Here is a 252,708-nt window from a genome sequence, read left to right as displayed (position 1 = left end):
TGACTACATTTAGTTTTAATACTTTGCTCTATTAATACTTTATCTGCCCAACATATTGCCACTATTATTACTCACATAATTTAGAGTATTTATAATATTTTTCCTTCTTTTCTCCCTTAATTTCTGTACTTTATTCATCTTCATCTTTCTTTAGAGGCAAATCTATCAACCTCATTCACACACGAACCTGCACAAAATGCCTTTCTCCTCTCCTCGCAAACAAAAGACACATTCATGATTTCCTGCACGACAACAACCCTCCTTATTTCCTCTCCTCTCTGGATCTTAGGGTTAGATGGTGATGTGATGTAAAACTGGTCTCTTTCTGTGGATCATCTGTCACATCCGTACAACCTGTTTCATCTTGCTTAAACCCGAAAATCCCCAACAAACACAAACAAAGCAACAGTACTTCTGTATTGATCTTCTTCAACTAAAGGTGAACAAATGTGAATCCATGTAATCGCACAAAACGGCCTGCAGAGGGTGCTATTGATCACAAACCTTGAGACTCCTTAAGCCTAAGAAATGTTCCATCACTTGTCCCACTTCACCTGCCTTAACAATAAAAGAAAGGTGGATAAATTGACAAAAGACACCCCCTTTGTTACTGCAAGGGGTGACATGGTTAGAATATGAGTTAATGTTAAACTTTTGGACAAACTCAAGCCTCTACAGAGCAGATCGTGTGCAGTCTAATAGAAAGGGAACAAACAGTTTATAGGTTTTTAACTTGTTTTGATATGATTCAGATATTACAATATCTCACAGGTTTGACTGTATTCTCCTGACAGAGACATGTCTTTATTAAATTGGCAGCAAAAAACTGATTGATGCTTCTCCATCTAATATTTAATTTTCACTCTATACCCGCTCTAACTTAGCGCTTATCTTGTAAATGTGTCTTTTGATTCTTACTTTACTTTTGAATGTTTAGTGCTCATATTCAGATCTGTATTTCCTTGTTTTGTTAAGTTACTTTATTTTCTTCCCTCATGTTTCTTGTCTAGTACTTCCTGTTTTATTTTGATACTCACCCCTGTCTCTGTTTCAGGTCCGTTGTCTCCCTGCCCTTCCGTGTCTCACGCCTCCTTGATTACCCGAATGTGCTCCACCTGTGTCTCATTGTCTGCACTCCCCTGGAGTATTTAGTCTCAGTGTTTCCTCCCTTCTGTGCCAGTTCGTCTTGTACTTCATGTCAGCGTTCCAGCAATTTCCTCGTGTAGTCTTAGTGTATTTTGACCTGTTTCTGTATTTTGACCTACCTTCTTGCCTATCGTTTTTGGATACTTTTGCCTGCTTGTTTGACCTCCTGTGTACCGAACCTTTTTTGATTAAACAGACTTTGAGTATTTTTGTGTGGAGTCTTGCACTTTGGGTCCTATTCCCTGGTTCAGTGTGACGGTCTCGTTCTCCAGGTTTTCACATGGAGCCCCTGAAGTCCCAAAAGTTGAAAAAAAAGAAGTTATTATCTTGTGGGAACAAGATAATAACTTGTGGGAACAATTAACAGTATTCAGAACACCTGGCTGCGGCGGAGTGATACACAGAGTGAAAAGTCCCAGTGATGCTGCTCTCTGTATCAGCACTCATGGACTGCTTCCTGTCCAATCAGATTACTGGGTCGGACTGTTCTTTTTTGTGTTGTAAAAGGTTTAAAACATCACTTCTATTTTTTCTTATTTCCTCAGAATGAATTCAACATTATTTCTTATTGGTGTGACATTTTGAAGTGGCAGCTCCTTCCTTTATATACGCTCACTGAATACACCCCGACATTTCCTTTATATCATCAGACACAAGTCATAATAAATTAGCTTATGGTGGCTTCAGGCATTATGACTGCACTCTCTGGAAATGTGCTTTTCATTTGTTCATTTGACTTCACTTGTGGAAAGAGAGAGACGTAAAGTGGGTGAACTTCTGCAGATAAGAAAGTGTCAAGGATGTGAAGTATAATGGAGCAGTTAATGATGACATGCACAGTGACAGTAAATCTTTTACTATGTGTGTATAATTGTCACAGGTCACAGTAATGAGTGGAGGTCATAGAAAAGAAGTCAATGATATAAACTGGTTGATTCGATGTTGCAGAAGTAACCATCTTTTCTGCTTTCTTTAAAGGTTGGGCAGTCTTTTCAAAATAAAAGTCATGACTTCATTAAAAAAGCCATAAAAAGAAAGAGAGCAAACCATCGGCTTATTTCATTTAAATCATTTTAAAGAAGTCCTTTCAAGATTCAAGCTTTAATCAGGATGCGTGAGAAGAACTTAAAGATACAGAGGTTTCTTTAACTGAACTTTAACCTTGTTACATGTTTGGTCTTTGCACTGGTAACTTTGTGCTTGGTAGCCCCGTTTTAAGCTACTGTTAGGAGTTTTTAACTGGTTACAATACACACTATTATTAATACTGATGCCTCTATTTGGATTACAAAAGCAAACAAGATCCTCAGTGAGAATATTGACATTTTGTATGTCGTGTTTTTTAATGATGTGATCTGCCTTCAGGTCGGTGTTACGCAGAGATTAACAGCACGCTGCTGAAACAGCCTTTGTTAAGATTCACAGTGAGTGACATGTTTGACTGTTAGAGGACAGCAGGGTGGGATTGTTTGTCAGAAAACACCACGTACACATGAACAGGACAAGATCGGAAAAAAGAGAAGACGTGCACCAAATGAAAGTTTGTCACAGGAGCTTTAAATGAATCTGATGGTCGCCTTTTTTCATGCAATTTGGCGCAAATTTCTGAAAAGGTGGTGATACAACAGACAACGTCAGTGTTCAATGTTGACTGGACACTTTTATACTGAAAAAGGTCGACCTCCTCTGATCTGGAAATGTCAGATCGGCAGCGACCTCTTGTGGTCAACATAAACAATTACATCACAAATGCTCCAATCACAGCCGAGATTTTGGGTCATGTGATCTCTCTGGCCTGAAAATTTCTCTGAACAATGGCGGCCATCCAAGCTCAGTGGACCGAGGAGAAGGAACTGTTAGTAAAACTTTACTCTGGTGAGTGAATGTGTGGAGAACCTGTCAGGTAAGGATAATTGAATAAAAAGTAAAAACGCCTTTGAGGTGATTTATTGCCGTGAAATTTGTCAGTGAGCTGATTTGTATTAGATCGTTTGAGCTAGCTTAGCTTGCGGTCGTACTTGGAGTTGCTATGGTAACGCCACAGTTGTGACTGGAACGGAGGAGTACAGAGAACCTCGTTGCCCTGTGTCTCATCATGCTTGTTGATGTTGATGTAAAAGCGGACATGTGTATCACCACCTTTAACCCGGTGATCAGGGTCAAGAGTCAACTTCTCAGGGGCGCCGGTTTAGCTAAGAGGTTAAGTTGCGCGTCCCATATACAGAGGCTACAGTCCGTGATGCAGCATCCCCGGGTAAGACTCGAGTCCCGGTTCAGACGTGGGGGCCTTCCAGGGACTCCGGCTTCCTCCCACAGTCCAAACACATGCTCATTAGGTTCATTGGTGACTCTAAAATTTCCTGTAGGTGTGAATGTGAGTGTGAAAGGTTGTCTGTCTTTATTACCCTTTTCCACTGAAATTAATGCGTTGATGCGGGTGTTTCAGACCCGGGAAGAACCGCTTATAGGTGCTTACAGATTATCTCTTTTCCCATTGTTAGAGGAGTATACTCCTGTCGTTCTCTTTTCTGCTGCGTCACCGTCTGACGCCACGAACGCGCCGGAGACGGGGTTAGTAAACAATGAAGATGTTACGGTGGTTAGGTCTTTATTGTATCTGTTACTTATACAGTCTGTGTATCAAACTCGGCGCCGACAAATTTGGAACGATGTTCGAGCGCTGCTCGGACGGAGACGGGCGGAATTTGTAGCTGAGATGACAAGGAGTCGCAAGTTACCGACGTAGCATAGCATCGCTCCGGAAAGGGGGCGGAGATTAACGTGTCGTCACAGGTTTTGTGTTCCCATCAGAGCCGAGGCGATAATTACCCGGGTCTGAATGCCAATTGTAGCCTTTCCCACTAAGCTAAAAAGCTGTGGGTTGATGATTGTTGCAGCAATTGTTATTTTGAAAACCTAACCGTTGCATATTTATTAGTTCTGACTTCACTATGGAGCTCTGCATGTATCAAACTGATGCTAGAGGTGCACCTAGGTAGTCTGTTGAAGTTGACTTAGCTGCTCTATTTGACAAGTTGGCTGAAAGCATTTAATTGTGGGATTATAAGACTGCATATTTTACTTAAAAACTGCGAGAACAAAAGGAGACATCCACAGGGAATCTTCAGTTGGACTAAAACAGGAATATGTCTTTTTACGACATGTGATGTGTGTGAACCCACTTGCTTGAATCTGTTGCCCCACCTTGACCACCCTGTTCCAAAAGCTCCGCAGATTTAGTTCATGAGGTTGTTTGAACTCGAAGTAGACAATTCTTCTGAATGTAAAATCCTTCAAACGGACGTTTAATGGACTCTTCAGTTCAGAAACATTGTTTGCTAATAATCAAAAGGATGTTCAGAGAGACATTCATTTCTTTCATGCAGCTTCTGTAATAACACATCGCATTGTTTCACAGAGGGACTAAGTGTTTCTGTTTTGTTGTATGTTCCTGCAAGTTGAAGGTCGGTCGCCTCCATAAAGCGGGACTCAACAATACTTCACAGAGAGATGGCAGTGAGAGGTGTGGGCTCTGTGGTGTCCAAGGTTCGCCCGCTCAATCAATATCCCACCGCCAGACCTCAATTTAGAGATGTCCCTCTCTTTAAAAAAGGGAAGAATGGCTGCTCTCTCTGCGGCTGCATCGCTCAGGGTTTCACGTCATTTTTTATTCATTCATTTACAGCTGTTTGGGTTTTAATGTCTTATGTCTCTCGGCCTTTTGTTACCGTCTTTCTCTTTTAGTTCTCTGTTGGTTGGTGTAATTATTTTTGCCATTTTGGCCAAAGTATCCTTGAAAACCACATTTCAATTTCCAGAGACTGTCCTTTTTTTTAAAGAGAGGTCAAACAAAACTCTACATGCACTCAATGCATTATTTAGCTGTGGCAATACAAACTGCACAGTTTGAAAAGATGAACTGGTGACCACATGAATACTGTGTTAAATTAAGGTTGCAGTTATTTGAGGTTTGAAGACCTTTTAATGCGCTTGTCCTTTGCTTCTCCGTCCTCTCTCCTGGACGCTCACAGAGATGAAAAAAAAACATACAAAGAGTAAAGTTTCTTAATGAACATCATGACAGGAAATACACATTTTATGTTGGGAAAAAACAGTAAAAGTGCAGAAATAATAAATAATAGTTGGTAAAAGCTAAATGAGCTATAAGACTAAAACCTGATATTTTGAAAACAACTTTAAGAACATGTTTTTGCTCATATTAAGCCCAGTTCAGATCAATGATTCGCCCCAAAATGGTTTTACAATGTTGCAGCGAAAGTTGCAGCGGTGTGAGCTGGTTAGTTGCAGAGCGTCTGAAGCCGTTGCGTGGAGTTGCAGAAGATTGGCTTGTCAAATCTCCAAATGCAGTTTTAGAACAGAATGATGACGCTATTTCACTTCAGCCAATCAGGAAACAGCATACATTGGAGTAGGCACCCTGTCTCTGGCGCTGCAGCAGCCAAAGACAGCTCCAGATCCTCTCTTTCCAAACTCTCTGTCTTCGACGTTTATTAATCAATGTTACAGCTAACATTGTGAGCATGTCACTGTCATCCACTTCTTTTTATAACAATAACAGAAATCCAGCTAGTTAATTTTAAGTATTAATTAACGTTGTATTGACGCAGAAGCAGTGGGGTATGTCAGTGGGTTGTTGCCATGGAAACAGTCAGCTGCGTCGGTGCGTGTTCCGTTGCTTTGATGTGAACGGCCCAGTTTTAGAACGTTTTCGATCAGATGTCGAAGGATTCTTTTGGTAGTTGCATCCAGTCTCGTTGTGAATCATGATCATGATCTGAACTGACTGTTAGAGCCACTAAATGTCCTCCAATATTACAAAAAGGCTTGAAAGAGACTAAAATACAAAATAAAACACGAAGTCAGTAGCTCTGTCTTTGTTACATTCAACATTTTGACAAAGCAAACAGGCAAAAAATGCTCTGCAAAAACACAAGCAAACACATAAGCGCTGCAGGTTACAAGCAGTAAAAAGATGGACCACGTCACAGATCCCTAAAAGTGAAGCCAAACCCTCTCTATCGCCCCCTGCTGATTGGCTGCAGTATAGCTCATAAAGACCGCCTCCTCCATGTTAACCGATGGGACATGAGTCAAACTATAAAACCATGTCAAATAAATTTTTCTGTCATTATAGTTAGTTCTTATCATGCTGATTTATGTCCAAGTGTTCATTTTTCTAACAAGTTTACTTTTAATTAGTTATTTGATGCTATAAAAAGGGGGTGTGGCCTCATGATTGACAGCTCTGTTGACAAATGGGGCTCCTGCAGCGTTCTGTTCCCGAGTAGCAGAGTAGAGGAGGAACGGCGAGAGGAGACGTAACTAACGCTAACACTACAGTCATTGAACTTTCCATAAGTGTGAATATCTGCTTCAGACCGACACAAGAAGCTGTTCTGCTGCAGACTGAGCCCACCTGAGGGCTCCAACACGCCAAGGACACAAGGTAAAGGTGTGTTTGTGTAGAGGAAGGGGCGGGACGTCCATACAGCGGCTCCACCAGCCGATCTCTACTGCACACTGTTTCAGCTTCTCTTTTATAGGAGCGGAGGTCGAGAGGCGTCATGAATCTATACAGTTACAAAACGGAGCTCTCTCTCTCACTGCATAGAAGTCCAATAAAAGATAACATCTCCATTGTTTCACCATATCTAATCTTTTACTACGTTATTGTCCATTTGTTCCAGAAGGGTTCTCACCTCCTGGCCCGAATAATCCATTTTTCTTGTGACCAACAACAGGATCAAAGCCGGCAGCAGAGGAAACCTGTCATGGTTACTCTGTGTTACAAATATATGCTCTTTCAGAATGCAGCTTTTTGTGTGTTTTCAATTACAGCCTCGTTGGACAGAAGGTCTCGACGGACGGATGCAGAAAGCCGGTACATTAAAGCCGACTATAGTGAACTGTGCAACACTTTTTTTTAAACATTGTTCCTTAAATTGAATGCATTTTTCCTTTGATTAAAGCATTTCTTAAGTGACTTGCCCTTGACTGGACCATTGTGCAGCCCTGTGGTGTTGAAGGATGTGTGATTTAACACGCGGCTTTAAAACTACACACGCTACAGGTATGTGATGCTCTGTGTACCCGTGGGTTTTACAACTGTTGCACAGGGACGTGCTTTCAAACCTCCACATCTTGTTCATGTCTTCACTCTTTTATCTGTTGGATAGAGAAAGAGAAATCGATAATAAGTCCTTAGCTGGTTAGTATCATTGTGTCATACTTACACTTGTTATTATTGGTTATGAGAGACACTGCTTAGGCCGGAGATGTACTTTCTTTTTGAGCTTGCGTTCGTGGCTCCGTTATGAATGCTAACACACAGTTAAAATCAGGTCTATCTCCGGGCTTAGTCCTCTTGACTGAAACTGAATTTATTTCCTCCAAGTGCTGGGGAAATCTGTCCACTCTTTGTAAAGCTTGTTGGTGTTCATCCTTGTTCATACCGTGCACTATTATAAACCAAAGAAAAGACGTTGACAACATGTTGATTTAAAAGAAGTCAAAGTTGCTGTTTGATTTAAAACAGGACACTTAACTCTGGCCTCCTGTGTGAACGCTTTGCTTGTTCACCCCAGACCGGCGACCCAAACCTACTTCTCACTCTGTAAACTACATCACCTGACTTACGCTCACAGACTGCCTCACAGGTAGAAGGTTCTTGGTTCGGAAGTTTTCCCTGTACATGCACGGGTTCGATGGATTCCTCCCACAGTCCAGAGACATGCTCGTTAATTGGCGACCCTTAAATCCCCGTACGAGTCCTCGACTACATGATTTGGTAATTTGCTCAGCAACCTCGTGGTCCCACTGAGACTATCAGGCTCTATAACACGTGGAGTGTCTAATGGAGATTGTAAGGTGCCCTTTCGTAAGTTATCACTTGGACGAAGCGCTTTTTCTGTTCAGGGGATCAATATGTGTAATGCCTCACCTGCAGAGCTCAGACTGGGAGCATTTTAAACTCTACCTGAAACAGGTTTTGAAGAGGGCTCAGTCATGTATGATTTTGTGCTCCCTGTTTTACATTAAGTTTTATTGGAGGATATTTTGAATCCTGTATCGTTATATCTGTTTTATGGTTGAGTCTGTTTTGTCTCTCTTGCATTTGTCGTTGATTTTATGTAATTTAAAGGCCCATCCAGGGACGGGCATATAAGCCAAGGCTATAAATGCTGCAGTGTGTGGCATCTGTTTACTTGCTTCATACTTGTCCTTATACAAATAAACATTAAATAAATCAATAAATGTCAGCCTTGTGATTGGCTGCCGATCAGTCCGGGGTGTACCCCGCTTTTTGCCCAGTGACAGCGGGGATCTACTCCAGCCCTCCTAGCGACCCTGAACAGGATAAGCGGTATAGATAATGGAAGGGATGTAGCTGCTGTGACATCCACGCTTGGTTTCGACTATCTTTATTAAGCTGTAAGTTTAACTTTGTGGCCTTCACCGTCCTGGTTTAGGATCTAGAAGTGGCATCGGATGACGGAGTGGATGTATCCTGACTGACATGTTGCTTTAAGAGCAAACACATAGCCACATCCCAAATCATACTCTGCTTTATCGGCTCTTTTACTCTCAGTGGGGCCATAATTTACTAAATATATATCATGCTGTATTGAATAAGACTTCAAACTAGCGATTAAGAGTTTAAACCTGTGAGGAAAGATGTTACCGTGGTTACTAAGGGACCTAGAACTGGTAGAGTCGCCCCCTGCTGGCCGCTTTACTTTTAAACCAGGAGCTACGTCTACTTTTTTTACATAAAGAAAAAAAATACAGTTTTATCGTTGGTTTGGACCGACTCTTTATACATAAAACCCCATTCAGCGTAACCTCTAAAACCAGTGCTACAGTAGTTTGATATTCAATAAAAGCTTGAAATGTAATTACCATACAGTACTCTTAAGTTCACCCTGCCTCCTCTTCACTTCATATCATCTTTTGTTGTTTAAGACGAACACAATGCATCTCCATATAGACGAGCACATACTGTATACAGTGCTCAAATATGCACACACAGAGTCCAATGTACTGAGTCCAGCTGTCTCCGTCTCTGCCATTACTGTAAGAGAATACCCCCGGCCAGCGCTCTAACCCGCTCCATCAATCTCTCTCTGTTTGACACAAACTATGCCCACCTGTTCTCCCACAGTCCACACGCACACACACTCAGAGGACGGAGCTCGACACGCGGCTCCGGGCTGCAGGTTTGGGCTGATGGAGGCCGCATGTGTTCATGTGGTTAGTAATTATCATAATGTCTTCAGTGATTGAGGCGTCACCTGCAGGGTTTCAGGTATTTGTAGGACTTTATATGACTTTGTTCCACTTCTTTGATTTATAGGAGCCTTCTACTATACATTTGTACGGAAGCCCTAAGCGGACATGCATCCATACATTTTATTTATTACGTTTCCCGTGACGACGAGTCATTTCTGGTTGTTTTCCTGAGATCTCAACTTATTTATCTCGTTATCTCGAGCGAGTCTCAAAGCTAGTTTCGCAATTATAACAGATGAATTTATCTCGTTATGTTGAGATGCAGGCTGGTCACCGTGATATTACAGACCAGGACATGACATGCTGCCATCGCCCACACTTAATGAGCTAAGTTCAGCCTGCTTCTATGTTTGTGTTGTGCTTTTGTAACTCTGGGGATACGAGTTATGATCAATGACTGTATATATAGATGGACGACGCGTCTCCATCTGCTCCCATTGTACAAAATTGATGTGAAAATAGCCCCTGTGATAGGCACTGCCATCTTGCGATGGTGACGTCATACGGAGCCAGAGACTGCGCAGTAGAGATCGGCGGGTGAAGCGGCGGTAGCCACTTCCGCTAACCAAAACACACACTTAACCTAACCGAAAAAACAGCAAGGATCCCGCACGCAGGATGTTCTGAGCTGTCAATCATCATTTTGACAGCATCAAATAACTAATTAAAAATAAACTTGTCAGAAAAATGAACACTTGGACATAAATCAGCATGATAAGAACTAACTATCATGACAGAAACCATGTTTGAGAAAAATTTATTGGGCGTGTATTTTGATTTTATAGTTTGACTCATGTCCCATCTGTTAACATGGAGGAGGCGGGCTTTATGACCTATACAGCAGCCAGCCAGCAGGGGGCGCCCGAAATGTTTTGGCTTCACTTTTAGGGAGCCGTCATGTCGGCCATCTTTTTATACAGTCTATGGTTATGATCATTTGACGTTATGTATTCGAGATAACAAGATAATTAAGTCGAGATCTCAAGAAAACAACCGGAAATCACTCGTTATCACAGACGAACTATAGATTGTATAAATAATGGACTTAGTCTCAGACGTCACCCATTGGTTTCTGAAGAAGCGTTGATGCTGGCGGTCACCATATTGGAAATGCCAGATCCGGCTAATCCAGAGACGGGCAGAGAGGCGGAGCGTGACCGAGCTGAAGCCTGTGGCTGAGCTCTATGGGCGGGCTGCATTAATCAGCCAGCTACGGCTAAGAAGCTAGGCTATATGCTTCTCAGCGTAGCTAGCGGTTACTAGCTATAGACTGTATAAATAATGAATGAGCTAGTTTGACTTTGTGTTTATCACAGAGGAGATTCTGTTTGTGACGGTGACGGGAAACGTAAAATAACCGGTCTTCTCATCACTACGGTCCGCTACGAAAGTCTGCTGTAATCTCTCCGGGGGGAAAGCCGTACTGGCTGATCGTGAAATAAATGTTTTATAAACACTGACCAGGTTAACAAGCCAGCTACAGCGAGCACAGTTTCAGTCATGCACCAATTAAAAGCCCTAAAATCTAACATCTCTCTAACGTGTCTCGTGTCTGATGTGGAGTTACAATGCTTTCACACCTTTATTTTGATTAATGTCTATAACTAAATTTAAGCTGTTGCACGTCATAATGTTGTGTTTCCACATCAATGACTTCTTTAAAGATACGTTTAAAAGTCTCCTTACTCAAACATTCCTCACAGTTTGTGGGATTTGCAGGATTTGAACCCATGATCCTGCGATCTCTAACCTTTAGGCTCCTGCTGCCCCCGTCTAAGTTAAAACATACTTCAGACAAAAGAGACCAAATCCTTTTAAACTCCTCCTTTGACTCTTCTCTTCTTCTTGTGTCCATAGATCACCTGTCCGACCAGACCTGCTCGTCTTCACACCTCACCAATCACTCTTCATCCCCTCCTCTCTCCCTCGCTTCCTTTTCTCTACCTGTTTGGTCCTCAGCTCTGTCAGGAGCACACACACACACACACATACACACACACACCCCGAGGCCCCATGTTGCTTGCTAATGCTTGTGGGGACTCAGGCAGGAAATAATGTGGTGTTTGTGGGGGAGGGGAGTTATGGAGTGAAGGGGTTCAAGGTGGGTCTCTTCTCAGGTTACCTGTCCAGGTAAGTCTGTGTTTGTTTAGCGTTACCTCCCAGTAGTCCGGAGGTCCGGGCTGAGACAGGGAGAGCTCTCTGTTCAGGTGTGTGCGGGGGTTTTCTTGTGTGAGGCGATGTTGACGTTTGAAAGAGGTGATACTTAATCTGACTATTGTGGATCCAGCAGCCTCGTTTCTGTTTCTCTCAGCTCAGAGAATAACATGCAGACAGGCCTTCTGTCGACCCCCAACAATTACAGTTAAAGCAACTGATAGGATCCACCTACTGTCCAAGTAAAACTCGTCAGTGTCATGTCGGCAGAGCTTTCACTCCCTCGAAGAGACAGCCGATCTGGTGGACGACTGGCTGCTTCTACATGTACATGTACATTGTACAGACTTTTGGGCAAACAGTTGAAGCATGGGTACGTGGTTGACAAGCGCAATCACGCTGCACACACATGCAAAAGTCCAAAACAAGAAGAAAGAGAAAAGAAAAAGACGTGCTGCAAAAAACAAAACAAATGCATCGACATCAAACGCGCTGCAAATACAGAAACGATGCAAAGTCAAACACAAACCCAGAAAACAAATCCAGTCACCACAACAGAAGTGCTCCAGGCCTGTAGGGGGCGCTCGGTGTAACAGTTAAGAGCAAGACCTAAGTGTTGCCTGCATTAGCTCCAGATCTAAGTTAGCTGTGCAAGGGTTTAATGTTAATGCATTGGTTTCGGCTTCGTGCAGCATGTGTATTTCATTCGCAGCGTGTTTCCGTCGGCAAATTTGTTTTGGACTTTTGCATGTGTTTTGATTTGCCATCGTTTCTGAATTTGCAGCCTTTTTTCTTGTAATTGAAACTGTTTGGGCCGTTGCAGCGCGAGTGCCCTCGTCGGCTAGTGTACGATGGTCTGTTTAGTTGCTACCTAATATACGGGGAGTAATTAAGGAAAGTCTTAATACTTGCTCATAGATACCCACTTGATGTAAGTTGTGTCCAGTGAAGTAAATCAGCTTGAACTTATGGTCTCATAATGGACACAAAAAGTCTTGTGTTTGTTTGATCCTTTTATTCAGGTCAAACACCTTGTTGTGAGGACTTCATTGCTTTTTATACTTTGCTACCTGACGTCCTCCTATGTTTTGCTCCAGCCAAAAATAGTACTGTACGGCATCTAAGCTTTTAGATCACATCCCCGGTAATATTGTGCATCTATTTGACAATATAGGCCAAAAAAAAAAATACAGAAAATCAATTTCTTCATATTCTTATATCAAAATCCGATCATTTTTTCTTCCGGTAAAACTAAATTTCACGCGTGCTTACGTAAGTTAGCACCAAACAATTTCAACCAATCAATCTGCAACATTTAGCCGCAGAGCACCAAGAACTCTCGGTCAGTTAGCTAGCTACTGCGCTGTGGAGAACGTCTGTCTACGCCCACTTCTCAACGATCAAATCAAATCGCTCTAATGATATGTCCCGCCTGCACGTCCTGTTTCACTCGGAAATACGTCACGATACGGAAGCTAGGTACTCTCGAAATGCCGTTTCAGCTCACACTTTAAAAAAAAGAGCTCAAAGTTCAGTTCACACAGATTAACATGAACTAGTTCATGTACATATATTTGTTTGTTTTTCAAAGCTACACCTAGCTCCTCTTTTCCAGTAGTTGTAATGATTTCTTGTCGTCGTCATTCACTCGCAGATATTCTCCGAGACTGGCCGGATGCTTCACCTGGATGCGTGGTTTCAGATTCGTTGCTGATTTGACGTTCGGACTTGTTTTTTCAGAGACAATTAGCACAAACATGAGAGATTGTTCGGGTTGCATTCTGTACTGATCTGTACATAAAACTACCAAAGATATTCATAAGAACTGGCTTCAGCAGTACCGCTAGCTGCATTGTCTGAATTGGGAGCAGCATAAGCCGTGCCAGACGCCTGCCGGGTGCCATAAATGCCGACCTCGGCTGCCGTAAAACACAGTGTTTGGCAAGTCTTGGAACATGAGCAGCCGTTCACTGTCTCCAGAGTGAACTACGCTCACGTTCTCATTCATGAGTTGCAAATTGATTCGTTCAGCTCACCGTTCGGGCACAACACTGAATATAAATATAAAGCCTACTCAACTGACAAGGAGGTAAAGTAGGGCCTTAATACCTCACGTCTTAGCTCCCAACAGATGCTAGTTACTGTCGTTTAATGGCTGATAAAGGCCAAATAAGTGATCGACACTACACAGATCCTAGAGGACCATACTATTTATTTGTTTGGCTGGAATTTCCTCTGTGTGCATGTGCTTTGTCTTGTCCTGAGACCTGACAAACACCTGACAGAAGAAGGTTCAGTATCTATAGTTACATTTTTGAGGTCTATGATGGTTTAAGTGAAATAAAACTTCTGTGTTGCTTCTGTGTTTTTCTCCACTTTTAAGAATGTGTCCACGCTTTAGTTACAGTTTCCACTTCTCCTCCAGTTGAAATCGATGGAAATCAAGCATGTGGGAGGTAAACAAACCTCAATAAAAGTCAGTCAGTGTGTGTCCAGCAGCAGGATTTGTGTTACCCCACAGCTGACAGCTCTGGCAGTGAGACCCTGGATAACAAGAAGCACAGCTGTGTTTCCACCCGGCCTCTGCTCGCCACTTAAACCGAGGGCACATTTGGTTTGTTCATTGTGGGTTCGTGACGAGCGGATCAACCATGTAAATGATTTTTTAATTCAGCACATCGCTGTGTTTGTTGATGCAAGTTCGATGCCCAGATTGTTACCTGACATTTTTAGAATTAAGAAAGACAAACAGAACATGTGACTGACATTTTGTTTTTCACCATGTCCGTATTCCAAGATTAAAACACATGGACGCTGGTGTTAGACCGATACTGTGGATGTTGAGTGTTGACATTTTCAGCCGCTAAAAGATACCGCAGTTTTTATACACAAAGTAAATATATCAAATCAAATACAATCAGATTTAAAAAACGTTCCTGTGATTATCTCTCGTCATTTGGTTGGAATTTAAGGGAGCTCCATGTGCAGTCTTACACTGTAGCTGCTACTGGGGATTACCCCCATATGTCACAGAGCGTGAGAATATAGAACACAGTTGTCTTTTTATGACACAGTTAACCTGTGCGTGTTTGTTCAGAGTTCAAGAGCTACCAGCCATGTGGCACTCAGTATTGTACACATGACACAAATCAGTCTTATGGAGATCATCGCACATCAACCAACAAGTGCTCAACAGAAGGTCGATACTCTGTGTAATAAAAGAGCCCGATGGTTGCCTCTGTTAGGACAGGGGAAGCTGGTTAGGAAGCTTCTCAGAATTAAAAACAAAATACATTACGGAATTACCAACCGTTTTATTATGAAAAACTTTGATAGGACAGGGGGAAGAAGATGTTCGATCCCACAGGATCCGTGTCTGGCACATTCCATCTGCGCTGCGGTTCTGGTCTGTCAGACGGTGCCCGCCCTCGCCCATAGGGAGTGTGTCCGGTCCGCAGCTCTATTAAAAAACTTGACTTGACCAACCTGTGAGCTGCTGGAACAGCGTGGTGGAGACCAAAACAGAGCTAAAACACTTAGACTTGGACACCAACATGACTCCAAATTGATTATCATCGTGTTTTACAAAAACTAGATGTGTAAACAGGAAGCTATTTGCTAACAAGTTTGCCTTAAAGGTTCTGTCTTTTTTTCCTGCTGCTTAGTTGATCCATAATTTTAGGTTTAACCAAAGAACCTTTCACTGTGGTCCGACAGGTGCTGACATTGCCTTTCCGTGAGCTACTGATAACTTAAATATTATAACCTATTTTTAATTTAGCTCACTTGCACCTTCATGCAATACAGAAAAAAGAGCCGTAGTACGAGTTTTACTGTAGTCTGGCTTCCCCTTTTAGCGTGTCATCATTTTCCTTTGTTGTTTGCACCAAGTTGTCCATCATTCTTTCCCTCGCGTCTTTCTTCTCGCCACAGGAACTGTAGCTAACTGAGGTGGGAAATGTGGGGAATGCTGCAGAACAGAGCAGGAGGATTCACTCCGCATTGTTAGGGGGCTGTTCCGCTCCGTCTCTCCTGCAAACAGTTGTCCAAAAGGAGGAGAAACCCGATCGCTTCACTTAGCTCTGATCTGCTCTAACGGCAGAGATCACACGCTGACGGTTGGAGGGACGGAGGGCGAGTGAGGAACAGGTATGGAGTTAGACTGAAGAGTAAAGGTGCTTTTCTTTTACCTTGAAGGGATGTTTTATGTTGTCATGTTAACATGAGGTGAATGTCAGGCACATACCAGACCTGCTGCATCTATTAGACAACATGAACTGTAAGTGGTCTTTAAGTATTTCTGCTGCACCAACAAACAGATTTTCAAAGACTTTCATCCTTCGTCTTTTGAAGTAACACAAATTTATTGGGAGAGAAAAAAGGTCAAGACTGATTTAAAACGTTTTAATGTTTCGCACACAAATTTAAACGTGTACAATATTATTATTTTCTGATTAAATTAATAATTTTAATAATCGCATAACTTTTTCCTCAACCTGCAAACAAACGTTGAATAAATTCTAATATACAGGCTGTTACTGTCACTGAATGTAATGTTGTGTAGAATGAAGATGTATTTGTTTTTGCATCTGCCTCCCCTCCCCCAACAGCTCTCCAGAACCACTGAACAAGCCTGAACTCGCCGCTGGTTTCAGGACAAGACGGAGAGACTTTGCTGCAAACAGCTGCCGTGCTGTTGCTGGAAACACGGTGGCTGACAGCGGTGAGACGGATTCGTGAAGTAAATGTGGCGTAAAACCAAAACAAAGGAATGAAAAAGTGAGAGTGTCTCTTCTTTGTGGGTCTGACCCTACAAGTAAACTCTTACATGCAGTCGTTTCATTGATAGTAAATACAAAGGTATTGATTAATGCAACTGTAGATACAGTGAGACATGTTTATTAGCATGCATTCTGCGAGCGCTACATTTTGTAGTTTAACAGCTGCTGCACATCAAAAAGCCAGATATCTCAGCTTGTCAAAGCAGATCAGACACGTTGGATTTTAAACTTTAACTCAGGATTAAATCATCCCCAACTCCTTTTACAATCTGACTGAATATAAAAATTAAAGAATGATCTAAAACCCAAATTATTGGTTGGATGTCTGGATGTTTTTTTGGTCTCGCCGTTTCAAAGTCCCATTTGGAAAAAGTTTCCATTAATGATTTAACTTGAACTTCGGCGTTGCTGTCCACGAGGGGACGTTAAAACCATAAAACGTTTTATACAGACACATAGACTCCATTCCAGAACCACCATTAAAACCAAAATTAAGGACCATAAATTAAGTTTAATCATGTCTTTACACTGCAGTCTTTTTATGTACTAAACCAAGACCATTGTCTCCCCCCAAACATAACCCTTAAAAGTAAAATGCAACAGTACTCCGTGTGAGAGTAAGATCAGATATTTAGAAGTAAATCTAATTAAATACATTTTACTACGGAAGCCCGAAGTGGACATGCATTCACATTCCTGTGAAAACGAGTGATGTCAAGTTGTTTTCTCGAGATCTCGACTCGATTTATTTCATATCTCGAGGTAACAACGCTGGTTTTCTCGTGATAACGGGATCATATTCTGTTGATCTAGAAAACAGAACAGGCTGGTCACTGTGATATAACAGAGCAGGACATGCTGCCATCGCCCACACTGATGAGCTAAGTTAAGTTCTATGTTTGTTTAGTGCTTTTGCAACTCAGACGGTGGTGCAGCGTTGTTATCTCGAGATAAATAAGTTGAGATCTCGAGGAAACAACTGGAAATTACTCGTGATCGCGGGTAAATAAATTGTATAGATGCATGTCCTCTTCGGGCTTCCGTATTTCACAGATACGTTTAATATCTACATTTTTACCACTTGCCAGATTTGTTAAATAACATTTCCTCACCGTGTTAATAGAAAACATTTATTTTTCTACGAAACACTTTACCTGGCAACAATATTGTATATAAATGTGATTTCCACAGCAGATGTTTTCAGCTCCTCCTCTCGTGAATACTCGAGATTTATGGTTTAAAATTTCACAGTGTTTTTTTTGTGGCTGCCAGTAGCGTATTAGAGAAATGTAAGAAAAGAAGAGATAACTGAATTCTGGAAGCGGAGCCTGCCGGGTCATCAAGCGCTGTTCGTGTTTTATAAAATAAAGGGGAGAAATCAGGAGCTCTCCGTAGATATCAAGGGTCTCTTACGGTAAAAAAGCTGGTGACCCCTGATTTAAAGTCAAGCTTGTAAAGGAAACGTCTTCTTGATTAAACAGAAAAACATACCTCCTGTATTGTTTCATTGATGCACGAAGGACACTTAACTCGGTATTTAGAGTATTTGTTGATCAAAAAGGAAATTAATCTTTTAGAGTAGGTGGAAGGAAAATATTTACGCATGAAAACGCTCCACAAACAAGCAGTTGGTTCAATCTATTTTTAATGTTGATTCCTAGAAGTAAAATGCACAAAGGCCGGCATCCCAACTATTCTGTACTATAGAGAATGAACAATTTCATAAAATAAAGAGATGAATCAAGCAATGCTCTCCTTTCTGTGCTTTGATTAAAGGGCAGCTCTTGTCCTTAACCTCAGCCCCGTCTTTCATACAAACAGCGCAGCTTCATACCTTCCTATTCTGCCGCAGAGACGAATTAACCCTCACCTGTTTGTATAAAGAAGCATTTGTTGTTTTTTTAATTGCTTCAGAGAGGGAAAAAAGGGAAAATAAAGATATGACGAGAAAGAACACAAAACCCAACCAGAGAGACGGCACCTCAGCATCCTTCTCTTGTCTGTCGTCGCTCAACTCAGAAGCTGATATTAATCTACAGCTGTCTCCGAGCTGAAACAAATTCACACACACGGCATGGAGCTTCTGAGAAACTGAACATATGGCTGTTATTGACAGGCTTTTGTTTGACTCTATTAATTTGCTCCTTCTCTCCTCTCTTTCTTTCCACGTATGATTATGAAGGACAGGTGACAACTACTGCAAGAGAGTCCACGGTGTGACTGCTGAAACCTGATATAAACTAAGTTTTAAATACATTTTTGCTCCAAGGAAGCATTAGGAAAAACCTGTTTCAATTTTCATGTGGACTGTTTAAAGACTTGAAAAATTGTGAAATGATCCTTTAATCAATAATACATATTGTAGTTTTTCTACAATAGGTGGAAAATATTGATGATATGAAGCCTCGCCTGTCCATAGTTTGTGTTTTAGAACTAATGTTAGTGGATTTTTATTCTTCCGTTGCCAATCAAAAAGGGAAACATACAAAAGGGATGAAAAAGATTGAGTTGGAATAACTTCTTAAATGCCGGGGACATAGTTCGTAATCACGGTTAACCCAATGACTGTATATACAGATATTTAACATGTCTCCATCTGCTCCCATTGTACGAAAGTGATGCCAAAATAGCCCCTGTGATAGGCGCTGCCATCTTGCGATGCTGATGTCATATGGAGCCAGAGTCTGCGCAGTAGAGATCGGCGGGTGGCGTCGCTGTAGCCACTTCCGCTAACCAAAACACACACTTAACGAAAAAACAGCAAGGATCCCGCACGCCGGCGTCTTTAACAGCAGAACAGTTTCTTTGTGTTGGTCTGAGGTTAACGTTCACAGGTATGGATCGCCCTCTACTCTGCTAATCCGGAACTGATCGGCTGCAGGAGCCGTATTTGTCAACAGAGCTGTCAATCATGATTTTTACAGCATCAAATAACTAATTAAAACAAACTTGTAAGAAAAATGAACACTTGGACGTAAATCAGCGTGATAAGAACTAACTATAATGACAGAAACCATGTTTAAGAAAATATTTTCTGACATGATTTTGTAGTTTGACTTATGTCCCATCTGTTAACATGGAGGAGGCGGGCTTTATGACCTATACTGCAGCCAGTCAGCAGGGGGCGCTCAAAATGTTTTGACTTCACTTTTAGGGTGATGACATTACCGTCATCTTTAAGTAGAACGTATTATTCACGGCTCATCATTGTGTGATGTTATTTCTTTTTTTTTTAAAGGGAAATTGCAGCTAAAACTGCAGTAAAGTTAATTTGATATTTATTTTAACTTGGAATGTGTGACGAGGCTGTTCATTTAGAGTTACGGGTGAAGCAACACAAAGTCCAAACAGTCCGCTATCGCTGTGATGTTTTACAACGTTAATTGAAGGGCCTGTTCAGGTTTTTTAATGCATTTGAAATTGCACTTGCTTTCTATTGTTGGTTATTTATTTACATGAATGTGAAAACGTTAGATAGTAATGTTCTCTTACAGGCATACAGTCTACTGTTTCCGGGCCGGGAGGTTCCTGTCCGACATGTTTTTAACATTAAAAAATATATAATTTGCGAGAACTCGATTACTCGTTAATAAGGTAATTAGATTACTTGAATATTGACATTACTGGAAATGCAGCAACACAGTAGTGTTATACAGCAGTAGTGGTGGCACGCAGGTGGCATTTGTCCAAACCTAACAAAACTTTTAAACTACTTGTTAGTAACCTTGTTAAATAAAAAGCGGTCAACGCTGACCTCTGGACGCACTCCATTTGTGAATGGCATCTCTTTATACTTCAACACCCACTTCCCAAAGGTTTCTGTGGTTCAGGCATGAAATGTCCTTCCTTCCGAAAGTCTGTGCGAGTGTGTTAAGTAGGTTGAGGAACAGTTCTAATCAAAATATTAAGGTCCACACAAAGTCATAAAAACGTGTATATGTCTGAATGTGTTCACGAAGCTGAGGAGCAGTTGAACTCAAAAAATCATGGTCCCCACAAAGTCATATAAACGTGTATGTGTGTATCACTGTGAGTGTGTTCAGTAGGTTGAGGAGCAGTTTAAATCAATAGATCATGGTCCACACAAAGCTTTAAAAACGTGTATGTGTGTGTGTCAGTGCGAGTGTGTTCACCGAGTTGAGGAGCAGTTGAACTTAAAAAAACCTCCACACAAAGTCATAAAGACGCGCGCGTGTGTGTGTGTGTGTGTGTGTGTGTGTGTGTAGCACTCTGGGTGTGTTCACCGAGTTGAGGAGCAGTTGTCGTTGACAGCTGCATGGGAGCAGGGAGAGAAGGAGTCAAGTGGCTTCAAATAGCCGTCGTTCTCCTCATTCATCAGAGGAACCCCTCCTCTCTCTCTCTCTCTCTCTCTCTCTCTCTCTTAGCAGCCACTGGTGTGAAGTTTACATTTCTTTTGTCGACACAGTCACAAAGACGTTTTTTAATCATCTTTGCTTTCACCATAAAACAGTGTTAAACAAATGTGGAGAATAAATAGCTCAGCACAGTTGAATCCACTCTGAACATGTAGTGGGGTTTTCTCCAGTTAGTATCATTCTGCTGCTGAAGTTGTTACAAAGAATAGAAGTTGATTACACTCAAAGTGGACGTATGATCGGTTTAGTTCGGTTATTCTTATTTCACAAGAAGCAGTTTGTGTAATAATGATGTGCATGTGTATTTTTTATGGATATTGAGATTAAAAGTAGATGTTATATTGATGCTTTTTTGTGACATCCAGGAGACAAATATCCGCTGTTTTAATATCATTTTAAAGAGGTTGCAAACTATTCATCGTTTTATCTATTTTTTTTATAAATTGTTGCGTTTATTTAAAAAAAAAAAAACATTCATTGTTTAGTTTAAAAAAAATCATAAATTCATGTCATTAATTTTCAAAGCCCGAATGTGACATATTTAAATTGTTCATCTTTATGACCAACAGTCAGAAACCCTAATTTATTTCCCTGCAAAAAACTACCAGTGACTAATTAATTTCCAATTTGGGGCCCCTGACAAGTTAAGATGTCCTTTAATTGTAACCTGGACATCTGAAATTATTTTACAACCAAATTGTAACATTTTAACCTTGTTGTCAAGATGTTTTTTGGCCTTGCAAATCAATTAAAGGGGTTGTAACTTTGTTTGCAATTACACTGAAAACTTTAAGAAATGTATATACTCATCAAAATGCCCCAATGGATGTCGAACAAACTTTACAGCTGCTTATCAAACTGACCAAAGAGAAAAACAAAGACTTCATACATCACTTTCTGCAGCTGTTCGTGGCTCCACTGTTTCCTTTGAGCGTTGCATTGTGGGACATCGTTTTAAATTAACTGCTCCCCCATAAATCAGTAGGTTTAAGTATAAATATTGACTCTTTTAGTACACTTATCTCGTCTCAGTGTTCTTTTAGATTCTACACAGTATCAAATTGAGATGCGTCTTTCCTTGAATCAGCTCAATTTTCTTTTGATATCCGTAGAAAAACATCCAGAAGCTGTTTAATTTAACTTTTAATGTGCCATAAAATAGTAACATTGATACAGACACTTGACATTGTACCAATCCTCACTGTAAACCAAAGTGTTTGGACTCCTCTTGCCTTTCACAGTCTCTTGCTGATTCTTAAACACCAACGCGGCCTGTCCTCCAGCCATAACACTCCCAGTGTCTGTAGCCCAGTTGTCCCAGCGAGGCAAGTCCTGCCAAGTCCTTAAAGCGCTTGTCTTTGGAGTTCGACAACACGTGTCTCTGTCTGTCTGTCCCAAGACTTTTTCCAGTTTAGGAATGTTGTCCCTGCCTGTTACAGAAGCACAACGAGTCGTGTCTTTGTCCAACATCCGTCAAGATCTCTGTCTCTTCTGTGAGTCCACTTTTGTTTCCACGCTCGCTTTGTATCCACACTGCCGGCTCTCAGCTCAGCAGGGCTGTGCTGCTGCTGCACAGTCCGCCGTAACACCGAGCTGCAAGTAGACCAGAAGCAGTTACAGCACAAAACTGCCGTCTGACTAAATTTCAGTTTCAGCAGCAGAGCAAGAGTAGAGCAGGAGTGGAGGAAAGAGGCTACAGCTGAAGAAGAGGTGAAGGGGGGGGGTCTCTAAAACCAATACAAATCCTTGCTCTTATCTTGTGCCTGCAGACCTGAGAGAGGAGGAACAGGAAGAAGAGAAAAGCAAGAAAAGGGAGATTAGAGGAAGAAGCGCAAATGTCTGGTTGATAAAAGCAGGAGGAATCGCCCGAGGCAGAGAAGGGATGAAAGCAAGACAGCAACAGAGGAGGAAGTTGACAGCTGGCGTTGAGGTGCTGATTGACAGTCAGGTTGTTGCTTTAAAACACTTGTGGTAAGTTGAGCTGAGGCAAAGATTCATTCGACTCGGGTTCAGTTGTAACTTTGCTATTTTGCCGCACAGTTAATTCTGTTTTCAGCGGCACACTGAGCTCCGATCATTCAACTGTATAACCAATGTTTAACCAATTTTAATCTAATAGAAGTTCCTGTAAACATCGGAAAACTGGTTTTCTTCTTCTTGATGTCAGATTTTCTCAGCAGATGTGAATCAAAAACAATTTATGGCATCAGTTGCCTCTATTGCAGCACACTGACTAAACATTAGTGTTCATTTTGGCAGCTATTTTAGATTCAGACAAAAATGCAGATTTTTAGTTTTAGTGACATTTTAGTCATTTTTACGTGTTTTAGTTTTAGACGACGAAGCTGAAACTGAATTTTAGTCAATAAAAAGTCATCACATTTTCTTTATTTAATCTAATGGAATTAGCCTGATACAGGTTTGATCTGCGGTAAAGCGTGGTTCTCCGTGGGTCAAATAGATCCTCATCTGAGGTTATATGTGTTTATGGAAACTTCTGTAACGTAACGTTACGCATGCAAAGCCACAGAACGAAGCCGTGCAGTTACAGTAGCACTTGCTGCACATTCCTCTCTTGCCTTGTTTGCAGCAGCAGAGTTGGTTTTTAATGTAAATACTTTTTGTATATTTATCATCGCTTCTCATTTAAACAGTCTGACTGAAGCTGACTGCCTTTTTCTGCACAAGAAGCGTCAAATGACGTGTGACACGCCCCTTTTTCTGTGAGCGCACACAGACAGGAAGCAGAAAGCCTGAGTTAACAGAAAGTTCATAACCACCTTCGTGATAGCCGTTATAGGCTTCAGGTTTTGTTGAGCCAGCTTACTTTAATGTAGCCTGAGTATGTTGAACTCGTCTTGTCTCGTTAACAAAAACAAAACATACGTGCCGGCAAGAGTTTTTATCTTCATCTATTTTAGGCTCGTGAATGTCTCGTCTTCCTCGTGGAAAAAAGATCGTTTCAGAGCATTTATCGTCAGAATTTTCTTTAACGATATGCTAAACGCTAAACATCTGAACCAGAAACATTGTTTACACTCCCGACAGTGATTCCTGTTGGTCTGTTATTCCAGACTTTTCAAGTTGCTTATCTGATAGTAAAAGTCAATCTATTATAATATGTTATCATTAATGTAAAACTGTGATCAAACAGTGACCAGGATCCTTGTAACAACCCCGTCTTTTGGAGATGTTTCTAACTCCAACAGTTTGATAGAAAAAAATCTATTGTATTATTTATGTTTGTAATTCTTTGAAAAGTGCTAAAAAAGAGAAGAGACTAAAGACAAACTCAGACTTTGGACGGTTTGCCAAACATAAAAATATATGGGAGCTTTGACTATGTGCAACTTTTTAACTCTTATATTAGCTCACATGAATCTGATGTTTTACCTGCAAGACCAACAGTTACCAGAGTTTTCGGCCAACAGTACAGGCTGGACATTAACTACTCTCTTGCTGTCTCAAGTCATGTTGTCGTCTCTTTAACCATGTAATTTAATCGAAGGAAAGATTTTAGTCGATATACATGCTGCAACTCGGCGTGCAGCCCTTGGGTCCTGAAACCTTGCTGAACAGTGTTGGACACTCACAGACGTTTAGCATGAAACTGCTTTGTTGAGTGTTTTTTACTTGCTCTAACTGCCGGGTCCGTTTGTTTTGAAGAAGACCTCGGCCCCTGGTAAAAACCTCTAAAACGATGAGCATGTTCCGAGAATTGTAAAGTTTTGAAAAGTTGCTGCTGCTGCATCCCCGTGTGACGCAGCTTGTGCTAAACCAAAACACGTTCAAAATCTGATTTGTAAAAACTGGCAATACCTGTGTCCATGCTGAGTCCAATCTCTGCTCCGGCTCCGGTGAAGGCGCCGCTCCAGGACGAACTCGACCCCGACTCCCCCTTCCCTCCCAAGTCGCAGGGCGAGGCACTGGGCCCCGGGACCGAGCTGCCGGACGCCAGGCGGTGATGAGGCCTCACCGACGGCACCAGCAGAGAGCTGTAGCGCGGGTCGAACGCCGTGCTGTACATCTCGTGAACCCCCGGGCGCGGGTACGCTGAGCCCTGGGTGCTTATAGTGCCTCCTAGTGAGTACGGGTGGTGGTGGTGATGGTGGTGGTGATGAGACGGGTGCCATGCGTCCGGGCTGGGCTGGTGGAGGTGGCTGTGCAGGGAGGCGGAGGAGTACGGATCCCCGGGGAAGGGGAGGTCTGTGTGGGGGGCTGACAGAGCGCTGCCCAGCGTGGAGGAGACGGACGGCTGGTAGGAGCTGTTCCAGAAGGACGGAGGGAAACTTCTCTGGCTCATCGGGAATGATCCATCTGGGAAGAGAGGACTCTTATGAAGGAAAAAGTGATCATCTGCAAGGTTTAAAATGAGAAGCTGAAGATTCATTTATGACAAGAACAAGAAATTCTCATCACAGGATCCACCCGCTGAGAGTTTGCAACTATTTGAGTCATAACATCTCATTTAAATTGATTAGTCTACTGCTTAAAAATGAACCGGCATCTTCTTTGAAAATATCAGCTTGAAGCACTTCTGAACTACAGTTTTTGCAGTTTTCTTTCTTACATGTAAACCGATTATCTTTTGGATGTTTGGAGGGGAAAATAAGGGATTTTAAGACCTGGAAATTTGCAATCTTGCTCATTTATACAATTTTCTTACATTTATATTTCAAAACAAGTAAAAATAATTTACATATTAATGTAAAATTAAATGAACTGTTTGTTGCAGCCCTGAAGTTATCAACAGTTGAATATTAAACATTCAGCGATGCAGTATAAAGTCAAGAGGGAGCCTACTTTATTTTCCCATGCTGGATAAAAATACTTCTTGTGCTCGAGGAGTCCATCTTGACTCTTGATCAAACAATTGTTCTCTAACCCAGAACGAAACAATCTGAGGTCATTTTATTTGTAAGAAGCAGATAAACTAGAAATAAACATTTTGGAGATGAGAAACGGTCGTGTGCAAAGATGAAAGGAAAAGCTGTGAACTAAAGGAACACAGGTTTGACTTTGATTGCTATTTTTTGATTTATAAATACTGTAAAAAATATATATGAGCCAGTAATATCTCTAAAGAAGCATTTAGCATTCCTTTATATTCATGTAAAGGGTGCAGTGTTCGACACGGGGGTACCATATCTTATTTCTGTAGCCTGAGATTTTGAGCAAAGTGCAAAAACTGAGGAATCCTTGGAAAACAGCTTCAACTGTTAAAAAACTGTTTCCATAATATTACAAACTCAAGCGTACCCTCCTGTACTTTAATGAAAGAAATCTACCGGACAGCGACTTACGAACAATCATATGTTTGGTTATTCTTTAAACCAACTCGCTCTTTGTTTCTATGAACTCACAAACCACCGACTGACACTGAAACAAAATCTTCTGGAGGTTTCTCTCAGCCGGCAGCCACAACAATAACTCGATGTTATTCTCCAGCTTCTGTGATGTACATGTATACATGTATTAGTGACGCAGTTTAATTGATCGCATGCCTGGTGGAGAAGTGATCATCATGGCTGTTGCTGTCTCGTGGAAACTATGTGAAACTCTGCGACGCTTCGGTAAAAAAATCCACACACAGTAAATTTAAAAAATATTTCTGGGGAGAATTTTTGTATCCAAATGATCACAATAAAAGTATTTTTTTTCTGACAACACCGCCTGAAGCACAAAAAAACAAATGCTGAACAGCAGAGCGAATATTTGGAATCACCTGAAAAACAAACTCCGTGAAGCTCTGCAGCAACAAGTGAAGAATTTGTTCGCTTCTGGACTTTCGTACGGAAGCCCAGAATGGCCATGCTTTTTATTTTATTTTTAATAATGTCATAATTATCTTCAGAAAACATGCGTTTTTATCTCAAAATATCCGGATAATCCACCAACATCACAAGAAAACCAAAGGTTCTACTCTTAGTCAGTATTGATCGACACGTCAGACTGTCCTTCAATCAGGAACAGTTAGAAAAACCTCCCCGACAAGCCTGACAGCGTCCATGAAGGCTGAAATCAGGTGTATTTAAATGGATCATTATTTTTTAATTCTTTATTTTTCTTTAGTTATCTTTGGGTAACAAAATGATGGAGTGAAATGATGAATTATCTCCAGAAAGATACCAAAACAAATGACACCTTTAACCCAAGAAAAGAAGCTTTTTATCTCAAGATGACAAAATAATTTACTCTAAATCTTTAGATAACGACTTGCATGCGCAGAGACTCTCAGCTTCTATTTTTTTGGACTAAAGCAAAGTAAAGAAAACACCTGGTGGTCGTTGCAACTGAAAAAAATCAGCAGAAATAAAACCTTATTTTAAACCTGCAGGACAAATTTAATCACAAGTTGCCTGGTGGAAATATTTGAGCGTTTGAACAAAGTTACTGAATCCTGAGATGATCATTTCTGTTAGTAAAATCTACATCAAGAATAAACAGACATAAAACGCACAACAGCAGGAACCAAAAGGACATCAGTTAAGAGCACACACAGTGAAGTTTCAGGAAAACATACAAGCAACTGGTGGCTTTCAGAGGAGAATTAAACTGCTGTTTTCACCGAGACAGAAAAGCACCGACACACACATACACACTTCTAAAGACACACGCACCTCGTATGGCCTTGTGGCTCGTGGAGGAGGGGTACGCGGTCGTGTGGCTGAGCGCTCGGCTGAAGTGCTCGTCCACCACGGCGCTGATGTCTCCCTGAAAGTATGTGAAGAGGACGCAGCGGGAGCTCAGGTACTCGGCTCCCGGCGGCAGCTCCTTGTCCTCCTCTTTGATGGCCGGGGGGCCCGCGGGGCCGAGCCGGCTGCCGCTGTCCTGGGGGTCTTGCATTTTGGAATACAAGGCAAGTTTCTAAAAAAGGACAGGCAGGTTTGAATGTTTGGATACAGAGTGTCGATCATTTTGAGGGGATTTAAGATTCTTGTAAGACTCTAACCGACATGTAAACCCAGTAAACAAGTGTTTAGTGTGATATAAATCCACCTCAAGTCTTCACAAGCTATTAATGTACAAACTTATATAAATGAGCATATAAATGCACGTGTTGGAGCACAAACGTATTGACCAAAGGATGAGGCTTTATGAACATTTTCTTTGATATAATTTAAAAGTAAAGTCCTCAAACATATATGATGATATTAGTGTTTGTTTGCCTTTTAATGACTGCAGACTGCACCTAATAGTTCACCTGTCTTTTAATTTTAAAGTACGAGAGCACACAGAGACGTTCAAGTTTAGCTTGTTTCTGATAAAATAAACTTTCAACTCATTAATGCAAAACACAGAAACCAAAAAACACAGTTACATTTTCTGTTTCACACATTATTAGTTTTTTAAAATCATCGTTATATGTGACAGTACATTTAATTCTAAAACAGTTGTACAGCATAGCATTGGTATGCTTTAAGTAATCCAGAGTCTGTGTGACAGACAAAGTGAGTTTTGGCACTATGTGAAATATTCCTGGATGTTGACTGAGAGGTTTTAAGAGAGTGAAAAAAGGCCTCACAAAAACCTGCAGTGCTCACAGACACAGTTCAAACAGTGAAATGAATATGTCCATGATGTCTGATTATTTGTCAGCTTGAGTTTAAAAATGTTTTTAACAAGCATAAAATTACTTGATCAAGATCAAGATCAACTTTATTGTCCCACAGGTGGGGATTTGTCTTGGGCTAATCACCCATATATGATATAATAATTCATCCTAAATTATTGGCTTAACTCTTCAACAGTGTGACATCAGGAAGCAAATGAGACTTTAGGCAGATTAAGCAGTTAGTTATTAATGATGTTCGACTTTTTATGCTCATAAACAAACAGAAAAGTTGTGAAAAATTAATTTATTTAAATAAATGCTCTACAAATGTCTTAGAACTTCTATTACACTAAGAGAACTACAGTATATGACACATAAAATCCGTCAGTTTGCACCTGAATAAAGTTCATCTGCGATTTCATTTTAAAAGAATAACAATAAATCTACAAATTATGACCTTTTTTTCCCACTTTTGACGGACTCAACTGAGCCCAAACAGATGAAACGAACTGCCTGCAAAGAAAAAGACTCTCATATAACCCGGATTAATGATATTAATGTCGATATAAACGCACTCAAAGTGACATAAAGAAAGTTTTTATTCGCTTCTCGCACCGGTTCATTTCTGCACGTAGCGCATTCATACAGTCCATGTTGCCTTTATGGTCTGTAAGTGCCGTTTCACGGTATTAATTCTTAGATATAGAGGGTATTAAGAAGTGTCAAGGACTGTAGGAGCTGAATGACTACGGTTTATATCCATAGATACTGGCTGTATGGGCAATAGAAGCTGCTTTACACTCTGTGCGCGCGTGTAATTAACTTTTAATTGGCGGTCAAATTGACTTTAAAAGCGCAATAATAAAGTTTTCTGCTCATTAAAAAAGATAATAAGTTTGCAGAAGTGTTTGAGCTCGTTTGACAACAGTTTATTAGGAAGATTTGATCCGTACCTGGTGGTGATAGGGGCTGTAGGAGCTGAAATAAGGCTGAGGACCAAACACTTGGTACATCACATCCAGGCAGCTCATGGCGAAGAAATCACGGAGAAGAAGCCAGCGTCATTTAGAGAGCACGATGAGTCTGCTCGGACGGAGAGGAAGCGGTAATCCCGGCGGTGAAGGACACGGTGGACGCTGGAGAGAGTCTCTGCTGCGCGGCTCTGCGCTCTTTACGCACTGGACTGCGGCCGGGCGCACTGAAGGGATCCCCCTCCACCCTCCCTCCACACACCCAGCCCTGGAGCCTCCCTCCCGCCAATCAGAGGCCAGAGCTCCACCTCTGCCTTAATGGGCTTTTAATTACACGAAATCATAACATCTACAAAGCTTCTGTGTAAACTCAAACATCTACAGAAGCCTGAAATATTTTTCATGTGATCCAAAACGTTTATATTTGTGGTGATTTCACATCAATATTATTCTGCTCTCTCACTAAGCTGTAATTTCGCTATTTTATTTTATATTTCAACTTATTTCAGCCACAAAAATCTTCCAGTAATATTATTAATATTGTAACGCTGGGCATAAGTTACTGTTTATTTGTGTTGTTGTTGTTTTGCAGCTGTTTATTGAGGGAGGTGTCCACCATAGTGGGTAATTGGCCGAAAAGTAGTTCCGGGGGAGGGAAGAAGGAGTTACTACTTAAGCTGCTTTTAAGCCAGAGTTTAGCCTTTAGTGGAGGTAAGTGAGAAAAGCAGTTAGCCAACCTGATTGTTGTTTTTCCGGGGACACCTCAACCTCGGGTCAGCTGTTGGTGCAACAATGAAACAAATCTGTGCTCTGTTGAGCGAGCAACGCTCATCTCCTTTTTGTCTTTCTTTCACCATCCATCTTGCTACCCTGCAATGCTACAATATTAATTTGAGATATTGATCCTGTTACTATTTGTTTCTGCATTCAGTCACTGAATCAGAAATAAAAGAAAAATGTAGCACGATTTTGGGTGTCTGAAGTTTTCTGGTTTCTCTTCGTAGTGCGTGTATTATAGTCCTTTCATAGCTTTTCCATCTGGCTTTGGCTGTACGCAGGAAAACCATCCGAGTGGAGAGCAAAAGAAGCAGAAAGCTTCAACTGTTATGCCATCCCGACTTTCATCGGCCGTCATCTGACAACAATTTAGCTTTTTATTCATCTCTATAAACGAACATCTGCATGCAAGTGTAGCTTACAATCCAGTTTTAGACGTCGCCTCTCAACTCCAACTCCATTCTCACTTCTAGTCGGATTGTAAAGAATTGGACTCTAACCGCCGGCTACATCGGAAACTCCAAAAAGATGTTCTCATGCGACAGTCAACGGGTGCTGAGATTTACAGAGAGTAAGAGCAGAACTCAGCCCCTCCAGGAAGATGCAAGTCTTCAGGCAAATTCAACCAACTTTCCTGCAAATTTGACCAATGATACTTTCCCCCTGCGTGCTGCAAGTCATTTATATCACTAATCCTGCTTCTTTGATATTCAAAATCTTGATCCACTGATGTCTGCAATGATGTATACAAATCTAAGGGCATCTCTTACTGTTTGTTTGGAACGCTGCATGCTAGAGACATACTTTTGTTTTTGCTGTGAGGCAGACAGCTGATCTGTTCAAGGCTCTCCTTCATAATTTATCTGATCCAGCCTCAAACTAAACTAACAGGAAATCCTGGAGGGACTGATTACTATGAATATATAAAGTGTTACCTGACAGGTGCAGTGAATATCATTACGTTTCCTGGACGCACAGTTGAAAGTATTTCTGGTGTTTGCGGCCGCCGTTAAGAATGTAACAACTGTCATTTACTGCTAATTGAATGAGTAAACATATCAAACCGACCAATGAGTGGAATGTGATGCTATGAAGTCCCACAATTCCTCAGTGGCCTCCCAAATTCTCCAGGTCAAAGGTCAAATAGTTTGCTCCAAGTTTGGTGCTGTTACCAGAGGTCAGGGGTCAAATTACGGTAACTGGCCCAGCAGAACACGAAGGAATACATGAAGGTTGAAATGGTTCTTGCATACAGTCTGCATGTCGTCTCCAAGGATGAGGCAAGTATAAAGAAAAAAGGATTACAATGTAGGATTTACACTTTTCATTTTTAGTTGCTATATTAGTTAAATTGATCGCCTTTCAACATTACACACATTTGCAGATAACTTCCTTTATTATATTGATAATAAAAGTAGATAATCTACCAATGTTTGTGTGTAATGTAAGTTAACAGCAGTGGAAAGTACTCACAAACACTTAAATGTTAAATTATAGAATATGTAGAAACTACAGCTGGACAGGTGCGCCTGTTTATTTAGACTGAGCTGTTTACATGCACCTTCGCTCTCTGGTTTATAAGCTCTCTGGTGCTAAGCATGTGCTAACTAACAAAACAATAAATATGAGTTATTCATTCAAAAATATGTCTGTTAATAAACTTGGCTGCTGATTCGGCTCCTACTGAAACAAAAGAGAAATAGAAACTTACCTTCTCTTCAAATGCTCGCACATTTGAAGTGCTCCCGTGATAAGCAAGGTCCGCTTTACAAATGTAGCAGGTGATGCTTTCCTTTGCAGCATTGAGGGTGAAATGCTCCCAGATGTTAGAAGTTTGAGGAAGTGATGGCGGTGCATGGGCCGTCGCCATTTTGCTATGTTTTGTTTCCCTGTCGCATCCCGGTCGCTGTTTTGCGTGGGCGACTCTCAGCAGAGTTACTAGGGATGCGAGATGGCTCACCCCCTCAGCAACTCGGCTCCTGAAAATGATATGTCCGAGCACAGCATGGAAAAACAAGCAACAATTAAATTAGTCGGCAACTAATTTTGTCGACTAATCGTTGCTGACAATACGAGAGAGCATTAAGCTGATATACTGCATCATAAAATCTTCCGAATATTCCCACAGTGAGTTTTTTGGTAAGAAGCAAATGAAAGATGATCAAATGTTTCGATGCCACAACGATCCTTTCATTACAGCATATATGAATATGTTTGTATACACGCACAGAATTCAGTAAAAGAGATTTTTAAAATGTGTAGACCAACGCGTTAATGTAGTTGTTTTTTCGCGCGACCCTCAACCAATTTCACCAAATTTATACACCACACTCTCTTTGGCGTGTGGATGATTTGGTGGACGTTCTCGAGACATGCGAATACTCCGCATAAAGACAGACGAACAGAGATTCCTTGTTTTATAGTTGAGCGAAAGGCCACTTTTATTTAGTAATAACTGTGTCAGAAACTGCTGTATAAAAATATGCACGCTCAGCCAATCTTTGCTCTACATAAGTATGATAAAATAAAGGTATGTATGCATAAACACAGCCATTATGTTGTCACCATGGATTTCCCCTCGTCCTTTTAATCTGCTGCACTGATTTTTGTCATTCTGGCACTCGACTGTCCTTTTGGCCGACCCCTCCAACAACCACAGCACCTGTTCCCCGCCACAAGTGGAGCAGAGAAGCTATTAAAACCCAACATATCTCCCATTGAAGTGCAGCTCAGCTCATCTCACCGGCACTATTCAACCATCGATCTGCATGTATTATGGAACCTGAACCTGAACCTGAAGGTTCAATGAGGAATTTCAATTTCAGTCAGGAGTCTTGGGCATGTTCTCGGCCGTCACTCAGAGGTTTGATGGATATGAGCGAAGGACGCTGCAAGAACCTGGTGTTCAATGTTTCTTCATGTGAAATTATTTTACAACAACAGGAACATTAGAGGAATATTCAGAGCTGTTTTCACGATTTTTAGACGACAGTCGAAGCTGTCTTTTAAAAGTCTTAATGTCCGAATACTGACCAATAAAACAGTCGTACTTCAGACATTTTCCCTGCAGATGTGTGTTGTTTTTTTTCACGTTACGGTCTTAATTATTTTGTATTGTTGCAGGATTTTACTTTCACTCAGTGAAGACATGAATGTGCTTCGCTTCGAGTCTTAAGATCTTAGGCGAGACAGTTCTTCAAAGACCGGGCATTTCAGCAAATTCAGAAACAAGTCCTCAGAATTAAACTCCACCACACATCCTTTTGTACTTTACAAAAACACAGCTTAATGATGTGAAAACACCGGTTAAAGTTTGGTCATGATTAGGGGGCTGAGCGAGTAGGGTGCGCTCACCAGTAGCTCCAGCAGATTTGAGTTTAAATGCCATTTGGACAAAACCACACGAAATATAGAATAAGAAGGCGACAGAGTGTCATAGATATAATGTCACAATTTCATTTAGCTGATTTAGATGCTTTTGTCCAAAGCGACGCACATCTGAGAGTTAATAGGACACAAGCAACGATCAATACAGGAGGGAACAACGTCAGTAGGTGCAAACAGCTTCAAGTGCAATCGGAAACATGTGCCAAAAGGCAATGCACAGGGTAAAGAAGCAGTCAGTTATGACACCCAGCTTCCGGGCAGACTTTGTGTTGAGTTCAGTTGGTCCAAGCTGGATATTAATCTGTGGTTGCATAGAGGGGACTGGCTGGGATGAGCTGAAGGTGGCGTTCTTTCATCCATTTAGAGATATAGCGGCAAGGCATGATAAATGCCAAATGCAGGAATGACCGGAAGAGCTGGGTATCATCCGCATAGCAAAGGTATGAGAAACCATGGGAGCAAATGATGGCAAGTGAGGTGGTATATATTGAGAGGAGAAGGGGACCGAGCACTGACCCTTGAGGCACCCCTATGGATAAGCTTACCTTTGGGGAAGCAAAGGAGAAAGAAGAAACACATGGAAAATGCAGAAAGAGGTCAATACAAAGTTGGGTGAAACAAATTTAAGCCTCAGGCCCGACTAGAGAAGGAAACGTTTGGTTTGGTTTGGGAAAAGATCATGTTGTAATCTTAGTTTAATTTGTTTTGGGACCTGGCGCCACAACAGCTTCTGGAGTCTAATTCACTCTCTTGCCAACGACTTAAATGCTAGTCAAAGATTTACTCTCTTCTGGCTTTCATTCTTTTTCTCTGCTTCTGCTGTCAATGGCCTCTTCAGTGTCTTCACCTCCGCCATGATGTCCATACTTCGAATACCAAGCTAAGGCCACTAACAGGAGTAGTTCGCTAACACCCGTTAGCCGGAAAGCAGTGCTCTGAAATGTTAAGCACTGTACGTGAGATCATGCCCGCTCAGTCCCAGTTACAAAGTTCAACAACAGGTGTTAGCAGCTCGGAGGGGGAATACATTTTGTATGCTGGATATAGCTCACAGAAAACATAGAAAACACCCAGTGAGACCTCAAATTAACCTCGCTGGCCGTGTGAAAACTACATACTCCTGCAAGCGTGTCCGGCCTTCCACGAACAAATTACACACACACGCTGAAACATCAGTGCTCTTTAGCACACAATTAACAGCTCGAGCATGAGTGGAAAGCTGACTCTGCTGAGCATGGGACTCGACAAATGTGCAAACACACACACACACACACAGAGGTCATACTGGAATGTGTCCAGGTCCACATGCTTGTGGCTGATCCTCGTGTTATGTCTACCCAGAGAAACAGAGTACTGTTTCATTTCACCCAAACACTGAAGAGGAAAAGCTTCTGTTGTTAAATTAAGTACCTCTGCATTCCCAATGTCCCACCATGAGTTTGACCTGGACCCCCATTTGTGTACAACAAAGAGTTCTTTTAACAACACTTAAAGACACTAATAGCTTTTCAAATGGGCTGTAAAACTATCTACAAAGCACATAAATGTTTGATGGATCAGAACGAGACATGGACATCGGCTTTTTTAGATCCCTACCACCAGATCAGGTCAGGTCGGGAACGAGTTTCTCTTTTTGTCTTCGACACTAAGCACAAACAACAAAGTAATACGACGGTGTATTAGGGCCATTGTTAAAAAATAAAATTAAAAAAAGAGCAATAGTCCTGTGGAAAAAAAACATACATATGTGGGAGATGAATGGCCCGATCGGACAGGACGCGTTTTAGCAGCTGGGGGCGGCTTTTTTGTCATTGTTTTCAATGAGAGGCTTTTTGCGTGCTGCTTTTGCTTTGCAGAGTGCCGCGCTTTTTTCCGCTCTGTGCACCTCACGTTTTTGAGGAAACGCTCCGAGCGCCTCGAGGTTGAAAAAACTCAAAGCAGGAAAGTGCCCGACATCATGGGCGTTTTTTCTCATTGTCCAATCGGATGAAAGAAGAGGCGAGCCTTCTTTCAGTTTACAATGTAACAGTTAGGTTAATGACAGCTAATGATTCGGTGGTTGCCTTAACAACAGTAGGAAAAAGAAGAGTGTTTACTTTCACAAATAGGCAGTGCGGTGTGCCTCGCGTTTTATGCCTGCAAAACGCGTCCTGTCTGATCGGGTCCTAAAGAGGTAAATTTGCCAGAAAAAAAGGGGCAAATTTGTGAGGAAAAAAACTAGCAAATTTATGAGATTATAAAGCCACAAGTTTGCCCACCGTTCCTCTCACCCTCCCAATCCTGTAACGCACTTAATGTAGTCAGCCACAACCTTGGGGTCGTTGTTTGTTGTATACGCCTCCATCCATACAACACGACTGAAACCATCGATTTAAAATAGTTTTGTATGTTTTTGTCCGTGATGCAGGTTTGTTCACTCTTAGGCCATGTCTACACGTACTTTTCAAATCGTAGCTTTTCTCTAACTCAGTTTCCGCAGAGACGGGGTAAACAGTGTTTTTGTCTCGTGATGTCAGGCTGTGCGCCGTTATCTCCTTTGTGAAGCGTCACAAATGAGGCGACGTTCCTTGCAAAATGACAACAAAAACAGGGATGCTTCTAACCACGCTAACAGGACTTTATACATGTTTACACACATGTAGAGTTACTCGTTCATTATATTGTTATATCGTCCCCCTTCCTTGAGGCGCTATTGTAGCCTGCCAGGTCGTACATTTTTCAGACTTTTGATTTGCTGCGATTTTCTTTTTCTTCTTTTCATGACCGGGTTATATCGCCGCCTGTTGGTGTGGGATTCTCATGACACCGTTGCTGTTGTGTTTTTGCGCTTTCGTTTGGACGGGGATTTATTTTACAACAGTGCTTGTGTGGACAGGTTTTTGGGGGGGAAACAAAAGAGGGAAAAACTCGTGTGCATGGCCTTAGTAGCCGTTATGAGTGTGTAGGGTAACTTTCTTGTGTGAAGGTAACCCCAGGGGCAAACGGGTGAGCACAGAAACGTGTGTTTTTGCAGCAGAGGGTCGCTCAGTCTTTCTCCTCTATGAAGTCTGCTTCTTGTGTGCAGAAAAAACAGGCTAAATATGCACCGAGCTCCGTGCCACGAGCACCCGTGTGAGCAGCAGAGCGCCCAAGAGAGACAGGTGAATCGAGAGGGAGGGGGTGTCGCGGCTCAAAAAGGTTCCTATAAACACTATTAGCTACTATAAGATATTTTTTCTGGCAAATTTACGACTTTAATGTCAGAGTTTTTTCTCCGAATATAACTCTACTCCTCCAGCTCCGTTTACGCCGTCGTAAAGTGATGTATTCCAATTATAAGTATATTTTGTGCCTCAACATAAAAGCCTTTACGTGACCTGGCAGTGGCACAAGTTACATGCCTTAATAAGCATACGTACAAACATACACCTGTGACAATTTAAAAACAAATGGAAATAAAATGCAGACTGCAACCACTTAAACACAGTAAAATAATAAAGATCAGAAAATAATTACATCCAACCACGTCTTGTCCAACAGGCCTTTTCCATTTGTAACAATAATAAAAACAGGTAATCTCACATCAAATAAACTATAATTGTTCTTGTTTGATACATGACTTCAATAATCAATTCACAAATAAATGTTTCTGCTCTTCACTCTGAACAAACAGCGATTGTACATGATGGAGGGGCTGGGCAGTCGTGCGTTTGAGCGTCCTGTTGAACAGCCTTCATCCTTCACCGCTCGCTCTTCCTCCTCAGTGAAGGAGAGAGCAGGTTTTGTTTGGCCGCTTGATGAGGAAGACCTGAACATGACCCTCTATTTACTGCTCGTCTACCAATGCCCCACCAAGGACAGCGCCTGTGTGTGTGTGTGTGTGTACCTGGTACAGTATGCCTCTCTGCACAGTTTGCAATTTAATGTTTTCATGTTTGCAGGTTAGATCGTGTATGTTAACGTGAATGTTCTTAAACATGTGAGCATTAAACTGTGTGATGAATTAATTTTATAGCGTGTAGTCTGTTCAGTGTTTAAGTTGATGTGTGCACACTGAGCAAATACTCTGGATCATTATATTTTCTGAGCAGAACAACAAAACTTTTAAGTACTTTATCAATACAACGATCAAAAATGGGACGGACAAAATATAACGCCTCGTCAAAGTCAGGGAGCAGCTTGTTCTTCCTCTCATCCTTCAAACACTCCTCATGCTGCACTTTGTGCTGCTTTTTAAGCTGCTTCATCAAGTTAGTCGTGTTGCTTTGCGGCGCAGACGCGGCTTTCATGATCTCTTTGCATATTTTTTTTTTTTGGCCCTAAACCTGAAACACCTCCAAAGAGCCGATGACGAGCCGTTTACGGAGACCAGCTCTTCATCTTCTGCTCAAGACATTTGACTTTAGTTTCTCCGACCGTCTCTGTTGCTTCCACTCTAAACTGCCGCACATGCCAGCGCCCCCAAAAGAGGAGCCCAAACCTCTCCAGGGGGAGTGGCTGTTCGTTTAGGGAGCGATTGATTTGATATGCAGCAGAGTTTTGTACGGGTGGAGCATTTTAAACGTCAATCATGTTTATTTAATCATGGGAAGACAAAATCATGATCGGGATTAATATTCAAGTAATTGAGCAGCCCTATGATCAGGTGACAATGTGTTGTTAAAAGTGAGTCATACAAAAACCAAAGGAACCGACGTTCAAAAGTCCCGTGAATCGACCGCCTGCTGCCACAAATCACAGCTGCAATATTAAAGATTAAAATAATAACATGATTAATGATGATTAAACACAAACCTGTAACTTCTGTGACATTATAAGATCAAATGTCTGATCTGCACAAAACTGAAACACTCCAAGGAGCTCTGACACACACACACACACACACACACACACACAAACACACCTGTCACTTACATCAAGAAACAATACAAACTTTTGTAATAGTGTATGATATGTGTGTGTTTGAAGTGTGTCGTTGAGAGTCAAAAGTGGAACAAGTCTTTAACCCTCGGTGGGCAACAGCTAACCTCTGTCAGCTGTTAGTGAGCGCCTGTGTGTGTGTGTGTGTGTGTGTGCTAGAGCCCACGCCTACGTGTTCTTCCTCACACTACTCCATTCCAGTCAGCTCTTTGGACACGCCTGACATCAAACTCATGGGACTCACAGTACGAGCTAAGTATGTGAATATATGTGACGTTTTACTTCCTATAACTACAAATGTGAATTGGACCTTAAAAACTAAAACAACTTATTTTAATATTTGACTTATAATGTTCAGTATGAAGTTGATACTTTTAAGTTTGAATGATGTAAAAGTTTATTTTATGTCCAATAATGTTTATAACTATTAAATTGTAATTCATTAAAAAGGGCTGTTTGAGCTTCGTCTTGGCAAAGGTATAACAATGACAGCGTACTGTACATGCTTGACATTACCTACCTACATGGGCAATATACATGTACATATGTGCCGAGCCAAAGCCTAGCTTACTAATGTCCGCACGTACGTATTAAAAATGTAGATTTTTCTCAGCAAAAAAAAGTACTAAGAATAAGAACATTAAAAGCCAAAGGAAGACCACGAGACAAGAACAAAACCAAAGCAAGAGTAAGAAAAGTTAAACAAGAGCGAGAACAGCAAAAAGATAGAACAAGCACAGAAATATAAAGAAGAGGAACAAGAGGAGGAGTACGAGCAAGGAACAAGAACGTGAGGAAGAACAAGAATAGAAACAGAGCAAGATGAACATGATTTAAAGAAGCACAACACAAAGATTATGAGCAATACAAGAAACAAAAAGTAAAGGAAAAAGACAGAAGAAGAACACCAACAAGAAGAACAAGCTAAAGAGGTGCAGGCTCAACATAAACAAGTGAATAAACAACATTAAAATGTGAATAAAATCATGTACAGTTCTTTAAATGTTTGAAAATGTAATTTCACTCATCTTCAAAGAACAAAAAGATTAAAACCAACGGTTAAAATCACCTTCCAAAAGATTCCTATTTAATTGATCAGAATAAAATTAGATCAGACAAAACATCTTACAGAGGTTATTTTTCATTTAGGACTTAACCAAAGACTGGTCAACATCAACGGGCAACATTTTATTCACCTTTTCACAATTTATGACCATTTCATTTTAAATCCATTTAAATTTATTATGACACGGGGTGCAGCAAGGGCAGTGTTTTGAAAATGGGTCTGAATATCCGTTTAATAAATTTATTTTAATGTTTTAATTCAAAGAGCGACGGTTGTGAAAGAATAACGTCCAACAGGAAACCTTGAAGGTTCAGGGTCTGTTGGTGTGATCAGACTTTAGTTTGAGTTTGTCGTGGCAAAAAGAATCCCACGGATGGATTTATACTGAAAGCAGTAAATGTTATTTTAACATTCAAATATTCTTCTGCCAACACATAACACTTTCTTCACCCCATCGGACAACACCCAGATTACAGTATTTCTGATCGATGTCAAAGTGGGAACTCTGCAACTAATTGTTTAAACAAGTAAATTGCCAAGGATGAAACAGGGGTTTAAATACCATCACCGGTGTCACCACATTTTGCAATTCCGTCGTTACTGGGATAAATACACACGATTTGGTTTTCGTACAGGTATATCAACGGCCGCCCAAGTTTATTTGGCACTAACTCTGTCATGTATCCTGCCTTCTTCCATCTCAAAAACATTGCCCGTCTTCTCCCCTCCCTCACCTTCTCAGCTGCTGAAACACTCATTCACGCCTTCATCACCTCACGACTGGACTATTGCAATAGCATTCTTTATGGCAGATCCTCCACAATCCTCAATAAACTCCAGTACATCCAAAACTCTGCCGCCTGTCTGCTCACCCACTGTCGCACCAGAGACCACATCACCCTTGTCCTACAACACCTCCACTGGCTTCCCACCAAATTTCGTATACAATTCAAAATCCTACTAATCACCTACAAGGCCCGTCACAATCCTGCCCCCTCCTACCTCACTGACCGCCTTCTCCAATACACCCCCACCCGCAACCTAAGATCGACTGATGCCAACCTCCTCACCCCTCTCACCCGAACCAAATACCGAACCTGGGGGGACAGAGCCTTTTCCACTGCTGCCCCCTCCCTCTGGAACTCTCTCCCCCAACACCTCAGAACCTCTCCCTCTCAACCACACTCAAAACCCACCTGTTTAAATCTGCTTTTAACCAATGACCTATTATTTGTGCATTGTATGTTCTTAATGTTTTTAATGTATTTGCTATTGTTGCTTCTGTTCTTTCTTTTATGTAAAGTGCCTTTGAGTACCTTTTAAAGAGCTATATAAATAAAATGTATTATTATTATTATTTATTGGCCAAAGATCTTCATCCACGACTGAATGATCACTGAAAATCCTCCCCTCGTGTCTGCACCTGCCGCTGTCGCAGGCAACGTCTCCTTACATGCTGGTCAGTGAAACAGAGAGAGAGAGGACTTCTTGTACGTCCGTGTTAAACATGGACCTTCTTCTGCCACTGTTTTAAAAGCTTCTAAGTGTAGTTGTGTAGTTAAGGTCATTCATAACCACGTTGATTTTGCTCGTCTAGACGCCGAGCCTCCTTCAAGCGTGGCTCACCTGCTGCTGTGAAAACGGAGTCGCAGGTGAAAAATTCACAACGCTTTTCTGGTGTTTTGGAGACTCTGACGTGAACGCACGTATCATTCTGAAGTTACTATCCTCAACGATCAGCAGGTGCTGCCATGAGCCCCTCCCCCATCTCAAAGCACTCACAGGCGGTCAGTCTCACAGTAGTAGTAGGAGACCCACACCACTCCACGTCCACACTGCAATGAATCGCGCGTGCTCAAAGCCGCCTCTGATCCCGCCCTGGCTTACAGAGCGGGATGCAAGAGGAAACTGTTTTTTATAAATTTGGTATTCTAACATTTAACAATACAGGACAAAATCGATATATGTAATGTGGGTCTAAACAAAGCATTAGTCATTAAGTTATTTTGAGAAGTGATGGCCTATTTCAGTGGCAAAATAAAAAAACAAACCAAGAATCTAAAGTAGAAAGTTCATTTATAGTTCTAAACTTATTTAGGGTGTTTTTTACTCACTTTTTGTCTCTCCCGCAACGTTATTCCTCTCTCCTTCAGCGTCCACTACAATTACATGCGAATGAACAATTTTGCAAATTGGGCGAACACGTCATTTAGCGACTTCTAGGGCAGCCAATAGCTAATTTCCTTAGTGAGAAGTTGGCAACACTGATGTTGAGAGAAACAGTAAGAGGTGGGACAAGCCGCTGTGTGAAGAAGCAGTTTAGTGAACAAACATTAACATGTGGTGGAGAGTGAAACACAATTCTAATGAGGGGGGACATTAAGAAGAAAGTCTTACATCACTTCCCCAAATGTTCTTCACTGCTCAGACCCAGGTTGCTCAGTTTCAAAGCTCCAAACAGGCCTCCCAAAACACCCGAAGGCCAGGCCTTTGCCTCATTTTCATTCCTATTTTGCACCAGTACACATTCTTTCTTTAAAAAACTCTGCCAAGATATGTTCCCCTACATTGAGCAAGAGGAGCTAGAATCATGTTTTGGTTAGAGTACCCCTTTCCATGTGGTAATAACACCATATAATACCATTACCACAAAGGGCATAAAAAAATGTAAGGTCATATCGGTCCAGCAAGTTCCAATTTATTCTGTAACCATGAAGACTTAATGCTTGTGTTGATAATTGCCCTAGGAGACAGGCATCAGTTTAATGGGACATTAGCTTATGAATCAATTAAAACCAATGTGTGCCTCTGTATGTCGGAGTTATAACCTCATTTGAAAAAGGAGGCATGCATCATAGCAATAAATTAGCCCCTGGATTGACCGGGGGGCAGGTTTCAGAGATTGGTTAGGGGTACCAAAGGAGAAGTTTATTTGCTTTTATGTCCTTTTATTGTTTTATTATTTTGTTGCTTTTACAGCTCTTATTTCTCTTTTTGTTCATTTCCTCTCATTTATCTGGTTTAGCTATTTTATTTCTATTTATTGTAGCTACTTCGTCTTGCTTTGTCCCCTCGGTCTCAGGCCTGGCCATGTTGTGTGGGTTCTGCTATTGTTGGGTTTTGTGCTTTGCCTGTTTTTATGATCTGCTGGTTTTATAATTTGCTTGTTTTCCTATTTTGCTTTGCTTCGTTGTCAACGCACTTTGTAAACTCTTGTTTTTAAAGGTGCTATATAAATAAAGTCTAAGAGTCTAAGAGCATTTTGGCTAACCAGAGTGTCAGAACTTTGAATCCCAGAAGTTCCCGTACAGAAACTGAAGATACTTGTTGAGTCCACTTACATCAAATAAGTTTGGTATTCACTAAGCAGCATACTTTATAGAATGGTAATTGAACAGGAAGTATGGTAGGAAAATAACACACCTACAAAGATCAAATTTGAAAGAGTGAGAAGGAATGACAGTCAGCATTATGTGGGTTAAATGGTTGTGGAAATTAGGGCTGACCCCCACAAAGGAAAATAAGTTAAGAAATATGAAAATATTTTGAAAATATGTTTGACGCAAATGGAAAACTTGCCACTATTCTTAAGACTAAATTCTTCAAAGTTATTTGAAACCTTGAGACCCACTTAGAATATGGCTGTCCTTGCTTCTGTAAGCGCTCCTAAATGTCCACTGTGTTGCTTTTTTCAACACCTTTTCAAACGAAAGCCATTAGCGTTCACACAGAAACAGACACACATACTTCAGCAGATCACGACTCGAGAGTGTATCTGTCTCTCTGTGATTCTTTCCTTCCTCTTTTCTGTCCTCCTTGTCCTTTTAGCATTCACACTCGCTCCTCACTCTGCTGTCTTTACAACTCAGAGCAGTTAACATTCAGCCAAAACTTTAACACTTAAAGCTTGACAAGGAGGAAAACAGTTTTTCTGTGCGACTGCCTTCATAGAAACCATTACCAGCGTTTGAAAAACAAGGCTGTGGGGATATTCACCTGAAAAGAAAGGAGTTTAAGATGATTGCACATGGCTGCATTGAATAAAAGGCAGATTCAGGTTTAACATGTGGCTTTAACGATCACACTAATGGGTAATATGGTGGTGTAGGTTGCTTCGAAAGGTTAAGTTCAAATGTTTAAGAAGCAATTAATCTCATTGGAATAAAAATGTAACGGGCGAAACAAGTAAATTATGTATTTATTTATTTATTTATTATTAAATCAAATTAGCTGCTGCCCTGGCAATTTCACCCGCCAATAATATTACAGCAAAGCTCTACATAAACAAAATTAAGCGAGCCAGCTGTAACCGTCATCGTAATTTTTACAAACTCACTACTGACTACTAACTTTGACGTTACTACTACTAATTACTAAATGCACATTTGTAAATGTTTTAATGAGGGAGAAGCAGGAGATGCCTCGGGAGGATTTTAAGGTAATTAAACGTATTTTGCAGAAAAAACATATCAGACATTATTTCAAGTAGAGCCTTTTATGTCTTAAAACATGACTGGAGCTGGTGTTTAATATCGTTTTCATTCAATCGTTTCATTCTAATGTAGCTGGCATCCATCCCATAGTGATGACGAAGCCGCCAGCGTCAGGCAATGACGTTGCATTGTTGTGGTTTCACGCTGGAGAAAGACTGGACTTGGGCTCACTTTACCAACTTTAACTCTGGCGCAGCTTTGTGCAATTTATGTAGGAAGGTAGTTGTGTCTTAAGTGGGCAACAGCGGCAAACTCACGAAACACCTACAAGTTCAACATTCTATCAATCTGAAGCAATGCAGCATGTTTGACTGCTTCAGCAAAGCGGCTAATGCTAACGTCATTGCTAGCACCACTGCTTGTGCGTCAACAGTGCAGCCTCTGAGTTCCGGTGGCTCCGATGGCAATGCTGCAGAGGAGATGAGCCAAACTAAAAATGCAGCTTTGATTATTAGCACTTCTGAGTTATGTTCCAATTGAATCAATAAACAGCAGCCCCAGCTTAATCTGCAGTGGGTAATGTTAGCAGAAGTCAGGCACCATCGCTAAACGAGGGAAAATGACACGGGAACAAACCGCAGAATGTCACAGAGCTGTCGCTAAGTGATAGCTCGCAAGGTGAGAATTTTGAGTTGCCCTGACAGCCAGAAAACCATTCTTGTATTGCTCATGATTGTTACTGTTACTGAATTTACTATTAATGTTAACTGTTGTTACCGTAGGAAAATGATGACAGCCCTTAATCCCAGTTACAAACCCATTCCAGAGGCGCATTATCAGACACCCTATGAAAGACGCGTCTTCGGTATCGGTATCAAACCCTGGTATCGATAAAATCCTAACGATACCCATCCCTAACAGTACGATACAGATTTTTCAAAAAAGCACCTTACATGATCTTTGTTAGGTTTAAAGATGATCGTACCTGGTGATTCAATCAAATAATTTTTCACACACTCATCGTTCATTTGAATCGAGATCATTTGTTTCCAGTCAATCAACATACCTTTTATTTACTCTGGTAGACATAGGTGCTAAAATAATCACCTGACATAATGAAATCTAATGTTTCGAGCTAACGTTTGAGGCCTTGGTTGCATCATCAGCAGGACACCAGCTCCATCGGCTCAAACAATAAAGGTCTCAAATACAGATGAACATTTGTTTAGGAGGACATTCACAGAAAACCTACCTCCAACAATACAACACAAGTTACTGATTGAATGAAACCTTTAACAATCTAAGAAGTTCTGAAAAAAGTTTTAAGGTACAATGGAGCTGCAGCTGTGTAAAGGCAAACTTTCTGAATGGTTTTGTAAATAGTAACTAATGGCCGTGTTTGTGTCCTTGAAAGACACATTCTCCCACTTTCCACCAGTGGTTTTCATTCAAACATTTCTCCACAAAACTGAATAATAACATCTGAAAACATTCAACATCTCTTTTAAAAAGCAATGTCCCTGTTACGCTTGATAATCCGCTCTATTTATTTATCAAATTGTGTTATGATTTTCTGTTTACCTCCATTTGAGCCGGGCGGCTGAAATGTTTTGGCCTGTGTCCTTTAATCTTGTCTTGGCATGTTAATTAAATGTTGAATATTAAATACGATAAAGTTGCAGTTCTGACATGTTCCTCTTCAATAATAAGATAATTGCATGTTTATTTATTTCCCACACAGATCAATACAGCTCATCTTGCATTAAAATGTTACCCACCACTTACCACCTGGGTACATGACTCCTCATTGTAGGGGTCCTCTGTCCTCTCATTCTGCTCCCTGGCCTCCTTGTCTGGCCCCAGGGTGCTGCCGCTCCTGTTCGGGGTGCTGACAGGCCCAGCTGTCTCCTCTTTTTTGCCCTTGGCTGTCGCTCATTAATTTCCACCAAAGGCCCCTAAGCGACAGCTCTGCTTCATAGTGACCATACTTGGAGAAGAGGTGCTCGGCGGACAAACAGACACACCACAAGTGTACACACACGCGCACAAACACATGTAATAAGGGGACTCAAGTCATACTGCAGGGATGTGTGGACACACAACGTGTGCATGACAAGGCTGGGTAAGTACAGAGAAAATTAAAATAACCCCTGAAACTATAATGCATATTTAATAAAAATACTGCTCATTTTTGTGCCTGAATTTCTCTTCAAGACAGACGCTGGTTATGTGGGTGGAAATAGTTAAAATGCATATATGATATCTAATTAGGCATCCTCTCGAATCTGAGCCAATAAACCTCTGTGTCTACGGAGTAAGAACCAGCAGAAGCCCTGCCATCTGTCAAGCGGAAACGATTGATATCCATATCATAGTTGGCAGTTAGCATACACATGCAACGCTAACTAAGAAGCCCCTGTTTGCTCTCAAAGCTATGAAAACAGTGCTAAATTGTGTCTGTGTTGCATTAGCTAGTGTTGCTTCACTATGGAACTAAACTGCTCAACAACCTCTGCTGAAGATAGATCATCGACGTCCCTCACTCATTTTCAGCAGCCCAAAAAAGATAACCGCGGCATCGTTTGCGATTAGCTGCCCCGTGACTGTTCCTATGATTGAATTAATCGCACAATTTTAGTAATAAATATCCAAGCTTAACGGCAACCAATCAGAAACCCAAAACCCAGGATCAGAAAGGCTTAAGCCTGGCCCACACTAAAATATTTTTAAACCCAACAGATACTGAAAATGTGAGAGCCCTCACATGATGACAAATAATGATAGATTGAACAGTCGATCTGACCCAAACAGCACACCACACACTAACGCATTCATTCACCAACAACCAGAGTCCGACTCTCACAACTGGAAATCTCACTAAATCTCTCAAACGAGACTTTAGAGTAAACAAACATGGCGGACGACGGGCAGGAAGAATTGGTGATGATAGTTTTGGGACTTTTTACAGAAAATTCACAAAGAAAAAAGAACAAACTGTGGATGAGGCTGTGCAGACGGCGTGAACACGGGCTGTACATGTTACTTAATTCTCCATGTTTGCTTTTGCTGCCACGGCTAGGGGTTGTTGAGCTTCCTGCTTCAGTCAGCTTGCTTCCTGATTGGCTGTCGCTTCACGTGAGTGCATGCTCGGCTGTCCTCGGGGCTCCCACCACACAACAGGACATCAGAGTGTAAATGGACGGCTTACTTTTGTCTGAAGGGGGGAATCAGGCCCAAAATCGGCTTGATTAGCTTGTGGTGTGTTTCCTGCCTTACAGAAACTAAAAGGAAAATATTTCAAAACACATTTTTAATACTTTTAGATGCTTATTGTTCGGTGCAGAAGATCCAAATTACATAGTTAGAAGTTTATTGTGCAATCAGGGTTTCAGTGGCTTTAAAGAAATAAACAAAGGTACTTTTCTGACACTGTAATAAGTTTAAATTAAGCTAAAAAACTACATCTGTAAACTTCAGCCACTGTAATATGCAAGGCAAAAATACATGCCATGGCACATCAGTTACAAACTGTAAACGTAGAGGTCAGAGTTTTCTGCTGTAAATTCCAAATATGTTGTTAAACTGAGTTGTGTTATGTGCTCCCAGTTACAACCTCCTGCTAACTCTTGAGGTCAGTAACAGAAAGTGAGAGTATTGAATCTTCAGTGTGTGTGTGTGTGTGTGTGTGTGTGTTGGTGTTAATCACAGACTCTCGGCCAGGCCACGCGCCCCACACCGCCTCTCTCAGCGATGTAAATTAGATCTGTTAATGAATGTTTTCTCTCATCACATACAAGTGCAAAAGTAACTATGCCGTCTATGCCCACCTTGCCTCTCCGTTTACCGCGCCAGTGTGCCAAGCATTCAGACTAAATGAAAATATACACAGGCGCAACCATGCCTGGCATCCCCTCTTAACAAGCTGCAGAAACACTGCGAAGCACGGCTGCTATGCTGCAGGGAATCTTGAGAATCTTCATGCAGAGACCGGCGAGCTCTTCTCCCCGCTTTCACTGTTATCACACTGATCACAGGGTTAGAGAGCCGTGTCTCTGTCCGACAGCAATTTAAGTAAAATGTCACAAAATCAGGAGAAGTATGCGGTACATTTCCTCGTCTATCAGCTTTGTGAACATCAAAAGCGACTTGTAAAAAAAGGCAAACTAAAGGGAAATTCCAAAATTGTATTCAGTTCGGGCAGAAATGTTCTCTAATGTCGGCTTCACATCTGATTTCAAAGGACCAAAAGGCACTGAGCATGCTCACAACAAGGCAACAGAAACGTTTATATATTATTTAGTTTTGTCCAAAAGATATTTGAGTTGTGAAAGCGTCACCATCATATCAGCCTTCACTCAGTAAACAACCTTTTTGCTTTTAATTGCTTCTCTTAACTTTGCCTGTATAAAGACAATTTTTTAGATGGCCCTTTTTTTCTTACAGATTCATGTATTTTAATTTCCAAATGGAATAAAAATCATGACATGAAGCCCAAATAAAGTCATAACACAATGAAAATGACCGGCACTATGTGTAGCTCTTATATGGTTGGATGTTCAGCAAAGATAAAAGCAGGGAGAATTAAAAATATAAACAAAAAATGTACAAAATAAAAAATCAACTGTTCCTATTAGATATACAGTCCATATGTGTGTGTGAATGTGAGTAGGACCCCTTGAAATATATTCATCTTATTTAATGCTGCCTATTTTACATGTATGTGTTCAAAGTGGGCTCATAAGTAAGAAGTTATGTGGATCTTTAACCGTCTTTAATCTCTCCTATCCAGTTAGCAATCAGCCAAAAAGCTGGTATGAAGTTTCGGTTCGGTGCTTTGCTTTACTAAATACTCTTTTCTTTACACTAACAGACCTTTGGATGTACAATTGTTTGCTTTCTTGTTTTGTTTCAATATAAAAATAATCATCTAACAGTTTGATGCCAATTTGGGCCACACGTTTAGACAAAAGGTGCTGCATCAGTGCGAAATGTTTCTCACTCGTCAGTTTGGGGGGTATCTCTCCCTGTCTCTCCCTCTTGTCCCTCCATATTACTGACATGATAACAGCTTAACGTTGACTTAACAGCAGCTGGTGTAAACTATATGTAACTGAATGTGGACGAGCATGGAGACCCGGCCCAGAAACCCAAGCAGCGGTGTTAAAACTGTGCCACATTCGTGGGATTGTGTCCTGCGTGACACGGATTCCTGAGACAAATCCTCTGTTGGCATCTCCATAAAAAGTGAACAGTGCAGTCTGTAAACGAGGAATTCTGGTCGTGCAGCGAGCAGGAGGAATTCGCGGCTTGTCACAGTTCATTTCTGCATGAGAATTTGAGACACTGAATCCTCGGCGCTCCCGTTGCAGCAGATCAGTTTGATTGTGTGAAGGAGAGGCAGCAATTCTGCAGAAATATTCCAACTCATAGATCAATTTGTGCCTAAAAGTTCCCACATACCGACACTTTACACGCATGAAATCTGACAGCCAAGACAGCCGTTCTTTGTCAAGGCTACATCTTATTTAATATCATCATTTTTCATTCATTTATAGCCATTGTATTTTCCAAATGTAATGATGCAAAAGCCTGAAAAGGTTTCAGCTTCTCCAGTAAATCACATTTCCAAATGAAAAAATAAGAGAACAGTCACTTTACAGCGTGAAATGTGTGTGCAGCTCTTGCATTGCAGAGAAAGACGACAGCGCACATGTTCACTCAAAGATTCAAGTATTAAAATCTCAAAAAGGTGCAAACACATGAAAATAAAATGCAGGTTAGCATGTAGGAAAATGTGCCACAGGTACAGTGTCGTACAAAACTAGCCAGCCAATTTTAAATATAGTATAAAGCATAAGATAGTATATATAATAATATAATATAGCACATTCAGACAACTCACGTTTGTAATAGTTTAAATGTTTATTGCAGCAGCAGAACATAGCTTGTGTTTGGCGTCTCGGCTCCGACCTCATCACTCCTCACAGATTTATTCTACATGCAGAAATTTGAGGAGTGATGAGATAATATCTCAACCCCCCCGCCCAGCTGGAGCCTGTAGGTGGATGCTGGGGTGGTGGTGGTGGTGGTGGGACTGAGAGTATGAGAGCAGCACTGGTGCAGGGCAGCGGTGGCAGAGCAGAGGGAGGGAGAGCGGAAATCTTGCAGCGGAAATCTTGCAGCTTAAATAGAGCGACAAATTGGCAGGAAGTGTTTGTCAGGTGATTGTGGAGAGTGCCGCATGTCAGGTGTGAAATCAGTGCAGCTCCGGTTGCTTTAGAAGTTGTTGCTTTGCAGTTGTTTTTCGAAAAAATATAAACTGATGTTCTGATGAAGACAAACAGTAAAAACTGTCAGCAAGGACGCGGTTTGGATTTCAAACTCCTGCAATTACTGTTTACGCCATATGTGCTGCCAAAGAAAGCAAAACAGAGTTTGGTTAAATTAACTTTAGTTAGGTAAGTAGCGAGTTATTATCAACCGGGTTAAGCTTATTAGGTTAAATTCAAGTAGCTTAGCATAATTTACAGTTAAAAAAACAGCCTCATACAGCCCCTGCCTGAAACCACTCAGTCAGCTCTGTCCCTGTAAGAAACCCCGCCCCTACAAGCACACTGTCTTCTGATTGGCCAGCTCTCCAAAGCCTGCTGAGGTCACAAAGTGCAGCGTGTATAAAAACCTGTGTGTAACCTGGCGTTCACAGCAGCCTGCAGACTGAGCTGAGTAGCCTGGGGATTACTCCAACATACTTTTACCTACAGATTTGAAATCGTGACGTATTTCAGAGTGAAACAGGACGTGCAGGCGGGACATATCATTAGAGGGATTTGATTTGATCGCTGAGAAGTGGGTGTAGACAGACGTTCTCCACAGCGCAGTAGCTAGCTAACTGACCGAGCGTTCTTGGTGCTCTGCGGCTAAATGTTGCAGATTGATTGGTTGAAATTGTTTGGTGCTAACTTACGTAAGCACGCGAGAAAAAAAAAAGATCAGATTTTGGTATAAGAATACGAAGAAATTGATTTTTTTTGGCCTATATTGTCAAATAGAGGCACAATATTACCGGGGGTGTGATCTAAAAGGATTAAAATTAAATTTTTTATCTAACCTCGACCTTAATACCCCCTCTTTAAACATTACATGTCATTCTTTCCCCTGTGGTTTCACTTGACCCTAACTGAGGGCTGCAGACTGCTCCTTCTATAATTACCAACAGCCTGGTTCGTTTGTGTAACCCCACCTCCAGCTCATCAGGACCAACAGCTTATAAATAATCTCCTCAAGCACATAATCCCTCTAACTAAACACTGAGACTCGATCCGTCTCAGGCTGTGGCCGCAAACTACTTCAAAAAATAAATTAAATCATTACTTTGACGTGTCAGTTCTTGTCTGGTTACTTTTGTTGCTAAAATGCAATGATAATGTTGTTTCTTAAGCCTTTGCTACTCATGCAAGGAGTTTGATTTTTCTCTTTATATATTAAAAATATAGATTTCATCAGAAAATCAGCAAAAAAAGTGTAAAGAACAACAAAGATTTTCATGCATGTGACATCCGTAACTTCATTGCTAATTTTCCCTTTTAGCGATCAGAGAGACTTTGTTTGACGTCTAGGTGAAAGCGAGATACAGCACCTATAGGTGTCGATGGGTGCCAGTGAGTAAATTGTCCTGGAATCAGAATTTTTTTTTAAAAACTTGCCAACACCCAGAGGAGTCATCTCGCAGCAGGACAAGTCATAACTTTTAATATGATACTGCAGCTTCGCCAAGTTGATCATGTTTCAAGTCACCGTGTAGAAAAGACCTTTTACGTCAGTGTGTTTGTGTGAAAGGTCCTGTGACCGGCAACAAGACTCTTCTGCCAGCCATCTTACAGTGTTTGGGGATGAGGTCAGACTCCCCTTTTGCTTTATATGAGAGTGTGTGTGTGTGTGTGTGTGTGTGTGTGTGTGTGTGTATGTGAGTGAGAGAGAGAGAGAGAGCGAGGGAGAGACACCTGCTTCCAGTGTGACAGCTCTATGAGCGTCCTCATGAATCACGAGTCATGTGTCTGCCCTCATCTCGTATGCCCAAGTTAGAAGTGGCCCTGAAATCTGGCCTTACGTTTTTGTGTGTGTGTGTGTGTGTGCGCGCGAGTGCGTGTGTGTGTGTGTGTGTTAAAGAGAAAGAGAGAGAGAAATTGGTACTAAGTTAGACGCAGGACTGAAACCTGAGTAGGGCAGCAGAGGAACATGGGAGGAACAAGGAAGTGGAGGATGGAGGAGAGTTGTTTGTGTGTATTTATATTGGTTTGATTGTGTGTGTGTGTGTGTGTGTGTGTGTGTGTGTGTGAGAGTGTGTGTTAGAGATACAGGCTGAGGTCATGTGAAGGTTTACAGAGAAATAGAGTGGACCTCATTGGGTGACTCATACGAAAACAGGGGTGACATTTGTTGTCTGCTTTTGCCTAGAACAAAATGACATGGTGAGGTTCAGACTTAGTGCACTTAGTGGGTTTGTCTACTTCAGTTTTTAATGGAAAATGAATACAAAGATGAATGCCGAATTCATCCTTTTTCATTTCATTGTTATTTAATTTCATGACTGCATCACGCACATGAGGATACTCCTTTCTCTAAACTTAAGCGTCACTAACTACCAGATATTTTTAACCAGACGTGATCTAAAGGGGAGGCTGACTTTAACAGAGCTTAGACTTACTTTGTGCTAACTGTAGTAATGCTTTGCAGTAAAAAAAGAGTTTGCATGTCCTCCCTGTGCATGTTCTCCGGCTTCCTCCCACAGTCCAAACACACGCTCGTTAGGTTCATCGGTGACTCTGAATTGCCCGTAGGTGTGAGCGTGAGTCTCTATGTGTCAGCCCCGTGATCGTTTGGGGATCAGTCCAGGTTGTACACCGCCTTTCGCCCAATGACAGCAGGGATGGACTCCAAACCCCCCGCGACCCTCAACAGGATAAGCAGTATAGATAATGAATGAATGAATGAATGAATGGATGGATGGAAACCTATTCCACATTATAGACGGGGCCCTCATGAGTCTGCGAGCCGTTCAGGAGACTGGATCTGTAAACCTCTTCAATTACAGGACATGTAAGAGGTGAATGGAATATTTACATCGCACTGTTCTGGTCTTCCGACCACTCAAAGCACTTTTACACTACTTGTCACATTCATCCATTCACACACTGATGGCAGAGGCCTATAGGTACCCATCTCCAATCAGGATTATACAGACACTCATACGTACACTGAAGGTTATGCATTCAGGAGCAACTTGGGGTTCAGCGTCTTGCCCAAGGACACTTTGATATGTGAGCAGTCAGGGATCAAACCCCCAACCTTTGATTGAGAGACGACCAACCCTACCACTGAGCCACAGCCGCTGATGTTGGGCCCGACTGGCCGGTTCAAGTCCCGGTAGCTGGAGAGGTGCCGGCTCCTAGCATGGGCTCCGTCGAGGTGTCCTTGAGCAAGGCGCCGAATCCCCCACCGCTCGGGGTGCATGTCCATGTGCAGCCCCCTCACTCTGACATCTCTCTATTAGTGCATGTCCATGGAGTCCTGTTTGTGCATGTGGGATTAATAAAGTATTGCTTTATTAAACCGACGCAAATGTTCGGTCCTTGCATTGTATTTTTAAGATCCTTCTCTTATATCTTCTGTTTTGAGACACTCATGGATGGAGAGTCCAACAACAGCCACTGCACATGGGCAATTCATGCGTACAGAGCTTTCTGTATGGGGGTATATATTTTAAATTATTTTAATTTAATAATCTACCACGTTGGACAGTAAGTGCATACTCTTAAGCCGAGTATCCGAGGAATGACTTCCACATTTTGCACAGTCTTTGCCTTGATGTAGCTCTGCTATAATTGCCATTTTCAGACATTGTTAAGTTTGGAAAATGTAAAAACTTTGGGACTGGATTCAAAAAATGTTTCAGCAAAATCAACTTACAATATGTCTCTGTGTCAAATATATATAATGTCTTATTCTGTTGTACATTTCCATTCATTACATGCCCCCAGAAATGATCCTCTGTGTATTCGTTAACCAAACAGGCTAATTAGGATGCTCATTTGTAGATTTCTGATTACAGCGCAGATCATTTTAATCATCCGTCCTGTTTTCGGTCGTCTCAGCCTGCCCCAGGCTCTCCTGCTTTCATTCCTCTCTGTCTAACCTGTCGCTGATTAGCTGAACGGGTCTGGGGGATAAAGGCAGAAGGGGCATCAGCTACATTCTTGTTCCCAGGTGTCAGACTCGAGGCCTCGGCGGGAGAAGAAACGGGCTTCACACTTGTTGGGGAAATATATTCCATCACCCGGGAGCTCGGCTGTGGAAGCCGGCGCTGAGAAGTCATCCAGACCATTCAAATTACAACAAAAGTGGTAATTATGCAAGGCTAACGCAAAGCATTTGATGAACATTTCTCACATTTCAGTCTTGGATGCTAAACTGAAACGTTTTTTGTTTTTCATGCCTCCTGATTTTCGCCTCTCAGCCTCACCTCGTCACCCTGCAGGATGCTCTTAATTAGAACCGCCTTGTTAGCCGTATCCCCCCCCTCGCTCCTTAATTAAGAAGAATCATCCTCACCCTCTTTGCATTGTCCGGCTTTGAAGAAAGGGAGCGTTGCTTTTCTTGTCATTTACTCCATCTTTCTTTTTGATAAGGACGTGTGTGTGTTTTTTTCTGTCGAAGGTTTTCTTTGAATCGGAGGATAAAGAGGGAGAGGAAAAGAGGGGAGAGGCTGGGGGATGAAAAGACCCGCGTTCACCAAGGACCCAGGAGCCACCTGATAAATTGGCTTGTTAAGAGGAGAAAGATCACTATGTGACATATTCCTCCCATTCATTCCCAGCAACACAGGTGCAACACAGACAACAGACAAATGGGAATCAATCAAATCGCGCTATAGCTGGTGCTTGTACTGGTATACAGACACTGACGGCCACTCAGCTGGGGGGGTGATCAATTCAATATTTACTTGTATAGACTCAATTTAAGCGATTGTTGCATGTCAGTAAACACACGGAGGCGCACACACAGAGGCTGAAAATCAAATGTTTCAGCGGGCGAAGAGGGTCTAACACGCGTCTGTCTCAAGGCCAATGTCTTGTGCCATGTGAATGAGAGAGCGGGGACAATAAGAAGCTGTGAATAAAGGGTTTGTGTGTGTGTGACTGTGTGCACACCCTATTACCCAGACAGCACTAACATTGTACGGGAGGATAACTCGCTGCTGTGAATACTCGAAGACAGTGAGAGCATGTTTGATATCTGAAGAGGGGAGAAACAAAGACACACAGACATGAGGCGGTAGAGGGTTTCAGAAGTAGAGGTAAGCATGAGGGGAAGGATGAAGGACTGATGGATGCATGCAGGAGGAGGAGGAGGGGAGAGAGGGAGGTATATAAAGGGTCGGACAGCGCTTCTTTTCTGTCAGTCTCCAAGCAACTCACAATAGAAGGTCAGAAAAGAAGGAGAGGAGGGAGACGACAATACGGAAATACAGAATACTCCTTTATTCGAGCGCAGACACAGAGGCAGGCAGGCAGACGCACACAGGCATGCCCCACAAACAGCGTGTGTAGACTGAGAGCAGACGTGGCATCAAACAGGAAGTTAAATGAAATATCTCCGGGGAGAAATACACATCTGGTTATTTAAATTTTGCCCTGGACAATGTAAACAAAGGCAGCGTGCAGTTAATCGCTACACCTACCCCCCGCCAGCGGTTTCAGGCATTGAAAATAACTACATAGAAATAATCACTCTTGTCGCTGATGGTCTGGTTTGCTCTTGTAGCTCATACAGAGTAATCAGAATTAATTTCACTCTCTTTCATAAGCAGCGAAAAACTCCTCACAGGAGTTATCGATTATTGGCGCAGATATTCAGCATTTTGACGCATTTCGGCATCAGCCTTTTTTTTCTTTTTTTTTTAATCCGACGGCCGATAAGATCATTTTAAAACTGGGTTATTTTGGCTCTGATGCAGCCGCGCCTCTCTGTCTGCAGTCACTACTCTGTCTCCAGCATTGTCCCACCCACAGCACTGATTGGTTACACGCAGAGCCAAGGGACGGGTAACAGCCAATCAGCAGTGAAAGCTGTGCATGCAGAGTGCTCACACACACGGCGGAGAGGAGAAAAAGTTTTATTTTAAGCAAATTTTATTTAACTTTGTTTTATTTACTTAATAAAACTTCAGGAAGTTATTTATTTATTTATTTAAATTTTCAGTTAACTTTATAAGAGATGCTGCTGACCCTGGAACTCCCTGCGCTGTTTGTTTGTTTGTTTAATAAACATATGCTTAAAGGCATTTAAACAAAGTGTTGGAGTTTGTATTATTCAGAATTTTGATGCCAATATTTTCACTTTTACTGCAAATGAATATCGGCTCCAAATATTGGTTATCGGTCTCCTTGACTACTAATAATTGGTATTGGTATCAGCCCTGAAAAAACCATATCGGTCTATCTCTAATACTTATGGATTTGCAAAGAAATATGGATGGACTGCACGTTCTGTATAAGACCAAGAACACGTAAATAAATTACAGTAAATGTACACTTAAAAATACACTTTATTGGCCTCCCGAGTCCACAGTCAGAACATCAGAAAGTCCTCAGGTGTGGGTCGGTTTCAGATGTTTCTCCAATCCAACTCAAAGACGAGACTCCATCCTTCTAAGTGGCTGCCAACAAGTGCCCTTTCCTCTCCTCACAGGCTGGAGGAAAACATGGCATTGTTTGCTCAAGGACAACTAATAAAAAACATCATACTTTTGCCCTTTGGTGAGTGAGTTGTGTGAAAGGGAATCCTTTCTTTGGGATAGAGGTTTTTGAAAAAGTTGCCTTTTTATAATTTTCCTATCACAAGTCTTTCTGTTCAGTGTCCATTAGCAGGGCAGAAATATATTTCTGATGCATTAAGTGGCATTGAGAAACAATTTGTTCAAGGTTCGAGAAACGACCGCAAAAAGGATTGTCTGCCATTCATGTGAAAGCCCGGCAAACAATGGGAGCCTCTCTGGCCTTGGACCGTCGATTCACTTAAGTGAATTCTCTTTCATTTCTCATTCTTGTATTCATATGATCATAACGCTGCGGAGTAAAAGTTTCAGTCCTTCAGTTATCTAAAGCTTTTGTGTTGGATCGTCTTTGAAGTAATTTCAGAGAGCCTGGCCTGATCAGCCCACCTGTTCATTTATCAATGAGGCACCAGGGGATTGTCTCTCTACAGCTTCATGTGTTAATCCTGACACTGCATTAATACACCGTCAAGTTATCATATAATCGTCACATTTGTATTTTCTCTTTTCAGTAGCTACCGGACTGCCAGATTCAGCCCTACACACGGGTCTGTGTGTGACTGCAATGGCGACTCTGTCTATACGGCTCTGGATACTTTGTTCCGGGAGTAGGCGGGGCTGCTCGTCCGCTGTCCTCACCTACGTCTGCAGCGCACCTGCTTTCAAACACGTTGTCATTGGCCTCATACGGACAGTCCTTGTAAAACATTGCCCACAAAAGCGCACATTGATGCGGTCAGCCACACACTCGGTTTTGACCTTGTTTACAGAATTGTCCACATTTCTAAAGCTTGCATGAAACAGCACGTTAAGAGTTCAAGGGGCAGTGGATGCGCTTTTAGGAGTCTATAATCAGAACATTGTACTTTCACCTCGTCACACCTAAATCAATAACATCCACCCTCGCTTTGAGTAACGTTGCCTACTATTAGTGACTCCTTGACCTGATGATTTTTTCCATCAAGGTCCACAAAAGGTGTTTGGAAAAAGACGTAAGATGTATTGCGATGTATTGTATTGTCCTTGCGATTTGGACTGCCGTCTTCTGTTTCAAACTTTTTCTTATGAGTGGAACATAACATGCCAGCTGAAAGGCGTCCGTTTCTAAAAGCTCATGAAAGAACAGATGTCTTCTGGACGGAGGAGAGAAAGGAGGCTCTACTTTTGAGGAGGTGGGAAACAGAAAGAATGTGTGAACTTGAAAGTTTCTGTGTGCGTCGACTACACACTGACACTTCATCAACGTTGTGATGTACCAAACTCTAATGGTTCATATTTGATTAAAAAAACTTAACTTAACTCTTAATGCCCTTCAAGGAAAAGCACAGAATTTGTTTCCCATCAGATCCTTGTGTACACGTGAAACATTAACGCTGCCTTCAAAACTGATGAAACCTTAAATCATAATGTCTACAAACACCTTTGGTTAAAGATGCAAGGACGCCATCAGATTGACATTTTGCTAGCTATTACTAGCGTTACACTCTTCGCTAGCAGCGCACTTTTCTTCTTCTCTGGTCTAAAAGAGTAGCTGCTAACGCGTCGACGCAGGTTTTTCAGACCCGGGAAGACCCGCCTATAGATACCGATTGTCTCTTTTCCCATTGCCAGTGAAGTACACTCCTGTCGGTCTCTTCTCTGCTGCGTCACCAAGGATTTCCGTTTGAAAAGACCTGTGCCAGTCCACGTGTCCTGGAAGCTTTCAATGTTCCGGACAAATGGGTGAAATTATGGTCAAATATTATCTGCATTTATTTATCTTAAAAAAAATGGATAGGCGTAGAATTGGGTATGGAAAAAAGTCTAATGTCCCTTCAATAATTGTGTCCAAAAATGAATATATGATACGCATAATGTTGCACTTTCAACCTGAGGCAGAGTGCATGAGACAGCGATCACTCATCTACAGTTCACAGGAGCCGAGTGCACCAGCTGGGTATGAAAAAATCTTCATCTTTTATGTCCGACTTAACTTTGACCGACTTCTCCGACTGACACCAGTCATAGCTGCACCCGGTCTTGTGACACTCGAAAAGTGGTGACTGTTACCAAGCAACAGACGTCTCCACTCGCTAACTTCTCTCATGATCGACAGAAGATATAGACGAGAAAACAAGTAAGGAAAAAATACATTTAACGGAGAGTGAAATGAAGAAACATAAATAATTAAGCATGCCGTTGTCAGATGTACATTTATCTCCCTCTGTCTGTTCTAAAAGGCCCTACTGGCACAAAATCTGACCTCAATAAACGGAGAAACCTGAAACATGCAGGAAGGTAGCTCTCCAGGAGCAGGGTTGGCCACCCGTGCACTTGACAAATACAGATCTTTTATCCAGACTAAATGTAAGCTCCCAACAGCTGCTGTAATCGATGTATTTTCACCATTTATCACATTTTTTAAGAGAGTTTGGTGAGGGTTAGTCAATAGTTATTTTTTGTGTGAGAAGTTTTCCAATATGGAAACTTTCCGACCAATAACTAGAATGTTTGAAGAAAGTGGTGAAACGTGCAGGAAAAACTAAGCAGTTTCATTCAGATGAAAAAAAGATGCAATTAAGTCGACAAAGAATAGCCGCAGCTTTTACCTTGGATGTTTTAAGGGCTGAATACACGAGGAGTAAATGGCACATTGTGTTTAAAGAATACTTCCCTTTCTCTCGTTCTGTAACTTTCATTTATCTCTGTCTCAGGCAGGCTTGTTTACCTCAAGGTGGCATTCACGTCCTTCTTTGTTCTGTGCTATTTGAGAGAATGAAGCAATAAGACGCCTATTCATGAGACACTACCTTAACTGAAGGTAAAAGTGATGCATTATTCTATACTTTTCTGTGCGGTGTGTCTGCATGGCGCGATGTCTGCGCTGTTTTACAAGATCACTTATGATTCCAAAGGAAAAACACTTCCCTTCTGTTGAGTGTTATTGAGCATTTAAACCGTTTTATCAACAGCAGCTCCGCTTTATGTCTTAAAGAAAAGATCAATGTGAGAAATACACACTTGAGAAGGCGAAAGACGCTCATGAAAAAGTTAAAAAACAATAATTACAAGGCCAATAAAGGCAAAACTACTTAGAAATCAGAGACGGAGAGCGGAGAGCTTCCACGATTCAAACTCTGAAATTTTATTCAACTTTAATGTGATGAAGCAGCTATTGAGGAGCAGCTGAGGACGTAATTAGGAGTCTTATTAATGTCTGCCGGTCCTGCCAAGGTGAGCCAAGTCAGGGAAGAGTCTCACAAGAGCAGGAACCTCTAAAGTCTTTTATGTCGTCCTTTATATGCTCTTTCTATTAGAGGCGGGCTTGACTGGGGTGAATGGTTTGTTTCTTTTATACTCTAAGAATGTATTTCTGTGCGTGGAGACAAAAAATTTGATTGCACGCACACGCACACACACACACACACACACACACACACACACACACACACACATATGTAAGTGCTAATTTTTTTTAACTCAAACTGTGAGAAATGATCATCACACTTTCAATAAAATTAAATGCTCTTTTTTTGTACGTTCTTTTGATATAAATATAAAATAAAGTACATTTTAATTTGGACAAAAAAAACAACATTTTATTTAAAGTACAGTTCTGGCGTGACTATATGTATCCCTAAATGTTTGTTATTCTTTCTTACCTTACCAGTTACTACTTTATTTTCAATGCACTTTAATTTTAAATGCATTGCGACATAAAATGTGAATAATACAAGTAAAAAGTTTGTCTCTTTCTTTTGACAGAAAGAGAAAGGATCAAATTTAGTTTAAATATGAATTTCTGCTTATGGCCCAACTTTCATGCCAGTTAAGCTTTTGTATTTGGATGAAATCAAATTGAATTGACAAAGAAACATATCAAAAAACACGTCAGATGTGGTGAAAAAAAATAAAACGTCAAGGAAACAACCATGCGAACACGCACACACATCCACAAGTGTTTGCATTATTGATCCAGACAGATTGTAGAGATTCAGCAATTGAAGAGCAAAATATTTTAAAAAGTCGACAGCATAATCTGCATTGTAAAAATGTTGTATTGATTGACCAATTTAAAAGTTGCACAACATTTTGTTCCTGAATCATCCCCTCTGCTGGCGTCAGGACGCTTCGGATTCTTTTGATCTTTTTTTAGATTTCTTTTAGAAGTTATGTTACAATGTTACAATTTCAGCGACGTACATCTGAGAGTTAATACAACACGAGCAATGATCAAGACAGGAGGGAACGAAGTCAGTAAGAGCCAACAAACAGCTTCAAGTGCCATTGGACACTGGTGCCGACAGGCAGTGCACAGGGCTTTTTTTGTTTGTTTGTTTGTTTGTTTGTTTGTTTGTTTGTTTGTTTTTATAATAATCATCATCAGCAACATCAACAAGGTCAATATAGTTATCATCATCACGAATATCCTAATCAACATAATCCACATCCTCAGTGTCAGTTAGTTCCGACCAAGTAATCTGATTGGACATGAAGCAGTCCATGAGTGGCGATATAGAAAACAACATCACTGGGACTTTTAACTCTGTGTATCACTCCGCCTCAGCCAGGTGTTCTGAATACTGTTACAATACAGCAGACTGTGTGTGTCTACACTGATCCAGCTGGCACCTCTGAATCACACAGCAGACTCTTATTTCACTGGTTGATGATAAATTAAAACAAACAGATAAATGTACATGATAAAAACAGCTGATCTGTGGTCACCTGTAGAAACAGAGTGCAGGAGAATGTTTGGGTTGCTTGGCAACAAAAGTCCAGTTTCAGTTAAGTTGTGGAACTAGTTGAGTTTGTGGAGCAAAAAGTAATTTGTTGTTACTGTTTACTGCTATTTGCCGCTTGTATAACTGTTGTATAAAAGTAATATCACACACAAGGTTGTGATGTTGGACTGAATATCATCACTGCTGTGATTCGGTCGTAGGCACGAGGCCGCAGCCGTGATGATATTCAGTACAACATCACAACATCAATCTAATCTCAAACCCTTTTTTTATTCTTGTGAACAACCTATTCTATTTGTTTTTGCCTTCTTGCTACTTGTCTTTGTGCTGTTGCAACAACCAAATTTCCCTTCTGGTGATTAATAAAGAACCATCTTATCTTATTCTGAAGATTTGAACCACACGGGTAACAATCAGTGCCTCCCGTCCAAACATCCAAACCTGAACGTGCGATGTTTTATGTGATTTATCTATTGATTTATTTTCTCTGCTTTATGTTTGGAAATAATCTCAATCTCTAATCCAAGATTCTCTCCTTATATCAGCTCATACATTACTGTAACTGTTTTACATTATTGTCCGTATTTCTGTTTATATTGTTAAACGTTTTTGTCCTTATGTCACTTTTATGTCTTGCTATCTCGCCTTAAAAAGCAAACAGAAGATTCATTTTCTTTATTGTTGGACAATTGGAGACTTCTAGAGCTTTATCTTTAAGAGTATTTTGTATATAAAAACTAAGATTGAATTTTAAAGTGATATAAAAAGCATAATAAACTTTGCACCTATTCTCTTATTAGCAATCATACATCTTTCATACACAGTTGATATTTGCATGTCTCAGTGTTTCTTCTTCTCTCTGTTGAGACTTCATCAGCGGTTCGCCTGGGTCGCGTTGTAATAAGTGAGTGCTTTTTCAGAGTAGACCAGCTAATGTAAGTACCATCTTCTGAGAGCCTCTCATTCACTGCTCATTCATTGCTGCTTCCTGGTTCTGACCTTTTATAAAACAATGACAAGAACAAGTGCTGCACTAGATCAAAGTGCGATTTGTCTGACAATCAGTGCTCAGCTCTGGGAGATTATTTTATTAAAAGTGTAACAGTGCAGAAAAAAACATTGATCTTTGGCTTTAAATTTCTAGTGAAGCATCTGCCTGAATTAATTTATAAAACCTCCTTAATATTGGTGGTTACTGTGAAAAGGGAAGCATCAACTGTATCAACAGCAACATCACACCCACCTGATGCTCAATTCCCAGGACCTCTGGTTTATCCTAACCTTTAATGGAGACAGGGGCTGCTGTTGTGAAGCTGGTGAGGGATCATCCTTGTTGATGCACCGCTGGTTGATCTTTCAGGTGAAGCTCACTGGTGGCAGGAGAAAAAAGGGAGTGGAGATTACATTTCAGTATTTTTAATTTATAGTACTTATAGTAATCTAATGGATTGTGTGAAAGCATCAACCTAGAACCAGACTTTTAGACAAAATGCTCACTCAAATTAATTTACTTACAGCGTGTTTCAATGTATCAGGGAAAAATTATATAATTATTTTCTTTTGAGACTTTTTCAGATTCAACTTGTCAGTAAAAGTGGTTGGTATTGGTTTCAGTGGAAGAGCTTAAACCTATTGTTATAAACATAACAAAAATTCGAAATGAAAAAGTTTTTGTATCCAATAATGAATAAATGATTCTTGTGACACCTCCACAAAGGAAGCTTGAAGAGTGAAAATCAAGCAAACCTGATGCACTAAAAATCAATACAGAGGAAAATATTTCTGACACACAGCTTCAATTCATTTTGTCAATGGAGACCTTGACTTTGCTTTGATATTTCCAGAGACTTTTCTTAAAGAAGAAAGCAATCAACTTCTGCCCCAATCTGTCTTTCCTGAGCACACAGACGCCCTCGGCACTGGTCCACATGAATGAGTTTATTATGTGAGTTTGCTGCCCTCTAGTGGGAAATTTAAAGAACTTCTCTCTATTGCCTCTCCCCCTGGAAAATACAAAATATACAGCACCAGATAAGATAAATCTGTCGTGATATATTTGCTTTTCTGAATTCATTTATTGTATTCGTTTCCTACTTTAAAGCTCAAAACTTTAAATTCATGCCAAAAAATATAATCTACTTTTTAAAAGAGACCTACAGAAGGAGTTTGCAACAAGACAACAATAAACACAAAATATACCATTAAATTGACCATGCACTCACAGATAACAAGACAACAAACAATAACAACTAATATAACTCACTAAAATGAGATGCAACTATCCTGGGTTAATGCACATTACTAAATGTACAATGCAGGCATAATAAAATCCGTACTTGTAAATGAAAAATCTAAGAAATACGTACAAAAGTATACAACAACAATGAACAATCAAAATCGAAAAATGAATTACCACCACCATTGGATTTACAAATTACTTCAGCTGTGCCTGCGAGCAAAACGCCTGTAGCACTGACTAGATTTGGAAAGTAGAATCATGTAATGTAACCATAGCAACAGCAACACTTAACTCCTACTAGCTAGCAGCTTTTTGCTAGCTGTAGCCAGCGTTAGCCCGAGGCAGACAGCGACAGAAATTGCTTACTTTAAGCTACCAACGCTCACTTACAGTGTAAGGTCGATCAGACAGTCCTCTTCTTTACCGTACTCTCCATCGTCCGCGTTATCCTCCATTAGTGGCAATAAAAATGCCTCCAACACCAAGTTAGCATCCTCCGTGCAGGAATTAGCAGTCGGGAATCAGCGCTAGCGACAGCATCCACTCTCGTAACAGCCGGTCCATAATCGGCTTATTAGCACGGACTTTTTGTATTTCACCGAATCGATTGATCAGTTGTAGTAACTCCTAAAATAAAAACTGTAGAAAAAACGTTTGTTTATGTTCTCCCACACAAACTTGAAGTGATACTAACGCACCAATCAAATCGCACACCAAGCCGCAAAGATTCACGGTCATCGGCACTTACGTCACTGAAACGTCATTACGTAAATAAAAAAAATATGCATTTATTTTGTTTGTTTTTTATACATATATACATATATAAGCCAGATCAATGTCTCCATGTGTATATTTAACATTTTATGATTTATTCCGATTTTATGTGGGGCTTTAAAAGTAATAGACTGGCATATTGAATGCACAGTATGTTGTTGTTATGATTATTATTATTATCTGCCAGTAAGCATTATTATTGAGTTTCATACCGATGACATATCACTACTATACATTAGACACAGCTTTGTAACCACAGTTAATATAACAGTTTTAGAAATATATTTAATTACAGTGTATAAAGAATAATATTATATATTATAAGTATAAAGTGTTTTATGTAACACTCTGTACTGTAATTCAGTGGAATAAAGCAGCATTAAATATAATAACTCAACAACCTTTAAAATCCAGTTAGAAAAAATTATAGTATGTTGCACAGCTTTTTCACAGCTTTTTCTGTAATTTGAGTATTTCAATGTGATATTTATGTTTCTTTACTTCCATATTTTTCTCTATTTAGTAAAGCACCATCAGACCAAAGTAAATTACTTGTCAAGTTTGGAGGGTTGTAGCTGCCATAAGATGCAAAATAATGTTATTTGTTATGGCAGATACAACAGGTGTGTGAGGTTAATCTGACCTGCAGCACAGAAGTGAGACTGACATCACAGAGAGACAGAGACAGTCACATATGGAGTCTGTCTGTCTCCACCGGCTCTAGTGCAAAGTTCTGGTTAAACATTGGCCCAAAGTTTGCCTTCCGCCTTCTGTTGTTTTTACACTGGAGCTCCGGCAATTGTTGCAGCCGTTATTGACTTAGTAATTAAAGTATTTTAAGGTGGGGATTCTGTAATCATTACATACGCCACCATCTGTCCCCGCGCCGCTGCATGAGCACCTGAGATGGATTTTTCCTCCTGAGTAGATAATGTATAAAAACCAACCAGGAGGAGGGGGGAGAGACCACGTCACTGCCATTCATCATCCACATCTGGTTTAAAGAGGGTTAAAAGCATCAGGAGAGACTAACCTGAAATAATATTAAGAGTTTCCTTACTCTTTTTTTATATTTAACGTATTTATGTTGGTGTAGTATTTTTTCTTCTTCTTACTTTTATGAATGAACAAACTCTGCACCACGTTCAGTCTTTATATCACCTGACTAATGAATATGTCTGTGCAGAGCGGCTGTAAATAGCAGCGCTGTTAGGCTGCCTGTCAGTGAAAAGAACACCATTGTGACTAATAAAGATTTATTGACAACTGTTTGTACACAGAAGAAATGGAAGTCCTACATTTAGTCCAACATCTAGGAACACATTACTTCAATTAACAGCATAAATATCTGCATCAAGGTGACGGTTTATCCACATTTCAGTAGGAATAAATATGTCTTTTGCATACAGTGGGAATAAAACAATTGGCGGGCATCTTGTAGGTCTTTCAGTAACAACATTAAATCATTAAATCTCTCTCCTCCAGCGTCCTGTATTTCATCCAAATCCTCTCATAGCTTTAGTGCATACATACATTCTGGATTTGTGCTTCGGTGTCATTGCACTCCTCCCGCTCCCATGAAGACGGTGTTGATGGGAGGCAGCGAAGACACCAGGTCCTGCACCTCTGAAGACGACGGCCCGCGCTGCTGAGAGAGCAATGCATCCTGGGAGGTGAAGGGAGAGGAGACTCCAAACATGCAGGGAGCAGATGCTGACGAGGGGAGGGAGTGATCTGACGAGGAAACGACAGAAATTAAAATATTTAATAGACATTTAAATAATATTTAATTATTGTTGTTATTCTTCTTTTGTAGTAACATTTCTGAACATAGATTATGATAAAAATAAAAGCTCAGTTTTTGTTGTTATAGAATTCTTACTTTTTGAAATGTTTGTCTTCATTTCTGTTCAGAATTTTACAGCTGCAATAGGTGTTTTTTGGCCACCAGGGGGCAGCAGAAACAAGCAACAACATGAACATATTATCACATTTTAAAGGGCCGATTTTCAACCTCAGTCCTATCATGCTATTCTGGGGAGCTAATGTCATTATGGTCAAGTGTAGTTTTGTCAAATGGTAAAACTACACTTTGTGAAACAGTGTGTTTGCCTCTCACCTGCTCCAGTTTGAGCCTCAGTGTAATAAGCTCCCGCTGTTTTCCTTCCCGGTTCGTCGAGGATGTTGAGCGGATCGTGGACGTCCGAGTACGCTGAGGGGAACGAACGCAGACTGCCGACGGTGCTGATGACGGACACGTGTTGGTCGACCAGTGATGTCATGCGCTGACTGTCCAGGTAACTGCTGTTGCCAAAGTAACCTGTGAAAGGAGAAAAGGTTTGTGCACATGGAACAGGATTTCCCAACATGGAGATTTGGGCCCCTTAAGGGGGTAAAAGATTGGAAACATCATTTGCAGTAATTTTGCCACATTTTTGTATGAATACATGTTTTTCTTTCTGTCAGCAACACAACAATAAACATTTTTCCCTGTCCTGAAGAAAGAAATAGTTGGTATCTTCAGAACATTTTGATCCCACCCAGAATTAAAGTTAAAATTCTGACCCACTGCTGTCCTCACCTCCGTGTCCTGCAGCAGAGTACGTCTGTCCCTGACACCCACCGACCGTCTGGTTCAGTCCCGCTCCCACAAATCCGAACCCGTCCGCAGAGTCCAGAATGTGAGCGGCTGTCTGAGCGTCCAGTCCCTGTTCAGTCTGCGCTGGCTCTGAGCCTGAGCTGTAGCCTGGTGTGGGTCGGACTGCAGAGTTATACGGTGTGAGGGAGCAGTGGGTGCTGTTAGATGGGTGATGATGGTTGTAGAAGATGTCTTTTGTCAGGTGCTGGTCGCTGAAGGAAGGATATCGAGAGAGGTGGAAGGCCAGAGACGAGGCGTGAGGCTGAACTGAAGACAGACACTGAGTCTGAGTCTGAGGCCTGAAACACAGCAAACAAAACCTCACACTCATCTGATATTAAAATAATGACAACAGGACACGTTTCATTGAACTGTCCAATAATGGCTCAGTCATCCTTTCTATGTTTGGCACAAAATAAAACCAGTTTGATTGTCTAATGTAAGAAAACAACAAAAATATATTTTGGTATACAAATTAAAAAAAAAACCTGATTTAAAATGAGTATTTACAAAAATGTTTCCCTTTTTCAAGAAAAAATAAAGTTCAGAGAGTTACGCAAACTACCTGAAAAGAAGGAAATAAAAAAAGGATAAAGGAAAGACGGAAAGGTAAAAAGAAAGAAATGAAAAAAGGAAAGATATAAGGATAAGGAAAGAAGGAAGGAAAGAAAGAAGTAAAAAGCAAAGAAGGAAGGAAAGAAAGGAAAGAAGGATAGGAGGAAAGAAGGAAAGAAAGAAGATAAGACAGAAGGAAAGAAGGAAGGAAGGAAAGGAGAGGAAAGAAGGATAGTTGGAAAGGAAGAAGGAAAAATCAAAGATGGAAAGAAGGAAAGAAAGAAGGAAAGACAGAAAGAAAGAAGGAAGGAAGCAAAGAAGAGAAAATAAGGATAGAAGAAAAGAAAGCTGGAAAGATGGAGAGAAGGAAGGAATTGAAGGAAAAAAGGATAGAAGGAAAGAAAGAAGGAAAGAAAAAAGGAAAGACAGATAGAAGGAAATAAGGAAAGAAAGAAAGAAAGAAAGAAGAATATATTTCACTGATGTCCATTATACTTCATCTCATAAAGAATTGACAAACCATGACTGAACCAAAGAAGATGAGTATACCTGAGAGCAGTCTGGTAGTTTGCGGCTGAGGAGCTGCTGGCTGGAGGGAAATAACTGGAGCTGGTCTGAGGTAAGCAGTGATACAGGGTCTCCGGATATGACGAGCAGGGGCTGGGCTGAGTGATGGCACTGAGAGAAGACAGGCATGAGGAGGAGGAGGAGGAGCAGGTGGTGGAAGAGGAAGAAGTTGTCAGGGGTCTCGCGGTCATGGGCCCCTGGTTGATGACGGAGCCTCGGTGCACTAACGCTGCCGGAGAGATAGGGGGCGTCATGAGGGGGCCGCTGACCTGGGAGAAGTCCATCTGACCACCTGTGTGTGTGAAGACAAACACAAGAAGATTAGTGTCTGTTTGCTCATTGTTTCTTCAACCACAACTTCACTGTTTTTATAAGCTATGTTTTTCCTTGTTTCCATCAGTACCAGGAAGCTGTTCTTAGTGAGAAAAAGCTCTTAAAAGCGACTCTCTGGGGAACATCCAGCTGCTAAAGGAATCACATATTTCAATCAGGGGTGGTGGAGACCAAAAACAGAGCTAAAAGTAATCAACTACATCTACTGATGTACAGCTATTAAGTACTATAATATGATGGCAACTGAAGCTGATTTAGATGTATACCCTCATTCAAGATGGCGTCTGTGAGGTCGCTTATCATGAGCTGTTTTCTTCTTCTTTGGTGTTAGTAAAAGTAGTAAAAAGTTAAAAGGTGTCACCTGTAACTGTGAACCCTGCAGACTCTGTCCCCTGATAGATGGCTGCGCTTGTTTCCAGACTCTGCTGCTGATTGGTTGACAGAGACATGTAGGCGTGTTCTCCCAGAGACTCGTTCTTCACCGATTGGTCGACGGCAACGCTCGCCTTGTTGCGATTGGCTAGGAAGCAGGAGCTGGGGGAGGCAGTGAACGCTGCTTTACTCGCATCTGAAAGTGACATCACTTCATTAGCAGAGACACCTGGGACTGTTTGAGGCATATTTGAACATTGATGATGAAATACTACGTTGTGTGTATAATATGATAATGATGAAACCAACAGGTGAAATCACAGCAATCGCATATTTAAAGGTGGATCATTTCCAATGAGTTAAATCACAATCAGCACCAACTTTTGGCACTTAAACATAACTTATTGTTGTTGTTTTTTTGTCTTGTATTCTCAACATAACTTCAGTTTCATTTGTTAAATTTAAGGCTTTTTAATTGCACCCCAAAAGTAAAGAAAAGTACACATTTTTAAGGCATTTTATTGTGGTTTCTTTGTTTTTTAATGCAATTTTAATGTACTTTTATGCCTTTTGTAACTCCCTTTGAATTGCCTATGTGGTGTCCAAACAAATGTGGTGTCATGGAATCATCTTTAAATATATTGAATAAGAAAAATAATGTTCAGATAATGCCACAGTTCTTACTTTAATGTGGACGAATGTAGAAGATGTCAAATTATAACAGTGCCAGAGAAATAGAATTAATGCCGTTATTGCTGATCTTAAAGCCTATGTGACATCTATTGCATTCGATGCTTGATACCTGCATTTTTCATGTATTTGTCCAGCAGGTTCTGCAGGTCCTGCTCCTTGTCGTTGTTGAATTGTGTCTCCAGAGCGAGCAGGATGTACTCGTCTAGCAGCATCCTGATCAGATGGAAGGAGCCTGGCAGCGTCCAAATGAAAGAAAAGAACAGGTTATTTTGAGACTTTGTTTTAGACCACCTGATTCCAGCTGAGCTCACCGTGTCTCTGTCTTTATCTACTGTTTGACCTTTAGGCGCGTGCTGCTCTTTGTTTGACCTGCAGCGTTCAAACCTTCTGTTTGTGCTTCATTCAGAGTTCAGACCAAATGGTTTGTGTTTATTCTCGTACACGCAGTCGGTGTTTGCACAGAGAGCACGCGACCCGCAAGATAAGACTCTGTTTAATCAAGGAGAGACTGGCTATTATAATTTATGGCGCTATTGTAGCAATCTGCTCTGAGCTGGCTTGTATTAGCCGTGTGTGTGTGTGTGTGTGTGTGTGTGTGTTCATAAAATCCTGTAGGCTTAATGATGGATAAGAAGGAGCACAAAATTAATAAGCTGTGTTTTCTTCTTTTCACTTAAGAAGGTCAACAGGCTTTTCCCTGGTCGGCCAAAATTCAGCCTTATGTGTTTTTAAAATAATTGAATAGTTTTTGGCCCCTAACAGGGACATTAACTGTTTGTAAGTGAATAAATAAATAAAGGTTAAATAAAACTGTTATATCTAGCAGGGTTTTTTAATATACCCGTTCCGTAAGGGATAATGTAGGCTGTTGTCACCCTGACAGGGTGAGCAGCATTCGTCTTACCCTGAAGGGGGTTCCTTCACTATAATAACCTGCTCACTATACATTATCCCGCTTATTACTCGGCTACCTGCTCACAAAATCAATTATGTGACAATAAATATTGATTAAATATTAATTAAAAAATGTTTATATTTCCATTTACTATTTAAAAAGAATCCGTTACACTGTGTCCCAATCCAGAGGCTGCAGCCTTTGAAGAAAGCGGTCTATGAAGGCTGAGTCATTTGTAGCCTGCGTAGACCGTAGACCTGTTGCCTAGCAGCAGGTAGCTAGAGAGCGAGCTAACTAGCTAGCATAACTAATGTCACGTAACTTTACCCATTAGTTTAAAGATCGTTTGTTTCAAGGCCCCTTTTGTTTTGTTCTTACATGTGTGATATGATTACAGTTGGTCCTACAGATTCTGTGATTAGAGCTGCATCCCTAGCAACGGTCTGTTCTTCATAGCAACGGTCTGTTATCGAGAAATAGCAGGCCTTGGAATGCTGTACTTAACCAACCAGAATTAAGTATTTAACACAGCCGTGTAATAACCTGTGTTAAGAATTTGTGTCTTTTAAAATGTTCTTACCAAAGCTGGAGGCGTTGTTGAGTGTGAGGTTGTGCATCACTCTAGCACCGAAGAAGCTCCACCTGAGGAGGAAGTCCTGAGCTCGCTTCTTCACCGACCGGCCGCTCTGCTTACCGGGCTGCTCAGAGAGAAGAAGGAAAACTGCTTCAACAACAGGACCATGTAGCATGTCAACATAAACACACAGAGCCAGGTGAACAGCTGTTACCTTGATGACTTTGTGCTCCACCACAGAGTCCAACCACTCGATGAAGGACTCCACCGTGGCGTTCTTCCTCAGCAGCTCCTTCAGCTCCTGGAAGACGGTGATGGAGTCGTCTGGAAGGAAAAGGAAGGGACGTTTTCCTCCGTTATTCATACAAGAGATGAATGTAAACATGTAACTATGACATCTCCAGTATCTTTCTTACACTCAGAGTAGATGTCCGGGTCCTGCTCTCCTGCAGTGTTCACACTGAGCAGAGGCTGAGAGCTGATGCTGCTGAGGTCCACGCTGTCGATATCGGACACCATGCTGGTCACCACGGCCTGGTCGAACAGCGCCGGGCGCGCTATCTGGAGGAAATGGTGGATAAAAAAAATCACATTTCAATTGAGACATCACAGTTTAATTTACTTTGATTAATTCTTAGGTGAATGTTGTACCTGTGCCAGGTGTAAGAACGAGGTCTGTCTCTTCAGGGAGGAAACAAAGTGCCGTGCTATGGGGAGTTTCTTGGCTGCAAGGCATTCTGGGAGGTTCTCCAGGGAGGAGGCCAGCCATTGCTCCCAGTGTTTGGCGAAGTTGCGGATATCTGCCAACAGACTGAAGAACAACATTTATATTATTAATTAAAACCCGAATTAATTAACCTTTCAATGTAGACTTGCTGCTTTTACCCCGTATCATGTGATTACAGTTTGTATTCAGTGATTCCTTCTCTAAGATAAGAATGAAAAACTGCGTGCTACGTTTTCTGTTGACCATGAAACTGACATGTTTGTCATTTTTTCAGAGTAGGGAAGTGTTTTAAGGAATTTCTTTTCACCACTTGCTATTTGGATACAACCGGTTTCAAAAACAGCAAAGGGTTTGTTGTGTATTATTAACATTTAAACTAATTTGACGAGAACAGATGGGATGAATGTGATGTAACGAACCTTTCAGGCATCTCCTGCATCGTAGCAGGAATCAGAACGTCTGTTAGAACCTGAAAAATAAGGAACATGTTAGCACAACAGAGTACAGCGTGGATGCTCATCTACAAGTGAGATAGAGAGGAAGAGGACGCCAGGCTTTCCCATCAGAGCAAAGGAACCATAGAGAATATTTTTTAAAGTCTATGTTCAGCTATTTTTATTTTTTTAGATATTTATATATATAAATAAAGAAAATTATAGATTAAGGATAACTTATAAAATATTATATATATATATATATGTATACACATGTATATGTATATACAATATATATATAATATTTTATTAGCACAATGACAGCTGGGATTGGCTCCAGCTCCCTGCGACCCCCAACATGATAAGCGTTATAGATAATGGATGGATGGATTTCTAAGTTTGAGACATTATTGGACCTTTGACGCATTACAGCTCTGTGTTATTCTCTAGAAATGAACAGCTAGAATTATAAATCCTAACCACCTTATAGAGAATGGAGTCACAGACGCAGAAGATGTCGACTATGACGGGGTTCTCCAGCAGAGGCAGCAGGTGGTCGGGCATCCCCTGCCAGAAATGAAGCAGAAAATTCTGGATCTGAAACAAAACAAAAGAGGAAGCATGTCAGTTTGAGTAGAAGGTAAACTGCCCTGGGCTTTTTCAGCAGTATTAGTACATTAAAATGCTCTCATGTGACACCAACTATCACCTCCTCAAAGTTGACATTGATGGCGTTGTCCAGGATGCACTGGCAGTGTGTTTTATACATCATGATCAGAGTGTCCACCTGGGAAAAAGGGACAATGAGGAGGAATTATAATAAACCAGTTAGAGGGACGAATTACAGATAAAGATTATCAATATCTCGCATATTTAAGTGTTTATTGTTGCCATCAGAAAATCTTTTTCTCAAAGCAGCAGGTAGACAGAAATCCTCCTGTTCTCAGATGTCTCAAAATGAACTTCTATTTATGACCTACCTTTTCCCTGGAGATGTTTCCCTCCAGCAGAAGATGCTGAGCGTTGGGGAAGTCTGGGAGCAGCGTCCCAGTTTTAGAGCTCAAAGAGTACTTCCTGGTGAAACCCCCCTTCAAAATAAAACAATTGATTTTTCAACCACTGTTTTTATGTCACAAAGTAACCAAACTCCTTGTGCATTTTTTGTTATGCTGACTTCCTAAAATATGTTTAATTTTTGGTTTGGATTTTGTCTGTTTTCAATTTTCAACCAAACAAAAAAGCTGCTTTTCAGCCGGCTGTTTCTCTGTTAGGTAAAATGTTGTCTTACCTCGTTCTTGAGCTTGCTCCCTGAAAATCTGTGAACAAAGAGAAACAGATGCAGAGATGAAAAATGATCACCAAAGATAAAATATGACTACAATGCGTTGTACCCATCGTGCTCTAAGGATGGACATGTTACCTGGTCAAACCTTTCCCAGAATAAACGGAGTGATAGTAAGCGCTGCTCTCCTTGATGCCAATTCCATAGTAATGATATCTGTATGACATCACACAGTAATGATTAAACACTGTAATGCTTAGAAATAACATGAGCTCCAGGTTACATGACAACTTTTAGCAAAAATTCTAAATATGAGAGAAGAAGAGTGAAAGTCAGCGTGTGTGTTTACTTGGAGTGTCCTCTGGTGCCCAGCCGTCTCGTTGTCAGGAGAGGAAACTTCTGTCGGATCGTCTGATGAGATCAAGAGGTAAAAAGTTAAGGTTAGTACAATATGTGCTCCTTTAAAACTTTTCTACAGTGGAAAAGAAAGCACTGCTGCTTTCCCCGCTGAAAGAACATGACGTTTTTTTTCAGTGGAAGAGCACCCTTGATGACACTGCACCTGTTTTCAGGTTACCCTCCTGTTTTACCCGCTAAATAGCCACTCAGGAACTCCACTGGAAAGGCAATGCTTATAATGCAATGCTTTATCCTTTCTCTTATGGAAGGCTCCCTATATAACAAATAATCATGTTTATTTCACTGACAGGACACCCTTGGTGGCACTGCATCACATTTGTATCCACTGCATTGGTACAGAGAGAGCACTGCACTGCATCTTTCAGGTTATCCTAGGTGGCACATCATCATGTCTTCCCCCTGAAAACGCACTTTAGAACACACAGGCCATGTTTTTTCACTGAAAGGGCACCCTTGATAGCACTGGATCACATTTTTTCCTCTGGAAGGACACAGAGAGGGTACTGCATTATATTTCCCCCGCTGAAAAGGCAATGTTTATAGCAATGGTTAAAGTTTTTCCCACTGGAAAGGCACTGAGAGGTAACTGCACCACATTTTCTACTACAAGGGCACCATAGGGTACTTTCTCAAGTTTTCTCCACTGAAAGGGCACAGAGAGGGCGCGTTATCACATCGTTTCTACGTGAAGGGCACTGGAGGGCACTTTATTATGTTTTGCTCCATGGACGGTTGTACTGGAGGGCAATTCATTTTGTTTACACCGCCGAAAATGCCCTCAAGAACACACTTTTCTCCACTGGAAAGGCAATGTTTACAACAATGGTTTATGTTTCCTCCTCTGGAAGGCTCCCTATATAACAAGTAAGCATGTTTATTTCACTAGAAGGGCACCCTTGATGGCACTGCATCACATTTCCTCCATTGAATATGCACCCTAGAGGGTATTTTAATACATTTTCTCCACTGGAAGGAAAGAAAATCCACTTCATCATCTGTTTCTGCCACCCAGGGGGCACTTTAGAAGCTACAGCTTAATGTGGGTTACCTCAAACTTATTGACCATAACGAACCGGCAGTTCAACTCATGATTCTGACATTTAGAATCTGTTTTGGATATTTTTTCTTTGCACAGAGGCACACACACACACACACACACACCTTTCCGAATGTAGCAGCACAGGCCGGCTCGAGCTTCTCCTTCCTGCAGAAGTCCAGATAGTGAGCGTAGAGGATACATCGAGGCAGACACACTCCTTCACACACGATATAATTCTCCTCCAGCCTGTCGAGATGCAGCGGAGAAAAAACCTGAATGCAGTAAATGTTCTCTGAAATCCAGCATTTAATTTTAGAGGGATTAAAGACACAAAAAACAAAGTAGGAACAAAAAGAGTTACATCCTGGCCTGCAGACTGAGAAGGAATGAACGGACAGCTTTGTGAAACTTGCCAACAAATGTCAAAGGTCAAAAAGACTGACTTTGTCCATGACTGATAGTGCTCTTACCACTGCAGAGTTAGCTGTGTCTGTTTCTTCTTGTCCTTAATGATCTGACTGATGGTCTTCCTGGAGGACGAGATGTTCTCTTTGATGCTCAGGTCGGGGTTAAAGTCCACCAGGTCCTGGTCTTCCTCGGAGGACGGCGTCTCGTTGCTGTCCTCTGCCTCTGAGAACACACACAGAGAAACTGCACATTTACAGTCGTTCACAAGAGGAGACAGATGGGATTCTCTTGCAGTGAATTTTATGTGCGTAATCTGCATCAAAAATCAACTTCATTATGTTTGTTTTGCACTAAAAATATAGGAAAAAGAGGCAGGACAGCTGCTGTATGTCTTTTAGGGAGGAAAGCATATTGAAATCTATCGTGGAGTCGTGTTTTTTTCCTCTCTTGAGGAGCCTCTCATCTGTTTTCATGTTTCATTTCTGAGCAGTGACCCTTTACTGCTTTTCAATGTTTCCATTTCTATTTTAAAATACTTTGTCTCTCGAGGTGCAAGTAAACAGTACAATATGGCAGATGTGTTAAAACAAGAAAGCTGGCTGACAATATCCAACACCGCATGGAACATTTGAGGTACTCAGTACATGTAAAAGGTCAAAGGTCAAAAAACTAATGAAGGATCTAGGTTGGACTTCTCCTACTAAGAGGACTTGTAATAAGGAGGAGGAGGTCCGAGGCCCGAGGAGGGCAGGTCGGCTGAATCAGTGATCTCTTTTAAGTCCCTTCTTAAGACAAACTTTTGTCGGCGAGCCTTTCCGGATTTTACTTGAATTTCAATTTAATTTTAATAATTCATTTGAAGGAATTTTATGTCATTAGAGTTCTCTTAAAAGAATTTTATATATTTGTTAAATTAATTGTTATTTTAATATCTGCCTTTGACTTTATGACCTGTCTGTTTTACTTCATGACCTGTTTGTTTTGCTTTGCTGCCTCTGTAAAGCACTTTGTAACTTCGATTTTGAAAAGTGCTCTATAAATAAAGGTTATAATAAACGTATGCAAGCAACCAAGGAGGAGTGCAGAAATGCTTTAAGACCTTTCAGTCATGGTAGTGTTCTTTAAGGTTCTTACTAAATAAGATGTATATATCAAATATCTGTAAATCTGCGTTCCTTTTGTGCACCATCATGCTTTTTCTCTTATCTTGGCCATAACGTGCTGAAAACACAACTTGTACCTGTAGCACCGCCATGTGGCCAACTTGTGTCACTGTTTTTGCCTGAGTGAATTTGAAAACTTAGCACAGAAGAACATTCAGATTTAAAGATATTGAGTGAAGATTATTTCAAAAGAATAAGGAGATGGTGAAGATATAAGAGGAATATTCAAATAAAACGGTAATTAAAAAACAATAATATTGATGATTAAGATTAAGAAGGTTGTTCCATTACCTGATTTAATCCCAGAATCCTCCTCCTGATGAAAGTGTGTCTGTTTGTTAAAGTCCCTGTGCGTATCCCCAGGTGAGCTGCACAAAGTCTTTGTTAGAGAGTGAATAAGAAACACTCCATCCCTGGCTGAGCTCTCACTGCAGCTGCGTTTCATCGGCATATTCACTGGAAATAAATGTGGATCAACAAATTAAAGAAAGACAAAAAAGGAAGAAAAAGAAACTTGAGTCAGGTGGAGGAAAAAAAACAATCCACTGTTGCTCATTTGGTCCTTAAGACTGTGAATCAGCTCTGCACACAATCTCTTTGTCAACCCAGCGTCACACAAGTCCAGGAAAAGATAAAAAGATCACCACGTCCACCATTTTTAGTCCAACAGCTGATCACAAGCTAAAGAAAAGTGGGAAAAACTTCAGTGCAGGTAAACCTCACAGAGCAACCTCTCAGACTGATAATAGTGAAGCTGATCTGTGTGGAGGCCGAGCTAATGAAGCCGTGGATGCATTCATCATATTTACAGAAGACCGGGGCTAATCTAGGTTATTAATGATTAACAGAAAAACCCTCATCCATCTGTCCATCCGTCCATCCTGCCTCCCACAGTCAGCTGGCACTTCACACAAAGATACATACACATAAAAAAAACAATATTTAAGTCAAAGTCATGCAGCTTTTGTAGAAACTCAAACACCTGTTTATGCACCTGTTCATTTTAAATGTGACGCAGTTTGTCTCAGTCTGTTTATGGGTTCATTTTGAGCTTTAGTGACCTTTAGCTGTTTAAATATCGCGAAAGAAAGGAAGACTAATCATTTTTTTAATTTAGAGTTACATTTTTGATCATCTGTTTTGTTTATAATGCCAGAAAACAGTTGAAAAAAAAAGAAATAAGATTTCACATATAAATCAATTTTTTTTGAGCAACAGTCCAAAACCAAAAAGCAGAACAATATCACCTGTTAAAAGCTGCTGACTGTGACAGTGAAACAGCTGGAACAAGATAAAATTTGATGCCTGATGGCTGATTTAATGGATTAATGGTTACCAGAATTAGTATTCTTCTAATTATTTAAGATTAGTGGAGTTGATTCAGCACTAAAGCTGCTTTCTTTCTTTTTTTTATTTTTAAATAGCCAACTTGGTTTGAATAATTTCAAAGAAAAAAGTACAAAAAAATTTCAGCTCATTAAACGAGAGGTTTCTCCCCATTTTCTGACATTTTATTGACCAACAAAACGTTTCAATTTATTAAGAAAATAATCAACAGATTAATTGCAGACCTATTCAGGACTGCACCACACTATTCAGAATAATGCATCTATAAACAATTGGGGAGTTTTTTTCTGTTAAAATATTAATTAAGTTAATTAAACAATGAAAATGCTTCATATGTGTAAATCCTGTTTAAACCATAACTTAAAAGGCATGACCATAAGACAAAAATGTAATAAACAGAAATAAAAGTTAATAAACATACATTTCTAGTAAATTGACAGGCAACTATCATATTTGCATTATTGTAAAATAGACTGACACTAATACTGTATATTTGACGATAAACATGTATAACCTCGGACTTTTATTTTGTGGCGAAGAAACCGGAAGTCGCGGAAGACACATGTCACGGCATCCCGCGCTCCGCGTAAAGATTAACTGACAGGTCAACTACAGGAGGCAGAACAAAAGGTAAGAAACAGGTAGTTGTTGTCAGAAAGAAGTCAACAAATAACCGATACCACCAAAACGATGGTAATTACATATAAACGGCCGTTTAACGTTCCTGAAGTTAGCTTTAGCCTCGAACATTAGCATTAAGTCACGTGTTTAGCGCTTTGCTAGTTTTATTGGCGCCGAATGTAAACGTTTCACCGCCATGAAAACGTCTGCTGAGTCACTGTTAGTTAACCTGGACATCATCTTGTACACTGTGAATTTGGGGAGATGAGTGTTTAAACAAATGTATACTTTATAGAGTTTTACTTTTGGCGCTGTAATTTTAGTAAAATTGAAGCTAGCTGTGTTAGACGGCTATGTTGCTACAATCGAATAATCCCTGCACTGATTCGAGCTAGCAGCATTTGTGTTATGTCATTTTCATGACATATAAAGCTAGTCTATCAAGATTATTTAAATATAATTTATTTTTCATTTTAGAAATCAATTGTTGATTAATATTTTTCTATTAACTTGTGGAGGCTTCATTGTATGAGACCTTGGTAAATTGATAAGGCAGAGTCCTCATTACTTCTCCTCATGCCAGTGCAGCCAACGACCATATGTGGACTCAGACTGTGTGAAAGTGAAATTAAATTAAAAACTGTAAGGTCCAGGCAAGGTTGCAGGCTGTTAAACGCGACCTTTTTAAAAAAAATGATTTTACTGTTGTCATAGCAACCACCGACTCATTAGCTGTCATTAACCTAACCGTTATTTTGTAAACTGACAGATCTGTTACCATTTATTCTGGCCTGCTAAAATACTTAACTTTGTGTTCAATAGATTAGTTATATCAGCATTAAAAAATGGACAGGCAGAGGACACTTGCTCTGGCTTTGATGGAGGGTGAGAGGCTGTTCCCAAATACATTAAACACAGAGATCCGTGTGGGTACATGAGACCCTCAGAAAGAGGAAAGATCATGGCGAGAATCAGAGGCCTGCCTCTCCATTCATCTGACTGGACAATAATAGAAATGTATAGATATTTGACAAAGCTATGTATTGAAAAATACTGTACAAAAAACGAAGCTAAACGTAATCCTTGACCAGATATGCTCCTCTGTGGCCGTCTACAAGCCTTCATGACATGAAATATGACATTATGTTACCTATTTTGTGACCCAATAAAAGAAGATATTTAGCACAAGATATGTGGTTTTCACAAGTCTTCTCCATGCACATCTTTAGGCTATCATTATAATTTACCCCAATTATTTTTTCCTGTCACCAAAGTTGTGCCACTGCATAAAGTCAGATCATGTTTAAATAAAAATTAATTAATTAATTGTAAGTTTGAATAAAGTTAAGCATTGCCTAGTTATGGTGATTCAGGCTTAGTTTATGCTCTGAAGGATAACATCAATGCCGGTTTTGATCTTGTGAAAAATAAAAACTAAAAGATGTTTTTTCCCTTCAGGTTCTGTTTAGGAAGTGACCGTGACTGATGTTGATGCCATGCAGTCGGTGGTGGGCTCAGAACATCAAAAGTAAGTAGAACAATGTTGCTAAAGTAAAGTGATGCTGATCTTTACAGCTAAACAATTCAATAGCGTTATGATTTCACAAGTATCAACTTTACAGATTATTTTAGAATTGAGTAGAATAGTTTTTAGTGGAACACCATGTATCGCCCTACAGCCCCTTATTTTAAATAATTATCTTTTGTCCTTTCCTTTTGTATCTTATATTTCACTTTTAAATTGTTTGAGGATACATTAAATATTTTCTACATGTGTATGTCCACATCTGTGATGATGTCAAATAAGCTCAACTTGCTGGTAATTATGAGAGTTTTATGTTGAATGCTAATGATATCAGTAATGAATGAAGGGCTTATTTCGGACGAAGCACAGGCTTCATTTTGCCCTAAGCTTGGCTCTGATATACTCCTGGGGCATAAATGAATTAGGTTTTAAGGTTATAACTTTAAACCACTTGAATTTGCAGGTCTCAGAATTCTGCTCAATCTGCGCCATGTGCTCTTTGGCCAGTGGAGCTGAAGTTAACTCACTTGGACTGGAACCCTGAAGCAACCCTGATACACTTCCAGGGACAGTACCTTACCATTTGTGAACTTGACTACAACATATTGCAAGGAGAAATACAGAACATACCAAAGACAAAAGCTGCTGTGGATATTGGAGAGTTCTGTCTTGTGGAAGATTTGACTTCAGCACGCTGGTACAGAGGAAGAGTTCAGAACCGAAAAGAGGAGTTCTTTGATGTGTTCCTCATCGATCACGGAAACGTCTTGAGTGTCAACATCTCCCACATATCTTCCTGCTCAAACGACCTGTTCATCCTGCCTCCCAAGATTGTGTGTGGCTTTCTTGCAAATGTACTTCTGCTTCAAGGTTGTTCTCGTTCTGTAGTGGAGGACTACCTCATAAATCTGATTGGACAAAATGTCACAGGTTACATCCAAGCCTTCCTTCCCCATAAAGTGCTCTTATTGGAAGCCTCTGACATCAACAGCGACCTTGTCAGACATGGATTTGGGAGGCATGTGGACACAGATACTTTTCTCCTCTTGGTTGAGATGCTCACAGAGGTGCCACTCAAACAAAACATTGCGTCAGTTCCTGACTTACTCATTGAAAAGCCAAGGGCACAAGAATTTAGCTTTAAACCTTCTGGTTTGCAGGGACATGAACACATTCTGTCTTTCTGTGGACCTAGCTTGACTTGTGGGACACGGGCCAAAGTGCGTGTGACTGCTGCTATCAACCCTGGACTGTTTTACTGTCAGATGGCCAGTAAGGAAACAGATCTTTGGGAGATGTCAAGGAAGCTGGCTGATTTTTTTGAGTACAGTACCAAAGCACAGAATCAGAAGACCCCAGAAAACCTGGGTTTACTGTGCTCAGTCAGGGGCAAAGATGGAAAATGGTACAGAGGCTTTGTGAAGTTTCTCCCAGTCAACTCTCAAGTTAGAGTTTTGTTCATTGACTACGGATTCTTTGAATCTGTCAAAGTTGAGAATGTCCACAAGTTGCCATCAGATATCTATTCAACTCCCATCATGGCATTCCGATGCTCACTCTTGTGCCTCAGTGGTCAGGATGAGGCAGTCAAAACTCAGCAGTTGAGTTTTCTCAAAGCAGGCTTGCTTGGTAAGCTGTTGGATGTGGAGATCCAGAGTTTTGATGATGAACAGCATCTCTACTCAATCACAGTAATTGGTGCTGAAGATAATCATGTGAAGGAACCTGAGCTCATTCAAGAGATTCCTAAAATGAAGGTTGAGCCAGTTGAGACGGAGGAAATGTCCCTTCAGAGTAGCCATTTGTACTATGAGACAGTCATTGGCAAAACGTTGGATAAAACACTGGAAGCTGAAGAGGTGCAAGAAGATTCTGTTTTTGTAGGCTATGTCGAGTATGTTCAGAATCCGAACCACTTTTGGATCAGAACACAAAAACGCAATGAGGAGTTTGAAGAAATGATGTCAAAAATGGCAGATCACTTCAATCAAGTGAAGTTGGAAGAGGATGTACTGTTGAATCCAGAGCTTGGAACAATGTGCTGTGCTCTTTATGAGGAAGACATGCATTTCTATAGGGGTGTGGTGACGGACACTCTTGAGCATGGAGCTGAAGTTTTTTTTATCGATTTTGGCAACATTGAGAAAGTGCCACACATGTTGATCAAGAACGTACCTGAGACATTTGCTAACACACCAGCGTTTGCCTTTTGTTGTACACTTGTTAATGTTGTTCCTTCGGATGAAGTCTGGACGAGTGCCGCCTCTGACTTTTTCAAACAAGCTGTGTCAGACAAAGCCCTGCTAGTTCATGTTGTCAAAATGAGAAAAAACAAATTTGTTGTTGATCTCTATGAGTTGGGGAGTGAAAACAATCAAAGTATCACTGAGTTTCTGATCTCTTCAGAACAGGCTGAATACTGGAACAACATTTCCATAAAGCCAGTGGTGCATAAATCCACAGATGTGTCAGAAATAACAAGTTGCCCAAGATCAGAAGACACAAATGGAAATAATGAGCAATGGGAGGAGTGTGACAAGAAAGAGGAAAGAAGCAAAAAGGAAACTGAGAAGGCCCAAGCCTCTGCTAGTTACAAAGCTGTCAGCATCAAGCCAGGACGTGATTTTGCTGTGCGTTGCACTTACATCAACTCTCCATCAGATTTCTGGTGCCAGCCTCTAGACCAGGCTCAAGATTTGGAGGTTCTTATGGATAAAGTTCAGCAATATTACTCAACTCATTCAGTCCCCCTCAAATCAGGGGATTCATGTTGTGTTGCCAAGTCACCTCAAGATGGAAAATGGCACAGGGCATTCTTCATAGAAAAACACAAAGGTCATGCTAGAGTGATGTTAATTGACTCTGGCTGTACCATCCAAATCAAGGAGCACAATCTTCAGGCAATTATGCCAGAATTTGTTCATTTGGAAGGACAAGCTTTCAGGTGCAGCCTTTACAACGCGATTGAACCTGCTGATCCCAGGAACTCGGGGCATTGGAGTCCGGAGGTGTTTAAGTCAATCAAAGATTTTGTCCTCAACAGCAGCAGTGCCCTAAAATGCAAAGTAATCTCACTGTTGAATGTAAAAAACGTAGGGCTGTGCAATGTTGTGGACCTCTACAATGCACAAACCCAACAGAGCGTAACAAATTTTCTCTTGGAACAGAGCCTGGCAAGAAAAGTGACAATCTCAGCAAAACATCTGTCAACAGTGTTTCCTGAGTCTTTTGTCTATTCTTCGCATAATCTGAGTCCTGGAAAGGAAGAACAGGTCTTCATCACTCACGTGAGCAGTCACTGTGAGGTCTACTGCCACCTCGAGAGAAACGCTGAAAATGTTGAAGAGCTTGAAATGAAAATCTCAGAGGAGAGTGCGAAAATGATGCAAGCCAGTTCAAGAGCTGTTGTGAGCAAGCTGTGCCTGGCAAGATACTATGATGGCAAATGGTACAGGGGCTTGGCACGTCCTGTTCAGTCACTTCTGCATCTCAATGTGTTTTTTGTAGATTATGGAAACACAAACATATCAGAGAAAACCCATGTCATGTTTATCCCCAGAGACTCTGTTGATTTGTTGCACACACCCATGCAGGCTGTGAAATGTAGCCTTGCTTCAGTGTCCAAGGGAGAGCTCTATGCAGATGTCAAGGAATGGCTTGATGGTGCGATTTTCAACAAACAAGTAAGAGCTGTCATAGTCGGAAAGAATGAAGATGGTTCATTTGATGTTGAACTGTTTGATGGAGATGTTAACATCAATGAAAAGGTAAATGAGCTCATTCTCAGTCTTTTGCCTAAACCAAATAAAGTTGTGAGTTTTGACATAATCGGCACAACAAGGAAACCTAAAACTCCCAAAACAAGCTACACAAAGACTTCAGTTCAGTGCATGAATCAACTTAAAAGGCAGTCCTCAAGTTCTCTCACATCGAAGGCCCACAGAGGCTTTCAAGTCCAGAGTGCAACCAACAAAAAGACACAAAACACAAAAAACTTGGTTCATGTGATGAAACAGCACAAGAACACAAAAGTCAAAGAAGAGAATCAGGGCAATACCAGTAATTATGTCCGTCAGGAATCCTCTCAAGTAAAGGAACAAACAGAGCACCTTGGTACAAACCCAAAGTCCAAACATTCACAATTAACAGAAAAAACAGATATTCCACAGCTTTCGTGTTTGCCTGACATGAAAGTGAGTGCTGGTTTCAGGGCAAAGTGTTTTGTCAGCCATGTTGACTCAGTCAACAGTTTTTTCCTTCAACTGTCAGCAGATGAACCTGCCATCTTGAAAATGGGTGAAGATCTCAACTCAAGTGCCCTCAGAGATTCGTTGAAGACTGTCACATCTTTGAGAATCAATGACCTTGCTCTGGCTGAGTACGAGGAAGATGGTGGTCTGTATCGTGCTGCTGTGATGGACTACGAAGGAAGTTCCCATCTCAGAGTTGAGTTTGTGGACTATGGAAACTCAGCAGTCATTGGGAAAGAGAAGATCTACTCCATACCAAAAGAATATCTGTGTCAGCCAAGATTCAGCATATCATGCTCCTTGTTGGACACAAATATATACCAAAACGATCGTTCTTTCACTGATGCTGTAATGGAGAAGCCTCTCTTGGTTGATTTTGTCTGTCAATATGGAACTCAGTGGAAAGTCAAGGTTGCAATTCTCATAGGAGCAGTTGGTCCTCCAGCTGTACTTGAAGCTGTTGCTGAAAGCAGTTCTGAAACCGAAAAGGAGGTGGAGGTGTTGGCGAGTTCTTCTGAAATAGAAGAGAGAGAGGGATCCTGGGAACAGAACCACTTGAGAAAATCTGTGAGCAAGAATGAAATCGAATCGGAAAGAATGACTGCAGATTGTGAAAACCTGACACGGAAACCACCACCTGTCACACTGACACCCAAAGTGAAGGTAACCTGCAGAGACAACGAAAGAACACCCATCAGAAACAAGAGTGATTCTAACAAGACTCAAAGGAAAAGCACCTCAGAATCCTCCGTCAAAGCCAAGAGTGATTGGGCTGATGCAGTCATACCCAAGACTATTCAAGCTCAAGACACTAAGAATGGTGCAATTTTGTCAGTTTTGGGTAACGGCAATTTTTACGTCAGACTAAATAGGGCCAGGAAACTGCTTGCTGCATTTGAGAGTTACATAGCTGACAACCTATACAAGTGTGAGATGGTGACTGAAAAGGATGTAAAACAAGGTCTCAAGTGCTTAGTTCAGGCCGATAAAGACAGCCATTGGCACAGGGCTGTTGTTCAACAAGTAGGCCCAAAGAAGTGCCAGGTCCTCCTCGTGGATCATGGAATAAGTGAAGAAATTTCAAGTGGCTCAATCCGACGACTGTGCAGTGACCTGGCAAATATCCAAAACCTTGCAGTTTTGTGCAAGATGAACCTTCCTGGTTCAAGTGAGGGAGGGGGTGTTAACAAATTGTGGTCTGACACTCTAAAACCAATGATAGGAAAAGAAGTCAAACTGGTCTTTGTCTGTTATTCAGAAGTTGATCAACTTTGGATCGTTGAGATAGTCACGAATGGACAGTTCCTCGTTTGTCAAATCCCAACCTCTCTGCAGCAGAATGAGGAGATGATTCCTTCAGCCAGTGGAATCCGAAGTGAGACAAAAGAGCTAAAATTGGACCTGGACACAGGCCCTCGTCAGCAGCTGGTCTTTGCTCCTATTGATACCGACAAAGCATACTCTGGCTTTGCTGCAGCAGTGACGACTCCCTTCGAGTTTTGTGTCGTTCTGGAAGACTTGCTTCTTGTTATGAACAAAGTGTCCTTAATGTTGGACGACCCTGGGCAGTTATCTCCTCTCCCTGAAGCCCACCTTGTTCCCGGCACCTGCTGCCTGATAAAATTGGAGTCTAAGAAAAAGTTGTGCAGGGCTGAAATAGTACACGCAGACACCACAGCACTTCTAAACCTTGTAGATTACGGCCATTATGAATGCATACCATACGACGACTTCGCTAAGCTAAAGAGGCTTCCGGAAGAGATATCAAACCTCCCCAAGGTGACATACCCCTGCATCCTGAGAGGGGTGAAGCCGGACAGAGTGAATGGGCAGTGGACTGATGAGGCAGCGGTCTTCTTCCAGCAGTGTTTGTACCAGAAGAACCTCAAGATCTTCTTCAGAGAGTTTGTGTCAAACACACACTGGAAGGTGGACATCCTGGCTGACAGCATCCACGTTGCCAAGGAGCTGGTTGATGCTGGACACGGCAGTTATATCGACGTCATGCTAGGACTGAGGTATGTTCTCAAGCTCTCTTTATATTCATAAAAAACTATCATTTTGAATTTCTTTAACAGGAAAGACTCAACAGAATCTCAAAAATAATTTAAATAAATGAGAAATTAAGTAGTTCTTTGGTGTCTTACCATTTTGCACCAAGTGTTACTCTCCATTTTTCACCAAAAGCAAATCTTACCTCATTTCTGATCCATTCAGGTTTCAGGAACAGAGCCTCTGTAGCCCTTATAGCCCCGACTGTGAGGAAGAGCGTGTCCCAGAAGATGAAGCCTCTGATGGGAAGGCTGATCTTTCTGTTGAGTCTACTGATGAAGCAGATGGGAAGATGCCTCCAAGTGTTGGGTCTGAATCAAGACAATGTATGAATAACTTTAATACATTTTCAAATCTGACACTTACACATGAACCCACATCTTAAGAAAAGACAGACAAAAACTACACATACAGTAAAGTTACATTTCTTTTCTTTTGTTAATGTCAATAAAACGTTTGATTCGCTAAATATGTATTTTGTTCTATATTGACATGAACTAAAACCTGCCTGAAAGTTTATCTGATTCAAAATCAGCAGCTTGATTTGGAAAATGTTTCGTACAGCACAGTCCTTTTCATTTTGTCTCGCTCTGTTGTGTTACAGGTGTTCTGATGTGAAGGTGGTCTGCTTGAATGTTGTCAATGAGCAGCGGGGCCCTGCAGGAGGTTTACCAGATGCAGCGATTCCCTCTCACCCAGCGTCTGATTAATTCAAGTGAAATGCTGCTTGTTGTATTATTTGGCTCTTCACTATGAGCGCGATAGCTGCCAAAAAGGATTTATTACATTTCAGATTTATCAGTATTCCCTTTAATCAACCTGTAAATATATAATGTATTTGTCATTTTTATAGTGAAACTGATTTTTCGTTCTTTTTTTACATACCTTTGTGTTGCCACCATGTTGTTTTCCTAACAAAACAAAAAAAATCTGGGTTAATGAACGGTTCAAATAAGTTGTAATAAGATTTGAATTAGGTGTTCTCTTATTGGGCACATATGTTGATGATTGTTCATTTCAATTTTGTGAATTTATTTGAAATAGTTCAGAGTGCTTTATGTTAAAGAATATTAAGTTCACAAGAACAGTTGCAGTTACGATAAGGTGAAGAAAATATAAAGTAGCCAAGCAGAATTTTTTTTTTTTTATTGAACATTTTATAGGAATTTGTGTCTCATTTGTTGGTTTTGAGTTTAAGTGCCATTAAAGCTTGGTTTGAACTTTTTATAAGTGCCTTGTGCAGAACAATTTTGAGTTGTGAGGCAACATTAAATCTCTATTCATATACCTACTGTGTTCTTTTGTTTAGTAGTGGGACAAGGATCCATCAAGGATATACGATAACTGAAATACAGAAAGTATTTGTTTGTATAAAAGCGACTTTAATCCCAGGTAAAGGTAGATCACAAATACAGTACTGAAAAGAGCCCTACAGAAATGCCAGTTCACTCTCTACCACTCGATGGCGCTGTTGAGCTAAGAATGACCACTAAACCTACCGAACCAGTATTTAGTTGCGAGAGAAATAGATACGGCCATCAAACCATGAAAAAAGCTGAGTCACCATAACTATTAAAGCTGTTTAATATCTTTTTTTAGTGTTTTTGTTACCATATGGCTCACAAAGCATACAGCTTTTCCCTAAAAATGCCTTTAAACAGCTTGCAGGTGTTTTAATACAAACTGTGCTCTGTTCTTCAGCAAAGTCAGTGATTCATTTAATATATGAAGAACAAAAACGTTACAATTACTGAGGTTTTGGATTAAAGATGAATAAATATCTCCTAATATATATTTGCTATGAAAAAGCAAAGAAAAATAGAGAAGCAAATAGATACGGTGCATGCTTTCATTCTCTTTACCTAATATTCACTCATACAAATACGCCTGAATACACCCAAATATATGTATAATGTTGAGGGGATTCATACAGGGAATATGTACCTAAGTTGTGAATGGTACAAGCCGTTGCAGGTTTTCATGAAGAAAAAGGTTTTTGTCAGAAGTGGGATTCGCACCCACGCCTCCAGGGGAGACTGCGACCTGACACATACTACAGTGCTTCCGCTAGGGTAATAATAAAGTCAACTGTATTTTCATGTATAACATCCGATTTTATTTTGATATTTTATCCAAAACGCCCACACTTCCGGCACTACACAGAGTTCGTTACGTGCTAGAACTCAAATGAGGATGCGTTCTAACGGCCCAATGTAAACTTCTCCCGCCATGTCATAAAATAAGATCGTTATGGTCCTTGCAACGCATTTAGTTATTTAAAAAGAGGACTTTTCACGAGCATTTTTGCCTTTCATTAAATAGTGACAGCTGAACAGAGACAACAAAGCCAGATAAGAGAGACAGGATGAGATGCAACAGAGCGCTCGTGCTGGAATCGAGCCTCTGCGGAAGGTCTCGAGAAGTAAGAAAACTTTGAGCAGCACCTCCGGTTACAGACTTTCAACTTAATGGTCTGCACGTGCTTTCGAGCATTAACGATTTTAAAAGGTGTGATGAAGGGAAATAAGACAAGAAAAAGTAACCGTCACTTAAGACACTGAAGTAGCTCAAAAGCGAATCAGTTGAATAGTTTAAATAGCTTACCAATGTAAACTTACGTCGTAATTAGCTAAATGTGGCAACACCCAAGTATAAAAACACTGCAATCAAGTAAAAGTCTAGTATTGAAACTTTTCTTTCATACAAAATGATGAGTATGTATAGAAAATATTCATTGAGGATATTACGGGGTCAGTATAGTTTATTGCATTTACACGTCAGTGGTATATTGATGAATTTGGGGCTAATTTAACTCCTTTATACACAACAGAATAGTTCAATTACAGTGTTTATATATTAATTTTAACCTGACAAGTTAAGGGTAAGTATTTCAACTCAAATGTAATGGAGAATTGTAGAATAGAGCTACTCAATTATGGTACAAATGACAAAGTGTGAAGAAATAACTGCAGTTATGTAGCTAATAAAACTACTCGGCCCATTTACAAACGCAATGGAAATTCTGAAAGCAAACTTATTGCAATGACCAATACAAACACCACACTTCCAGCCTGTACTGTTGAAAAATCAGTATTTATTAATGATTTACAAAAGGCTAAACATGAAATCATTTAAATGATTCAGTTCATTTTGAAACCTAAAAAGGATTTGTTGTTGTTGTTGTTGTTGTTGTGGGGGGAGAGGAGACACGTTTGTCGTGTGTTTACAGGTCAGTTATTATAACAGCGTCTTATCTCATCATGTAGAATCTGTTTCAGTGGAGGCTCCTGGAGAGAGAAACAAAATAAATCCACACACAGGATGGAGTCATTAAACAAACTGCAGAAGAGAGATACATTTGAAACTTCACTAATTATTTTCTTTGAGAACTTGAGGGGGGACACACCAGGGTCTGAAGTGCGTTCCTTTCCTACATCGGCAGAGCAGCAGTCATGGTGAAGATGTTTGTAAATTGCGTGTATATATATTTGTACAACCACAATTGTGTTATATTGACTCCATCTGCATCTCCCTTCACTACAGCTGGTGTAAAAAAAACACTTTTTTCTGCGTCTAACAGAAAAGCACAGATTATTATTACCACAGTACGAGAGGTCCCAAATGTAATCCACTTCTCAAAACAGTTTGCAGACACACATTTAATATTAAAACAAGTTTTTGTGCAAGTATGTTTTTTCCACAAGGTTTGAAATAAATATCTGTAAAGCAAACTAGGACTTAAAGAGTAGTTTTTGTTTTTTTTTATTGTGAAAACCAACATTGATCACATTGAGTGAGTGAAAGAAATCCTTTTTTCTGACTTAAATTTAGGGAACAATCAGTCAAATTAATCTCACACAACTCTGCAAAAATGACTATTAGATTTAAAAAAAGTAAAATCAAAGTTACCTCACGTGGGGGCGAAACATTTAAAAATTTTAACTCCACTGACAGCGGGGAGACAGTCCAGTTTTAGCAGAACTTCCTGTTGGATTATCTGTTAAATCACATTAGTTTTGCAGTTTTTTAGTAGCCTGGCAGGTTTCTACAGTAGTAAAAGAGTGAGACAGTTGTGGACCCGAATATTTACAGTAATGTTGTGCACTTAAAGATCCTTCTCTGGACTGTTCGATCCTCCTCCGGAGAATCTTTCAGAGTTCATCTAAAACATCACAAAAAAAAAAAAAAAAAATTCCCATGCTTTCTTGCTACGGAATGAAATAACAGTGTTTCCACTCAGAGAATTTAATTTTTAAAAAACAAAAAAATAAAATAAAGATTGGTCTGGAGCTCAACCGTGGGCGATTCTGCTGGCGTGAAGGAATTAAAACTGTGAAAACAACATGATGCAGAAAAGAAGAGCATAAAATAACGCCGTAAAATTGTTCATATTTCAGTGAGCTATTTAAAAAAAAAAAATTAAAATGAGAATAAAACTATCTCCATCCCCTCGCCCCAAGAACCATTTTATAAACAAAAATATATCCCCCTTTGTCGTGTGATTCTCAAATTCTCACTAGATACAATTAAAACTTTTTTACAGTGCTTTATCAGTATATATCTTTGACAGACCTTAACGAGGGGAAGAAAATTTAAGCCATAAATGTCTCTCCTATTGCAACGATATAGCTACGTCGAAAAAAAGTGAGTGGTCCAGTTATTCATTGATTAAAACAAAAAAAATAAAAGCGGGAAAAAAAAAACACAAACAGGAGGAGACGGTCAGTGGTTGGAAAAGCGAGCGCCGGCCCTCTCGACCCGGTTTGTCCCAGGAGCACCTTAATGTCACCGCCGTGATGTCGTCGCTGTTAAGGTGGCGCTGGGACAGAGAAAGGCTCGGGTCTACTACTTGGTGTTGAGCTCGTTCTCCAGCTCCATGAGTTTGCGAGAAGCTTTGACCTTGTTGGAAACCTCCTTCCCCTGAGAGAAGAGACGCTGGCGCTCCTTGAAGGTCAGATTTTCCGGAGGGCCGCTGGGGTTCGAGTTCTCCTGCTCCTGACTGCAACACACACGACAGACACAGAAGCAGGAAGTTATAAACCAAACCAATTAAAAGGTTTATTTATATCCTCCTTTTTTGATTTGTTTAAAAGGTGCTATATCAATAAAGTGTGATTTTACAACAGACAGACATGTAAGTTAGAGACCCTTTTATGCTCCATGAGATGGGAGACTATATTTGTGGCGTTGAATGACTGAGATTTGGCCCCTCCTCGCATGACCGATGCCGAGCATCCATTACAAACAGCAACCTCGCTGTCAGTTTGGAAACTTGAAAAAGCTGCCATACTGCAGACATCTTGCACCCTTCTGCGTGCTCGACGGAAGAGGCGTGATGCACGCAGTGAGCGCACACACTCGCACCGAGAATTTAAGCATAATTAAAGCGTTTTATCGGCAGAAAAATAACGATGCCGATAACGTGACGATTATGTCATGCATCCCCAATTGTGATGTCACAAACCTAAGGAGCCAATCCTGTTAATGGATGAGGTGACGCTATGCATATCATTATGTGCAACCTATGGCAACCACTTCCGGGATGCGCGAGCCAGCTGTAACCGTCATCGTAAATTTTGCAAACTCACTACTGACGTTAACGTTACTACTACTAATTACTTCATTTCAAGCTAGCCAGTTGCCACTAAACGACGGCAGAGACGTGTTTTGTTTCGTGACAGAGGGGGCGGTTGGAAATCTGCATAGTGGGCGGGGCCTATGCAGAATTTTTAATGAGGGAGAAGGAGGAGATGCCTTCGGAGGATTTTTACAAGGTAATTAAACTTAGAGAAAACATATCAGACACAATTTATTATTTCAAGAAGAGCATTTTATGTGTCTTAAACATGACTGCGGCTGCTCTTTAAAAATATGGAACTGGTAATAAATAAATAGATAAATATCTATCTAGCATCTTAAACACAGAAAAGTATTCAAGCTGCACAAAAGCTAAAAAAATGACCTGTAATAAATAAAGTAGAAGTCCTGCACTGATGCTATTTCAGTACATTTAGAATAATAACAGGAAAGGTGTTAAAAGCATCTACTATAGAAAATGTGCCCTGTGGTTTTTATACTATACAGTATTACACCATCATTAGTTTGAACTCATGTAGTAGCAGGATTTTATTTATGCTGCTGAATTAGAAGCAGAAGACTCCTCACCTCTTCGTCCATTTGTCTCGCGGGTCCTTGTAGACTTCTCCTGATCCTACAACTCCTGCTGAGTTTCCAGTGTACGAGTTATATCCTGCACCAGGTTCAGGGGTCACACAGCAGACAGACAAAGCAGTAACAGTTAGCATCGTTTATACAAACAGCTGTTATTATCTGCAAACATCTGAGACAGAAGCTGCTGGGTCATGGCTGTCAGGATCTCTGGTACCTGTCCCCGATTACTCCCGTAACTAATAAGTAGTTTTAATCTCACAGAAAAACAGAAGCATTATTTCCCCTTTAACAGCATCCTTGATAAACCAGAGACCCTGGCGGCCAGTACCCCAGCAGCTTCTCTGGTCGACATCACTTCATTTCCCACAGACCAGCCTGAGCAGGAGGAAGGAAGAGAGGGAACGAGCATTAGGCAGAAACAGTCAGATCTCATCGAGGTACGGCAGCGAGCCGAGAGAAGAGAAAGAGGGAGCGTTAAAAAGCTGTTAAAGGGCCATTCCAAAGCAGCGGAAATGGTCTGTGGACGTGTGGGTGGGATCTGAGGCCACGTCACCATCGAACTCATGCTGAGCAAACAAAAATATAACACGAGGTAAATGGGAATACATTTAAAGAACTTCAGTCGTTTTGGAATCTAGAGGTTTTAAAAATAGACCTAAAAAAGTCTCCTGGGTGATAAAAGGCCAAGTTAAAGCCTGTGGAACTAACATGAGGATGGTGACCCGACCTTTGACCCCACAGCAGACATTAATCAGTTGGTTCATGTGTCCTTGTGTCTTTCCAAAGTTGAGACATGTCCAGCCAAAAGCCGGACGTTGCCAGGGCTGAATCTACCTGAGCTGGTTAAACTACGTGACCCAGATGTCTGCAGGTTTTTATTCCCAACAAGCTGATTTCAGGTGATAAATCTTCATATTACACAGGATGCTATGTTCCTCTTACTGTCAGCAACCCCTATTAAAAAGACACCCTACACCTACATGAACAAGTACTATCTGTGTGTGAAAAGCCTACGATATGGACCATGATGCCACTGATATGTTAAAAAATGACGGCGTCCACAGAGCATGCTCAGTGAAGCTGGTTTTGAGCGTTTGCATTAGAGAAGCTGATATGACTGACTCATCTCATTTCATTGGCCTAAATCGATTAAATCCTGATAACACAAAAAGTAATTAGTCTTCCTAAGATAAATCTAAGGATCATCATCAACGAATCCGCCGGACTTTTTCAGGATTAATTTAGGAACACTTCCGGTGTCGTCCCCGGCGGCAGCCTGCTACAGTCACTTCTCAATATGTGGCTGTATTATATTTATTACCATGTGCAAAAATACTTTTCTATATGAGGCTAAATTGTGTTCATTATGTGCAATAATATTTTTCTGGTCATATTTATATTTGTATTCATGTTGATACTTATTTTTATTTTAAGTACCATGTGCAGCATCAGGAGCAATATAATATTTTCTTAATAACTCATAATCTTGTGCAACAGAAACTCTCACTTCTGCCTACTTTCATAGATGACTATAGTATTTTTTTTTCTTTAAGGCTCTTTTACATTCTACATTTTATATTCTCACTTATATTTGAGCTGTTTGCATTTTGTATTATTTGCATTGTAGTGTATTTTTGGAGCTATTTGGCACTGCACTTTCCTTCAGGATTAATAAAGTTTTATCTTATTTTATAAATTATTTAGTCTATAAAATGATTTTGAAATTACGCATTACAATTTCCCAAAGCTGAGGCCTTTAAATGATAAAGAAAAGCAGCAGAATCTGACTTTTAAAAAGCTGGAACAAGCGGATGTTCGACATTTTTGTTTGAAAAATAACTAAAGCTATTCATTGATTTAGAAAACGGGTCAATTTGTGTCACCTGACCTTACAATAAGAAAAAGAAGCTGAAAACTGGTTGTTAATCGGATTTGCTGACAGACAGAAAAATACCAGATTTTACATCAGCGGAAATTTGTTTCTAACAACCAGGAACTATTGTGTGTTTTGGATTAGGAGAATAAAACCCTACAGACTGTCTTTAGGGACAATAATTTACACCAAAGGCTTAGAGGGAACACGTAATCCCAACACTTAAGTAGAGTTCTCTTTAAAGTGGTTGAAATCAAACCAGATAACAGCAGGTATTGACCCAAGAAGAACCCAGGACTTAGACATCAAACTCTGGTTGTCATTCAAAGAACACAACTTGGGAGTCCAAATGCGTGTTGGTTTTGTTTCAGATGTAATGAAGGGGGGTTTGGTAAAGTTCAAAAACAGACACAGGGTGTGAACCCAGTCCGATTCATCCAGCTGGCAGCTCCCTGAGCGCGTTCTTTTGTGTTTTATAACACAAAAGCAGAGAGAGAGATCTGAAGCGAAGTTTGGGACGCGATCAAGCCAGGTCCTTCTTCAGCCTCAGACCACATGAACACAAAGTGGCAGAGAACAAAGTAACCGCAGAGAAACAAGCAACGTTCAAGGCCAAACGCATTCCTCTGAGGAGCCAGAAGAGATGGAAAATTATACTTCTGGCACTGCCGAGGAAAATTCTTTATGTTAGCGAAAATAAAATCATCCCCTGGCTTTTTAGGGAATCTTTAATGTTGTAAAAGTTTCTCTTTTTCTCTTGGAGGCAAATGGAGTCTAAAAACTCTTTCATTGTTTCTCTGTACCAGAGAGAAGAGGCAACATCGTTATAAAAGTCAGACTCGAGCGTTCGGAGCTGCCAGCTGTTTAAATCGTTCACAATAAAAACATTTCAAGATTCATTCATCAGGGAAGCCAGAGACTCAGGTGCCGTTTGGTCACCTGAACCTGCCGCAATGCCCTGTGGGAGTTGTAGTCAGGTTTAGTAAAGCTGCAGCGTTAGACAGCAGCACAGCTACAGCAAAGACACAGACTGACAGGCAGAGGTGACAGAACAGAAACAGGCAGAGGACAAAGCACATACAAGGAGTCAAAATTAAGCTCTTTGGGAAGGCAGATTAACAGACAGACGCACAGAGACAGGCAGAGTGAGGAAAAGGAAGCAAACGTAAGAATTAAGTAAAGACAGCAGCCTGGTGGAAGCTACGCACAGGCAGTAAAAAGCAATAGACATCAAGCCGGTTACTGGGGTGAGCTGCTGGCAGCCAGAGTGCAGTGTGGTGTGTTTAGGATGCATGTGTGAGGTGAAACATGCAGATTTATATCCGTGAGGGAGGTGGGGGTGGTTGGGTGGGTTGGGTCGGGTAGGTGAGGGTAGGTGGTGGGACGTTAGTGGGATCTGATTTGAGTGAAAGTGCAACACAAAGTTCTCCATGAGGTCCTGGATGTGTTTGAGTGTTCAATAGGCAGCAGCAGGGATGGAGGAGGTTTATTTTGAAGGTGTGGGCAGCCGTTTCCTGGACCTCAGGTGGTGATGTCATTCAGAATGTGCTGCATTCAAGGCTCGCTTTGTCTGTGGACGTTCAAACGGTCACTCCTGCTCTGTATTGCGTGACATTTTCTGCACAAGTTCCTGTTCTGTTTCTGCTACCTTACTCTAAAGCCAAAGGTTTCAATTCTTAAAGGGGGGTATTACGCTAATTTCAAGCTTCATATTTTCCTCTGTGATACCTGTGGTGTAGCTTAGCATAAAAAACTACAAGTTTCTCACACTGGTGCTCTGTGCAGGCCCTCATACAGCCTCTGCCTGAAACGACTCTGTCCCTTTAAGAAACCCCACCCCTACAAGCCCACTTTCTTCTGATTGGCCAGTTGAGGCTGCACTTCGTGACGTCACAAAGTGCAGCATGTTGAAAAAACAGTGCGAAACCTGGCGTTCACTGCAGACTGAGCTGAGAAGCCTGGGGATAACTCAAACATACTTTTACAAGGGATGCACAATTTTATTGGCACATTATCGGTATCTGCAGATAATGGCTTGAAAATGACATATCAGCATTGTCAGATATGTCATTTTTCTGCCGATATATTCCGCTGATAAAACGCTTTAATTATGCAGAAATACTTGATGATTCCCTAAAAAAGCTTGACGTAATGCTACGACATTAACTCGGCGCGAGGAAGGGTGCAAGATGTCTACGGTATGGCAGTTTTTGGCCTCTACAATAAGAGTAGGCATGATATCAAATCCACTACAGGGGAGACTTAATGTTCTCTGCAATTAGGTGGAAAAAAAGATGTGCCTAATATATCTGTATCGAAATCGGCAATCAGCAAAAAGGGTTGGAAAATATTGGCATATGGGCAAAAAATCTAAATATCGTGCATGCCTAGCTTTTACCTACAGATTTGAAACTTCACCCACGTTTAGTCTGGACATCCAACATTGTCTTAAAATGTGAAACAGCATAATACCCCCTCTTTAAATGTGTTGAAACAGAAGCAGCTGTACAAGAAATTAGCTTAAAAAAAGGCAATAGTTTGACTTCAGGATTTGAGATCATAGACGAGATCTGCTCGAATAATGTAAGAATCAGAGGCGACATCTGATGCCAGCTTTTGGTACTTTTGAGGTGTGATACCTGTCTGTAATTAACACAGGTTGCATGTTAATCAACTGGGGGAAGTTTAAGAGCATTTTTAAAATCTGATAAACATTTAAGGGCCTAAAAAAGTAAAGAAAATGTGTTTTTTCTGATTGTCAATCATCTTACAACTCCTTACTTTTACTCTGCGATGTTTACGTGGGTTTGCGTCTTCCTGGTTAAATGTCTTACTACTTATTACTGAAAGGAAACTTAAGTCTTCCACTTCTGTCTTCAACAGACAAGAAACAAAGTTATACCGCTCTACACAGAAAGGATGTCTGAGGTAAAATCACGGTGGGATATTTTGGGAGGGAAAAACATCCACACAGCTGCCAACTGACTGCAGCTTGACCTCTCTACTGTTAGATATCGCTTCCCAACAATGAGGCCTTTTGAAGAGAAGATGTGATACATATCTTGTCTAAATATTTGACAAGGATAAACCAAGAAAAACACAGCTGAAGTCTGTTTAATATTTGATCTACGCTTTTAACCTCATGATACGTTAGTTGTGGCCCGAGCACGACCTTTAAAATCTTGAATAAAAGCAGCTGGGATGTTTAACGGCCACAAGGGGGCGCTGCGAGTTACACAGAAGATGTCCACGAGGAGCCTTTTAAACGTCCACAGACAGAGCGGAGGCCTCTCGCTCATCACACTGCTGCTGTGTGAACTTTGTCATGTATGTTGATGGAATGAGCTTTCTGATGGAGTGGATTGATGGGCGTGTGAAGCCAATGGTGTGTCTCCTTCCCTTTAAAGCCAACACCGCTAAGCAGAGCCACGGGGCAGGAAGGGGGGGCAGGCGGGCAGGCAGACTGACGGCTGGCCTCGACACCCCCCCCCCTCCCCTCGTTTCCCAAGCAGCAACAGACCAGACACAAAGGAGGCGGCGAGCGACAACACCAACAGTACTATGATTGGCTCTGATGGGTCTCAATCTGCAGCAAAAAAGTGGGTGGCGTGATTATCGATTGCTTTTTTCTGTTTTCTTGTGCTGATCGAAGGGGAGGTTGTGATTTGGAGGAAGATGAGGAGGAGAAAAAAATTACTGAGGACAAGAGGTGTTCAAAACAAACCAACATAAAAAAATACAAATACAGTCTGATTGGCTCGAGGAGAGGGGGAATTTTCACATGTAAAATAACGAACATAAGGTGACGATGAAGGGACGGACTGAAAAATTTTGGACAAACATGTAAAGAAGGAAAAAGTAGACGGTGGAAATGAAAAGGCAGAACGCCTTTCTACTGAAAAACAAGGTAAAAAATCAACACTCTAAACTAAGAAGGTAGAAAACGAAGAGATGAGTGAATGAGAGGGAGGTGCGGGAGCTGTAGGGGCGCTGTGGCGAGCCTGCCTCCTCTCTCCTCTCTCTGAGTCTACCTTTAAAGCCTCCGGGGGGCATGGAGCTGGGTTTGGCAGGAAGAGGGGGACCTGTACTGTTGGAGTTGTTGAATGGCGGCTGGAACGAGCCAGATAGGAAGATGCCGTCAGAAAGAGGGCGGGGCTTGCGCGCAGTGGGCGGCGGCTGAGGCCTGCCGTGATTGGGCGAGGCGGAGGCCGGGAGGTCGCCGTACGACTTCCGGGTGGCCGACAGCTTGACCTGACCTGATTGGCTGCCGCCGCCGCCACTCCCTGCGTCCTCATCTTCTTCCTCGTCGCCCGCGTAGGAGACGAACTTGGCGGTGTAGAGCGTGTCGGGGGAGGTGACCTGGGTTTTGAGGTAGGAGGTGTTTCTCTGTGGGGGGGGCGGGGGGGTGTTAGTAGGGTTGTGGGGGGCGGGGGGTTGGTAGTCCCGGGGCAGCGGGGGCCGATACAGACCGGCCGGCTCGTCAGGCGTCAGCAGCTTTCTCTCGGCCTCCTCGTGCTGCCGGCGCCGCTCGGCCTCCAGGCGAGTGTAGTACTCCTCCTCCTGTCTCCTCTGGGGGAGGGACAACCTGTTAGTAAGCTCCGCTCTCATTGGCTCTCACCTCAGCAATGGACACCAACTGGCTAATCAGCTAGAGATACATCTGGGGATCTATTTAACTACTCTACCAACTCCACGACCCTGCTTCTACTAACCACGTCTGTAAGGACACCTGTCCAACAAGACTCTTCAGTGCTACTAACCACGTCTGTAAGGACACCTGTCCAGCAAGACTCTTCAGTGCTAACTGGATCTGCTCTAACTGGACTGGTGCATCCAACTGCTCCTCCTCCACTTGACCGGATTTTGTATAGACCCAAATAAATAATAGAACCTTGCCATTTTATTGCGTATCTAAGCTGTGTTCAGACCAAAAGCGAAGGGAAGTGAGGCTGCAGAGTTGCTTGTGCTGGTTTAACACAATTTATAAATATTAAGATTTGTTGGAAAACCAACCAGGAAATGTATCAAAACGTCACAGCTACTTGAAGTTGGCCAGCGCCCATTTCGATAACCTGCTAGCTACAATCAGAACCAGGATGTCTCAGATGGACCACAACGATTGGCACTCAATTCCAGCTTGAGAGTGCTGTCCATCTACCTCCGACGAGTGTCAGTTTCAGTATATCTATCAGGTCACATGTGGGCTGCAATCTGACAAACTACAGGGGTATGAATCCAAATTAAACAGATTCTGCTGCAATTTAATTGCAATAAAAACCAGTCGAAAGGAAGCCGAAATAATGTCATGATGCAGATTTGAATAAGGGAGAAATTTCAGCTTTGTCAGGTTCGTCCACGAGACGAGACAACCAAACAACTTTTAAAATGCTTGTTTTTTAAATGGGGTTCTGAGTGACCGCTTCTGATGCAATCTCAGGACGTCAGGAGATCCTCAAAACTCTTGCTCCTATTCCTGTCTCTGCATTTATTTGGTATGTAATCATGCCTTTACTTTTGGTCTGAACCCACCTTAAATCTAATACTTTTACAGGTACATTCAACTGTTTTCAATTAACCCAACCGAAGACCACTTTAAACTGGTCTAAGAGCTCCACCAATCTGACAAGATGACAAGAAGAAGAACCTTTTCTAACTGGTTCACACCACCTAAAACCTCATCTTGGCAGCTGCCTCTGGCCTAACAGTAAACCAGCCGTGCTTCCTGGACCACCCTGTCTCCACCATCTCCCCTTCCCTCAACACAGTGTGTATGAGAACTATGTGTCCATATGTGCCTCTGCTCTCTGTGTGTCCTCAGTTTACACTTTAACGGTCTGTGGGTAGTTTTTTTGATTCGAGCCCACCCTGACTCGGCTCTGGTATCTACACTCCAGGGAGCGATCTGTGATGTTACACATGAATCTACGCTGCAGGAATGTGTTTAGATTTCTGGGTTTGGAGCTCGACCAGCTGCTCCGGGTCACATGAGCTCAATCTCGCTGCGTCTGATGTCAGATTATGTTGGCGTGTTTTTTTGGTCCGTTTCATGTGTGGAAGGCTGGCTGTGTATGTCCTCAAAAAAGGTAGAGTGCTGTGGATGTATCCGAGCGGTTGAATCGGCCCAGTGGGAATCTGAAGAAACTGGGAGGGATTAGTTGGTGTGTGGGGTTTGAATGAGTGGGTGGCTGGGTTTCTGAGTATGTACAGTATGGATGGCTGAGGGCGGGAATGAGGCAGGTGGGTGGGTGCAGATTTCTGTGTGTGTCTGTGTGCGTGATCTGAGGATAAAAGCATGAGGTATTTTTGGGAAACGTGGGAGGGTGGGCGGCATTCCCTAAACTGAAGCGATGCTGGATGGAGATGGTAACAAAAAAAACAAAATACAATAAAATCAAATAAAAACCTGATGAAATCATAACTGCTTCCCCGACAAACTGAAATAACTGAACTTCCTGACACACCGACAACAACACGATGGGAGTCCCATGCTTGAGGTGGGTGGGAGCACGTAACATGACACATCAACACATCACATTGGGTGGGGGGTGCACAGGATGAGGACATGCAATTGGACATCTTTACATAAAAAAACAGCATCAAATTAACAGTCATAACATCTTTAAAACAATAAATCTTCCTCACAGACAGTCGTTTCAGGGAAAGTCCTCTCACCTCTAAATAACCTCAAAAGTTAAGTTTAACTCTCCCTCCTTATTTTGACTTTCCCAGCATGTAATAAAATCATTTATTATTAAAGCTACACACATAATTTAAAAGTTAACAATGTTTTCTTCCCGCTCTGGATTTTAAACCACCAATGGTGTGATCAGGTGTCTACAGCTCACAGGACAAATGCACCAGAGTAATGGCGTCATGGTGAAGTCGGTGGACACGACGCAATGATATAAACACAGACAGATGGATGGGGGGGGGCACCGGATCACACTACTGGTCATTTAAAACCTCCATAGCACAAAATATAATACCAAATATAATACTTAAATGTGGTGAGATGTATTAAAATTGAGATAAATCTACTTATAGGTAGCATGTTGCCTGTGCAAACTAGCTGAGTCTTGACAAAGACAGGAGAAATTACAAACAAGTCGCTGCAGAATATAGTTTCTGCAGAGGCTTGAGGAAGTATTAAGATGCCTTTAGACTTAACTGTGTTGTAGAATTACTTTTAGAAGCTCTTCAAAATTGTTTTGGCAAATTATTCTGCCTCCAATGACCAAGACAAAAAAGCAAAAACATCTTTTACCCTTTGCTCGTTTCAGCGTGTTGGCTCGTTTGCAGAACTAACCGTCAAAAACGTCAGTTTAATACATATTAAATTTAAAGCTTTAACACAGTTATGTGTGCACTAAGTGAGGGGGATTTATCCTCGAGTTAGACTGATGCTTTTGGCTGATATTTGCCATTTCTTTTTCTTATGTAATGGAGGGGAGAATGTAAAATATGACTGTGCATTGTGCTTTAAAAATGTAGCCTAATGTAGCACACTGCTTCTCCAGACTTTAACCAAGGACATAATAACCCACAAGCCTGATAATTTGTATATGCATCAGTCTATTTTACCTGATGAAATGGGAATGCTTTAAAAGGAATAGTTTTGCCTATTCCCTTTCTTGCCGAGAAGCCAGTTAGCTTAGCACAAAGACTGGAAACGGGGAAACTGCTAGCCTGGCTCTGTCTGAGCGCAATAAAATCAACTTATTAGTGTCTGAAAATGTCAATAATCTAATAGTTTTCTGTGGTTTTATGAGCCAAATTATTTATCGAAAGGGAACACACTTATTCACCAATCTACAGATATCTTGTCAGTTAATCTACTTGGTTTGTGGGACCTAATTTGATATTCTTTTAGCGCAGTTAGCCCGTACACTGTTCTGCTTTGAAGCCTAAAAAAAAGGGAGGCTATTGTGATCCCAGTGGTCAAACCTTCTGCCCTGTCTGTCCTATGATGTAAGCTGTCCAATCATAACCAAACACTGAAGTATCCTTAGATCATTAAAAATCACTAACTTTAGCCACACATCTCTGATAGTTTAAGAGACAGACAAACCGACCTTCTCCTCGGCCTCTCGCTTGGCTCTCTCCTCCTCCCTCCACCTCCTCTCCTCCTCCTGCTTCACTCGCTCCTCCGCCTCCCGCTTACGAATCTCCTCCAGCTGCTGCTTACGCCGTCGCTCCTCGTCCTGCAACTGATCACGCACACAGAACAACGTGCCGAGAGGCAGGCGGAGACAAGCACACACAACAACAAGGAAACAATTAGTACGACATGAATGTCACCTCATTCACACACAAACTCTGAGACCATTCCCACATCAAATATCTCTGTTTAACTGCTGTAACACTCATGTACACTAGCGTGTTGTGTGTCATGTGATGTATGTTGGATTCGTCTCACAGGACTGCTCCAGAGGGGAGGAGCAGTATGCACTGCAAACTCACAGCACAGGCAGAAACACGCACTGCTGAACATGCAGACAACAACGACGACATGCAACAACAGCAACCAAACAAAGACAGCCCCTCTTTAGCTACTTAAGGTCTATTCCAATGGAACATTAGAATTCCCACTGAGCAGGAGTGTACCTGAAGTGAATGTAAGCTGCTGCAGAAATGTTCAAACCATCCCAACACAAACCCAGTTACAAATGTGGACACACAAAACAGACAGACCTTTCTCTGGGCTGGATGGTGGTAAAGGGTCAGTTCAACCAATTTACAATCATATTTTTCCACTCACTCCTGGAGGTGTTTATCCTTCAGACACTGCATGAAGGTTCAATCATCTCTGTCTGAGAGACTTCCTGCATCGACCCCAATGAGAGAGTATAGAAGAGGCATTCATTTTAAGTAATATATAGTGAGGGAGACGTTTTATAAAGGTTTATTATATAATATAATATCATAGTTTTGTGCCTTTTATGTTTATATATATATTTATATATGTTATATAGTTTTAATACTTTTATGTCTAATTGATCAGCGGTTCTCACCTGGTCTAGGTCTAAACTACTACTGCACACATATCATAGGAAACCCATGCCCTTCAAAATAAAAGCGCAGCATGCATTTTTTTAAAGCACACATCAGCGACCAACTGAAAACAGCTCCGCGACCCACCAGTTGAGAACCACGGTACTGAATATAAACCATTATAAATTGTTAATATTGTTTTCTAATATTTTGATTTATTTATCTTTAGTTTCTAATTATTTTTTGTAAATTTACATTATAAAATTATTGTAATGTTTATATATTATATTTGTAGATCTGTTTTTATTTATTCTAAAATTATATTTAATCATATGGTTGTTATTTTTGTCTATTTTTATATATTTAAATTCCTCTTTTTATACATTTTTGTTTTATAGTTCTAATTTGTATTTGTAATAATTTTATTTTATTGTTGCTATCGTTTTCTTTCTTGTTGATGTACAAATAAAATAATAACTTTCTTTTTAGAGAAACGTTAATAAGACAATTTGGGACGGTCCTGGCTAATAGGACCTAAAGGATGTAAAGATATTAAATATAAAGGCAACATGTAGAGCCTGTTTCTGCCTTTGTTTTGCCTGTGACATTTAGCAGTTTATTTCTGCCATTCACATCTGTTGTACTGTGGTAGAGACAGAAACCTCAGAGATCAATACCGAACAAATTGACAAATAAAACCGACAAGAACTAAGTGAAACAATATGTGTTTGTTTTGGTTGAAAAGACACTTTAAAAACAGAACACAAAGAGGCTCAGCTGGTCACACACAAATGGATGGATGGATTCATGGACAACACAACATGATGATGATGAAGCCCTGCGCAGGAAGCACCGGGGGCTCACAGGACTCTCATGCATGGACCTCCACCTGGTCGCCCCCCTGTGATGCAATCAGCCATGCAGGCGCCACCTCGATATGCACTCAAAACATCACTGCTGAGTAGAACCACACCGGCCACACTCGCTCTGTTCGCAGGTAAAAGTTTGGTTTCTGTTGCTTTTATGAATTGGATTCAGGAATACATCATTTATGAGCAGCAGTTTCACTCCCTTGTTTTGAGTGTACAAAGAGATGGACAGCTTCCCCAGCCAAACAACATCAAGCATCCCAGGACGGCCTCTCAATGACCGGCAGCTCTTTAGCCCCGCCTCTAACCCCAAACCCCCGCCCCCGATGAAACGACGACAGTAGTCCAAGATGGGTGGGGAGAGACAGAGAGGAAACAACGGGCAGGTGGGCAGCCCAGACAGAAAACAGGAAGTGATGTAAGGGGCAGGGAGAGGAAACTCGTCATTAACAGGAAGAACATACCAAGTCTAGAACAGAGATAGCTGGGACAGCATTCTGCTGCTGAAGAAGAAGAAGAAGAGAATAGAGAGTGAGAGAGGGAGGGCAGACAGGGAGGGAGGGAGGAAAAGGAAAATACCCAAATGCTGAAAAGAAAGGTGTGGAGGTTTCATACAGATATCGAGAAAACTAAGTTAGAGGAGGGGAGGAGGAAACTGAGAGGGGGAGAGCTCTAAAAGAAGGGAAGGGAGGACAGACAGTAAAGTGAAAACATAAGAAGTTTCTTAAAAGTGCTGATTATTGGCTGTTTAAATCCGCCTTAACACAACACAACCAAATCTACATGACCTGAACAACACCTCTTAAAATAAACCTCACGCTTCTCCATTTTTAATCACGGTTTTATAAAGCTCGGAGTAAAGACAGATTTATTTAAAGAGGTTAAGATTTTACGGTTTGCTTAAAAAATATATTTTAATTATAACAAATACTGTTGTGAGTTACAACCGACTTTAGCAGCTCCTTTTTTCCTCGTGTTTACACGTGCTTTTCAAAATAAAATACCATGACGGAGGGTCCTGGCTGGATTAAACAGTTGAGGGGCCCCCAAGGTAACATTTAGGCCCCTTTAATCCCTCACTACAAATACATTTATTCAGGAAAAAAAACAACAATAAATAAAGTATTAAGTAAAATAATATAATATATAAACTAAGTTTTGATTTAGGTTTTAATCAAATGAAGGAAAGAAAGGATTTTGTCCTGTATGGATGCTAAAGCCCTCGGGACAGGGTTGTTATTATCTGCTTAATACATTAAATACAGCTTGTCGTGTTAACTCTAAGATAATAAATATACATATATAAGGTCTTCTTGCAGAGTTTTATAACAGCAGCCCATGAAATAGTATAACCAAACCAAACCAACCACATGGACCGATCACACTCTCAGCCACACCCTCACAGACTCAACACCTTCCAGGCGTGCTGCCACTCCAGACGACCGCATTCCAGCTGCAACCAGCAGCACCCACCCAGATCCAGTCCGTCTCTGACACATTCACCACAGCCTGTCACACTGGACTAATCACAGAAAATAATGCTGCAATTCAGAGTAAGTACCAATTTCAGGAAGCACCGGGAATTCGCCTGAAGGTTTTCGGGATATTTGACAGAAATTTTAGCACCAGAACTTTTCTTAGTTAAACGTAACCTCGTGTCTAGACTGCAAAATATCAGACGCATGCTTTTTTTTACAGTTTCAAACTCAGCTGTGTCTTACAGGAGTAACCCTGATTTATTTCCACTTGAAGTCTATTTCTGAAGTCTGAGTTAACGTGATGCTCCATAATATATTTATCTGTACATTTAGCAGCCTAAACTATTAGGAGCCTGTGTCCACTAACAACGTTTTCATGCTCGCAGCGCCCACGACCTCAATTTCAGAGCCCCTCTCACCGGCGCTAACTGTTGCTAGGATACGAAAGTGGTCTGGCAGCACTTCCGCTTCCCTTGGTTGTGACCGTTAGAGCAATTTAAAACGGACTTGTGTGCTTAATATCTGCTTTTATTCAAGCAGATACAAAAACAGCTCACACTTTATAATTGATTACTTGATTGTATTGCTTTTTTACAATTAACTTTATATATGTTATTGTTTTATCATTGTATCATTCTTTTTTATTACACTTTTAGGATATTATCTTTATATTCATTTCATATGGAATAAAGGTTACTTTGCCTTAGAATTATGGATGAACTAAGTGTCAATTTTATGCATCATAGTATTTTAGGTCAATGTGCGCTTTTGTGGGCAATGTGTTACAAGGACTGTCCTTATGAGACCGATGACAACGTGTTTGAAAGCAGGTGCGCACTGTGGACGTAGGTGAGGACAGCAGGACGAGTAACGGAGGAGCAGCCCCACCTACTCCCCGAACAAAGTATCCAGAGCCGTATAGTCAGTGGAGGACGAATATGCTCCATGATCCGACATTGCAATGTCGCAACTTTCTCTCTCTATGGCTCTGAAAGTACCGTCACTCAGTCAGCCAAAAATAGGTGAGGAATATTATTCATGCATTTTAAAGAAAAACTGCACAGAAAGTTGAGCTGTTCTTTTACCTCTCGATGCTGTAAAATCAGCAGACAAGATGGAAACAGTTTTGTAAAATTTGCTTCGGTTTGCGTGAGCGCTGTTGTCAAACAAACAAGACGCTGGTGCGACATTTGCGGTCTAGACACGGCTGATGATACCCCTAAAAACTACAGTATCATCCGCCTGAATAGATGCTTTATGGCTTCGTTACTTCCACAGTTGTTCATTTTTGTCGCTTTAAAAGCTACAGTATAAATCAAATTTCACCTTGACATGATCCAGAAATCAAATCAGATAATAGAGTTATCAATATTCACTCAGGATGCAGAGAGACCTGTTGAAATGAGACCAGTGACTCTTTGGTCATGGCTCATTCTTCCTTAATAAGACGGCAGATATGCTGCATTTGCATCATATGGAAAAGATGCCAGACACAAGTAAGAACGAGTTCTGACATCAACAACAAGGCCGACTTTAGAACCAGCTGTGACACAAGGAGTCGTATCTTATCACAGCAGGACACGTGTGCATGTTCACACACACCTGTAGCCTTTTTTGTTCAACCAAAACTCCATATTTTATCCATATGATGAGAATGCAGCATTAAGAACACCCCCACCTGCCCGTCCCCAAAGCCCTCCCCCTCCACCCACCCTTCCCTCCAGCCAATCAGATTTAAGCAGCTCAGCATGGCAAAGCGATGACAGAAGCATGTTGCAGATGCACATTGCAGGACATTCATAGTGGGAGCGCTGCCACAGAGGAACTCATTTCCCCCAAAGCAGATTCTGTAACACCTCCCATCAAAGCAATCAGCCTGATCTCCTGTGGCTCGTTCTTCCTCGTGTACTGAACAGATTTGTCTCTGAGCTGTGAGCTGATGGCCATTATTGGTGTTTTATTTCTTTTCTATCCTTTCCAATCCCGCCGCCGTCACCACACCCCAATCTCACCCTGGCTCTCTTCTCGGCCTCCAGCCTCTGCATGATCATCATGGTGTCCACGTCTTCGTCGTCCTCCTCCTCCTCGTCTTCGTCGCTCTGCTTGGACTCCTGCAGCCGTTTCTGGAACTGCCACTCCAGCATCAGCTTCCTGAGGCGGTCGCTCTCCTCCGCTGTTCTCTCCGGCTTTGACTGTAAAATTAAAAGTATGCTTAGAAGTGGATCGTCTTGGATCAGATATCATTAAATCTATCTGTTCATTAGAAAGAAGTTTCTATAGTAGAGTCCCTTGTAAACTAAACAAACACAAACAAAAGGATCCCGCTATATTGAGCTTAAACTGTACGTACCTGGAGCTCCTGGATCTCCTTGTCGAGCAGGTCGACGATGTGAAGCTGCTGCTGCTTCTCGGCCTTCTCCCGGGCGTCTCGTTTCCAGGGGTCTGGAGACAGACTGTCGCTGGACAGCTCCTCCTTACTGATCGTGATGTACTGCAGATCTCGTCTCTCTATGGTGCGTGGCTGCTGCTGCGGTAGGAGCTCCCTGATCACTGTGTCCATACCTAAGAGCACACCACATTTCATTTATACATTTCAAGTACCTAATTATGTTAAAACATTAAATATAAGTTTTGAGTTGTGTTACCCGGAGGGTGGGAGGCACTGGCAGGGGGAGGAACAGCTGAGCGCGGCAGGCTGGACAGCTTCTCCGGTCTGGATGGGGGAAGCTGGGGCTGAGGCTGTGGGGGGAGGTAGGGCTGGGGTGGGGTCACAGAGGGCAGAGGGGGCTGGTGGTGAGGAGGCGGCATGGCTCCTCCGTTGTTGTGAGGTTGGACGGGCATGACGGGGTTGGCCCGGATCTGACCCAGCTTCCTCTCCTGCTCTCTCCTCTTCCTCTCCCTGGGAAACCAGCATCATTGTTAGCAATATTAATTTTCTCCAGAAGGAGAAGGAGAAGAAGAAGAAGAAGGAGAAGGAGAAGGAGAAGGGGAAGAAAAAGAAGGAGAGGAAAGAGGAGAAGGGGAAGAAGAAGAAGGAGAAGAAGAGGAAGGAGAAGAAAGAGGAGAAGGAGAAGAAGAAGAGCTTCGTGGAGCTGCACCCAAGAGACACAGAACACCAGCAACAGCTTTTGTTTTTCTCTCTATAAACTAGGAAATATCAAGTTAAGGCTAAAAATCTGCAGAATGTTCCTTTAAAAATGTTAAAGTTTTACAAAGTATGTCCTAAAAAGTTTAAAGTCTATCCGTCCAAGCCTTCCCAGTTAAATTCAATGTTACTGCGTGCGTAACCTTAAACAAACCCACCTCTCCTCCTCCAGTCGAGCCTTCTCCTTCTCATACCAGCGCTGCTGCTCCTCACGTTTCTTGCGGTCAGCTGCCTGCTGGGCTGTTACAGATGAGACTGCAGCCGGAGGCGGGGGCAGCGGTAGGTCTGGCTGCGGGTCATAGGGGTCGTAGGCGTCTGGGTAAGGTGCTGGCGGTGGAGGCGGGGGAGGGGGCAGGTCTGAGCGGGATGGCTGCTGGGCCGGATGTGGCTGCACAGCGTGAGGGGCGTTGGGCGTCTTCCACCGGCCCGGCCCCGTCTTCTGGTTCTGGGTCTTGTTGGAGGAGGAAGAGGAGGCGGAGAAGTTGAGGTGCTCCTGGCTGGACGTGGAGGACTCCAACGAGGAGGAGACTTGCGGCTGTGGGGCCCAGTGGTCAGGACCTCCTACACCTGCAGACGCAGAAACACACAGGCAAACATTAATCCTTCACTGCAGGGTTTCTCTTTCTACAGATTAAGGGCAAATGTCACATTTTAGTAACATTTAAAGCTCAAAACCACGAAGCTGTTACATAAATAAAAACACTATCAGGTGCTGCACTCCTCTTTCCATCATCCTCTCTCTGCTCCTTGTATTAAAGCCATCTCTGTACCTCCTGGTGGACCTCTCTGGTAGTCCAAATCCCTGTGTTGGTAGTCCATGTCCCGGTGCTGGTATTCCTGCTGGTAGTGCTGCTGCATGCGCTCGTCTGGCCTCATACCTCCATGTGGGGGGTACAAGTCCTCCTGCGAGTGGTTAACCCGCTGCGAGGGGATGGAAACATTGATTTAAAGAAGGAAGACAAAGTGGAGGAAATGGGAAGGAAGAGCAGGAAGAGGAGGAAGCATTAAGGGGGAAAAGACATTTAATAAGCGTAGACAGAAGATGTAAAGGAATCAGGACAAGTCACATGTTTATCCCATTAAGAACATTTCTTTAACTTTAAGAGAAAAACAAAGCTAATCGTTTATTTACTCTACCTATAGAAGCAAAAAAGAAAGGAAAGTTAATATAAAAATGCACCTTTTGCTCCCTGATTATCCCACACAAGTTATAGAATATTAACTTCATGTTTTGCTGCTCTACCTGCATGCTGTTGTGGATGTTGTCGACCACAGGGAGGCGCTCTCTGTCCTCCATGCCCTGCCAGTGCTGTGGGGGCCCCTGCCCAGGGCCGACGACTCGATCCGTGCTCTTCGAGGCCGGAATGGTGAAGTACTCCCTGGGGTATGTCTGGGTGGGGATGGGGTAGGCCTCTGGACAGGGAGGGGAGGGCTCGTCCTGATAAATAAAACCAGAAATAACTGTGTGAAAAGAAAATATTCCCAACAGTCAACAGGCAGAGCTTTATGCTCTACATGAGAAATGATTCTCATCTGCGTGTCCTCGAGACATTCCTCATAAAGACGCCGTTTCGTCAGTCATGCGGTTACTTACGTCTGCGCACAGGTTCCCGGTGGAGACGGAGGTGATCTTAGTGCCAGGTCCTCCAGGGTACACGGCTTTTCCTGCAGGACTCTGGCCCTGATCTGAGGCGGGACAGGCAAATTGCAAATGCAACAACATTGAGAATTGAGCGAATCAGGGGAGCAGCTTTGGGAGTGCCAAAATGACCAAAGCGGTTATAGAAAATTAGTTTTGCAGACAGAGTCGTTGCATCAGAGCTGTTGCAGTATGTTTCCATATCAGGGCGGAGTAGTTAAAGAATAACACAACTGTATTTTTACTTTTTCCCCTTTTTTCCATGACTGCCCACGCCAAGCCCAAACCCAAAGACTTGTTTACCACGGATACTTTCCATTTTTGTGTCCATTAAAGCTTTATGGAGTCGTTGTCATAAAGATTTGCTCTATAGGTTTAATGTAATACATAATACACGTCAATCAAGTGTGTAAAAGCATGACCTCCTGGTGAGGTGGATGTCTTACTGGCTACGTTGGGGCTTGAGCGGTGGTTGGCTCGGTTCTTGAGGAGCCGATCTTCGCCGCTCATCTTCTTTGGTTCGGGGTAAGAGTCCCAGCCGGCCTGCGGACTCTCCGGCGAGCCGTTCTGCACCGAGCTGTTGTACAGCTCGAAGCCTTCACTCTTTGGTCGCAGCTTCCCGTTCTTGTCTCTGCCTCGGTCTGATGCTGGAGAGAGAACAGGCATGGGAGAAGTGAAGACAAGAGAGAGAGAGAAAGAGAATGGTGTTTTAGAAAAAAAAGTGAAATCAAGAGATTCTTGAAGATGAAAATGTTTTGCAGCTGGGGCTGTAGTTTAATTCTTGTTTCCTCATATGATTCATGCAAAGCATTCTGCTGGATTTTTATTATCCTGTTAAATGCATGAATGAATATCCAGAATATCATGAGCGGGTCTTTTTTGTGGTTGTATGACACCACAAAGTCAAATCAACTGTTTTTATATGAAATGAGAAGAATCCTCTCAACAACATTGTGGTTAATGTAATATGAGTTGTTTTACTGAACTGATTTGACAGCTGAGATTCAGTCTCCAACGCTGTTAGCAAATAAATAAATCTGCCTTTGTGAAGATTTATAGGCTTTCCCTTCTATGTGACTGATGACTAACCTATTAGGGACGCAGCAGATCACGAAAGTTTCACCAGTTTTAAATCACAAATAAATATTTGGATGAGCAAAAAACAAAAAGGAGACAAATATAAATTTGCTTCGTGCCTTCAGACAGCGTCGGCATTGCGTCAACAGTTTTTGTCCACAGATCTTCGAAGGAAGCCCAAATGTTTCAGTTCTTGCAACTTCAACTTTCTCCACGCGTCACTTTTTGCAATGGGAGCAGCCCTACTTGATTGACCCCCGGTCATGAGAACCCACGCCCTTTTTGCATAATCAACGAATAATTGCATGCGTCAGAGAAGGACACAACATGCATCCATTTCACTGCCACCTTGCTTTAAGATTTAGGGAGTTATTACTTAAAAAACTGCAGCAGGAGGGACACTAGGGGTGGGCGGGATACCGGTTTCACACTGTCACCGTTACTCGTCAATACTGTGATAAACACAAACGTTTTGGTTTTTGTACACGTTTTCTTAACTTATCTACAGGAAAAGTCCGTCTGATATCACCGAGTGCATCTCTTCCACAGAGTACACAGAGCACACAGAGTACACAGAGACACGTGCGCAGCGCTGCAGCCTAATGTCGGCGGATGACTGAGTCAGACACGCAGATGCGCAAGTCGGCTTTTCAGTGAATGTGCCCCAGTTATTAGCGGAACTTCGCCCCAGTGCCGTCTAACGCTGTGGCCACATGAACGGGCCGTGCACGGAGCAGAGGTGTTGCAGAGTGTTTACTTTTAGCGGCTTCACCTGCTGCACACACACGGCATGAGGTTGTGCGTTTGGCGACAGGAAGTACTCAACTCAACTTTATTTATAAAGCACTTTAAAACAACAGAGTTGGCCAAAGTGCTGTAAACACACATAAAAACACAAAAGCAGTTAAACCAATAGAAGACAATAAAAGCCAGCATCTCAAACGGAGTTAAAAGCCAAAGAGAAAAAATGTGTTTTAAGAGAGGATTTAAAAACAGGAAGTGAGTCGACCTGCCTAATGTGCAAGTGCAACTCATTCCAGAGTTTTGGGGCAGCAACTGAAAAGGCTCAGTCCCCTCTTGAGGAAGTAGGATGCGCAAGTTTGGTCCCGGGGCTGCTCACGCTGATTAAACATACATTTGAACACCGTTAGAAAAGGTAGAGGACGAGTAACCCAGCTGCGCCCTACAAGTCTATTTGTAGTCGCTGAACCAAGTGTGGTAAAAGTCAGAGAAGATTTTTGTTTTGTTAAAAAAGGAAATAGATTTTCAAGTCCCAAATAATATTAAGTATAATTGTTAATTGTTCATATGTACGTGAAAACACACTGATGTGTTCCCTTACATTAACTACAGAGCAAAAAGAGCTAGAATCATGAGTACCTAATCAAACCTATATAAAACCCACCCAGCACTAGGGCACTCTATATCACTCTGTGTCACAAGCGGTTACATTAATCTTCAGCTATTTAGAACTGTAATCTAAGTTGATTGACTATACAGACTTGTCCTAAATGTCAAACAGAGTCTTAAGTGTTCCAAGTTCTTTCTGTTTATGTAAGGCTCGCCTCCTCTGAGTCCTCCGCCTGTGAGAATCTACACTTCTCGTCCAGTTTCCCCAACATTAAGACCTCTAAAGAGCGACCAGCGTCCTTCACTTCCAGCGCAGACAGAAATCTAACCGCCAAACACTCTGCGGTCGACAGAATTTAGGAGAAACACCCCGTTAGCGTCATCCTGGACCACAGAGCGGCCCGGGCCAGAAGACTTCCTTAATGAATCTAAGGTCACATTCCTGCAGACAAAGAGCAGCACACAGCCAGACAGCCCAGTAAACCCTATGCCATGAATGTGTGTGCGTGTCTGGACACACACGTTTTTCAGGCCACAAACACTCATTATATCCTTCAGTCTGTTTCTAACTGCGCTACAGAGAAGACAACAAGGACACTGTGTCTGGACAAGTCTGCTTCTTCTCTTTCATTCAGTCACTAAATTACTGACTTTAACTGACAATAGTCCATTCATTAAAACTACTGAACAGCAGAACTCTGCAGCTTTTAAGGAGCGACGAACTAATGACTGTGTGTGATCTCATTAAATGGCTTTTAATTTAATACTTTAAGGACAATGACCTCTTGTATAATGCTGTTAATTGCAGTAAATGTGCTGTCCTGTAGTTGCTGTCTGTCTACCCGCCCAGGGGGAAACACATGTAAATTAGCCTCTAGCTAACTCTGGTGCTATTACTTTTAATTCTGCGTTTTCCCTGCAAAAATAAACAATAAGATGAAATAAATAATACAGAATTTTGTGGATATACAAATTTGACTTCCCCTGATAAGTATTGATTACTGATTACTGATTAATGTGCCAATTGCTTCATTGTGAAGGTGTGCTGAGGTATCTGGCACCAAGATGTGAGCAGCAGATCCTTTAAGTCCTATACGTTGCGAGGTGGGGCCTCCATGGATCGGACTTGTTTGTCCAGCACAATCCACAGATGCTCGATTGGATTGAGATCTGGGGAATCTGGAGGCCGAGTCGACACCTTGAACTAGTCGTGTTCGTCAAACCATTCCTGAACCATGTCTGCAGTGTGGCAGGGTGAATCATCCTGCTGAAAGAGGCCACTGCCATGAGGGAATACTGTTTGCATGAAGGGGTAAACTTGGTCTGCAGCAATGTTTAGGTAGGTGCTAAGTGTCAAAGTAACATCCACATAAATGGCAGGACCCAACGTTTCCCAGCAGAACTTTGCCCAAAGCATCACACTGCCTCCGCCGGCTCACCTTCTTGCCATAGTGCATCCAGGTGCACTTTCTTCCACGGGTAAGCGTGCACACGCACCCGGCCATCCACATGATGTAAAAGAAAACGTGATTCATCAGACCAGGCGGCTTTCTTCCATTGCTCTGAGGTCCACTTCTGATGCTCACGTGCCCATTGTAGGCGCTTTCTGCAGGTGGACAGGGGTCAGCATGGGCACCCTGACCGGTCTGCAGCTACGCAGCCCCATAAACAACAAACTGTGATGCTCTGTGTGTTGTGACACCTTTCTATCAGAACCAGCATTAACTCTTTCAGCAGTTTGAGCTACAGTAGCTCTTCTGTTGGATCGGACAACACGGGCAAGCCTTCGCTCCACTTTGTCGTCCGTGACCCTCTCGCCGGTTCACCGGTTTTCCTTCCTTGGACCACTTCTGGTAGCTCCTGACCGCTGCAGACCGGGAACACCCCACAAGAGCTGCAGTTTGGGAGATGCTCTGACCCAGTCGTCGAGCCATCACAATGTGGCCCTTGTCAAAGTCGCTCACATTCTTACGCTTCCAACACATCAACTTCGAGGACAAAATGTTCATTTGCCGAACATATCCCACCCACTGACAGGCCATTGCAACGAGATAATCAATGTTATTCACTTCACCTGTCAGTGGTCATAATGTTATGGCTGATCAGTGTATAAGGACAGTGCACATTAGTCATCATTTCTGTTAATGTGCCAGAGTTAGTTAGCTTGCTAAATTCAAGCTGCAGCTCTCTGTGCAGATGCTTTAGACCTAATAATTAATAACGAAGAAAATGTTTAAGTCCCTTAAATTATTGTCAAGCAGCATTCACATAGAAGACAAAGTTCCTCAAGATCAAGAAGAAAAATACACAATTGTTTTTCTTAAATGAAGTCCATCTAATGTGTTCTCAGTCTTGTTACAGACCCTGTCAAGCTGTAAAATCAAGTTAACATTGTAGGTGTGTGTGTGTGTGTGTGTGTTTATGTGCTTACCTCTGGGCATCATAGGGCTGGGCTGGTTGAGGAGCGTGGCCAGGCCGTGGTAAATGGCTCCCTGCTTGGCGACCTCCAGAGTCACGACTGAGCCCGTCCTCGTCATCAGCTCGGCCGCCCTGAAAACACAAGACAGAGAGGGAGAGAGACAGAGAGAGGGAGAGAGAGAGAGAGAGAGAGAGAGAGAGAGAATGAACATGAAGCTCTCAACAAAACTTCAAAGGATCTGACACACTTTCCTCTCTCTGGGGAAGGCATTAAATTAATATAATACACATTAATATTTAAGTCTCCCTCTTTCCTGCAATGAGCTATTTAAAGCTCCATCTTTCAAACGATCTGAATGTGGCACAAGTTCATCTAAAGTACTCTGAATCCTCTAATCATACTGTCAGATTCAAAGTAAACTGCCTGTGTCTGGTAGGCTGTGTTTCAGTGTGCTAGTTTTGGGAGGAGAGGGTATTTTTACTACTTGAAGATTGGAGATGATAAATCCTGAATGAGCTCATTGCTCAGGAGTTTTGCATGAATTGCTTATCAAATATTTGTTGATTTAGTTACAGTATCTATGATAGACTGTATAAAAAGATGGCTGACATGACAGCTCCCTAAAAGGGAAGCCAAGCCCTCTCTATCGCCCCCTGCTGACTGGCTTCAGCCTCCTCCATGTTAACAGATGGGACGAGTCAAACTATAAAATCAACACGTCAAATAAATGTTTCTCAAACATGGTTTCTGTCATTATAGTTAGTTCTTATCATGCTGATTTAAGTGTTCATTTTTCTGACAAGTTTACATTTAATCAGTTATTTGATGCTATAAAAAGGGGGTGTGGCATCATGATTGACAGCTCTGTTGACAAATGGGGCTCCTGCAGCGTTCTGTTCCCAAACAGTAGAGTAGAGGAGGAACGGCGAGAGGAGACGTGACTTATACCCCTTCCCCACCGAAATTGACGCAGGTATTTCAGACCCGGGAAGACCCGCTTATAGATGGTGATTGTCTCTTTTCCCATTGCCAGTGACTCCTGTCGGTCTCTTTTCTGCTGACGTCACAACACACCCGAAACAGGGTTAGTGAACAGTGAAGGCGTTACGGTGGTTAGGTCTTGATTGTATCTATTACTCATCCAGTCTGTTTATCAAACTCAAATAGACAAATCTGGAACGATGTTCGAGCGCTGCTCGGACGGAGATGGGTGGAATTTGTAGCTGAGGTGACAAAGAGTTGCAGAAGTTACCGACTGAGCATAGCATCGTGCTGGAAAAGGGGGCGGAGCTTAGCATGACACATGTATTGTGTTCCCATCAATGCTGAGGCGATAATTACCCGGGTCTACTGCAGAGTGATTTGACCCGGGTCTGAGTGCTGATTGTAACCTTTCCCTTTAAGCAAAAAAGCGTCATCCATCTTTATATTACTTAGAAGTTTATTACCTTTAGTCTTGATGGGAAAACACCAGCTAAATTTCTCGACTGGCGTCCAAACAGGCAGCAAAATAAACTAGAAGACTTTTATTCTGAAGCAGAGCAGGCAGGGATTACATCTGTCACTGCCAGAGACTCACTCCACTCTAATTTGGGTACAATCCTGCTGTGTCACACTCACACATGTTGTTTTCTGTAACAGCCACATGTGCACAGGGCTTTAACCAAATCCTATAAATAGCTGAAGGGCAGATGCACACGATAATGAGCCATGTGTGTTTGATTGGATGGAACTCGGGGAATGCAGCGCCGACTGCTCGACGCTGAGCAGAGAAAAGAATCTACATTTGAAAATATCAAGAACTGAGCTTTTAATTGAACATTAAGCAGAACCTTAAGGCTGCAAATCTGCTGCAGAGGGAGCAGACATGATGACCACCTGAAGATACCCAATTGTCTAACAAACCCTTAATTTGCATGTTGAACCTTTGCACGCTAAAGCAATTAAAGGAAAGGTTTGTAAATCCAGTTTGACTCTGACACACAGAAAGCAACAGCATCAAGCCTGCACACGCTGACAGAGAGGAATAACTGGATTAATCTGAGTGGGGCGTTAACTACTGAGCGCTTCTCTGCTGCTTCCAAAACACACACACACACACACCCTCGTTGCTCGTACTGTGTGTTCCAGGCATGTTGGAAATTATGTTTTTTTGAGAGGAAAAACTTGGAGCAACGGCCTCAGTGAGTTTTTAGAAGATGTGGTTCTCATCTAATATGATGTCAACATGATATTTCACTTTTTAAATGTTCCCTAAATAGACTTTGACTGAGTTTCATCCTCACATGGTCATAAACGTGTCAATGCTGTGCGGTGAAAGAAACACCACATGCACATTTACTCCCTGGTGTTTCCAAAGAGATGTCATGAAGGTTTGATTATAATTTGCGCTTTTCAGGCGGGAATTTCCCGGTTTATTTTTGCAAATGGAGATTATAATGAGGCAGTTTTTGCAGGGATCACCGAGCTACATTTAAGGTGTTTTAGGACGTTTCTAATCCCACACAGAAAGCAACAACATCAAGCCTGCACATGCTGACAGAGAGGAGTAACTGGATTAATCTGAGTGGGGCATTAGCTTATGTTATACTTCACATTCATGCAGTCAGATATGAAAGGATGATGGAAAGCAGCCAGAAATCACCAACAAAATTATTATTATTAAATCTAAGATGGCTTTAAAACATCTTGGCCCGCTCTTCTTCCTTATAAATGCTTCCACTTGGTAATATAATCCATGTCTCTTTTCCCAGCTATGCCGATGACACACAGTTATATTTACCTCTAAAACATAACAAACCAAACCGCCTGAACTCTCTCAGAAACTGTCTCAAAGCCATCTAATGCTGGATGTCACGAAACTTCCTTCAGTTGAATGAAAACAAAACTGAAATTGTAGGTGTAGGACCGAGGTGATTTATCATGTGACGTAGTGCCAGCAGCCAGACAGTCAGCTGACCTTTGATGAGGGGGTGAGGATGTTGTCCAGTGTTGCTTTTATCAGCTCAGAAACATTACAAAAATCACCGTAAAATTCAGAGTATAAGACGCACTTTTAATACTTTTTTGTGGGCTGCGTTCTATAAACCGCTGCGACCAATATACCTTTATAAAATGCAGAGAGGTATTTTAGTGTTTAACTGTAATTTTACCTGAACGATGGTGCGATAATCTCGAGCTAAAGCTTTGTCACAGCCGCCATCCACACAACAATAACTTTACTGCACCGGTAGGTCATTTTAAGTGATTTAGAGAAGGTGATTCATGCTTTTATTTCATCTCGTTTAAACCACAAATCCATCACACATCTCTAGCTCGTCCAAAATGCAGCACCAAGACTTTTAACTGGCGTTAAACGTAGAGATCATATCACTCCTGTGTAACCACACCTGCACTGGCTTGATTTGAGGATTTTCCTGATGATTTTTAAGGCACAGAAAGGTCGGGCCCCTGGCGATATTTCTTTTAACTTTTTATGAGCCAACTTGCTGCTTAAGATCCTCTGGCAGGCCCTTTAATTTGTCCCACACCAAAGGCCTTTTCTTTTTAAGGAAGCTGAATTCAATACTTTCACAGGGTTTTCAATACCCAAAGATACCCTGTAAGTGCACAGTTAATTAACTGACATCGCATTTCAAGAAGATTTGAGACTGAAGTGTTGAAAGTTTAATAGCTGACGAATTAAAAATTGCCAAAAAATGGAGAAAGTAAACTTCAATGAGTGGAAACCGTCCTTACCTCTCTTGTGACAGGCCGACCAGACTGCGTCCGTCCACGCTCAGCAGCTGGTCACCTGCAGCCAAACGGCCGTCCTGTAACAGACACAACACAGAATGAGTCACTGTGTATTTTTCCACATGATATTATGGCCACATTTCTGTGTGTACTGTATACTCACCACATCAGCTGCTCCTCCTTTGACGACAGACTTGATGTAGATGCCCAGCTTCTCCTGACCAGCACCCTACAGAGACAGAGGGACACAGAGCAACAGAGAGGTTAACCAAGGCACAGCAGTTGGAAAGTGTACTTAGCAGCTAGTGAACAGGTCTGTGGCAAGGGCAAGTCTCTGGATAAACTACTAAATTATGGACGGAGACAGTAAAAAAGTATGAGGATGCTTTTATGTTGGCGGTCAAGTCTGAATCCAGCAGCAGTTTGCCAATATATGTGGCAACATGAACACTTTCTAGAGCCTCAGGTGAAGGTTTCATAAGTCCAACTGAAACACTTCACTAGAGACGGAGTTGAATCTAAATGTTCTGGGTTTTTATGAAAGAAATGTATGTACTAATGTCAAAAAAAAAAAGGAGAAGAGTAATATATTCTGAGATTAAAGTGGTACATGGCATATTTGTGAGAAACACATTTGTGGGGTATAAAGTCATACATTCGTCAGAACAAAACTCGCATATTTATGCGCATGAATCCTCTCTGGACGCCCACCCAAGCACGTAACGCTCTTAAAATAGCCGTCAGCCACGACCTTGGGCTGGTTGTTTACTGTATAAGCCTCCATCCAAACCACAACATGACTGAAACCTTTGATTTAAAGTAGTGTCTTATATTTTGTCTGTAACGCAGCTTTGTTTCCTGTAAGTAGCTGTCATGAGGTCATACGGTAACTGTCATGTGTGATGGGCAAACGGGGAGCAGAGAAGCGTGTGTTTCTGATCTTTCTCCTCTAAGAAGTCTGCTTCTTGTGTGCAGAGAAAATGAGCTAAAACGCTGTACAATTCAGTGTATAAGAAGCACTTTAAATACATTTTTTCTTCATCTAAAAAGTGGGCTTTGTCCTACATACCGGTGCAAACAACATACCAGTATAAAATGCAGAGAGGTATTTAATTGCGTTACAGTATTTTACGTGGTGACGTCACATCTCCGCATTTAATTGTTTCCAGGTCAACGCCGCGACGTCTCTTATCTACAATATGCCACAGTGCTGTTTTTTTGTGTGAGGGGTAATTTATGGTGTATTTTACCCAGATGATGGCGCTATAATCTAGCTAAAGCTTCATCATGGACATGCGCAGTCATACTGGCCAGTGCAGCCGCCACCTTCACAACAATCAATGTTACCGTAGGCTGCCAGCTACCGCAAACTACTATTACTTTACTATTGCAAACCCGACGTGGTGAAAACCGATGGTAGGCTGTTTGTGTTTTGAATGTGTTTCAAATGAAAATAAATTGAAATAACTTGCATACACGTCATTATCAATAAATAGCTATAGGAAACTTTTATTCCTGATCTTATGGTATGCACAGAGCTCCGTGCCATGGGCGCCTGTGTAAGCAGCAGAGCCAACAGGGCAGAGAGCCGAAGAGAAACAGGTGAATCCTGTAACAAACAGATTCAGATCACAGATTAGTTGTTCTGAAAAGTCTGTTCCTGCAGGACGTGATTGACAATAAGGTTTGATTGGTCCAGGCTCAACGAGCGGCTCAGCCAAGCCGGACAGGAAATGAAAACACCTAAACCGAGCATTGTGACCTCTTACACCAGTAGCATCGAGCAGCACTGACGGATAGCCGGGACCAGAAGAGAGTCCAAAACACACATATTTACATAAAGCTATTCAAGAGTGTTGACACTGAGCAGAGCAGGATCTGATTAGAAACCTGAGCCTGTTTTATCTGAGGTAACAAGTTCACCAAACATGTCAAACACTCCAGTAATGTTCCCTCTCCCTGCTTCGATTCCAGGTTCCTTCACCGTGTTCTGGTCATATTTGCTGCAAAAACAACGAATCTCCCCACAGGAACGCGCAGGGATTTATTTTGTGTCAAAATATTTACTTAAACCAAATCCTCTATTTACAAAGAAGCAGCAGAACAACAAAGAAGAGAAAGGCAGATAAAATGGGATCAGAAACACGCACACACACGAGCCAGAGCTTCTTGTGTTAGCGTGGTGTTCCCGTGAAGTGGGGAGAAGATTTACAGAGCAGCAAAGCGCTGGCGTGTTATCAGGTGCATCACACGCTTACTTTGCCATCTTTGACATGTTTATCCTTCGAGTTTGTGCAACAGTAGAAGCAGGAAAATATCTCAGAGGTCTTTCTTTATGGAGACGATCTGCTGTGCTAAATATGAAACTCTTGATTTGCTTCCAGCACTTCAAGACTTTTCTGTTTCTCTTATGTTGTTGTTGGGAGGCAACAAGAAGCAAACAAAAACACATTTTCTGGCAGAAAACTGAAGACGTATCTTGATCATTTTGCTGCTTTTTCTTTTTAAAGCAGGTTGAGGAAACAACAATTTAAAACAGACACAGGAGGAGAGGTTCAGCTGGCACACGAGCTACCTGCACATTAAGAAGCGCAGCAGGTCTATAAACTCGCTCATAAAACTGTGGAGTGGATTAAAAGGACTCCTAATTGCTGCCATTCGTCAGACCTGGCAACGTGGCACCATATCTGTGTGTGTGTGGGTAAAGTTACATCTTGAAAAGCAGAGGTAGGGGTTACACTCAGGTTAACAGCTCTTCCTGTTTGTAGGGCACATGAATTAACTGTTTCATCAGCTGTGGCACAAGATAGAGACTCTATACTACATTCAAAGAGCACAAAGAGCAATTTATATCTTTTTCTCCACTGTAAAAAAGGTTAAAAACAGAAAACCAGTAGGGACAATAAAGCCTATAATTGTTTTTTAAGTGTAGGATTTTCATGGTAATTATATCACATTAGGCCTGTACCTTCCCAGCTGTATTTAAAGCCGCCCTCCAGTGAAAATCCAGTGTTTAACCTTGTAAACATCTCCATGTGGTACAAGACGTATCAGGGACAACATAAGCAACGTAAGGACAACTGTCTGCTTTTAAACTGCAGTGTACCAAGGACAGGCTGAACAACACGTTTTCAGATTGGCAGGTTTGAGACATCACAAACCTAAGGAGCCAATCCCGTTAATGGACGGGGTGACACTATGCATATCATTATGTGCAACCTATGCTGCTGTAAACTTCACCGTAATTTCTGCAAACTCACGTTAACGTTACTACGACTAATCACTACATTTCAAGCTTGCTAAGTTTTAACAAGTTGCCACTAAACGATGGCAGAGACGTGTTTTGTTTTCGCGACGGAGGGGGCGATAAAAAGTTTGCACTATGCAGATTCAGGAATTGTTGATGCCTTGGGATTTACTAACTCTCTGATGTTTTTTCTGCAAAATACGTTTAATTATATTGTAAAAAAAAATCCTCCAGAGGCATGGAGTTTTTCAAAGCATGTCTACAAGGTTAAACTTCAATTTCACTGGAGGGCATCTTTAAATGATTGATGCGCAAATCTTAAATTTGACAAGTTATATGATCAAAAGCTCAAAAATAAGCTACTAAATGGACCTGGTGAGATAATCTCTAGGTGTATCTATTTTTTTTTTTAAGTGAAAACGGATGATGAAAGTTCAGCTTCTTGTTCTTAATCAGCTCCAATTTTTTTGGCCCGTGTGTATCAGCTAATTTGTGTTTTCTTCAGTTTCTTATTTTCTCTACACTTCCTGTTCCTGTCTCTTTGCACGAGGACTTTGTTTACTGTAAAGTTGTCTTGATTTGTGTCTTTCTGCTGCAGGAAACCAGTTTTGAATATGCACGCTCATAAAAATCTGCATTAACAATGAGCTTTGTGTTGCCCCGTCACCTAAATGAGACAAATACATTCCTGAGCTTTTGAAATTGTGGCTCATTTTTCATCCAAATGTTTCCAGCATTAGCAGAAACATGTTTCCCAACAAGTGTCATATGTGGGCAATTATATGCAATTTTGTTGCTGTAACAATGTTATTTAACTGATCACATACAACAGAAAGTTGAAGGAAATATTAACAAAGAACCTCCATACAAGGATTTTTCCCTCCTCTCTCGTCTTCAGACATCCATTTCCTATTTATTAACTTTGTGCATTGAGTGAATAGAGCCACATTCATGCCATCCATCATCAGCAGCTCTGTGTCCCAGTTTCTCCAGCACAAAAACACACCACGCCTTCAAACTATTTCACCCACAATGCTTCAGCTCTCTGTCTGCACTGTATGTGTGCGTGTGCATGTCATAATGAGGCTGGATTCATGCAGGCACGATTTCCTGTGAGTGACATTAAGATGAGAGCAGACAGTGAATCACTGACTGTTTTATGTCTGTTGTACATTAGCAGAGAGACATTAAAGAGCCTCTGTGTAAGACGGAGCCACGGCTTCAGGCGCTCGTACAGATTGGGGATTGGGGCGCCAAATCAGGCTCCAGAGACTCTTGTGGGAATTCCCTGAATCCCCCAGAGGAGTGTTCAGAAGGGGTTTTACCAAGTAAGAGGGGTCCCAGAGGGGGTTCAGCAGGGCCAGGAGGTCTCGGATATGTTACAGGAAAACAAACACAAATATTTCTGAGATTTCTTTGTAATAAAACCTTACTTAAATATTCTGAAACATCCATTTAAACACTTTTGTCTGGACATAGTCTGTGTAAAAGAAGTGGGCGTAGCTTCCTGGCAAATACATTAAATCTGCAGTCTTTCCACTGGTCAGCAAAGGGGACTCAACTGGTTGCAAAAAGAAGCCAGATTGCATAGATGACCCTAGTTTAAGGTCTTCCTCATAACAACATGTTTATTTTGCAAGCCGACCAAAAACGTCTTGTTTAGCGTTCGGTTGAACCTAAAGACATCAACGCATAGACTGCTTGTTTTTTTCAGTGCTACATTTTGTTTGGAGCCTGGTTTCTGCTAGCTAAGTTAGCATCCCAATTTTTATCACAGGTACCGTACATTATGATTGCACTCTGCTAACCAGGCAAACACTACCTTTAGCTGATACTTTATAATTTGCTGAGCATTCACTCCTCTCTGGCTCCATCCTCTTGTCTAAATATAGTCATGATAGCAACGTCCAAAACGCTGATTCGAGGCTTAACTTGCGGTTGTATGCCTCCGCCAACTAGTCAAGTTGAAGTTACATTTCTGTCTGTGTAGACTCTACATGTTGGAGTTAGTAAACAAAAGGTATTAAGTGTATGTTTTGGCGAAATGGAAGCTAATACTATAGTGACATGTATGATTCCAGTGAATAGTTTCCAGTGAGAAATATGCCGCCCTCACTTAGAGACTATTTTTCCAGAGGAGGAGAGAGTAGTGACAAAGAGCTTTGACACATGACACCTTAAGTTTAATATTAGGAAGATCAAAGAGCTTGTTGTGGATCACCAGAGGAACAGGAGGCCGCCTGTCCTGGTGTCATCCAGTGAGAGGAAGTGAAAAGGGTGGATTCATACACGTACCTTGGGGTCTAAATCAGTAAGAATTGGATTGGAGGGACAATATGAAGCATGATGCTGTCACAGTGAAGTTGACCTTTCAACTTTTGGGTATAAAATGTCATCACTTAATTTTAAACCTATTAGAAATTTTTGTGAAATGTTGTCATAATTAGTGTATGAATTCTAGAGTTATGGCCACATGTTATGTAAGGTCACAGTGACCTTTGACCTTTGACCACCAAAATCTACTCAGTTCATCCTCGAGTCCAAGTAGATGTTTGTGCCAAATTTGAAAAAAATCCTTCCTGAGATATAGTGTTCACAAGAATGGGATGGAAGTGAGATCACAGTGACCTTGACCTTTGACCCACAAAATCTAATCAGATCATTCTTGAGTCCAAGATGACATTTGTGCCAACTTTTTTTTTGGCTTTTTATGCCTTTATTGCAGAGAAGAGGACAGTGGATAGTGGCGGAAATGTGAAAAGAGAGAGTGGGGGCGACAAGCGGCAAAGGGCAGAGGGTTGGAGTTGAACCCAGGGCCGCCGCATCGAGCACTATAGCCTCTGTATATGGTTGTGGATTTAAAGGCTGAGCTAAACCCGGCGCCAACTTTTATTATAATTAGTGAAGGAATTCTGGATTTATAACCAGAAACGTGTTTTGTGAGGTCAAAGTGACCTTGACCTTTGACCACCAAAATCTAATCAGTTCATCCTTGACTCCAAGTGGACAATTGTGCCAAATGTGAAGAAATTCCCTGAAGGCGTTTCTGAGATATCGTGTTCACAAGAATGGGACGGACGGACAACCCGAAAACATAACTCCTCTGGCCGCGGCTGTCGCCGGCGCGGAGGCATAAAAATGGTACACAAACTATGTCAAGGAGGCTCCATCCTCTTCTCATAAAGAGTCTTTGTGTCTGGACTACAAGACAAGTTTGTTTGTTCTTATAAAGACAAACCATCTGGTGTTGTGGTGCAGTTTGCAATTAGAGATTTGATTTACATGCTGTTGAGGAATCAATGTGGTACGTGGTGTCCTCGCTGCTTCAGCAATGTTTGGTGCAATGGAACTGCAACCTCCTCTGTTTCCCAAGGGTGCGAAGCCATGTTTGGTTGATCAAGTGGAAGATATATCAGGAATGCATTTTTTTTTCAGCCTTAAAGTTCAACAAGCTTGTTTAATTATCAATGCAACACGTGCTAGATATAATTCCCTACATGAAGTCTTTCTGCAATGCAAACACAGGAGAATGTGCTAACTGCATATATACGGACATGTTGAAATGTGCACATGTAGACACACAGCAGGTTTGTCGCGATAATGAAGCAATAAAACGAGTAGCTGATGTTTGGGTGTGGGTCAAAGTGCAAACAGATGTGCTGCTCGTCACAAACATCACCAGCTTAAAAACAAACCTTTCTCTCTAAACCACTTCGAGACATAACTCTTCAAAACGCCTGCAGACCTGCCTTACCTCGTTTTACATCGAGGGGTCATATCAATAGGAATAGCAGGAATACCAGAGGGAGCTTTACTGTCTGATTTACCGTGTTTTAATGGACAGCTCTGGTGCGTTTAAGTGCCCTGACAAAACAAATCAAGTGCACCTTAAAGCAGCCAGGCCTCTATTACAAGCAGAAACAGCCCGAAGGAGTCGACTTCTTTAAACATGCTCCCAACCGAAGCTCCGTCATGTTGGCGTACACGCACTGTGGCAGCTTTACGCTCTCTGCTCGAACCCTGTGGTTGTGTTTGAATTGTATTTGATACGAGTTTGGTTTAAGCTGCAACATGGACACAATTCTATCAATTTCCTGAAGTGAGCTTTGGTCGCTGCAGATTTAAAAGCCTCCCCTGAGCCTGTGAGAGAAGTGAAGATTACACAGGCTGCAGAAAATGTTTCTACTCTCTTTGATGAAGCTCGTCTTTCACCGCTACAGACGAACCAAAATATCAAGAAATGAAAGCTCTCTTTTGCCTAAAATAACATTTATTCTGGATGTGTTATATCTGCACACAAACTAATATTACCTTTCTAAGTGAGGACATGTAAGTGATCACAACTCAGGTCAGATCTGGTGCATCTGATACAGCAGAAAGGTTGAATTCAGAAAAACAAATAGGACAAAGTTTGAGTCATTTTGATGACAGTCACATGATTTTGCAAGATGCATTAAGAGGATTATATTGAGTAATTTGAAAGAAACATATGCCCAGTATGAACATCCTGCAGCTTTGTCATCAAATGAGGTCTGAAACCAATTAAATATGAAATAAAACTAAAAAAACAGTTAAAGAAATTACTGCTGTTTGCCTCCCAAGAGAAGTTTTACGCTCCATGCCAGCGAGCGTGCACAGAAATAGAGAAAGGAAGCTATAATCTAGGGAAATACTGTTCTCCCAAGGAGGTCAAAAATATACTTGAAAATGTCTCCTCCTTCTGTCAACACATTTCCATTTCCAACACAATAATCCAACAAGTCTCAGAATGAAACTGGGAGAGGATTACAGAAGTTTGAATTCAGGAGATTCAAGAGGAACGCGGCTTAAGTAGAGCTGAGTGATTAGCACTGGCACCAGCAGAGATGAAGTCAAAAAGTCCCCCACGACAAAACAAACGAGAAGATTTTGGGACGACATTGAAGTTTCTTTCTAACGGCAGGAAACGTTTCAGCTAGCGAGCACAGAAGAGGACGGCACAGTGCACCTCTTTCCTGCATGTCCCAGTTTTTCCATGAAATCTTGCCAAGTTGTGAATCTACAAACGATGCATTTGGTGGCTTTCAAAATGAGCGCCAAGATGTGCAAATGTTCCCTTTGCACACACCTTGTAAACACCTCCTGCCTGCAGCTTTACAGGAAAGTGTGTGCGTGTGTGTGTGTGCGGCACATCCTCCCATTGTCTCAGCTCTCACAGGGGTAACTCTCTCATACTATTGTTCCACTTTAAGCACCATTAGGTCAGCTAACAAACAAACACACACAACAAATACTTCAAACACTCTGTGGAAACAAACAGACCAAGACTTTAATGTGCTTAAAGGTTGAAACTTTCATTCAATTGTACTTCAGTTAGAGACTCTGCTTCCCAATTTTGGCAATGATTGCATAAACAATACAAAACTCCCTTTAAAAAATCAGCAGTTTAACGCTGCAGTGCTGGATTTTAAATGTTCAAAGATGGCAGGACAATGACAGCAGACCTTTAGAGATTATTACGGTCCCTGTGGTTAATTCCTCTTCCACTAGGCTCAATTTCATCTTAAGAAAAGGGAAACTTTTAATATTATTCGCTGTTTTTGATGCAAGACATCGTGAAAAAAGTAATTTTACAGAGGTACGTCTTGATATAAATAAATATAGTATATTGTAAGTGCTGCTTAAGCTCTCTTAAACGCTAGGATTTTTGAATGGGCTTTGGTTTGAAGTTCTCTCTCCTTTTCAGCAATGTCATATCTCTCCGAAACCTGGATTGCAACACACTGCAAATTTAGCTTCATTTGTTTTACATTTGCACAGAGGGAATGTTCTGTTCTTGGCATTCTTCTACGGTTATAGATAAAGGAGCAAACACACCAGCTCAGGAGGAGGAGGAGGGAGCAGTGTTTCCTCACCTCCCAGCTGTGAGGTGAGGAGAGCCAGGAGCTGTAAATGACGTGTAAAATACTATAAAACAAAAACACACGTGGCTTTGACTGATAGAAATTATGTAAGGACACAACAGACCGCAAACTCCTCCACTCACGTGTTTGTCATGTTTAATATGACGCTACGGATCAATCACTGCAATAGCTGCTTGACAAACTGGTTTGTTTAAGTTCTCGACAAACAACATTTAATTAATGTTGTAGTAGTCAGATGTTGCCTACAACGTTAACTGCTTTAAAACTAAGGAAAAGCCTCTCTACACGCTTTCCTCAGACCAAAAATTGTGCAAAAAGTTGCAGAAATAAAAAAAATCATGATGCAGATTTGTAAATAAAAACGGAACTTGCAAGAATATGCAAATTTACCTAATTTGAGTTAATAAATGTGCATCTATTTGCGCCTACAAAGTTTGCATACACCTTAATTTTAAGATGAGACTTGTGCATAATATCTGCAGGATTTAATTCAAGCATCTCGTAAGATTAAATCCACATAAAGAGTTAGAAAAAATCCAACCAGTGTTATATTAATCAATCTTCTGACAGGTGAAAACAGTGGGTCACCTTACCGAGCACATTGCCAAAACTGCATGTGTGTTTTGACCACCTGTGTCACATGTGTGTACCTTAGTTTAACCATTATCAGAACGGCCCTGAAAGCAAACAGGGGCGAGAGACAAACCAGAGGGCTATCACACTGGAGGGATGCCTTCAATAACAACCAGCTGCTGGAAACCTCACTGTGCACCCTCGACTAGCTGTCAGTTTGCAAGGAGCCACAGCAACATGAACAAACAGAGAAGAGGATCAAAAGTTGAGGAAGAACCGAGGGGAATGACTGATTAGAAGAAACACATGCACACAAAGTTATATTTAGCTCATTCAAACAGAACACCGCCGAGCAGACGATGAAGAAGCCTGTGACAAGAACATGTAGGATAACAAGACTGTCTTTGTCTGTCTCGAACACGCACAACATTATTGAAGCATTACCTGGTCTCTCCTGCCCACCACAGAAAACCACATGCTGCCGTCGCTCTCCACTTTACACTGGGACGTCCAGACTGGGACACACACACACTAATGCACACACCTCCTCTTATCCTAAAGAGCGCTTCACCTTGCGAACATGCACCGACAAGTCCAAAATTATACCGGCTAGGAGTAATCCATTCAGCCGAACGTCTGAGGTTAAAATCACTATTTACGGCTAGAAAAGTGGGACAAAAAGTTTCTTCTGTGTGCAGCAAAAAGTAGTGGAAGTTTAGAGCATGGCATTTTAAAAAGGTAGTAAAAAAAAGTATTAAAAAACTCTTGTGGCTGAAGTTTAGAAAGCTGTATAAATTCCAATGTGCGGTTAAAAAAAGAAGCAGTAAATTCCTTAAATGTGCCCGAGTGCAGAGAAATTCCTCCACGAGCTCCTAATTGCAGCGTGTTTGTTGAGAAACAGAGACTCCAGGCGGAGATCCAGAGGTGAAGTGTCGGCTGGGACGCCGGCTGGTCAGACTGAGGTGGAGACCCGCTGCAGCTCCACCAGGCAAATACCACACACACACACACACACTCAGACACAGTCGTGGTTATATAACAGGACAGAGGCTCAGCCCAGTTTACCGAGAATTCAAGCAGCTGTTTGACAAAATTCTCTCTACCTGCCTTTCCCATCCCACACACACACACACACTTCTCCTCCTCGTTCGTCCACACGGCTTTTAAAACAAACAGAGCGAGGAGGTTTCCTTCACGTCCTTCCTCCCCACACACACACACACACACACACACACACACACACGCAGACACACAGGAAGAGCTCTCGCCTTCAGCAGGAAACTCACTCTGCTCTGACAGACCGAAAGAGTCCTTATGTTCTGCAAAAAGAACAAATACTTTTAGTTTTGTCCTGCCTCATGCACTTTATCTACTTTATCATTAAACTAAGTAGGCACTCAGAGAGCACAGACCTCGGCCAAGGCCTAAAGCCAACATTTCTTCCACACCTGCTACATTTGTTCCTACAGTATCGTTTAAAGAGACAGTTCACCGATTTTCAACCTCAGTCCTATCCTGCAATTCTGGGGAGCTTGGTAGGAAAAAAATGCTATTTCGCTCTGTGTCTTTGGAGGACGATATCCGCTTCTCCAATGGGCCCTGGAAAACCTCCGCCAGGCTACGGCGGAGGCCAGGGAGCTCTCTAAACTACACTTCCTCAATCTAGGACGCCCGCCTCTGATGTCACGTCTCGTACAAAATTGTCAGGTTTGAAATGTAGACTGCGGACCTGAAGAGTTTTTAGACGATCCACCGGTATAATCTCATCATATTTCTGATTCTGTCTCGCTCTGAGCCGTTGCTTGCAGCGAAACGGTAGTATCTCACTCCAGCGTCTCTTGCTGGGCCGTTCCTTTCAGAGGGAGGGGCGCTGTGCATGCTGGGTGTTGTAGGATTGTAGAATGGGCGAAACCACGAGCTGTTTGTACAACTTTCTCCACAGCTATGGCGCCAATTTCAAATATTATCGCTTCTATCGATTACAGAGAACACCACTTTGACTGATAGGGGCTTTTTCCAGGGGTGAACTGCTCCTTTAAGGTTGCTGTAAAGCTTTGTTTTTGCCTTAGATTCCTGTGTTACAATGTGGTAAATATTATTGTTTGCTCATTAGATCAACTCCAAAATGTATTTGGCTCTTCCTTGTTTTAGGCTTCACCATTCCACAAAGTTTAATACAAATCTGGCCTGTAGTTTTTCTGTAATCCTGCTGAACATCACAGAAAATGTAACCTCCTTGGTGGCTGTAAAAAAAAGCAGCAAAGCACAAAAACAGGATGCAAGACAATAAATCAGCTCTTAGCCTCACATGTGCTGCCTGGAAACGACTCTTTGAACACTTATTTGCACCCAACATTTCATAAAGAGCATGCATGTTGCACATAAATGCAGCACAAAACATTTTACATGGTAATATTCATGCATGTATTATGAAACCCTTGGCAAAATGTGTTGACAGAGGGGTCTTGACACTGCATTGCGTAACTGTCTGGCTTGTAAGAGCAGGGTTTCCCCCCACAGGAAATTTGTTAGTCAAAGTGGACGTCCAACTGTGCCACATTTAAATTCTTTGCCATTTGAAATTATAATCAAAGCACTACATGACGTGGCGGCGGCGGCCCTGAAGTGCACACCATGTCTGAGCTCTGGTCCTTTTTGTAGGTCCAGACAGAAATTTAAAATTCCAAACACAAACAGAAACACAGCAGGAAGTCTGCAGGAGATGTCAGCGATGAAGACCCGGGGAAATGATGCTGTCACGCTGTTCAGTGCTCCGGATGAGTCAGCTGATGATCAGTCTTCAGTATAAAATTAGAGGGTGATGAAGGTTTGTTTGTTTAACTGCTGGTGATTAGGTTGTTTGATGACAGCTGGATTTATTCTCTTACATGATAGACACTGTTTATGTAAGATCCAGTTGTTGGTTTCAGTTATTGAAGGGCCTGTGTCCTCTAATGGCGTTTTTTTGCTCTGGCAGTGCCAACGACCTCAGAGCGCTTCTCACCGCAACTTACTGTTGCTAGGTTACGAAAGTTCTCTGCCTTGTTAGTGACCGTTAAGTCTGTTTTAAATCGCTCTGTGTGCTTAATATCCATTTTACAAATAAAACCAATAAAAGGAGTCGTGTCCTGACCTCAGCAGCAGCTCTAGACCTGGAAGTTGTACCCTGGAAAAGATGGAACGATACGCTTCTCCTCTGCCATTGCTGTCGACAAAGTTGTTAAGCCCCGGCCCTTCTTGATTTTGATTGGTCGGTGAGGGAGACGTGACATGGACGAGCGCGGTGTTCCATAAGTTGATCTATTTTTAACAGAGCGCTGAAAACACTGAACTGCATAGATTTTGTGTAGAAAATAGGCGTCGCCAGAGCGGAAAAAACACGTCACTGGACAACTGGACACAGGCCCTTAGATGTTAGAACTGTAAACTGCTCCAGATATGAGCTGCATGTTAGCTTTGACTCTGCAGTCTTACATTTAAAGCTAATTAAGATTAAGATTAAGATACACTTTAATGCCTCCGTAGGGAAATAATGTTTTGGACTCTGTCCTGAATTGCCACAGAGGATAAAAATCTGATACTCCATAGAAAAACAGCGACACACGAACATAATTCAATGTAACAATTTGCCTATTGACATAAATATATGCATATTTATATACACTGATTTGTTTTTTGAAGCCTGGAAAACTCTGCTATTGAAATTTAAAGATCTATAATTCTTAACATCCCATTAATTACATCTAGAGCCGCTTGGACATTCGCTTCAAGTCGTCCCCCTGCTTCTCCACACTATAAAAAACAACCTCAACAATCTACTCAATAAAATTGAGGTAACAATTTGCACTTTTTTTGAATGAGTAAATTTTACCATGTTTTGAGTGAAGAGTACCTACATGAAACAACTATGATACACAATAATAAATTAGGTAAATTCTACTCAACATTACACAACTAATTACTTGATAAAAATGAGTCATAATAAGTCTCGACACAGACAACTTTTCATGCTCACAGGCAGTTCAGAGTCACCAAAGAGCATGTCTTTGGACTGCGGGAGGAAGCTGAAGTACCTGGAGGGAACCCACGCACACACGGGGAGAACATGGAGACTCGAGCACACTTCATCTGTACCGGGATTCGAACCAGGAACCTTCTAGATGTGAGGCGACAGTGCTAACCACTGCACCACCGTGCAGCCTTTTGGGAGTCCAGGATGCTCAAATAAAAATAAATTCTGCTCAACAACATGAGCCTGCTCGTGTTAATTTACTTACTAATACTCAGGAAAGTCAGCCAGCGCAACCACCAAGAGAGGACTACGCCGACTACAAATCGTCTGGTATATCTGACTAATAAATAAATAAACACTTTTATTCATATGATACACAGCAAAACAGGAATCTTGACTTTAACCCCGATGGCACATTGACACTGGTGAACACTAATTAATTCAACCCTGGCTGCAGCCAAGAACAAGTTTAGAACGTTATTTTGGATTACCATAGTTACTGTTGAAAATTAGGTACTGCAGGTAAACTTACTCATTTCAATTCACTTGCTGACTTAAAAACTTTCAGTATAATTTACACAATTTGCATGGATTTTATTTACTACCCTCAAAGATCCTTTTTTACAGTGCATGTTAACTTTTTATTATTGACATGTTAGACTGCGGAAAAGAGAATTAATCATTATTTAACCTTTCTGTCTACAGTATGTCAATCTGTATCCAGCTATGTTAATGTTACCCAGCAGATGCCTCCACTGCGCACATTAATATTCCTTTTGGAGTAAGTTTGTAACTCTGAATCAACCTGCAACCTTCTTCCTTTTGGCCAGTATGTCGTATAAAGATACTTTTCTGACAGCAAAAAGAGCAACTTGTTTAACATTAAAATAATGCATTATTATTCATTCATCTTTCTGATTATCTCAGCTGACCTTTTGTTGAATCTTTGCACCTTATTTAACTCTGGAAAATAGCAGTGGGGTGTATAATGTGGGAGCACATCAAAGGTGTGTGAACAAATAAACATGGGCAGACTGATCCTGCAGTCCCACCCAAGTTAGCCCACCCTCAACACCCACCACCCACCAACAGCAAACCAGACAGACCACACTCATGTCCAGGAGTCACCCAGAGCTCTCTGTGCAGTGACACTGTTTAGTTTCTGCTCTGCTGTCAGACTCAACAAGGAAAGCAGTCTATTTAAAACACTGTGTCACACACACACACACCGAGACAAATCCAACGCACGCTTTCTTCGAGAGCCAAGATAAAAACATCCAACTTATTTTAGGATTTCCTGTCAATCCGTCACTGTTCTGCTTATGAAAGCCTTTGAAAATATGACGCCTGCCTTGAAAGAGAAGTTTTCTTATTTAAAAAACTTTCTGAAAAGATCAGCTACAGTTTGGATGTAACTTTTTACACACTCACAGAGACACACATGCTCACATTAAGCTGCTTCCAGGTGGTGTTTCCTACCTTGGCAGCCACGATGCTGAGGCCCATGCCGTTGTGCTTCTTCAGGGTTACTGTGACCACCTCCGGCTCTTTCCTCATTGGCTGAAAAGAGAGATGGACAGGAAGGACAAACTGTGAGTGAGGATGAAACCTCTTTATAGATGCACCTTTAACAGCCTCGGGGGGAAATTCAGCGAACGTCCTCTCGAGTGTTCCCTCGGTCTGCCTCTGAAAGCCAGACTGTGCAGCACGAGGAGGGAGGGATGAGAAAAAGGGAGGGAAGGAATGAAGGAGGCATAAAGGGGAAAGGGGAAGACCACAGAGGAACCTGTGGTCGCTGGAATCGAGTCAAGAATGAAAACCACATCATGGCTACCCACACACACACACATATATACACACATATACACAGCAGGGCTCATTTGAGCAGGGCTGGGTGACTGGGTGGGGAGACGTAAGGAAACAAAGAAAGAGAGCGAGCTGCAGAGGTTCCCACATCATGAAAAAACTCTCTGACAAAGTAAATAAGCTCGTGTCTGACTTGTGCTAAAGCATGTCTGCATCTTAGCTAATTGTGTGGATGGATGGCCCTCTGGTGCAAATGCAGAAGGATTGAGTTGATTAGTCTGCAGGAACACCCAGAACAACAACCGCACAACTACTACAACACAACTCTTGCTCCTACAACTACAATAGACAACCAGCTATTATAATAAAAACCAGAATACAACTCTGTCACGAGCAAAAAAAGTTACTAAAACTGTGCTCACTTAGCTAACACTCCTAGGCAGTAGTTGGGTAGGTTCACAGTAGCCGCTGTAAGACTGAAACAACTTTGAATTATTTAAAGAACAGTTTTGAGAACACCTTTAACTTGGGGATGATGTGAAAACGCCTTTTATATCACTTATTTCTGAGTAGGTACAGTCAATTAATCAATTAAATTTTATTTGTATAGCACCAAATCATAACCAAAGTTATCTCGAGACACTTTACAAAAACAGCAGGTGTAGGCCGTACTCTTTATGTTATTTAAAGAGAGACCCGACATGAATCACCATGAGTAGCACTTAGCAAGTCCCAGCACAGAAGGAACATCCAGTTATTTAAAGAGGGGGTATTATGCTGTTACACATTTTAAGACATATATATATAATGTAACAATGTTGGATGTCCAGACTAAACGTGGGTGAAGTTTCACATCTGTAGGTAAAAGTATGTTGCTGTAATCCCCAGGTTTCTCAGCTCAGTTTGCAGGCTGCTGTGAATGCCAGGTTTCACACAGGTCTTTCTACACACGGCACTTTGTGATGTCACTCAGTGTGTCATTATGAGCAAACGTTCACAGATCGCTTTTAAGGCGGGTATGGACAACAGGGACAACAACAGCAAACAATAACCCTTGTAGTGTGCATATGGGTATGTCAGTATTGTTTTCAGAGAGACGTGAAAATGTGAACAAACCCTTCTGTTGAAGCTTTCTGCATGCAAACTTATATAAGGCTTTTACCATAAAACAGAAGCAGCTTTATGCCTGCAGCCACCATTAACTTTGTGTTACGTAAAACTAAGTCTACATAAAGATTTTAGACACTTTTTCCTTTCAGTAAGAATCCTGCAGGGAGAGAAGTAAAGAGACAGGAAAAATGGACGCATAATCAAACCATGGGAATGAATTAACCTTTACAGTGCAGTGTGAAAATGTGGTATACAAGAGGTGTGTCATTATGAAAAGAAACAAAATACTACTTGTCATCTCGGTTTAACTCCCCAGTTTGAAACTCTGAAGACACGTATGTTTTGATTTGTGAACGAGACGAGGCTAAAATGTTGTGGTGGGCTGTCGGACATTCAAAATGCATATTTTACCTCGCTGTGCGTCTAATTTGTCAGTCAAAATACAAGCAATGCATTCCTGTAACTGGTTAAATTGGTTGAGTAGCGTGTGCAGATCCCCCTGAATCCGACCCAGCCATACAGGTGAGGATGTCCCAAAGCGGCAGCTTGACAACAACATGAAGCATCCACGCAAAACAGAGGGCTGCACCTCTAAGCAAGTTCAACACACCCAGGCTTTCTTTAAGTAAGCTGGCTCAGGAAAGCCTAAAGCACCAGTTAGAGATAACAGGTATCATGAAGGTTGTTATGAACTTTCTCTGTTAACTGAGGCTTTCTGCTTCAGGCTCTGTGCGCGCTCACAGAATGAGGGGCGTTTTACACGTCATTTGACACTTCTTCTGCACAAAAAGGAGCAATCATCGGCTGTCTGCTTCAGTCAGACCAGATGAAAAGTCATCGTTAGATGCTGTGTCCTAAAGTCTTAATTTTACTTGAAGCAAACAGGGAAAAACGAGAACAGGGAGACCGGAGGGGGGGTCATGTTTTCTCAAGAGAGAAAATATTCAGACTAAAATGTGACTTTTTATTGACTAAAACTGAACTAAAATGTTTTGAGTTCTCGTCAACTAAAACTGGACTAAAACTATAAAGGGTAAAAATGACTAAAAGGTGACTAAAACTTATAAACATTTTTGTCTAAAGACTGAGACTAAATCTAAAATAGCTGCCATAATTAACGCTGTTTATTGTAGTGTTAATGCTATTGTGCCTTAGCATGTCCCTGACAAAGATGTAATGGTACATTTTTGTTTGATTGAAGCAGAAAAAGCACTTCCTTAGATGGTTGGGAGGCAGGTTTTTGAAACATTTTAGCGTCTATATCTAGCCCTGTCTCACAGAGGTTTGGACAAGCGGGAGAAGGCAGAGAAAATGAACATAACCTGAAGTATTTCTACCAGAAGGAAAGCAGTTACCTTGTGTCTTATAAGGATTTAATAATTGAACAATAATTTAAAAAAAAAAGAAAAACAACCGTTGCTTGAAAAGACATAATTAAATAGAAGCTAACCGTCCTTTAGTGTTGGTTAAAGCTGATGTTAATACAACAAGTTATTATGCTAAAGAGGAAACAGAGCAGAACCATGAGCTACATGAGCCTCACCCCGCCCCCTCCCGTCTGCCCGAACACACCATTTATCAAAGTGTGTGTGTGTGTGTGTGTGTGTGTGTGTGTGTGTGTGTGTGTGTGTGTGTGTGAGACGCCTGCATTATGTCGAGACTACAGTCATGAAATAGTAGAGCAGGGATAAACACACCAATTACAGAGGAAGTGGCTGCTCTTGTGTGTGTGTGTGTGTGTGTGTGTGTGTGTGTGCATAGAGAGAGGTCTATCATTTACTGCTCCAGGCTCACTAACTAATTTCTGCAAAGTGATTGGTGTTGATTAAATTGTGTGTGTGTTTGCGTCCCCGTGTGTGTGTTGAAGGTTGTTACGAGAAGTAAATTGCCCCTTCTGAAGTCACTGTAATCACTGCCTTCCAAGTGGGAGACCACACACACACACACACACACCTCTGGATGTGAATCAAAGCAACTTCCAGGTTTAAACTTCTCTAAAAATAGTCAAACTATGTCGGCGGTGCCGTCATATTGTCTGCTGTGAGCTTCTCCTCAAGATATTTTTACCATTTTTAGTCCTAAATCCACCTGGAAAATTAAGCATGCTCTCATTTTGGAATCACTGCTGGAATTTATCTACCATCGAGCTTAAACCCAGTAAATCCAGTATAATTTACACCTGAATTACGCCGTGCAGTGGAACGAGGAGTTTAGCCAGAAAAGGTCGAGAAGAGCAACAGAAGGGAGTTTATGTAACGTTGATGCACAGTTTTAAATGGAGGGCAGAGGACGGCTCGAACCCTAGAAGACTAACACAGAGGGGTGATTCAAATTCATCCCTGACATTGGAGAAAACAGATGAGAAAGCAACCTCATGATGATGTGATGCAAAGCTCCAGAAGAGCAACTAAATGGACCAGGGGATGGAGATTTTCTCGACTGCTGTTTGCAAGGTTAAGAATGAACCCAAGTTAGTTAAGGCCGGAGATGTACTCGCTTTTTAACCTTGCGTTTGCGTTCACCATCGGCTGTGTCATGAACGTAATTGTTCACATACTTGTCTCTGCACTACGTGTGTTACTGGAGGATACCTCTAGAGGGCACACCAGAGAGCTCAGGCTGTATGCAACTACCGTATGTGTGGGATGTAAACAACAGACATGGCGACACTAGAGGAGGTTACTGTAATGTTCATTCTGAGATCACAGCAGACGAAGCGACAGCTTTTGTGCGTTCAGTGGACAGAACACACCGTCTTCACCGCCCCTGCACCGTCCCTGCTCCGTTTCTCCAACATTTTCCTCCGTGCACGGACAAAATCACACAAATACACGCACACAAAGAGCAGTTTTGAGACTAAGTGGGAGTCCGTGTAGCGTTAATGTCTTACCATCTCAGAGTTGTCAGCAGCAGAGAAGTGGCTGTCACAGTCGGCTCCCTCAAAGTGGACGGTCCAGGTACCAGGAGAACGGGGGTGGGGTACTAACCTACAAAAGCCTGGTGGAGGAAACACAAACAGCGTCACTAACTGAAAATACAGACTGAGTCATAAAACATTTCTGCGAGTGAAATAGCACACTTTGGAATAGATCTGCTCTCTCGTTTCCACAACATTAAGATGTCATATTTACTCTTTGATTCGGTTCCTTTTTTGGAAATACAAGTGGCAATTTTGAAAAAGCAAAATAAGGATGGAAACCAAAGTTACGCAGAAGCTTCAACCATGAAATCTTAATGTTTTTTTAATGCTTTTTTTAGTTTTGCAAAACTTTTTAAGACGTGAAATACTCTTCTATGAGTTATTATGCGTTATTATGCGTCTTATGTGAGTTTACAAGTTTAACTACCAAGTTAAAAACATGCATCATTCTGCAGGGCAAATACTCTAAAGTTAAGTTACAAATAGAGGGATAACAAGTCATTTCCATGCTGCTGTTAAATTGCTGTAAGAGGCTTCTAAACTGCATACAAAATGTAGAACAGTTGATTTATTTTTGGCTCAATATCCTCTTTATTCCTTAAAAATGACGTCACCTCTCTGCAGCAGCGGCTCCAGGAAGTCCTGCAGGCCGTTGGGGAGGCTTCGCACCACGTCACACGAGTAGCCGTCCTCAGGAAGCAGGAAGGGCAGCTGGAGGTCTGGATCCTCCTCCAGCTGCACCTCTCTGCCGTCACTCCTCGCCAGCTCATCTGCTGTGTTCTCGGCAACGGCCACCACGTGGTCGATCAGCTCCTGCATGCAAACACACACGAGGACGAGCAGCATGCAATTAGCTTAAGACAGCTGACTTTAATTACATGAAGCTGAATGTATCTAACAGACATAATAAAAAAAGGGGGTATATCACACTGTTCTTTTTTATTTTCTGTCATTTTTGGGTTGTTTTTTTTGCCTTTATTTGATAGGACAGCTGAAGAGAGACAGGAAATGTAGGGAGTGGAGAGTGGGGGACGACATGCACCGAATGATCGGCAGACCGGGAGTCGAACCTGCGATCAGTAGCCCATGTGTATGGGGTGCCTGTTCCACCAACTGAGCTAAACCCACGCTCCTATCACACTGTTCTAAGTCAGAAATGATGGTACACAACTTGATTTTTCTTGGTTTTTGTGTGTGTGTCTTACAGGCGGGATGTACGGCTCGTCAGGAGCACAGTGGTAGTTGGTCATGAGGGCGTGGAGCTGCAGGGAGTTGAGCTTGAAGCAGGTGTTGTGGATGTTCTGCACATCCTGCATCGAGTACTTGTCCATGGTCAGCAGCGTGGTGGCCTGGAGGACACACACAGACACATCACAATGAGCTATATTACTCGTATACCTTAATTTAGATATATTTTCAGCCTTTCCAACACTTTGACTTTTAGGAATCCTACATATTGTTACTGTTTCGTTCCCCAGCTATAAAAGCACGAAGCATGAATTTTCATCCTTTTTATCCTTGGCTTCTATTGTTCTCTAACACGCAATACACCGTTTGATTAAAAGGCTCTAAAATCCTGACGCAGACAGACGGTTTCTTCTCACTGGATTGAAAAGGCAAGGCTGCCGTGTTGTTTTCATGCATGGCTTCAAATTCAACAATAAAATAATCAGAATGTGATGACAGCTGTGAGCCTGTTTGCTTATATTTGCAGGGAGACGCCCTCGTCAGTCAAGTCTGATCAAACAACACTGACGCACCGCTGAAGAAGCAGATGTGCTGAGATTTTGGGCGTAAAATACTGAAACCTCACAAGCATTATTTTCTATATTTAACTGTTTGATTATGTTTTATTTCTCCTTTTTAAGGCGATAGTGTACGCCTTTTTTTAAGTCACAATTTCTGCAGAATTAATGCTACTTAAAAGTAATTTTTCTCAACATATACTTACTTTAACTTTTTTTTTAAAAATGCATGAATTAAACCGTAGCTCTGAGCAGTGTTGGGGGTAACACGTTACAAAGTCATCTGTTACTCAGATGACTTTTTTGTTGTAACAAGTAACGTAATGTGCGAGTTCAGAACTTGAATTCAATAATTCAATACATACTTCCCGGGCAGCAGCCAGCTAGATTGGCTCCTCTCTCCTTTGTGTTTTTATTTTTTGTATTTGATATCTTTCACCTGTTTCAATTTTCTTCTTTATGTAAGTAGTTTGTGATCTTTTTTGGCTTTAAAACGTAACAACTGTCAATACTACTGTCAATTTAACTGCCATCATGACTTGAACTTACAGATTACCATCTGTAAATAACTATTGTAATATTGTTTTTATATCAGGCACAGTCTGTTTTGCATTAACCCATACACTTTATATTTTCATCTGGAACTTATCTGAGTTATCTGGGACTATAATTTCCTTCAGGACTAATACAGTTCTATCTTATCTCATCAAGTAATTCATTATTTAGTTAATATTTCATAAAATATAATCTGTTTCCCTTTTCCTTGTCGCCACAAAAACTGAAAATCCCAGAAGCTCCGTTTCTGTTTCTCTCCTACTTCTTGGCAGGTCGCTGCGTACCAACAGAAGGTAGGTGTCCGTGCGCATGCGTAGCTAGCTAACTCAACTAGCGAGATGTCAGAGAGGACAGCGTTTACTTTGTGGAAATATTCACATTATTCTGAATGTTTGGGTGAAAGGGACGAGAACAACATGACGGTGAAATGTAAGCTGTGTCGTCAGCTGTGAAGAGCTTGAAGCATCTGCAGCTAAACACAGCTCCACAACACTGGTGGGACTAAGAGCCTGTGTTGTATTGTTGTCATGGAAAAAGCTGTGCCTAATACTGTATGCCTCTGCCCAGTTCACTGTCAGACTGTTAGCATAATAAAGAGCTGTAAAGGTTATACTGCGTCAGTCATTCCAGTTATAAGGCTGCAGAGCTACAGATTATGGGCCGTAAACGAGGCTCTGCAATGACGGTAGAGTCGATACATTCAAAGGTAGACGCACAGTAGGCTACATGCCCTCCTGACAATATAACCCACATGTGGAACGAGTCGTAAAGGGGGCTAAATTTTTGGTAACGTTTAAGTAATATAATGTGTTACTTTTCTCAGGAGGTAATGAAGTAACGTAACAAGTTACTTTTAAAAGTTACCCAACACTGACTCTGAGTGACATAGACCAAAGAAGAGCTAAAGGTGTCTTAAAAAGCAAATAGAAAAAGGAAACACTGGAAAGGTGATTCCCACTGGTTGCTGGAAGAATTCAATAAATAGGAAAAATAAAGCTCCAAACAAATAAAACACTCGGCTCACTTCCCCTCATCCTCCTCATACCTGTACAATTCTACTGAGGTGGCAGTCAGCGGCGAGCTCCAGTCCCTGTTTCTCGGCCCAGGCCTCGATGTGGCTGAGCTGCTGCCGGAGGATGGCCCCCCAGTAGTGGCAGCACAGCCCCGAGTCTGTGTCCGTCACCAGCTTGTTGAAGAGCCACATGTTGATGAAGTGGAAGAGCTGAGAGAAGAGCTGGATGGTGAGAGCGGCGTTGACACGACATCGACGCAGCAACGACATCGCTCCCGTCAGAGTGTGCAGGACGTCCTCTGCAAAGAGGCGGAAGAAGAGACATATGAGGGACTTTCTTGACCCACTCTACCCAGAGCTTTGAGGAGTCTTGGTTCCAGAGATGTCTGGCCTTATACTAAAAGTTTTCCTTGACTGGAGGCGGGCTTTTGAGATACTTTATATATTTTATTTAAGTAAATCATATCTGTAAAAATGGAGGTTGAGCTTGTTTGTTTAATATGTGTTGTTTTCCTCGTGTCCTCATGTCTCGTTCTTTTCATTGCTTAGATTGTGAGTCGTATAACTTGATTTGGGAATTGTACATTTTATATATTGCAAAGTCTAAATTAAATCTTATTATGTTTAAAGAAAGGTTTCTTAGAATGCCACACAAATACTGGAAGTGTTTGTGTATTACCGATCTTGGGTCTCTGTGGATTATGTTCCTCTGGGTCGTCCAGGAAGGCGGGCATGTAGTTGTTCAGATCAGCCTGCAGACAGTGGACCAGGTACCTGCACCCACACAGCACAGCTTGTTTAAGACACAACACTTACTTATCCAACATTTCAGGGAGCTTTAAATAAATTCCAGCTTGAAAACAAGTTGTACAAATATTTCTATGGCGAAGAGGTTGCACATGGACATCTATAAAAGACTAAAATTACCTTTGTACCGCTATCTTGTTTCCATTTCTTCTATTATTAATTATTTATTAATTATTAATTTTCCCACCATTTTTTGCTCTAGATATTTTCAGGACCATAAGTATACATCTGTATATTTTTGTCCTGTGACTGTAGGCAACACATCGTGTGATTTAAGGCGGTGGTTCTCAACCTTTTTTCCCTGGAGCCCGCCCTGCTTGTATCTAAGAAAGGCTAAGCCCCCCTAGCCCGTGCACACGTACACCAAAACAATAAAGTGATTAATTCCAAATCTTTATTGGCAAAAAGTGTGGCCTGTAGTTCTTTGTCGTTTTAGTTTATCAAAGTTATCTTCAGTATAATAAACACCCTTTTTAGTTACATTTAAATGTGGATGTAGGCATTTCTGCACGCATGTATGTCAAAAATATATCTGTGTGCATACATGTGTGCATACATGTGTGCGTGTAAGCGCTTTTTTAATGATTTCTATTCAACATGTGCAAATCTAATCCTGACAATCTCAGTGCAGACAAAGCCTCGCGCACCCCCAGTGATCATTGGCGCCCCCGTAAGGGGGGCCCAGACCCCAGGTTGGGAAACACTAATTTAAGGTAATACTGATGTGACAATCAAAAGTGTATATACAGGTGTGTTAACATCTTCGCCTTTGCCTGATGTAGACTATTTATGGTTAAAAAGCGATAAAAGAAGAGTAAGCAACCAGCTTAGGTTCCAACTGGTTTACAAAAATGTTTGTTGTTGTTCTGGCTTTTTTAGGCTTAAGGATTCATTCATAAAGTTACCTAATGCTGCCTGACCTGCACAACGCATTGCGAAACTTTCCTTGTTTGAAATACATCCCTAAAACGAAATGCCAGATTCAAAAGATAGCCTATTCCCGAATGTTCTCACACAACCACACTGACTGACTTGAAAGCCATCTGAACCAGATGGGCGAGGATGTCCTGGGCGTCCAGCGTGACGCGATTCAGGTCTCGGTCCTGCTTGATGAAGTTGAGCAGCTCGGAGGCGTTGGCCATCCAGAAAGCCAGCGCTCCTGCGATGTTCTTCTGCTTCTGTAACACACCAACAAACGGCCACACACGGACAAAAAGACACATATGGGGGAAGTTGTTAGAGCAGCAGGACGAAGGAGGGAGAGAAGAGTTAAACAGAAGGCAGGAGAGGGGTTTCTGTTTGAGTGGCAGCCAGAAGGAGCAGTTGTTACTTCAGGGATAGACTCATGCTCCGCCCACTCCTCCCTCTAAGCCAACCCAGAGCTGAGAGGAAGAGTGGTCATCACTGTCAATCAAAATAAAACACTTCATGACGGATTACACTTTGACTGTATGAGAGACATTAGTGACCACTCCTCTTTCCTCCCAGACATATCTTCATGTACAGGTCACCAGACACGAGCCTCCTCCTCTGGTTGTGTTTCTTGTGTTATTGTTGTGCGTCTGTAGACTGTAGACTTCCACTATGGATCACATGTATTCACACTGCATGCAACAGGAGTTTTGGGGTCAAATGTAAATGATTTGTTGGCTTCCATTTACTGTGACTAATCCAACACTGATCTTTATCTAATATAATAAACTATGAAGCTTGCTTTTTCAAAATTAACTATGCAACACTTTGCTTTCTTGCAAAAGACATGCTGTAGATAGAAATATCCTAAGGGATAATGTATAGCGAGCAGGTTGCTAGTGTGGAAGGTCCCTAGCAACGGTCTGTTCTTCATAGCAACAGTCTGTTATTGATAAATAGGAGACCTGATATTAGCTAAGTTTCTATCCTACAGACGTGACAATGGTATCTAACACCTCATCCAACTCTCAACAAGACAATGACTAAGCCTTTGTCCTGAAATGCTCTGCATAAAAGCTCTTGAAAATGTTGTGCCTCTCTTCAGCTGCACATCCTGTTTGCAGAGGAAAGTAATACCTCCTACTAAGTATCTTGCAGAGAGAACCTGCAGCATGGCTGTAAAGGAGGATAATTATATCAGAGATGATTAAGGATGTAATTATCTCTAATGGCAAACACTGAGTGGATAATAGCAGGCTCTTCATAACGCTCAGTATCTGTATCATGCGTCAGTCTACAGTCTAAAGGACAGTGTTCTGGTCCTGAGATCAAGAGGGAGGACCGAGCTCGGTGTCTGAGGAGCTGATTGGTTAATATCCCCGCCACTCAAAGAGGGAGGAATGTGCGAAGCTCGCTCTCCCCCGCACTCATCTATCCCCGCCTTGAAAAACGTAACACAAATCGAACAAAACAAAGGGAAATAAAAACCCTTCATTCAGAACAGCCAGAGAATGAGAGATGGAGCCGAGTGCATCAAAAACGAAATGAGACAATAAAACATTTGGGGAACATTTAGGACTGTAACACACGGACGGATGCTTGAACATATTAAACAGACTTCCAAACAGACAAATGAAGCGGAGGAAGTGGAGGAGGTCGGAGGGACGCGACTTGTCTCTCATCCACACTGTTGAGTAGGAGAAGCAAGACGTGATGTCACACATAATGGATGCCAGAATTAAAGATGGAGCAATGACGGAAAAGAGTGGTTGCTTTGGTTTTTTGCTCTGTTTTTTGTTTTGTTTTATTGTCTTGTTTTTTTAGTACCAGGCAGGTCCAGGAAGCTGAATGGAATTAGTTGGGTTGATGTTGCTGTTGTTGCTTAGTTTTTCCAGCTGTGGGAGGACGCATTATCATGGCTTTATTTGACATTTCTGTTAGAATGGAGAAAAAGAAGCAGCAGCAACAATGAAGGGCTGGTCAAAAAAGCCGACAGAGAGCAGAACGGAGAGAGAGTTAGGAGGTGGAGAAGAGGCAGAGATAAAGAGGGCCAGAGGAGTTGAGGAGGTGGAGCGACACCATATTTCATTAATATTATTAACATGAAATCTGATTTGCCTTCAAAGGAACGCATTAATATTTGACTCTATTAATGTCTTGGGTTTTGATCTAAGAAAACAAGATTGTGATGGCCATATTTACTAAGAGTTTACAATTAAATATAGACATTAAAGGCAGCAAATCCTGACATTTGCTGCAGACAGAAGGCTTGTTGCTGCTGCTTGTTTTCCCCTGGTCGACTCTGGTGATGTTTTATGTATGCATGCACCTTCTCAATGCCTTCACTGTCTGGATGCAGAGGTTCGTTACTAACTCATCATTGCTCCCTGTATGCTTGAGTATGGGTGTCCACACAAGACTAAATCACAGGCATGTCCTTATTTATTTAACAATTCTTACTCTTACTTATGTCATTTTATTAATCTAACAAAATGCTGGAAGCTAATATCTCCGCTTTGTGACCCATTCGCAAGACTCATTTTTGTTATCTGTCCTCAAAGTGCGTCTTGAGATGGGAAAAGGGGGAATCTGCTGCAGAAGGATTTGGGTCTGGGGGAGATGATGTGTTTAAGTCTTTTTAAGACCAGATTAAAGGTGTTGGAGGAAGATGCATCAGATTGTAGATGCTTCGATTAAAGACTCTCTGCTATGACCCAGAATATGTTGACCTGTGTTTGATATCACATTTGCAAAATATTTCCCCGATCATTTGAGTCGATTGCCAAAACCTGTAATGATAGATTTAAATAGTTTTAAACCTAATTAATTCATTTAAATTACATAGAATCAAGCCTATCAAACTAAGATGACATTTAAATATTGCCGTATGTATATTTAGGAACATTTGCAACAAGTTGCACACCGCCACCTACTGTATCAGGCTGTGTAGTGAAAGCCATTAGATCATCTGATTCAGATGTCAACAACTGGCATCTTCAGCACACAGCTTAAGTCATATTATTACTTTTTTGTCATATTAAATATTATATGTGTCATTATATTAATTTTATTAATAGAAATGTTAATTGGGGTTGCTGCCAATAGTTAAATTTAAAGCCTTTAATGGCCAGCACTGAGGGTGTGCCGACTAATGCGAATCCCTATAAGCAGTGACATCATCACAAAGATGAACACAAAGCATACCAAAGATACATTTTGATAGGTTCCTTATTTCCTTTATAAGCTGCTACGTAGTGAAAATATATGTATGCGTTCAATTTTAGAAGTTAAAGTTACTTTAAAGGCAGAAAAATAAGTTCCAACATCTCAGCTGGGTCAATGATCCGTGTCGCCCACACCAGAAGAGCGAGAGAGAGAGATGAAGAGAGTGAAGGAGGTAGTTGAGTCTGTAGCAGCCGTATCATGGTGTGCTAATGTGCTATCCTACCTGATCCCCTTCAGGAATTTCCTGGATGGAAGGAGGGGGAGGAGGAAGAGGAGGAGGAGGAAGAGGAGGAGGAGGACACGTTCACAGGACAGAGAGAAAACACGTCAACAGCTACAGTATGGAAACAGCCATGTATAACACACATACAGTTTGACACACACATGGTCATGGTTTACAATGTAAAGCCTCATTTAATTAAAGAAAAATCTGCGTCTAGTCGAGGAAACATTACAATTTATCAGGTTCATTTAAAAGCTTTTAGGGATCTCTTTATACCAAAACAGGCGGGAACAACACCACTGATATATTAAAAATTAACATAATATCTGACTGTAATTTGAAACATATAAAGCCGTGTATTAAAACAAAATGAACACATTTCTTAGCCAAATAAATGAGCATAAAAATGTGGGCAGGGATTCTTTAAAAACAGCTTTAAAAAATGGCTGAAAGTCCTTCACATTTAAACAGCAGCCATGTATAAAATGCTTTGTCATGCTGAGTGTAGGGACGGAATTTATTAGTGTTATTAGTCATTTGTTGGGTTTCTATGAAGTTGAAATATGATGCAAAACAGAAGCTATTAGGTAAAGCTGACCATGTCATTGGAGATAATATAAAGTTATAACAGTAAATATCACATTTTAATGTTTAAATTTAATCCATTTAGGGACACATTAATAAAGTAATGCAGTTAAACATTAATAGGATGCAAGACCCTGAAAAGGCCTGAATCTCAGTGCGTTATCTTACGCAGTAAAGTGTCCAATCAAGATCTAACATCTCAGACATGCTTAAAAGACACTCTTCTGTTGGATTAGTTTAGTGCCTGGTTAATATTTGTTAAGTTACCTCTTAATAAATCAAATGCACACACAGGCCACAAAGCAGCAGATGCAGATGATAAGTCTATCTGAAGTTAAAAAGTTCTTAAGAAGCTCAAGATACTTCCCAGAAACTTTATCAAACTGAATCATAGTACACACAGACTGACTTAGATTTATAGTTTAACAGTGTGTGTACGTGTGTGTGTTTTCTGTCATAACTTTACTGCATATCAAAGGCAATGCACGGCTGGCAGCAAGCGCAAGTGAACGCGGCTTATAAAAGAAATATTACATTTGTATTTTATTGAGCCTCAGTAAAAGGAGAGTGCATGGTGTTTCCATTCAAAAAGCCCTATGCTCTCTTTTTTAAATCATCACTTAAAAACACGGGCTGTCTCCCCATTCAGGGGCTGCATCCTTCAAAGGACGTATTTCAAGGCTGATTGACGGGTAGATGGCTCCTTTAGAAGTGGCCGACAAAAGCATCCTCGTGTTCACGGGTCAAGAAGGATCCATCGGGTGCATCCTTTGCGGCCTAAAGTATCCAAAGATTCATTGCGCGCCAGTTCAAACGAGATGTCTGTTACTCAGCCGAGGAATACACTTTAAATGTAAAAGTTTTTGGTTTCAGCTAAGTTGAATAACTAATTATACATATATTAAAACACGAAAGGGTCCTTGAAACTTCAAAACCTTTAAATAATAGGTTAAGTTACCTGACACGAGTTATGTTAGTCTGCTAGCTACTTGTTGCTAGGCGACAGGAGCGGTGTAGACCAGACCACCTCATTTCAGTTCGGCCTGAGCGTCTACACAGGCTACGAATGACTCATCGCCTGGGTCCTTTGAAGGATGCAGCCCCTGAATTGAGACTCTTCTATAATGTTATTTTAGTGTTAATCTAAGCTCTCATATCAGCATATTTCCAGCTCTTATAGTGAGTGATCAGAGCGCCATGCTAGCTGACATTAAGTAAACGCTATGTAGTATCATAGCAGGCTTCACACCACGAGCATTTAACACTGACGAGAGGACACACACAAGACAAGCGCACAGACCGGTACAACAGAGGCAACTGTGGAGAGAAAGCTGCAACATACAAACACTTATAAAACCTTACAACAACTACAAGTGCAGTAGTTTGTAAGAACACAGGAAATGGGGGGAATTAGGCAAAAAATCACACAATTCAAAAACATCCAGCAAGTATGAAGTAGATAAATTACAGTGTTTTAAAGGCGCATGGCCAAACTAACAGCCGCAAAACACACCGATTAAATGCACAAAGTTTCACATAGCAGCACACACGCAGAAAAAGTTTTAAAGAAGTGTTACTGACCTGGATGACTCCCTCCATCATGCTCACCATCTTGTTGACGATGGCGATGACTTTGTGCGTCCTCTCGGAGGGCGACATGTCAGGTCTGTAAGTCGGTGACAGGACGTAGCGGCAGGCCATGTACAGGACGTAGGTGGGTGACAGTTTGAAGTGGACCGTGGAGCTGTTGGTGTAGTTGATGATGGCTGACAGGAAGGTGTCTTCAGCTGGACGGACACAGAATCAGATGATTAGACTTCTCACACAGACACTGACTAAGTACAATGTGGACAGAGGTTTGGCAGATCTTTTAGACGGACTGTAAACAAAGAAATCCTTATAACAGTTTAGACAGACATCCTCGACACATCTGCGTGGGATTGCAGTGGTAAGGACGTAGGTGTCACTAAGTTTATACTTTGGTTTTTGATGTGGAAACATGACAAATAGAAATCAATCAAGCTTGCCCTCCAAATAATCCTGCAGTCAAGTTGCGGAGCAGAACTCCTACGTTGCACCAACAAACTCAGCGATGGAGGAGGCTGTTCTGCTGCAGCCATTCTGATCGCCTCTGCCACTACAGGTTTGTTATTGTTTGGGGTCAAACTGAGAGTAACGTATAAGACACTGAAATCCGGCTGTGAACCTACTGTACATCTACTGCTGTCAAAACCACTGTTCAACTGCCTCTATTACATATATTGCTGCACTTACTACTACTGTATCATTAGTACAAATATAACAAGTAGGGGTGCAATGATGAGTTGACATTGTCAACAAAAATTGATAACAAAATTATTTAATTGTAGACCGTGCGATTACGTCATCGTGTGTGTTTTTCATGCTGTGTTTTCTGGAGCTGAGTTTGCTGTCGGGAATGCGCGAGAAAATCAGCGCTTTGTCTGTTGTTTTTAAATGAACAAAAACGTGATTTTTTTAATTGATCTTTTGTATCAGTAGGAGCCAAATCAGCAGCAAAGTTTATTAAAAGAAATATTTTTGATTGAAGAACTCATATTTATTGTCTTCATTGTTCTTTAGCACATGCTTAAAAGATCCTCCAACTACATTTAAAGCTGATAGCTAAATAAGAGCAATTAAGTAATTCCTTATCTGATTAGTCGTCTAATTGTTTCAATAATCAATGATTAGTTAACTACCAAAATAGTCGTTAGCTGCAGCCTAACAAGTGCAATTAATGGAGCTTCCATGCAAACATCTCTGCAGTTTAAATTACTACCAGAGTAGCATTGAGCGCTTCAGACAACATTAGACGTTATAAATCATAGCAGAGGACAGTGACTGGAATAAATCCCCCCGAGCTGCACAAGCAGTTAGTTTAAGTCACTTTGGTGGTTTGCTGCTCACATATCTTGGCACCACATGTGTCACGTCGGATACACCAGTAAAACCACTTTGAGCCCGTCTGTGGTGTCATTTTCCTTCAGTTTTGCTTTGTTGGTAACGTATTGATGTCAAACTGGTTGCAGCTGCACTAAGAAAACTCCCTGTATAAAAACCTGAACATTTGAGCAACAGCAAGTTTCCAAATTTCACTGCTGCATGTGCGTCATTGTCCCAAACACGCCGTCTGCGTCCGAGAGCATATGGTTTCTCCCAGAGCATTGTGGGTATGGGAGTCTCCACAGCTCCTCTATGACCAATCAGAAGCCCAGTCTGGCTGGTAAAAACAGATGATCTCACGTTAAGGCAAATATACAGTCAGTGCAAACAGACACAGAGGCCCTGAGCACAATGAAAGTCAATAAACAGAAGCATTAAAGGCAGAGCACACAGCGAGAGGAGCTCAGAGAGTGTGGGAAACAGCAGGTGTCGGAAGAAAAGGCTTTTAATGCTCTCTGGAACTAATTAACGACAATTTTCAATAACAGAAAGCAAGATTTTTCATCCAATACAACAAAAACCGAAGGGGTTGTCCGCCTTAATACTGTCAAAAAAGTAACAAACAGTGCAAACACAGCGACGGTTTACTGTGTCAAATGTTACTGCCTCAGAAGGGTTACTATATGGAAGCAAGTAAGGTTGATTAAAATGAGCAGCCAAGCAACCCACATCTTACGAACATCAATCCGTTTAGTGTATTTTGATGGAAGAAGCTTGGCTGTGTGCTCTGTGGTCGGTGGTGTAATTGTTCCCTTGTTGAATACGGACATGTTTAGATCAAAGCTGCTGTGAGGAACTAACTTTATTCAATATAAGCGACTCCTGTGGACCAAGCAGCATGTCGCAAAAGAGCAAAGACGCAAAACACTGTGAAACTTCCCGAGGAAAATCAAAAGTGTTTCGGCAGCGTGCTGTTAATCACTGACATGGTGACGGCGGTTAGAAGCATTAAAGTTACTCAGAGAAATAATCAGTCTTCTCGCTGATGGTCTTGTTTTGCCTTTGTAGTTAAAAAAGAGGCCTCAGTATTCATTTTAATGTGTTTCATAACAGCTAAAAACTACAGGAGCTTTAAATATGGACAAAATTTGGGATATGGCCGCCATCATGTTGCTTTTCTTGAGCCAGAAGTGACCATATTTGGATGAGAGGGTGGAGCTGAAGAGGAGCGATGGGTTGGCAAACGCCAAGCTATCAAAGCTAAGCAGACTGTGTGCCTGCCAGCAGTATCCACCTTTCCCTCAAGTGACTCCACCCTTATGATTTAAGGCTTGTATAAAAATTCACCCCTCGTATACAGTAGTTCTGATGAACAAAGAAATTAGCTATTTATAATAAAACGAGGCTGTAAACATGTTTATTTCTGCACAGAAACATGGGCCTTTTCCAATCTGCCATAATGCTATTTCGTGGTTTCCTGCGCCTCAAGTGGCCACTCGAGGAACTGCAGTTATTAGCACTTCTACATTGGCTTTATTTTTCAAAACCTGAGGTTGCCGCTTGGTGCCAAAGTAGAAACAGCACAGGTAACAACAAAAAACATGGCTCCATAAAGTTAAATATCCAAGTAAACAATTTACATTTAGATGGCTCTAATGTTGACATATTGTCCTTTTTATATTTTCTTATTTTTCAAGTATTTATCTTGGATATATTTCAGTTTTTTAAATAAAAAAATAGTGAATTTGAGCCTAGTTATTCTTTAAGACTTCCAGCACAGTGCCCTAACTCTGCACTGTGTACACAGACAGCAGGGTGGTTAAAAATGCTCCTAGTTTTACCACAACAATACAGGTACCGTACATTTACTACGACATATTTATGTCATACCATTGCTGGAGCAGTTAGGTCAGCAGGTTCATTTGTGTGCAATGTAAAGACCACTAAGAGGGTTCAATATTTTCCAGCTATTGACTGATTCACTAACGCGGAGCGGGGAATGCAGAGAGGACACGAATACTTACAGTTGTCTCTGAACTCGATGCCGGCCGGTAGAGTCAGCTCGGATCTGTCTGCCGAAACGTCCTGAGACCTGATGAGACGAAACGACATCGTAAGGAGGAGAGATAACGCTGAAATGGAGAGAGAGGGCTGAGGAGAAGGACGAGCCAGAGGACGGAAGAGAGGAAAAAAAGATGGAGGACGAAAGAGGAGAAGAGTGCGTGTCTGACCTGCTGTCCTGCTGCTCTCCGCGGATCATGGGTTTGACCATGCCTCTCTCCATCTCCAGCTTTCCTGAGCTCTGCACACACACGCAAACAAACACACACACACACACACAAACACACACACAGTGTCAAACTAAATCTAATTTCACTGTAATTACATTTAGTCCAGAAGACGCACATGTGAGAGTTTACAGACATGTAGATAACGACCTGTGTGTTATGAGGCTTCTGTCACACTTTCATCTGCTCATACACAACTGCCTGCAGGTACACAATTCCACATTAAGCATGCAGCTGTGATCTTTGTATACACGGGCGCCCTGGACTTCTGCACAATCAGATCAAACCTGTGCTCTCATGCTTTCTCATGTGGTTCTGTTTGGGAGCGCTGACGTGGTGTCTTGTATTAACACTCACTGGCAGGCTCTCAGGACTAATGAGAAGCAGCTAACACAACATGCACATGCTCGTGAACGATTGTTATCTTGATCTCTAATAGTCAAACATCTTCTTTTATTCTATAGAACCAACAGCAGCATTAATAGCATACGAAGTAGAACTTGTAACATATTGCAAGCAGACATAGAAGCACTTCTAATTAATAAAATCTGTACTGTATGTGTCTTTAAAAGGTTTAGTTTAACACATATGTCCATCGCTGCTACAATTAGTTTAATAACTGATCAGTCAAACATCAAGAGAATGATTTGCAGTAAATCAATAATCAAGTGATGCTAAAACCCCAAAATTAGTGAGCATTGTTCCAGCTCTCTTGTCTAGAAGTATATGTATTTTTTAAATTGGCTTTTGGTTAGTTGCATGATGTTTGACATGATGTTTGTGGTGGTTTAAAAGATTTTCTAGCGTGTTCTACAACATAAAAACATCTCAGAGTATTTCACTCTTGAATGTTGAAGCTTTTGCATGTCTTAAAAAAGCACATGCTAACAAGTGGCTAAATAAGACTACAGAGTCTGTGAAGGTTCTCAAAGCTTGATCCAAAAGTTCTTGAAGACGTTTCTACTCTCATCCGAAAGGCTCGACACTCAGGATCATGTGAGCCCAACAACCGATCAACACCAGAGGGTGCTAACGACGCTCGTTGACATTAGGTCAACAGCCCAGGTTAACGATCGACTCACCCTTGATTACACATCTATTAGTCTAATGACTGCAGAGGCTTTTATTTCCAGCATGCACCGGTTAGTTTAGAAGTGAAGAAGTCCAGTTCCCTTTTGGATTTAGCTTTGAAAGACTACAGAGGTTGCCGTGGACATAAAACGTCATCACGCTGCACATGGACGAGTAGGAAGCTTTGGCGGTGGTGAGGTTTAAGCCATGCAACCGGTGTAGTCAGTTTCCAGCCTCACTTTAACACTATACTCCCTGTGAGTGCATTGTTTAACTTCTGATCTGCAGATAGAGAGCCCCTGAACTGGTCCACCATTCTTTGAACAGAACTTGAAATATGTAGCCCCTATTTTTATGCCACATCACATCACATCTCAACTATAAGAGGGGACGGTCATGCTCTATGTTTCGTTAGCAGATCCGGACCTGAGGGCAGACTTCAATTTGAACTTCAGATACAAAAAAATGGGTTTAATGTGGATCAGTAACGTCTGCCAAAAACCTAATCCGATGAAGAAGGTCAAGGTTTGCACAAATACCAATCAGGCAGATTGGATTCATGCATCCCAACCTAAAAACTGCATTTGGCAAGTGAGGAATACATACAGCACTCAACAGGATGTAACATCTACAGCAAACATTAAATGCTCTAGGTTGTGTGCATGTGTGTGTGCGTGTGTGTGTGCGTGTGTGTTTGCATGTGTTACCTTGCTGGTAGGAAGGGCAGCTCCACTGTGGACGTCTCCGTGAAGGTCGAAGGTGGTTTCTGGTACGCTGCTGCAGCAGAGACACAGACAGGCAGCAGTTTAGATGAGAACTGTGCTCCCCACAGCTGACTTTTCATTACTGACAACGACAAGGGCTCAGACTTAATCCAGACACACACACACACACACACACACACAGTACACACACACACACACACACACACACATCTAACTCGCAGTCAGGGAGCAGAGAGCTGGATCAGAGATGCAGTAAATGAATGACTCACTAATACATGCAGACAGATAGTTTGCTTCATGCACATGCACACACACTTACATAACAGTCTAATTAGGTATAGAGAGGCAACGCCAGGAGTTCTGACAGAGCGGTGTGTTTGTGTGTTCGGGTGTGTGCGTGTTTGAGTGACAGTAATGGAGTGTGACAGCGGTCGGGTTTAAAAGACAGGCTTCTGCTTTTCACGCCCCACATGAGGGGAGGGCATCGGTGTCAAATCAACAGCAGCACGAACACAAACACACAAAGCTTTTGTGCTCTGTGTCATTGACGTGGACCTCTTGGTGGTGCACACAGTAACCAGCAGCAGGGAAAGTAGGTTAAACCGTTAACAGCATGACTCCACTTACACACAGGCACAATCAGATCGATTTTATATCCACTAAACTTTATACACTTCTTTCCTCATTTCTCATCTATTAAACAGGTAACGACACTTGAGCGTACACTGATGTGCAGTGCATGACCTACAGTTGATGAGCTTTGTGTTGAATAGGGGAAACAAGAGCCCAATATCACAAACAGCTAATTTGCCTCACGGGGCTTTACAAACTGTGCAATAACGACGACATGTAATCGATCCTCTGAATCTCTTTTCTCTTTGTTAAAGAGAAACTGCACACCTAAACATGTTTTTGAGCTGTGAACTAAATTATATTGTTGTACTGTGATGACACGAGGCGAGAGGCTGCGCTCCATCAGGACCAAAACCTCCCGACACAAGAACAGTTTCTTCCCCTCTGCTGCCAGCCTCGTCAACAAGGCCCCGACACCGCCCGTCCCCCCACGTGACATGGTCTCTCATCCAGCCCCTCAGTCACTTAACACTTAACGAGTGTTAAGTCTGTAATTCGGACTATGCGTTACATTAACGCACACTGGACTTATATTGTCTATACACTGCACTTTTTAAAAATTAATACTGTAAACTTTGCACTGTTCAATATCCTGCACACCTGTACAGTTTTTAATCCCACCTGTTGTACATATTCTGTACTATTTGTATTATACATATTGCTTTTTATATTTTTATTCTTATTCCTATTTTATTTATCTTATTGTATTTAAGTCTTTAACTTAATTTTATTCTAGTTCTGTGATAATTGTTCTGCACCAAAATCACCAAAACAAATTCCTTGTATGTGTGAATAAAAAACACCGAATCTAATTCTGACACACATCAGTGATGGTGTTAATATTGACAATTCTCACCAAATGTTTAAAAATCTGCATTTCATGGGTTGGAAATGGCTCAAACACGCCATCTACGGTTTTCAATCAGCCCTGGACCTCACCAGCTGATGGTGACGTAGACACGACCGTTTGGGACAAAATTAAATCATTAATTTTTGTATATTTTTTTTTAAAGGAATGTTAACACCTGTCAATGCACGTGCGGTTGGCGCATACGCACGTGCATAGCGTCGGCTCCGAAAGCTCTGGCTTCGGGCATTGGTGGAGCCGGAGCCAACCGCTCAACCTGATATGGCTCGGGACCACCACGGTCCTCCACCACACTAAAGTGCTCTTCAGGGGACTCTGGAGGGGAGAGGTCGTCCACCTCAAAAGAGCCCTCTGTGGCACATGTGTTTTATTTATCTTGCCTTTTGATTTTATTTATATCTGCTCTATTGTTGTCTGTCCCTCGGCACCATTGTAAATGAGGGTTCTCCCTCGATGTGTTTTCCGAGGATTTAAATAAATAAATGAGGATGAAAGGGTACTACGAAAATGTTTCCTCTTCTCTGCGTCCGTCTCAAATATCCCAAATCAGTCAAACTCATTTTGGTGGCACAATCTGATCCTCAAAAAAAAAACCAGCAAATGAAACTGCAGGTCTATTCACTGACAACGATCACACACTGAAGAAAAAAAGAAAGGGCTGGATATATGTTGTACAGTTACCACCGTTATAGAGTCAGGTTATACCGATGACTGTTCGCTTCTGTCAATCAAAGCTAACCAACATACAAACCAAGCAGACATTTCCACCTGCAAATGAATAACATTTACCATAAGATAGATAAGATATCCAAACATGGTGGAGGGATTACGTTTCCTCCCAGACCTCTGGTACATATTTCCCGTCTTTCATGCCCTTTTCTCGCTGACTGACGCTGAACACATGATGAGAGGCAGGAGATTAAAGTTCAGAACACTCTACGCAACAAGATCATCTGACCAGCAGCCAAAACCTGGAGCCAAATATCTTAAAAATCAGAGGTCACGCCAAGCTGCGGCTCTAATCGTTTTAAACATCAGGACGTGTCTCCAGCTCAGATGAACGATGCATCCTTGTGAGTTTGTACAGCTGAATGTTGGAGAGCGGCCCGGAAAACCACATCCACAGCATCAGGCTTGTATTCCAGACTGAGGCGACACCGAGCTGTGTAAAATGACATGGACTCGCCAGACATTACACAGACTTTTATAGAGAACATCTCAAACTTTACTCAGAGTCAGAAAAAGATAATGGATGGCAGCAGGAAGCAGCATCTCTCTGAAGGTGAGGAAAATGCAGCGACTGAAGCCAAAGCTGCCTGTTTACATATCCAATAGACACGTTAGCAACATTAGCATTCATTCGGAGCTACGCTTCTGATCACCCGATGACTGTTAGTTCAAATATTTACTTTCCTAAAGCTTCTCACCAACCTGAGAGAAATATCAGCCTCTTTAGCTGCCAAATCCTCCACAGCAGCTGGTCGCTAACTCAGCCCGTGTGTTATTTGGTGCTTGGCACCAAGTCTAAAGTGGGTTTTTAGAGCTTTTTCGCTTAAAACAGCTGCCTGCTCGAGCTGAGAGCAGCACTGATGAAAGAGAACGTGAGACATGAACCAAAACAAAGACATAAAAGATGCTAAAGGGCGTCACAGAGCTGAGGGGATCTACGGAGACAGGTGATGGCTCTTTGTTGGTTCACATACAAAGTTATTCTTTCAATTAGTAACATGAAAATATTGAGCTTCAAATGTACAAACTTCCTCTACAGAATAAGAAGATGGAGGAGGAGGAAGAGGAAGAGAAGAAGAAGATGGAGGAGGAGGAGGAGGAAGAGGAAGAGAAGAAGAAGATGGAAGAGGAGGAGAAGGAGGAAGATGAAGAGAAGAAGAAGATGAAGGAGGAGGAGAAGGAGGAAGAGGAAGAGAAGAAGAAGTAGTAGGAGGAGAAGGAGGAAGAAGAAGAGAAGAAGAAGTAGTAGGAGGAGAAGGAGGAAGAAGAAGAGAAGAAGAAGTAGTAGGAGGAGAAGGAGGAGTAAAAGAAGAAGGAGGAGGAGGAGGAGGAGAAGTAGAAGTAGAAGACGCAGAAGAACAAAGAGAAGAAGAATACTAGGCATGTGAATATAGAACAGAATATATAGAATATATTTGTGTTAGTTTCTCCCAACAAAAGTAAAAACAACCAAAAAACGCAGATTCACGTGGTGGCGGAATAATCGGGAAAATAGTTCCTGGCTGGGAAACTTCATGTAAACACAAGTCTGAGCAACAACCCGGAAAGTCTCTGAAGTTTGGATCCATGTCTTGCCGTCTTCATGTCATATTATATAGATACACAGCGGACAAAGTAAACACTGTTTTGATGAATTAACTGGTGCAGCAACAAGTCTGGGACAAAATCAGAAACTCTGGAAACAGCTGTCAACATGTTGTTTAAACACTCTGAGCAATAGTATCAAATACATCTTCTTTGTAGAGTCAGCAAAGTTTCAGTTTGCTTTTTAATTAAAGTTCAGAACAGACTAAAGTTGGAAACATTATTCACAACTTGATAAATGGGACCATTTCAGGAGCACCTGAATGCAGCCCAAGTTTAGAGAAAAGGACCCTGCAGGTTTCAGTTCAGCTCACTCACACCTGCTGATCACTTCTTCCTCTGTGGTCGAAGGTGCTAATCAAAATCACCTGATGGGAGTCTTTGGAATGCAAACCTGCACCGGAGACTGCACCCTCGTGTTGTGAGAGCCCTGTCACAGATCAAATCCACACAAAAGCCGACTCAACACCAACTTTTAAAAGTTGTTTCTCAGGCTGGAAACCAAAATAAGCTTTCAGTTGCCAAAACTGAATAAAGGGTGGGCATTTCTCCTGCATGTCACTTGTGTTGCGTTTAAATACAAATTAGTTTATCTAACCCCAACCACTTATGCAAGAAATAATACATATTTAGTCATTTACTTTTTTTGCTGTTTGCTGTCCCTTTATTTAATGATAAGGTAAAAAATGTCCGCCCCTGATGGAAACCAGGCCAAGAATTTGTTGCCTATTTTTTAAAAAGGTTGCAAATAAACACCTCTTTCTGTTGAGCTCTGATATGATTCACTTTTTTTGTCATTATTTAAAGTCTTAATCTGGAAGATTTTCATGTAAATAAATGTCTGTTAAGTCACAATCGCCGAATGAGGTAACACAATGCTGATTGAGCCGATGGCCCACTGATGACAGCCTTTACATTTGCAGTATTACAGACTGGGTGTCTGGTGCAAAAAAAATCACAAGCAGCGCCCACTTAGTGACGTGTTTTCCATCAGCCAGCAGTGGTTGGTCTGCCAGGGAGGGTAGGCGGAGCTAAGCGGCTGCTTTTCCGCTCTCTGCAAGTGTTGCGAGTAAACAGTAATCTACTATGGCTGAACAAACAAAGAAAAGATGGATGACTACAGATACAACTTCAACAAGAAGTGAAAATCCAAAGAAAAAGAAACAAACTCGACGCTCAGATGAAGGCAAACGGTCCAAATAGAGAACAAAACGGATCTCCCACACGAGCACTTTAAATTGTCATTTAGAAATAAGTAAAATTCTCTACCTCAACCTGTGTTAAATGCTAACAACTGAGCACAAAGACAAGCTAAGATGCTGTTGCTTTCTTAATAACAGAAAATAAACTACTTTGGATGAAACCTGCATACATTTTTTGTTGCTTTCCTCTGATTTTCTCTTTAAAATAGTTGAATAAAAAAGGTGTAACTCCTTTGGGGTACCGTGTTGAAACATTTTACGCTCTGCCACTAACTTCAAAACACTTGGTCGATGTCCAAATACAACTTTAGAAAACACTTCATAAAGTTATATTGTCGTTCTCAAAAATACTTAAAAGGTCCAAACAAAACAAGCTTAACAAGAGAGACCTGCGTGTGTTACTTCTGCTCTTGGTTTCGACTCATTTCAAAGAACTACTTCATGCTGAACACACAGAGAAACGAATGAAAGAGTTGGTTACTTACACACCTCTCTCCCTGTCTCGTAGTGTTAGTCATCCATTGAGTCATTAACGATCCATTCAGAACTTATTCAAAGCCTCTTTCTTGTCCGTCACTCACCCCTAACAGCTCACACACTCCCCTCTCCTCTTATCTGCTGAGTTTTCTCTCGCTCCGTCTCCCGTTGGTGTGTGAGACGACAGCGAGCGGGAGGCCACACCCAGCACCATGTTGATCAGATTAGAGGGCAGACCGCCTGCCATAACCCCAGACCTCCGCTCTTCCTCTCCTCTCATTTCCTCATTCTCTCCATCCCTCCCCCTTCTTTTCTTCCCTTCATCTCTACGTGTTCCTGCCAACTCCAAACCTCATCCTCTCCTCCCTTCATCTTCAGTAACACCCTCTGCTCTCAAGTTTGTGAACAGAAAAAAAGCAAAGTGTGTAGGGAGGATGAGAGGTAGGAAAATAAAGCTGAAGACACACAGAACTTTCTCCTCTTCCTCTTACCCAGACTTGTGCCGGCTCCTCATCATGGCCGCCGGCTCTCTCTTCGCTGCCTGGTCGAACATGGGGTCCACAAACTTGAAGACGTGACCAGAACCAAACTGGATGGTGGAGCCTGAACGCAGCACCGTTGTCTCAGTGACTCGCTGTCCGTCGACGAAGGTGTCGGCGTCAGGGCCGTGCGGCGTCACAGTGACCATGCCTTCAGTGTGCATGAGGTTGCAGTGATGGGGCAGAATCCCCGGGCCTAGCAGCTGGAGACAAACAAAACAACATGAGGCGGGAGTTTACAGGTTTAACTGAAATCAAAGTTTACTGCACATACTAGGTGTTTAATTTGACTTTGGGCTACAACCACGATTACCTTTTTTGTCCATTGATTTGTTGATTATTTTCTCTATTAATCAGTTAGTTGTTTGTGAAAAAGGTTGATCAAAACCCAAGATAACATCGTCAAATCAAATCTTGTTTTGTCCTAAACATACAGACCTTCAGTTTACGATCAGAAACGATGGAAAAAAACAGAAAATACACTTTTTAGAAGCTGAATTTGTGTGTTTTTCCTTAAAACTTGACTCAAAACAAGTGTTTGATCACCAAAGTTGTTGGTAATTAATTTAAACTTTGACAACTAATTGTAGTGTTCTGACCGAACCTGATCTTATGTTAATATATTTAGTTTTTTTGTATCTTATCTTGTTATTTTTGCTTAATGTCACACTTTAAATGCTCTGTTTTTAACTGTGTAAAGCACTTTGAACTGCTCTATGTAGAAATGGTGCTATTTAAATAAACTTGCCAAGCTTTCCTAAAGTTTGACAACTAATAGATTTATCGACTTAATGGCTGCAGCTATAATTGCTAAAACCAAAAAGATTAAAGTAGTTTCCCTGTGACAGCGCCCCCTACAGATGCATGCTCCAGCTAGCACCTTATTTTTTAATACAATGTCGGAGGAACAAAGACAGAGGGGAATTCACTACGAATGAATTGCGGCCGCTATCTGCTCCGTCTCAAGGTCTGATTCACAAAGCAAATCACACTGGTGATATTCAAGCGCAAACACGGCCATAAAGTTTCGCAGATCCGTGCAGTTTGCTGTTGTTTTGTGTTGGATTGTGGAGAGAAGATGTCTGCACCTCCGATCTCTGCTGCACGGTGCTGCGCTCTCATTGGTTGAGCTCCAGACTGACGGATCTGAACTCCATCCACAGCTCGATTATGAGCAGGGAGGAGAGGGTGCGGCTCTATTTATTGTAAAGTCCAGACTCAACAGGTGTTTGCTAGTTTAACTGTCTGTAACGCAGCTTTATTTCTTAAGACTGTGCCACAGCAGCTCGTCCAGATAATATTCCCCGTCATGGTAACGGCTCCACACTTGTGGACAAGGTGTGCCGGGGTTGAGCCTGGACTTATTGATCTCCAATTAAAGATGAATTGTCGTCATGATCACTGGAAACACCGCAGTTACCACCAGTTCTCTGCAGGCGATTATAGTTTCACTCTAACTGTGCGGTGCTGTTAGCGCTGGTGTTTGTGAATTAGACACTTTTTCCCACGAGGCTCATTTGCATATAAAGAGACTAAATTTGCCCCGAATGTTTGCATAATGACTCATTTAAATACACGCAAACAGCGCCGGAGCACAGAGACGCTGTTTGCTCTGCAGCGCACTTTGGGGTGCATTCAGCCCTCTCTCTGTGCACAGGTTTAGCAGGCGCAAAAGCCACACAACCCTTTGGTGAACTCCCCCCTGAGTGTGCAGAGGCTGCTGCTGATTTAGCAGGTGTGGAAATAGCACTACTGACAAGTTAAGTCTGGTGAAAATCAGTGCTGATGCTAACATGTAGATAGCTTTCATTTTGTTTTTTGTGTGATGTAGTTACCTGGATTGCTCCGTCCTCTGTGCAGTCTGAGCCGACCTCAGTGATGCTGTGCTGAAGTCTGTACAGCTTTGGTTTGTCCCGGGAGTCAGACCCGTCTAGACGCACACAAACACTCACATTTAGCACCGGACACTTTGTTCTTCACATCACATCCAAAACAAGAAGCACTGTTAAACACAAGCTTCACTCAGAGTGTCCCTCTATCACTACAACAACAGGAAGGACTCAATACAGATGGGAGTACTCTGGGTGACATGCTAATGTGGCATAAAGTGTTGGTGGCTTGTGGAGGCTGCAGAATAATTGATTATTAGTGAACAGGAGTTTAGTAAAAGCAAAGCGGCGTATTAGTTCAATAAAGAGGGAAACATCGGCTGCTCTGGGAAAAGAAAATTCTGGGACGAATGAATGAGGAAGAGAAAAACCTCAGAACCACCGTGTGGTTAGAAATGATACATAAAATATCAACAGACAGCTGATATAACTGGGTTACTGGGACAGTCGATACCTTGTACTGTTTTATAATGACATTTAATAAGAGATAGTTGCATTTCCTAGATTTAAACTGAAATTCAGTCTCACTGGTGCATTGAGAGCAGAAGCTTTACGCATCTCATTGTAAACATTTTATTGCTCACTGTTGTTGTTGTTTTAAATGTCATTCTAATTAAGGCTGCATGATAAATTGTTTAACCTTGGTAAGTGTGATGTGTGCATGTGCAATTGTTGGTATATTTAAGGAAATGCATTGATGTGCTTTATGTTTGCTTATCCGACTCTTAGCAAAAGCTATTTTATTAAAAAAATATCTCCTTCTTTTAACTGCTAAATTAGCTTGTATTAATAAGAGTAGCATGTACAGTAATCCTACTAAGGATTAAAGCTAGACTACAAACATGACATTTAGCTGGGGGGTAGCTTTGAGGCTCAAATAAAAGGGCTCACAGCACCTCTTAACAATCCCATGAGCCGTTGCAACAGACACAGACGAAGTGTGGTGGATTTGTTACCTTCGTGGTGCCGATAGGCGTAGTAGGCATAGTGATTCCCTCGCCCTAGGCAAACAGGCAGGCAGGCGCAGAGGTAGAAGGACACATGCACAAGGCCCCAGACACACACGCACGCACACACACACACACACACACACACGCACCATGCCAAAAGAAGGTGGGAAAGAAAACAGACACATAGCAGAGGGTGAGAATGCAGCAAGGAGGAAAAATGCAGCATTACCTTATTAACCCATTAATTGCATGGAGGCACACACACACACACACACACACACACACACACACACACACACACACACACACACACACACACACACACACACACACACACACACAGACACACACACAGACACACACACTGACACATGGAGAGCCTTTCTCTGTCTACATTTCTGATACACCGCTAAACTGTTTATCCAGTTTAAGTCATAACATTATGACTACCTGCCTAATATTGTGTCGATCCCCCTTTTGCCGCTAAAACAGCCCTGACCCATCGAGGCATGGACTCCACTAGACCTCTGAAGGTGTGCTGAGGTACCTGTCACCAAGACGTGATTCATCAGACCAGGCCACCTTCTTCCATTGCTCCGTGGTTCTGATTGTTGCCGCTTTCAGCAGTGGACGGGGTCAGCATGAGCACCCTGACCCGCTACATTAGCTCTTCTGTTGGATCAGACCACATGGGCCAGCCTTCGCTCCCCAAGTGCATCAGAGAGCCTTAGTTCTGCCTCGTCCTTGGACTACAGACCCCCACTGCAGACCGGGAACACCCCACAAGAGCTGCAGTTGTGGAGATGCTCTGACCCAGTCGTCTAGCCATCACAATTTGGCCCTTCTCAAAAATGCTCACATCCTAAAGCTTGTCCATTTTTCCTGCTTCATCAACTTCAAGGTTAAAATGTTCACTTGCTGCCTGACATATCCCACCCACTGACCGGGGCCATTGTAACTAGAAAATCAATGTTATTCACTTCACCTGTCAGTGGTCATAATGTTATGGCTGATGAGTGTATATTCAAATGTCAATAAATGATTATGTCTGTAAAACAAACAAGTAAAAGAATAAACTGAGACTATAGCCGGTTGGTAGGAGCGCCTCTCTACAATAGTTTCCTGTGACCTCTGCTAGGGAATTAAGGGAATCAAATACATTCAATAATAAGGCAGTTAATATATGCTATAAATGCTAATTCATTAGCATTTTTGCCTCTGTTGCTTTGATAAACAACAGTCCTGGCTCACACATCAGCTATGACAGACATCAATCTGAGCCACTGCACTGATCTCACTTGTTAAAGATAAATACAAGTAAATGAACGTAAACCACACACGCTCTCACACAGAAACCAAGCCGCCATTATTTACAAGAGTCACCAAATAAATCCCCCATCTTGGCAGTTTTCCAGACAGTGGATGAAGTCGATGTGTTAGTACTCTCCTGGACCAGATAAGTTAGTTTCATGAGGCATGTGACAGACGAAGAGGAAGTTAAAGAGAGAGGGGATCAGTAGAAAGAAACAAGCTGTTAGGGCTGCATCACATCACAGTTAGCAAGACTCAGGTCGGGTTCCCAAAATGCTCCAATATCACAGTTGTGTTTTCATACGTGGGTTTATTTGTATTCTGCATTCCAGGAGTTTATCAGAAGCAACTTACCTTTCGTCAAACCTGTCAAATCTAACAGTGATTTCCCACAATGCCAACCTTCTATTTTCACAGGTTGATCAGTAAACACTTTCTACTCTAGATGTGAAATAAACCCTGAAATTCAACGTACGTCAACATCACATGTTTTCTTTTATAGTTTGTTAGTGTTTGATGTCAGCAGCAGCACCTCCAGGATTCTGGCATGTGCATCCAAGTCTGTTTCAAACTGGGTCACTGATTTAAAACTTGTTCTGCCGTAGGATTTGTTGCAGAGGTGTTATTCTACAACTTAAGATCCTTTCACACCTGCCGCTGCTGTTGCAGACCGGTGTTGCACCTCCCCCTGTATTTCTGTCCGGATCAACCTTTGCAAAAAGAGGCGTCTCTGTCAGGATCAAACTGAGACACAGGTTTTGTTCATGTTTTTTGGGGCCTTTTTATGCCTTTATTTAGAAAAAGAGGAGAGTGGATGGTGTTGAAACAGGGGGAGAGCGACTAGGGATGACACGCTGCAAAGGGCGATGGTGGGAGTTGAACCGGGGCCACCGCATCGAGGACTGTAAGCCTCTGTATATGGGACGCATGCTTTAACCGCTGAGCTAAACCGGCACCCATTTTAGGATAAAAATTAACCAAAAAATGGTTAAAAATTACGGCTGCTGTGCTTTCTATGGCAGAGGTAGCATTCACAAGCATCCACAGGTAAACGCAGCTAAGAGCCGTCTCCAATACGGATTTAAACGACCTCCTGCTGTGGCTTTAATATACTGAGGAAATCCTGTACTGGTAGGAGCAGAAACCACAGACCAGCTGGGATCCATCAAGCAGTCACATGTGATTCACTCACCTCAGCAGGGACATGTTTTCACTGCAGCTACACCTCTACCTGCTGGCCACTACACGTCATAACACCTTCAGAGCAGCTGTAGCACTTGTACCTCTGTTAGAAGTACGACTGATGGACTCTAGAGCGATTACATCACAGGTTAAGTGTGTGTTGTGGTTGTACCTGGGCTCAGCTCCACCAGGTAAGGCAGTTTCTCAGGCGGCAGTGAGCTGCTGCTGCCTTCCTTCCGCAGGCCCTTGTCGTCCATTTTTCTTCCCTTCCTCCCCTGGTAGTCCGGGGGTCTCTTCTTCAGCTGGAACACGAGCGCTCCTAACACACAACAGCATAAATATTTTACTATATTACATTGAATTGTTGATTGTCTGGTTAGTTATAAATCATTTATAAATTATCAGCTGATCTTGAAACATCTACATGTACTTCCAATTATGAATTAAAAGGTGCAATCTGTACATTTTGTGCTCATGTTTACAACCCAACTCCTCTGACTCCTCTGTAAACAAAGGACACCACAAGGATGGCAGAGGAAGAGCTACTATTGCAGTTGTAATGACTATAAGGCAGCAGGAGGGGGCAGTAGAGACAAAGAAAAGAGGAAAAGAGTGTGACAGAAGCTTGTACATCTATTGTGAAGTGTTGTGTGTGCGTGTGTGTGTGTGTGTGTGTGTGTGTGTATTACCTCTGTCTGCAGGCCAGTCCCTGAAGATCTGCAGTGGACACTCAGAATCGTCCAGAATCGCCTCTTTGCCCGACTTATCGTCTTGCTGCAAGGAAAACAACAAGAGGCAACATTCAGTCAGCTAAACAACCAAACATACCAAAGCACACTAATGACAGGAGCACAGTTGCCCTCTTATTTTCATGTGATTGACAGGTATAATTTGAGACCCCGAAAGACTGCCACACATAGTGTAAGATGACAGATCTCGAATTAGAAGAACTACTGAAGATTATATTGTTGAAAGATGAAGATTATAAGTTCCTCTAGATACTTTTTAAAGTAAGAAAAACTACTGCAATGTGATTAATGGCCATGTGGTGGAGTAGTTAGTACCGGCGTTGTCAATATCTAAACAGGTTTTTCTCACATAAAGAGAGAAAAGGCCACGTTAGCCCCATCAGAGTGCTAAGTGTAGTTAGCATCTTGGCCTACATTGTTCCTTAGCTTGAAAACATCTCTATTTGTCGTCATGACGTCCACAGTGCTAATGCTAACTCAGTGTGTAGGGACTTGGGTTGGGAACCAGAGAGAGGTTGGTTCAAGTTCCGGTACCGACCAAGCTGGAGAGGTGCCAGTTCCTTTCCTGAGTCCCCAACTGCTAGAGGCGAATGTCCATATGCAGCCCCCTCACTCTGACGTCTCTCCTTTAAAGCATGTCCATAGGGTTCTGTTTGTGCATGTGTGTATATCCGGCCCATGTTTGTGTAGCATGTTTGTATCAACAGAGTGAAAATAATCAATTTCCCCGTAGGGATTAATAAAGTATATCTTCTTCTTTTTACCGTCTCATCTTTCAGTTTTAATTTGATTATTTTTCGGAGCCTCTCCTTCCTCCTGAAACCAACAAGTCGTTTTGCCATTCAAAGGCCAGACCTTATTTGGAGACAGTATTTGGAGTGACCGCGTAGCCCCTCCCCCACGTGTGCGATCCCACATGTGGGAGCGGCCGCACTGCACGGTCACTCCAAAGTTGTAGGAAACATAGCTGCTCTGGGATCGGTTATTCGGCCTTACATGTACGAGCCAGAATCGCGAGGAGGTATCAGAATGGTACGCTGAAATCTTGACAACGAATGGACTACAAGCTAGTGCAAGAACGCAGCCTGAGGTGAATGACGGTGAGTGACGATCGGTCCTGCAGCCTGTAGCTGTTCTGAACAGCCCATTTAAAAATTTAATTTGTAAACATGGAACTATGCAATTTTCACTTTTTCACTGTGAACCCCTAAAAATGTGAAACCCATGAAAATATGAGAATATCCCTTTAAAGATGTGGCCCCTTTAAGAAGAGGAAAAAACTTAACACTTAGCTAGTGACAGACTTTGCATAGACACAAGTCAGAATAGATGAAGTCAGATGGGGGATTTTATGGGGCATAAACACAAGGGAAACACATTTCTGAATGGAGGGATGTTTAAAGATTTATTTAAAGTGTGCTGATTCACTCAAACAAAGGGACATATCTTAATTCATCACATTACATTTTCTTAAATATTTATCTAAATGTAATTGTTGGATTTAATCGTTTGTGATGACTCCTTTGTTGCAGAACATCAGCTCTAAGTTGTTGTGATGACAACAAAGAACGAGCACAATGACATTATGTTGTTCTCAGGCTTTATAAATATTGCATTGTGTTGTATTTTCTTTAAAGAATGAAACAGTTGCCCCACATATTTCATCCTGTTCAGTCTCATCTCAGTTAACATCCCCTCCCCCTGCACACAAACACGCTAGCTAACATGCTACCAGCTAGTATACTGCTGCGTATTCCTCCTGCTCACTAACCTAATGGACTTTCCCTGTGCTTTGGTCTCATTAGCAAATTGCCACAGACTATAAACAGTGTGCGTGTGTGTGCGCTTGTGTGTGTATTGTCTCTAGAGGGTCCTCCACTGTATTGGCTGTTGGGAGCAGCAGTTATTTCATATGATTGGCCATCGACAGAGAGTCCATCTGAGAGGACAGATATGGGAGAGGCTGTGGAGAGGGCAGCCAAGTTCACCGTAACAGTCACACACATGCACGAACACACACATGACACACACACACACACACACACACACAGAGACATAGAGCATCTGCTGCTGCTACAGCACTCAGTCTGAAAGCAATTGAATTGCATTCCTCCCAAAAGGTTTTAGTGCCAAGTAGCATTCTGTTTCAATCTGCCTGACCAGAGAGGAGTGTGTGTCTATGTATGTGTGTGTGTTATTGGTCACGTGACCATGACCTTGGCTGTCCTCCTCACAGCCTCTCAGAAGGATGATGGAGGTGTTTATTGATGAGATAAGAAGAGGGGGTTTTGTGTGGAGAACAAAATATGTAGGTGTTAAGCAGTGAGCACTTTGGAGATAAATTATGACAATTAAGGCACTGCAATTAAATACGAGTATACTCAATATCACTCAACATGTGTTTAAGTGGATGCACTGCAGCTGAAGGGGCTCGCAAAACACCATAAGTTAGCACCAAGTTGCACTGAAACTAGTTTAACTGATCAGAGGACAGATGTGTTTAAATGTGGAATAGGAGGGTGTAGGAGGTGTGTGTTCACAGGTACATGATAAGTCCTCGAAAGGTAAGAAATAAATGTGTAAAAGGTCTTCTTACCCGTGCGATGCAGTACTCTCTGGGGTTCTCCTTCTCCAGCCCGTACTTCTCCAGGGCCTCCACCACAGCGAAGTCGGCCGTGTCTCTCGTGGAGAGCAGGATGGTTTTATACGGGATGTTGGGCTTCAGACTGTCGGCGTATATCCGCAAAGTGCCTCCTGCAGGAAATACAACAAACATCTCTGTTAGCCATTGCAACATGGAGGCCCTATTCCTGGGCAGATTCAAATAATCTTCCTACAGGCAATGTGAGGCGACTCCCTTTTAATACAAAAAAGATCAAACAAGTCTAAGTTAGAGTCACTACATTTACAATCCATGCCAATTGAAATAACGGTAACATGTGGTATTAAGATGACAAGAAACCCTTATTTGTACCATTGAATTTCTAACATCAAAGATCTATGGTTGCGACTAGAGATGGTATCGTTAGGATTTTATTGATACTGGTATCGATGCAGATACTACTCTCCATTATTTGCTGCTAAAGACGTGTCTTTATTAGGGTGTCTGATAATGTGCCTCTGGAAAGGGGGGTGTAACTGGGGTTAACGGCCGTGGTCATCTTCCTACAGTAACAACAGTTAACATTAACAGTAGATGCAGTAACAGCAACAATCATAAGGAATACAAAAATAGTTTTCTAGCTGTCATGGCAACTCAAAATTTACACTTGTTGGTGAGCTATCAGTTACTAGCATACCCAAATTAGCTGGACTCCACTGTAGTTAAGTCAATCTTTTACAGTTACCATGGCGACAGCTCTGTGACATTCTGCGGTTTGTTCCCGAGTTATTTTCCCTCGTTTGGCACACTGATTCTGATGACCCAAACTGTCATCTACATACAGTACATGTTTCACATTTAAGTCAGAGTGTGTTACTCCTGGAAAGTGCTCAACACACTCACGCATTCACACAGTAATATATAATAAAAAATGAATAAAAAGTGTAAGCATGAAGTGATAAAAGTTATCCCTCCTTAAGATATTTTACATTACCACATAAAATATTGCATTTAATTGGAAATCTGAAGCTCTTAAATCTGTTTCCTTTAAAAGAAAAGTGCTACCTCTACCTGTAAGTGGGTGTAATACTCATAAAATGTCTTTAAAGCACCACACTTTCAGCCGGAGAAACACGTGGCCAAGAAACGGTGATGTGTCAACAAGAAATGATCACCTTCTTAAATCCCACAAGGGAGTCTTTAGCAAAGCAAAACAGGCTTTTCACCGGCATCACATAAACTGAGTTTGGTTAAAATAGCCTCCTCTCTCCTGGGACAACGTCATCGTCTGACCACAAGCCGTCCTGTCCCAGCCGGTGTGTGTGTGTGTGTGTGTGCGGACAGTGGTTAAAGCTGTTTTTAGAGTCGGTTCAGTGGTCCATCTGTCTGTCTGGCAGAGCGATTAGGTAATGCCTGAGTCACACTCTGAACCAGCCAGCATGTTTGTTTCAGTCACTCAACATGTCTTTTTGTGTATGTAAACATGTCGGCGTGGGACTTTCCAACAACATATGTCCACCCATGGAGCAGCTGATGGAGAATTATCTGCTATCTTATATAAACATAAAAAATATGAATATATCATTTCATATGTATAAGTCTCTCTACAGAACACCTCCACCAGCTGTTTCGTCCGCCCCCATCTTGCAGATTTCTCAGGCTCCGTCACACTGGATAAGGAGCGGCAGTGAACTGTGATTTTCAGGCCGCGCTGCAGATTTTCCTCAAAGGTTCACGTCAGGTTTTCGTTAAGCCTCACACTTGTTTCCGAGGCCGGTCCTGCTCTTTCTTCGGCTCTGAGATTTGGGTCACTGTCATTTGGAAAGGTGAATCTCTGCAGGATGTCCTGTTCACTCCGGGAGCAGGTTTTTATATTTGGCTCTGTTTATCTTTCCCTCCATCCTTTTCAGGTTTTTAAAGTTCCTTCTGCTGCTGTGAGGTGTCTCTGTGTATTCCATCAGCGCTGTGCTACATATGAGGAAAGGTATTAGCCAGGTGAGGTGTGCTACTTGCTTTTGCCAGGTTCTTCACTCAGACATAAGTTGTAATCATTTCAGAAATTGCCTTAATAATTTAGCCTGATGTGTTTATGCCTGCCAAGTGCACAAACCACATCACATGACCACCTGCCTAATATTGTGCAGGCCACCTAAACAGCCCTGACCCGTTGAGGCATGGACTCTGCTAGACCTCTAGAGGTGTGCTGAGGTATCTGGCACTAAGACCTTTTGACTACACAGACCAGACTGCAGCTTCAATATTTCTGACGGACCGCACAACACGCACAAGGGATTTGGAGCATTTGCATTCCCAGTGGCAATGAAACCTTGTTTTATGTAGCTGTCGTCATATTTTCAGTTGAATTTTCCTTTTTTTCTTCTTTGTGTCTCTATTATCTTCACTTTCCGTGTGCCTTTTCTCAGCAGCCCGAGTAAAAAAAACTTCTGTTCCTCCATTTTTTCTCTCACTAGCTAGCTATTAACTGAACATGACTGCACCCACACCTCTGACCCACGTACGTATGTGCCAGAGACATAAATGTTTTAATTGTCATGTTTAAACTTTTACTTACATCTGTGTATTTGAACATTCTAAATGTTTCCTTGTGATATGTTGTTAAAAATGTTGCCATTTCCAGGGAAACACAATGCAGTCAGTATAGGAGACGGCCCGGTATTAAACGACCCAAAACCCAGTACCAGTCCACGGCTCGGTGGTTGGGAACCCCTGCTTTAAGTCCTTTAAGTTGCGAGGTGGGGCCTCCATTGATCGGACTTGTTTGTCCAGCACATCCCGCAAATGCTCGATTGGATTGAGAAGAGGCCAAGTCAACACCTTGAACTCGTCGTTCCTCAAACCATTCCTGAACCATGTTTGCAGTGTGGCAGGGCGCATTATCCTGCTGAAAGAGGCCATTAGGGAATACTGTTTCCATGAAGGGGTAAACTTGGTCTGCAGCAATGTTTAGGTAGGTGCTAGTGTCAAAGTAACATCCATATAAATGGCAGGACCCAACGTTTCCCAGCAGAACTTTGTCCAAAGCATCACACTGCCTCCGCCGGCTCGCCTTCTTCCCACAGTGCATCCTGGTGCCATGTCTTCCCCGGGTACGAGGCGCACACGCACGCGGCCATCCACACGATGTAAAAGAAAACGTGATTCATCAGACCAGGCCTCCTTCTTCCATTTATAATGAATTCAGTCGAGCTCCTGGGAGTTGCTCTGTGCTCCAGCAGATCCTCAACACCTTTATATCTCAGAGGACTTTATTCTAACAACCCAAGTGAGCTATGAGACCTATGAGTCTATGAACTGAGCATTATTGGCTCAAAATGTGTGTGGAAGGAAGAGGTCTGGATACACCAGTAAACACGATGTGCGTTTCATTAGGCGTTCAGTTTACGTACCTGAGTCTGGCCTCCCGTCGCTGCTCATGAACTCCTGCATGCGTTTCTCCAGTTTCTGCTGGCGTCTCCTCTTCATCACCACCTCTGGGTTGGAGATTGTCCGTGTAAAGCTGGTCTCAGGCATGTCCTTGTACACCTCTGCTGCCAGACGACTGTTTTCACTAAAACACAAAATGAGGGAATGATGAACGACCAGGAGGAGACAGAAAAAGTAAGAAGACTGATGGGGAAAGACAAAGGTCAAACCACTATTCTTTCCTCTTCTGTGCTTTTCTTGGCATTGGAAAAAAAACTCAGATTCTCTCCAAGGACTGAGAGGATGTAAGGGCAGGACAGTAAGATGGATGACTGTGCGTGTGCAAGAGTGTGTTTGCGTTACCCGTCCTCCCGGTTGAGCGCCTGCTCGTCTCCGTCAGGGATCCGGGCGAACTCCTTCTCCCTCTTCTTTTCCTTCTTCTTCTCCTTCTTGGACAAAGTTCTCTTGAAGTTCTGGATCACTCCGTCCTTCTCCTTCTCTGGGCCATTACTCTGACTCTTCTGGGAGAAAAGGAAGAAGAGTTAACAAGGCCCTTTAAGAGACCACGAGGAAAAGCTCCCTACAGTTTGAATGGTGTATTCACTTTTAATAAAGAAATAAACATATAATTAAGGACAAATCCTCCCCCACAACCCACAAAGTTTGACCAAGCCAGGGTCCATGAAATGATGTCATTTAGCTTAGAAAGCTTTTTGACAGAGCAAAGATTAAATAAAAGGACAAATTATGGTCAAAATAAGTGCATTTGTTTTATAAAAATATTGCTAGAATGGATTTATCTGTATCTTAAGCATAATTAGAGAAGTTGCAACTTGAAGGACCACATATTCAAATAACTGGCTGCAAAATGAAGTCTAATCTGAGACTAAAGGTTGTTTTCTTCCATAGCTGATGGATAAATGAATGGATGGATAAATGACTGGATGAGTCAGCTCACAAGCAAACCAACTGGTTAATAGTCAAACAGGTTAACAAACAAAAAAAGAAAGATCGGCTGACCTTGGGAAGGATGTCATTCTCGTTCTTCAGGACAAAGCGCCCTTCTCTGTCGTCTTTGTTCCAGTTGAGCTGAACAACAAGAGGCTTCTCGTCCAGGTCCAGCTGACGCTCTTCTAACACACACAGAGAAACACAAGTTCACCTCAAGAGTCAAATCTTTGTTTTTCCTAACATCACTTTGGCTCGGTTCTGTGATGATGGGACTCACCGCCACTGACGTGGACCTCGTACAGGGAGTATTTTGGCGAGGAGAGCATCCTCATGTCGGGCCTGAACTTCTCCGCTAACGTCTCGATGACGTCCTGCGTTGTCGCCGTGCTGGACACTCTGATGCACTTTGTGGCAAAGTTACCGGCAACCCGGTCCTGGAAGTAGAACCGCATCACGCCATGGAACTCCAAGTCCTGTTCAAGACACAGAGCGAGCCAGAGAGTTTATAACTGTGCATATTACACAAACTGTTAAATGGAAGTGGGTGGGTCAACTGCAGAAACACAGTATGTTTAGTATCATGTTAACATGCAAAGTATAACCCATTTATAGTGAATGTGTAAGGATTTAAAGAAGAGAAGCAAGAGAAGAAGCAGTTATTTCAAGCCAACGTATTTGATTGCTCCTGATTCATTATTATAATATTATACTTGGGATGTAAATCAAGACTCGGTTCCCCTTAGGAATGGTTTGAAATTGTCAGATGCATCTAATCATGTGCCTCCAAACTTCTTAATTCCTCCCTATTGATGTTGCCTTGCAAAACTACGACGTAAAATTAATGGTCTATGTTAAAAAGCAGATGCAAGGAGTGCTACATGGGTGTGAAAAAAGGTGGGGGGAAAAAGGTGTCGCTGGTGCTCTTCAGTGTGGGCTTCCAAGTTTAAAAGATCTGAGGCACTTAGAGGGCCAATGATGCATTGTAAAAACATGCCTACACGTTTCATCAGGGCGAGTACTTCCTTAGATGTTTTCAGTAACTAATGGTCTACGCCTGTGGTTCTCTCTGTGCTTTTATTTTGAAAGGGATGGGTTTCCTTTGACGTGCGTGCAGTAGTAGTGTATTCACACTCCATGTATCCACTGATTGGGTTATCCCGGCTACATTTAGCTATTTATATTTACATTCCTGAAACTTGACGAGCCCTACAGTAGTTGCAATTCAGAAATCTGGGTCGCGATTTGTCATTAAGGAGGTGGTGGTGGGTTCTGAGGCTAGACCACCTGAGAACCACTGGTCTACATGACTCGAAACTGGCTACAAGACGGAGTCATGGCGGAGACTTTTGAAGAAAAAAAACTGCGTTTCATTTCAGGAAGAAAAATAACAACAATAGTGGCAACGTATTTAAAATGATCAACTACAAGAGTGAAAACATCAACAATACACTAAAACATATTTCTGCGAAAAATAGGTTTTAAATTCCAAGAATGATTTTGCCACAAATCTGATAATACCATGAGAGCCACACACACAGGCTTAGCATTTCTGTGCTTCTCACAGAAGGTGCCCTGTGATTTTTTCACATGTTCAAATGTTAAGAAGCGAACATGTTGTTCGGAACCGGTTCTCAATCAAATAGTGAAGCTTCTGCACACTCGAGTCGTTCATGCTTTTTTTACTTTAACTGTGGTCAGACTGCTGACGCTAAAAACCTGTGGGAAACTAGAAAATTGATCATGAATCAAAGAAAATAAGAAAAGTCTATAATGGCACTGGTGTCCATACATGTTATTAATTCCCTAAGCAGACATTATCAATGTACAAGGACGGCAGTAAGGTAACTGTGCAGCAGCAGAGTTGTCCAGAGTTTAGGGAGGATGGACCGGCTGAGAGCCAGTGAGCGCAGGTTGTGTGACGACAGTAAAAGAAGGTTGACGCTGACAAACCTCATACACACCAACTTATGTGCACTGCAACCACCTTCAATAACACTACTTGTTAAAAAGAAACTGGATTTGTGATTAATTCCTAAATAATATTTATTAACTTTCATTGAAAGAGCTCTGTATGTTGTATAACTTTCAGTGAATCTACTTAGGTTTAAAAGCTGCTTCTGTTTGAGGGAAATTGAAATTTACCTCATGATTTGTACCAAATGACTTAATTCTTTCCAGGAAACTTCCTAACTTCCTGAACTGTATTAATGTGTTAGCTTTCTTATCTCCATCTCATCGTGTGGTGCTAGTGTAAGGAAACCTCTCCCTCTTTCACACACACTCACACACACTCACAAGCTCAAACAAAGCCAGTGCCAAATCTGGATGTGTAAGCAGCAGCACGCTGAAACAGACACCGGGGGCTATCTGTACTTTATTTATTACCTACATATTGACATTTCCCCTCTCCACAGTCTACTATAGAACAAGAAGGTTTTAGACATACACACACTCACCCAGACAGTATCATACGTAACACAGTGCTGACACAGCAAGCAGAGCTTGCAGCCCTGTGTGTGTATGCGCATTTTATTGAGGTTCAGTGGAGGAAATGGCCTCATAGTTCATTTTCAGTGCCATTAAAAATGTCTTAGACGGCCTTAGATCTTCGCGGGAGCTTGTGGACATTAAAAGCCAAGTATGTGCTCTTCATCTAGTATCAAAATTAATAAATGACACAATCGCCCTCTCAGCAAAAAAAAAAACAAATTTAAAGTGGCCCGGTGGGACCACAGTGAGGTCAAAGACTTTACTATCACAGTAATATAAAAACAACCATGTAAAACACAGTAACAATATAAGGGTACATGACACTTTAGAGCTTAGATACTTGGTATGGAATTAAATAAACAAATCTCTACAATTAACCCAAAAAATGAGCACACCAGGCTCACAGCAGAATAGACAGCAGGGTTATTTTACAGATTGTATTCATGTATTTCTGTCCATTACACAGACTATATAAAAGTGAAGCCAATGTGGAAGTGCCTTTACCTGAATTCTAATGGCAGAAGTTTGATTGTATAGAAGTCTATCTGAACGTGACACTACTTCCCAGTTGATTTATTAACTCAGTAAACATTTCCCAAATTATTTTTTGATCTCAATCTTTAGTTTAAAGTCTTCTTCAATCCAGCATGATGAACATTTTTTAGATTATGATCCCATTTAGAGTCAAACAGATGATAAAGCAGGGTACGCTTAAGGGCGTGGCTACCTTGGGAATGACAAGTTGCAACCACAGTGGTCTCATAATCAGGGTGGAGGCGTAGCAATGCGTGTTAACCTTTTGTTTGAATATGGTGAGTTCCTGCTCCAAAAAAAACCAAGGTGGCATCGACCACAATACCAAACTCAAGGCTACAAACTGGTAATCCAAATACGTATTTACTGTATTCATATGGTCATAATTGTATCTATTTACACAAGGTATAGGATAGAATACGATAGATTATATATACTTTGAATGATCTGAATGATCTTTTTGGTGATTTAGTGGATCCGTTTTCAGGTACTTCCTTTTCCCAACTATCAAAGGGATCAATGATTATGGAGAGCTACTGTATGTATGTATGAGTTTTTGAGCTTGTGTTGATTGTTGTGTGATGTGTTGATAGGTGATTTTTGTTGTACTGAGAGTATGAGGATTATGGATGGATCTTATCCATCCTGATGAAATGTTGGTAAGGAAATAATGGAGACCCCAGGAAGGGTAGCTACTGTTTATTAAGACAGAAGCTAATGGGGTCCTTAATAAATTAACACACATAAACCTCTGACATCATGCTCACGGTAGGAAGCATAAATGCTGTTATCAAAAGGATAATGTCATATTGCTATGCTTCAGTTTGCATCCTTATTATTCACAAACTGAAAAAAGAATGGATGTTGAAAATCTGGAGGGACATTGGTAAGGGGTGAGAATTGCAGGGTAACCCACGATACAATCCACAACAGGCAAGGCAAGGCAAGTGTATTTATATAGCACATTTCAGCAACAAAAGAGCGCCATTTATTAGTAAATTTAAATATCGATATTTGCCTAGCCTATCAATAATTGTATTGCAGGAGTCAGCACAACGATATGTATTGCTGTATCAGTATTTTGTACCACCCCCAGACATTGGGACATATTACAAAGTAAAACAACATATTGAATAACCTATGAACTATCGTTAGACAACAACTGACACATATGAACACTTCCCAACTAATATTAGCATTTAAAGCTATTACAGGATAAGCTATTAAAAGGTAAAAGGATGGATAGTCTAAGGTCCATGCCCTGAAGGGATTATAAAGTAATAACTTTACTGGAACTAATAATTCTGGAAGAGTTTTACTTTAATAAAAAAATGGTTGAAATGTTAAAATGTCATAAAACTTCATTCTTGTTCGTGATGTGAGAAGGGGATGTTGCGGCCTCAGAAGTGATTGTGGGAAAAGGCCTGATTGTGGTTCTTTAAAATGGAGGTATTTCCCCTGTATGGACGCCAACAAAGACATTTCAATTTGTATTAAAAAGGAGGCCAGCTTTTCAGAAAGATATTCAACTGGCTAAACGACTTTCTACTTTCGCAGATCGAGTGAAAGCATCTGTGTGCGTGCGTGTAACCTGCAGCTCTGATTCAGAGGTGTGAGCAGGGTGATTTAAGGCAAAGGTATAAACCAGATTAATTCTGCACTGATAAAAGTCTGTTTTTGGCCTTCAACGCTCACACAGTTAAGAGAGGATGGTAAGAGGATGTGGGGGCAGACTGATTTATAAATGTGGGCAGAAAGAGGAGGGAGAAAATGTAAGAAAGAGGAGGGAGAGACTCTCACACATCACCTCCCCCTTTCCCCTTTCCCATCTTTGATAGAGAAACAGTCCTGCAGAGTGGAAACCCTGTGCATAGTTTCGATAGGGAAGGGTGGAGCCGGGGAATGTGTGTGTGTGAGAGGGAGAGTTGTGATTTACTGCTGGAATGTGGGTCATTGAGGGTTGCCGTTGTCAAGCTTGTGTAACTGTTACTGTGGAGACACTAGTCCACTTATGGTCCAAACAAAGCCCAGCAAAGCGCCAGCAGTGGGTAATAAACACACTGCCCAGTACAACCACAGTCCCGCTGTAGGCCACTGGGAATGGACAAGTACAACCACATGTAGTTCAAAGTCCAGCGCAGGAGTCATACTCCCCTATGCCTCCAGGATGTGGTACAGTCCAACAGAGACAGAGCCACGCCTCCAGGTTATGGTCCATAACCACGCCCACATGTTCATGGCAATGGTTCAGCTTTACACATTACAGACCATTGCCAGCTCAAGAAACTCCTTCTCTGTGACACGGCCCAGTCCTACACTTTATCTATCACATCCTCGGCAAAAGAATGGACCAACTGTATCATGTTGCTAAACCATCATATATCCTCACCATGGTCCAATCCTTCACTTCCATACCTTTCAACCATGAGTCAGTCTTATAAATCCACCAGCAGGTAACAGTCCCATTCTAACAAAATTACAAATAATATAAGTCCAGTACTATAGCCATACATTCACTGCTACAGACCTTAGGTTTTGGACCACACTCCTATCCATCTGCCCATAGACCATTGCCAGCTCAGGAAACTCCTTACCTTCTTTGTTTAAGTCTTACACTCCAATACATCTAGAAAATGGTCCGTCCATCTTTAATATTTATTTCATAGGCCAAAGTCCAAAGAAGAACCATCATATATCCTGGCCATGGTCGAATTGTACCCTCCTATTCGTCAAGACCATGTGTGAGTCTTAAAAATCCATCTGTAACAGTCAATTTCTAACAATAATAAAGACAACTTTAATGGAGTTTAAGTCCAGTACTATAGCCATACATTCACTGCTACAGACCCTAAGTTATGGGCCAAACTCCCGCCCATATGTTGATGGCAATGGTCCAGATTTACACTCACATATTTACAGACCATTGCCAGCTCAGGAAACTCCTTACTTTAATGCCTTGGTTGAGTCCTACACTCGTATCTATCCAGAAAATGGTCTGATCCATCTTTAATATTTATTTCATAGGCTAAATTCCAAAGAAGAACCATCATATGCTGGCCATGGTCCAATCCAACACTCCCATACCCCAGACTTATACATTTATTTGTAACAGTCCATTTGTAACGAAAATACAGACAAATTTACTGGAGCTCCGGTCCAGTACAAGTACCATATTCTCCCAGGACATGGTACGCTCCATGGTCAACTCCTACAACTCCATCACCAGACAATGGAACAGTCCTGTTCCTTTCTTCTACAAGGTCCATTGTCCAGTCCAATAAATCAAAATTTCTAGGCCATGTGAGTTCCTCATAAGATGTACACATTCAACATAATTCGATGCATAATGTGACTATAACTGCTGTACAATATCACCCAAGTTAGGCAATTACATGCACAAATCTCTGGTCTTAATTATCTGTATAATTAAGACCCCATCTATTTGAATACAACAGAAAAACAGTGTTAAATAATGGATCGTAGGACTTCTATCGTGGTCATTAATGAACCACCAGACTTTCCTTCCATGAAACTAGCTCCATTCATTTCCTGTTTTATACCTTATCAGTACTTCACCTATGATGAAATGCATTTAAGATTTAGCTTCGTCAAAGCAGTGTTCCCTTGTCTGAAATGTTCTATTAGTGTAACCTTTCGCTTTGAAAACAGTGAATCATTATGTAATCTTCAACAACAAAGCCACACCTATTTTAGGCTTCACAGTCAATTCCACCACGATAATGTCAACTGACAAGGCCGCGCGGGTGAATCATGGGAAGTGTTTAATTTTCTACTCTCAATAAGTCACAACTGTTTACGGATTAACAACCTTTAGCACGAGGCCTCCACAGCATATTTGAATGAATACCAGACAAACAAAGAGTAACAAATAGTGTGAAGGGTGTGACTCGTCTTTACAGCATATGTTGTACAACTCATTTCAAACACAGCACATAAGCTGCTGAGACTTGAAGGCCCGGGGTCTTGTAATATTTTTCTTTTTTATTTGTAGAGAGGAGCTCAAACCAATTAAAGAATAAAAAAGGGGCCAAAGAACAAATTAGTTGAACATTAAGGACACAACCCTGACCCCAGGCAGCATTTTTAGCAGCTTGTATAATTAAAGCACATTTGAGCGTGTCAGCTAAACGCTCACAACTGCAAAATGTAAAAATGTTAGGGCAAAACAAGTACAAACTGTTCAGTTTATCCTCGATGCAGCTTTCATTCTAATAATCCCTAACAGCTTTTTTTATTTCCCAAACAGCACACAGGCGGGGAGGAAATGCTAATGCAGCAATATGTCACCGAACAACAAACCCGGATAAGACCTGCTACACGCTGTCTGTCACATATTCCAGTCTAGTCCAGGCACAGAGGTATCAGCCGAGGTTTAGGGAAGTCTTTGATGTAGGACTACTTCTGTCATAAGAGGAATGTGTGTATGTTATGGGCCTACATGCTTTGTATGTGAAAACATCTGCCTCCAACCCTGAGGCTAATTGACTAAGGTGTTGTAGCTACCTAATATAATACTTTAGGGTTGTGTGTATATGTGTGCACTAATCCTTCTCCCTCCTCGTTAAGCAAGGCAGAGGCATAACCAAAGGAATTCACACACATACACACACACACACACACACCGAGCGAGCGTAAGCTAAGATATGTGAGTGATACCTGTGACTAAACTTGTAAGACAGGACTATTTATGACACACACACAAAGTAGGGCAACTCTGCAGATAGTGGTTATCACTTAGATAAAGCTATTTGAGTAAGGGAGAGAGAAAGTGTGTTTGCTTCTTTAAGAATGTGCTTCCAAGATTGTGACACACAGAAGACCTTAGCCTTGACGTATATCCACATAAATATCGATAAGTGAGGCCTAGTAGTAAAGTAATGCCAAAGATATGCTTAAGTTGTCCATCTCTTATCTGTTTATTTTCCAATAGTTAAGAGTCCAACTGAGTACATATGTCAGTTCTGACTCTTCAAAATACAAACTTAAAGGATCCTTAAAAAAGAATATTATAATATTAGCATCTTGTTATAAACTTTGGTACATTGTGTTTACTTCAAATCCCCCTTTTACCATTTTTAAGTAGCATAATAAATAGTTATAAACACACTTTATTACATGGATGTGTCAAATACTTGATTCTGATTGGTTAATCACAGCATTCCGAGATCTGCTATTTCTGGATAACAGACCGTTGCTATGAAGAACAGCCCGTTGTTAGGGATTCGGCTCCAATCACACAATCTGGAGGACTAACTAATCGTATCAATCTGCCCTCTTCATCGGAGATGTTACATTGCTTAAAAGTGTTCATATACCTGCCAGCAATTACATTCAGGTACAGTACATGATAAATAATGTATTCAATACTTGTATACTGCCTCCTAATGTTAAATAGGGGGACTTAAACGTACTGAAAAACTAATGGCATCACTGTTCTTTATGTTTGCATCACATACATGTGTCGATTGAACATCCTATCACTAATAAAACGTATGTAGCACTGTGTATCTTATCTAGAACTTTTCCTCTGTATACTCTGAATACAAGTAAAATTATAGCTATAAGTTAATATAGCAATATACTATAAGTTGCTTAATCGCATAATTAATTAAACACATCTTTAAAGACGGTATAACAGTTATTGTTAATTTAAATTCTGAATAACTGCGATTGTGAAATCCCAAATGACTTCTCTTTTATGAACTTTAAAAAGACAAAAACACTTTCATCTCAAAATACACTCGCAACCTAAGTTACTACACACTCACCTAAAAATGTTGATTCTAAATCCATTTAATACAACACACACACACACAGACTCTTAGTGAAGTAAGAGTGCAGGGATGGCACTCGACATGAGAGATAACCCCGACCCATCACACTCTCTGACTAACACCTCAGAGTCAAAGGTCTCCCTGCAGAGAGGTCAAAGGCCACGTCTGTGTTCCTAAGAGAAAGTGAGATGACTTCACTCACTGGCTGTAAAAAACAGATCCCACCTGGTGCCTGTCTCTCATGTGTGTGTATGAGTGTGAGTGTGTGTGTGCGTGTGCGTGTGCGCGTGTGTGAGTGTGTGTGAGACTGCAGTTTTCCTGCCTGTAAACCAGAAAAGTATGTTTTAATGCATTAACAAAAAAAACACAATAAAAACAAACTCTTTCAGATTTAAATTTTATCAACAACACTATAGAGTATTTGTTTGAATATTAACTCCAGTATTATCACCTCTTCCTGTGTTTTCACTGGGTAACTTCACACCTCTGAACAGTGGAATGTCAGTATGTAAACAGACACAGGAAGGAACTGGAAATGGTATTAGACTCCCATTGAGAATCTGTCACATAAATCACTTTGGTGATCATGTACACGCTGCATTAAACATCTTGAATTTCTTCAGCTTCCTTCCTTATTGTCTAAAGTGAGAAATAGATGGAGCTCAAGTTACAGCAAGAGAAAACTGTACATCTGGAGAGTTTGTTTTGATGCTCCAAATGCAAATAAATTAAACACAAAGTGGAAATTAAGATAAACTTTAAATTCAACAGTAGTATGAGTATAGCAGCACTATCATACATGAGGTTTGAGGAATATGTAAGCTTGCATGTACTGTACACCAGGATGGGCAACATAACTAAATGCAGAGTGAGATGATACTTTTCTCAACTCTTTTCGCTGGCCGTTCAATGCAAATTCGCTTGCAGGCATTTAAATAAATTGATAAGCAAAAGAAAAACAGTTTCACACTCTTGGCTCCAGTAAAAGTTGAGTAAACAGCAGAACCTCATTCCCTTTCTTTTTACACTGAGCTGGGCTGTCTTTGTTGAAAAGAACAACATTTTGGGATGGTTAAAATATGCTCCTAGGGGACCTTTACAGGCGACACTCACGGATCACGTGGAAGGTATTCTTTTTATATATTTTAAACCATTGACAAACAAACATGGGGGGCTTATTTCTGTTGCTGCAGCATGTATTAGTTTCAGGGCATCAGGTAGTAGTTTTAAGAAGCTGAAAGCAATGACAACAGTCCCAGAAGGGGAAAAGAGGACACACGCAACAGGAGAAATCGTCTCCTGTTTTAAGCCCTTTTCACAAATGCACTCCCGATCATTTCCAGAACATTTCAAAAGCCAGAACCTCCCAAATCTCTTCATCTCTCCGATTTGCAGACATCGTTGCTACTGTCATCTTGTAAATGATCCTGCTTCTTCAACCTCAGATGTTTTGTAATCATCCTGTTATGTATGGCTCTTGCAGTTTTGCAGCGGTTGCATGATCATCATCAATCCATCCAATTGCTCACAGTGAATGTTCCTGGCTATTACCTGCTGTGTTCAACCATCAGATCAACCTGACTTCTTGCGGACATTTTACTAGGAAGCTTGCAGGAAAATGCATAAAGTCGGGGTGAAAAATGTGGCCATTTGTGTTCACACATGCAGCCCACCTGGACAATGTCAGGAATCTGTTTTAAGGACTGCAGTGCATGTGTGTAATGCCGGGATCAGACTACACAATATTTTTGTCTTTCACGATGGTCACCATGTCAGATTCATCAGTCAGAGGGGCATAAAGTCACGCCGTGTCTACTGGCAACGCCGACCAATCGCCGTTCACGAGCCTGCACTAGTGCATAGGTCATCAGGGAGGGCGGGACAAGAAATTGTCAATCATACATTTACGCGTCAAAGCACTCTGCATCCTATTTGTCGTAGGAGATGTCAAACTAGGAAGAAAAATACAAAAAATGCTAGACTTCTGATCGGGGTGTCGTGGAGCGTCCCAGACGCAGCATCACCATTCTTCAGTTATGTAACACTACACGTCCGTTCATCGTTCTCAACTTTCATAATCAAGCCTGAGGCTGAAAATGTGTTGGCCACGACGAAATCGTGTAAAAAATCCACCTGAATTTGTGTAGTCTGATCCCAGCATAAGGGGCTTTACTTAGCCTCCATACGTATAATAGTAAACATCGCTAATATACCCTTCAAACACATGCTGTGGTCCTTGTGGTCGGCTTCTTGAAGTTATATTGCCTGACCCCCATCGAAACATGCTGTGGCACCCTTCTATACGGAGCCACGGTTTCTTTATGTCAAGCTTTTTAATTTTAGCAACAGTAGCCTATACTGTGCATTATACAGCAGCTGTGATTCAGTCACAGATGTCACTACTTATGTCCAGGTACTGTAGTGTTAGTGAAATACAGTAAAGATAATGGGATCCAGACTAGCATGGAGAAACATCAACAACCACCGGAATGTGTTTGCAAGAAAGGGGAAATATTTATTCAAGCTTCGGAAGTAAACAGAAGACAAATAAACGCTGCCTGAGGAGGAGCATCAAACTCAAAACATGTCACAGCCTCTCTTATGTTCCTCTTTGTGCTCTTTGTTGTCCTTTGTGCCGTGCAAGCCAGTTTCCAGTTGTGTTGTTTCAAAGTTAGTATTTATGAGTGTTGCAAAGGCGATTTCAAAATGCTGCGGTGGATCTCTGCAACTGAATATCTTCCACAAACACGGCGGGCGCTACCACAGTTCACTGACACTTTCAACCTTTGTTTTCTTTTGGAGCTAAACAACCACAAACAGGACCAAAAACAACTATATTCTACAGATCAACAACCTTAATTTAACCCCGATATGCTTGTTAGGAGCACTTCATCGCATACAGTTATCACTCCACAGTAATCAGTCACCATCCCCACACTCTCCATCATGTCTCTCTCACTCTCATATCTTTCTCCCACATCTCCTCTTCACTCTCCGCCTTACACGTAAAAGCAGCAAGCCTCCAAAGCCGTTTTTAAACCTTTGCTGCATACACACAGCTTGAGTGTATTTATGTGTGTGTGAGAAAGTGGGCGAGATGTGGGTAGGGGGTTATCAGGTGTTCAGGAAACTAACCAGAGCTCCATTCCTGAGCACGTAAACCACTTTTTTAGCCTCCAGTATGACGCAGCTGTGCTGAGGCTGAGCAAATCTACACGTCTGAGTGAACTGTGTTACAAAAGAAAGATACTATATGTTTTTAGGATTAGGTGTGCACCATTCACAACTGTTGAAAACGACTACATAGCCCTGTCTTTCAATATGTTCTCACACAAGTCATACAAAATCAGTCTACAGAGGCAAACACAAAGCTGCAAACGGCATACAGAATAAATTTACAGTGATCAAATTATTTTATACAACCAGCACACAAGCAGCAAATAGTAGGGAACAGTAATAATCAACACCGACTCAACTAGCTCCACAACTTAACTGAAACTGGACTTTTGTTGCCAAGCAACCGAAACATTCTCCTGCACTCTGTCTGCAGGTTACCACAGATCAGCTGTTTTTATCATATCGTATATTTAGCTGTATGTTTTAATTTATGATCAACCAGTGAAATAGGAGTCTGCTGTGTGATTCAGATGTATTAAAGTAGACATACACGGTCGGCTGTGATGTTAAGTAAGAGTATTCAGAACACCCGGGGCCTGTTTCACAAAGATGTTATAGACCGGTCTCTAGTGTTAGGCCAGTCTGAATATTGCTCATAGATTAGTCTAATGCAAGTTAGGCTGTTTCACAAAAGTAATGACTAATTTCAAAGCAAGAAAATTAAACACCTTACCCCCAGGCTAACTCGGCTCAAAGACCCATGTTACCATGGTAACAATCCGTGAGACCTGCTGACCAGTAGCACCAAATTTTGAACGCCTTAGATGGTCCTTTCAATGGTGGGATTAACACTGTTTACTGTTGCTGCAATTTTTTCAATATCAGGTTTTTTGTTGTTGTTACACTCTGGGCTGATTTTTCCAAGTAAAACGCCCTTAAAACTGTTGAAATCCTCCAGTAGACAAACATTTTCTGCTGGGATAAACAGACTTGAGCGTTTAGATGCAGTTACTCGGTCAGCCATTTTCTTTGTTTTGAAAAAAAGTCTTAATTTACCCAGAATTCAATGCACCATAGTCCTGCTTAAAATAGTCAAGAACTAAACTGCTTTGTGAAACAGATGAATTTAGACGTCTATCTGAAGTCTGACTATTTGTTATATCTAAGCCAGCCAGAGTCTATCTTTGTGAAACCGGCCCCTGACTGAGGCGGAGTGATACACAGAGTAAAAAGTCCCAGTGATGTTGTTCTCTATGTCAGCACTCATGGAATGCCTCTTGTCCAATCAGAAGGAGTTATATATCTTGTGAGTTTTATTAATCAGGTACTGTTGTGACAAAGACAATTTAAAAGAGCTGATTTGTTTAAATGCTTAGTTTTACAACAGGTACACAGAAACAAATGTTTAATCTCTCTTCTGCCTGTCAATTAGAAAAGAAAGAACATTTACGCTGAAAATAGTGACTTTTGATGGAGGTATGCTTCATGAATAAGGCAGGCCTTAGGACCTCTATCCCTATGTTGTATACATCTTATTTAACTGTGCTTCCTTTTGTGTGTGTATGCATGCAATTGTTACATCCAAAACAAGCTCCCTCCGGCACTATTTTGCAAGGGCACAGTCGCTGCATCCTGTGATTGTCAATGGTTTAAAGAAATGCAAACAACCTAGAGACCCTTTCTGTAGATATTGATAGGAAATGAAAGCATAGACAGACACGCCACAAAGACCCCCAGCTGTGATCAAACCCAGTATGTTGCAGTTATTAAGTTAAGAAGTCGCCTTCGGCACTATGACGGCACAGCAAACATTCCCTTAAAACTTAAATGGTTGAATCTCGTAACAACCTAAAGGCCTCTTGTCACCTCAACTCTGTCAACTAGAACACACCAATAATTTCCACCACGGCGACTCTACCACTCTATATGCAAAGTTTAAAATAACATGAGGTACTTAAACACACTAAGATTGACACCGTCTTCCTTCATTGCACATCTGCAACAGAGAGAAGCAGCATGCATGCATTCAACCTGAATAGCGAGGGAGAAGTTCACTGGCCTGAGATGGAAACACAATATGAAAACAAGCTAAGTCAATAAAATGTTTCCTGTTACACAGTCGAGGCGCTCTTGGATAAACCAGCAATCTTTGGGCAGGATTTCACTCTCCTTTTGACTTTTTGGATGTAGCTTCGGTCAGATTTTCTCTTCTCAGGAGGAAATTGGAAATACAACTAATCGCTAAGTTTAAGTGAGCCGTTGTAGCCCCCAAACACCAGTGCCTCTGGGAAATATAAGTCCCACTTTGGCTGGTTTGAAGCTAAGCCGTTGTTCTGCTTAATACCAAAACAACGGCAGCTCTATTTCCCACCGAATTTATGTTGTTTACCAACACAGAGATTTCACTCGCACTTCTACAGCAGCCTTGTGGTTAATTAGAGACCAAAATTGGCAAACCATAAAAAGGTGAAACCCTAGTTTCCTTGGAGACACTTGAATTTTTTTGGCATTGAAAAGATGAATTTTAAGAGAAGGGAGGAGAGGAGCTTTCTGGATGATGGCGAGAATAGATTCCAGCTGCTGTGCGTCATCTTATTCTCCTCCACACACACACACACACACACACACGAACATGAGCCTAATAAAATGAACTGAGTTCCTGAGTCAATATTGTTGCAGCCCCACCTGCAGTAACATGGGGGGATTCCTCTCTAAGCCCCTGTCTGAGGTCACCCGGACCGAGGTGGGATGAGTTTCCCCCTCCCTACCTCAGATCCCAGCAGAGACGTTTCAAAGACATCAGAAGCACCGACAGACTGAGAGACAGAAAGAGGTGGAGGAGGAGGAGGAGTAGGAGGAGGAGGCGGAGAGGGGTGAAGACAAAGAATCCCATCATGAAGCATGAGGCAGGAGAATTACTTTCCTCTGCCTTTAAATAGCCAAAGGATGCAGCGAGGCTCACGGCTCTGTAACCACAATATCAAATGTCTCACTGGTACTTGCGGTTGCAGATGTATCACAAGAAACTCAAATCCTCCTCCTGTCTTAGTCTTGTTTTAGATTTTTTAAAAAACAGAATAGAAAGCTACAGTAAAGATGTAAAGTGATCAGTGTTGTTCAGCGTTTCAAAAGGTTTACAAAAATGTAATCAAAACCCTTTTAAATTAAGTTTACAATCAACAAAATACACTTCCAGGAGAAAATCCATTACTGTGTGGGGAAGCTTTGAAGCCAATATTTAATGGTTTTAAAGCTTTTTATGCAAATGATGACCTTGAAAAATCCTTGAATTTTAACAAGACTGTTTCAATTTTTCCACAAGTTTGCATATATCCCTGAAAAACTTTGCTTTTAATGGCAGTGCAGATTGTTCACCAGTCTAAAAATAGAAAAAAGGACATGTTTTACCACATACATTTGAGATTATCAGTGTATGGATGCAATGATCCAATTTGCAAGGTTGTCATCGGTGTAGATAGTCACTTTAATAAGTGTATTAGTTGTTGGAAAATGTGACAGATCGAGTGTCCCAGCGTGTCTACTCAGCACATCACATTTATTCAACTAAAACAAACCTCACGCTCACAGCAATCACTGGCCTTATGTTACCTTATATAAAATCTAATGATGCAAGATAAGGAGTCTTTATTGTACTGTAATAATTACCTGCCTATCATGGATAATCATTTCCTTAAAGGTAGTCCATGACCTGTAGTTAATACACATCTGAGGTTAAGAACACTTCATATTAAGTGAACAAAGATGGATGATGAGCTACATCAGGTCAAATTCTATGCTTCTCTTTTCTAAGTATTGTTAACAAAGTCAGAGAGGCTAATTATCTGCAGTGTTGTTGTGCAAGCTCACACTTAAAAATAGCAAGATTAAAATTAACTAGTTCACATTCATTCATGTTTTTAATTTAGCTGCACAGAACTACTCCTTCAGTAGAAGTAATGATTTCTTCTCGTCATCATTTACTCGCAGATATTCCCCAATGTCTGGCCGTAAGCTTCAACTGGATGTGCCGTTTCAAATTCGTTGCTGATGTGACTGTTGTTCGGTTTACTTTTCTCAAACCTGTCGTGCACAGTTCGCATAAAAATGTGAGATTGTTCCCGTTGGAATCTGCACTGATTTCTTCATAAAACTGCTTCACGTGTTTATAAGAACTGACTTCAGCAGTAGCGGTAGCTGCATCATCTGAATTGCTAGCAGCATTAGCCGTGCCGGATGCATGCTGGGTGCCGTAAAACACATAGCTCGGACACTCTCAGCACCTCTTGGAAGGTGAGTGGCCGTTCCCTGTCTCCAGAGCGAACTGAGCTCACGTTCTCATTCAAGAGCTGCAAATTGATTCATTCATTTCTCCGTTCCCCAAAAATATGAGCACGTTCAATGAACGCGCTCGTTTGGCACGTTCAGGCACAACACTAATTAATTGATGGCTTAATTTCTTATTTACTCATTCATCCTTGAGTAATCCTACATCATACATATGAAACAACATATACACTGATGTCGTTATTAACCAATATAATAATAACAATTAATATGATAAGATAGGGATACATTTTTGCTACATATTAGCCTCATTAAAATTAGCCAACATCTTCAATGCAGAGAACAAAATTGAGGATAAATGTATTTGTATTTATTACACTGGCATTTCAATCGTTATCTAATGAAAAAAAAAAAAGTTATAATGGCAGAAAACTAAAATGTGCTCGAAAGATAAACAACACAGTTCAATCTCTGACTGCCAAATTGGATCTTGGGATATGAGAAATTCTTTCAATCATGCAGTAAACAGCGAGGTTATTCTATCCGAGGCATTTTCAGGTATTTTATCAGAGGAACAGATGAGAGGAAACCTTGAGGTGTAGTTGATTTATTGCTGACCTTTTCAACTGTCTGCAGGGAGACATGTAATCAGAACGAAACCAACAGTCACGCCACACACACACGCCCAGTCTACGGGAACTTTTGACCAAAGCAAGGAGGCAAATTTTATAATATTACAACAGATTCCTGTCTTGTAATTGAATCTTGGAGTCAAAAAACCAACATGATGACGGTATCAATCTGGAATGACCCTGAATTTCCTGCAGAGCAGCAACAACCTGAACCAGCAGGAAAAACAAAGGAGGCAGCAGCGGAGGCCTGTTGTCCTGAATGAATGAAAACACTAAATGCACACATCTCCTCTGTGGCTGCAAAGAAAAGCCTCTTTGTTTCAGGTGAGTTTCTGCTTCGGTATCGAGCCGGCCAGCTCCCCAAACTCTCCCCCCCCACCCCACTTGTCCGTCCAGCTCGCCCCGTCATCCTGACAGAGTGAGGCATTGTGGGAAGGTAGGGCATAAATCGTCTGGACCCGGTGGTGACGCCTGGCCACAAATCAGACCTGCTCGTTGCCTCAACGCCTCCATAAGCAACCCACAGGGATCAAGGCTGGCAGATACTGCACGACCACTGGGAGGAAAACACTGTGTGGAAGTGTGTCTGTGTGTGTGTGTGTGTGTGAGTGGGAGGTAATTGCCCATGACAAGGCCGTTAAAGCCTGATGAGTTTGTGTCCAACAGTCATTCCTATACACACATCGCCAGACGCAGAGTAAACCCCAAAGGTGATAGGAGACATGATGTATGGCTGACATGGCTGTCAACTGCACGAACAGTGTCACTTACCATGTTTCATTACCTAAGAACAACTTCTTACACACCCCTCGTCTCCTTGTTATTCATCACTCACATCCACCATCCAAAATTAGGCTTGAAAAAATCCTCTAAAAACAACAATCAGACATGAACTAGATTGGACAGTAAGGAAGTAAGTCTTGTTTGAGCTGTCAATCACAGCATGATTCAAACTCCTGCTGCTCTTTGTTCGGGTACATTGAAGGGCATCGGGACAGCAGTTGTGGGGCCCACCACATTTTCATCGTGCAGAATACTGATGGGAACGTGTCCGTCTATACTTGAGCTATGATTGGACGCACACACAAAAACTCTGTTAATAAGCAGAGGCCCGGGCTGTTTACGATAACAGAGAGGCAATTGTTCCCAAATAAACATCACTGTTCAGCTGAGAGTCAAAAACAAAACTGCATGGCTCTGCTATTCCAAGTTGGCTGTGCAGAAATACAGACTCTGCGGGTGCCTTCGAAAAGTCCTTGTCCATAAAATCTGAGTAGTTTTTTTCGGTTGTGCAAATTTCTTAGACTAAAAAAAGAAGGCTATTTAAGGGTTATCTCATTTCGTACTCTCTTCCACACAGAAAAATGCATCACGAATCAATAAAGGACTCGAGAAAGAGCCGTAACTCTAAGCAGAAATGATAATGGCACTTTTATCAATAAAATCTTATTCAGTTCCCATCCCTGAGCAACATACCGATGAGTACGATAGTATATTGTCCCTAAAGGGACATTTTCCTTGGGTAATAGTGGGACATACAGCTGCATGTACTTCATGCAATACATACTAACAAAACAGCACACTCATTCAGGCTGAAGGACGACACAGCGAAAACAAAAAGGATATGAAAAGTATTGCAAAACTTCTGTGTGGTTTCAGTCCCGTGTCCACTAACGGCGGTTTTTGCACTTGCAGCGCCCACAACCTCAATTTCAGAGCGCTTCTCCCCGTCGCTTACTGTTGCTAGGTTACAAAGGTTGTCTGGCGGCACTTCCGCTTCCCTTGGTAGTGACCGTAAAGCCTGTTTTAAATCGCTCTGTATTCTTAATATTTGCTTTTATTCAAGGAAATTTTGCAGAAAGAAAACATAAAAACAATCGAGAGGAATCGTGTCCTGACGTTAGCAGCAGCTCTACACCTGGGAAAAGGATTAGCTTCTCCTCCGCCATTGTTGTTGACAAAGATGATTTCAGAAGCCCCGCCCCTTCAGTTGAACTACTTTCAACTGAGAGTGCTGTGAGCACGGCAACAAAAGACAGCCGACGTTTTTGCGTGAGGACAGTGAGCGCTGAAAACACTTAACATTATTGGTTTTGTATAGAAAAGATGTGTTGCCAGCGCAAAAAAACCCCGCTGTTTGTGAACACAGGCCCTAAAGTTGTAAATACTTGTGTGACAACACAATAATGCATATGGAACTAGAGCTGGGGAAATGCAATGCAAGTATCCTGATTTTATCAAAACCAGACAGGACAACATGGAGGAAGTTATGTTTGAAATAACAGACCAGGCAACAGGGAGACGTCTTACTAAAATATGATAAAATATACTTATAAAATTAGGGAAAATTAGGAGTCAAGATTTCTTCAAAGCAAAAATATCTTCAAATTCCTGCCAGAATGCTAGAAGAATCTATATATAGTATCCTTTGGGCATTAAAGGGGGTAAAAATTCAAAATAAATTGACTACTGGCCAGAAGTGAACACAAAAATATCAGCATATGTTCGTAACAGCCCACACAAAGTGATATCAGCCTGACTCCAGTGGAAATGTACAAACCAGAGTCACAAACTAGCTGCATAATGAGAGGAAGCGTTCACTTCTGCTCCATTTACTGATATTTTCGCTCTCATTCTCAGTGAGTATAAAAGAAGGGAGAGAAAGAAGAGAGAGAATAGAGACTTCAGAAAAGGCCGGAAAGGTCACACATGCTTCTGGGCGTGTTCGTGTGCATCTCCGTGCGTGTATGTACAAGACAGATCAATAACAGTCTGCAGTGGTTTACAGTGGGGGCTGGTTAAACACGGCACCTTGTGATCGGGGCTATGGAGTTACACACAAACATGCGTGCACACACTCGAGCGTGAGCACAAGCGTGACCTTAGCAGGCGTTTTTGAAGGTCCCAACGTGCAGAGAATGGAGAAGCACCCTTAAGAATGCAGTGTGCACGCAAGCACGCACACACAAACGAACTCGGGATGAGGCGCTGAATTATGCAGGTCCGCCCACCTCTCTCTCTCTCTCTCCCTCTCCTCCTCCTCTCTCTCAGCCTTGGAGTGACTTTGGTGCAAAACATGAGGGAGGGGGAAGTAATGGCAAACTATCAGACTGACCAACCAGTCAAAGAGTAATCCAGCTGATGAACCGACTCACTCAGGATGTCTGCAGGTCCACAAGAAGCCTTAATAAGTCCCTTTTTTGATTACCTGCAGTATACCCAAGGCCTCAGCAGTAATTAACTGCTGTGTAATGTAGCCTTTAAAGCCTTATTCACACAGGGCCAGCATTATCTGGGGGTCCTTTTATGATTTTTAATAAGCACAGAGGTCGCCTGTGGGTCTAATCCTGTGAGAATCTGCCATGTCGGTAATCTGCAAAGTAACAATTCCAGTGCAAATAAGCTCCAATTTAGAGGTCATCGGATAACATTAATCCAATGATGTGGCTTCCGGTTTTCTGTGTGTTTTTCACCTCACTCTGACGTGGAGAGCTGTTAAAGCTGCAGGGACAATTGTTAGTGAGCGCTCTGACAGTACGTTGGGTACAAACTCTGGAGAATCATTTAGCTAACCAATTTAAAGAATTGAACTGGAATGAAACACAGGTTTGTTCATACAAGGTTTATTTGCTCACTTGAGTTTTTTACATATATTATGTGGGGCTTTAACCATAAGTCGGCTTCATGGCAGCTATTCTGGTCATCAATTATTAGACATTTTTAATGCAATAGTGGCAGAAAATGCTGTTTTCATCCTCTCAAATATGGAGTCTCCCTGCTTTTCTCAGTTTTATATCACATCAAACTGAACATCCTTGGGTTTTGGATTGTTGCTCAGACAAAACTAGATATTTAGAGACATCAACTTGGACTTTGAGAAATGGGGGCGGATATTTTTCAGTTTTTTCTGACATTTTTAGACCAAATCACTAGTCAATTAATGGACTTTACTTAAATGGTAAATGGACTGTAATTATATAGCGCTCTTCTAGTCTTCAGACCACTCTACATGTCACATTCACCCTTACACACACACACATTCACACACCGATGGCAAAGGCCCAAGCGCCAATCTCCAATCAGTATCTAGGCACATTCATACCTGATAGCTATGCCTTCAGGAGCAACTTGGGGTTGAGTGTCTTGCTGTAACAGACAGGGATCGAACCCCCAACTTTCAGACCGAGAGACAACCGACTCCACCACTGAGCCAAAGCAACCCCAATTAATCTTGAACATAATCAGTATTTGAAGTCCTATAGTTTTGGCCAAAGCATATTCGATCTAATAACTACAGGTAAAAACAAGACCATAATAACCAGGTAAACTCCATTTGCTAAAGACATGGGTGTACTTGAAAGCCCCGGAAGAAGCGAGAAACAGCATCATGTTCAGACTGTACAGTTAAATTTGGTTTTGTAACAGGTCAAGAAAGTGCTACAGGGCTTCAACTAGAACCAGTTCTCTTAAAGAGTTCTTGAATTGATGGTCTCAGTCTTGGTTACACTTGGTTAATAGACAGAACATTCATACTTAAACAAAGACAAATCCTTTAACAACAGCAGGTTTTTATCCACTTCCAATAGGTGCTTCCCCTAAAGACCAACAGCCGACACTCTGTTAAAGCACTCACCGACGAAACCCAACACTACCCACCACTGCTATGGAAACCACTTTACAGCTGGGTGTTACGTTGCAATGGTGCTGGTATGCAGGCCAGGCCCAGATCTCAGGTGTCGGGTGGACAAACATGGAAAGCAGGGAGCAAAATGTGCTGCTGCAGCAAAACTGGTATGAAAGCGACAGGTAAGTTTACCATAAACATGGCCTCGTTTGGCAAAACTTCTGAATAAAAGCCTGGTTCTGAAAGCAACGGACTGGAAAACATTTCAAACAGATTCTCCTGACTGATCCAGCAACTCTTTGCTTTCCACATCTTATACCTTCCTTCTCCATGAGACCTTAGTGTCACAACTCTGCCTCGTTCTTAAACCATTCCCTGTGTCAACAAAATCGGAAATGCAGGTGTCTCCTTTCGACAACATCTAACGTAATGGCATCATTTCAGAACTTTTGCTAGAGCCAAAAAATAAACAGTATGACAGCCAGAATCCCTGTTTAGAGCCCCAAAGTAACAAGAAAACCAGTTTACCTTTAAAATGAATTGTTTCTTGTCTTACCTTTAACATATTTTCAGAGTATTGTCTTCAAATTGTTTGTTTTGTTCAACCAAAATCCAAAAGATATTTATCGTAACAGAGAAAAGCTGCAGAGAGGCTTACAATCAATCAGCTGGAAGCGGTTTGGCATTTTAGCTTGATAAATGATTGAAACAGTTGACTGATTAAGATAATAGCTGGCAGTTAATTTTCATTCACTTGATTAATTGACTTAACATTTACGCCCTGGCCTTATTGTTTAGGTGGGCAGAAGATCTGTACTGATCAGCTGTTTCCTTTGTCACTAAACCTGGAAACTTTTCAAACTACTTTACATGATAACAACAAACAGCTATTTTTGGATGACTTCAAAAGTCCTTAAGTGTCACAGAGCATTATGCAACTGATTAGGTAGTTTACAGGCTATCTGCTTCGTGTCTTGCAGACCAAAAAAAACAAGTTATTTGCCCTAAAACTCGCCAGTCATCAAAATGTCTGCTGCAGATTTCTAGTTGGCATTCACAACGCCTGGAAATGTCTTAATGAAAGTTGCAGATATCCTGAAACTGATGCAACTGATGCCACAAGTATCCAAATTAGCAGATGACATCATGTGGCCTTCCCCAAAAAACACCAGTTTGAGCAGGAAAAGTCGTCTGAGCTGAATTTCCACATGTGCTGGATTTACTGCAGCAGTCCGTCACAGGAAAGTTTAAATACTTTCCACTGGTTGGTGAAATTGCCTGGTATCAACAACAGTGTCATGTGGTGATACTGCCACTTAAACGCTGGTGGATGATGTAGTGCATTTGCATCAGGCACTGCCTCCTTAGACAAACAACTGACCGGGAACAGTAGCTTGGGCTGCAGCCTCTCCCCTTCAACACAAACACACATAATAACATGCAGGGAAACTGGTAGACGTGCAAGACTCAAAAAGAAATGCAAAACACAAACTAAGAAACAGGTTAAATTATTCGTACTCTCTCTCCTCCCTGAACTCCAGGTACACACACATACAGACATAGTCTGTGCTTGCGTCAGCGATGTCAACCCCAGTCACCCATCACCGCTGTCCCACTGCACCGCTGTGTGTGTTTGTGTGAGTGTAAAAAATGTGTGCGCGTTGAAGCAACTCTTATGAAACAGGGTGGACAGCTAAGATCAACAAATATGAGCGGGTGGAGCAGTGTGTGCAGGGAAGTCCCCGGCACACTGAGGTCACCCACACAGTATTATTGTTTTGTTTTTTCAGATTCTCCACCAGGCCCCGTCAGCCGGGTTGGGCTGAGCTGGGAGACAGGGCGAGGACGGGGTGCAGCTCCATTTGGGGGTCAGGAGGGGGCTTTCTAACAACCAACAGATGAGAAGAGGAGTGGATTCAGGACAAACACGCAGGTCTCTTTGAAGAGTTGGTGTGTAACTGTAGGCTCCACATCTCTCACTGAGCAGTGATCGTGTCTGAAAAATATGCTGCAGCCTATTTTGCTGCTAGACAGTAAATAAAAGTTAGATTTTGTACAACTGAATGAGTCTGACATTCAGTATTTGTACTGCTGTGCAAATATGAGCTGTGCTTTCATGTAACTAAAAGCATATACAGTTGTTTCTTAAGGTGATATGTTGGCCGTAATTTGTTAGGTGGGCTGCAGACAGAAAGGAAATGCAGCGCGGGAGAAAAGATATGCAGCTAAAGGCCAGGTTTTTAAATCAAACCCAGGCTGCAGCTACAAGGACAAGTCTTAGTGCATGGGATGCTAATCTACCAGGTGAGCTCCGACTGCAACCCAGGGTATATTTAATTATCAGATAACAGTTATTTAATATTGTTTCATATAAGAAGGGCTAACCTGGAAATCTGCCTTGATAGATGACAGAAGTGTGTAAGCTAAAGTGGCATTAGTTTGTGGTGAAAGCCAAGCAGCAACCTCCAAGGCTTTAAAAATGAAGCCATAAACTGTAGTACCTTGAATGGCCTCTTGAGGCTGCCTCCAAAGGGGAGTCAATCTCCAATTAGACCCATATTAAAAAAAGGCTCAGCTTTTACACATTTTTTATGTAACCAACTGTTTTAATTGTATAAAAGCGTCTTGAAATTTAGGTTAAGATAGTAAAAATACAGAAAATGCTTGTGCATGATGGGACGCCTTGGGTATCCACCCGCTCATCCAAATGTGGTCACTCCTGGCTCCAAAATTGAAAGTCAAACGTTGGCCACCAATTCAAAATAAAGGATTTAAAATGGTAGTCCACAAACCAATGGGGGGTTGCACAAAGACTATGTCCACTACTTGTATACAGTCTATTGTGAAAACAACCTTAAAGCAAGCTAAAACACAATATCCAACATATTCAAAACTTATAAAGTTGTTACAACCGTTTATGAATCCAGCAGACACAGACCGATGATTAAAACTCTTTAGCATTGGATTTCTGGCAGCCTAACAATTATAAGTCAAATATCCACCTTTCTTTTAGCTTTGTTTTGGTCTCCTCCATTTCCTGGCTCCTCGGCTCCTTAATGCTCCACTATGCTAGCTGTAACGTTATCCGTCTGCTATTTGATATAACCAACCTATCTGTGCAGGACCAGAGCTGCTGCAGCTGAAAGCATTTAACGTTCATGAGCCAAAAACAAAACAATTCTCAGCTCCATCAAATTCCTGTTCTCTTAACAAATCCTGAAAAGTCCAGTGAAGTCCCTCTGCATATCTGACTTCATTAGTTTGTTATGCTGATCCTTTTCACAGACCAACAACACCAAACCACAAAGATTTCAACACAGAGTCAGAGCTCCAAACATTTTGTGGTCCCCGGCTCAGAAGTTGTGGAACGTCAGTTGTGTGTTTTCATAGCTGTGTGTATGTGAGGGATTTTTATGCTGGTAATAAAGTTTAATCAAAAAGTATCACACCCATCTGCAGTTTCTCAAGGAAAAAATACAATGCAAGACCCACGCTGGCCTCCACAACACTAACTATCACAATTGTTTGAGAAATGTGGGGCCTTCAAGTGAATTGGAATATTTAGTGAATAGTTGACACACTGAAACCGAACATTTGGGCAATTTAATGTCAGAAAATTGTCATAAATACCAATTATACATGTCAAAAGTCCAACGGTTACATCTTTGAATCTCTTGCTTTGTATGACCAACTGTCCAAAACCAACAGAGCTGAGTGTACAACCACATCAAGCAAACAAAAGCAGCAAATTATCACCATCATCACAGGTGATGTTTAGGCAATTTTTATTTTCAAATTACTCATTGACAATTGATTTATTGCCAAAAAAGTTCCTGTAACTAAATATCCTGTCAATAAATTACCAACTTAAAGTTTCTGCATACATATCACAGTAAATATAATCGATTTATGTTCATCATATATCATATTTCAATCCAGGAGACTTTATGAAGGGTTTGTTTTTCAAACCTTTTTGTCTACTTTGACGTGTGTGCTTGTTCCCAGGATGTCCTCAGACAATAAAAGAAGCTGTGGCTTTTTTATTTTAGTCAAATGTGGGCATATAAATGTAGTGTAGCTTGCAATTAAAAGGCTTATAAACATTTTCCATGTCTTCTATAATGGATTCACCTTCTGCACGGTTACAAGACCCAGACAATCAACCACCGATATTTTTAAAAGGCTGAAATTGTTTCTTTTAATAAAATTAATTGACAAATTAAACCAACAAGCCCAGAAATGTCCAATAAAAGTTGTTTTTAATGGTTAAATCCTTAAAGCAGGTTTTTATTTACCACCCAAACGCAATGTTTTGGTCTCAGCCATGCTGCCACCTCCCACTGACCACACATTAACTGCCAACATGTGGCAGACAATAGGTTTTACTCCCAGTCACTACACAGGCCGTCCCTCCTTGTTTTCCCTCCTTGTGGGCTACGACTTAGACATTGATCTGCTGCAAAGCACCATGGGAGCTGGTAGCAAGCAGTGCTAAACACTCAGTCATTGGTCCCTGATTGCTGTCTGATCCTGTGAGGTCACCGGGGGGTTACCGCCCATGTGATTGGCCCGCGGGGGAGCCGGGTGGGCTGTGATTGACAGGTGGGAGAGCGAATCAGCTGTATGACAGGACGACGCAGACCAATGACGGCCAAAGCAGAGGAAAAAAGGGGCGAGGAGGGTGAGGAGGTGAGCCGGGGCCTCTGAGGGATTAACACGGTCTGACAGGCTGGCTGGGACAAACACACACACACACACATTCACACACACACACACGCAGCTTTTAGGGCGGGCTGCTCTGCTGAGCACACACAATACACTGCTTGTTTTAGAACAAGAGGAAAGAGAGAAAAGAGAGATAAGAGAGAGGCCAAATCACAGAGAAGGAATGTGTAGAGCGCAGAGAGAGAGCGAGATTATGAACCACAGGTGCTTCCCAACCCATGTGAAACTCCTGCTGTGGGCCTAATGTGAATTCCATGACTCTTCCATGACTTTTCCTAATTGTCTTTCCTCTCTGAAAGGTCTGGACTCGATCCAGGTTTCACTGGAAGCTGTCTACTGCAATAAATGTTTGGAAGTAGCTGAATAACACACTCAAACCTCTTGTTATTTCAGTGGAAAATTCCCCAATTTCCACAGAGTATCTATCAAGTTACCTGACCTTCCCTGTCTGGAATCTGCAGCTCAAAAGTCCATTTGCATTCCAGGAATTCCAGGACCCAGTAGGGACCCTGAAAACTATGACATATTACCCATTTGGATCCTCACAAACTCCTTAAACACACACCCACTCAAACAGAGACTATGCTGATGTGTTATTCTGGACTGCTTAGGGAGGCTTCTTTGAGGAGCGCTTTACATTTATTGATCGGATCTCGGCGGCCCATCTTGGAAAATTAACTGCCTCCGAAGCAGAGCGAGGCTTCTGCAAGACTGGCCGAGTTTCATTTAAGGTTTAAGGACCTCTACGTTAAAGCAGGAATTAATTATCTGATGCATTTGCAACCAAAACAAGTGGGTAATTAAAACCTTCTCTATATCATTTTAAGCTCAGATAATTTCACTGCAAGATGTTTTTAAACGTTTTCTGGGACCTTTTAAATTAGATGGATTTCAGTTGCCGTTTTGCACGAGATTGCATCTTAATCATGTGTTTCCTCTGAGAGTAACAGAGGATTATTTTGGGCTTGATGGCACATGCTGAAAAATGAAAACTACCTGTAATTACTTGTTTATTGGCTTCATAATATTCAGCTCTTGCTGCAGGAGAAACTAAAACAAGCCTTCTGACTGACTTTATCAAAGGCTGTAAGCACACAACTATATGTGAACAAGATTATTAATTAAGATCAGTGTAAATATTTTGGACATTTCCCTCACATATGGACCTATACAATTAGCTTATCACATTTATCCCACTTGCTAACCTTGCCATCATCACCTTGATCTTTTTGGTGATCAATCATTTAGTGATTATGGAAAGAATGGGACGCACCGGGGTAAACACAGTAAACTGTATTACAGCAGTATTTTCCCTTGTTTCTCCACCAGCGCGATAACCCCTGACATAACGAGCTAAGGCAGAGTACTAGATACAAACACAGAAACAACAACAAACAACATAAAGTACTAGTACAAAATACCACTTACTTCAGCTCCCATCCACCCAGAAATCCCATGATTTTTGTAGACATAAACAACAGCATTCAGGCACAAGCAAATCAATATTTATGCTAATTCTCTCCATGATTCATGACGATATTATAGCCAAAAGTGTAAACAAAGAAGGTCATATTTTATACGTATGCATTATATTCTAAATGAGTGCAAGCCAGGAAATATGTAGACACACAGCTGGAAAAGACAATTAACCACAAGTATTTGTAATAAAACACTTGTTTTCTGGAGTAGTTTTGACCAGCAAATGGTAACTTCTGTTCTGGCACAGTGTTATTGTGTTGTAGACACCTCCACCTCCACAATACCCCAGTAAGAGGTGAGTCATTTCCACCAACATGCTACCATACTTTTAGCAGCTATGAGACAAGCTAAGACGAAGCGCCTATCATGTAATGTTTGCTCCAAAGAGGAAGTGTCTTTAAGTAAAGGCAGAAAATATGAGTGAGGAATGGCAGGCTCAAAAATATAAGACAACATACTTGAAACATTTCCCCAAACTCGATTCACCTCAAAGGCACTGCAAAACCATATGAGAGCCCAAATCTTGACGTCAGAGACTAGACGTTGTTATGAACACGTCTCCACATAGACTGTCGAACCAATCACCTACATACTGAATCCTGAATCACTCTACAGGATGAAGTGGACTTCCTAACATGCTGAAAATAAACAGTGGTGATAAATATCCTGGCTGTCCAGTGTGACCCCCATCCTTCTTTTTAACAGGCAGCAGCCAATAGAGCGAGGCCAGCTGCATTAATTACAGCTGCTACACTCAGCGATGTGGCTGAGCACAGATTGGGTGGTGGACTGGAGAGGTCTCACTCAACAGCAAAAACACAGAGCGGATCAGGAATTAAAATGTAACGTGAATTTATTGTTCAAACTGTACAACACTCAAACAGTGAGGAAAATATACAGTTTGTTTTTTTGGGGGGATTGAGCAGCAAGGTCAAATCATGTAATAGACATGGGCCATAACTCTGCTGGACAGGCCTATAAGTCCTGATCCTTTGCCCTGTTTCGTAATGAACAGCCGTGTAGCGATTACTCACACACACACGAACTGTTTGGCCATGAAACGTGACATGTAACACATTTGTAGCTTCAACTGGTCGGGCTGATAGGCAGACACTTTGCAGAAGCGTACAGCAATGGGGAGGACACAGGTGGACACATAAAGAGCCGAAATTATCACAGTTGGCCTGTGATGATTTCAGAGAGCAAGATGAGGCGGGAACTGGAGTCAGTTTAGGTGAGAAAGCTAGGACTCCAAATATAATGTGAGTGATTACAGATTAATGACAGACAGTATTAAATAATTACCACTTAATAAACAAAATAAACATGCAGATAAAGGAGTTACGATTAACAGAAGTAAAAAGAGGAAAATGTTAAATGAATCTGGTGTGGCTTCACCCCAGCCACTATGTGTTTAGCAAGAGGGCCGATGAAGCTTTTTATTGAGCCTTTGCCAGATTTCACACAGCGAGTTATTCATGCACGTTTTGTAGCTACATTTTTCAGACACAACTCCACAGGCAAAGAAACATGAGATAAAAACATAGTAACACTCGTAGATTATCCCCGAAGCTACATGAAGCCACATTTTCATATTGTTCCCATTGCTCAGGAGGAGGTTTGAGGTGCTAGCTACATGGTGAAGAGTGTAAATACATCTGAAAAGTCTCTCATAGTTTTTATTCCTCTGAGTTGACTAACTTAGTAAGGGTTCTGAGGTCATGAGTCACATGACAATGGTTTCTGAACTGACACATACATTTGCCATCTTTCTCATTGTCTCAACACAAACAAAGATACAGAAGGCCGAACAAACCTTCAGTCCATAAATAAAGGTCATACATAAGTTGTTGTTGGTATATGGAGAACTGCTGGCTAGCTAGCTAAATTGTTATCGTTACAACTGAAGTAATAAGTGTGGAACTCCTGGCATTTTGGGCGGTTACTAAATACCTTCAAAACTCTAAACAAGGGAACACAGATCCCAAAGCCTTATAAATATTTGGGCCACTGTGGTAAGCTTTCCACTAAGCTTTTTTCCAGCATCTTCAAGTACTTCAAACAATGGCAACTGAAAGAGTTGGAGCTTGAGCTAATAAACACTCAACAACAGCTAGTTTGCTGAAATTACTGCATCGCAAAAATTAGATATAGACATTCAGTTTTGCAACCGCCTTACAAGTATACATAGCTTCATGTGGAAGCTAAGCGGTTGTAGCAACTAGCTAGAAACTAGTATCGAACACAGTGTCCTCAGCAGTTTGCAATGACCTGCCGTGCAGTTACATTTACATACATATAAGGCTACAACCCGGGACAACAGATGTAAGTAGCCATATAGCTAACTTGGGCCCAACTGTTGTGTTGTGCATGGCCCCTATCAAAAAAGCACAAAAACTAAACTAACTCAGATAAAGCGTAGAGTCATCATAGAGGTATAAATCAAGCTCAATTTGTACATAGCCTGGAAAACCAAAAGGGTGCTTTAATCAGATTTGTGATCTAAAACTAACAGTGTAAATGGGGCCTGATCTTTAGTGGGATCTTCTGCATGACTAAAGAATGATCATTTCTGCAACACCTTGATGATAAAGGTGACATACTCAACCCACCCACCTGCTCCTCCAAGTGCAGCAAACTGAGCATTTACTGTATGATGCTCCCTTCAAGTTCAGAGCTGCATCATATTTAATCTAATCATAACTGTAAGTTATTAAGAATACCTGCAAACACGACTATCATCATCTCTGCAGACTGAAAATAATCACACACGCACTTCTTCTACAAGCCTGTCAACTACAGAGTATGTGTCTCTGTGAGGGGGGCCTCTTTCTGCTGATCTCCTGTAGTGCTCATCACAGCTACAGCGTAACCATGGTGGCCACATGACATGATGAGAGCGAGGCAGAAAGAGGGAGAGAGCGAGGACCGGGCCGATGAACACACAGAGGGACAATGCAAACAGAGATAAATGCACAGAGCCATTTCTATGCGTGTGTGTGTGTGTGACCTCATGGTATTGTAGTTGTGGCTGAGGCCAGCAGATTTGTTAACCAGGCCTCCAATGTGCTGCTGCCAAACACGCTGCTACTATCGCCAGCTGCTGCGGCTGAAAACAGGTACACACACCAGGCTGACACTGACCTTTCAGTCAAAGTCAGACAGCCACCACACAACCAGGTTCTTCCCTCAGTGGAGACAGTTACTTCTTAGTTGTACAGTATATTTTCAATCAACCTTTTGATCTCAATGTGCTACCAATGAGCAAATAATTATCTGCATCTGAGCAGTACTTGAGTGCATCGCATGGTTTTCTTTATTTTTTAGCATATTCAATAACATTTCTTTGCACATCTATAAAAAAAGACTGCTTAGGAGACTAGGTGATGAGTATAAAAAGGGGTGAGCGATATGACAACATCCCGTAAACCAGAGCTCAATTAACAGTCAATTTAGTGCTGACATGATCGACATCCTATGGTTGCAGATTTGCAAATGCAAGACTTTTCCACTCCTCTTTGTCATTCATTGTAAATTACTGATTATCTTTCTATCTAAACATTGCATTAAAGGACCACAACTAGAGCTCAAGGAAGTTTCTGACAGATATATTGACGTTAGAAATCATCATTAGCTGTAGCCTAGGGCCTGCATGATATAAGGGAAATCCGCCATGTGCAGTAGCATTGTTCAATATTGCAATGACGATATGAGGTGTGATAAATCAGGACATTATAGGACATTTTCCTCCCTCTTCTCCAACTTTAATGACCAGGCAAGTGACAAGAAGTATGTACTGTAAGTTCATTCTTTAAAAGGCCAACAACAACAAGTGTTTTAAGGACAATCCAGGAAAAGTTCCATGATAATCAATAGCCATATATAGTAAATACAAACAAGCCAAACAAAATATATGGCCACACCACATCCTAGCTGTCCCAGCATTTAAACAATGGTATTGGCGCCATTGGTGGAAAGAGTGTGTCTGGAGCACTAGGATCTGGAAATGTCTGGTGAAATAAAAGAAAATCTGGACATTGCACTGAAAACAACCCAGTCATTCCACCTACACCACAGGAAACCCACTATCTCCACACAACACACACTTCCTGTCCACTTCCTGCTTCCTGTACAATGGGGAAATGAAGGAGGGAGTGGTCGGCTGATGTCACAGTAAGTCTGCTTACATGCTGCATTCAGGTCCCATAGGAAAGAAGGTGGATATTGGCTTCCTGGTTGTAGAGTACCTTTCACCTCCAGTTCAGGGATTCAGTACTATCAGAATATACCGTTTACCCCAGCTTTCATACAGTCAGAGTTGACCTTAAAGTTAATTGCTGTGTTTTTGGTTTGAGGTTCAGCATATCATGACAGGAGTGAGCTACAAAAGTGCACCAGGCAGTAGCGTGACATGTTGCAGTACAAAAGCAAATAATTGCTTTCTTTGCCTGCCATCCTACAGTTTTTTTCCCCCAAAAGAAGCAAAAGCAACAAACCCCTCAGGCTACAGCCACACCAATACGTCCACTATACTCCAATGTTTACAGCTCTTGAAATAGACAATTTTGGAAACCCTGCCTACTCCGTTTTAGTTTAAAACTCTGGGGTTGCATCCGAGTGTGTAAGAGGCAGGAATGGGGACTTCCGGAAATGATGATGCAGATACCAAAATGAGCTTCCTGATTGGGTCTCATCATCACAAAGTGTCTTATCTGCCTGATTTTTCTAGACTATCTAATGTGGCCTTTTCTGGATGAAAACAAACAACTTGACTAGGTCAAAATAAACAACTTATCTCAGGCGTTTGATGTCTACAGGTGCTACTTCTTGCACAGAAGGCAAGCTATGATTCAAACTATTACGGTGTCTTGCAGCGTCAACAGTCCTTCATTGAGCACCACTGTTTTGGGTTAGAGAACCAGCAGTGCACGTGAATTATCATGCAACATGGGTTTTAAGCTGTGTTCATATGGAGGTAGTTCTGAAACGGTGCTAAAACACTTGTCAGGACAAAGATTGTTTTGGATGTAAAATTAAAATAAAACGTGTCTCCTGCAAATGCTAAAAAATACCCCTTTGGCTGTCCAGATCCCTGGGCCACAGTAAGGCCGCTAAGCTGGAAATGTCAACGTCTATCGTCACTCAGTCGTCCTTTACAGAGCTCATGAGCTAAGGAATATATCGAGACATTAAAATATGCTGATTGTATCTTTAGAAATACCATTTTCCACGTTAATCAGTTCTGCTGCTAAAAGCTATATTCTCTCAAAGCAGCAATCATGCATTTCTCTTAAATTTAGCCTTCACAGTGTAGAGATAAGGTCATATGTATGCCGGATCTTCCTACACGCCTATTCGGCCAGTTTTGCAGCAGTCAAGTGCGCTGAGGTTACATGAAATGTTACACTTGACTTGTGTGTCATTTTTGTCACTTCATGCTGTAACAACGAGCAGGTTTTGGAGTGACACATTCAAGGTATTTAAAAACTAGTGAGAAGCGAGCAGTGACCACTTTTTGAAAATTGCAACGCTATTAATATTCAACACATGCTTAAGGAAATATATCAGGAATAGTGTGCATTCAAAGACAGGATGTGTGGGGTCAGCAGACCTGATAGTAAGAAAATCTCTTTCGCACTGTATTAACCCTGTACTGCCTTCCAGCCTTGTAGTTCAAATGAGGACAAATGGAAGTGAAAGTATGTAAGATGACATTAACTTTAATTTTCCAGCTCTGCTGCAACATAAAAGCTCTTTAAAGTCTATTTAAAGGCTTTTATTCTTTTTAATGCCTTAAATTTAGATCTAATACTTTTTCTGTCTTTTTAAGCTCCTGCAGACACCCAGACACTACGGCATCCTCTAAGTCTGTAATCTACAGGCTGACACGCAATCAAGCCACAGCGGGAATGTATAAGCAAAGTTGGCAGCCTTTGGAGATCTTCAGAGGTTGGCGTTTATTGGAGTTGATTTAGTGGAGAAGGCGGCCTGGTTCTAGGCAGGATCAATGGAGAACTGGATTGACAAAAAAGCTGCTGTTTAAACTATGAGCTTCTTTTAAGTTGGTAAGAAAAAAAATCCTTAGGTTAGCACTCTAGTGGAGGAGCCTTAAAACTCTTCTTGCCTTCAACCTATTTATAAAAAAAGAGAGTTCAACAATTTGTCTCTCACCTAAACTCGAAGCTTTCCAAATGAAGAAATGCAGCCAGGTTTTATGATTCAGCATTTATCATCTCTGGGAAATCACACATGCAGAGGCAGTGACCTTGTCATTTTCCTAAAACATCAAACTGCAACTGCCGAGGAACATAGCATACGTCAGACCTGCCTCTTTAACAACAATGCTTCATATAATTACTGGCTTTAACAGAACTACCTGCTAATTACAACACTTTCTGCCTGGGTGCACATTGAAAGAATGCTGAAAGTAAGGGTTTGTAAGATGATATAAATCATCTACTCTTGAGCCCGACAAATGTATCAGCCAGCCGATGATTTTCCTGCATCTGTATCTGGGTGTTTTTTTTCCAGTTTGAACATATATGAAAACTTTTTTGCAGAACATATAATAACAATCTCATTGTTTGTCCAGCAAAGGGTACTCCAACTTCAACGTTTAGTAATATCTGCAGAAAATGTTGCAGAGCATCACAGTTGGTCCTCACAGGAATTGTATGATATGTAAATATTCTACCTTTGCAAAGGCGTACTGGTGCAAAACTTTTGTACAATCCATAAAGAAACAGTCTATTTTTCATTCCAGCTAAAAAAATCTGCTACCATATCTGTAATCTGTGAAGTTTCCTCATCTTTAAAATGAGAATGCGGAAATGAGGATCTCCTAGGAAACCCATATCAGCCGGGCTTTGCAACTCTATCATTTATCTTTCGCTGTGCATTGCGCTGTTTACAAGGTCTGCTTGTCCTGTACACTGTGTGTCTTCCTGTACAGTAGATATTTTTATTTAGATACCTGCCTCTGACACGTTTGTTTATGATTAGTTTAGGTTCATGCTTCCCGCGGCAGAGCTTATAAATAAAACTAGATTTCCTTCAGAAACCTGCTTTTCAATTCTCGTTTCCTGAGACGTCACTTTTAGATCTGCCGCGCTGTGTAAGTTATATTTGGGTACAATCTTGACAACAGCTTTTTTTCTAATGCACAGCTTTCCAAGCACAAGGAACTGCTGGATATCAGCTGTCAACATTGAAACTCTTGAACACATGAAACATATTGTGTGTTGGGGAGGAGATGCCGCAGACCGTGCTCAAAATTCTTCAGCTGCACAGAGTTACTCTTCAAACAGGACTGAGCATCATTATTTGGTGGCTTGTAGAGAAGTTCAATGCCACCATATTGTGCGAAAACATTCTCACTTCCAACTGGTCAAATACAGCAGCTTGGTTAGTGGCCCTATGGTTCGAAATATGACAACCCAACACGTTTGCACATGCAGGGCTCCTTGGTCAAGTAAAGGATAGATAAGCAGCGCCAGGTTAGACTTCCAAAATAAAGCCTGTTGGAAAAATAAGATTTGGATGTGCAACAAAATTAAACAGGTGGTTACAGTTTGATAGGGTTTAGGCAACAAAGCTACTTGGTTATGTTAGGAATAAAATCACACATACATAGTTACTTTGATACGTAACTGAAGGATGTATGTTACGTGGGTTAAGTCAACGTCTTCAAAAATGTCTACGGTGACTATGTCCAATTCTCTAGGATGGAAGATCTGTGTTAGTTTGGACAATCCATTGCCCGCAACAGCCACTACAAGCTGACTTTCCTGCTCTCTACACAATGTCACCTGACTTCAACGCCACACCAAAACAATTAGGTGGAGAAAGTAACTGAGATATGATGCAAAAGGAAACCTACAGCATCATGTATTGAAACACTGAGCCACAATTCAAGGTGTTGTATTTGACAAGCTGGTAGTCAGAACATGCTGGAATGGCCAATAGTCTGTCCGACCAATCTCTCTCTCTCACACACACACACACACACACACACGCACGCACGCACGCACGCACACACAGTACCAAATCCTAATAAGAAACACTTTGCCTTCTTTTTCGGCAACCTAGACAGCCAAAATACAAAAGTGAAGCAAAGTAAACTTTCCCACCACCTTTCCATCCAAATCAAATAAACTGTGGGTGTGAATGTATCTGAATCCAATCCCATCTATTGTGCTACGTCTTTCAGGCCCAGTGTTTGTTAAACTCTGCAAAAAGAAGCCCCAGATCTCTGCCTACGACGAGTCCCCACGTGACACAAGTACCTGTTATGTTATAATAAGCCTCGCCATAAGTCCCACAGCAGGGTTCATTCAGTTTGGGTTGCAAGATTAAAAAGTTTGAGAACCTTTGCTCCAGACTAAGCAGCCATCCATTGCTAATCTAATCACACGAATGATCTCCCTACCCTCTCTCTCTCTCTCTCTCTCTCTCTGGCAGTTTGGTGTGAACATAGTTAATTAAACATAGTCAATTATCGGATATGTTGTTTGTATTATGGTGGTAAATTAATTCTAAAGTCAATCTGATCCATACTGTAAAGCTTTATTACAACAGCAGCATATTTCTTTCACTCAGGAACAGTCTAGACAGTGTGAAGGACACTTGTGCAGCTTGGGGGCTCTACCAGCTGACATATGGGGAGGGTGTGGCGTGGTGAGGAAAGGACATGCATCTGCTTACATTTAATCATGTTCTACTGGACTGAGCAGTCATGGGCAGCAAAGCTAAAGCAATGCCACTTGTACAGTGAGAGAATTACAGCCTTCTGAACGGGGGGCAATCATTACTTACAGGATGGAGAGGGTTGTGAGTGCAGTACACAACGCTGGCCAACGGCTGGCCAGCTTCAATCCTGATAAATTAATCGGCTCAAGAAGTGGTGAGGGGACCCTGTGGCCCCCCTACACCCTTATCCAAGGAGAGGTGGGGGTTGTGAGCTGCCCGCCTAAAAGACACAGCAGCTGATGCAATCACTGTCATAGCTATAAATCAAAACTACTTAGCCATGAGATGCACCGGTTGAGGGGTTAAGGTTAGATGGATATTGACTACCTCCTTAAGTCCTAGAAACATCACCTAGCCCTTACTGTTCTTTTCTAGTTAGCTTGCTGAAGCCTGCAGGGAGGAGTATCTGCACATTAACAACCTATACATCGTAATTGCGCATTTACAAGTCTGAAGACTGTATGCTGCATTAACACTACCTCTACCTCCCTGTAATGTTTGTTTACATTTAAGATATGTTATTTTTTAGATTTTAGATTTACTTGAGTAGGTTTACTTTTCAGATATAGTTTATATTTTAGATTAAAATAGTTGAGTGTATTATTGCCGTTAGAATTCTTGGATATATATATTCCTCTCTTTCTTCTAGTGTTAGGATTATTCTTACAGTGCATTTATTTTCTCCTGTGCTGTATTTGCTGCGATAGCCTGCTGCTGTAACGCCACAATTTTCCAGTTTTGGATCAATAAAGTACATCCATCCATCCACCCACCTATCTATATCTCTTTGTATATTTCTATCTCTATATCTCTATTTATCTATCTCAATCTCTATTTCTATATCTCCATCTATATTTCAACATATCTATCTATCTTATCCTGTCATGTTGTTAGTAAACAACCAGACTGGAGATTTAATTGCAGCACTGCTCCTCAATATGTTGCAGGGTCAAATTATTGCTGGTCAAACAGGCAGCTCGCATCAAGCTAGCTAGAATAAGGACAATGCAGGGCGACACTTGTCTGTATATTGCACTGACAGAGACGTGTGTAGGCTGCTAGCATCAGTGCTTTGAGCGCCCTACCTGTTGTGAGCATTTACACTCAGCATGTTGCTAATACTTTAAGCTTTTATCTATTTGCTCTGCGTATCAAACAACCTCACCGTGCGTGTGCCTGGGTTTGTCAGCCATTGCAGACACTGCTGCAAGCCCGCTTCACGTCCAATGCACAAAGCTAAAACTGGCACAGCTGAATATATTACAACTTTGTTTTTTCGTTTTTATAGCAATGATGTGCTAGGCTACTTGGGCTTGCTAGTTTCTTCAGTTTTAAGACAATGGCACTGTTCATGTTCGCTCTACAGGTAATGTGCTTTGCTAACTAGCTAGCTAGCCCTGATACGTGCCGTTCCCTCTTGCACCGGAGATAACAACACGCCAAACTCCATTCAAAATTTGGCAATTGCGTATGGCCTCTGTTGTCGCACACGTTCACAGCACACTGAATATATCCTGAAAAAAAATCCGCAAATCAGTGAAATTCACTGCAAATTCGGCATTAGTATTTTGCTGTTAACTTTAAAATAAATGTCCCCTCTATCTACTTCAGAAGACACAGTAGTGGGTGGTAGCGACCTAGCTAACGTTACGTTAGTGGGAAATGTTTCTAAAATAAGGAATTTACCTGGACGTTGTGCCAATTTATAGACAAATTACAAATGAACGTTTAGTCGTCATGAAAGCTCAAATATGTATTTAATGTTGAAGGCCTTGTGCCCTGTAATTTAAGTGTGTATATCACGACACTGTAAATCACCAGTTTTTTCTATGGAGTTTGGTGTAAATTCTCTCCATGCACGTACGGGGATTCACCGAGTAAACCACGCTGCCCACAACATTATGGCTTTCAACATGTTCAAGCTAAGTGTCAGCCAGTGGTAGCTTTACAGTCTCCCATTCACCCAGAGGAGGGCCTGCGGGACCGCGGCCTCTCCTGCTACTCCGGGGGGGTCTCCTACCTCTGTGGGCCGGCTGATCTCGAACAGGTCGAGCCGGTTGGCGTTCCAGTGGTTGATGATGTCGGCCAGTTTCCTCCTCTCCTCCTCCCTGCTCCCCGTCATGGTGGACAGCCTTTTAGACCCGCTCCGTCCGTCGGTACAGTTGAGTAAAACTTCCCGTAACGTTAGTCCACAGGAGGAGAAAACGCCGCCACAAAAACCAACGCGTCAGGTCTGCTGTTTTATTGCTCGTCTCTCCGCTCACCGACCGACCTGCTGTCTGATCTGTTTCTGCCTCGCGCTCCCGGTGCGTCTGCGCGCGCACCCGATTCACTCTGGATGGGAGTCCATGCACGCGCAGAACTGTTAACCGTTTGCGTTCCAATAAGTGTGATTCATGACGCTGCTTTCCTGAAAGCACTCTGCTGTAAAGGGTTAACAATGACTGCACAGGGTAGTAAGAGGGATTACGTCAATATGTAGTAATTAAGCCCCCCAATCTTTTTTGATTAAGCCGATTTATTTTCCTCACCTTTATTTAATTTGACCATATGGATGTCCAATAACCCAGTGAATTTTTCTAAGAGAGATTTTCACACTAAAAATCCAATATAATAATAATAATACAATATAAAAATGCAATAAAAGTTAACAGAATACAACATCAAAAAATGTGTTAAAAAAAAAAAACATTTAAAAATTAAAAGAAAATCCAAAAACATTCCCCTCACTAACAACTACAGTTATTTTAAGATTGAATGTGATATTTGTATACTTTCAATTATCAATAAAAATAAAACCCATAAAATACTTAAAACAGAAAGAAGTAGTGAAAAAGTATATATTGTACATATGAACAACAGTTTCAGTTGTCCAATAGTCAACAGTGTTATTAAAAAGTAACCGATACTTATAAGAGTTATAGATTATATTGTAAAATACATAAATCAATAACATATTCAACACATAACACGCTTGCATAACTTGCCTTGAGAAATGTGTCAACATGACATATCCAAGACCACTTTCCTGCACAAATAATAATAATTATTATTATTAATAAAATGTTAATAATAACATTAATTTATATAGCATTTATCAAAACCAACATTACGAAGCGCTTTATAAACATAAAACCCCATCAATAATACACAACGATGTAGAAAATAAAATAGGAAGACATACAGAATAAAAGAACTTGAAACTGTGGATAAAACATAAAAAATGACAAGAAAGCCTTTTAATAAGAATAAGTCTTCAAAAAGTATTTTAAAATGAAAATGAAATATTGATACAGGAATATAAAATATATCACTTAAAGCTTATTATAAAGGTTGAAGGCTGGGCCCAAAGACAATTGAATTCCCATCCACCACAACTGTTTCTTCTCAAACCGCAGGAGAGGAGCTTTCTCTGTGTTTCCTGATCTCATATTGTCTCCTAAATCAGTCCCAGCCTGCAGGTGCTGAATGCCACACAGTGCTGCCAAGTCCCCATGTCTACACACACACACACACACACACACACACACACACACACACACACATCTCTAAACTGCATTCTGGCAGGTTTATGTGGCAAAAAAAGGCATCAGTACACAAGTCTAAAAGCTGAAACTTTTACCAAACTTTTAATATTTTAAGGAAGTATTTTTTTCTCCTTACTGCAGCACAAACACACACACACACACAAACACACACATCCTATGTATGTGTGGAGGATGGATGAGCCATTGTCTGCAGTCCTATGTAGCTGATAAACTCATGTCCTTCCTGTGGACAAACTATAACACAATCAGCAAATGTTGGTTTCCTTTCTGTTTGTCTGTGTGTTGCTGGAGGTAATGAGGTGTGTGTGTCTGTCTGTGTGTGTGTAAATGAGCAGCAGAGTGCTCCATCTATGCAAACAGCAGCTCTTTATTAACACACAGCTGTCAGTGACTGTGAAAGGTCACTAAATATCAGGCAGATACATGAGAAATGTCAGGAATATGGTGGTGATCACATCTACAAAAATAGACCTGATACAGCGGTGAGTTAGTCATGTAGACCTCCCACCTCTTCTTCCTCCCACTTCCTCTCCTCTCCTCTTCTCCTTTCCTCTCCCTCTCCTCCTCGACGGGGTGAAGAACAGCTTCTTATAAACACATTCGTCACTGTGGATGAATCTGTGGGTGTGAGTGCCGCGCTGACATCATGCGTGAGTAATGACCGCCAAAATAAAAGCCTTTATCAGGGCAGCTGATTATAAAGTACACAGTGGATTAAAGAAAAACAAATAAACGTTGAATATTACCTGGAATAATTTTGGATTTGAGAAATACGTATCAGCACAACAACAGGCAATAATACTGACCACATTTTTCTCTCAATAATAATGGAGCTGACTCATGAACAGATCAAAATGTCTTCCTGCCGAACATAGAAATTTTGATATAAAAGTCAACTTGTTTGTTTTTTCAGTGTAAGCATCTGATATTTGCACATGTGAGTATCATAATAAAGTGTTCTGCTTCTCACAGATGTATGTTAATATAAAGAAGTACATTATAAATAAGATATGCTGTGCAGAGATGTGGACTTGATGACTTGATGACTTGGACTGGAGTCGACTCAAGTCACTGTTTTGATGACTTGCAACTTGACAAAAAATAAACGACTTGAGACTCGACTTGACTTGAGGCATGATGACTCGGATGACTATGCTGTGGGGCCTATGCAGATTTGAGAATTTTTAATGAGGGAGAAGGAGGAGATGCCTTGGGGTGGCTGCACGGTGGTGCAGGTGGCACGGTGGTTAGCGCTGTTGCCTCACAGCTAAAAGGTCACTGGTTCAAACCCCGGTTTGGACAAGGTGGGCCTTTCTGTGTGGAGTTTGCATGTTCTCCTTGTGCATGCGTGGGTTCCCTCCGGGGTCTCCGGTTTCCTCCCACAGTCCAAGGTTACAAGCTCGTAAGGTTAATTGGTGACTCTAAATTGTCCATAGATGTGAGTGCGAAAAGGTTGTCTGTCTCTATGTGTCTCTATGTGTCAGCCCTGTGATTGACCGGCGACCAGTCCAGGGTGTACCACCCTTCGCCCAATGACAGGTGGGATTGGCTCCAGCCCCCCACGACCCTGCACAGGATAAGCGGTATAGATAATGGATGGATGGATGGAGATGCCTTGGGGGGACTTTTACAAGGTGAAAAAGTATTTTGCAGAAAAAACATATCAGACACAATTTATTATTTCAAGCAGAGCATTTTATGTCTTAAAACATGACTTGAGCTGGTCTGTCATAAAATTATAACAAACACTTTTAATCGACAAAAAACATTTTGCTGCTAATACTTCTGAATTTGTACTTTTAAATAATATCTAAAGTGCTATTTGTACTATTTCTTAAACGCATGTCTGTCTTCCACTCCTTGTGAGAAAAGTTTCTGCCGAAGTGAAATCAACAGCAGAAGTGAAAAACCACAACAGGAAACCAACTTCACCAGATAGCTCTGCCACTTCCTGTATCTGTGATACTATCACTGCTTCAGTCACCACACTCACACATGCACACACACACACACACAAACAGACGGCGGTCACAGACAGAAGTTGCACTGATTTCTACAAATCTGCACTGATAAAACACACACCAGTGTTCCTGCCGCCTCAGGTCTCAGTTTAGACATCCTTATTTAATGGCCTTCACTGATAGCGGGGTGAGTCAGTGTCTCTGTTCTGATAAACAGCCTCTGAGATCATCTGCTTTCATCATTTCAGTCTTTAAACTTCACATTCTCAGAGATGAGATCACATGCTTATTTGATGCCCTCCCCACCTGAACACTTATCCATTATTTAGTCTCCAACTCAAACCACAACCATCCTCTCTAATCTGCTACTTTTGATGATAACCTGCAGGAACGTTATGTGTGTTACTGCTTATCTTACTGACAGTGACACTTGCGGGCAGATTAGTGAATCTTTCTGTTTGTAAAAAGCACAAAAGTTAGATTAAAGTTGATGCAAACAAAGTTTAAAGACAAAATAAGAGCTGCAAACACTTGATAGTGGACATGACTAAAGAAGTAGTTTAGCACACTCAGCGCTTAATCACAAAGATAGAGAACAATGTGGTCACGAGTCGTAGTTCTTGTTTGTTTATGTAAGCCTACGTGGAACAAAACAATGCAATATAAAAAGAGGAAGCTGGATATGATGTGAACTCATGAAAACGAGGAAGCAGGAAAGTGAGGCAACATTGTTTATTAGGTTATTTGTAGAAGAAAACAGCACTGAAAGTGGCAACGATATTTTCTGTGGTGGGTAAAGAAAATAACAAATGCTGGCTTGAGTTTGTTTGTGCCTTAAAGGGAAAAATTTTACCATAAAACAAAAGGTACATTTTATCAGCCAACTACAGCACTCTATCTTAACAATACACCCAGTTGCTATGTTTGACTGAAAGACTGAAATATCTCTACAATTATTGGATGGATTGTTATTATCTTTCATACAAACATTGCTGGTCCCCAGAGGATGAATCATTAAGTCATTCATGAGCCTCTGATCTTTCCTCTTGTGCCACCATGAAGTTAATATTTGTGGTTTTGAGTTACCATAAAATTCCGTGTATAAGTTGCACTTTTAATGCATTCTTTTCATCTAAAAAGTGGGCTGCATCCTATATACGAGTGCGACCAATATACCAGTATAAAATGCAGAGGGAGGTATTTTATTGTGTAACGGTATTTTACCCAGATGATGGCGCAATAATCGAGTTACTTCGTCACGGACATGCACCGTCAAGATTGTTTTAAATGTGTTTCAAAAACTCCCAAAACAGTTTTTATATATATTCCAGTGAGACTTATATTCTGGATTTTACGGTAAATTTTAAAAATATTGGATGGATTGTCATTAAATTCTATACTTTCTTGGTCCCCTGAGGATGAATCTTTATGAAAGGCCTCTGACTCCTTGTCCACTGCGACAAGAGTTTGACCTGTGTCGTTTAATTGGTTTAATCCAGTGTCAGCACTAGTTCAAAATATTTCCGTTCTGTGGTTTATGATCCAAAACCTAAAGAAAAATCTAAAGAGTATCCCATCCACCTAAGCTGAACCTTGTGCTGAATATATTAAGCTATTAAGCTAGCATGCTAATACACTGAACTAACATGGTATACATGGGAAACATTATACCAGCTTAACATCAGCATGATAGCTATCTTGTTGTGCGCATGTAAGTGTATTGCTCTAAGGACCACTATGTACAGCTTCAAAGCAAGGCTGTAGACCTTAAACAGGCGGTATTATTAATTTCAAGCCTCATATTTCTCTCTGTGATACCTGTGGAGCAGCTTAGCATAAATTAAAGTCCTCATTTTTCTCACACTGGTGCTCTGTGCAGGCCCTCATACAGCTTCTGCCTGAAACGACTCAGTCAGCTCTGTCCCTTTAAGAAACCCCGCCCCTACCATCATGCTTTCTTCTGATTGGCCAGCTCGCTGAAGCCTGCTGAGGCTATGTAGAAAAAACTGTGTGAAACCAGGCGTTCACAGCAGCCTGCAGACTGAGCTGAGAAGCCTGGGGATGACTCCAACATACTTTTACCTACAGATCTGAAACTTCACCCACGTTTAGTCCGAACATCCAACATTGTAACATTATGTGTTAAAACGTGAGACAGCATTTAAATGTGTTTGTGATGGTCAACTGCCTCAATCTTTCATGTGCCTCTACAGAGAGTCTTTCCATTGAAATGTTATTTATGTCAACAAGTCGAGCAGCCTGAGGCCTGACCACTCGCTGTAACATCTATCATGTGTTCATGAACAGAAGTGCTGCTCAGCCTCAGGCCCCTCCCCATAATTTATCATCATCTGTATGTGCGTGTGCAGTGTCGTCTAAAGGGTGGTAAATGTATTGACATCATGGTGGATGGGCACATTTTTAATAATGTAATCTATACTCTGCTGTGGAGAAGACATAAGGGGTGTGGCAGCTAATGAAAATAGATGGATGAAGCTGAAGGGAGAAGCAAAGTAGAGATATAAAAAGCTCATCAGTGAAAAGATGGAAAGAAAGAATGAAGAGGATCTGTGGCGGGAGATTACAGGCAGAATGTGACCTTACATGACGTTTTGTGTGATCATTAATCGTATGTTCGTCCTGCAGTACGAGGTCAGCTGCTGCTCTCTGTCTCCATTCACCAACTACTTATCTAAAACACTAAAAAGCCAGATGATACTCCCAATTTCAGACAGAAATTCACCTTAAAGGACCTTCCCTTTAATGAACAGCAGCTCTGACATAATCTTTTAACTCTGATTTCAAAGGGAAGTGAGAATTTCTTCAAGCAAGGAAGATTAAAGTAGCCCGGATTATCATCAGTGGACTATGCTGCTTAAAAGATAAGAAGGGAAAACGTCAAACTTTAACGTCATAAGTGCTCAGACAGTTTCTGCATAGGGAGAAGGAAGCTTCTGAAATGACTTCAAAAATCAGCTTTTTCTCTCTAAGACACCTGTGAAATACCAAGCATGCCAGGGGGGATACAATAAACTACACCAGTAAAGAGTAAGACAGGTGTGCTAATCCCCTCTTTCCCTCTTACCTTTATTTGAAGTTTTAGTTTTGTTTGAGATATCTTCCTTTGCTCAAATAAAATGTAGGTCGAAATAATTTCATTAGTGTATGTCTATATGTTTTTTTCCCTGAAAGTTTGGCTAATGATTATGTTAGCAAGCAAGCCAGCTAAGGTTAGCCAACTAGCTGTAACTAGCCAGCCATGCCGCATGGATTTAGGGTTGGTTGCTTTGTGATATTAGCTTACATACAAAAGCTAGCCGATTTACCAGTCATAAAAGCCCCAGGAGTCTGGGTCAATAAGCTGATGTTATCCACTCAAGACAGTATTTTGCTACATAAGCTAGCTAGCATTTCGTCCATGTTAGCAAGGAAGCTACTCCAAGATAAGAATAAAACTAAGGGCCCCAAATTAATTAAAAGCTCTGCCAATTTTGTCTTTAATGTCCCCCAAACATGGGTCACATTCCCGTATAACAGAATAGCTTGACTATTTAAGACCTTTTATCCTGTTGTGATGCGTCTGTCGATTTTTAGCTAGCGTAAATAGTTTTGATACGTTTCTCCAATAAAATATAGGTGGAAATAATTTCATTTGTGATGCTTTTTACATAGAATATGGATTTAAATCGATTCCACCGTTAGCGTCAAAAGTGTTATATGTTTTTCCAGAAAGTTTGGCTAGTGATTATGTTAGCAAGCAAGCCAGCTAAGGTTAGCCAACTAGCTTAAATTAACCGCGCTGCATGGATTTGGGGTTGGTTGCTTTGTGACATTAGCTAATAACTCACGTACTAGCCCATTTACCAGTCAAGAGTCTGGATGAATAAGCTAATGTTTGCCACTCAAGACAGTATTTTGCTACATTCGCAAGCTAGCATTTTGTCCATGTTAGCAAGCAAGTTTCTCCAAGATGACAAAAGTTAGTTCAATGAATTGAGTTCCCTGATAATTTTGTCTTCAATTTTCCCCCAATGGGAAGAAAAGCTTGACTATATCAAACTTTTTATCCTTTGTGTTAAACTCTTTTGTGATATGTCTGTCAGTGTTAGCTAGTATTGTGCAGTTAGCGCCACAGGGGAGCTGTCAGGAGAAACAAGGCAAGGCAAGAACAAGTCCTTGTTCCTTTAGACAGAAAAAAGTCCACAGGCGGTTTTGGGCAACCGGGAAAGGTTTCATTTTTTGAATAACGTTTCAATCTTGTAATTGTCATGTAAATCACTTTACCTTTCAGACAGGAAACAGGGTAGAAGAGCTAAGATAACAGTTGCATAGTATGTCTGTTTAAATGTTGAACTATTCCTTTTAGTAATAGTGAAAGTACCGAATTAGCAACACACAAAAAATCGCCCTAATAGTACAGAAACAGTTGAGTGACTCCCTTCCTGATTGCTGTGACACTTTAGTGATTCAGCTGGTTTATAGCCAGTTCATCTGAACTGATCTCTATATTTGGCATCTCGTTTGTCTTTCCAGAGAAACATTCTCCCCTGCTTCAAGAGAAATGTATCTTTGGGTGTGATGTTTATGCTGTGTTTAAAGTACACAGAAGCTGGTGATGAAGGCACAAAAGAGGCAGAATATTTAGACACAGTGAAACACACATGACATTTTATCGTAACAATTCAGAGCTTCTTGTTGGGCTGCTTTTTGACTCAAAAAGTAATAATAAAAAAGGAAATGTTCGTAGTTTATAATATTCATTTAAAAACTACAATTTAGAACACAAAAATGTTTTCAAAGTGACAAAATCTTAAAGTTTTTAACATTAAAATCCAAAATATAGCAATACATACCAAGCTTTCCTTTCATGCTGAAATTGCCTAACTTAGATGGGATGCAAATGTATAAAACAGCAATGTACACTCTACTTCTTTTTTTGTTTGAATGTCATTATGTTTGCGTAATTACAAAACATTTTCAATATTCTTATCATAAAGCAAGATACACCTCTCCAAAGGACATATTAAAACCCGAGGCCTCTGCTCAGTGTGTCTCATGCAGGAGTGTTTGATCTGTTTATATCTCAGGTAACAGACATGTGATCAGACAGGCAGCTGAAAAATGCACCTCTCTCTGCGTGGCGGCATGATTCAGAGTGTTATCTATCAACACACCTTTCTCCTTTCCTGTTCTCTTCTCGCCATCTGTTGCTCATACTCCAAGAGAAACATTGATTTCTCCCACTCAGTGCAACAGGAAACATCTGCTGCGGTGTGAAATGTGGCCTTACAGGATACGTGCAGAGGTGGGGAGAGAACTGTATGAATTTAAAGGTGTGAACAAATGACTGTAAGCTCGTGTAAGAGAAATAACATGACCACAGAGTGAGCAGTCTGTTGAATCACTCCGATACAACCTCGCTCATATGCAAACTGCTCTTTTCTTTAAAGCGTGATGAGCTAATGATGTGAAATACTCTGGATTAGAGCCAAGTCTGCTTAGGGAAACATCACATACTGTCAGTGTAAAAGTTTGCTTATTAGGGTCGTTCATATTCACCTCAGGTACCAGTGCTAAGCTTTGAGAATAGCAGGATCGGCTTTGATTCATACTCTGACCTTACAAACACAATATCAGACTACTGGAGCTAAATATAAAACAGCAGGGATTAATCACTGTGAATAATTCAAATTCTCTCTAACAGGATTAAAATGAAGCAGAACAAGAGAATGGTAATTTTGGATTTAATTGGCAACACAAAATGTTGCTTTTTTTATGGTCTTACTCACAGGATGTAGACTGTGCGTATTGGCAGCCTATTTCAGATGAAACTGTCTCCCCCTCTTTCGCTATCTGCCTATTAGCGTTTTAAAATCCTCATTGCTCTGGGAAATAACAACAAATGCCGAGCTAGAAACCTACTTGCTGTAAAAAGCCACATTTTAGAAGCAGGCATGTTTGGTTCTTTCTGTAAAGATGTAGAAAGAATAGGTTTAGCATTTCCAAAATAACAGGGACTATTTTTTAAGTTTGCCAACCTGTCCTTTTCTACAGAAGCCCCAAAGATGCATCCATACATTTTATTTACTCAGTTTTCCCGTGATAACAATTCATTTCCAGTTGTTTTCTTGAGATCTTGAGTTATTTATCTCAAGATAACAAAGGTGGGCGCCGGTTTAGCTCAGCGGTTGAGTCGGCGACCATGTGCAGAGGCTATTAGTCCTCGATGCGGCGGCTCCAGGTTCGTCTCCCGCCCTCAGCCCTTTGCTGCGTGTCGTCCCCAACTCTCTCTTCCCCTGTTTCCTACACTGTCCACTGTCCTCTCTGTCAATAAAGGCATAAAAGGACAAGAAAAAAAAAAATCTTAAAAAAAAAAAAAAAAAAGATAGCAAAGCTTGTTTTGTCATTATAACGGCGATCTAGAAAACAAAACAACAGGCTGGTCACTGTGATATTACAGACCAGGACATGCCATGCTGCCACTGCCCACACCAAGGGCCTGTGTTCACCAAAGGCCTGTGTCCACAAAAGGCCTGTGTCCACCAAAGGGCTGTGTCCACTAAAGGCCTGTGTCCACCAAAGGCCTGTGTCCACTAACAGCGCCCTTTGCTCTGGCAGCGCCCACGACGCTTCTCACCGGCGCTGTGTGGCAGCACTTCCGCTTCCCTTGGTAGTGACCATTAAGTCTGTTTTAAATTGCTCTGTAAGCTTTATATTTGCTTTTATTCAAGGACATTTTACAAAGAAAACATAAAAACAATGGAAGGGAATCGTTTCCTGGCCCCTTCATGCTTTTGATTGGTCGTTGAAGAAGAAGAAGTGACATTGCTTTTGCAACTCTGAGGATATGAGTTATGATCATCTGACGTTACTGTGGAACAAGTGAAAGAAAGGTAAATAAATAAGTTGAGATCTCAAGAAAACAACCGGAAATTACTCGTTATCGCAGGAAAACAGGGCAAATAAAATGTATGTCTGCTGTGGGCTTCCGTATTTTTCTTTTGCAGGGATTGAACCATTTTAATGCAAACACTCACTTCACCACATGCAAATGTTCCACAAAACAGGGTCCCTTCTGACACCCGGGCACTTTGGCTGCATCCTGGGCTTAGCAACACCCAAAATAGTGTAATTGATTAAAAGAAATTTAAAAAAGACATTTATTTCCCTTTGGTGTGGAATGAGGATGGCGTTGGCAAGAACTTTCTCCAGCGCTGACAGAACAATAAAATACGTTTTAGAGATAAATCTGACTCGTTTCGTTGAGACTGGTTGATGGATAAAAAATACAGAAGAACAATCATCAACAAAATAGCTGGAAAGTATATCGACAGACTTTATTTTTCGGGTTTAGCTGTGTTTTTAACAACTCAAAATGGTTTAAGGATATATAAAAACCCCTATATAATCTACTGACACCTGCTTCTTTCACTCACCAGTCAAGGTTGTATAAACTTGCATGAAAGAGAAGCCCCTCAGACGTTCTATTTCACTTTTCCTTTACACCAGGAACAACCTTGCTGTAGCAGGCCTTCCTTACAGCAGACCTTTACACACCTCATAGCAGGAGAAGCACAGGTGTGACTAATAACATTACAGGCTCGGTCACAGCAGCATTTTAAAACGCCTGGCAGGGGGAAAGTAAATCCTTGTAGACTTTCATGTTAAGCTGAACTTTGGTGAACTCTGACACGCACATTTTTCAACAATGACCAACAATAATCGGGAGGGAATAGAGAGTTAGAGAGTCGAAAAATGTCAAAGCTATGCTACAGAATCTTTTATATAACCCTCCTCTGCTACTGCATCACACCACTCCACAAAATAGTCCCTGCTTGCACTTATGAGAAAGGAAATACATTACATTTTCAGCAGCCCATGTGAACTTATTGTCCCATTCCAAACTAGCTAGCTTAATAGCTAATTGATGCTTGGAGTAGGCTTCCTTTTGCTCAATAAGTGCTAGCATGTTCTTAGCTAACCAGCAGCTAGCGTTTAGCTCACTAGCTTAAGTATTTCAACAACATATGCTCGCTGTATCATCAAGCTTCTTGGTGCACAAACTATTTAAAAGAAGGCATGGACTTTACTTTGGCTACTTTGACCAAGATGTAATAATAGCACGTTAGCTAGCATTAGCATCACCCTGACAGCTGGGATAGGATCCAGCCCACCCGCGACCCTGAACAGGATAAGCGGCACAGATAACAGATGGATGGATAAACTGGTTTGCAAACTATATAGTTAAATTAAATCGGGAAAAAAAAGTAAAATTACAGAGCCCCTCGGGTCCTGAAAAAAGATTTCTAATCCAGATTTTATCGGCTCGATGTTGGAAAAACAAATGGAAATATGTACAATCATTGTTGTACAGTATCCTGCGTCTGCATCCGTCCTCTGTCTTCCTTCTGACTCAGCATCCCTGCTGGATGAAGACATGAAGACAAATCAATGAAAGCCAACACGCAACAACAACACAAACGTGCAAACACACAGGCTGGTTCTTACAGACATCGCACATGTCCTACAGGCTACAACATACTGTGTGAGGCTGAGTGGAAGCTGTGGTGTGTGCAACAATCCGATGCAAGCACAGACGCACGCATACTAACACAGCCCTGTGACTCATTGTGTCACCCTCAAACCCCTCATACCCAAGTGACAAACACCCCGCACTGTTCACTGTGAAACATCAGTTTCTTTTGTTCATCACACAGGCCTGCCATTGTGGCTCTGATAAATTTAATCATATACTGTGAGGCCTAAATGAATCGCTGTGTCAGTGGTTCCAATGAAGTGCAGCCCTTCCTGTTCAGCTCATATTAATGTCAAAGTTCACTGGAGGTCAGTGTCTCGGTTAGCTTTAACTGATTATTTAAGGTGGAACTGGACTTTACTCTACCAGTGTTTCTTGGTCTTGTTGTGTGTCTGTTTTCTTTATTTTTGTATGTTAAACACTTTTTCAATATCATCCTTGATGTTCTCATTCTTCATTTGTGTCTCTCTTCATTAACTGGACTCCTCACAGATTCATAAACTTGTCTGATTTCAAGCCTCAGTAACATCTTTGATTTATCACGACTCATCGCTGACACATTAAAGAGGCAAAAGGCCACCGCTTCTCAACCTCGACTCGACCTGACTTTGCCCAATTGGCCCAAGCCCCAAATGTTCAACCAGGAGACTGAGCATCACTGACCTTTTTTCACTTACATACTTTTGTAAACCTCAACCAAACTGTGACTGCTTCATAAAACATACAGTGCTGTGTGGAGGACATGTTGGAGAGAGATATTCAAATCAGGAAGTCGCACCAACGGACACTCATGAACAAACAATGACCTTGAAACAAATAGATTCCTGCAGAGAAAAATAGAGGAACATATTAAAGTGAGGAGACGAGGATCTTACAGGCTTCATGTGTAGATGTTGCAGAAAATGTATAAAGTGCAGACCCACACTGGAGCCTTCCTTTATGACACATATGTGCAGTGCATGGAGCTGTGTGTATGTTGAAGTGCTACAGGGGCTTTGCAGCATCTGTTGATCTGTCCTGTTGACTGAACATCTATTAGTCATGAAACACAGTAGAAGCTCCTCCACACACACAGCTGAAAGAGTTTCCCACGTTAGTCCTTATAACGTTATAATTTCACTGATACTTACGCGCATGGCTTACAGTGTGGCTGCTTATTGTCTTGGTATGTGTTCTGTTTCATCTTCATTTCATCTTTAAGTGGAAACATGTGCTGCCAAGTCCATTCTGGCCTGAAAAGCACAAAATCAGACGCCAATAATTTGGCAAATAGTATCAATGAAGTAAGAATTTCATCAGGAATAATTTTTTTTTAAAGAAGCTTATTTCCTTTCTTGTTGATTAAAATATCTGATACCACTGCTGTATCTGTTGGCGAGGTCTGATGCTTGAGCTATAAGACGTTAGCTTAGCGTAGCATGAAGACACGAAGAAAGGGGAGACGGAAAGCCCTGCAAGCAGAGTCACAATAAACTACAGCTTGTTTCACATGGATGAACAATATCATATCATAACAATAGTTTCCAGAAGAATAAAATCTCGACTTTGAGCTGCTGCTTTAAAGTAATAATAAAGAAGATTATCATATAAATAAATCTATCTATCGCCGAATGACGTAACAAAATGGTGATTGAATCTATGGCCCACTGATGAAAGCCTTTGCATTTGCAGTATTACAGACTGGGTGTCAAAATCACAAGCGGCGCCCAGTTAGTGACGTGTTTCCATCACCCAGCAGTGGTTGGTCTGCCAGAGAGGGTAGGCGGAACTAAGCGGCTGCTTTTCCGCTCTCTGCAAGTGTTGCGAGTAAACAGTAATCTACTATGGCTGAACACACAAAGAAAAGATGGATGACTACAGATACAACTTCAACAAGAAGTGAAAATCCAAAGAAGAACAAACAAACTCGACGCTCAGATGAAGCAAACAGTCTGAACAGGAAAGCGACCGTCAGCCAGGAAAATCAAGAGTTACAACCGGAGCCAACCTTGGACGTCACACATGCGACACTGTCTGGATATCTGGGAAGTGTGCTCCTGCAATTACAGTTTATCGCCACAGGTGCCGCCAAAGAGAACAAAACTGAGATCTTCGAGATTAACACTTTAAAGCTAGTACACAGTTCCTTCCTGATCTCCATACATCCTTACTTTGTAACCCTAAATTCTCTGTTGTTTGTCTGAGCTGTTTGCACTTGATGTACTTAGTGTCTACAGTTTGGTATTGCATTCTACTTCAGAGTCAGTGTAACATTGTAACAAACAGATCCATTAACTTTCACACTGTTAAACATGCAATAAAACCGCTGAGTGAAAGTGGAACATCTTTGTTTTGTCTCGCTGCATCTGCAGTCCACCGAGACTTCAAACTTTCGCTCCCTACATTGATGGCGGGAACATGCCAGACACAAGGAGACATAAAAACAGTAGGAGGCAAAGAAAGGAGGTGACAAACAGAGCCACAGAGAGGAACCGAGTGTGACAGATGTTTGGGGAGCTCATGTTGGGCAGAGCGACCACTGACACACATCTGGAGAAGGAATCAGTCGCTGCGGTTGGAGTTTGGAGAATTCTTGTCTTACGTGGTTTCTTAAAACAGCTGCAGGGTTCTGTGGGTTTATATGTTAACTTTATAACTGGGTTGGAATAATCTGGTGAGCATATACTCTGATTATGAAGACAAACATGGTGGAGAAGGCAGGCTATAACGCAGAAGAACATCTAACAGTGTTTCACAGTTGGAACAAATTCAGGTGGATGTATTATATGGGAAATTAATGCACAATACCTCCATAAACACACAACAATTATTCAAGAAAAAATTCCCTTTAAAAATCCTTCACATGTATACCACCTCAACTACAGATGGACATATTTATCTAGAATTTGTACACCATGTTTTTCTACATGTGAGGTTGATTAACTGGACAAGGACCAGAATCAAACACACAAAGTTATTGGTGGACTTCTGCAGGAAACGCTCTTCAAAAAAAGCTTCTGCACAAAATCAATGCAGTTCAGCGTTTTCAGCGCTCAGTGTCCTCAGCTGTTTGTTGTCGCTGCACTCACAGCGCTCTCAGCTAAATATAGTTCCACTTTTGGAACACCGTTGTGCTTGTCAGTGTCACTTCTCCCTAACTGACCAATAAAAAGCAAGAAGGGGCGGGACTACTGATATCACCTTCGTCAACAACAATGGCAGAAGAGAAGCTGATCTTTTAGTTTTTTAGAGGGTACAATTTACAGGTTAGCTGCTGTTAACGGTAGGACACGATTCCTTTCCATTGTTTTTTTTTCTTTCTGTTAAATCTTCTTGAATAAAGCTAATATTAAGCATACAGAGCAGAAACAGACCTAAGGGTCACTACCAAGGGAAGTGGAAGTTCCGCCAGACTACTTTCGTAACCTAGCAACAGTAAACGACGGTGAGAGGCGCTCTGAAATTGAGGTTGTGGATGCTGCTAGCGCAGAAAAACTTAGTGGACACAGGCCCTAATGTTGTTTTTTCTGCAGCTTCATGTCTAGTTCAACCAGTTCAACCAAACGTGGTATTTTTAGTTAACTCCGTTTGTAGAGTCTAAAAGAAGTAAATTATCCAGTATAGTATTTCCAACCCCTTGCAGGAGACGCCAACACCACTGGGAAGCTCGTTCAGCTCTTTCACCCACGCGTGTCACTGAGAGACACCGCAGGTCAGACTCTATAATCAACAGTAAACACCAAAACGGACACAATGTGTGACAACACGCCTTTTAAGAGTGCTGCAACTCTCCATAACCTACATGTGCAATACTTATGTTTCATATAATATCATCTTATCAATATTAAGAATAAGTCTAGCTTTGATATTTCTTAGTTTTTTTCTCTTTTTATGGTTCCTGTCCTGTTAATTGTCTCATGACCCCTAAATTTCATCCCTTTTTGGGGGTCCTGACCCCTACGTTGGGAATGTATTTTACTTAGTTGTTGTGGTATTTATATCAACATGACAAACCTGTTTAACATGTCGGTGATGTCACTGGTTAGCAGGACTGGTCTAACAAAGGAGGTCAGTTTTACATCTTATTTACATCCCTGAGTCAGAGGGAGGAAGTCATGCTGACAGTACCTGACAGTGTCCTCTTTACGGCTCTATATGGCTGCTCTAGTTTACTGACATTAAATGACGTCGGTGGATGGTGGAAAAACTACAGGGAAACTTTTGCACTTTATAACATGCTAGGAAAGATAATCTTTTTCTCACAAGTATCTGAAAAACAACAACATATGCAAACACTAAACCCCCTCTGTCAGACACATGGACAGAGAGTCAGCCAGTTCTTGTATGTCTCTCCTGAGCAGCATCCCTCCCTGACCAGCAGCACAGTGCAGAGTCCTCATGTGAACCAGGTGCAGCCTCCTTCCAGTCTCTGGCTCTGTGCCTGCCTGACCCCGGTCCAAAGAGCTGTCCTGAATAAATCTTCGAGGAGTTCTCCCACATGTTTTTTAAAGCACGCAGGCCTGTGGATTCTTACTAAAATAATAACACACATATTGATAATGTAGACGTTTCTCTGTGAAGTCAACAAGCAGACCACCCAGAGCACAAAGCTCATTAACATGTCGGGGTGAGATTACACAGGTCACATCATTCAAAGGCCTGTTTGGTTGTAAAGGTCATTTTATTGAGTCGACCGTGGCAACAGTGACGGCGGCAACAGTTCCCACGGTCATTAAAGGGCTGTGACAACCGTTAATGGTTACACACACATGCTAATGCAGATATTTCAAGTGATTGTTTGTAAGGTGTTATTAATGTCTTATACCCTTTTCCCATCTAAATTTAGCGTGTTGACGCAGGTTTTTCAGACCCGGGAAGACCCACTTATAAATGCCAATTGTCTCTTTTCCCATTGCCAGTGAAGTATACTCCTGTCGGTAGGAGTGACCTTGTGTTCTGAGTGTGTTTTAGCTTTGTCATCATAATAAAGAAGGTTTTTTTTAAAATAGCATGACTCATTTTAGTATCTTGACATCCCTCACAACATTAGGGCCTGTGTCCAGTGATGGTGGTTTTTGCGCAGGCAGCGCCCACGACCTCAAATTCAGAGCGCTTCTCACCGTCGTTTACTGTTGCTAGGTTACAAAAGTTGTATCTCGGCATTCCACTTCCCTCGGTAGTGACCATTTAGTCTGCTTTAAATCGCTCTGTATGCTTAATATTTGCTTTTATTCAAGGAAACGTGATAAAGAAAAAAAAAAAACTATGGAACTGAAACGTGTCCTGGCGTTAGCAGCAGATCTACACCTGGAAAATGTACCCTTGAAAAAACGAAAGGATTAGCTTCTGATCCGCCATTGTTGCTGACAAGTTGATAGCTGCAGTTCTGCCCCTTCTTGATTTTGATTGGTCGGTGAGAGAGAAGTGACATTGATGAGCGCAGCAGTGTTCCAAAAGTTGCGCTGAGGATGCTGACCACTGAAAACGATGAACTGCATTGGTTTTGTGCTGTGGACACAGGCCCTTAGTATCTTGACATACCTAATGGAACATTATAGTTCCATTACATTTAAAGAAAGTTTCTTGCTTACATGGAGTAGTAGCTTCTTCAAACAAAATTATATGCCCACATTATTTCTTGAAAAGTGGCAAAGCTTCAGAGACAAATACCTTAAACTCTTGGTATGTAAAATCAAAATCACCTGCATGGGATCGTTGGAACAAATGTTACTTTATTTGTGTGTTGGTGGACTGGCCCTTTAACTACAAAAGAAGCAGATTAGAAGATGTTTATACAGGTCATTTTGGTCGGAAGAGTTGTACTAAATTGTCGTATACTTTAAAGTCGAGGTGAAATGAAAAATGTCATTTTAATCCTTTGAGATCACATCCCCGGTCATATTGTGCATCTATTTGACAATATAGGCCAAAAAAAATACAGAAAATCAATTTCTTCGTATTCTTATATCAAAATCCGATCATTTTTTCTTCCGGTGAAACTAAATTTCACACGTGCTTACGTAAGTTAGCACCAAACAATTTCAACCAATCAATCTGCAACATGTAGCCGCAGAGCACCAAGAACGCTCAGTTAGCTAGCTACTGCGCTGTGGAGAACGTCTGTCTATGCCCACTTCTCAACGATCAAATCAAATCCCTCTAATGATATGTCTCGCCTGCACGTCCTGTTTCACTCGGAAATACGTCACGATACGGAAGCTAGATACTCTCGAAATGCCGATTCAGCTCGACTTTAAGGTGAATTTTTAAACTTGGACACAATGTCTACAAATGTGCGGCTCTGAATGACGAACACGTGTGAAACATTTTGGAATAGGTGCAGTAGATCAACTCAGCCAGAGATGTGTAACACCCTCTACATGGCTGTAAAATTAGGCCCCAGGTTTAAAAAACAAAAATTTCTTAAGAAGGACATGATGCAAAGTATTATCTAAAAACTTTGTCCTTAACTTTGTGATGAAATAAGATGATCAATAAGACTTTGATTATAGTTTGAAATATTGTGTGAATTAGATCTGATGTTGATGATAAAATGGTATCAGTGTCGACATAGTGTGACTAACTGTGTGTATCAGCCTCCACCACTCAGCTCCCCTCCATTAAGTCAACTTTTGTCACGAGCAGAAACACACAAAGGAGCCTATACAACCTCTGCTATTAAACTAGTCATAGAGTCAACACACACACACACACACACAGTGACCCCACTCTCCTTCTGTCTATATATTTTCTGATTTATATTAGATATAGTGACGGCTGTATTCAGAGTTAATAGTGACAAAGGTCACCGTATTTTATGTCAAACATGGGTCATTGGGTCTGTAGACATTGCTATCTAAAATAACATATCACAGAGAGAGTTTATCAGATATAGCTACGCTAAAGTTAGCTTAGTAAGCTGCTTGACAGGCCTGCTAGGGTTGCTAAGCTACTGACTCCATCTATTGTGGTCTCGTCATGTCGTGTGCAAAAGGATTCTTTGACAACAATAACTTCACATTCTCAGGTGTGCGGAGAGAAAAAGGGGAAACAGCTGCAGCGATTGAAACTGTTGATCCAGCTGAGTCAAACACCGCTCTGTGTTTGTGTTTGAGAGGCGAGATGTGAGGGAGACGGAGAGCTGCACGGCCAGTCAGACCGGTTCTTAATATTCAAAGTACAAATACTGTAGGTCACGCAGTGTAAATGCTGCTCTACCTGTCTGCGTGGAATCTGCAGCTCAACCATGTGACTGTGAGAGTGTGTGTGTGAGTAAGCAGCAGGAACCCGTTTGTGCAGAATCAGCTGGTTGGCTTGTTCCCGAGAACAATGGGATTAAAAGCTTTTTATTTTTTTGCATCCTGTTCCTGCGGGTAATTAACACTTCCTGCATTACAATAATATGAGTAACACTAATACACATCTTACTCTTTCTCCTGTTTCAGGAAACAGACACTATGATGCTTTAAAGTATGCTGAAATAACTATAACAGAGTGAGTACAAAGCTGAGATGAGGATGCTGACTGTTTCAGAAACATATTCACCAGTGTTGTCACCAAGTCATCTTTGCTCGAGTCCCAAGCAAGTCTCGAGTCATTTTTTCGTCAGGTCGAGTCCTTAGTTAAGTCAAGTCAAGTCACTTTTTTCAACCCAAGATCCAGCACTCTTACCTGTAGTATCCGGTCTTTATAAAGACAAAACACAAGGTGTTAGCAGCCCGTCTAATAATGATATTATTGGCCAATTTATATAACCTGTTCAAAGAGTATGACAATGATTTGTATCTGTATTATCTTGGCACAGACGCAGCCGTGATGATGGTCTAGTCTGAGACCCTATGGAGTAGTAACGAGTACGACTGATGAGGATTCTCTTTGGGGGCTTTGATGTTGCGTGTTGCCATAGTGAGGAGTTTGACTGACAGCCAGTCCTCCAATCACATACCGGGGAGCTTTTTGAGTCGTCTAATCATGATTTCCAATTTGCGCTGCGTACATACTTGATAGTTAGACAGAAACTCTGAATTATATCATTTTATATTTAACAGCTAACATTGAAACTTATGAACACACGCGAGTCATCCGAGTCATCATGCCTCAAGTCCAAGTCGAGTCTCAAATCATTTACTTTTTGTCAAGTAATTGAAACAGTGACTCGAGTCGACTCGAGTCCAAGTCACCAAGTCTCAAGTCCACATCTCTGCTATTTAGTGGTTACGCTTGCATACGTCATATACAGTATTATACACTGCTGCATCATACAAGACTGAAATATCTGCCCTCTGAGTACCTTTAGTCTGTACATGCGGCTCTATACCCATAAGCTACATTTGTTTAAGCTATTTGAGGGATAATTTACAGTGAGTGGGTTGTTCTGACACAGCTACTTACTCAAGAGTTCAATTATTTGATGGAAAATATAGATGTTTACATGATTTCATTGATTTAAAAAGAAATAGTCCTTCAGATTCAACAGATGTATGTGCTTTGAAGGCAACGATGAACTCTGGAAGAATCACCACAGCACCTGTTTATGTTTAAGAAAACGTCCTAAGACTCTGACAGTCTTTAAACTCTTTCGTATCCCGAACCAACGTCAAATTTACAGGACTTCTTCTGCAGAATGATGTGATTACATCCAGAGTCTGTGATTAGAGCTGTGTCCCTAAGTTCATAACAGCAGTCTGCTATAGAGAAATAGCAGACCTTAGAAGGCAGTGATAGACCAATCAGAATTGAGTATACAGCACAGCCATGAAATAAAATGTAATAACCACCAAATGTTGCACAATTCAACTTTACAGTCATGATATTTCACACATGATTTAAATATTGTGTTGTATGTGTCACTGGTTTTATTTGCTGGTGATCCAGCAACAGACTAAACAACACAGAAACCCCACAAAGGTTATTAATTACTTCTGTATTTAGAGGACTATGCAGCTCTAGCAAAGGTTGAAACTTTTTTAATGTTTAGTTTACAATTAAATCAGTAAATGCAACAACTATCTTTTTTTCTTGCTTTTTATGAAAGAAATCTGTTTTCTATGCTTGAGAAGTCCTCCCATATTTACCCACAATGCCTTCTGTTTCTGTTTCTTCATCAACATCAACATCAAGACCAAAAAATCTTTTAATAACTGTATTTAGAGGATTACACGGCCTGAGTGAAGGTTTACACTTTTAGCAGTTCTCCCTAGGTTACCATTAAATCAGTCAATGCAAACAAAATCAGTTTTCTACCCTCAAGAAATCTTCCCATATTTTTCCACAATGCCTCCTGTTTCTGTGTGTGCGTGCGCATCATTAAAAAAAATGTATTAACCAGCCAGTGTTTCCTCCTCTCCTCTGCTTTAATGTGCACATATTCACACTAACCCTGTCTCCTTTTCTCCTCTGGCTTTAGAAATGCACAAACCCTCCTGGTCCTCTGCCATCCCGCAATAAAGGAAACACTTAAGCTGCCTACGTTTCCCACAGTCCTCAGCTGCAGGCGGGCAGAAAGGACTGTAATTTGCCTGTCTAATTACCAGCCTATTTAAAGGGATGTGAGTGTGTTGCGCTATAATACGGCACACACACATCGCAAACGCTTCACACGAGAACACACACACACGCACTGAGAAGCTCCCAGCAGCAACAATAAAGCTGTCAGAGTGTGCAGCATCTCGGTGAAGAGAGAGAAAAGGAGAGGATTGAGAGATAAATGGAGAGCACACAAAGGAAGAGCTGAATAATTCATGGAAGTTTTCTTCGTAAGGAGCTTTCCTTTGTCATCTCTGTTTCTGTTTCTGGAGTTTCCTCCTCACGTAGAGCGCTGAGAGAGGAGGGATGCTCCTGAACTAAACCTTGATAACAGCTACAGTTTCTGTTGACGTACACTATGAAAGAAGCTGTGGTTTGAGCGGTGTGTTGTGTAGGTTATGCTTTAACGATCAGAGGTCACAGAGGAAACAGGAGATAAACTGGATGATGTTTGTTTCTGTTTGTTCAAGTCTGAAATCCAGAAATGTGCATATTTATGAATTCAATCAGCTGTGGCACAATGAAGATCATTTTAAATATATACATGTGTCAAGTTTACATGAAGAGTAATCAACTCACAATGTGGTTATTTTCACTCTCTTTGTTTTAATGACTGCAGCTCGCTCTCCTGCACAACATACATCAACATATATGGTAAGTTTCTGCTTTATCTTACTCTCCTACTTTGTATATTTTGATGCAGGGGCGGCATGAAGTATGTGTCCGCACACACACGCACGTGAATGAATAGCATTTAATGAACCCTTCTTTCTCAGCTTAATTCTTTGAGGATTAAAAAAAATGACCAGAGTAAAAATTTAAAGTAATAAAGACGATGTGGCAAAATGAAATGCAAAGAAAGCTACTCACAGACTGTTGCAACCAGTGACTGTATATATAGATGGACGACGCGTCTCCATCTGCTCCCGTTGTATAAAGTGATGCCAAAATAGCCCCTGTGATAGGGCTGCCATCTTACGATGGTGACGTCATTTGGGGCCAGAGTCTGCACAGTAGAGATCGGCGGGTGGCGCCACGGTAGCCACTTCCAGCATATGGGCATATGACAGCCTGTGGAGAGGAATTTTGTACTTACTGTGCGCAGAAATACGGACGAATCGCAACGTTATTGATTCAGGTATGAGCATCAAAACACACACAGGTCTGCGTCATATCTGCTCCTCTTCTAACGTCTGTCTCCTCCCCGCGCGGTATGATAACTGATAAACTCTCAATCACACGTGTGAAGACGTATTTTATGCTTTATAAAGAGTTTTCACGGAAATACAGGACCGATCGCAACGCTATGAAGTCAGGGGCAGAGCCTGAGAAACACACACAGATCAGTGTCATCACTGCGCTGCGTGATTATAAACCTCTATTGTGGCCACTAGAAAGAATGCAGGTTTAAGGCGCTTCAGTTATTTGCTTTGAACTTACTGGTATTTAAATTATGTGGAGTTTAAATAGTGCTGACTTTTCTCTGACATTACCTTTATCTTACTCTATTCCATCAGTTTCATCTTCTCTGTCATAAACCCAAACACAACGTAGCAGATATGGAACAATGAAGCTTTTATAATCCTGCACATTTTTGTCTCATTTGTCTTTTAAACCACCCTCAGTGCTGCATTCAGAGTCGCCTGTCGTGCTGCTAACTGAATGATTTCAGATGCATCCTAGTCACCAGAAACTAATCCTCCAGCTTTCTCTGTTTCCATCAGGTTTTTAATGGTTTCATATATTTTATTGCTTCCTGCCTGTAACTGTAAAAACTTGAACTCTTGTCCTCTCGATTGTTTTTGAGATGCAAACACACACACATTTCTCTCTCTGTGTGTCTGCTCTGTGTGTGTGTGTGTGTGTGTGTGTGTCATCCAGCTAAATAAAGCCGTGGAGTGTCGGGCTCAGCATCTCTGTTCTTTGTGCTGCTGGGAAAGCAACAGTAGCAGCCCTGCGGATGATGCACCATGTCAGCAAACACATAACAATAGATCGTCTGGTGTCTCTCTCTCTCATGCACACACACACACACACACACACGCACACACACACACACAGACAGTCACAATGGATGTTTGGGAGTGACTCCAGGCTGTCACTGGTGTAAAACACTAAGCCTGTTTGCAGTATGTAGCCGGGTACAAACAAGATGCACGCATGCACACACACACAAACACACACAGAAATGCTGCCAGGGATAAAATCAAAAACCTTCTGAAGCAGACGAAGGCTTTCTAAGATCTTCTTCTACAGTTTGCTGAAGAACAACTGAGAGTGATGAAGCACAGCGCTCTCTGTGAGATCGTTACGCAGGATTCAAACAAAGATATGTCCACAGACTCTGAGTCATTGCTGCCATGATTCGTTGGCAGTAAAGCCAGTCAGGCCTGAGATGATAACAACAATCATGGTGTCAAAAGTGTGCGATACAACATTGTGATGAGAAGGCAGAACAGCAGAGACATGCGCGTTTTCTCATCATGGTTTAGAGAAGAAATTACCTGGCTAATGGATCTGTGCGCCATCCCGGAACGTTCTGAGAACGTTACGTGCGATGTTCTGGTAATGTTTTGAGCGGGACAGTTTTATTTGGTTCCCAGAATGTTCCTGTTAATAGCAGGAGAACGTACTGACATCCTGAAAAGATCCTCAGCATGTTTCAGTGAGCATGTTCTACCTTTGTTTTTATGTCACATTGAGCAAATGTTTTATAAAACATTCGATTAGAGAGTGTGTCATTGTGTTGGCTGTAGAATTAGCTAGTTTTACAGAGTATCATAGAAACTAAATCCTGTCCATGGTACATTCAGCACAGGTAAAGGCAGGAGGTAGCCTGAACAGCAGTGAGTGACAAACAAAAAAACGATCCTCTCAGCGACCTTGAGTCATTCTTTATGTCTGTGTTGATCACCACGTGATTTCAGTAAACATCTTTTAACCATCAATGTTAATAAAACAAGCAGTTGTGCAACCTTTCTGTACATTTTATTTATTCCGTTTTCCCATGATAGTGAGTTACTTCCTGTGTTTTCGCTTCACTTCTGCTAATTCCACCAGTGGGGCAGACGGTGCATAACCATCTACTGTTATTATAAACAGAAACCACAGACGTTTGTGGTTATGTTTACAATAAGAAATTATATTTAGAGTAAACTCTGAAAGAAGGAAGTGAAGTTATACAACATAACCTGACTTGTGCCTACGCTCTCCTCCTGTCACTATTAACTATGACCTCTTGGCAACCACTGATAGATGATAACCTGCCCCGCTGACTAGCAGGTAAAGTTCACCTGACCAACCCCTTCCAAAATGAGACGCCATCCTTCCAATATATTTTAGGGGCTGATAACACCAGGTGGATTTACAATATATCACGCCAAAAGGGGCTGCACAGTGGTTCAGTGGTTAGCGCTGTCACCTCACAGCTTGAAGGTTCCTGGTTTGAATCCTGGTTCGGACGTAGTGGGCCTTTCTGTGTGGAGTTTACATGTTCTCCCAGTGCATGCTTAGGTTCCCTCCGGGTACTCCGGCTGCCTCCCACAGTCCAAAGACATGCTCGTTAGGTTCACTGGTGACTCTAAAATTACCCGTAGGTGTGAATGTGAGCGTGAAAGGTTGTCTGTCTCTGTGTGTCAGCCCTGTGATTGACTGGTGACATGTCCAGGGTGTAACCCCGCCTCACGTCCAATGACAGCTGGGATAGGCTCCAGGTAATTTGACATGGACGTTTGTGACAATTTAAAGGGGATTAGTTGATTATTCTAAAAATATCTGACACATTATTCTATAACCCGCTATAGTCCTGCTGTACAAGAGTCAAAATTAAAGGCATAAAACAGCCTTTTTAAACCAGTTCAAGATAAGGTATCACTCCCACATACGGAGACATTACCGTGCAGCAGCAGCAGCAGCAGCAGGAGATGAGCTCATCTCTGGTCGAGCAGCAGAACATACTGAAACCGCTAATGACAGCTAACTGCTGGAGCACCCACACATGTGACCGCGGCTGGCAGAGGCTGACACCTAAGCACAGAGAGAGAGAGAGGCCGGAGCTAAAAGTGAAGCTCGACGCGGGCACAGGCTGCTCAAAGCAAAGGCTGGAGGCCCGGCTCCTGATTCACACTGATGACACGTCTGTTTTTACGCTTATACTTTATAATTTGGCTGTTTGTTATTTGAAAGTTAAACATTAGAACCACAATATCTTCTTACAGCTACTCGGATAGATCTGCTTACTCTTAATAAAGAGGAACTAGAGAGACTTTGAGCCCTAATTTTGTTGCCGGTCCTAAATCCACTTTCCTTTTCCACTCCAGTCCAGCTGGTGGCAGTAATGCACCTCTATGCACAGTTGATAAACACTAGAAGAAGAAGCAGAAGAAGAAGAAGAAGAGAAAAGAAATCCACTCCTCTTTCTTTTATGTTTACAGTAAGAACCAGCTCCTCCCTAAGATGTGCATACATCTACATCAAGCTTTTATTTTGAAAGGGTCTCCGAAAGCAAAAGAGCCCAGAGATCGAGCTCCCTTCAAACAGCCATCATTCCCTTCACTGCTTTATGTAAACTTCTGCTCCAGTGCTCCACACACACATCCACAGTGTGTTATTGATCACGATGAGCGAGTATTTAATTAATCAAACATCAGCTCAGCGGGGGGCAGTAATGACCCGAGCTGATCCATACTTCCTGCTCAGCAGGGGGTAAAAACAACAAACCAACCACACTGTGCTGCTGCTCCACACAGCAGGGAGTCGGCTCTGCTCTCTGAAGGGATACTCGTGCTTGTTCTGCTTCACTTTCCACAGTGGATAGGACCTATAAACGGGGTTATTAGCTGAGCATCATAGCAGCAGTGCATGAAATGTCCATGTGTTGCTGTTTGTGGCTTCAATGCCCCGTCAGACCGGGAAAATCTCCCAGTGAGGGACAAGTGTGAAAGGGTAACTCTGGAAATATTTAGGAGTGCTTTACATCTGAACAAATCACATTGTGTCCTTTTTCTACAACAGAAAAATAAAATAGTTTGGCTGACTTTCTCTCATTCTGCTTTCCTTTGTCAGACCGTGCATTGTTACAGCAGGAAGGAAATCAGTGACGTGTAAACTGCGTGTTCCTCGGCTGGTTTCCTTTTCCCTCCTCCTTAAACTACGGCCTCTAACCTTTGCCCTCAGCTCAGGTCTCTCTCTATTCTTCCCTTTGCAGGAATGCACTTCAGAACATGATAAGCTGATAATACAGACCGTAAACCAACTGTTGAAACAAATGCTGACACCATCATTCAGACACACACGCTCATGTTTAGGCACCAAAGGCTGCAAAACCTTCTTTGGAGGTTTAAGGTGATTATGGTCTTATAATAAACTATTCTGTTTTTTATGTTCTGTAAAAAGGACAAAGATGATAAGAAGGTTTAATTATGTTTGTAAATACGTGTTTGCACACTTCTAACGACTGCAGCATCAATGCTAATCCATCCATCCAATATCTTCACAGCTTATCCTGTTCAGGGTTGCGGGGGCTGGAGCCTATCCCAGCTGTCATTGGACAAGAGGCGGGTTACACCTGGACTGATCACCAGTCAATCACAGGGCTGACACACAGAGACAGACAACCTTTCACGCTCACATTCACACCTACGGGCAATTTTAGAGTCACCAGTGAACCTAACGAGCATGTCTTTGGGCTGTGGGAGGAAGCCGGAGCACCCGCAGAGAACAAGCAAACTCCACACAGAAAGATCCCCTACGTTTGAACTGGGATTTGAACCAGGAACCTTCTAGCTGTGAGGCCAAAAATGCTTCAATTTACGCTATGTATAAATTCTATAAAAATACATTAAATGTTGACATACAAGTAGCTGTGTCACAGTCTTTATGTTAATTACAAACCTGCTAAAAATGAGACATTAGATGTACAAATTGTAGTGACTATAAAATGTCCAATGTTCCGATTACAACCGGAGTCACTCACACAGGTGTGTGAGAAGGTCCTAACGCGTATCCGCTGATAGTCCAGAATGAAAATGATTTTGGGCTATGTTCCTGTTTATTGAAAGATGATGAGCAGACAGAACGATTACCTGTTCATGAGGTATATGATGATATATCCAATACTTTACGAGCTCGTGTTTAAGAGTTAGCTAGTTTAAGGTAAGAACCGTTTGTTCCCTCCACCTATGCCAACTAACTTCCCATTTCCCTTGACCTATCAACACCTGACCTATCATGTGACCTATTACCCAACACAAATACACACCCTAGTGGTCAACGTAAATCATTCTAACAAAACTATTTACAACATAAGACAACAATAACACACATGCTAAAATGGCTCCTTCACAAATGATGAAATGTATTAAACATGTGGGAAAAAATAAGTGCAATAATATTTATGGTTCCACACCCAGTGACTCCACTGTCTGACAATCCTGATTACAATAAATGTTTTTGTCTGGGCGGCTGGATTTTGTCATTTTTAATACATTTATTCTTCTTGATTATTTGTTATTCAAAGTCATTGGTGTTCTTGTGCGTGTGCTCCACCCCTGATATGATGCCTTTATAATAAATACTTCATTGCTTGTCTGAGAAAAGCCTTTGATTAGATTACTAAAAGAAATTTGTGTTGCTTAAATGACATTATTGAGTTTGTAAGTTCTTTGCTCCGAGCGCTTTCTGCGCTGACTGAAAGATTCAGAGAGTTACACCGGATGGTTAAACTTATTTGTCATGAAAGCAGTCTGATTTTAAAGATTTGGAGGCTGTCGGCATCTTCAATCCGAGAGGATCAGTATCGGTCTGAGTGTTTAAAAACTCATATGAGTCAGACCGCAGTCTGGTTCACACACAGGCCTGAGATTCCAGGAGGGATTTAGGGCGAGAGAGCCGGAGGATTGGGTGAGAAAAGAGAGCTTGGAGGAGGAGGAGGAGGAGGAAGGTGTGTGTGTGTGTGTGTGTGTGTGAGGAACACGGTTAAGTGCGTGTGAGAGAGTTTTTTTCCCATGACTCAGGCAGGTAGGGGTCTGGGATTAGAGAGTGTGACCCAGCTCGATGTGGAGTCATGAATCCTCCCTGTGTGAGGCTTTAGTGCCCGAGAGCATCAAACGAGAGAGAAAAACATCAAACATCTTTTTCTTCTTCTGCAGTTTTCACGCACGGTTTGAAGTCTAATCTGCTGCATCTTTTATATAAACGTGTGTTATGATAACGTTTATCTGTGAGCTGCAACAGAGGGGATTTAACGTACAGTGAATCTACTTTATTGTCTGTATTAAACTCTGTGTATCTAGATTACAGTTGGATTTTATTCATAACATAAGAGCTGTCAGGAGCAGTGAGCGCCGCCTGCAGAAAGACACTCATAGAGAAGAATTCCTGCAGAAAATAAGTCACAATAAATACCAAGTTTGGTGCTCTGAGCTCTTTACACTTAAAATAATGAGGAAAAAAAGCTTTTAGTGACGCGCACATTCACACCAGGCAATTAGAGTCACCAGTGAACCTAACCAGCATGTCTGTGGACTGTGGGAGGAGGGCGGAGTACCTGGAGGGAACCCACGCATGCATGGGGAGAACATGCAAACTCCACACAGAAAGGCCCACTACATACGAACTGGGGTTCGAACCAGGAACCTTCAAGCTGTGAGGCGTATGAATCACAAGGCATGTTATCTTTTAATATAAACAGGCCAATGACAAACTTTGTTGCTCTCTGTATTCAAACCAAATTAAACCCACGGTTCAAACGTTGCTGTGCGGCTTTATGTGGTGAAGAACAAACAAGTCAAAGTCAGTTTAAACAGGTTTCATTTCCTGTTTGTACAAAACAATGAGACACGTTTAGCTGCTGTATGTAAGTGCTGAAGTATCATGTTATAGTATTAACAGGGACACGGTTAATGATTCAAAATAACACGCCTTTTTCATGTATGTGTAACAGAGTCTTCTCTCTCTCTCTCTCTCTCTCTCTCTCTCTCATAAACACACACACACACACACACACACACACACACACACACACACAGACAGAGGTGGATTATTATAGTGCCCTGGGTCGGTCTGCTCACACAGTCTTCATCTCATATCTGAAGCAGAGCAGACATACCTGTCTGTCTGCCTCTCTAATACCTGTAATTCCTCTACCCCAGGGGCTCTCTCTCTCTCTCTCTCTCTCTCTCTCTCTCTCTAGTGTATGTAGAGAGAGGTTAGCTCTGCCAACTCCTCATTGGTCCATTTATTCAGCCAATAAACAGTCAGGAAGAATAAGTAGTTCAAATCAAACCGACCAATCAGACGTCTGCAGTCAGCTGCTGTTGTTATTTTGTGATTTAACAGGACTGTGAAACAGTCACACATTCATAATGTCAGTGTGTTAATGTTTCTACACTGATCTTTAATGACCCTTCGTGAACGAGTAACATGAACCTCCTCAGAGTAACACTGACATGTCAATCCAAGTTTAGTCTCGGCCTAAAGCTGGGCTCAATTTTTTTCATCACTCAAATACACATTTCTTAACCCTTAACATTTATTTCCTTTATATTACTTTGAAAATATTTTAACACTTAATTATTGATGTCCTTGTTTCCTTAAAAAAAAGGAATTACACCAACAGATCTGTTATCTTTTTGGTTATAATCTCACTCCTTATATTGACTCTATGTTGCATTTGGCAGAGGACGTTTTCCCGCCCCTTTTCTTGGGTAAAAGAAGCTGTGAAAATATTTCCTACAATCAAGTTTCTGCTTTGACCTTAGGTGCCAAAATAACTATCAAAATGTAATTTAATAAGTACGTTTAGTATAAGCATAAGATTGTATTTAGAACTTGACAGGTGAAAAGCATTATGGGACATGCAGTATACTGTATTACCTGGAGCTGTTGGTTTCGAGGCGTTTTTTGTGGGCTCTGTCTCCCTCTGTTGTTCGAATAAATACTTACATGAAAAATAGGCTGAGTGAAGGATTTACTGACTGTTAGTTATAAAGGCAGCTTTTATTTTGATGGAGGCCTCCAGGTGAGGATTCGTAGGATTAAATATTTTTGGATGAGAGTCTTATTTGTGTTTATATACGCTCTGCAATGTTATTGTTTAGGGTCCATGATGCATTCACGCTGTGTGTACAGGAGTCTGCATTGCTCATATAGAATTATAGAGGTAGCCATGTCTCTGCTTACAATTTAGCATCACTGTAAATTCTAACAAGTTGAGTTTACTTAAAAAAATTAGGAAATAAACTACATTGAGAAAAGTAAGTAAAATGAATTGTCACGTCATGTGACGTGATGATGTGTTTAGAATAAACATGTGTTATCTGAGTAAGCTGTACTTTATTAAAGACATGAGCGCTTAATGTTTCCAAGTACACTGTAAAACCTGATCAGTTAATTCAACTCAAACCATTTGAGGAAACCAACTCTTTTATTTATTGTTAAGGTAACTTAAATATATTAAGTCAACAGTACCCGTTTTATTCAGTGTATTGAACTTAAAATACGTATTTTGAACTTATCAATTAAGGAAGATTAACTTATTGAAATAGTTTGTCTCAACTTAAAACGCTCATTTCAATTGAGGAAACTGATTACCTGAAACCTTTTAAGTTGCATTAACACAAAACAAATACGGTAAAATTTGGTAAACTTTTTTTTCATCTATTTATAGAAACATTTGTACTTTTTTTTCAACAGCTTCCATGTCATGTGACCCGGTGTCCTCAAATGACACCCAGATGTTAACACTCACTTGGACAAATAAGACACACCTCATTACATTGGATTTAATTGCTGCTCATATTCTATGTTAAGATGAGATAAAATAAGATGAGATAAGATGAGATAAGATAAGTACTTTATTGATCCCCAGAGGGGAAATTCAGTTGTTGCAATAGCACAAAGACAAGCAAGAAGCAAGTGGCAAGAAGGCTAGTACAAAAAGACCCCGGCGGTCATCCCTACACATGGGTCTGTACATATACACTATACAACAACAACAACAAGATTTCACAACGTTAAAACACACAACAGCTGTTTGTGTTTATGTGTGATGGGTTCATGATTGGGTTGTTGTTAGCCATGATTTCATCTTACATTTAAAATCATTAAAAGTGCAGCACTCTCTTATATAACTTGGTACTGAGTTCCAAAACTTAGTAGCTAAGCTGATCTGCCAAACTCAGTAGATATGTGCTGTAACACAGAGTCACCTCTGTAGGTCTTCCTGTTTTGTCCTCCTGTCATTTGAGCGCAGTGATATGAACTCTTTTAGTGGGGGAGGACCCAGATTATTGATCACTTTGTACACTGAACTAGTATCAGCCACACACACAAGGTTGTAAAACTGATAGCTCTTTAAGAGCTACAAAAGTAGACCATTAGCGACAAGACTGATTATATCTCTATAGTTATTTCTGATGCCTGTAACCACTGCTGGCGGGTAGCTGTCAGACGAGGCGATTAACTTTGCGCTGCCAAATCAGCCTTTTTACTGTATTTTCCAAGGCAGAGATTCACAGCCAGTGATATGTTTGAATCTTAAAAGAAGGCAGGATAAGATTTTTTGTTAAAAAAAAAAGAGAGAAGACATAGGTACTTTGTCCACAGGGGGCGCCAAAATCAACTCAAACTAAAAGTTCCTCACAGGAGCTTTAAGTAACAATAGCACTACCAAAATGTGAAAACACCACACTTAGTGACATGATCGGCCAATTTATATAACCTGTTCACAAAGTATGACAATGAATTGTATCTGTGTTATCTTGGCACAGACGCCGCCATGGTGATGGTCTGAGACCGTATTGAGTAGTAACGAGTTCGACTGATGAGGCTTCTATTTGGGGGCTTTGATGTTGCGTGTTGCCATAGCGAGGAGTTTGACTGACAGCCAGTCATGACAATCACATACCGGGGAGCTTTTTGAGTCGTCCAATCATGACTCCCAGTTTGCGCTGCGTACTTGATAGTATGACAGAAAGTTGACAACATTGAATTTGATCATTTTATATTTAACAGCTAAAAAAAGATGTCTCAAGTCGTTAACTTGCAAGTCCAAGTTGAGTCTCAAGTCATACTGAGTGCTTCAATTTATAGTAATGCTTCTATTATAAGATTTAATACATGTTATTCTATAAGATCATCATTTATTTGTAGTGTTGCTGTCATGTGAGATCCACTCGTCTATTACTGGTAAAATATTCATGTGATCGAGAGATAAATCTTGTGTTCAGCTCTGTGGTAATCTATTTTTAAGCTCAGGGTGACATCAGCTGTGTATATAAGAAAAACAAATGGATTCATCAATAACCAAGTGTGTCAACAACAGGGCGGAGAAGTAATAATTATCTGATAAACCCACGGCCTGACACTGCTAACACAGTCAGGGTTCTGTATAGGTGTAAACGCATTTCAGGCGTGTTTGGTGGATAGAAGGGAGTCAAACACTTATATTTTGTTTAGGGTTTATCTAATCTATATTAAACACTATTATAATTTACAATGAAAACAGTTCCACAGTCAAGATAAAAAAATCATTGTCATAGCTACTATCAGTTTATGATGATTGCAGGTTATGACTCTCAGTGACAGCCACGCAGTCAGAGTTCCCTCACGATTATTGTTCTCCTATCTCGGATAACTCACCTCGAAACTGCTGTTAGGGTTGCTCTAAAACAACATCACCCGTCACACTCGGAGCTCCAACATAACTTAAACTGGTCTGAATGTCTCCATGTTGACATGATCCAAAACCATTGTCATTGTCTCTTCTATGATTGATGATAATGGTTCTGAATTTGTAACCAACGTACAGGTGACACTGTTACTGGTCAGGCCAAGCTTGAAATGAATCTGGTTAATTATAAAATGAATAAACACGTGCGTAGATTTTACTTTACTGCATGACTCAGCCAATGCACGTTGTCCTTGACTGTAAATAACAGCAGGAGGTAAAAGGAGAATCATATTCACAGTCCAATGTCCATCTTTAACTAGTCTGACAAGACACCAACACAGCTCTCAGTATCAGGAAAACTAAAATACCGATTGAACTCTTCCTGATCTCTTCAGACTTTGGAAATAATGGAATCGTTTTAGACACCATTTAACAAAAACACACTTAAAGCATATTAATTCTCCTATCCTTATTGCTTCTTAACTAATTAAAGGGCAGCTTTGATTGCAACAATAACATAAAGTCTTCTTCTGTTCTCGTCTTTTGTGGAGTACCCCAAGGTTCCCCTCTAGGTCCATTTGTATTTTCACTATTTATGCTCCAATTCGGCACAATTTCCTAAAATGTTGGTGCAACACACGCTCTTCTGTCTTCTTTATTATCTTTAGAATGTAAAATGTTGGTTGCCTTAAAGCTTTTCTAGCGATAACAGTAAGATAACAGACTTCCAGCTCTCAAACGCCTCCAAAAATGCAAGAAATTTGTGCTCTTTTGCAATTTTTACTGATACGTTACTTGTGTTTGGGATATTTGGGAAACATTTTTTACTCTTCTTGGAATCTTGAGACATTTTTACATACTTTCACTTTTCTATTCGGAAATTATGACTCAGGATGAATGGGGAAAATGAAAAATGAACATGTTTGAGTCAAGTTATAAACTACCAACATCAGCCCTACTTATACGACAAATACTAATAAATTAATAACTAAAAAACAAACAATACATAGTCCAACATTACAGATGAAACCTGCACACCACTATCCTTAAACACATGAAATATGTTGAATATGTCGCCCAATCAATGATTAATCTTGAACTGTCTGGCTTCTCTCTGCTGTCATGGACAGTTTCACGTACGTGTGTCATGTTATTGGTCTTGTAGCCTATTTCCTAATCTATGACTCAGACTAATTAACTTTAATAAAATGTCTGATAAGAAAGCGGAAACTGACATCTTTCAGGTCGACTTGTATTAAACTCAATAACGTGTTCTTATTGACTTTATAAACATAACTGTAATTGCTGGTGGCGCCCCGTGTTGATTCTTTTGTCGACTGAAACGTTGGTACCACAGATGAGGCGCACACACACACTTGTCCTTCACATCTGTGAGTAAAAACTCCCCGAGGAGAAAGTATGTTCTCTGCTTTTTCTTTCTTCATCGTCCATCATAAATCAGGTTGGCTAATAGCGCTGAACTTTAACTCAACTAGCGCACAGCATTTCTGACCCGACCCGTCGATGGAGGTTGCTGCAACATTGCTGTGATTGGTTCCTATCCTATTATTTTGTATCGGAGGGGGTGGGGCATCTGTGTGTTTGATTGAACTGAAGTGGGAAGAGGCTTTCAAGGTGCGTTTATTGTCATCAGTGAGCTCCTAAAATCCAGGCTGCGAGCTACCTGTTGGAGTCCTCTGCTCTAAAGCAACATAAAAACCACGTCTGGACACAAAAACATTTTACTAAGAGCTGGTCAGGAGGAATTATCTTACATTTTTACCTACAAATATCACAATCAGAAGATTTAGCTTGACTGGCCAAGCATGCGATCACATACAAGGGACTAAATGATATATATATATATTAAAACACTCTTATATATCTCCAAAAGTAAACACAACCATCTTCTCTACATGACTGTTATATTGGCCTGGTTTGAATGAGGAATATAACAGGCCTGAAACTTCACTGTGAAGCTATTTTGTTTCCTCTTAAGTACAGCTGAGACAACAGAGAGAGGACTGCAGTGTCCCCGTCTAATTTTTTAAATAACAAGCTATCATGCTGTAAAAAAAAGATGCGCTGGCACCACCATAAAAGGAAAGTCAATCACATGCAGTAAACCTTTGCTCTGTGCGTCTGCTCCTGCACGTATTACAGTACATTTAATGTACAGAACAACTGAACACTACTTCTGAGAGGGAAACATGAGACGATAAATCAGAGGATAAAACAATGTACGAACACTAATTAGCAAACACGTGCACTGAGATTTATATGGTCCAATCATAAGGAAGTTGTACAACCTGATAAGTTCAGACAAAATTTGACCGATGGGCGGTTGTCCAGAGGCCCGATGATAAGAGATCCTCTGAGTAACACTCTGCAAAACCCATGTGTGTGCTTCAGGGCTGGACTTTGTTCTCAGCAGTCAGTTTATCACAGACACATTTACCTTACAGCTGACTTTCCTGCAGAGCTGTGCAGCTGATGTATGAAGACATTAAGGCTGAAATAAGTCACAGTTAAGTTTTTTATTTCTTAGTTTTTTAAACATTTTCTTTGGAGGATTCTTTAAGACGCAGCCATGATCAGCCGTAACTTCAAGAACGTGCTGGTGGTCTCCGCCGGGTTTCTGTCTCTGTTCACGGCGTATGGAGGCCTGCAGAGTTTACAGGTATGTGCAGGAGTCACATGTGTTACAAGACTTTTAATGTATAGTCCTCCAGAAATACTAAAAAGGAGGCATCATGGGGGTTTAAGGGATTTATTCAGGGGTAAATTCAAGGATATGCAACAAATTGAGGGACCTTTTTAAAGCCCAGCGTGGATTACATGACTTATATTTTGCTTTTGTTAAGTGTTTTTCTTTTTTTACATGTAAGGAGCTTTTAATAGAGCCTTTTTAAGGTTTTAGAAACACTTGATTTTGTTTAATAGAGAGAAAATTAGTTAAGGGACACATTAAAATGTCATTTTTCCTCTGTGTTACTGACTGTGTGTAGACTCAAACTCAAGAGATTTACCTTTGAATTACATTATGTGACATTTAGCTGCATCTTTAATTTTTAATAACAAAGAGTTTCTACCCTAACAATGAGACATGATAGACTTTGCTATGGTTTTAATGTTAGCTTCCTGTCTGGTTTCTCTTAAATGTTACAGTTTCATTTCACGGTCGCTTCTGTCCAAAGCAACGTACATCTGAGAGTTAATGATCATACCCGATGGCTATGGGGTCGTCCAAGGACACCTCAACATGTGACTGTAGCAGTCAGGGATCAAACCCCCAACCTCCCGATCGAGAGACGCCAACTCTCCCACTGAGCCACAGCCACCCCAGTGTCATTAACCATGAATTAAATTCTTCATTTAAAATGCCATATATCTTTATGTGTAACTCAGGAAGACACCCATGGGGCACAAATGTGCAGGTTTTATTTTCAGCAGTTATAATCACAACAGCACGGTACTGTCAGAAGGTATTTAATGTACACCTGCAATCCTTACCAAAACAGAATAAACAGTTGGTCATAAAAAAGGCCAAATATCATGGAAGTTATAGTTTGATGTAGTTGTTAACTTATGGTGTAATATCATGGGTTGGTGTTTACAGACTGGTAATTTAAAAAGTCCTAATGAAAGAAGAACTTGTATCAAGACCTCAGTACAAGAACTTTGGTCAGATCTCTCTGAAAACAAAACATCTTTTCTTAAAAAACAGCATTTACTTTGAAAGTTTTTATTCTGTGACTTTAAAGCACTGCTCATTTTAATATAATGTATGTTTATATATGTTATAAGTTGATTAAAAAATCCTGAATCTGCATAGGCCCCGCCCACTATGCACATTTCCAACCGCCCCCTCTGTCATGAAAACAAAACACGTCTCTGCCATCGTTTAGCGGCAGCATGTTGAAACTGAAAATGTAGTAATGTAACGTCAGTAGTCAGTAGTGAGTTTGCAAAAGTTACGATGGCGGTTACAGCTGGCTCGTGCATCGCCGAAGGGGTTGCCATAGGTAACACATAATGATATACATAGCATCACCTCCTTAGGTTTGTGACCTCTGAGGGCGGGTTCACACCAGCCTTGTTTAGTCCAATTGAACCGAACCCTGGAGCGTTTGTCCAGGGTTCGCTGGAATAAAACTCTGGTGCGGAACAAACAACCGGACCGTGTTCCGCTAGAAAAGACGGCACTCGGCCCGTTTCCAAACAAACCAAGCTCCGGTTTGATTCTGGTGCAAACGTAAACAGACTTAAAGTAGGACCAAATACAGGAAACAAACCATAAAACTGTGCATTGTAGTTTAAGGGTGCTGACATTTGCAGAGACACGCAGCGAGATGAGTAGAGGACAGACGTGGGGGAGCAATGAAGGAAATAGAAATATGGGCGACCAAACAATTTCACAAATGCTTGTGGAAACGCACGAGAACACGGAGGTGTTCAAACTGTTCAGTGAGAAACTGAGGGAGAGAGGAACTGATCGACCTGTGGAGCAGTGTCGGTTAAAAGTTTAAAAAACTCTGACAACAAAACATTAAAGTCTGCGATCATGCTGAGTGTGATTGATCAGTGTGCTCTCTCGCTTTGTGTTTTCCCCCGTGTAAATTCTGACCAATCAGAGAGCGGTTTCCTCGCGGGTCAAAACTTTTGGTCGGCTGGTAAAAGCTGCCGTGTGAACACAAACCAAACTCAAGGCAAAATGCAACTCTGGAACAATTTAGGTGTGAATGCGCCCTGAAACCTGCCGATCAGAAAACGTGTTGTTCAGCCTGTCCTTGGTACACTGCAGTTTAAAAGCAGACAGGCCCAGCCATGGAGATGACTGCTGATGTTGTCCCTGATGTGTCTTGTAGCACATGAAGAACACCACATGGAGATGTTTGCAAGGTTAAACACTGGGTTTTCACTGGAGGGTGTCTTTAAAACTTAAACTGTAAAACTTATACCAACTCAGAAAAAAATGTAAATCTGTTGAGGATGAAATAAGAAGATGTCTCTCTCTCTTTGTGTGTGTGTGTGTGTGTGTGTGTGCAGAGCAGCCTGAACGCAGAGCAGGGGATGGGCGTGGCCTCCCTGAGCGTCATCTACGCCTCCATCATCATCTCCTCCATGTTCCTGCCCCCCATCATGATCAAAAACCTGGGCTGTAAATGGACCATTGTGGTCGGCATGGCCTGCTACGTCTCCTACTCCTTCGGGAACCTCTACCCTGGATGGTAATCAATCAGTCAATTTGGTTCCTGTTTGGGGTCAGTAGACTGTATTTGATAACAAACTGAACCTTCAGCCTCCTGTTATAGAATCCTTTTTTGGGTCATTTGTGTTTATTTATTGATTTTCTCCTGCAGCATATTGCTCTTTGTATCTGTGTGTAGAGGTAGAAATAAAGCACTTAATTCCCTGATTTAAATATTTGCTGTATAAGTTAAACTAAACTCTCTCGTGCAGGTACACCCTGATTCCCACCTCGGTGATCCTGGGTCTGGGCGGCTCTCCTCTCTGGTCGGCTAAGTGCACCTACCTGACCATCTCCGGAAACATTCAGGCTGCTAAGGATGGCAAGAAGGGCTCTGACGTCATCAACCAATACTTTGGCATCTTCTTCTTCATCTTCCAGTCGTCGGCGGTGTGGGGCAACCTCATGTCGTCGCTCATCTTCGGACAGGACACCAGCATAGGTAGGAGGACGGCTGGAACTGAAACGTATAAAGGGCATGTTGAGTTATCTGAACCCTGTGTCGCTGGTTTACTACAATTTTAACACACTTGTATTTCACTTAAGTACTTTTATTTCATTTATACTTTGACGCTGATTTATTTCAGAGGGATTACTTCTTTCTTCCCTGAACTAAACTGTTTCATCCAAGTTGCACAGAGAACTTTTAACTGCCAGCCCAAGCTGGAGGTTTCACAGAAACAGGAAGTGCAATGCTTTAAGTGAAGGGCGATAAAAAGCGACTATCTTGAGGAATGAAATGTAACAAACTGCACCTTGATCCTCTGATGTGGGAATTTTTACACTTCCTGGAGAAGTTCCTCTTCCTGGAAAGCCCTGCGTCTTCAATGGTGCTCTGCCGCACTAGTTGGAGCAGCACCAATCAAGTGACACATTTGACAACTTTGTCCCGCCCCTTTTGTCCAATCAAACTGAGATCTGCTCCAAACTAAGAACCGATTGGTTTACAGCTGTTTCACAAAGAGTCCCTCACAGACCTTTTGAAGAGGACATGATCGTTCCTTTAAACGTCACAGCTCTGAGTACTGTAGGGATTTCTCCTTTCAGTCAGCAGAGTTATAGACTTTGTTTGGATGCTACTTTAGTCTTAAAGCTTTCCGCCGACCGAACGCCTCAGTGATCCTGCTGCACAAACCATCAGTGGGCGAGGTCTGACTGATGACTTACTGCCTGTTTTATGAGAGGAGAATAAGAAAGGGTGTGTGTGAGGAGGGGATGAAGTTTACAGTTAAGCACTTTATGGGTGTTGATGCTCTCCAGCTTATCAGTTTAAACGATGACGGGAGCTTGTAAAGGTGCATTCCTCTGAGGAAGAACATGACTCAGCTTTTTATTCCTGTACTGATTTATGTCGCTCTGTTTTTATGGCACTGTTTGTTTGTTTGTTTAGTAAAACAAACAAACAGTATTCATAAAAGTAAGAAAAGAACAGGCTTTTAAAGGGGGCATATCTTTGAAATGGATATTCTCATATTTTCATGGGTTTCACATTTTTGGGTGTTTATTGTTCACAGTGAAAAAGTGAAACGTCACTTCTGAAATCGGCCGTTCAGGACAGCTGCAGGTTTCTACGTAGAACCTTCCTCTTGCTGAAATCGACCAATCGTGATTCACCTCAGGCTGCCTTCTTGCACGAGCTTGTAGTCGCGTCGTCGCCAAGATTTCAGCGTACCATTCTGCTACCTCCTGGCGATTCTGGCTCGTACATATAAGGCCGAATAACCGAACTAGAGCAGCTGTGTTTTCTACAACTTTGGAGTGACAGTGCAGTGCGACCGCTCCCCCACGTGGGGGAGGGGCTACGCGGTCACTCCAAATACCGTCACCCAATTGTGGCTCAGGTGTAACCTTTGAATGGCACAACAGCTTGTTCGTTTCAGGAGGAAGGAGAGGATCCGACAACGAAAAAAACTTTACCAACGCGACTCAAAAACACATTAGAATAATAGAAAATCGATTGCAGAGCTAAAACATGTCCCCTTTAAGAAACAGAAATGCACAGACAGACTTTTAAATCCCTGGATAGGTGTC

General features: G+C 41.5%; 5 protein-coding genes across 11 annotated transcripts in view; 2 read left to right on the top strand and 3 right to left on the bottom strand.

Annotated features, from left to right (window-relative positions):
• Nucleotides 1–22,494: 22,494 nt before the first annotated feature.
• vgll2a (vestigial-like family member 2a) lies at nt 22,495–29,353 on the bottom strand. Its single transcript, XM_069657779.1, has 4 exons — nt 29,276–29,353; nt 27,388–27,634; nt 24,587–25,084; nt 22,495–22,538 (listed from the first exon to the last, which is right to left on the bottom strand). The coding sequence occupies exons 1-4, from the start codon at nt 29,351–29,353 to the stop codon at nt 22,495–22,497; spliced, it is 867 nt and encodes a 288-aa protein (XP_069513880.1).
• A 36,626-nt stretch (nt 29,354–65,979) lies between these two features.
• On the bottom strand, nt 65,980–76,975 carry rfx6 (regulatory factor X, 6). The gene is made up of 20 exons (XM_069657650.1): nt 76,816–76,975; nt 75,424–75,583; nt 75,076–75,199; nt 73,844–73,905; nt 73,633–73,710; nt 73,501–73,528; nt 73,193–73,300; nt 72,922–72,999; nt 72,696–72,809; nt 72,198–72,247; nt 71,703–71,862; nt 71,468–71,612; nt 71,266–71,375; nt 71,058–71,175; nt 69,692–69,814; nt 68,879–69,085; nt 68,167–68,476; nt 66,994–67,361; nt 66,544–66,744; nt 65,980–66,137 (listed from the first exon to the last, which is right to left on the bottom strand). Exons 1-20 carry the CDS (start codon nt 76,973–76,975, stop codon nt 65,980–65,982), a joined length of 2,862 nt encoding a protein of 953 aa, XP_069513751.1.
• Nucleotides 76,976–79,988: 3,013 nt separating this feature from the next.
• On the top strand, nt 79,989–87,029 carry tdrd15 (tudor domain containing 15). Its single transcript, XM_069685189.1, has 4 exons — nt 79,989–80,020; nt 80,481–86,285; nt 86,485–86,628; nt 86,924–87,029. Exons 1-4 carry the CDS (start codon nt 79,989–79,991, stop codon nt 87,027–87,029), a joined length of 6,087 nt encoding a protein of 2,028 aa, XP_069541290.1.
• A 3,323-nt stretch (nt 87,030–90,352) lies between these two features.
• Nucleotides 90,353–212,498, bottom strand: afdna (afadin, adherens junction formation factor a). Of its 7 annotated transcripts, none has more exons than XM_069657319.1 (39): nt 212,227–212,498; nt 174,056–174,251; nt 173,848–173,960; nt 173,191–173,348; nt 172,812–172,972; nt 169,399–169,556; nt 166,743–166,827; nt 166,226–166,372; nt 163,567–163,611; nt 162,557–162,651; nt 160,674–160,924; nt 154,672–154,741; nt 152,837–152,907; nt 152,630–152,697; nt 149,283–149,488; nt 147,117–147,137; nt 143,789–143,934; nt 142,629–142,723; nt 141,983–142,248; nt 139,843–139,986; nt 139,252–139,450; nt 138,608–138,714; nt 134,281–134,361; nt 119,230–119,295; nt 119,070–119,143; nt 115,344–115,462; nt 110,932–111,132; nt 110,441–110,532; nt 110,090–110,284; nt 109,617–109,767; nt 109,005–109,413; nt 108,347–108,600; nt 108,052–108,263; nt 107,714–107,893; nt 104,688–104,726; nt 102,436–102,570; nt 98,395–98,932; nt 92,485–92,569; nt 90,353–91,318 (listed from the first exon to the last, which is right to left on the bottom strand). In XM_069657319.1, exons 1-39 carry the CDS (start codon nt 212,326–212,328, stop codon nt 91,165–91,167), a joined length of 5,889 nt encoding a protein of 1,962 aa, XP_069513420.1. In that variant the 5' UTR covers nt 212,329–212,498; the 3' UTR covers nt 90,353–91,164. The 7 variants fall into 7 exon arrangements, with proteins under 7 accessions (XP_069513420.1, XP_069513422.1, XP_069513424.1 ...); XM_069657321.1 differs by having other exon boundaries at nt 98,620–98,932; XM_069657323.1 differs by having other exon boundaries at nt 98,833–98,932.
• Nucleotides 212,499–248,016: 35,518 nt separating this feature from the next.
• The window catches only part of unc93a (unc-93 homolog A), a 9,427-nt gene continuing 4,735 nt past the window's right edge, over nt 248,017–252,708 (top strand). Inside the window, exons 1-3 of the mRNA XM_069657616.1 lie at nt 248,017–248,106; nt 250,476–250,657; nt 250,890–251,119. Coding sequence (XP_069513717.1) covers nt 248,017–248,106; nt 250,476–250,657; nt 250,890–251,119 — 502 coding nt within the window. The remainder of the gene's footprint in view (nt 248,107–250,475; nt 250,658–250,889; nt 251,120–252,708) is intronic.

The sequence above is a fragment of the Semicossyphus pulcher genome, unplaced genomic scaffold, assembly GCF_022749685.1.
Source record: "Semicossyphus pulcher isolate SPU_LCO1_2020_fin unplaced genomic scaffold, fSemPul1.0.p SCAF_11, whole genome shotgun sequence".
Classification (NCBI taxonomy): domain Eukaryota; kingdom Metazoa; phylum Chordata; class Actinopteri; order Labriformes; family Labridae; genus Semicossyphus; species Semicossyphus pulcher.
This window is presented reverse-complemented; position numbering and strand designations above follow the sequence as displayed.

What these genes read in the sequence shown, in the direction of transcription:
- vgll2a (XM_069657779.1), bottom strand. Translation starts at nt 29,353, where the DNA reads ATGAGCTGCCTGGATGTGATGTACCAAGTGTTTGGTCCTCAGCCTTAT. An exon ending in GAGCCACAAGGCCATACGAG is followed by an intron (nt 25,085 to 27,387) that starts GTGCGTGTGTCT and finishes CTCTCTTCCCAG; the next exon opens with ATGGATCATTCCCGATGAGC. An exon ending in TGGACTCAGCATGGACACAG is followed by an intron (nt 22,539 to 24,586) that starts GTATTGCCAGTT and finishes CTCCTCTCTCAG; the next exon opens with GTCTGCAGGCACAAGATAAG.
- rfx6 (XM_069657650.1), bottom strand. Translation starts at nt 76,975, where the DNA reads ATGCCGATGAAACGCAGCTGCAGTGAGAGCTCAGCCAGGGATGGAGTG. An exon ending in GTGCTGCTACATTCGGAAAG is followed by an intron (nt 73,906 to 75,075) that starts GTGTGTGTGTGT and finishes TGATCTCATCAG; the next exon opens with ACGATCCGACAGAAGTTTCC. An exon ending in TCAATGTCAACTTTGAGGAG is followed by an intron (nt 72,810 to 72,921) that starts GTGATAGTTGGT and finishes GTTTTGTTTCAG; the next exon opens with ATCCAGAATTTTCTGCTTCA.
- tdrd15 (XM_069685189.1), top strand. Translation starts at nt 79,989, where the DNA reads ATGCAGTCGGTGGTGGGCTCAGAACATCAAAA. An exon ending in GTGGGCTCAGAACATCAAAA is followed by an intron (nt 80,021 to 80,480) that starts GTAAGTAGAACA and finishes TTGAATTTGCAG; the next exon opens with GTCTCAGAATTCTGCTCAAT. An exon ending in AAGATGCCTCCAAGTGTTGG is followed by an intron (nt 86,629 to 86,923) that starts GTCTGAATCAAG and finishes GTTGTGTTACAG; the next exon opens with GTGTTCTGATGTGAAGGTGG.
- afdna (XM_069657319.1), bottom strand. Translation starts at nt 212,328, where the DNA reads ATGACGGGGAGCAGGGAGGAGGAGAGGAGGAAACTGGCCGACATCATC. An exon ending in CAGAGGACGGAGCAATCCAG is followed by an intron (nt 160,925 to 162,556) that starts GTAACTACATCA and finishes GTTTGTCTCCAG; the next exon opens with CTGCTAGGCCCGGGGATTCT. An exon ending in TCAGCATCGTGGCTGCCAAG is followed by an intron (nt 119,296 to 134,280) that starts GTAGGAAACACC and finishes CTGTCTCTGTAG; the next exon opens with GGTGCTGGTCAGGAGAAGCT.